Source organism: Mustela lutreola, chromosome 18 (assembly GCF_030435805.1).
Source record: "Mustela lutreola isolate mMusLut2 chromosome 18, mMusLut2.pri, whole genome shotgun sequence".
In the NCBI taxonomy this organism is placed as follows: Eukaryota; Metazoa; Chordata; class Mammalia; order Carnivora; family Mustelidae; genus Mustela; species Mustela lutreola.
Window position 1 is genome coordinate 34,989,626 of NC_081307.1, and position 288,358 is coordinate 35,277,983.

At 39.5% G+C, this 288,358-nt stretch overlaps 4 protein-coding genes and 1 long non-coding RNA gene across 13 annotated transcripts; 3 read left to right on the top strand and 2 right to left on the bottom strand.

Annotated features, from left to right (window-relative positions):
- Positions 1-16,035: 16,035 nt before the first annotated feature.
- On the bottom strand, positions 16,036-25,118 carry SPCS3 (signal peptidase complex subunit 3). Its single transcript, XM_059156009.1, has 5 exons — positions 24,847-25,118; positions 23,179-23,254; positions 20,969-21,043; positions 17,509-17,624; positions 16,036-16,429 (listed from the first exon to the last, which is right to left on the bottom strand). Exons 1-5 carry the CDS (start codon positions 24,987-24,989, stop codon positions 16,297-16,299), a joined length of 543 nt encoding a protein of 180 aa, XP_059011992.1. The 5' UTR covers positions 24,990-25,118; the 3' UTR covers positions 16,036-16,296.
- A 34,417-nt stretch (positions 25,119-59,535) lies between these two features.
- Positions 59,536-109,571, top strand: ASB5 (ankyrin repeat and SOCS box containing 5). Of its 4 annotated transcripts, XM_059156255.1 has the most exons (8): positions 84,478-84,716; positions 93,489-93,535; positions 99,806-99,885; positions 102,479-102,586; positions 103,294-103,444; positions 103,608-103,742; positions 106,129-106,320; positions 107,519-109,571. In XM_059156255.1, the coding sequence occupies exons 2-8, from the start codon at positions 93,529-93,531 to the stop codon at positions 107,644-107,646; spliced, it is 801 nt and encodes a 266-aa protein (XP_059012238.1). In that variant the 5' UTR covers positions 84,478-84,716; positions 93,489-93,528; the 3' UTR covers positions 107,647-109,571. The 4 variants fall into 4 exon arrangements, with proteins under 4 accessions (XP_059012234.1, XP_059012238.1, XP_059012237.1 ...); XM_059156251.1 differs by lacking the exons at positions 84,478-84,716; positions 93,489-93,535 and adding an exon at positions 59,536-59,849; XM_059156254.1 differs by lacking the exon at positions 93,489-93,535.
- Positions 109,572-114,023: 4,452 nt separating this feature from the next.
- On the top strand, positions 114,024-128,410 carry SPATA4 (spermatogenesis associated 4). Its single transcript, XM_059156106.1, is given in 8 exon segments — positions 114,024-114,268; positions 115,101-115,230; positions 115,598-115,716; positions 115,827-116,047; positions 123,239-123,355; positions 127,031-127,063; positions 127,066-128,054; positions 128,276-128,410. Coding segments are annotated over 7 exon segments (909 nt in total). The 5' UTR covers positions 114,024-114,050; the 3' UTR covers positions 127,137-128,054; positions 128,276-128,410.
- Positions 128,411-130,901: 2,491 nt separating this feature from the next.
- Positions 130,902-233,822, bottom strand: WDR17 (WD repeat domain 17). 6 transcript variants are annotated; one of them, XM_059156101.1, is made up of 31 exons: positions 233,706-233,822; positions 207,517-207,639; positions 195,656-195,784; positions 192,015-192,198; positions 187,509-187,739; positions 181,192-181,443; positions 180,153-180,275; positions 177,964-178,148; positions 175,373-175,541; positions 172,097-172,188; positions 169,787-169,869; positions 167,953-168,039; positions 161,884-162,048; positions 159,528-159,730; positions 158,405-158,554; positions 158,189-158,319; positions 157,569-157,694; positions 156,400-156,555; positions 152,474-152,538; positions 149,817-149,949; positions 148,937-149,028; positions 147,801-147,900; positions 146,662-146,801; positions 144,542-144,562; positions 142,558-142,669; positions 139,216-139,357; positions 138,833-138,935; positions 137,572-137,673; positions 134,266-134,364; positions 133,770-133,953; positions 130,902-131,790 (listed from the first exon to the last, which is right to left on the bottom strand). In XM_059156101.1, exons 2-31 carry the CDS (start codon positions 207,580-207,582, stop codon positions 131,671-131,673), a joined length of 3,945 nt encoding a protein of 1,314 aa, XP_059012084.1. In that variant the 5' UTR covers positions 207,583-207,639; positions 233,706-233,822; the 3' UTR covers positions 130,902-131,670. The 6 variants fall into 6 exon arrangements, 5 of the variants coding, with proteins under 5 accessions (XP_059012084.1, XP_059012087.1, XP_059012086.1 ...); XM_059156104.1 differs by lacking the exon at positions 207,517-207,639 and adding an exon at positions 232,744-232,814; XM_059156103.1 differs by lacking the exon at positions 207,517-207,639.
- Positions 233,823-234,354: 532 nt separating this feature from the next.
- On the top strand, positions 234,355-241,212 carry LOC131820625 (uncharacterized). The gene is made up of 3 exons (XR_009349724.1): positions 234,355-234,446; positions 234,863-235,046; positions 241,039-241,212. It is a non-coding gene; the product is annotated as an uncharacterized LOC131820625 (long non-coding RNA).
- The last annotated feature ends 47,146 nt before the right edge of the window (positions 241,213-288,358 follow it).

Here is a 288,358-nt window from a genome sequence, read left to right on the forward strand (position 1 = left end):
TTTCTGCTTATTGGGAAAAAGAAAAAGAGAAATAAACACATTTACCAGATCAATGGCTCCATACAAGTTGCTAAGAACTCTATTTTTGTGCCAGCAAATTTTTTCTCCTACACATCTTTATTTGCCATCGTGTTGAACTAGGCCCTCTACAAGACAAGGCCATACAATGAGATCCTAGGTAAAGTAAAACAAATTCCTAGCCCTTAAGAAAATATAAGCTAGCCTCTGGGACTCCTGGGTGGCTCAGTCAGTTGGGCATCTGCCTTCAGCCCGGGTCATGATCTCAGGGTCTTGGGATGGAGCCCCGCATCCAGCTCCCTGCCCAGTGGGGAGTCTGCCTGAGATTCTCTCTCTCCTTCTGCCTCTCCCTTCACTCACATTCTCTCTCTCTCTCTCTCTCTCTCTCTCTCTCTCTCAAAATAAATAAATAAAATCTTAAAAAAATAAAATGAAAGGGTCATGGAAATTATAAAAGAACAAACTAGAACTTGTTAATAAAGAAAATAATAAGAATTCCATAGGTGGGTTAAATAGCTGATTGGCTACAGATTAAAAGAGAATTGGTGACCTAGATACAGATCAGAAGAAAGTATCCAGAATAAACCATGAGATAACAAAGAGAACAAAACATGAATGAAAAGCTAAAGAGCCCTGGAAGACAGGGTGTAGTATAATGTAACATCCATCACAACCCCACGGGGAGAGGAGAAAGGAGACATTTGAAAAGACAGTTAGTGGGAGTCTTCCAGAATCCATAAAAGAATTGAATCCACAGACACAGAAAATACAACTTCTATCAAAGGAAAGAAAAGAATTTCCAAGAAGCCACAAAGAAAACGGAGAATAAAATGATTAGACCACCAGATATATTCTCAGAAGCTAAAAGACAAGGCAGAAGAGAGAGAAATAATACAGCTTAGCCTGGCAGGGCCAAAACCATTACAGACTGGATATCTGACAAATAACCGAGATGTAATTTCTCAGAGTTCTGCAGGCTGAAGTCCGAGATCAGGGCCCCCCTCCCGGAAGCTGATTTTTCTGGTATCCTCACAAGACCGCAGAGGGCATGGAAGTGGGAATCTCATTCACAGGACTCTGTCCTCGTGACCTAATCACCCAAAGGCCCCACCTAACACCATCACGTAAGCACCCGGACTTCAACAGGAGCCTTCGGCCTAAAGCAAATATCTTCATAATGTTGGGAGAAAATAGCAGCCAATCTAGAATCAATCATCCAGCAACAGCTTTTAACAACATAGACAAAGCAACGTCTTTTTTGATAAATAAACACTAAGAGCAAGCATTACTCACATAAGCCCATCAAAGGAACATGGAACAGACTGACTTCAGAAAGGTTTAAAAAAAAAAAAAAAAAAGCACCAAGTAATAGTCAATCAAGAAACCAGTATCAGTAAATCTATAAACAAAGCTGTTTGTCATGATGATGAGGGTGGTATCACATTTATGTTATTAAATTTTAAAAACATAAATAGATATGATGGACAGCCACAGCATGGAGGCCACGGGCAGGTGAACATGGCTGGTATTCCTCAGCCTGCACAGGCCATGCAGCTGCTGGGAACCCAGCAGTGGGCAGAAGTTCCCCAGCTCTCACGGAGTGCACATTTCTTCAGACTTGACATTCTTAAGTATTCATTTAAGAATCATTAGGCATTTGTTACATATGCATGGTAATAGTTCATGGTTTACCTGGCTTTTAAAAAAATCCATGAGTTAAAAAATGAAAAATAGTCTAATTTATCTGATATGAGAATTGCTACCCCAGCAATTTTGAGGTCCGTTGACATGAAAGATGATTTTACATCCCTCACTTTCAATACAAGGGTGACTTTAGGTTGAAAATGAGCCTCTTATAGACAGCATACGGATGGGTCCTGCTTTTTACCCCAATATGAAACCCTGGGCCATTTCATGGGAACTTTTAGGCCCTTCACATTGAGAGTAACTATCGGAAGATATGAATTTAGTGCCATCATGTTGTCTGTAAACTCCCTGGCCCTATAGATTGTCTCTGTAAATATCTGGTCTATATTACTCTTGGGGTCTTTCTTCTTTTATAGAATCCCCCTGAATATTTCTTGCAGGGCTGGCTTGGTGGTCACATCTTTTTCCAGTCTCTGCCTCTCCTGGAAGCTTTTTGTCTCTCTGTCTGTTCTCAATGATGGCCTTGCCAGATAAAGTACTCTTGGTCGCATGTTCTTCTCATTTAGTGCCCTGATTATGTCTTGCTCTTTCTGGCTTGCAACTTCTTTAAAGAAACATCTCCAGCAGGGCACCTGGGTGGCTAAGTGGGTTAAGCCGCTGCCTTCGGCTCGGGTCATAATCTCAGGGTCCTGAGATCGAGTCCTGCATCAGGCTCTCTGCTCAGCAGGAAGCCTGCTTCCTCTTCTCTCTCTGCCTGCTTCTCTGCCAGCTTGTGACCGCTCTCTCTGTCAAATAAATAAATAAAATCTTAAAAAAAAAAAAAAAGAAAGAAAGAAAAGAAAAAAAGAAACATCTCCAGGGGCACCTGGGTGGCTCAGTGGGTTAAAGCCTCTGCCTTTGGCTCAGGTCATGATCCCAGGGTCCTGGGATGGAGCCCCACATCGGGCTCTCTGCTCAGCAGGGAGCCTGCTTCCTCCTCTCTCTCTGCCTGCCTCTCTGCCTACTTGCACTGTCAAATAAATAAATAAAATCTTAAAAAAAAAGAAAGAAAGAAAGAAAGAAAGAAACGTCTCCAAAGGCAAGGGAAACAAAAGCAAAAACGAACTATTGGGACTTCATCAAGATCAGAAGCTTCTGCTCAGCAAAGGAAACCGTCAGCAAAATTAAGCGGCAACCCACGGAATGGGAGAAGATATTTGCAAATGACATTACAGATAAAGGGCTGATATCCAAGATCTATAAAGAACTTCTCAAACTCAACACCCAGAAAGCAAATAATCCAGTTAATAAATGGGCAGAAGACATGAACAGACACTTCTCCAAAGAAGACATACAAATGGCCAACAGACACATGAAAAAATGTTCAACATCACTGGCCATCAGGGAAATTCAAATCAAAACCACGATGAGAAACCACCGTACACCAGTTAGAATGGCAAATTTAACAAGGCAATAAATCACAAATATTGGTGAGGATATGGAGAAAGGGGAAGCCTCTTACACTGTTGGTGGGAGTGCAAGCTAGTATAGCCACTCTGGAAAACTGTATGATGGTTCCTTCAAGACATTAAAAATAGAGCTACCCTATGACCCAGCAATTACACTTCTGGGTGTTTACCCCAAAGATACAGATGTAGTGAAGAGAAGGGGTACATGCACCCCAATGTTCACAACGGCCAAATTGTGGAAGGAGCGGAGACACCCTTCAATAGACGAATGGATAAAGAAGATGTGGTTCATATACACAATGGAACATCACTCAGCCCTCAGAAAGGAATACCCACTATTTGCATCAACATGGGTGGAACTGGAGGGGATTATGCTAAGTAAGTCAGGCAGAGAAAGACAATTATCGTATGATTTCACTCATATGCAGAACATAAGAAATGGCACACAGGACCTTACGGAAAGGGAGGGAAAATTGAAGGGGAAGAAATAAGAGAGGGAGACAAACCATGAGAGACTCTGGGCTCTGGGAACCAAACTGAGGGTCACAGAAGGGAGGGGTTGGGAGATGTGGTAACTGGGTGATGTTTATTAAGGAGGGCACGTGATGTGATGAGCACTGGGTGTTATACGCGACTAATGAATTGTTGAACACTACATCAAAAACTAATGATGTACTATATGCTGGCTAAATGAACATAAAAAAAATTAAAACAGAAAGATTCAATCAATTCAAAATGAAACAAGAGTAAAAATAAGCATAGAGAACAAGCACAGGTCATATGTAAAGGACAAAGAAGAGAGAGTAAGTCGAATTAGGTTGATACTCATATAACCATCAATGAAAAGATAGGGAACTTCAGACTGCATTTTTAAAACCCATCCTTATGCTGTTTAAAGGAACTCTCTCTAAGCCTAAGAACATAAAAAGGATGGAAGTAAAATGCTTGCACAATGTCTACTCTTGTAGCTTATCGTTCAAATTGTCCAGAAAATACCTCTTTCTACATACTGTGAGTGGGTTTGTTTTGAATCTAATTCTCAGTGACATTTTATTTTTTCTCTTTATTATTTTTTAGAGCAGGGGAAGGGACAGAGAGAGGAAGAGAGAGAATCTGAAGCACTCAGCGCAGACCCTGCTGCGGGACTTGATCTCACCACCCTGAGATCATGACCTGAGCTCACCGACTGAGTCACACGGCGCCCCTTCGTGATGTTTTAAATTTTACTTGCCTTGTTTCAGTGAGAGGGGATTTGTTGGCACGATGCACACACCTGTGATGAAACATTTATTTCTGTTAGCATCTCTCAAAGAGCTGTAATTTTTTTTTCTAGGACACTGGCTTTTGAGCCTACTCTCAGTTTATGAGATTAGATGTTGCTTTCCCTGGCCTCAACACCCTCAAAGATATTAGCAATTTTTATGTGAGGGAAGACTAAAGGAACTGACAAGTGCACATTCTCACGGGTAATTTTTCTTGACGCTCCTCGGTGTTGTCAATTGGGAGCCTTCGCCAGCCATAGGGTACCCAGAAATGCTGAGCTCTAACTTGCTTTCCCCACCACCACCACCAGAGGGCGCCAGAGCTCCAGTAATCTGCAGTAGCCGCGCATTTGCGAAAAAGACCATCCCAACTATTGGAGTTTTCCACGGCTTTTCACAAGAACATAGCTGCGCCTGGTGGGGAATGTCCACTTCTTGAAGGCGAAATGAAATGCCAGGCCATCGAGGTGTACTGTCTGCACAGAGCACCGTGCCCTGAATAATTTGGCCCTAAAACATTTTATTGTAAAGAAATACTTAAAATCAAGAAATGGGAAACTATTGGTGAAAATTACTTTGCTGTCCAGTAACTTTACAGCTTACATTGAATAAAAAAATACGTCACTTATATAGAAAATTATTCTCCCCTGCCGTGTCTCTAAATGGGTATTGAAAGAACAATGCACTGGATCCGTCTCTCTCTCTATTAAACTCTGTAAAGCTCGCTGGGCCTGTAGTTCTTCTACTGACAGCTGTGTACCATGTCACCATGAGGCAAAACTGGACAAAGGCGCCCTACGTGGGACCTTTGTGCTAGCCCTCAGCCCTGTATATACTGTTTTTCCCGATATATGTGAACGATGAAGTGTAATTTGTCACTTGGGCCCAGTGAGAGACTAACAGTATCTAATCATAACAGAACAATTACACTCTACCATAATAAATGTGAATGTGCTCTCTCTCCCTCTCTTACAGGGTCTTATTTTACCGTACTCACCCCTCTTGTGAGATAAAACACCTACCTGAGGCGCTGAGGGGGAGTGATGTCAGCGTTGTGACCTTAGCGTTATGACATCAGCATTATGACATCAGCCCTGTGACAAAGCACCCGCCAGCTGCTGACATTCTGATGCTACTGCGTGAGGAGGAGCCTCTGCTTCAGGAACAAGGTTACCCAGCAGATCACAGTAACCCTGGATAAAGGGAGACTACTGATTTTCTTCTTTTTCTTTAGAGAGCAGGGGAGGGGCAGAGAGGGAGAGAGAAAGAGAGAATCTTAAGCAGGCTCCATGCCCAGCACTCAGCCCATCCCTGGCTCCATCACACGACCCTGAGATCATGACCCGAGCAGAAATCAAGAGTCAGTCGCTTAAGATGGCCAAGTGCTCCACTACCGACTTTTTTTTCATAGGCAGACAACTTTAAAGAAAGAGCTTACAATCTCTTACTACGAGCAGACCAATAGCCCAAGAAAACTTTGTTCTTTTAACAGAAAGAAACCGAATTCTTCTTTTGCCCCAGCTTACTTTTCATATTAAAACTCATTTACTGGGGTGCCTGGGTGGCTCAGTGGGTTAATCCTCTGCCTTCGGCTCAGGTCATGATCTCAGGGTCCTGGGATCGAGCCCTTCAACAGGCTCTCTGCTCAGTGGAGAGCCTACTTCCCCCTGCCTCTCTGCCTACTTGTGATCTCTCTTTCTCTGTCAAATAAGATCTTTAAAAAAACAAAAACAAAAAAACTCATTTACTTAAATTTATTTTAATCTTAGCCAGTCCTGACTACACACAAAATTCCTAAAAGATTTCTTTCCCATAAACCTATGACTTATTGTTGTTAATTTTATTAACATATAATGTATTATATGCCCCAGGGGTACAGGTCTGTGAATCTTCAGTCTCACCCAATCCACAGCACTCGTCATAGCACACACCCTCCCCAGTGTCTGTAAGAGGCAGGGTCGGGGTTCATGGAGGGTAGTAGGGAAGGAAAAAAATGAAACAAGATGGGATCTGGAAGGAGACAAACCATAAGACTCTTAATCTCAGGAAGCAAACTGAGGGCTGCTGGGGCGTCGGAGGGGAGGGATAGGGTGGCTTGGTTACTGACTTTCTAATTAGTAAGGAAGAGCAGTGGAGAAGCTTTTATGACCTGTTACAGTGTTGTAGGAATATTTCATTATCAGAAAGGTTATTGAGGATTTTAAGCAGACAAATGACCAGAAGAGGGAAGTAATAATGTGATACACCGACTTACATAAATATTTAGAACTTGACGGAAAAGGTGTTCAGTAAATACAGGTTTGATTGAATTTATTGATGTGATACAATCAAGTGCAAAGAACTAATGGTTTGTGAACTATCGATTTTAAGTTGAAAGTTATAAACCATGTGATAGAGCTGTGTTTCGTGCTCCTCATCTCTTAGTCCCCTGATTAGGTTTCTACTGTGTCATGTCACTTTCTGGGTAAGGACCCATGGTGCTGTCGGATGATTCTGCAGTCTTCTGCGCGCTCCAAATACCAAGGATAGTGTTGAGCTTTTTCTGAACTGCTCCCAGAAGGAAGCAGTGGTTAAGAAATCTCATGACGTTTTAAGTTCTGGGAAGCAGCTACACTGTGGGATCACCCCCCACACACACACACACACACATTCTAGGAACTAAAGGTTTCCGCCCTTCTTCATGATTTCCATGTTCCCCTCTCTAAAACTGTAAGCCTTCTTCCTTTTGAGACATTCTTCTGCGGAAATGAATGTTCTCCCAATTACAATGGCCAGAAGAAAACCCTCTCTCTCATCGGCTGGTGCATTTTGTCTTGCACACCAACTTTCGGCCAAGCTTTTATTACTTGATTTCTTTTCCTCGTCCTTTTTATTTCACATGGGTAAAATGAGGACAGATTTTCCTATACTTGTCACGGTCATTAATAAGTTAATCTATCTGACTGAGCTAAGAAATTGGCCTTTTTCCATTTTTACTGGACAAAACTGGAGTAGACTTACCACTTTGCATCACGGGAAGTAAGTAACTACCTAACTTGTTCTATAATTATATGTAAGGGGGGGGGGACGTGTCTTTGCTGAGACACTTTAAACTCTGAACTGTTCAGCTCTGTTGCCTCAACTCCCCACCCAGCCCCCACCCCGCACATGCCCAACACTTCATAGAAATAATAAAAACCTGCCATGTTGCAAGAATGCTAGAGGGTCCTTTTCCCACACATGCTTATCTCTCACAGCAGTTCTGAGAGAAAGTGATGATCATCCCCATGTTTCTGAGGAGACCGCACCGCCTGAGGGAGGAGAAGAGACCAGGGCTTGGATATTGGCTTTACCACTAAATACCCTCCTGACCTCGGGCAAGTCGATCTCGGTTTCCTTGTCCTTAAAATGGGAATGATAATAGCATCTCCCTCACGGAGCTGCTAGGAGCGTACTAATGGGGAGTTCAGTCAATGCCAAGCACATACAACGCGGTCCATCTCAGACAGGAGGTGTGGGCAGGTGACTCCGCTAGGAAAGTGAGTCTCACTAACCCAGGTTCACACAGCTGGAAAGTGACCGAACTGGAATCCTAACCCAGATACTTCTGACTTCAAAGTTGGCAACTCTTTCTATTATGTAGCCCTGCAGTAGCCGAGGTTTTCTGTAAGATTTTATATACACATTTTGACGGCAAAGACATATAGTAGCGTTACCAATAAAAGACTTTTGAAAATGAGGTACCTGGGTGGCTCAGTCAGTTGAGCGGCTGCCTCTGGCTCAGGTCATGATCCCAGGGTCCTGGGATCAAGCCCTGCATAGGGCTCCCTGCTCAGCAGGGAGTCTGCTTCTCCTTCTCCCTCTGCCTGCTGATCCACCTAATTGTGCTATGTCTCTATCAAATAAATAAAATCTTAAAAAAAAAAAAGGACTTTTGAAAATAGAACTATCTATACTAGTACCCATTAGGATAAATCCTATTGGGGAAAAAAAATGTAAATATGATTTTAAGAAGAAAAAAGAATAGGGGCACCTGGGTGGCTCAGTGGGTTAAAGCCTTTGCCTTCAGCTCAGGTCATGATCCCAGGGTCCTGGGATCGAGCCCTGCATCAGGCTCTCTGCTAGGTGGGGAGCCTGCTTCCCCCTCTCTCTCTGTCTGCCTCTCTGCCTACTTGTGATCTCTGTCTGTCAAATAAATAAATAAAATCTTAAAAAAAAATAATAAAGTTTTTAACCTTAAGGAAGGATGTGTTCATTAAATAAATGGTTGTGACTATCAGTCATTACGGTATTTCTATTCCATTTGATACATTTAGATACATTTCTTTTTTTTTTCATTTAGATACATTTCTTGAAGTAATACAACAGCTTATACTTTAAGATGTTAATATTTACATTATGCCAAAAATTATTCTTTCTACTCTTTTAACAAAATGAAAACTTTTAGATTCTAATAATATTCACATTTTCCACTTCTTATGCAAGCAAAAATGTTTGAAGATCTCATTTCTAGAGAAACACAGATGTAGCTACCAGGCTCCCTGTGTAACGGTCCATCATTGGAAAACAGGTGAAGAAATTTTGCAGACTATGGATTGTTATGCATTACTATATTACAATTATTACTCCACAATGAAAACACAAAGACTACAGCTTCCCACAAAAACACTAATAAATCTCTCAATTTACTGTTGAACGAAAGCAGCAAGACTCAAAAAACTCCTATGGTCAGATTCACTTATGTTCATAACCAAAGCTAAATTATATTGCTTAGAGATGTTTGAGAAGTTATGTCATTACTCCCAAGAATTCCCTCCCCCTTCCCCACAAGAGGATTGTGAAACGCATGAGACTTGCACTATTTTATTATTGAATTCACATTTCTGCCCTTTTGAGTTTGGGTCAAAGGCTTTGTCATATGACATGCTTCAGCCAATTAAAAGAGCAGACATGAAGCTTGTCACATTCAACCAGAGGCTATAACGGGTGTCAAGAATTTCTTCCTGTTCTCCAGCTCTGTGCTATTTCAAAGGGAACAGTCCTTTCCAATTTGGATTCTGGAATGAAGAGACGTGAGGAGTAGATCCTAAGCCAAACCATAAAACCTTATCAATTCAAGATACACAGGTTTGTTTTGTAGCCGCTGAGATGTTCCTACTGGTCATGACTGCAAAACTAACATGATGCAATGCGGGTGCTCAAGACTTCCAAGTAAAGCGAGAAAAGGAGGCAAAAGTGAAGGCAGTGGAGAGGGAGGAAGTTGTGATCCAGAAGAGAGAGGGGAGGGAGGCTTGGGGTATTGGTTACAGAGGCATGTGCTGTGTGATTTTTCAATGAACTACTACAAATATTTCGTGCACTTTTCTGTGTTCCTTTTCCCCAACTACAAACATCAGAACAGCAAGATATTCTCCCAATCCCTAATTAACATTAAATTAAATCTAATGTTAAATTAATTTAAATTTAAATTAAAAAAAATTCTCCCAATCCCTATTTAACATTACTTAATATTAAGCATTATCATCAAGCGATATTACTGAGATACCAGTCTAAGCAAATGGAACTAAAAGTTACTCATCACACTCATTTTCTTGGTTTTCATTAATTCATTCAATATGTTTTAAATGTTCCCTGTGTAGAGCTAGGGATAAAACAAAATAAACATAGCTCTCTGCATCGTGAAACTGATGTGTATGTACACTTGTATGTATCAGGGAGCCGATGAGATTATGTAGGGGAAAGATAAAGGGACTGGGGAGGATCTGGGGAAATAATCCACGGAGAGGGATAAAGAAGTGCATTGATTGGGCAACAGGAACCTGCGTGGCAAGCAGGAGGGTCAGCAAGGGAGTCAGTGGTGGCTGCGCGGCGCGTGCGTTATCTGCTGGTGTGCTTTCCCGGACACACATTCTGTGTACGCTCCTCATATGGAAGCGATGGCATCCCAGCAGTCTGAGGCTCTCAACTGTTTATAATTACCTGTACTCAACAGTCTGACTCCCAGGTACCTCTTCCAGGTCCAAACGCAGGGACAACACTAGATCAAAGTAGGGCAAGAGCTTTCAGCAGCATTCACTGAGGTCTTTTGCAAGAAGAAAATCAATAGAAACTGAGTACCCCTTTATTGAAACTTAAAAAATAAAAATTACTCTAAGGAGGGAATACTAGGTTTGTCAGGTAACTCTAACACCTGATAAGTTGCTTTAAAAACCTGACTCTCAAATCCTAATATGCTCACCTTCAGAAAATCCTGAATGCCTAGACACTATAGGTAAGACCCCCCCACACAAAAAATAAATATAAAAAATAAGTAAAAATATATATTAAAAATATTAAAAAATAAAAATAAAAATTTATAGATATAGATATATAGATGGTGTTCAAAAGAATCAATGGGAGCATAAGTAAAATGTGACAGACTAGCTCTGCAAGAAAGCCTTATGCTCCTTGTTCATCTCATGGTTGTTTCTGGAAAGTGAGCACCTAAGAGAACACTATCCTTCCCCAACACTCCTTGCATCTCTTCACGGTTCTGCAATTAGTTCTCACCCCTGGAATCTGACTCGGTGACACTTCTGGGCCAAGCTAATTAAGCAGGTAAGATTCCTCCACTTTTCACTTGGTCCTGATCAGCCAGGTTGAAGGGCTGTGAGCCCTGGGATGGTCATCCTCGGATGGGACGTCCCTGGGTCCTTCAGTCACACCATGAGGAAAGCTGCCTGGACACCATCTTGGCTCCTTGCAAAAGCAAGAAAGGGACTTATTTGCTTGAGCTACTCAAATTTTGGAGTTTAGCTATTACAACAGCTTGCATCATTTTAATTAACACAGAGTACTCGAGCTCTCCAGTGCTGTGCTGAGAGTGACAATTAGGTTGCCATCAGCCTCTTCCAACGTAACTGCACGTGTAAACCTTTAAATGCAGGTGAACAGGATTCCCACAGTAGTATAGTCTCTGCTTGTCTCTGCATACATAGTACAATAGTAAGGTTTTTTGTTTTTTTGTTTTTTTTTAAGATAATATTTGGAGCAAGAGCAGGCACAGAGGAGGAAGGGAGCAGAGGGAGAGGGAGAAGCAGGCTCCCCGCTAAGCAAGAAACCCAATGCAGGGCTCCATCCCAAGACCCTGGGATCATGACCTGAGCCAAAGGCAGCTGCTTAACAGACTGAGCCATCCGGGTGCCCCAACAATTAAGGGAGTCTGGAAAGCAGCAGGGAAGACTGCAGCAATAGGACAAGCCCTAAGCTGCTCAAATCCACACAACTTGGGGCCTCTTCTAATGGAATCTAGTTCCCTCGAAGCCCAAATCACCTTGCTCTGGTCCCCTTAGAGCAGCTCAGAATCCTCCTCCTCCAGATCCCATCAGATTCCTTCCAGCCCTTTGTACTCACCTCCTTTCCCAGGTAGGTTACAGCCCTTCTGAGCCTCCGTGGGAGTGGGGCCAAGGGCACAGACATGGTGGCATTTAGGAGCAGAGCCTTTTTGTCGCAGGTATCGGGTGCTGATCGGAACCTTTACTTTTCTACTCCCAGATGCCTGTTTCCAACTATACTCAAGAGATGCACCAGTGGGATGTGTATCGACGACACATATTCCAAAGGGGGAAATGCCTCTTTGCAGACAAGTGGGAAGGAAGCGCCAGCTGAGAAACTACTTGAAGCTTGAGGTCTCTTCAGCCAGCGCAGGGCACACCTATTCCAGTGATACATTCTCCTTCTGCAAAGATAACCTGTTAATCAGGCAACAGTTTAATGAGCCCTGAATTCTTGCTTCAACCTACCACCTGGAGAGTAGATGATGAAAGAGTAGAAGGGAAAATGCCTAAGATTAAAGTTCTGACACAGGGTTGCCCAGGTTTGGAGAAAACGAGCAAAAGCAAAATCTAGCTTAACTTTTATCATCCCAGATGACCTATCCTTATGTTAAAAAACAACATAAAAGTACCCTCTAAACTCAGCTGATTCCCTACTCTTGAAAGAGTATTTCTACTGTTTTGGTTGTCTTGAGTTTTCTGGCAAACGTTCTAGATCTTGTTAAAAACTCTTTTGATATAAAAAGGAAAACTGCAATTTCTACAACCTCCTACGTTCCGTGCAAGCCCCTTGGGCCAGATGTGAGGAGCCAGCCAAGCCAGCCCACGTACCCAAGCTGGTAGCTCAGCAAAGAGGGAACTTCTGACCCATTGCCTCATGAGCTGCACGTGCACCTTGACGTTGTTAAAAGTCAGGTCTATGTGGTGGTTTTCTTGTATAAAAGTAAAGCACTTTCCATGTTAATCTCCTCCTTCAGGCACTATCACTTGGCTCTCTTATAACCAAAAGCTGGGTCAAAGAAACAAAGGCAGCATTTGCCACGACTGAGCAGTCTAAGTGGGCCCCAAAGGAAAGAAGAGTCAGATCTAACATCACCAGGAGCTCGAGAGAAAATGCCGGCACCCACAAAGGAAGAAGAGTGTCAACTGGAAAGCAACCCCCGTGATTTGGCCACATTATAAAGACAAGGACTTCATTCATCATCAATATTTATTGGGCGCCTATGACGTGCAGGGCACTATGCTAGGCGCTGGGAAGATACAAAGATAAACCCAACAAAACTGCCCTCAAAGAGCTTACAGTCTAGCAGAGGAGCATACAGTGTCTGGAGAAGACATTTTAGTTGTAAATTACCTCCCCCCACCCCCAGCCCACCAACGGGAAAAAAAAAAAAAAAGGAAAGAAAAGAAAAAGACAAAAAGTTAAGTTTCTTAGACTTGGTTTCATCCATTTTCTTTTCGTTCAGCAGCTTCACATAAAAAGCAGAAATCTGGAAGTCTTTTAAAATGCGTACTTTCACTACTAAACAAAATTCATTTTCATTAGAAAAAAGTCTGTTTATTGCAATTAAGAAAATCCTCAAACATCTCTTCAGTATTTTCATGAAATTTTTAATGAATCTGTTATTTGTGAAGTAAACAATTTCCCAAATTGCATCAAAACACACCATAACTTTGGGAACCCATCTTGTTAAACCACTGGCAGTCACAGATAATGCACACGGGCTCTCTGCTGAAAGGAAAGCTTCTGAAAGGAACAGGTGCTATTTACTACCAAAGTTCACGGCTTACGGTATTCCCCTTCACCCATTTCGGGTCAAATTCAAGATATTATAAAATAGCACCTCCACTAACATATACCTCAAGGATCCAAAGCTTTAGATAGAATAGTGAAAAAAAATGTTCACTGTAACCTCAAAGCCCATCTCTTAAGTGCTAACACGAGGCCGGCCAGACCTACCAAAGAACTGGAAAACAATTCCAAAAAAGGAAATTCAAATTAACCCACTTTCCTATTATACCCTTAGGAACTTCTGAAGTTTTCTACTATTTTCCTTGAAGCATAAAGAAACCAAACCTCATCAATCAGGAAAATATAAAACACGGTCAGAGCTACATGTCTAGGTTAACCTGCTAGAGAAAAGGAGTCTGTGAGCATAAATAGATGAGCTCACTTCTAACCCCACGTATTTTAGATTAAGTATCTTGCAACTCTTTTCCTTCCCCAGTATCCTGGAAATGTCCGGGCTCAGACATTTCAAATAAGACTTAGGGTTCTGAAAGTTTGAAGCCTTGGGCCTGTGTGGAGACCACAAGACTTCTGGAAACACGGGCACTGAAGGTAGGTGGTGCGCTTCTCAAACCGAGCATGAAGCCATCTGCTTTCACGCAGGATCATAGTCAACAGACAAGGCCGTGCACCCAACAATGAGTTCCTGAGACAGAGGCCTCTTATTCCCATGCTGGAGCATTCCTGTCCTAGCACTTTCTCCAAGTTGAGCAAAAACAAGAAATGGTTTAATCATTGGGCTAGTTGCACCTTTCTACTCGTCTTCCTCACCCAACTCCAAGAAAGCGGGTGGCTTGTCAGGTACACTTTAACTCAAGTAAAGGTCAACATTGACCTCTAGCAAACCCATGATCTGCTCACCACCGAGGGAAGAGGGACTAAGCCAGCGCCTGCTCCCAGCCGGGGCTCCTGCGTTCTTGCGCACGCCTTCCTGAATGCGCGTACCCAATTTTTCAACTTTGACATCTACAGAGACTACAATTCCATGTGTTTTATTTGTACCTAGGAGGTTAAATGTTCTGGGCATAAAAATCTAACAGAAATATAGTCCAATCAGCACAGAACAGTTATGGGTTAGTCTTCCCGGTCATCTTCTTGCCTTCACGTTACTAAGATGCTTTCTGTTCAATCTCTCTGCTGAACGGACAGCACAAATTTTATAGACTTGTGTGGTATATGAAAGAGCCACTATTTAAGTGAGTCCGACTCTGTCATTTTAGATAAAGAAACCGAGACCCTGAACATTTTAATGAAAAAGCTGGGAGCCAAACCCAGTCCGGTATTCATGATACAACAGCTTTGACTTTTGACAGGAACACATGCACTTACATACAACAGCTGTAAAAACCACCGTTAATTAAATGATGTATTTCCGATGAGGTAAATACAACAACTGTTAATTGAAACCCATTCTTAGGAAACATTAGCCCTTTTTGGTTACTGCTGATAGTGTAACTACAGTGTTTGGTCTTGCTTTTAAGGGTAATTGATTTGTAGTTGCTTCCTTGAGCATGTTTATTTGCTCAGGGTAGGAAAAAATCACATTCAATATGATCATATATTCAACCATGTATTATTCTGCATTTAATTTCTAAATCATTTCTACATACATCTGGATTCTTCTACTTTTAACATATGTAATATTAATTTATGCAGAGAATGAAATGAGGTATTATCTCTACATAAGTTGTTGGCAGCTTGAGGGTGTCCAGGGTAACATAAAACATAATGAAAATTGTAAGTGAATTTTGATTGGTCTATACTCTGAGCTACAGGAGAAAGGATACGCTTAGAGAATGACTGAAGTTTTAACTATCTTCCTTGCTAGGTATGAATCCTCAAAGCGATTCAATAAACTTCCGGGTTTCAGTTTCTTCATCTGCAAAGAGCTAACATCTGTACTACTTACCTCGTTAGATCATCGAGGATAACACACAGTAAAAATACAGGAGAGTGCTTCGAAGTGGAAAAGCGCACCAATAAATATTATTACCCCAATAATTATTAAAATGTGGACCTAGAAACTTTTAAATAACTACCACTCATGGCACTAGGCATGCTCACAAGAACAAACATAACTCAGAAGGTAAACCATGCAAACATTTTCAACTTTCAATGGCAATGCTAAAAATTCACACAAAGATATAATACAAAGGAACATTTTTAGAGAAAGCACTGAGACACACATATTTGGTTGACTTAAGAGACTTTAAAATGAGTTAGAATGATTTACAGCATATAAAGAGGTATTTAGTCTTTAAGTGGAGGAAGTTGCTAGTCAGCTGTAAGGAAAACAAGCATATGGGGCATTCCAGAGACAAACGGAATACAATTTCATCACTTCTGGCTATTTTGTAAACCAGGTGTCTTACAAATAACCATTTTAATTTTTCTGGTAATGCAACATAACCTAAAAAGAGAATGTCCACTTCTGCATCACATCCAATGTGAACCTGCATGAATGCGAGGCATAAAATACAGTTCTTCTAACTCCACAGGCACCTGAAAGTCTTAACTACCCTTCATGCTCACTGTATATTCCGTAAGGAACCATGGACATACAGGGAATACCTCAAACATAAATTTTTTACAAATCTTTATTGTGTAGTTGTCTTGTTTTTATATTTTTATAATATTCTGGTGGCCTTTTTTGTGTGTGTTTTGCTTGTAAAATTAAGTAGCACATTAACCTTTCCCCTTCAACTACGCCTTTGATGTTAGTTCTTAAACCACCCCCCGTAAAAAAAGAAAAGGAACAACCAAATGAAGATGCAAGGGAAGAGAAAAAGAAGATATGACTCATTAAGTATAAAAATATGTTGTTTCAAATTCAGAATAATTTAATAACTCTTCGTTATTTCATATGTATCTGGAAATGGGACAGATACGTGACCTGATCCTGTCACAAGAGGTAGAATTCCAGCATTTGGTACAACGTTCCAAGAGAGGGTTAAAGTGACATTCCTGTTTCCCCTATAAAAAGACAGAATAAACATTTTTATTAGATGTCAGCAGAAACATTTTTAGTTCAACAAAAAACATTTTTAGTTCAAGCACTGGGGTTCAAATACTTCATAACCAGCTATTTGTAGCCGGAATCCTAATCTACCAACAGAAGTCCTTTCAAATCTTTGAAATCCAGGAACGACGCTGGAAAACCAGCACTGGTTTTCTGCAGGCATCCCATAATGACCTAACTAAACTCACTCACTTCTTGTGAGTGCCAGTTATTAGAGCTATGGGTCATAAAGCTTAATTGAGTAAAACAGAGCGAGAATATAGAAAGAGATTTGAGCTAGATATCAGAAGGCGAGGATTTGAAATCGAATTCTCTCCTTGTCTAGACTGTGAACAAATCATCACTCATGGCTCCAATTTTTCATCTGCAAAACCTGAGGTCTGGTTACAAGAGCTCTCCCCTAAATTCCTTTCCAGTGTTTACTCACAGAGCTTACGAGCTAAAATGACCCAAAATCTCAGTTATTCTAATTCTTTCCCTGTGCATCAAAGGAAAGGGGGTTCAGAGAAGGTAAGCACAGCTGGAACCCTCAGTGTCAATCCTGGACACACACACTACCTCCTCTTGAAGGGCCCCCTGCAAAGGTCACAGCAGAAACAGCTAAGGGCCTTTCTCAGTACGACTGAGCCATTTCACTTACCGCACAAGAACTCAGTGCTCATCTTAGACCCATGTCTGTGGCAGTGTTTCTACCCAATTTTCCAGATCAGATCTGTATTTATTTTCTCTCAACTTTCCCCTTTTTACCCTCTAATCACTTTCTTAAAAACAAAAGTACATTATATAATTCTCTCCCCCACATATTTAATTACATGTAAAGAATGACAAAGAACCAGGGTGCCTGGGTGGCTCAGTGGGTTAAAGCCTCTGCCTTTGGCTCAGGTCATGATCCCAGGGTCCTGGGATCAAGCCCCGCATAGCCTGCTTCCTTCTCTCTCTCTGCCTGCCTCTCTGTCTACTTGCAATCTCTGTCAAATAAATAAATAAAACCTTTAAAAAAAAAAAAAAAAAAGAATGACAAAGAACTGCTCACTTGAGGCCATTTCCATCGTCAAAGAAAAAATATTTTGTTTTCATATCTTTCAACAGCAGCTTTGGATTATCACCTCGCAGAACAATCTTGTCCCAAAGGACAACTTGGTTCAGAGCCTACATTAAAATGAGAATTAATTAGATAACTCATCAGAACTTACAACTCTGTCACTTCAAATTAAAAGCAGTGCTATGCAAATACTTTAATTTACATTAATGAATACACATTTTCAGGGAATTGCTAAAATCTTAGAACATAACAAAATAACAAGTGGATAGATACAAGAAGTTGAACTTTTCTGGGACAAAAAATTTCCCTAAAGCAAATCACTGCTTTTGCTAAAACAACTGTATTACTTAGGGCCCTCAAAGCTTACTCTAAGGTTTTATTTAGACTCATGTGCACTCCAGAGTGGGGCCCTTGGAGAAACAGAGGGATTAGAATCATCGGAAAGCAAGCAAGCATACTCCTAAATCACTTTTCCCTGTAAAATTTCTGAGACCTTCCAGCCCAGTATGGACTCTGAAAAGTGTCAGGAAACTGAGACAGCTACTCCTGCTCCACCATGCTCCTCACACAGGTCTCTGCTGCCAGATTAGGTCAGGAATATCTATGTATCTCCAAGGTCTTAACATTACCAAGGAATCACTAAAGAAATGAAGTCTTCTTTACATTAATCATAGACACATCATTGTTTTATTATCGAATGTTCTAGAAATCAATTCTTTTAATCCGCTATTCTGACACATCAAAACCAAGTTCTGTTTGGAAAATGAGGGGCATAAAGTGCAGAGAAAACACATCTGTGACCGCTATTAAACCCAAGAAATCTGTTCTTAGTAAGCTATCATCCATTACTATTTAGCCTGGAAGGTCAGTTGCTCAGCGAGTGGTGACTACATTCGCTGAAAAGAAATGTGGACATTATTTCTAAGAAGGTTCAAATCTTCACCACAAAGCCTTTTTCTAGCATAAAACAGAAACATCAAGCCTGAAGAATATATAATCTAAGATATGCCAAAGTGAAATGACTTTAATGCACATTTATTCCTTCACCAAAGGAACGATCTGTTAAGTTCCCAGTTGTATTAACTTACTAGTCACACTGAGGTAAACCAGAATTATGAATATAATTTAGATATACCTGTCACCAAGAAGGTTAACATATTAATTCAAATAATCTGTTGAGAGCTATAGAATGATATGTGTGTATACAGTCATTACTCTTACCTTCAGAATAGCTTTTTCTATATGTTCTAACATTTTGTTGACTCTCAAGGGCAGGGTTCAAAACCTACACAATCCAGTAATCCTAGGGCCTAACAAAATATTTGGCATAAAAGACATGCTCAATCAAAATGAATGTAAAATGAATTGAAGTACTAAAAATTCCAGTTAACTGATCAAGCCAATCAGCAGATAAAGTTAATTTTTCATCCCTTGAAAGTGAACATAGTTCCAATAAAATACAGAAGTAGACTCATCTCTAACTACAAATCACCTCTAGACTACGCTGATAACAAACATGAGAGTGAAAACAACACAGAAGCATATTGTAATTCCATGGATTTCACCATCATATTTTAATTCATTTATCACAATCACTCACTTAACACTTTCAGGGATTTCTGTTTTAGCAACATCCTATATAAAAATCTCAGTCCTTCTGGGGTGCCTGGGTGGCTCAGTTGGTTAAGCAACTGCCTTCAGCTCAGGTCATGATCCCAGAGTCCTGGGATCGAGCCCCGCATCAGGCTCCCTGCTCAGTGGGGAGCCTGCTTCTCCCTCTCCCTCTCTCTCTACTGCTCTCCCTTGCTTGTGTCTCTTGCTCTATCAAATAAATAAATAAAATCTAAAAAAAAAAAAAAAAAATTCAGTCCTTCCTCTCATCTGCAACAAAAGCTCTAAATCAGACTGAACCAATAAATTTCAATCACAAATTAATAATTTTAAGTGTTTTATTCTAATAGTTTAGTAGCTTTTAATGACAAAACTTCTATAAGCTCTAGTTTATGATTAAAAAGACTACTTTTAAATCCTGAAACTGGTGAATCCCATATAATTCCAAAGCAAAGGAAGATATTTCTCAACAGATGGAGATGTTAATTATAGCTATACGGCTTAGTAAGATGATTAGAACAGCTCACATCAAAACAAAAATACAAATATTTAGGCAGATTTTAAAATAACCTGATAGGATTAAAAAAATGTGTTATCTTTATAGTTTTTTATTACATATATGGATAATGAGAGTTGTAAACACAGGTCACAGATTTTGTTGATTCAAGCATCTTGCCATCTTTTCTCCAAAGCTATGAAAAGAATACTTCATCTTAAAAAATTCGATACTCGCACCGCAACTCCACTTCCCCATTTCTTAGTACACTCCTAATTCAACAACAGCCTTTCTGAGCTTATCACTGGAAATGGTACCGAAAGATTTGAGCACAAATTATTTTGAGCACAAATCCAAAATAAGCATTTATTTACAAATTCTGCACATAGTACACATCACTATTGCCATTAGACGATATATCACCACTGATAATGAACATAAATTTGCATTTCTAATAATATTCTTGACCAATGTTTCTCAGACAACTTTGTATTAGATCTCTCTAGGTTCTCTCTTTTTCTAACCCATTAATGTGGCCGAGCACCTCCAAAGAGGAACACACACATCAGCTCTGCTGTGTTCCCGCTGCTTACATGTGGTTGAACCATTTGTGTTATTTTCAGTGTGTAACTTCTCTGCAGGAATGTTTTTAAGCCGTTTTTCCATTTTGTGAGATTTGTTTATTTAAAACTATGTAACATCACCCACTGAACTGGATTATACTGTACAACTTTATAAACCGCTGAACTTGAACAAATAAATTGCATGCAGAACAGTCAACCATTCTGCCCTGCAGAATTCCTCCTCTACCCCTGGAGAACCTGCATGCTGTCGGAGACATGCGACTGTCTGACCACGGAGCTGAGCATATGAACGTCAGTCCATATTGCAAGTACTCATACAGTTTGGCTTCTTTCCCTTTTATTTTTAAACAAAAAACACATAGCTAGAGTACTCGTTTCCAGTACAGATCAGGAGCTTAGCAGTTGCCACTCCATCTTAACATCAAGTGAAAAGTTAATGAACTGAAAAACTAGCAAGTCCTCCTAACTCTATAAGGGAAGAAATAGTAGCTCTTAATGATGTTCCTTATATACCTACAGATTACCCTGCATGCACCGCATTCTGGGGACAAGAATACTAGACAGCTATAGTAACAGAAAAAATAAAAGGCTACCAACCAAAAGAGATGTTTTCTTAGTAGTCACCTCTCCAGAGGCTTAGGATTTTTACTGAACGACTCATGTCAGATATTTTGAATATGTAAGATTTATATCCTTTCATAAAGAATGAGATTTTAAGGATTATTAAAATACATCTCTCTCTCTATATATATATACTTACATTATTTTTAGTTGAATATTCTGCTGATAAATAAAGAAACAATTGCTTAACATTCCAATCAAATATATTCTCTAGATGTAAACATATTAAGGAACATAAAAATCGTAAAGCAGCAAACAACTTCTAAATCAATCTTATTCTTAATTATCCACAGCAATAATAATACTAAAATAGAAAAAAGAGAGGTGGCTCAGAAACATACTGAGACACTAGTTTAATAAAAACACAAAAAAGACAAATAGATTATAAAATCTCATTTCAAAATAAAAAAATATGTGTCAGTGAGATTATTAGCATCATTCCCCTGTGCCTCTAACTATGATTTAATAAGAAAGTAATAGAACAATACAAAATTTAGCTTTCTGTAACATTAGCCAAGTCTAAAAGAAAGAAGATTTAATCTTTGATGCATATTCAATTCCACGGAAGTTCTAAAGCATAACCAATCATCATAGTTTAAATTTACTGACAGACAAACATGAATCAGCTCATGTAATTAAACGAAATATAATAAATGTTCATGTTGCTTTTGAGCCCATGCCAACGGAGATCAAAATGTCTCAGTCCACAAAGTGCTTTGGTAAGAATATGCAGCTGAACGTCAATCCGATTTCCTCAGCTTACCAGAGTGCAAAAAAATATTCACAATGATTAATTACAAGACTGGTGTTACTGCAAAATGAAATAAATTAAGTGTCTGGATTTTATTAAGTATCATATGTAAATGGCTAAGTCATTTTATTACACGCCTTTATACATACTGACAGCAACATGGTCATTATACTCTGCTTTTAGAACTGAAGTCTAAGAATAGCTCTTTACAAAAAAAAGGCCCAATTTCAAGTTTTAGCAGCAGCATTAAGAAAAACTACAAATGATGAGATTGAGAATATATAAGTACAATAATTGAGATGTCAGGAAATTTCACTGTAATTCTCCAGATAAAGTTACTTTATGGAAGAGATCCAAACTCCCTCTTACCAGACTGTTTTAAAATGACACAAAAACTTAAAAGCTGATATACCAAGTTTCCCACAGGCCTCTTCTGACAGTTACACTATCTCCTCACAAAGTGCCTAGAGAACTAATTTCTAGTCTACTTCTAAACCCAACACTTATTTCTAAAAAATCAAGTTAAAGTAATTCCATGGCAGTCAAGAGCCCTATCAGGTAAACTCCCCGGGTTCGTCATCTGCTCCGACTGTTGAGACAGTGGCTTTACAGAAGTCCGGACAGTGCAATCACCATAGCCAATTTTAATCCTGAGGTCTTAAAAAGGTAGGTGTGATCAGACGGCATGGCAGAGAACAATGCTGCCAACATATTAATCTAAGACCATAAAAGATTACATTGGCCAAAATGGACAGTTATCAAATGGTGGAAATTCAAAAGAAAAAGATTAAATCATTCCCATTTTAAAGTAACTCTTATAAACGTTAAGATTTCTCTTGACTCTCATTATAAAAGTACTTATTAAAAAAACCATAACGGCAAAATTCTAATATGGTTTGCAAATAACCATACTGATAATGAACTTCTAAACCTTAACAGATGACAATTAACTTTTTTAACATATGTTTCTCTCTGCTATCATGAAATATGGATATATTACTTGGGATTGTACATAAAATAATCAATCTAGGAAGGCTGAGCACTGCTAACAGTTCTCTTTCTATAATCCAATCGACCTGATTCTATTTTTTTCTTTCTGAAATATTCAGGGGCGCCTGGGTGGCTCAGTGGGTTAAAGCCTCTGCTTTCGGCTCAGGTCATGATCCCAGGGTCCTGGGATCAAGCCCCACATTGGGCTCTCTGCTCAGCAGGGAGCCTGCTTCCTCCTCTCTCTCTGCCTGCCTCTCTGCCTATTTGTGATCTCTGTCTGTCAAATAAATAAATAAAATATTTAAAAAAAAAAAAAAAAGAAGAAATATTCAAACTCTCTTCAAGCTTTCAATCTGTTTAACGTTTCTGTGAAAAGTTTTAAAATCTGTTCACAAAATAATAACTGAAGAATCCATAAATAAATTTTCTCAAGTGTGAATGAGGAGATATTAAAACTATTTTACTAATGGAAATACACCTATAGAAACTTCTAAAGTCTGACTGATTCAGGGGATAGTGAGACTACTGTACCTCCCCCCAAATCACTAAACAACACGTATATCATTATACCAGTACAGAGAAGGCAATAAAATATTTTCTTAAAGGATATCAGCAGTTATATCAAATGTAATGAATCCCAGATCACTTCTTTCTCTAGGTCCAGTGAAGTCTTCTACATTTTTTCTAAAAATAAAGACAAAAGTTTTACCATTCTTCACACATAACAGCACATACAATTCACTCAGTTCCTTAAAGTGAAACACAGGAGCTTGGAGGCACAGGTGGAACAGCAAGAAGTAAAAAATCAGAGAAACTTACAAGTGGGAAAAGAGGATAAAACTTTTAATCCTGTATAAAAATTAGGTCTGTAGCTACAGCATAAACCTTAAAAGAGAATCCCCAGCAAAATGGGGGGCAGAGTGTGAAAACTGCTCCAAGGGAGAGTGAACACCTGCTGTCAGTGAGTCTGGTGGCGGGGCAGAAGGCCACAGGGGACTACAGGGGTGCGGGAAAATTAAGATGAATGGGAAGTGCTGCTGTGTTGACCGAGTGCTTCCTGTGTGTCTGGGAGGCCCAACAGTGAATTTTTCGTAATTATCTCAAATAATCCTCACAACAAGCCTACGACTTGGGTATTATTTCTATTTTTAAAAGGAAATTAAGGCCCAGGACGCTAAGAAACTTGCTCTAGATTAACAACAGCAAAAAGTGCCGGCGTCTGCTGGAATCTAAAACCCGGTACCCCGCGAGCAGCAGGAGGGGGAAAGGTGTGCAGGGCGGGGGCGGCATCTGGAAGCGCGTTGCACAGCAGAGGAGCTCTTCGGTGACTGGCTCGCCGGAGACTCCGACGAAGGCATCTAGAAAACTACGGCTGAAGAACGAGTGACCCTGACGCGAGATGGAACAGAGATGTGAGAACCGGGAGGTGGGGGAGAAGAAAAAGGGGGAAAAAAAACCCACCTACGTATCAAAAACTGTGCCGGCGAACACACATTATCGAGGCAACATTAAACCGGCACATGGACATGACAACGTCATTCTGAAATAAATCCCATTTGGGGCATTTTCGCAGATGTCTTCAGCCCGCGGACTCTTCAACCGGCCGCGGGACCCGAGCGCGGGGCTGTCGCAGGCTCTCGGCGCACCGCACCGGCTCCCGCCAACTTCAAAGCGGCTGCGAGTCCGCGCCGCCCGGAAGGAGGCAGCGCCCCCAGAAGGCAGAGCCCCCGAGGGAGGCAGCCCCCACACCCCCGCGAAGGCGGCCGGGCGAGAACCGCGGAAGGCCCGCACGCGGGGCCGAGTCCGGTCTGAGAGGGCAGCGCCGAGGCGCGGCGGCCGGCGGGGAGCGGGGAGCGGGGAGCCGGGAGCGGGGAGCCGGGAGCGGAGCCGGGGAGCCGGCCCGGGAGCCGGCGGGCGGGCGGCGGCGCGGCTCCGCTGTTGTGTTGCTCCCTCATTGGCCGGCGCGGGCGGGGGAAGTGAGGAACAGGAAGGAAGCCGAGGCACCGGCCTGAGGAACACTCAAAATTAAAATTTAAGAGCAAGCCCGGGAATTCGCGGCGGAGGGGTGGGAGTTCGAGGGGACGCCGAGAAGCCGCGACGTCCACCGGGGCGTCCGTCCTCGGGGGCGCCGGCCGCGGAGGAGCGGCGGGGCGGGGGGAGGGGGTCCCCCGGGGCGGCGCGGACGCCCTGCCCGCGGCGGCCCGGCCTCGGCGCCCACCCCGGCCCGGTCCAGGCGCCCCGCCCCGCCCCGCCGGCCGGGCCTCCGCCGCACTCACAGCATGATCCGCGAGACGTGCAGCCGCACCGGGACGCTCCTGTCTTTGAAGGCAGTGGTGATGAAGCAGCCGAAGGTGAGCGCCGCCATCACGCTCAGCGAGAAGGCGAACAGCGAGTTCGCCCGCGACAGCACCGTGTTCATCGCGACCGTCTCCCCGGAGTCCCGTTCCGCACGCACACCAGGGACCCCGCTCCGGCCCCGGACCGGCTCCCTGCGATCCGCGCCGCCTGCGCCGCGCGCGTCCCGGGAGCGCGCGCCGCCGCGGCCCCGCCTCCTTTCCGGTTCCTCCAACGCCGGCGAGCGCGCGCGCACCCGCCTCCCCGGACACACCCACCCTCCCGGCCTATCGCCGCCACCAATCAGCGACGAGCAAGGAGGAGTGGGGTTTCTCCGCGGAAGGCCCGCCCCCTGCCTTCGCTTCCTCTCCTCCGGGCCCCCTGGTTCGCCTACCCCCGTTTCTTGGTCCTTCAGCATGGTGGTCAGCCCCGAGGCTTCTTCAGCGCTACTGTCTTATTAATTTGCACTTAAATCCGGCAGCAAGGCCAGGTAGTTTGGAATGTATTCTGAGGCGTCGCATATGGAAGCAGCACTTCACAAAACTCTTTCCCTTTGTCAAATCTGGTCAAAGTTGGAACAGTTTTTTGGAGGGTATGTATGGGGCAGGGAGAAAGGCCTTCCAGGTCCCCAAAACCAGTTTGCCTTGCCTTTACTTTCCACGTCCAGCCTTAGTCCAGTTCCTACTAATGCTTCGCCTTCCAACTACAGACTAAACCTATTTTAAAATTGATGCTACCAATTTTGAATATTTGCATTTAATGGGGCATTTCCAATAACTAAAAGAATGGTTGCACTGGGTTTTTAGGATCAAAGGAGATAATTGCTATGGAATTGCTATACAGCACAATGTAGAAAAGTTTTAAATTAGCAAGCCGTCAACACATGATGGCCTCACATCTTGGCTTTGCACTCTGGTTCTTTATTCCCTGGGCCCTCCTGTCTTCAGACTTACTTTTTGAATCTGGCCATTCAGTCCAATGCCTTTGGTCCTCCTGTGTACTTGACTATTTGCCTGCATGAAAAGGTAGCTCATTTGGTGACTGCTGCCTGCTCCTCATGACATGCCAGACTAGTCCACTGACCATCCTTGAGGGTTATCAGAAATTATACCAGGGGCCGTTGGTTCCTGAGGATCTATACCACACTCTCCCAAGGGAAATGAAGATCAAGGGGGCCCTTCCGTGTTCCCTAGACAATCAAAGACATCCAAATTTGCTGAGATTCTTCTAATGGTTTAGGCAGTTAATGTCCAACTTCTCTGCTCACATCACCTAGACCCTATGCTTGTAGGAAAGTGAGAAAATGTTAGTGAAGCTTTTGGCATTTTCTTAGTTGAAGAACCTAATTATCCTTGCTCTTTCTGGCCTCCTCCAATTCACTCAGAGATGCATGGTTGAAACTATATCTTGTACATGGCCATGGTAAACATCTGGTCACTGGAGAACCCACATACATCCTGGGCATGCTAGTCCCACCTGAGTAATCAGCCTCAAGGTTGGCTTTGGGGAATTACCCTATTATAATACATTCAGACCACTGAAGCTCTAGGATAAGTAAGATCTGAAAATTCAGGCCATGCCTGGTGAGGTTTATTTCCTTCCTTAACTCATTTGAATAACCCTTATTCTAGTATATGTGCTGCCAAAGCGAGCACTAAATAACCCTTATTCTAGAAATGTTTCTAGATACCCATTGGCAAACAGAGCCAGCTGTATCTGGAATGGAAATAAAAGGGGAAAATAGTTAAGGGAACTGTGTAGAAGGGTTAACATAACAGGTCTGAGACTTCTATCCTTAGAGGTATCTGCTTGCAAGATTTGCCCTTCGGCATCCTGCCTCTGAAGGCAGGGCTGATGAAGCAGCCGAAGGCGAGTTCCACTTTCACACTCAGCGCTCAGCAAGAAGGCGAAGAGCCAGTTTGCCCACAACAGCACGGTGTTCACTGTCGCCCCCAGGCCCTAGGAAATTGGCAGTAAACAGTTCCCTGCACTGATATAAAACTTTTCCTAAATGATTAAAGTGACTCCCTGCACCGAAACTGTTAATTGAAACAATGTGGTTTATGCCAAACACCTGCTTTCCTTCTGGAAGTTTGGAATGGCAGACGGGGTCTATACAACCCTTCCCAAGTGCAAACCCTTGGCACTGAATCTAACGCTTCCTAGGAATTAAGCACATCCACTGCGATTCCAGCGGGAGAGAAGTCTTTGAAGCTTCCCTGGTTTCCTCCAAACCTTCCTGTGCACATTTTCCCTTTACTGATTTCACTTTGTGATCCTTTTACTGCAATAAACCTTGGCTGTGGGTGTGACTGTATTCTAAGTCCTGTGAGTCTTAACACAGCAAACACCAACCTGAAGGGTTCTTGGGGAACCCTAACACAAGGACTATCTCCCGTTTCATAAATTTTAATATAAAAATGGCCTTAAGGATTTCTACCAAAATCTAAGAAAATTTAGCCCATTCTATTCTCTAAGAGAAATAGTAAGAGCAGTAACTTTTTTTAATGCTAAGTCTAATGATTGTGCTCTGTGTTTTGTTCAAGATGGTGTACTGTTTACACATTTTGACCTATCATGCTTTGCATTTATTGTACCTGGTTTTCAGATTCTCTTCTCCTTTCAGTTTCCCGGTGCCTGTGGCAGGCCCTATATGTGCTCTTAAGTCACACGGACACGTCTTGACCTTGAGTTTCTACTTACGCTTGATCTTACCAGTTTTCTGCTTTTACACACGTCCACTGCACAGGATGAGAAGATGTTTTCACTACTTGTTCTTAATCACTGAGCCATTCAGTGTCTTCATCTGCTCATCTGACCTCCCTCTAGGGGGCAGAAACCAGGCAAAATCCGTTATCTCAGTCAAGTATATTTTTTGTGTTGATTTATTACTACTTTCGTGCTCCTCATTTATATATGTGAGCTGAGAAGAACTTAAAATCAATTTATAACAGAGAAGGTTAGCAAACTCTGAGTAAAACCAAAAATTGCTTTCTTTCTGAGAATTTTAACTACTGAAGATATCTGAAAGGTTAAAAACCCATATGGGACTCTATTATTTCATCTTAGTAACTTACAAAAAAGGAATAAGAAAATACCTGAATTATTTATATTCTTACTTTGAAAGGTCTATTCTGTAGGGGAAAAAATGTTTCAGGAGAATATACTAGGTTTCAACTCCTGAATTCTGGTATATGTTTAAATTTTTTACTCTATTACACTTCTGTGAATCCTTACATCAGAAGGAAGTAAATAGTACCATTCAAGTGATGAGAATATACGACTAAAACTGAAATTCTCGAAGCACAAATTCTGCTTCTGTGCTTTAATCATGTGTCACATTTTAGGAGTTAGTCATAAGTGTAGGGTGTTCTAGAGCAGATGGGGAAGCAAAGGACATGTGACCTGGCCTAAGATCTGTTAACAGATGCTGAGAAAATGGTCTTGCCATGTACCCTGATTTTACCACCCAGTGCTCCAATGGCATTCCCAGGACAGTGGTGACATAAGCAACAATCAGCATACGAGATGTAAGTTGCATGTGCACTCTTTGGGTGTCTTTCTGCTTTTGCATTGCTCATTTGTTTAAGACACATTTCACTCTAAGTTACCACAGTTAACAATAGGTAATTTTTCTGACAACTTCATTGGAAAGATCCCAAGTGATTCCTTGGAACACCAACTGATTCTTGACACAAAGATCCCTAGAAGAAAGCAGTGACTACATCATGTCTTCCTTCTTCTCTTAAACAAGATAAAGAAGAGCAAACCTTGAGCCAACCCACAAATTATGTTTCTTCACTTGGTGCTTTCATTGAGCCTTTGGATACAGATGTGGATACAGAGACGGACATACATGACACTTGTACTTTCCTTTGGTTCAAGAGCTTGAAGTAAACTTTTAATTCTTCTAGAATTATAAAACTACAATGGATGGTTTTAAAGTAAGAGTTATTGTGTGTAACATCTTTTTAAAGCTATTTAAAAGCTTGGGGAGAATTGCTGGAATAAAACATATGCATGATGGATATCTGGGAACATACCTTGACCACTGAGTTTAATTCTTTCAGAGAGAATTCTTGGTAAATCTTTTCACTGAAGTTGGGTTTTCTGGCCACATAATCTTGACATATTACATGCACTCATTTAGGCTTGATTTTTCTGCTTGTAAGAGAAGAACCCCCTGTTGGCAAACTTACAATAGAGGTAGTACTCAGGCATTGGGCAGGTAAGTGGTAATTAAACAAGGTGTCCATGAGAATATAGAATGCTCATGGGTATTCAGGGTAAGACTCCCAGGTACTAAATTGAATAATCAGGTTGAACTTAGAGGTAGAGACTATGGCAGATTCTCAATCCTATCTAAGATAAGGATGAGAATGGGAAGGGAATGTTATAATTTGAGGGTAAACATGGCTCAAAATCACTAAGGAGGCTTATGGAGCAAAGCTGCAACAGCTGGGTCCCAGATCCCAGTTAAGGAACTTTGATAAACGATGCTGCATTCCAGAGCACAGAGGTATTGATACCGTTGATAAGCTTTCTTCCCATGGTCAGGACTGAGTAAACAGCTACAGAATTGAAACTGTAGGTTATAGGGCGGGAGGTTGGGGTGGTGGAAGGATCATCTGTTATTGCCATAAGAAACTTGGAAACAGGACCAGGAGGAGAAGATATGGGGAACAGGAGGGCTGACATTAAATGCCTATTTTTATTTTCTGTTTTAAAATAAAATATCCATGATTATGTGAGTCCCTGAATCAAATCTCAAAACTTTTTTTATGGGAGGATAATTACAAATTTCAAACATAACTCATACAAATAAAAAATGAGCTGTTTTTAACTCAATTATTCTGTGGACTTTATCAAATGTTTGAAGCTTCTTTTCAATTTATTTGTACATATATTATTTAATTTACTCTATAATCATACAGCAGGTACTATCTTAATGCAAAAGATACTTTTGAAAATTTTCAAATTAAAATAATATCCTATTATTGAATTATTCCAAACATGCATTCTGCAGAACATAGACCAGCCTGTAGTACAGGTCTTTTCCCATTGATTAAACACATTTTGCTGCCTGCATTATATAAACTATTGTAACACCTGAATCATGTAGGCACTCAATAAAAGGTAGCTTGTTCATATCGGCACTGCAAAAAGTCAGTTTTATCTAAACATACATTTTGGAAGTCAAGAATACTTGCTTTCAGTGTCATAGTTAATCCTTCCTCCCCAAGCTTTCATGTAACAATCCCATTTCGATAGAACAGAGCATTGAGTTAAAGCCTAATCAACAATGAACGCCACAGGTGTTGGGAAGAAGGGAGTGTACAAGACAGAAAGAAGACGTTAGACCTACGTTCCAGAGTGGGCTGTGAGCTACTTTGGAGATGACCTACAAATAGAAACCTATTAATTGTTTAATTTATTGGCTATTACCTGAGGTAGAAGAATGACAGAAGGTCTGGGAGAAGGTGAAGAGTAGAAAATAGAGCACTCATCCAGATTCACTCCCTCCGGGGGAAAGCCTCGTATCTAAAAGCTCGATATGAATAGCGCTGCCATCTGCAGATACGACATCCATCTCGGGCGCCTGCAGACGCCGCTTCCATTGCAATGTGGCAGCAGAGACCGGTGGAACCCTCTGGCCATTAAGCACTGAGGGCTCCCCGTGACGCTCCAGCGAAAGCCCCTGCACAGCCTGGGAAGTCGCCACTCCCAGCTCTGCCATCACACTCTCCAGACAAGGCTGGAGCTCTAAGTGGCTCGGTATTGGCATCTGAGGTCATGCCAAAGCTGTAAAGCGGCAGTGGGATGTTGCTGAAGTACTAAACAGTTCATGACAAAAACCTGAGAAGAGACAAAAGGCGGATCCCCCACGCTGTCCTTCTGCAGCACTTTACGTGGTCTCGACTCTGCCTTTAGAACTGATCTCTTGGGCGGGGGGGGGGGGGGGAGGGGGGGGATCTCTTGGGCGGGGGGGGGGGATAGTGATCTCTTTGAACGAGCAAGGCTTAGTTTTTAACGATACGTGTATTTATAAGCCTACTGTGTGCCTAGCATTGCGTGAGCCTTTTCATTTCATTTCCTAGGGATGCAATAATGGGCAAAACAGCTCTGGTTCCAAAGCTCAGGGCTTATAGCCCGGCCGGGGCGGACAGACTTTGAACAACAAATACACGATCGAAAATTGTAGTAAGGGCTGTGAAGGCAAAGAAGAGGTTGCTGAGAGAGACCGTAAAGGAGATGGCGTGCTTAGGAGGGCCCGTGGGGAATTCTCTCAAGATGCTTTCAACTGCAAGAAAAGCTGAGAACCAAAATGGTAGACACAGTAAGGACGTCCCTCCTCTCACCTAGAGGACGTGGAGGCTCAGCTTCATGATGGCTGGATTCAGTGGCCCGTCTGGGTCATCAGGAGCTTGGGTTCTCCTTTCTGCTCTGCTGTAGTTCTCTGCTTCCTTTTAAGCTTGGGTCTTTTTATGTCATGTCTCAAACAATAGAAATTTATTTTTCTCACTCTTCACCGGGATTACTCGCCTTTTATTCACATCCGGCATGAGAGAAACAAGCTTATAGACTAAGGACTTCTCTTCAGCTCTCTAGGCTAATTGAGCCATGTTGGTAGAAAGGCTGCTGGTTTTCCACCAACATCCCTTATCCTCAATTTCGAGCAGGGCACACAGCCACCGGAATAAAGATTACATTTCTCACGTTTCCTCACAGCTACATATGGCCTTGTGACTAGGTTTTAGCGATGGAATGTAAATGAAAGTAATTTGTGTAACTTCTGGGATCAGTTCTCACTGGGAGGGAGTGTGCCTTTCCTTGTCCCTTCTTCCTTCCTGCGGCTTGAATGTGAATGCGATGGCTGAGCTGCCCCCACATATTGAAGATGATGAAGCAGTAAGTGTCCTAAGTGCTGGGCACCTATGGCCGTGCTCCGTCCTCTAACTTCTTCCAGACAAGGAGAAACCCATTTGTGTGTTGTTCAAAGCACTAGCTGGGGGCATGTTCTGCTCCCTATACCTCCCAGCAAATGCACTCTCCCTAAGTCACTGGCCAGACCAAAGACCGCCATATGCCAACGGACTGATTCCGGCCACTGCTCTTGCCTGGACTAAGGATGTGGTTAAGACTTCCCAAGTTGCAAAGATCGCATGCAGGAGGGCTGGATGAAATCATGGAGTGGTTAGGAAGGAGGAAGGGAGGGATTTTGCTGAGTGTGACTGACCAACAGTGACCACTACTGAGGATGATTTGTTAACCAGGTAAAAAGGGAAGGGCTCAGTAAGACAGAATGAAAGTGCGTGTTCAGCCTCTGACCAAGAATCTGCTTGGATGTGGATGTGTTCACAGAACTGAAAGGAAGTCGGTTCAATAAATGAAGGGGGAAAATGATGTCAGACCGGGCAGGAGTTAGATTACGTAGACCCTTATGGCAAAGCTATATCCATGTTTGCCCAGGACTGTTCTGGTTTAACCATATTGTACTGGAAAAATTGTAATGGTATTTCCTTTCACTTTCAAAAATGTCCTGATTTGGATAATAAATTCCAAGAGTATGCTAAAAATAGAGCCTATGTTAAGGAATTTGGGCTTTATTCTAAATACAGTGGGATGCAGTCTTCATCCTCATTCTGTTTTAGTAAAAGTATCAGGCTTTTATAGTTGTTTCAAATTTTATCTTCTAGCTACTCCCTTGTTTGTTCCCCTAGGTCAAGCTAGAAAATTCTTCCTGCATTGGCTGCAAGGTCAACTAGCCTCAAAGAACTGATCAAAGCCCAGTCCTGCCTCTTTCTGAGCCACATGACGTTCCCTACAAGATTGCTTCTCTCAAAGCTAGATTTCTAATCCAGCAGTACAATTACTGCATAAGGAATCTCACTATGTTGTTGAAAACTATATTTCTATGGTTTAAATATTCTTTCTTCTCAAAATGGAACTACCATACAATCTAGCAATTCGAGTTATGGGCATTTATCCAAAGGAACAAAAACACCAATTCTGAGTGTGCATTCCATTGTTTGTTTCACCATTATTTGCAGTAGCCAAGAGATGGAAGCAACCTCAGTACATTCAGTGGATGAAATCATAAAGAAGATGTGATACACATACATACGTATGACAACACAATATTACTCAGCCATAAAAAAGAATGAAATTTTGTCCTTTGTGATGAGGATGGACTAGAGGGTATTATGCTGAGTTATAAAAATTAAGACAGAGAAAGACAGATTCTGTAAGATTTCACTTATGTGTGGAATCTAAAAAAATCATAACGATAAGCAAAAAAACAAAACAGAAACATGCCCATAGACACAGGAAAGTGTAAGTAAGTCATGGAGATGTAAAGCACAGTGTAGGGAATATAATCAATAATGTTGTAATCATTTTGTGTGGCAACAGATGGTAACTACATTTATCATGGGGACCATTTGGGAATGTATGAAAATATCTAATCACTATAATGTACACCTGAAACTAACAGGATATTGAATGACAATTATACTTCAATTTAAAAATAATAGTAAATAAATATTCCTGTTTATGGTACTTCTTTTCAAATCCTTTCTAACTTACTTTGACTGGCCTTGTAGCCAGAAAGTCTGTGGAAAATTCTTCTTCTGTCTGCTTTTTGACCTTAGGCAGGTTATTATACATTTCCTAGGCCTCTTTCCTAGATATATATAGTTACTTATAAAATGGAGCTATTACTACTATTAGTAGGGGCTGTATTAGTCCTCTAGAACTGCCATCACAAAGTATAATAAGGGTATAGACTAGGTGACTCAAACAGCAGAAATCTATTTTCTCACAGTGCTGGAGGCTTTAAGTCCAAGATCAATGTGCGGTCAAGGTTGGTTTCTGGGAAGGCCTCTCTTCCCGGCACGTAGATGGCTATCATCTTGCTGTGTGCAAGTCCCATGGCCTTTCCCTGTATGGAGAGAGAGATTGAGAGAGAAAAAATGTCTCTTCCTCTTCTTGTAAGGACACCATTCTTACCAGATTAAGCTCCCCCCACCCTTCTGACCTCCCCTAATCTTTAGTAATCCCTACAGGCCATATCTTCAAATACAGTCCATTGGGGGTTAGGGTCTCAATACATGAATTTGGGGAGAGATATAATTCAGCTCATCATGAGGGGGATTATGAATAACAAATGAGATACTGTTTGAAAAGCACTTGGAATAAAGTTTAATATCCTATATTTCAACATATTTTAGGATATAGAGAAATATAGGAATTTCTTTATATCCTAAATGTATATTCTAGTTCTCAATAAATGTTATCTGCTACTATTGTGGCTATTAGGTGGGATTCTTTTTTCTTAGGACTAAACTCTATCATTTTATCCCTGCCCTCCTCTTCAAATGGACCTTTATATCCAAGCTCTTAGCGACCGGGACAATCATGTACTAAATGGGCTTTAATGAGTCATTATTTATCCAAATCAATGATTCTCATATGTAAAATTTAACATTGCTATTTATACTGTCTATAAGAAAACAGAAACTGAGGATATGAGTTAATTGCTTTATTGCGACCAAAGTAGAGGAGGGCAATATTATATACAAAATTAACTGGGAAGAAAAGGGTATCTTTGACACAAGTCATGGTATTATTTGAAAGAATAATCCAACACAAGCAGTGATAACAGTCATGATTATTGGCCTGATCTGTAGATCCAGAAAAGAAAAAGGGCCTAACTTTGTATCTGTGACTTTGATACATCTGACACAATTATGATATATGCCATCTCGCTATTTTATTATAAACTATATTCATCTTATTCATCACCTCGGGGTTTTAAATAGTAACTACATATAATGTAGTTAAATGCTATTTTAATTCTCCATTAACTATATTACAGATTCACTCCAAATAATCTTGTGCCTTCCAATGTACAATATCAGAGCCAAGATATTCTAGAACAATAGTTCCCAAATGTGGCTTCACCAATTGGTTACAAAAGAATCAACCGAGATATTGGTTTAATATCATTTCTCAGGCCCCGTGGAATCAAATCTCTGCAGACGATACCCTTCAGATTTCTCCCTCAAGTCAGACTTGTTGCAAGGGTTCTTGCTTTATTAACAGTTAAAGCTCAGGAACACCGATGTGAGTAGTTTGGTGATATCCCATCATAGTTAGTCGTAACTCCCGAGTTTCTTGAATTTTCTAAGAATTTTATGGAAAGTAATTTGAACCCAATCCTTAATTAAAGTTTACAGGTAGAGTCTTTCATGAAAACCAATGCACTGCCTTAAACACTAAAATTGGTGGAGTTTACATCTAGAGTTGGACAAATGCATTTAAACCTCTCTACAGATTGGCACACTGAAAAATAGGCATGCTCAAAGCATGTTCATCTTCATTATATTATAGAATATCTGTATGGAATATTTATTTGGGATCCAGAAAAAATAATCTGGAGTGAGTAAGAGGTAGTGGGGATAAATGCTTATTCTCTAATTTGTTGTATGCCATTATCAGTATTTTATAATAGTTTTTGGCTGCTTCAAACGTTTACCATTTTATGAGTCATTTTCCTGCTCACTTTCATAATGCATTTTCAGATGTGGACTAAACACTACTATTTTCAGTAGAACTATTTTTAGTTTAGATCTCAAAATGAGAAATACCTCTTAGTGCCTGTCATAGTTGCCAAAGTAAAATCAAAATATTTAATGACAGCAAATGTTTGAAGGGAACTTTTTAGATTATGTAATATAGGAATAGCTAAATTGTCATTTTTATTTGTAGTCTACATTCAGCCCACATAATGCTTTTGTTCAGTCAATGTATTATGGGAATTAAATATGATAATATGTTTTTTTAATTATTTGGAAGCTATTTTTATATGTATATAACTAGTCATAACATAGTTATAACATGTTATAATACATATATATTAATATATAAAATGCACAATAGATATCCAAATGCAATATGTCTCTCTATATAAATGAAGCTAACAGAATTATTATTGTTAAATATAACTGTATATTATTAGACTGGTCAAAACAAAACATCATAATTTTTTGGTTAAGCCAACCACGTTAAGAGTAGGAGTCTGTTTTATAGGCTATGAAACACTGGTTTGATATTTCCATTGTGTTTTTTTAATATCTGATTGTTGTTTTGCCAGAGGGATTTTGTCTCTGTAGAAGACTTGCTTTAATGAAGACTTGTTCATTATCTGTTTTATTACCATGTAAAACAATAAAGTTTGGTAACAAGGTAGAGAAGCTGTTAGCAAGAAAGCTGAAAATAGCAGGCAAATTCCCCATTACTGTGGAAAGGATTCACATTGAGCCTCCTACCAGAAACTGTATGTAGTAGATCATTTCCTAAAAATTGCTTTGGAAGATACAAGAGAGACTGATGCCCGTCAGGCTACTTCTGCAAATTCATATGCACAGAGAACTCTAAAAGCAAAGAAAGTAGAAGATTCTGATAGCACCAGCATACTGAGCTTGCTACGGAGGCTGGTACCCTGACATGTCCCATGCAAAGATTCCTCACTGTGCCTGACTGGTCTAAAAGAAAATTATTTGAAGACCAGCAGAATTAGAAGAGAAACATTTCATTAGACTATCAGTCATATTTAGATCTGACACACTATAAATACATCTCATGCATAGAGACCCACTCTTGTGAGTTCGAATGATCAATTATACTTTTATTGAGAGAAAATAATTTTCTAATATGTGACTTTGTCAGAAGGCAGGTTAACAGCTGACGCATTACTGAAGATACCGGTGCAGATTGTCAAATAATCATTTTTCACAAGGAACATTCTAAATCAAGTATCTGTAATTCTTTGGTTCCTAAATTTTTTTTTTTTATTACTGTGGTGGTCAGTATTTACTACCCAGTAAAAAACTGAGTACATTGATGATGGAATCAATATAGCTTAATCTTGAGTGAAGCTTTTGTTAGGTTAAGAGGGCGGACATCTGTCATTCGTGTCTACCCAAATTTTTGTCAGGGGATAGTCGTCCACACTGTGCATTTTGCCTCCCCAGTGCAGGACCCAAGAAACTACCTTTCCCAGCACTGCTTGTCGCCAGGGTACCAACAACATGTGACTTAGACTTCACCAATCAGATAGAGCTTGATGAACCTCTGATTTGATTGATGACAGGAAAAAACAGAGAACCGACCTCCATACTTGCAGGCAGGGCTGTCCCTGAGATCCAGGGTGAGTGAAGCCGTGTCACTGATAATGGCTGATAATGGCCTACAACAAATCACACCATAATCAGAGGAGTTTGGGTGGTCTTGATGGCAGTGGTACCTTCTAGATCACCATAGAAGCAGCACAGGTCTGAGGTCAGGTAAGGTAGCTGCTCCCTCAACAGTTCTTTCTGTGCTATTTAATTTTCACTTTCTTTTATTCTAGTCATTCACAAATGCTGGCTTCATGTAATTCCTATTTTAAAATGTCATTTTGCAGCATGAGACTTATCAGTATCTTTTTGTTCCTGGAGTATCAAGCCATTATTGACTTCTGAACCTATCCCAGTACATTATAATGAACATGAACCATGTTTTCTCACATTTTGGTAATTTGCTTTACAGTATTTAAGCTCAGCTTAGTTTCAAAGTGACAGATGGCAACTAATTGCCAATAATTTATTAAGCAAATGCCATGTGATATACAGAACTAGAATAGGGAAATCATAAGCTGTGGACATGTTTTTAAATGTACACTGATTACATATTTCTATGGGGTTAATTTTCTAAAATGAAGCCCAAATATCTCACAAGATTTTTAACACTGAAGTCTTTTCTCAGGACTTTTTCCGTTTTGTTTCTAAACACAGTTGTATCCATGCTTCACAAAGCAGTGTTGAACTCTGGTGCCCCAATTTTGTGGTACTGCACATCCAAACTTTTGTTACGCCATCTCTTTGGTATTACTCTTCGAGGCTTTCCGTTCCCTCATTAGCCAATTAATCACCAAGTTCTCGCAAACGTACCCTTCACTGTATATGGTGTTCGTGCCCTTCTCTCAATTTTTACTTCCATTACCCTCATTCGGAGCATCCCCACCTCACCTAGTCTATATTAGCTTCCGTCCTGCCCTCCGATTCTACGCTTGCCCTCTCTGAGTCTATACACACCAGCCAGCATTATCCTCCCTCGCTTTTATTAAAGGCTTCCAATCGCTTGTGTGAAAATCAGCCTTGGGAAGCCTCCCTAATACGAAGTCGGGAGGTCTCGGCAGGGGCGATCTCACGCCCTGTCACTCCACGTCCATTGCAGACCCAACAGGACGAGATGAACTTCACCTTACACAGACTTGATCTTGCACGTGCGTATTAGTCCACTTTCAGCCGGAGGGAGAGGTGCTGTCCTCAAACCCCTGACCTGGCAACAGCTCCACCAGGGAGAAGCCACCACTCCTCGAGCTCCGCGTTCACTGCCGTGGTCTTTTGGTTCATAACATCCTTCCGGCTTCCCCGTTTTCCTCCTAGAAAGGCCTCCCTTTCCTTGGTTCCTCCCTCTTGCCCATGGTCTGAGCACGGCTTGTTTGCCCCAGGCTGCAGCGCTTTTATTCACGACTAACCCATCTTTTGCTGGTAAAACAACTGGCCTTTTTACTTTGCAGGCGAGCACTTTCGTGGAATTTAGAGTAAAATCCTATGTAGTTGCTGCGATGTCGCAGTTTGGGGGCCTCAAGAAGTCTCTGAGCCAGACCGTCGCCTGCAGGAGGTGGAGTCGGGAGGTTCACGGGCGATTCTCAGGACGACTAACAGCTGAGGGCAGCCCGCAGGCAGCCGTTGCAGCGGGAGATGCTTCTCTTCGGAGGGGGGATCTGGGCAGCACATGTCAGCGTCCACTGGCCATGGCCCTGACTGTCCCCAACCCAGCCCATTCGTGTCATCTCAGCCCCACACAAGTCCTGGGAAGCCAAAATCCTCCCTCCTGGGCCTGGAACGCTCTTCACGTGGCCAGCTCTCTTGTTCTTCAGCTCTCTGATTCCATCACTTTCTCTAAAACGTGGTCCCCTCGCTTCCCTAATCGCGGACCCCACTGTTCTGTTTAGTCCGGTGCTGCCTTTATTTCCCAAATTGCTCACATCACTGTCTCTGTCTTTTAAATTGTTTTTCTTTGGTTTCTCCACAAGACTGTAAGCTCTATGACAAAAGCAAAACCCATTTTGCTCACACTGGTCTTGCTAATATGTAACCTTTCCTGGCACACAGCAGACGCTTAATAAATCTTTATTGAATGAATGAATGAATGAAGTCTTCAGCACGTTTTCGCATTAGGCAAGCTTCATGATCGCCTAGCTCAGAGTGACCTAATTGTGTCAGTCAGACAGGCTAAATGCTGTGGTAACAATTTTAAAACTTAAAGTGACTTAAAAATGCAAAGGATTTTTAATGCTCCCTCTTCTTTTCCCTGCTGGCGAGGTGGGAGGCTCCATTCTGTACTGTCTTCATTCAAGGTCCCAGGCTACGCGAGGCTTATTTTCTTGCTTCTGTTATTTGCTGAGGCAAAAAAGAGGGAACGAAGTGAACTGTGCGCAGACCCCACAGGCTTCTTCTGGAAGTGATATACACGTGCTCACCTATTACTGATCAAAGCAAGTCACACGTTCAGGTTCAGTCATGAACCTGAACCACTCATTCATCCCCTGAATGGCATGCACTCCAACTCAGCTGTGGTCTTACAGGGTAAGGAGACAATGTCCACAAGAAAATGTCTGTAGCATCTAATACATTTGCAGCAGTTTTGCCTTGTGTGATGAAAGTACATTTTTATCTCTGGAAGGTCACGTTATGAAGGACACCTCTGGGCGCATTACATAAAATTATTAAGGAGAAGCCAACGTGTGGCAAAAGTGAGCCTACTTGGCATAACCCGTCACTGAGGTATAAGCCTTTTATTTATGGACATAAATAGGAACTTGAGAAAATCCACTGATAGCTGAGAATCATTCCAAAAGGGAAAATAAAACCTGCTTTTGTAATACATTTGCAAAATTACTCCACAAATGCCTAATTTTGTCTCAGAGCTAGATTGGAACAATGATTTTTAGCATTTGGATTGCTAGAATATACAGTTTGTGGCATTATTTCTTCATTTGCCTCCACTGAATTTAAGGAATTTGTGGCAAGGCTCTTTTCCAAGTGATCATCTACCAACTCCGTGTGTGTGTGTGTGTGTTTACATGTGTACTGAAAACTGTAGGACATGTATTTCTGGGACACTGTAGCAATAATTAACACTAATAATGTATCAAAGCAACTTTAAAGTAATTGTTACACATGTAAGAATTATTACAGTGACTGTCTTACTAGAAATGCACAATATTGTTGTCATTAATCACAACAACAATAACTAAATTAATGATGGAACTATCCCTACTAATGAGTTGTTCAACGACAAGATTGAGAAAGATGAAAGAAATGATTAAAATCAGAGCTTGATACATAGGTGTGTGGTTACTGGATAGCGTATCTGGTTGAAGGAAATTTAAATGATAATTACCTTACAAGGTCACCTCACACAGTTATAAAAGGCCTATAACATAAATCTGATTAGCAAATGTCACCAGACATTTATCTATGAAACAAATCAACACTCCACTAAAACTAAATGCATCTTGGCCCAGCTGGACATTAACTATCAGTTAATCACTGTATTATCAGAGTGGATTATCACGAGATAAAACTGAGGAAGGAAGAAGCCTCAAGACTTTATATACAAAACTGTTTCTAAAATGGAATGTTATGGGGTATTTAATTAATTAATTAGTACTCAGTACAATTAAACTATTAAATAAAGTCGCTCCCTGTTTGGCGGTGACCTGATTATGGTAATTCTCTGCTGTCGATTTATGAGGATGTATTTTTATATCTACACACAGATGTGGAAGAGAAAAATGGGTCAGCAACAGATGATAGTCTTTACGACTTATCGCCAATCAGTATAATTTTTTAAATTAATCATGGTTGTCTCAAGAACTCAAAGGCTACTCTTCTTACCTTTTTTCAAATAACATTTATTTTTTGTTTACTCTTAGGAAATTATGGATCAAAATTTGGGCATAATTTTTTTTAGTGTTTGAACTAGTGAATGCCTTTTGTTCCAAGATACAAGAGCACAGGTTCCATGACTGCATAGAACCGTCGTATTCGTCACTGTTTTCCAGTGATTACTGAAAAACAAAATGCCTCAAGTGTTTTTAACTACTTTTATTTCAGAGGACTTAGGCATAAGCATTTTAAGAACTATTACTGGTTTATTGAGACACATAAAGCTTTTGCTTCTTTGCTTTTTTCTGCATAAGTTTTCTCCAATTCTTTGAGGACTCCTACTAAATATTCTTAACATTTGGCATTGGCTCTTGGGGGGGAATGTGTCCCCTGATGCTTTATCCTAGGTGTAGGGACTTAAGTGATCCCCCCCCACCAATGCTTTATTGACTATCCCCTCTTTTCCATCCCTACACTGAGTGACTAATCTGATTGTCAAGTGTGGGAAGAAGAACCTGGACATGCTCACCTCAGTTCTATGTTCTACCTTTTAGGGCTAATGTCTAACCAGAAGGAGGCATTCTCTGCTGTTCCTCCAGGAGCAAGCTCTTCCCTGCCTCATGGAAGAGTCCGCTTCAGTCCTGAATTGCCAGCAAGTGGGTAGCTAACTGTCCCCAGTTCTTACAGTAAATACAAGAGTCAAATGGATAGTATTCTGAAACCCAGGCTTTACTTATAACCACAGTAATATTTTGACCCTATCTTCATTGCTATTCGTCTTCTTCCCTTGGGAAGGATAAAGGTGTTCATTATGAACCCCCTCAGGATTTCAACATTGGTTACATTGGCCAGAATTACAGAGAAATAAGTTATAAGGAAAAAAAAAATCTAACATGGAGTCATCAAAGACTCAGCTTGGGGTTTCAGCTTTCACGTGTGGAGGGAGCACCTGTAGTCAGGGTCAATTTACCCCACAGACACCATAGACATACGCCTAAAGCCAGGATTCTTTTAGGGGCCCCCCAAAATGTTTTCATTTCTTTTAAAATCTGAACAAAATGAATAGATATATCCACCTTATAGTTGTCTTTATACAAATGCAGTCATAAAATACAAATTTTGATATTTTAAAATATGTTTTTTCTTATTTTCTTAGGAGTCCCTGAAGCAGAGAAGTGCCTCGGGCACACAAAGAGCATACTGCAGCCTGGCTTGATGGACCAGTGCAGCTTTTATTAAACTGGCTGGACATCTATGGTGGGGTGGTCAGCTTTTATTGCTCTGACCTAAGTTAAATTGGCTGTGGGGCTGTTATCCCGGTACCTGCAGATTATGGCCCCTATATTCCATCCATGGACGAGTGCCTGATCCTAATAGAGGGAGAATTGCAAGAGTGCAAGGCTCTAAGTAGGGAGCACTTGGACAGCGCCTTTGTGAAGCAAAGGCCCTGGGGCAGTGACAAAAGTACAAACTCAGGGTAGGGGTTGCTACCGTGCACAGTGGAGGGACACCTGTAGAGTGTGGGGCCTCAGGGGATGCTGGTGTAACAAGAGCTGCAAGGAGGAAAATACATCTTGCTGCATATAGACGTTTTAAATCAAGGAAGGCAAAATGTAGCAAGCATTCTAGAATGCAGGATAACTGACTGCTTTGCTCCCGCAAAGCACTAGTAAGGTTCTAGAATGAAAACTGGGATGTCCTGATTTTTTTCCTTTTCCAAGTTTTTATTTAAATCCCATTAGTTAGCATGCAGTGTAATATTTGGTGCAGGTACAGAACTTCGTGAAGCAACACTTAGATACAAGACCCGGTGCTCATCACGACAGGTGCCGGCCTTCTTCCCCATCATCTACTTCCCCCATCCCACCTCCCTCTGGTGACCCTAAGTTTGTTCTCTACAGTTAAGAGTCTGTTTTTTGGTTTTCTTCTCTTTTCTCTCCTTCTGTTCATTTGTTTCTTGAATTCCCCATATGAGTGAATCATATGGTACTTGTCTTTCCCTGACTGACTGACTTCACTTAGCGGAACACTCACTAACTCCATCCACATCATTGCAAACAGCAGGATTTCATTCTTTTTTATGGCTCAGTAATGTTCCTCTGTGTGTGTGTGTGTGTGTGTGTGTGTGTGTGTGTACCACATCTTCTTTATTCATTCACCAGATAATGGATATTTGGGCTCTTTCCATAAAGTGATTATTGTAGATAACCCTGCTATAAATACTGGGGTGCTTGTATCCCTTCAAATCTGTACTCTCCTATCCTTTGGGTAAATTCCTAGAGGCACAATGGCTGGACCATGGGGTAGTTCCATTTTCAACTTGTTGAGGACCATCCACACTGTTTTCCAGAGTGGCTGCACCAGTTTGCATTCCTTCCCACAGTGTAAGAGGATTCCCTTTTCTCCAGGGATGCCCCAAATTCTACATTTAAGTGCAAGCTGGACTGCAGTACAACAATCTTGAATTCATGTGACTTATTCATGGGGTCAAATGTAAAATACTCAAAGAATCAATAGATAAACTTCAAAGTAAAATGGTAGAAATCAAAATGGAGGAAAGAGTATCTGAAGCAGTTTTTTAAAAAGACTTAGAGAGTGTGTGATGGGGCAGGGGGAGAGGGAGAGAGAGAATCTCAAGAAGACTCCCCGCTGAGCACAGAGCTGACGTGGGGCTCCATTACACGATCCAGGAGATCGCGAGCTAAGTTGAAACTTAGAGTCAGATGCTTAACCACCTGAGCTACCCAGGTGCCCCAAGTTTCTGGAGAAATGTATACAGACCTCTCAAGGCCTCTCAGGGAACAGGCATTAAAAATCCCAAAAGCAGCCTTTATTTTAGGAGTTTATTGAGGGTGATTTTCCAGTTTGGAACAAATGTAGAGAATTTGATTAACACCTTCTCTGAGATACATGTTTCTTAAACGGTAGCAATCCCACAGGAAAAGACAGTGGCAGCGGCCTCCAAGGCACAAGACTGAAAATATCTGCCAACAAGATATCACAGAGCCCCAACTACCACAGAGAGCTCACGCACTGCACCCTAACCTCTGGAAATGTGAGGCTCCCAGGGAAACTGACATTATATGTTTTACTAGATGGGAAGAAAAGTGCCCCCAAATAGGACCTGGTGACCGAAACTGTCCTCACTGCCAATTTCAAATCTTTGCAGAAAGATGGTGGTGTCACAGATATCCCTCCCTGAGAGAGAAGATAGTATGTATAGGTGGGCTTTTCCTTCCAGAAGTTCCTAAGTTCACAGTAGCCTAATTAAACTCTTGCTGAGAAATTCCTTCTCTTGAAGTTCACAGTTGTGGATGCTGTACAATCTCTATCTTTTGATAAGCAATCTGGTGAAGATAAAACCCGATTTTTTTTTTTTTTTTTTTTTTTTGGTCTACTCTCTGATGCTCAAATACAACTGAGCTCCTGCCACGGCTTCTGGAACAGTAACACTGGGTTCTAGAAATGTCATTTTTTCTGGGATAATTGCCAGGAGCAGGGAACTTGTTTGTTTTCTGCATTTGTTGCGTATGGGGCTTGATAATCTTACAGGCCCTGCTATGTCTTTGACCTTTTTTGATATGTTAGAAACGTCAGAGAGCTGGCATTGAGCTGAAAGGACTTTTGATGCCCTGAAAGTATTCCAAGTGAGGATCTGGATGGGGATGTTGCGGGAACTCTAACTGTACCCAATTCCTGACGACTCCTCTGACTAGGCTGAGCAGAATGAGAAATTAGTAAAATCATGTTTGGATCTTAATTTAGCTTGAGTTGGTTTTTCTTTTCTTTTCTTCTTTTTTTTTAACTTCAAACTGGTAAGTCACAAGAGCAAATGAGTGTAATTTTGGACTCCAAGTCCTTTACGTCAACATGCTAACGGCTTATTCCCTTTTTAAAACTTATAAAATTCAACAGTATATTGAGGTTGCACAAAACAAATGTCTATCTTAACCAGATTATGAAGTGGTAACCCAGATTCAAGGAACAGGACATTGCCTCCATGCCATGTGCCTATCCTGCACCCAGAGAGTGCTTCCTGCCTAGCTATTCTTCATTATACTCTCAGGGCCTAAGTCTGTATCCCTAAAAATAATGGTCAGTTTTGCCTTTCTATGAGCTTTCTATAAATCAAATTATAGGTCCTTTCTGGAGGGTGGAGATCATTATATCAGCATTCTGTCTATGAGATCACACGTGTGGACAGCTGCAGTTCGTTTCATAAAGAACTAAAGGACTGAACTGAACTGACAGCTTGGATAAGCGGAAACCAGATGGCATCCACAGGGCCGTGATAGCTGTTTAACCTCAGTGCCCACAGCACAGACCTGAGAACGGATGTGGTCTCTCCACTCCCTGGGGGAATTCAATCCTATTCTCTTAGCTCTGGCCAATACTCCCCTTAATGAGCTTCATTAGATTTTTTACGGACTCTTGGGCCATTGTCAATGGCCTACCTATTTGGTCAGCCACTTGGAAAACTACATACTGGCGAATCTGATGCTCCTCTTCGAGGCCACACACTACGGAATCAAATTGTGCCACTAAATGAACCATCTGGGCCACTCATGTGGACGCGCATGGTAAGAGCTCGTTCTGATGAGACCTGCTGACGCTGCGGACTGAATCCACATGCCCAGCTTCCAAGCATCGTTGCCTCCATCCATCATGGCACGGGTCATGACAACACATGGACATAACAGACTGGGCAAAAATGCAAGATTCTGTTTTTTTTTTTTGCAGGGCTAACCCTGCCTCAAGACTTGTGACTCTGCCTGAGGCTGACTCATCTGTCCCCCAGTCGGGAAGGCTGCATGGCCCTGCCCCCCTCCTCCTGGCACACTGACTACTTAGGGACTTTGACCCTCTTCTAGGGTTATCAGCAGTGCCTCGCTGCAGATAACTGCCTTCTGTTTATGACCTTTCCTGTTTTTCCAGTCCAATCAGCTAACCACTGTGGCTCTCGAAACTACTCCACGCCATGTGTTTGGCTTTCCGGATTGTTTTCAGTCAGCCTCTCGGTGGTGTGCTTTTTCTCACAAAAACGACTTAACAAAGATGGACAAAGTATTTGATGAAGCTTCTGTGCTCCCTACCATCCACCGGTGTCTGACCCTGTTGGAACAGCTTCCTCAAGAATAAACAAAGCAAGAAATTCTGACCTTACCTTTCACGCTTCTTCCTGACCCACACACCCAAATAAAGCAGAGGGATGACCGAACGTGGCTGTCTCCAGAACAAGAGCATCCTCCGCTGTGGCTTCCTGGCTGATAATCAGAATAAAAACAGTGGGCAGTTATATAGACACAGTTTGAAAGTTGGGAATTCTACCCTGATCATTCCTAGACATAATGCATCTTCCTTTCCGCTTCATAGCCACGAGCCTGGCTAGGACTCCCGTCAGAAGGCAGCCCAGCTGAGGCAGCCCAGCTGAAGGTGGGCCGTTGGATATTCAAACAATCCTTCTTGAGCCACCTGGATACATCTCCTTTGTCCTAGTGCATCTGACCCTTCTGGATTAAAAGTCTGAGGGTGAGTAGAGGAACACCAAAGAGAAGGTAAAATTTCAGTTGTTGAAGTGGAGCCAGACCACTTTGTGGTTGTGGAGAGGGGTCCCTAATGAACAGAGAACCCCTAAGACCCTGGGAGGTGTGAGGAGGGAGGATCTCTGCCCTCCAGATCTGCCCGCAGAGCGTTCCTCACAAATAAAAATGGCGTCTCACAGCTTTCCCAAACTGTTGAAGGCACTCTCAGCTTGATGGGTGGCTAGATCTGGCCCAGCCACGTGGTTCTCAGCAAAATTTGATCATCATCCCTGTTGGGGAGTCATCCCTTTTGGAGAGTCTACTGGAAATAGTAAGGGATGGCTTCAGCTCCTTTTTTTTTTTTTTTTTTAAGATTTTATTTATTTAGGGGCGCCTGGATGGCTCAGTGGGTTAAGCCGCTGCCTTCAGCTCGGGTCATGATCTCGGGGTCCTGGGATCGAGCCCCGCATCGGGCTCTCTGCTCAGCAGGGAGCCTGCTTCCCTCTCTCTCTCTCTGCCTGCCTCTCCATCTACTTATGATTTCTCTCTGTAAAATAAATAAATAAAATCTTTAAAAAAAAAAAAGATTTTATTTATTTACTTATTTATTTACTTATTTTTATTTATTTACTTATTTATTTACTTGACAGAGAGAGATCACAAGTAGGCAGAGAGGCAGGCAGAGAGAGAGAGGGAAGCAGCCTCCCCTGCTGAGCAGAGAGCCCAATGCAGAACTCGATCCCAGGACCCTGAGACCATGACCTGAGCCAAAGGCACCCAGGTGCCCCATGGCTTCAGCTCCTATACCCCTGTCAGTACCTCCAATGTCTTCGTATCCTCACTCCTGGAGCCCTCACTCAGTTTTCTCTGGGGTGGATGAATGCTAGCAGTTGTGGTAGGGATCAACTGGACAGGTTTCACTATCCTTAGGCAGTATCCCCCCCCCAAAAAAAAAGAAAATAAAAGAACTAGATTTAATTAGCAAACTACACTGGAGCCCTAAGATTTGCCAGCCATTGGGAGGCCATGTTTTGAGGCACCAGCTCCCTGTGTCCCCCTGACCCCAAGTAATGTAGGGATCACTTGGGGAGTCCCAACAATTGTAGACATGCTTCCTTTCCAAAGCCACCATGAGCATCCTTGGGGTGGTCCCCCTTGTGTAGAAGCCAGATATTAACTTGCCTCCATCCTAAAACCAAAGTGGGTTGCACTTAAGGAGTGATCTAGAAAACACCACCAGTAGATTATGTAGTCCTCGGGTTGAGAGCAGAATGAATTAGGGGTCCCCAGAAAAAGAAAGAGGAGACATAGCTCTCTCCACTGATGAAAGCTCATTTCAGGCCTCAGCTACCTTGAGATGTGTGCCTGACCAGCATTGCTTGCCGAGGGCACATTTCTTACAGAACTTCCTGGATATGCTGAAATTGCAGAGGAATAGACTTCAGCAGTTAATCATTTTAAGGGAACAAAAGAATGTAAGAACAAACAGCCACATAAGGCCGGGAGATACCCTAATTCCACCAGAACAATTAATCAGTGGTAAACTTCCCACTGCTGTTTCAAAAGCAACAACTGACCTGATGCATATTCCATTCTTGAGTTTTCTTTGCAGCATGTAAATGCCTTTGAACACTCAAACAGCAAACCAACTGGAACCAGAGAATTGAAGACACTGACCTTGCTGATCTTCCTGACTTCGATCAACTAAGACCTGGACTCTGGCACCCTAAGAGGATTTTTGCCCCAATTCCTTTCTGAAGTCCCCATTATGCAAGTCCCTTCATGAACACTGCATGCACCCTTAGCTTAAAATTTCTCTAGTTTTTTGCTTAAGAAAACACTGCTTTGGGAAATACTCCCAGTGTTCTCATTTACTTATGGCAACTAAAACCCTTCCTTTTCCTACTCTGGCATGGTTGTATCTTTTGGTCTGACACCAAGAGGCAAACCCAGTTTTAGGTAACAAGATGGCTGCAGAGATCTCTCCAAAATGGGACTGGCCTTGATCACTTGGAGTTGCTCCCCAGAGAAATACATGACTCATTATTTATGCATACTCTGGGGATAATTACCCCTACAGTGAGAGTACTGCATTGAGAAAACATGGTTCAAAATTTGTCTCTCCCTTTAGCTAAAGTGATTGATAAAACTACCTTGGCACAAGAAGGCAGGAACTAATGGTTTATGGGAGTTGTTCAGCTGGTTGGGTCCAGGACTCCGGTGGAATTGTTGACATCAGTGTGGTAAGATTTTCCTCATCCTGCTGCTTGGAGTCTTGTAAGTAGCCTCATGTGCATGTTGTATGAGACAAATTGGATGGATGTGGCCCCATCCCAGCCTCCGTCAAAGCTTCTGTTGTGTCTTCAGATTTATCGCAGGGGCTGACAAGAGTGACGGACTCACGGGAAAATCAACCAGAAGCCAAGATGGTACAGAAATTAAAAGTGAAGATGTTGGCTCACAGTTCTCCAGGTGTCTCTTGAACCTGTGCTCTTCTTCTAAGTAGAGACACCTGCTGCCTTTTTCCCCCTAGACTATCCTTTCAAGAATGTCTACGGAGTCGATAGCCTTGGGCAAGAGATCAATGTCTTTCTCTAGAGCAGAGAGCAAGTTTGTAAAATGATAATGGTCTCCCTCCAGGGCAAAGTTGAGGCTGGCTTACTGATCATTATGGAAGATCTGGACTGCTAAAGCTTCGAGTTCCTCAGCTGTGACACAAATCCTCTGTGTGTGCAGCATACCGTGGGCCCCTCCATGTTGGCCCTGAGGGCCTTGGAGGCAAGAGGAATTGATGCAAACACTCAATTCTTGCTACTCTCTATGCCAGGAATAATAAAGTCCTCTGACCGGAAAGAAAGTCTGTGACCCAGAAGGCTCCCGTCTTCTGTAAGCAGCCAAGAAACTATGGCAAGCTAACTTAATACACTGCAAGTAGAATAGTATCTCAGATCCTTCATAGTTCTTGATGGGGAGGATTTTTTTTTTTTTTTAATTAGCCTCCTTGAGAGTCAATGAGCTTCTTGAATTTGCATATTGATATCTTTTATTAGTTTGTGGATATTCTTAGCCATGATCTTTCAAAATTTTCCTTCTGACCTTTCACCTCCCTCCCTAACACCTTGATTAAATATATGTTAGATTTTCTAAATCTCTTCCTCCTCCTCTTTCTTCTGCCTCTTTCATCCTGGATGATTTGTTCTGACTTATCTTCAGACATACATACTTTCTCTTGGTTACTGCTAATCTGGTATACCCACCCATTGAGTTAGCAATTGTAGTTGTTCTGTTTTTTAGTTCCCAAGACAGATAGATAGATAGACAGATATATTGCTCTTAAATCTGTGATATCCTTTTTAACTATCCCAGTTTCTTGCTGAGAATTTGAAGTTTGGCTTCCATCTCTTATTAGCTTAATATGATACTTGACACATACTACGTTTCTAGAAAACTTCACTCTCCAAATACCTATGGGTCTGTCATTTGTTGTCTGTGCTGGTTTTCGTTCATATTAATCCACCTTTTTGTGCTCCGTATTTTTTAGTGAGTGCTAGATACGTATAAAGAAAAATCTTACCTTGGTTTCATGGACCTCAGTGTTAGGCATATTTATCCTGGTTTATCTTTGTAAAATATTTACAGAACCCACTCCTGCCTTCGGTGACATTACAGTCCATGGCCAGGTGGGGGAGCTTGCCAAAGTACGGTAGGTGGAAAGCTCCACGCGCCAAGCTCTGAAGGCAGTTCCTATGGAAAATGAAGCCTGAATGTACTTATTAGGGGAAAAAATGAGGCGTGAGAAAGACAAGGAAGGAAAAAAAAAATGCTGAGCTAATGCTGATGATGAGGGAACAGAAGGATGGCTGAGGACAAAGCACAAGGAGATGCTCTGCAAACCACAGCCCCCCCTACACTCCTGGGTGGGATGTGTGTGACACTCTTCCAGGAATCTCCCAACTATCTTGATCTTAATGACTTGCTAGAGGGAGAAACCTTGACAAGGGCAAGACCTCTGGTATCCGGTATCTTGTAAGTCCTCTTTAGCATATGAGAGATCTTCTAAAACCTCCCTTTTTCCTTACCTCCCCAACCCCATAGTATATAATCAGCCACTCCTCACAACCCCAGTGCAGCAGCTCTTTCCGCCCACCCGTCCTGTCCCTGTGCTTTAATAAACCACCATTTTGCACCAAAGATGTCTCAAGAATTCCTTCTTGGTCATGGGCTCCGGACCTCACCCCACCGAACCTCACTTACATTCTAAACTTCATCACTGAGGTTGGTGGTTGAATGAAGGGTTCTCTTGACTTTTCGATGATTTTACATTCTGGGCACTGACAAAGAAAAGAGTAAAAGAACTTGCATAATTTCGAGAAAATCTATTGTTAAAAGCTGGGTGTTTCATCTGTTCCAAGCCCAGACTGAGTCAGCTGAGGGTGGCTTTAGCGTGTGAGAACAAGGACCTCATCTCCCTCGTTTAGCATCGTATCCCGGCGCCCGGCAGAGCCTGGTGCACTGTGTGTGCCCATGAGGTGGACGTTGAACGAAGGAGCCCTTTCCTGACTTGCAAAGCAGGGAAGGACATTGCTGACATTTAGCAGTGGTGAACTAACTGTAGCTTAGTTGTTACTGGAGGGCGAGCTCGTTTATTACTTTAGAAAGGGCCATGAAATCAGAGGCTCATAAGTTGAGGTGTCGCCTTTAAAAGGAAATTAAAATTTTCATATACCTTTACAAGTCTGTTATAGATCTATGACCTTGCTTTACAGGTAAGAGACCAGGCTTAGAGGGTTAAGAATCTTGCCCAAATTTGATAGCTCATAACTAGAGCAACTGGGTCTTCTAAAAACATCACCCAGCGCTCCTCACTGCCTTACCCAGTTTATGCTGGGAGATGCCCATCAGACCACACGTCCAGGCTCTCGGATGGCCATACGGCTCCCACTGTCTCTGCTCCCCTTCTTGTACAACTTTAGTTGGTTCACGGGCCAGTTTAGGGTGATAGGAATATATGACAAAATATATTTTGCCATTATTACCCTTCTTATTATCATTGCCATCCATTACCTCTTCAGGAAAGATTTTTACCTTTTCAGTACTTTAGTTTCTTAACCCAGGAACCATGGATTCCAATACTAGATCAGCTTTATTTCTAAGACTCCAATACCTGCTTCCCCCTCCCCACCCCTCCCATGTATCCAAAACTCCGGAGTGTCTTTGTCATGGACCTGGGAAAATACATAAAGAATTACAAGGGGCACCTGGGTGGCTCAGTGGGTTAAGCCTCTGCCATCAGCTCAGGTCATGGTCTCAGGTCATGGTCTCAGGGACCTGGGATCGAGCCCCGCATCAGGCTCTCTGCTCAGCAGGGAGCCTGCTTCCCCCTCTCTTTCTGCCTGCCTCTCTGCCTACTTGTGATCTCTATCTGTCAAATAACTAAATCCTTAAAAAAAAAAAAATTACAAAACATTTGTGATGAATCAATTTCCTAGGAAGTCATAGTTGTCCTTCATATCTTGAAACAAAATGATATCATTTATTTTGTATCTAACATTGGTTATGAATACCGGTAGTTGAAATGGGCACATTTTCTCACACCGATGGGAGTTTGATAGATTTCTTTTGCATTAGGACACAACAATTGTTGGCTGAGAGTATAGAACTACTGGAGTTGGATGTTTAGTTAAACAAGTACACAACATTTTAGTGCCTGTGATGCAATGAATTCTAATTTATATAACTTAAATAACAAAATAATAGAAATTATGATGATACAGATAATATTTGTAGCTCTTTTCATGCAGCACAAAGTGTTATGCATTATCGCATTTAAACCCCACAACATGTGAAGCAGATGCTTTTATAATGGGACTCATAACTGAAGGCAAAAAAAAAACAGATTTGAAAAGAGATCATATAACAGTACCTATGTTCTCAAAGAAACTGTAATCTCAGGACCCTAAACAGAATTTTCACAGACTCCAGCTGTATTAGCCAACTGACCACATCCCAGGGAAACTGATATGTTTTACATCTTTGAAGAAATGATAATTATTAATTTCTACAAGTATGTATATTAAAAAGCTGATGAAATTGACATCCTGGAAGTGACTGAAACAGCACTGGTGCCTCATTTCATTTCTAACATGCCCCTACCCTTTGGACCTTCAGAAGGATGCCACATGGAAAGGCTTCTTTTTAACCAGTCTTGAAAACAGGTATTTTGTTAAAATGAGATGGTTAGAACACTATCTTAATGTCAAAGATGTGGGTAGGGTCCATTAGCTTTAACTCAGTGAAAAATACACAAGTATGTAGCCAAAGATGATTTATAACCCCAACATGGCAGGAACGTGTGCTGTAAACCAGAGGGTGCGACAGAGTGGAAGACAGCGAGCCCAGGAACATTTCAGCTGTAACCAGTGAACAATGACATGACTTCTTGACTGCATCAAGAAGAACTAGTGTGGGGATCCCAGCACTTACACTTCAAGAGTGATCATCTTGTACAAATTACCTAGCTTAAGTTTCTGTGTCTTTATTTGCTGCACAAAAGGGATAATAATACCTACACCTCATTATTGGTTTTTTTTTTTTTTTTCAGATTTATGTATTTGAGAGAGAGAGAGAAAAGCAGACTCCCCACTGAGCAGGGAGCCAGATCCAGGGTTCCATCACATGACCTAGAGATCGTGACCTGAGCCCAAACTCACCAAGAGTCTCACGCTTAGCCGACTGAGCCCCTCAGGCGCCCCTCTCATCAACCTTTATAGTGACTCCAGAAAACAGAAATGTATTAGGACTTTTTCTCTAAAAGTGAGAAAACCCTCAATGTTTATTGGTTTAATTCATGACAACCGATTTATTATTCCGTATTATTGTCAGATTCAGCGAGTTCTGATGTACCTGGACCCAGCTCTATATTCAAATGAAGGTGCCACGATGCTACCTGTCCAAATCTTGACTCTGCTCTCCTTTGCACTGGTTTAATTCCTACACAGGCCATTTCCTTCCTGACAGGACAGCTCTTAGCATCTTAAGGCTTAGATCTTGCTAGCTTGACTTCTCTTGCTGGCTTAGAGCATCTCTCCCCAAATTCCGGAAGTCCCCGAAATACCTTTCACTGGCTTAGTTTGGTCAGTTGTTTTTTCCTAGACCCGGGGTATCAAGTGCAAGGACTGATCCTCTAAAGAAATGCTAGGTTTACAAAAAAAAAAAAAAAAAAAAAAGCTTGGCACATAGTAGGTACCAATAAGTGTATATTAATTTGAAGATAACATCTCCTTTTCAAACTTTCCATATGTAGAGACACCAGCTTTAGGCGAAGTTTCCGTGGGCCACACGTACATGACAATTTGTTTCACCTCAGGCAGCCTCTGGGGAGAGGTGACCGCATATACAACATGTAAATGACTCAGTCTTCAGGATAGAGGCTGTTCTGATCTCCCCTGAAGGTCCCAGTGAAATCTAAGTCAATGATAACCTGATGAATAACATAGGGGTTTTTTGTGGATTACCATAAACTAGCAGAAATTACTCTTTTGTTCTGTTATACTGGAAGTGTGGCTATACTGAAAGCAAGCATTTACTTCCTCGTAGTACAATCAAACAGAATATAATAGATCTCAACCAAACTATTCCCAACTAACAGGATAATCATTATTATGTTGACTATGAGGTCTATGAGAACTTATCCTTCATTGATAATTAAAGATATCAGTAGGAGCCAGAGTCATCAGTACTGATAGTGCTGCTGTGAATACAGTAGCTACCAATGACAGAAACATTACATGGCAATGTCAAGGTCTCTGTAAGAAGTTACACCAGTGTGCTCTGGGTGGCCTTAGTGAAGCATCTATTTTCCCCAGTGTGACTTTCAGTAAGTGAAGGTAAACCAATTAAATAGAATCCACAGAATCTACTGATTGGGGATAAAGCTAAATTCAGTTACCACTTCCCCTTAAGGATTTCATCATAAAGTGTAAACATTTCTGCGTTGATTTCAAGTTCCTATGTATTCTGAACCTGTAAGACTCCAGTGTATTCTAAACATCAAAAGGCGTTTGTCCTTATTTTCACGAGATTTCACAAAATGAGAAAAGGTGCTATTTTTGATGGTGTTTTAAGCACAGCAGTGAGCTATTATGCCACCAATAACGACTTGCATAATTTTCCCCTTACATTTTTTTTTAAAGATTTTATTTATTTATTTGACAGAGAAATCACAAGTAGGCAGAGAGGCAGACAGAGAGAGAAAGGGAAGCAGGCTCGCCGCTGAGCAGAGAGCCCGATGCGGGGCTTGATCCCAGGACCCTGGGATCGTGACCGGGGCCGAAGGCAGAGGCTTTAACCCATTGAGCCACCCAGGCGCCCCTCTCCTTACATTTTTATCAGCCATCAGATTTATGAACAAAGGGCTTTTTTCAGTTTGCATTTATGGTGTACAAATCCTCTTCAAAATCCCTGGTCCAAGGCTAGGAAGATGCCTGCCATTACACTGACCATTAGCAAATGTGCTATTTGAAATTATCCCTGTAGTTGTTTTTTGGAATCTTAGGAATAAAAAAGTCCATTAGAGCCTTCAGCTTTCTACCCAAAAATAAGGGAACAGAATTTTTCTTTTTAAGAAAATGATCTTCAATGAGATGTCTGTACTTTATGTAAAAATATTTATGCTAAAGTTTATCAACTGGAAAGCACTAGAAAGAGGCTTTTTCTTTTTATGTCCCATTGGCATTTTCAGTCTAATAACTTGCATCAGTCCTGGAGCTAATTCAGCAGTGATTAGTCCCATAATCTCTGGAAATGAGATTGTACTATGAGACTTTAAAGGGTGATTCGGGGGCACCTGGGTGGCTCAGTTGGTTGAGCCTCTGCCTTCAGCTCGGGTCATGCTCTCAGGGTCCTGGGATAGAGCCCCGTGTTGGGCTCTCTGCTCGGCATGGAGCCTGCTTTCCCCTCTCTCTCTGCCTGCCTCTCTGTCTACTTGTAATCCCTCTCTCTCTCTGTCAAATAAATAAATAAAATCTTTTAAAAAAAATAAAGGGTAATCTGGCCACATGTGAAAGTCATTATCATGCTCAACTTCTGCATGACATGAAAGTGAGTCTCTGAAACACGCCAAAAAATATGTGTGTGTGTGTGTGTGTGTGTGTGTGTGTGATTCCCTGGATGCTAAATGGGGTGGAGCAAGAGACTGGACGGGAGACAGGCTGGGGGCTCCAGGGACTGGCCATGGAGAGGTCTCTCCTCTCCTCAGACACCTGGGTGGTAGAGAGGAATAGAACCAGAACCGAGAAAGGTGACGACAAGAGGAAGCTAAGGAGCATTTTTCCCTTTGGAAGTTGCTTTAAGGATTATACCTCAACACTGACATCCCCGTTCCTAGCCCATCAACGTATTAAAATCGGAGTTGAAAGTCCCCGTGACCCATTCTGGCTCGACCTAATATCCTTTCTCCAATCCTCATCCTCTTCATTCCGACTCAGTCATTCGACCCTGTTTGGAACACTCAGGATTTCTGACGGACTCACTCTCCACTACGCTCCTCCTCAGCACCGCTCTGTGCTGCTTCCCTGGTGTTTTTATGGGAGCCTGCCGCCGACTCCGTGCTGCGAATAATCCCCAAGTATTGGCTCAGTCATGACCCACTCCTGTTTTCCTTTATTCCCGTGTTGAGCTCACACGTGATCCTGCCTCCTTTAATCATCAGAACACGCGCACCCTGCCCCAGCACCCTGCCCCAGCAGTTCAGGTACTAATTCGGGCTCCTGAGAAAATACAGCTTCACTGTCTGTGTGAAGCTGTGTGGCTTGGTCTCCGTGTCTGTTTGCATAAATCGCATTTGCTCATTCAGACTGGAAAGGCTTCAAAACAGAAAATACGAGTGGTGACTTGTGCATGGATTTATCTGGAGTCGGATCTATGTCCAAGCAGTGCTGTTCCTCATAAGGAATGTGTTCAGGTCACCAAAGCCCTCTAAAGCCAACATTCTTCATCTTTAAAACGTAAATAACAATAATAGTCATGCTGAGAGGGAATAAGAGAGTAAATGAGATGAACATAAAACATGTAGCATAACTGGACTCTCAATAAATCACTTCTTCCTGTGTTTTTAAGGTCTCTTGTATCATCCATTCTAGAAGCACAATCGTTGAGCTCAATTTTGAGCTGATTCGTTGATTGACTGAAACTCACAAGATTAAAACAGTTAGGATGGACTGGCTACCTACCACATCATCTCAATAAATCACTTAAGTTACTCATCGATATTTTATTTTTTAAGAAAATGCTAATGCCGGGGAAAATAGGCTCACAATACTTTTCATGTGTCTTTTAAATATTACTCAAGTTACTTCTGGTATTATTTACAAGGGTCTGTAATGTGAAAAATACATCTAGTTTCTATTCGATAATTTCACTTACTTTGAGTTATTTTATTTAGCCTTAATTTTCACTGTGACTGGAGATGGTGAACATTGCCAAGGGAGGAGATCTACCAACACAGAAAACAGAGGTAGAAATCAAGGAACTCCTACAAATAAAACCTGGCATGTTGACATCAAAGCCAAATATTGGGCAGGGGTGATTTTCTCCTGGTAAAACCACAGGACTTTAAACTGGTGCCCCAGTGATCGCAGCCTTATGGAAATAAATGTATTCCTCAACCTGAAAGTATCCAGGCCCCGATTAGCTGATGTGGAGGGAATTATTTATAAAAGCACTTACTGGTAAAGAGGAAGGAGTGAAACCCTAGCCGCACGCTCGGGCGGGTTTTACTTCTGATTCTAAAGCGCTGACGTGGAAGTCAGGCCAGTGACTCAGAGCATTGTGATGGCGCAGCTGTTGGAGGTCGGGCCGCGCCAGTGGGGGCTCCGGCCTGAGCGCCGGTGCCAGAGGGAAGACTAACTGCAAGGGGACTGTCCTGTCAGTACTTCACGGACACAGTCTCACTACTGGGGAGAGAGAGGAACGGCTCGTTCCTTTCCCTTCTGTACCTCAAGGTTCACTGTCATGGATTCCCGGAGTGCACATGCCCAGTCCGAGTACTGGCCACTCACAAGGTCTAGTTCTGACTGTGAAAACCATCCCACTGGCCATTTTCATAGAGAGCTCGGCAGTTTCTTTCTAATATATTGACCTCATTTATTTTTCCGGGAGCCACTGACTCACCGGGGAAGGAAAAAACCTGCTTCATTGAACACATTTCTTTTACATCAATGTCCCCTCTGTCTTAGGAATGTTTCACGTAAATCGCTCCACTCAGCTAAGACGAACAGCATAAAAAACATATACCAGGGCGGATATACCGGTATGTCCCAACATTGATGTGCTCTTTTATCATATTGAGCCATCTCTACTTTCCGAAGTCTAGGTTAATATTATTTTGGAGCTTGTCAGAAGGATTGGGAAGCCATACACAACAGACCCCAAACCTGGTCATAAAACCGTATGAATAAACTCCCTGTATAATATGCCATTTTTTGTCTTGGCATTTAATTTTGGCTTAAGTGCCAAAATATTGTCTTTATAATTTATTCTTCTTAACAATTTGCTTTATTTCTCTCTTAAAAATATAGCTTGCCTAAGCTGATACAGCCACTCTGGAAAACAGTAGGGAGGTTCCTAAGATGTTAAAAATAGAGCTACCGGGCAAACCAGCGATTACACTACTGGGATACAAAAGATACAAATGTAGTGATCTGAAGGAGTATGTGCACCCCAATGTCCACAACAACCAAACTATGGAAAGAGCTGAGATGTCCACTGACAGATAAATGGATAAAGAAGACGTGGTATATACATACTCAGCCATCGGGAAAGATTAATACTCACTACTTACATCAACATGGATGGAACTAGAGGGTATCATGCTGAGTGAAATAGGTCAATCAGAGAAAGACAATTATCATATGATTTCACCCATATGTGGAATATAAGAAACAGCAGAGGATCATAGGGGAAGGGAGGGAAAACTGAACGGGAAGTCATCAGAGTGGGGAAAAATCAGAATAGACTCTTACTATAGGAAACAGACTGAGGGTTGCTGTGGGGGTGCGTGGGGGGGTGTGGGGGGGGATGGGGTAACTGGGTGATGGGCATTAAGGAGGGCACTTAATGTAATGAGCACTGGGTGTTATATGCAACTGATGAATTATTGAACACTACATCTGAAAATAATGATGTATTCTATGTTGATTAATTGAATTTAAATAAAAAATAAAAAATCTATAACTTGCCTAAAGATGTCCTTATAAACACATTCATTCACAAATTAAACCAAATTAGGGTTAAAGGTTTTGGGCCTAAAAAGTATCTTGTTTTGCTTGGTTTGGGACAGATTATATAAAACATTCCTGCTTATCTGAGAATTCTCTGAATATGCCACCTCTTCCTGGATGTCTTTTCTGACTCCTTCCAGTGAGGATCAAGCCCTTCCTCTCTGTGCTCCCATGGTACCCTGTCCTCACCTGGATGTATCTGGTATCTGTTTCCCGCTCTCAACTCTGGTTCCTTGTGGCAGGGACACCACATTCTTTGTCTCACCATCACCCGGCAAAATATCTGACACCTGGTGAGTGCTTAAAAAGTGTTCACAAGAGGAATGAACAGTCTAAAATTATTATTCTGTGGCTGTCCCAGCTATCCATTTAGAAGAAAAATTTTTTTGCCCTGATAACAGTAAAAGCAACGTAATTCGCTAATTGATGAGTTAGTCATTAAGATTATCCAGTCATGGACTATTTGATGATTTAGCTCATGGTCTACAAATAGGCCACTTTAAAGGCTTGAAGTGATGGACTGAATTTTACCCAACGTTATGAAAATCATTGACATTAACAACTGGAACCCCATAGACAGTCTTCAAAGTATTTGTGATAATTAGAAGCCGAGAGAGGAAATCATTTGTTTATGACTCTCAATATCTGGGTCTTGAAATTCGGAGCAGAGAGGCGGGGCGGGGGGGGGTGTCATTTTCTATTGAGAATGGAAAGTCAGGAGCCTTGGCAGCCGAGCACGTGTTGCAGCTGCTTCCAGGGAACATCGTCAGACCAATGGCAGTCTGCGGAGAACTTTTATGGACGGTATAAATATTCTGAGCTCAGGGCATCATGACCAGCTGACATTTTCCTCCCTCAGGACCAGCTGTTCAGGAGCCTCCCAAAGGAGAGCCAGGCACATTTGAGACTTGGCTCAGAGCGGAGAGACCCGCACGCTCTGGTGCAGCAATGTCGGTGTTAGAAGAAAGCCGGCCGTTTGCTCAACAGTTATCTAATGTCTACTTCACGATCCTTTCACTCTTCTGTTTCAAGCTTTTTGTGAAAATCAGCCTTGCCATCCTCAGTCACTTCTACATCGTGAAAGGCAACCGCAAGGAAGCAGCCAGGATAGCAGCTGAATTTTATGGAGTAACCCAAGGACAAGGTATGTTTATGGTAATGCTCTCTTGCTTCACGTGGCGTCTGACTACTGCTCCAGCCACAGCCCACGAAAACATTGCATGTTTTCTCTACGGGCTGCTTCCAAGTGAATATGCCCCGAACGTTCCCTTAGAAAAACATTTGTAAATTTCACGGCTTCATAAAAAAGAAAGTCATCTTGCTGGGTAAAGGTCTGGGTTAATGAAATCCAAGGTATCATTGCAAAATAGAGTAGTGGAAACCTCCCATGGAGAAAAGTATTTTAAAACTTTAAACATTGTATTGGCCAAGCTATAATTTTAGAGGCTTCCATTACTGACGGCACTTCAGCTGTCCTTTAACATGGACCCAGACTTTTATGATTCTCAAACTGGCTCTTTCGTCATCTGTAAAACAATTATTATTAATGAGAATATCTGAAGGTTGTACTTGTTTTTCACACCTTTTATTTGGCCAGGATTAAAAAATAAAACACGGCGTGTCGAATACTGAGATTTATGTCATGAGTTCTCCTGGATGGAATTGTCATTGCTTTGCTCAACTTGTAAAAAGTCGACTATAATACAATAGGAACATCAATGAACACACTTGATGTGGGCAGCCAGGGACATCAATCCATGTTTCTTAGAAGAAATTGAAGTATGAGACCAAATGAGAAACAGTCATGTTAACCACAGACTTTAAAGGTTATAAAATCATTCATATTCTATTGGACTGGTATTCTGTACAATAAAAACAACTGTTACAGTGACCTTTAAGGTGACGCTTTAATTTCTTACAGCCTTTGGATTCATTGCTGGTTTGAACATCAGCAAACGAGTATGAGCCCAAATGCCTCTAAAGTAACTTCAAATTTCAGAGTCAAAATATACTATCACGGAATTAGAGAACATAATTTTTTTAAAAGAGCATTTAGACTGGAAAGCTTGCCTTGTTAGAATCTATTCTTCTGCCTTTTTGGTTTGTGGAATAATTCATTTTAGAATCTAGGTTAAGGTACATGCAAAGCTGAATGAAGGCAGAAAATCTTTTTGGAAAGCTGAATGAAGGTAGAAAATCTTTTTTGCTATGTGAGGTGGATTGTAAGTCCATTTTTTGCCCCTGGAGGAAGAGAGTTCTTATGCAAAGTGAGGAATTTACGTACTCATTCAAAGCGAGGAAAATCTAAATGCCAGTATGAAACTCTCAAGAAAGGGTCTCCAGGAAACAGGCAATATGTAATCCTTTACTTCACACCCTGCTTTAGAATGGCCGTCACTATTCAAACGTGGCACACACTATAGTTGTAAGTAGAATATTTTGTTTCAGAAACAGCAAACACAAGAAACTAGATTGTAAAACAAACAAAAAACCCCCCAATATTTCTAGATATAATTTGAAATTGATCATAAGGTGATGAGATTTATTCATTATTTCATAGTCAAATTTCTTGTCTACCTATTATGAGAACTGCCATACATAAAAACATGAAATATTTGCTAAAAATCTACATGTTTTGTGGAGTGGCAAGCATTTTATTTATTTACTTTTTAAGATTTTATTTATTTGAGAGAGGGAGATTGAGAGAACCAGTGAAAGGGCCAAAGAAGCAGATTCCCTGCAGAGCAGGAAGCCTGACATGGGACTCAATCCTAGGACCCCATGATCATGACCTGAGCTGAAGGCAGACACTTAACCAACTGAGCCACCCAGGCACCCTATGGCAAGCATATTTGAGAAAGCTGCAGAAGCTCCTTTTTGTACATATTCATAAGTAACAGAAGACAATTGTCCTCTGTTGAATCTGATCTCAGAGCACTTTCACTGGAAGCCATAGGAATATATGAAATGGCTCCCATGTTCCCATTTAGCTTCATGAGTCTATGTTTGTTAAGATATATTAGAACTCTAGGATGTCCCAAAAAGAAAAGAAAAAAATCAACACTTACTAATGGAAAAACACTTTTCCTAGAAATATAAATTGGGAACATAGGTTCTTAAAAATTTTTTTGTGTTGTGTTAGTATTATATCAATTTAATAAAATTTTTTTCTCACATCTTGTATTAATCTATAGATTAAATAGACTATATAATTTTTATTCAATGCAAGCATAATTTGGCTCCAATTTTATTGTAATATTAGGAGAACAATCAGGTACCTAACAAACCGATTTTTGTTTTGTTTTGTTTTGTGTTTTTTTACAAACTCATTCTTGATCTCCTACCTCTAAGAGTTAATTCTTCTTTGCCTAAGAAATTATTAATTTTTTCATTTTGACATAGCTCTTCCTTTTATATACTACAACGAAACTATTTTTATTTTGTTTGTATTTGTATAATTAACCAATCAGGCTTAATTATCTTTGTTTAACCTAGCAATTTCCTCCTTCCTAGGAAAGATTATCACCTTCATTCCACTTTGAATTAGGCTTCTCATTCCTACTTTTAAGACTTAGCCAGATTGTTCCCCAACATTTCTGACGAGGAGTTGCCAAATTCCATGATATAGGAGACGATGTGTGTATTTTCATGTCTCTCAAACCAGAGAGGACGCTGTTGACAACATTCTGGATGTCCTCCCCATGTCATAGTACTTTGGTATGAAGTAAAAGAAACCCTCTCTTACTAGATGCTATTGCAAATGAGCTCATCCTACTGGAGCAACACAGGGAAGGGTTTTTTGTTTTTTTCTCCAAGTACTTTCTAGTCAGACTTGAGACCAAGGTGTGGTTACCCAAGGCTGCTGGAAGTTAAATGGCGACTAAAGTAGTTTAAGATTATTTCCTGCTTGATCTTCTTGAAAGGCCAGTAAAACTTACAAATCTGCCTCTTCGTGTTTGAAACGGAAGACTTTTATCAACTCTGCCATCACACAATTTATCACGACTTTTCTCTGTACCTGCTTCCTGTAGTCCTTGCTGTTAAACATCCTGCTTACAATCTTTAAAATATCAGAGCACTAGTCTATTTTTAAAGCTAGCACTATACTTTGAGACTAACAGGGAGGCTAACAGGAGCTGAAAAGATACCACAGTCTTCAGCTGTGGTATCAAACAGTATAGAGATCTGGGGCGGGGGGTTACATAGATTTTATGAAATCATTCTAAGAGCTGAGACGAAGTCACGAACTACTAATGCCCTTCTGTTAAGAGTAATAATGTTGTCCTGGGCACCTGGGTGGCTCAGTTGGTTAAGCACCTGCCTTTGGGTCATGTTGTGATCCTGGGGTCCTGGGACTGAGGCCCACGTCTGGGTCTCTGCTCAGAGGGGAGCCTGTTTCTCCTCTGCCTCTACACCCCTGCTCGTGCTCTCTCTTTCAAATAAATAAAATCTTAAAAAACAAAATGAAAAGAAGAAAGGATGAATCTGATGATACCTTTAAATGGCATTGGCAGAGAGCAGATGTTACTTTAGGGGAACTTCTTGTCTCCCAGAGTTAGATGTGGACAAACCAAGAAGAAAAATAGGTCTATCAGCAGAGGGACTGATCAGCCATGCAGGCGCAGGTGAGCCCTCAGCGTCCACCCAGGCCACAGAGGGGGCTGGACCCTTCGCTGCTCCGTGAGTCTTCAGACTTGCCTTCCCCCAGTGTGAAACATCGGGGTAACTCGGAAGGTAATAAAACTAGGATCTGCATTCTAGTCTCACATTTGACTTATTTCTGTCTTCCTTTTGTTCCATTTTTTCATCACCAACTAACCTTCTGTTTAGGATTTGGCACTTCCTGTGGCCCTGTCCCCAGAAAGGAAACGAGCTGGCTGGCCCCCAGGAGCGGGGGAGTCCGTGTGACATTTAAGCTTCTTGTAAATTAATGTATTTACATCTTGTTATCACTCTTCGGTAGTGTTCTGTGTTCTCCGAGTTGTAAGTCCACCTCTGACGTGTGAATTTGCTCCAGCTTTGCTGACAGATCGGGTTTCTGAGTCTCCAAGACCACAGACCAGATTTGACACTGTGGAAAATTCATCAAAGTAATGTCTCTCTGTGAGAGACATGTCACAATGTCTCTCATAATGTCACAATCCTTGTGACATCCAGAACTCTTCAGGCACTCCTTTCACAGTTGGGACTTTATATAGAATTACAGAATGCATGTGCAATCATCTGAGAGACTCTGTCTTTGTGATTTCATAAATTTGGTTTGGGGGTTACCATTAAGCATGTTTTTGTTTTGTTTTGTTTTTTGACGTGTCTCTTGTTGACATTTGAAAATAGGCTACAGTGTAAACCTGCTACCACAAGCTCAATGGCCAATGTGCTGGCCATTTTGGAGAATAGGGTAAACTGGATAGGAAAAGCAGTTAGAATTTTATATAATGTCATTCATGGTTTTCTCCATCAAAAAAGCCCATCTCCGGTTTGAAAACAGCTTTAGGAATTTAGCTTTGCATCAGATGTCAACCACAGCGGCAGTGATCATGTTTGCCTGTACCCGAGGAGCCATGTAGTTTTTGATGCCTGGTGTTGACTGTGTTGGGGTTAGCTATGTTAGGAACGTGTCTCAGAATCTCAGCAGTGAAAAACTCCAAGAGGCAAATCTGTAGGATGACTTCTTTCACAGTGTTCATTATATAAAGGTATAAAAATACCTTGACAATGTGAGAGCTTTGGACACATTTTCCATACTTAGGTGGATCTCTCTCTAAGAATAACTTGAGCCAATAGGACTGTTCTTCTATGACAAAAGGCAGGACATTATAATGGAAAATGTTACCAAAAAAAAAAAATTTAAGCTATTTTCATTTTGCCCAAGCTCTATTTTTCTGGAAATGTCAGAGCACTTTTTTTGGAAGAGACCATTATAATCCTGTGAATTAAAGACGGAATGTGGGAACAAAGTTCCAAGTTCACAGAAGACTGTCATATTTCTAACATTAATATCTTTCCTCTTCCTCTATATTTGGAGAAATGAATGACTTTTTAGAATTAAAGAACTTGGCATACTGATAACTTGTGAGGGGTCAGTTTTCCTGGGAATAGTCTTCTCATGCCTTTTGTCTCTCTCTCCTTTCCTTATGTCATTCCATTATTTGCTCCTTTATTACTTAAACTATTGACTTGTGTGTATTATATGTCACAGGCTCTATGCTGGGCCTTAAGGAAAAAATACACAAACGAACCATAATCCTTTTCCTAAAGGTGTATATCATCTAGTGGGAGACAGATAACTGAGTAGTTTAAAAACATGCAAAGTGCCATTTTACAAGGCTAGAGAAGATGCTGTGAGCACAGAGGTGAGAGTATAGGGATAAGAATAGATCTGCCCAGGACATGTCATGAAAAATAAATTTTACTGGCAATATGCATATTCTCTCCTGTAATCGTGCATGTCTCCTTCTTCATAATGCTCAAAACCTTCCCAATTCTCCACTTTCACTGTCCCATTCTCTTTTTCATCTCTATTATTATTATTTCTGACTCACATTTCTTCTGCCTAAGTCTTTATGTAAAAGCTCAGAGTTTTATTTTAAAAGAATGTATTTTTAGGAAAAAAATAAAGCATATTAATTACTTATCCACTATGGTATTTGTAGGATAACAGGTATTTTGGGAAAAAATTTCAAAAACAGATTTTGCATATATTGCTAGGAGGCACTGTTATAATCAATTCTATAGTTTTAAGATAATAAGAATAGATAAAGAGTGGAAACTAAGTCTGGACCTTCTGCTTTTCAATTTCCTGTATCTTTTAGACAATGGTAATTTATTGAAATAAGGGTTTTCGCATTAATTGATGTAACTGATACAATTCTGAATTTAATTCAGCTCAGTACTTGGACACCTATTCCATTCCTGGTTCAATGTTATGTGCTACATGTAGACCGATGAATGCATATGTGTGTGTATGTGTGGGTTTACATATGGAGAGATCTGTATATTATCACAGGTACTACATGACTCCCCTTTTGAGCCAAAGCAAGTGTGCTTAAGTGGGGCCGAACTGTGCCCATGTGAAACAGCCAAACAGCAAGAAAGCAGAAATTCATACGGTGCTAAATGAAAACAGTTAAGTTCTGTAATGACTGTTTTCTAAAGAAGGCCATTGAGAGTATCTGGAGCTTCATCAAGAAGGTGGGGCTTGAGATAAAATTTCTGAGGCAGAAGTTATCTCGTTATGTACAAGCAGGGGTGAAAGCAAACTGAATATAAGGGCAAAGAGGAAGTTTAGAATGTCAAACTGAACAAGCTTGGATCGTCGGGGAGCAGACTGATGTATAAATATTAGATAAGGATAGCTGGATTGTCGGTGCCAACGTGAAAAATAAATACACATCTTCTCAATCACACATCCAAAAGGAAATTATTCTATTAAGAGCTTTCTGCTGCCTTCACTAGATTCAGGCTACACAAAAGGAACCACTACGTAATGCTGGAAATAACTACCATGGGGGTGTTTTGCAGACTCTCTGGTGTGATGAGGTAATAGGTCAGGACACGTGAAGTATGCATATTTCATGAGCTGCATCTCAGAGAAGACAAAACACCCCCTCGACGTGGGCTCAACAGCTCAAGTCCTCAGAGTGCCTCGATGGCATTGTGTGGACTGCTGCAGTGATCTCAGCCCGCTCGGCTCATTTCCCAACCGGAGCAGAAGAGAGTCAAGTGTGTCCCCAGTAACAGACGAACCATGTCACGGAAAGCGGTGGAGTATTTCGAACGCCTCTTGCTTTGAAACCACCCTCAAATCCTTAAAAAAAAAAAAAAAAAAAAAAAAAGAAGAAGAGGAAGAAGAAAGAAAGGAACAAAGAAGGAAAAGAAAAAAAATGAAAGAATAGTTTGCTTAAGGACTCTGCAGATCTTTTGGCATTTCTTCTCTACCAGCTGCAGGAAGAACAAATCATTCCTTCTTTCCAGGCTTCTCTCAGCGGTACTACAAAGGAGACCATTGGCTCTTTAGACTCCAAATGCCCAAAGGATATCAGATCAGGGAAGGAGAGCCACATAAATTGTTAAATTGTTAGCATTTCCAAGTGGCCTGTGATTAAACAAGTCCACTCTGGGAAATTAAATTGGGGGAGACCATATATTAGAATGATTTTTTCCTTATAATTTCATTTCTTAGTCTTATAATTCTACATTGGTTACTGTGGCATGGGTTTTTAAAAATCTGCCTTCTAAGGAGATTTAGGAGTTTTCTAGAAAAGCCCGTGGGATTGAGAGGCTAGGGTGGCATGCAGAGACAAGGTTCCCGTGGGCCCCTTCCTCTTTTCTAAACAGGATAGCTTTACTGTGGTGAAGTTCCAGAAGTTGGACTTTCCGAGAAATTTTTCTTTAAAGAAAAGGATGAAATGGTGTTTAAACACAAATGCTCTCAGTGTGTTGAAAATATGATGCAAGTTACGTGCATCTTTACAGAACCAACCACCTTATAAAATGAGTCACAACAGGAACAGCCTTTCAACATTCTCTACTAGGGATGGGAACAACAGTAACATTTTGGGCCCATCAGGAATGTGCGAGACTATGGCACGAGGCCATTCTGTCTCCATGAGGGCAACTAAAATTTCCATGCCACCATCACCTAAAGAGCAAAATAGAAACATTCAGAAATACATACACTCTTTCCAGAAGGCTTAGTGCCGTAAACTATGGACAGGGGACAAGCAAACTGGAACATAAAACCAAAAGGCCATTCACGTTCTTAAATAGAAACACTGGCTCCTCTCAGTCATCAAGTGTGTGGCTTGATTTAAATGGAAACAGACCGTGATACAATGAACTTTAAGGCCTGTCTGTTGAAATCGGCTCTTCGCCCTCATAATGCTGCAGAGCTCCTCAGGAGCTGATGGAGTTGGGTAGGCTGTGACTCTGGGGGACAGAAGCCCTCTGAAGTACCAAACACATCTTTGATTAACCACTGAGGAGATTTATGAGCTCCTTCTGTTTTCCAAACGACCTCATTCACTAGAGAAATGATGATTCCTATAGTCCATCAAGCACAAGGAGTAGGTAAGGTTTAGTGTGAACTGATGCACCAAATGAATTTCTGAATTTGGAAGCCTTGTGTCTTCTTTCCCTCTCGAGCCACCACCCAGAATGGGTAAATAGGAAAAAGAGAAAGTGTTAGTTTCTTCAGAGCTGAAATGCACAGAATCACAGATCTATTGAGTCTGGGAAGGAATGGCAATTTCTTCACAGTGACTCTCCAAGAAGTAAAAGAAAGGAAGCAAAACAAAAATGTAAACATCGCTCTCTCCATTCCCTGTAGTTATGACGAAGCTGCTCATCTAGTAAAATCTAGTTTAGCTGCCAAGTTTTATGGCTACGCACCGTTAGTCCAAGAAAGCAACAGAACAAGAGTGATTTGGATTGGAGGGACTACCTCCTACACAGTGATATTAAGTCCTGGAACAATACTTGAGCACCTAATTGGCATGACCTTCCAAAAGTGCAAGGGGAATCTGCTTAAATAAACTCAAACTTTAGGGCCCTCTGGAGGTCGTAATAGTTTTAAAAAGAATTTTATTTATGAAAGCTTGATTCAATGATATTTTGATAACTATTTAAAGGCTAATTTTTAAAAAAGATTTTATTTATTTATTTGACAGACAGAGATAACAAGTAGGCAGAGAGGCAGTCAGAGAGAGGAGGAAGCAGGCTCCTTGCCGAGCAGAGAGCCTGATGCGGGGCTCGATCCCAGGACCCTGGGATCATGACCTGAGCCAAAGGCAGAGGCTTTAACCCACTGAGCCACCCAGGTGCCCCTAAAGGTTAATTTTAAGTAGCATACAAATTTGACCACAAACCTGGTTCTATAGCATTATAACAAATATTTTATTTATTAAAAAAAAAATAAGGTGTTTGAAATACAAAGGATTTAACTAGAATAAAGGGAAAAATAAGTTTGTAATTAACATAAGGCTCAAGAGGCAAAAAGGATTCTTGCCAAATACTTGGAGACCGAATTGTAACCAGTTTGCAGGGGAAAACTACTTTTTGCTTAGTAAATTATAATTTCCTTCTCCAGAATCATTCTGGAGAAGGAAATTATAATTTACTAAGCAAAAAGTCACTGGGACCTTGAAATAGCTGCCAATGGCACGAAGAAAAATAATGCCTTGGAAATTGGAGGAACTCAGCAAATACTTACGGAATGAATAAAATACCTTAATCTAGGGGAAAATAGAGTTTCAAGTCACGTTGCAGATGCCAGTGATTTAGGCATGCATAAATTATTCTGTCATGTTTCTAGCACCTTCCAGCTGTGAGATCCTCGGAAAATTGTCTGAAGTCTGCAGCCCTCAGTTTCTTCATTATTAAAATGGAGATAACGATATTTATTTCAGAGGGCTATTACAAAGTTTCTAGGAGATAGATTTTAATTACTTTTGTCAAGTCAATTTGATAGACAAATTACCATTTGTCACAGTGCCTTGGAATACCGTTACTCCATAAAAGTGAGCTCTTTATATTATGCTTTAAATTTCTTCACAAACAGTACTAAACTGCCTACGATTGAGTACTCAGAGAAACATGGATAAAAAAGGACTGTGGAATTATCATACGCTGTGTTTGCTAGAGCTGCTGTCAGCACAGGATGATGCTAGGACATTTTCACTAAGCAACTAAGTTTTCTTCTCCGCATCACGTTAGAGATTTGGGGAGGTTTCAGAACTTAAGTGTTTGGCGCTCTTTATGTGTTTATTTAAGAGTAACCAAGTGAAGTTCTGAAAGGTTGAGTGTTTCCGAGCTACCACAGAGAACTGGAGCAGAGCAAGGCAGAAGACTGGCCTGGTGTGTGGCCAGGACCTAAAGGCAAGTTCAGAGCTGACAGTTTTAAAATTACTTGCAGGTATTTCTTCTACCATCTTATTCTGTCAAAGAACACTTCGGACAGAAATCCTTCGGAAGGGAATGTTTTCCAGGGCCAAATACCTAGTCAGGTTATACTGTAGTATAACCAGTTTTTTCCGGAAAGGCATTACCATGACAGCGTAATGGCACGTTACTAATACAGGAGCAAATTTCTCTTCACTCTTCCGCAGTGAGTACCTTACAAAGAGCTGACATGGCTTCATCTCCAAAATACCAAAGCACCGGATATTAACTTCCTCTGCCAAGCCTTCTTGCCCTTTTATTTTCTCTCCTCTTCATCCCTGGCAGCTGAAAAGGGAAGACAAAACCCAGTCCTAACAACAGGAGCAGTGAAGGGCTGAGTCAGCACGAGGCAGGGAGTTGGCTTTTTTCCTTTATTTTCTCTGTTTCTCTCCACCAGCTGGTCTCTCCAGGAAGCAAGCAAAACATAATGTTTCACTGGACCTATCTTATGAAAAAAAAATTTTTTTCTTATGAGAAAGGAGAAAAATAAGCCTTAAAAAAAAAAAAAAGCAGATTTGATCTGGAAATAAAAATGCAGGATTATTTCATAGGCTCACTGAATAACCTCAGACCATTTTAAATGGTCTGGGGCCCTGTGCACAAGTTGGCAAAATATCCCCCCAAGAGCTTCCATGTTAGGTATGTTACAACTGGGGAACAAGGTGACGATCCAAGCCATGGGAATACTCAGGCTGTTAGCTGCAAGGTCCAAAGTAGGAATATGATAACGGACAAAGCACTTTCTCACAATGGAGAGTCTAACCACGACTTCACTAACTGGGGAGTAACACAGCAACTCCCACATTTTCCTGAGGTAGCTCAAGCTAGCCTGGTCTGCCTTGGGCCACTGAGGAACAATGAAGCTGATGCAATACTGGCCATTTGTTTTAGATGATAGGAATCAGTTCCATGTTGTAATATCAGAATTTTAATATTCCAGCAGAAACGTTATTGTTCCCAATGGCTTCATCCTTGGTGCTTTTAAAGCTATGTTTAAAACTTGGTAAAACCCCCATCAAATGTACTATACCGGAGTACAAGCAGAGCTGTGCTTAAAAGTTGTGTGCAGGACAGTTTTAGGAAATTACTGGATTTTTATTTTTGTCATTCCATGTAAATGTGTCATGTAAAAGAGTCCCTTTGGGGTTGCTGGGGGTGGGGGAAGGGAGAGATAGGGGTGGTTGGGGGATGGACATTGGGGAAGGTATGTATTGTGGTGAGTGCTGTGAATTGTGTAAGACTGATGATTCACAGACTATACCCCTGATGCAAATAATACATTATATGTTAAAAAAAAAAAAAAAAAAAAGAGTCCCTTGGGAAATAAACTATTTTCTAAATATAAAATTTTCATATCTTACATTTTATGAAATTGAGATGATTTCCTAGTAAATATTATGTGGTTAATACTGTAGGAGGAGAAGATGAGAAAAGGAAAAAGTGAATTTGTTTTCCAAATTCCCTATAATTGGACTTAATAGGGGTGCTTAGCATGTCTCTTGACCTCTTCTATCCCTAGCTATGACACTGCAAGACCCACCTCACACTTTCTGAGGGCAGTATGTCATATTTCTCGTGTAATTCACAAAGTCTTTCCATACATCCTATCCCTTTTCATCCTCATAATTGTTCCCTACAAAGTCAAAGGTATTAATGCTTCTTTCACAAAGAAGGAAACAATTTCAAATGTAGCAGAACTTGCTCAAGGTTACCGATCTCCTCAGAGGAAAGTCGAAACAGGAGTCCAGGTATTCTGGCGTTGCTTCTGACATCACTCAACCTGACCATTTGTGGGATGTGTTTTTTTAGTTCACATTATGAAGCTAGCAGTGTCCTTCTTCCAGGGCCAGCTCTTTTTCGGGCTGCAGTCCATCTTTCGCGGACTTTGCAATAATCCCAGTCAGACACAGAATCCCTTTGCATTTTCTGGGCGTGCTCCGCCACGCCCCCTCCCCACCACACCCACAACCCCCACCTCCCGGTGCCCCACGCATGCGTGAACACAGGGCTTTGCCTCATCCTCAGAGCTCACCTAGCACAGAGACCTACCAAATAATCAAGGAGGTTAGAAACAAAGGAAGGAGGAAAAAAGGGAAAAGAAAGGGATTCAAACTTAAGCCCAGGGATTTTATCACCACTTTCAACACATCACTTCTCCTCTCCTTCTCATGCCTCGCCCAGCAGTGTGGACCCACACATAGACAGAGTGAACATTCATGGAGAGGCTCAGGGAGTTAATTCTCAAAGGAAAATGAAGACAGAAAATCAATACTGCCCAGAAGTCAAATCTATATTAATGCCCTCCGCTCCACCTTTTTAATCAGACTTTTTGTCCCTTTTCCCTGATTCCTTTTAACCTCATGGACTGGCATGACCCCGCTTCCTCAAATAAAACAAACCCATCATACCTCTTGTTGACTGGAATCCGTTAATGGCTGTTAATATTTTCCAGTATCTTATTCAGCTCATATAAACTCAAAGGTTTTGCCTTTTGGTGAGGGATGCTACTTGTCTACTTTTTGATTTCTCATTTTAAGTGAATACATTTTTATTCTTAAAATGTCAGACTTTCTGAGCCAAACTTCAAATATCACTAAATGTTCGTTCTTTGTTCACCTTAAGCTGAATGTCATCATGGCCCTTCAAAGTGTATACAGCATACAGAACACACCCCACATGCCATATATGAGAGGAGACTGCTCTTTTTCCTCTAAAGCAAGTCAGAAAATCGTCAAGTGCTAGAAGCTGTTACAAGAAGGGGTTTGGCTGATAGAAAACTCAGAATCACTACCTGCTGTAAACAATACCTCTGGACTTCAGCTCTTCACCCTTAGAGCCTGTGCCCCAAAATCTTTAGTATCTGTTTTAGATAACAAAGTGGTAGGAATGATATATATATATATATATATATATATGTTCACACACACACACACACACACACACACACACACCGGGTGAGCCACCCAGGTGCCCTGGCAAAATCATGATTTAAAAAATAAAAAAATATATATATTTTTTTATATTTAAAATTTACATTATATATAGTATTATATATATATATATATATATCTGCCTTCAGCTCAGGTCACGATCTCAAGGTCTTGGAATCAAGCCCTCCACTGGGCTCTCTGTTCAGAGGGGGGTCTGCTTCTCCCTTTTACTCTCCATCTATACCTATTCTCTCTTCCAAATAAAATGTAAATCTTTAAAAAAAAAAAAATCTTGCTTTTGCCTATGCACACAACTGGCTTCTTCATACACAGGTGGCGAAAGGATCACAGAGGGGAATTTGGTTTGTGTCCATGTCCAGAATCTTCTGTAGTTAAGGTAACACACAGGCAAGAGAGAGTAGTAGCCACCCACAGCAGGGGGTAGGACTCCTGTTTGGGGACAGTTGTGCAAGGATAGCCTGCCCCCAGGACCCCGGAGTGGGCCCACAACGACGTATGTATGTGGCGCCACCGTGGCTTGCCAAGCTGCAGCAGAAGCCAGCGCACCCAGGTCTCCAGACTTCCTCTCTTTTCTGCTCTGAGACCCAATTCTGTGAGTACCTTCAATGTGGCAGAAACAAAGGTCAGTACACCCTTCTGTGCAGGATCAACAGAAAACACCTTAGCTGCCGCCAGGGCCTCAACCTTCCATGAGCATATGGTTCCCAGGGACACAACTATTTGTGGCTAGAACTATGGGGAAGAGAGGAGGTATGTGTAAAATTGTTCTTACACTAAGCCCTTGTTGTAGCATCGTGTATCAGATCTTCTTCCCGGCAGCTGTTGTGCTCAGACCAGAGAACACAGGTTGCTGATTTAATCCCTTGTAGGGATTTGTGGACCTCGTTTAAATTTCAAGCAGGCAGCTGGTAGAGATAGAACACCACAACCAAGTGGGTGAAGAGAAGGCAGGAGGTGGAAAGTGTCGTTTTATGAGAATAAGATACTGAACACCTACCTAGTTCTTAGCTGTGCGCCAGGGACCATTCTAAACATGTATGATCATAAACTCATTTCACCCTAACAAAAAGGCTTATGATGTAGGTACTATAAGTTGTTAAAATCTGTTTTTTGCCTTCCTTATTTTTTTTTTAAGATTTTATTTACTTAGAGAATGGGGCGGGGTGGGGAGTGGGGAGGAGCAGAGGGAGAAAGAATCTCAAGCAGACTCCACAGTGAGCATGGAGCCCCATGCGGGGCTCGATCCCATGACCCCAAGATCACAACCAGAGCCAAAATGAAGAGTTGGAAACCCAGCCAACTGAGCCACCCAGGTGTCCCTTGCCTTCCTTATTTTATGTTCACTGGTTTAGATTTGTCTGCCGGTGGTGTTAAGTAGCAATAGGGTACATTGGAAACCGAACAGGTCAGGAACTGACAATCTTGTTCCAGTCTTGCTTTGCTGGTAACACTCCGGGTGACTCTGGGGATGCCACCCACCCTCTAGCAACTTCAGTTTCTTTATCTGCAAAATGAAGATGTTAGACAAGATCAGTGGGTTCTGAACCTTTTATTTTTTTTTAAGCTGTTGACTTTTTTTTGAATGATCTGGAAGCTCAATTTGTGAGGCTGATAAGAGTGGCAACCACTCTGTTTGAAGGCAGAGCCCCACGCTAGCTGGCATACTCCAAGGCAGCTCGGCTGAACTCCCAGGGCTCTCTGCAACCATACGTAAATCACTGAAGCAGATGGCATCTAAGTCCACTCTTCGCTCTGAAGCACCATGATTCTTCCATGTTATTTTAACTATTGGTGGATCCTTTTTGACCAGAGATGCTTTTAGCACAGAACCTGAGTTCCTTTCGTGAATTTATCCCACCCATGACCTCACCTGCTCTATGGCAGAACGTGGAGACTGTAACTCAACTGTACTGCTCAGAACTGGCTTGAGTCACCAAATAACAGGTAATGACAATGATTTCAGGACAGCCCCTGCAGTCCTGGAGACACATTTCCATATATTCACACCAGGGGTCACCCAAGGTCACTGGAGGCACATGGTTGGTAACTTTCCTCCCCGAGAAGTGCTCTGTGGAGTATTCTCTCTTACTCTCCACTGTGCACTCTTTCCATCCATAACAGCCTCTCCCTGTCTCCAGAGAGAGGGTGATTCCTTTTACAGTTATCTTTTTCTTGCCTGTATAGGTTTCCTCCCCCTGACTATACCTCAGGTAGTTGACCCTTTGGTTTAGCCTGCTTTTAAACTTTATGTCAATTGACCCATTCTCTCAATATTCTTTCCTGATTTCCTTTTCTCAGTGAACAACGTGATAGAAAGATTTATCCACGTGTACCTGGAGTTCATTCATGTTCAGTGCTGTAAATTCCAAATTTGGGGTAATTATGAATCACACTGATAGAAACACCTAGTACAAGTAAATTAGTCCAGCTCCAGAAGTGGAACTGCCAGGTCATACAGCATGTGTATCTTTGGTTTTTTTTAGTTGGTGTTACTCTATTTTCCAATATGATTTTATCTATAGTGAGATCCACAGTGTATGAGAATTCATGGTGCTTCCCATTATCGCTAATATGGGGTGTTGTCAGTATTCTTAATTTTTGCTAATCTGGTGGGCATGTGGAGATACCTTGTGGTTTCATTTTCACTTCCCTAATAATGCTATTTTCATGTTTATTGGCCATCTATACCTTCCAATTTTGTGAGGTGCCTTCCAAATATTTTGCCTTCCCTTCTAATGGGTTTTCTGCCCTATTTTTCATTGATTTTAGAAGTTACCTATATAGTCTACAATTAAATGGAGACTGAAAAAAGAATATTACTTCCAAATATCCTTTGTGGCTTGGCTTTTCACTTTTCATGGGTTTTGTTTTTTTGTTTGTTTTTGTTTGTTTACTTTATTTAAAAGTAGTCAAATTTAGGGGTGCCTGGATAGCACAACTGATTAAGCATTGGACTCTTACTCTCATCTGGGGTCATGGGATTGAACCTTGCATCTGGCTCCGTGCTCAGGGTGGAATCTACTTGAGGCTTCTCTCCTTCTTCCTCTGCCTCTTCCCTACTCCCCCACACACATGCTCACTCGCTCTCTCCCTCAAATAAATAAATCAATCTTTATAAAAAAAGACAGTCAAATGTATAAATCTTTTCTATTTTGGTTAATACTTTTTGTGTCATTTATTTTGAAAATTCCTGCTGTATTTCAACATAATCAAAGTGTTTTTCTGCATTCTCTTCTTAAAGCTTTCCTTTCAAACTATCAACTTGCAATTGAGTTTTTGAATGGTGTAAGCCCATTTTTTCCTAAGTGGGTAGCCAATTATATTCACCCCATTTAATGGAAAGTCGGTAATACATTGTATAAATCATAGTCACTATGGTAAGCTCTCTGCCTAAGAATAGTGTCTGTTCATACCAAGGTCTGTTTATGGGCTTTCTTACTGGGTACATCTCTCCAGACCTAAACCACACTATGTTGGTTTCAGTAGCTTTCAAGTATCTTGATACTCAGTAGAGCAACCCTTCCCACTTCGTTCTATTTTCTCAGTGGCTTTGGCTGTGCTTAGTAATTTGAAATTCCAAATTTTAGAAGCCACTTCTATGGTTCACAAAATACCTGTTGGGTTTTCTGTTGTAGTTCATTTAACCTATCAATCATTTATTAAAGGGAAAATTCACATCTTTGCAGTGCTTGCCTTCCAATGAATAAACATGATATATTTTCCCATTTATAAAGGTTTTGTTTAATATCTCTCAGTAAGATTTTATTATTATCTTTTGAGGAGGTCTTATACATTTTTGTTGAATTCATTCCTAGGTGTTAAATTGTTTTAGGCTACTGTAAAAACTATCTGGTTAAATCATTTCATTTTCTATCTCTATGTTGTAGGCATAGAGAAATATAGTTAATTTTCATATATTAATTTAATACCCAGCAAACCTGCCAAACTCTCATTAATTCTAATAAGAATCTGTAGGTTCTACGGGTTTTTTTTAAGATAGAAAATCATATTATCTATGAATAACGCCAGTTTGTTTCTTCCTTTCCAAGTTTCATACCATTATTTATTTCTTCTTCCTCAGTTATTCAATGGATTAAAACCTTCAGTGTAATATTCCATGGAGTGGTGATAATTAGTGTCCATTTTTTATTTTTCAATGCAGAGGGAAAGCTTTCAACATTCTGCATTAAGTATAATGTTTTTTGAAGGCTTTTGTTTATTTGGTATTGTTAATAACTTTTACCATTTTTAAGGAAGTTCCTTATTATTCCTGTTATGGTAGCTGAGTTTTGTTTTGTTTTTACTAACTCCAGTATCTGGGTGCCTGGGTGGCTCAGTTGGTTAAGCGACTGCCTTTGGCTCAGGTCATGATCCCAGAGTACTAGGATCAACACCTGCATCAGGCTCCCAGCTCCATGGGGAGTCTGCTTCTCCCTCTGACCTCTTCCCTTCTCATGCTCTCTCTCTCACTTTCTCTCTCTCAAATAAACAAAATCTTAAAAAAAAAAAAAAAATAACTCCTGCACCTTCAACTGGGCAGACATCTGGGCATTCTATTTACTGAAGGAACACTTACTTCTGCAAATGCATTTTTTTTCTTTTTAGCACTCCTCATATCATCAGTGCTGTAGTTCATATTTTAGCTTAATTATCTGGAAGACAGTCCACAGTGCCAATACTCGCTTCTTTGGTGATACACGGCGGCATGGGGAGCCCGCTCTGGCATTCTGTGGTTGTGTCTGGTGCCATGATACTAATTTAAACTACCCAGTCTCTCAAACAGTCCATTCCTTACCTCTTCGACACATGGAATGCACATTCCTGAGATGCTCTGGAAAGTTCTTCTTTTTCACCATGAATTTTTTTTTCAGCTTTCAAAAACCTTGTCTCCAAAAAATCTGATCAAACAATATTGTTCTTTCTCCTGTTACATCCTGGTCCACCAATTGTCTTCATCAAAGTGTCTGTAAAAGGTTTAAACAACCATTATTAATTTTGTACCAAGGTCAACTTCGGGATTTTTCTGTGTTTTACTATGTTTACACAGTTTCTGTAATGCACCTCGATGCTTCCTGGTAATGAACTGAGGAATGATTCAGGTAATCTGCAAACTCTTGAAAAGCCAGGTTCAGAGCACAAATTACAAGGAGTGTGGTGGTTGATGTGAGGCATGGGTCGTTTAAACTCAAGTGTCTATTCAGTTTGGCTGTTTTCACATGGTAGCAAGATACAATGGAGATGTAGCTGAGCTGGCCAGTTTTAGAGAACTATTTTTTTTCTCTGCACTGGATGTAACGTCTTATTTATGAACAGAGCTTTCAGATTCAAATCATATATAATAATTCAGAGTCATAATTGGCAGACAATAAATATTTAACTTTGGTATTTTGTGATACAGATGTAAGTAGCTATGGGTGTCAGTGTGGTTTACAAGTGATGCCCCATATAACAATGAATTTGTGCTTCAGTATAGGGGACGTGGGCCACGCCAGACTTATACTTGAAAGATGTCACTTCTGCAGACACGATTATGGGTATAACTTTATTCTAGCTCTCTTTCCTGTTTGAAGATTTTATTCTTTATTTATTTTTGAGAGAGAGAGAGAGAGCATGTGCTCATGCAAGCTCCTGCACAAGTTGGGGGAGGGGCAGAGGGAGAAGCGACCCCCTGCTGAGCAGAGAGCCTGAGATGCTCTATCCCTGGACCCTGGGATCATGACCTGAGCCAGAGGCAGGCAGACCCTTAACCAACTGAGCCCGCCAGGCGCCCTAGCTCTCCTTAGTGTCTGAGTCTGAGCAAAATATTAGGCACAGGGTTAAAAAAAATACAGTATATAACTTTCAGAGGTGAATAGGGGAAAATGGAATTATAAAATTAAGCAAATCAAAATAACTAAAGAAAAAGAACATAGAAAGTGGGGAAAATACAAAGTACGAAACTAATATGGGAAAAATTAATCTAAATATCATACAAATAGCTAAATACATCAGTAATTTAAATAATAAGTTCATTTTTTTAAGATTTTATTTATTTGTCAGAGAGAGACAGAGCACAAGCAAGGGGAGCACAGGCACAGGGAAAAATGGATTCCCACTGAGTAGGGAGTCCAATGTGGGACTCAAACCCAGAACCCTGGGATCATGACCCAATCTGACCTGAATCACCCAGGCAAACCTAAATAATGATTTTAAGTAAGTAGCTTGAGTTCTCTAGGTTAAAGATAACAATTTCCAGATTTTGGGGGGTAGTACCCAGCAATATATATTTTTTAAATGACCCATCTAAAACATAAGGATTCAGAAAAGTTGAAAATCAAAGTATCGAGAAAGACAGGCCCCACTGAAATACTCCCTGAAAATATCTCACCATATTAATATGATGTAGGTCTTGGAGGCAAAAAACATGACTAGATGCTACTATATGATAATAAAAGATGAATTTAGTTAGAAGCTATAACAATTCTATGTATTCACCCGATAAAATTGCTTTAAGATATAAACTTGAAATATTGACTTAAAAGGAGAAAGAAAGGGATGCCTGAGTGGCTCAGTCATTAAGCGTCTGCCTTTGGCTCAGGTCATGATCCCAGGGTCCTGGGATTGAGCCTTGCATTGGGCTTTCTGCTCGGTGGGGAGCCTGCTTTCCCATCTCTCCCTGCCTACTTGTGATCTCTCTCTGTCAAATAAATAAAATCTTTTTTAAAAATTGAAAATGTAGATCTAATCTGGATTTGGAACTCTCCGTCCACATCATTTCATATACATTTTGAAAATGTGAGTTCAATTGAGTTAAAAAATTGAGTATACATGGGGCCATAAAGCATGTCTCTGTAAAAGTTCAAATGATTAGTATTATATAGGTCACAGGTTGGCAGACTTTTCTGTCAAGGATAAGAGAGCAAATATTCTAGTCTTTGTGCATCATACAGTCTCAGAACTGCAAGTTTAACATAGAAGCAGATGATATGTAAATGAATGGGTTTGGCTCCACCCCAATAAAATTGTATTTACCCAAACTGATTGTAGGCCAGATTTGGCCCACAAACCATCATTTGGTGCCTCTGATATGGATCATATCTACGATTATCCATAAAATTAATGTAGAAATCATTTAACAAAATGTAACTGGAAGAAAACTCCTATGTTTGGAAATTAAGAAGATGTCTTTAAGGAACTCAGGGGTTTAGAAATCAAAATTATAAAAAGAACAAAACTGTCAACTTTCACACACTGAATTAAAAAAGTAAGAGAGCCGCAAGCAGAAATTAATAAGGTGACTTATAAACAAATTATAAACAAAGCTGAAAGGTGATCTGTTGAGAGACTAATGAGATTGGTACACCTATGTCAAAATGGGTGCAAATAAACAATGGTTGGAATTCAAAAGAGAGCATATGGGGCACCTGGGTGGCTCAGTGGGTTAAGCCTCTGCCTTCAGCTCCAGTCATGATCTCACGGTCCTGGGATGGAGCCCCCATTGGGCTCTCTGCTCGGCAGGGAGCCTGCTTCCCTTCCTCTTTCTCTCTCTCTCTGCCTGCCTCTCTGCCTACTTCTGATCCCTGTCTGTCAAATAAATAAATAAATAATTAAAAAAAAAAATAAAAACATAAAGCAGGTGTTAGTGATATTTTTAAAAATAAGTGGTTTTATTTAACAACTTAATGCCAATAACTGGGACTATCTGGGTGAAAGACAATTTCCTAAAAAAAAAAAAAAAAACTTGTCAAAGCTGTTTTTGAAGAAATAAAGAACCTAACTAATCCTAAAATCACTAATAGAGATAAAATCACAAGTTTTAAAACTTCCCCCCCCAAAAAAAATCCAAGAGCAGAGGTTTTACCAGAAGCCTCTACCAAGTATTATAAGGTAGATCTATGACAGCAGAAAAAGCAAAGGACTCGTCCCCAACTCATTTCATGGAGTTCGTAGCTGTTCCCTGTAGTGGCTTTGTACCATGTCAACTCAGGTATGCCAGAATTCTGTGGCCCAGAATTCCCTTTCTAGTGCTGTTCCAGGTTGGGACTGGCTGGAGGAGAACGTTGTGTAACATTTGGGTGGCAGAAAAAGGAGCTAGTTTTACAGTTAAGGCCGGTGTAGGCACTGCTGTTGGCTTGCACGTGACCCTGGTCATCTGGCCACGTGGATCCGTGGCTCATTCCACTCCCTCCAGATTGCCCACTTTCATATCTCAGAGTCCCAGGCCAGGTGTGTGTGCCTTCTATGGTCAAGGGTGCCAGCTTCTCCTCGGGCCACCCACATTGCTGAGGCTGGAGGTGGGGACAGACAAACTCTGTTCCCGGTTTTCCTCGGAGCTATGAGAAGTCTCTGCTCTCCCTGACTTCGCCTTCGTCTCTGATGCCCACTGCCAGCCAGCCGGCCTACGCTAATGTGCCTACAAAGACAGCAGCCCCACACAGATTCCTTAACCAGCAATTGGAGAGGGTCTATTTGGTATGAAAAACTCCTCATTCTATAACACTCAGAGCGATCAAAGTTTAACTGGTACATTACTCAAAATCGAACAAGTCAGTACAAGACAGGCAAATTATAGGAAGCCAATCTCACTCATGAACAAAGCTGCAAGAATCTTAAAGGAAGTATCAGCAAAGCAAATCTAGCATGAAGAATCGGGTTTCTGAGAACTCTCTTATGATAAGGTTCCTTTTAAATAACATCCCGGCCCATCAATTGAACGGAAAGATAACACTCTATTATGAGACACAAGCTTGCTTTCGTAGAAGCACACAGTCAAACCTGCCAGTTACCTTGGGATTATTTTGAAGCAAATCTGACACGTGTCACTTAATCAACAGAGAACAAATTGGACAGTGGCCAGAGTGGATGTAGGGCGAACATTTAGTATGCATTACAGTAAGGAATATACAGCAGCTTGGTCTACACCTTTGACTAAGAATTAGAAATGAATGAATGTGGATATAATCAAAGGAAATTTGGGAAGAAAATGGGTGGTGAAGAAATGGATTGGCTTATGCCTACTTCCACATCAACATTTAAAGGATTTTCAGCATAGGCTATTAGAGTGCATTACTGCACATTTAGGAATTGTCATCAGTTTTTTGCCTGTTAAGCCTACATTTATCTTGGAAAACACTTAAGGAAAATTCAACCCAACAAACCTATACTTGGGGATCGTCCAGATCATCTGGCTTCTTCACCATTGGCAAAACCCTCCTAGAACCTAGGGATTGTTGATATGGATAGTCAAGAGATTTCTGTGCTTCTCGAATATTGCTGCTTCCCTATTATTTCAAAATTTGTGCTTCCTCCCTCTTTTAAAAATTTTCTCATATCTAATATTTTAAGTATTTTCTATTTTTTTGTTGTTTTCACATGAAAATGAATGGTCAATTGTATATCAACCAGCATTTCTTTCCTGGCAACCAGGGGACTCACCAATGATGTGGGACAGAGTTTTGGGTCCACAGCTATTTTAGTCTGTGTTTTCTGTTGCTTAATTTTTGTGAGCTATTTTTGTTTGGTTGGTTGTTTTCGTTTTGCTGACAAAGTAGCAAAGTTATATCTAGTACCAAGAATGGTTTTCTATACACCACAGTCACTGAGCAACCAAAGAACCAGGAATATTTGTGGGGCTTACCGGTAACTGAAATGCTTGAGTGTTGTGAGTTTTGAATTTGCTTTTTTAACTTTACTACTACATAGAAAGACAAAATTTGATGAAGCAAGCATGAATGATATATTTACATCCGAGAATAAGGTCATAAAATTAACATTAAAGGCTAACCGTGTACCAGGCACAATTCTGATTTCTCTATTAATTCATACAGAAATCCTGTGAGGTAGGATTGTTATCCCACTTTCCAGATAAGGAAATCGAGGCATAAAGAAATGAAGTAACTTTCTCCAGGTAACAAATTTAGTATTTGCCTGGCGTGGGATATGGACCCAGCTTTGGTCATTTGAGGGCAGTGTTGAGGCTCCTAACTACTATACTAAGTCAGAATGAATAGCTCTATTAGAACATCGATTAACAAGGGCACCAGGAAGCTCAGTTGGTTAAGTATCTGATTCTTGGTTTTGGCTCAGGTCACGATCTCAGCGTTGTGAGATCGAGCCCCATGTCTGGCTCCGTGCTCAGTGAAGACTCTGCTTAAAATTCTCTCTCCCACTGCCCCTCCTCCTCCACCCCATTCGCATGCTGGCTCACTCTCTCTAAAAAAAAAAAAAGAAAAAGTTTTAAAAAAAGAAAGCAGATCTCCTGAGATTTGTTAAATCAAGGGTAGGTGCACTGCTGATGCATATGGAGTTGATAAAAAAAATAGTTTCATCATTGAGAGTTTTAAATCTTTTCGTCCTATATAGTTTTGTGGCTAAAACATAACATTAGGAATTTTTTTTAAGGCCTTATATACTTTGTTCTAAACCTATGTTTAGCAGAAGCCTGGAGAAGTGTTGAGATCTGTTTTCAAAATGAGAATTGATATCTTTGGTTAGATTTTCCTTGTTTTTCCTTTCATAATGGCATTGTGGTATCTCTCCATTCATCTCACAATCTGCACGCTAGCCAAATGCTTTCCAAGATATCAGGTTAAGAATAACAGCAACAGCAAAACAAAACAACAACAACAAAAAACCCCCACATTTTTTGGCCACTTTTTCACAAAATTGTTTTGGGCTTCATAAAAATCTTAACAATGGAAATACACTGTCTACGATAAAATCGTGTCTTCTTTATGGAGAATTGCTACTTGCCACTTATGGTTTATGAAATGTAAATGAGAATTATTTTGTGGACAGTTCTAACAGTTAAGGAGCATCACGGCAACCTAACTCTGGGGATTTCCAAGTCTACCATGAGTCTAAGATTGATTCTCAGATGTACAGATGTTTCTTAGACAGTGATGGAGGTCCATGCCAATTCTGAAATGCCAGTCTAGAGCGTAAGGTTCAAGTCACAGCAACTGTCTTTTCATCTCTGTGTACCCAGGGCATAGTACCCAGTAGACATCTAAAAAATATGGAGTGAATAGGTGAATGAATGCATGAATAAATGAAATTTCATACTTACTTGATCATTACACAACTAGAAATTAACATACTTTAGTCGTTAGCATTTATGTTGGTCTCTCATGGTTTAAGCACTTAGAGATTTTGAATTTAAATTGTATTTTATTATTTTTGTGCAACATATGGGCATTATTTGTGTCTTTCTGAAAAACCATTTATGTCTTTTGGTGTATTTAAAAAAAATCCCAAATTCAGAGATATCTTCTATATTACAATGTTGAAAAAGATATTTTAAGCATTTTGAGAAGACATTAACTCTCAATATTAACAAACAGGTGAGTATGGTAGAAATCACCCTTACGTGACAGCTAACAAGGACTTACTGTGTCTTAGACATTAAGGACAAGTACATTTTCTTCAACAGTGAAGTGCCCTAGACATTGAGGACAAGTACATTTTCTTTAATAGAACCCCTTAGCGTTCTGTTTCAAGATCTACCATAAAAAATATGCTTTATGCAAGCATATAATTTTGTTACTTCAAACTCCATTTAACTGGATTTTACGTTATGCTTCTACTTTTAAAAAATCATCCCCAAACAAGTTGGTGATATTGAAAGAGCCTCCTTACCTAACATTTATTCTTAAAGCCCTGCCCACACCGGCTTCTAAAGTATCCTTCACTGTGGTTAGGCATTATTATGATATGTGTGGTTTTATGAGGATCCCGACCGTATGTTCTCGAATTGTGATTTTTTCAGATCCCTGTGACCTTTCCTAACCAGGGACCACAAGATGTCACTGTAGGTTTCCCAGCAACCTTCAGAGAAGTGAATGACCCTTGGACAAAGGTTCACTGTTAGAGAACAATCACTATGCTTTCCCCCAAGGTCAGGCCTGCCCTCAGACCTCCTCTGCCCTCACTCCCCATCCCTAGGCTAACAGATTTAGGTACCCATGTTTACATAAAATAGAATAAAAAATAAAATGGAACAAGAGGGCGGCTCGGGGATGACGGTTATGAGCTCCATGTGCGTGTGGCCTGGTAGAGACACCCACAGCAAGGCGGCCTCCCGGAACTGAACGATGGCCCGTTCCAGATGCGACTGTGCAAGGGTGGAAATTTGGCACTAGCAGGTACAAGGGAATCTAACATATCCTGTGATGATTTAAGGCGAAGTTTTTATCTTGCATTTAGTGAGTCATCTGTACTTTAGAGAAAAGAAACATTTTTTTTTTAAAGGATGGGAATATAACATTTTTTTTTAAAAAATTTTAGAAAATGGAGAGATCGCAGACTTTTACTCTAAGATAAAGAATTTAAACATGGTCCATATAGTTATTATTCTAGAAGGCAGTTTATGAACTGGGTTGCTCTTCGGAAAATAAAAATTAATCAACGTGTGTTTGATGACATATGGAATTACTGTTTTTTGTGTGATTAGGATACTATAGTTATGACTAGATAGAGTCCTCATCTTTTTAGAGGTAGATAGTGAACTATTTATGGGTCATATCATATAATGAGGTCTGCTTCAAAATAATCCCAGGACTGGGGTTGGGAGGGCTGCGGGTGGCTTGAAAATGAAACAAGACAAGTTGTGAGTTGATAATGTTGAACTGGGTGCTGGAGACTGTATGAGTTTAGAGTATTCCACTGTCATATGTGGGGGAAACTGCCAACCAGGATTCCAGCTGGAGTCCCTTCATCTTGATCTGTTTCTGAAGATTTGGGTGGGGGCTCAACGCTGCCTTTTGGAAGCAATGAGCTCCTGAACTTTGTGACTGCTTGTGTAAACAACAAAACAAAACAAACAAACAGAAGTATTAGTGTCCCACTTGTAATCTTTAAACTGTCAGAAGTTGATCCAACTCTGTAGCTTTTTTAGAATTTCTTGAAAATGTGTACTCACTCCTTACAGTGTGTGGCATCATCACAGATTTCTATCATAATCCCTCTTAGATTTCAACTTTCCATTTTGAAATTTCTGAAGTATTAAGATTCCTCTCCTCTAGAAGTGCCTTTAGCTCATTGACGATTTCCAGCGTCATCCTTTGAAACTATTCCAGTCTTCACAGTGCTCTCTCACGGAGGACTGGCAACCAGCCCAAACTCAGGTCCCCGAGTTTTCAGACACATTAGCGTTGGTTAAAATGGGAATAGAATGGCCCCGTTTCATTTCCCATATCCTGCCTAAAAGGTGTAAAATTTTATTTTAGCCCTTGTGGGCAGTAATAGTATGTCATCTCTAATCTACACCATATTTCAGACGTTTTTTCCTGAGATGTAATATTTCGGAGTCTGTTATCTTCTACGGAATATAATTTTAATTATTTCCTGGAGTATTTTATCTACTGCTGGTTTGCTTTAAAACTTCTGCCTCCTCACAGGGCTCAATGATATCCTGTTGCTTCCCAAATCCACTTCTGCACTGACACGAGGGAAGATGCTAGATTCTTCTATATATCTAGATATTTCGTAGTGGGTCCGTATTTATACAATCCTAGATGATCAGCATTTAAGTGATTCAGTCGCAAACACTCTCACTTCACTGTGCATTTTTTTAAATGAAATCATACAGTTGAGCTACTCCATAGATTTAATATTCTTTTCCTTATTTTTTCCAGTAAATTAACTGTAACATTTTCCTTCAATTTCTTGGAGTCATTTTTTAAAAATTATTTCTGCTTTGGATGTACCTAAAATTTTTGAAAGAAGTAATTATTATTTCCTGAGTGCCCCTGATTATTTATGTGAATTTTTAAATGTATTCTGCAGGCCAGCACACATCTCACTTAACTAAGTATGTAGTTATGATGAAATCCAATGGCTTTTTTCTCCCCACTGCCCTGGAAATTTATTACCCCCAAAGGACTACATTAAAAAAAAAAAAAAAAAACCCTCTTGAAGTATTAAGTATTCTTTGGAATTCCATTTTCGAATGACATCTTTTTTTTTTTTTTTTTTTTTTTTTTTGAGTGGCCACTATTTAAGAGATACAGTGTGGTAGATCTGTGACATCTCAGATGTATATACTCTGAGTACCCAACCCAGTGGGGGGGACTGTCAGAGAAATAATTCCCTTCAGCCTTTCTCAAGGCCTGGGAATGTGCCCCCCATCCAAGCTGCCTCAGCTAGCTGGTCCAGTTTTTCTGGCAAGGTGTGGCCTCCTTTGTGGTCTTGGACTACGCCCCCAGCTCAGTGTTGACCGAGCCAGAGCCAGAAGACAGTAATCTTATCCAAGTTCTTCATTTTACAGAAGAGGACTCCTAGGTATCATTAAGCCGCTTGCCCCCAGTCCTTTAGTTTAAAGGATTAAAGCTTAATTCAAGATAAGGAAAAGATAGTGGTGTCCATTAGTGATAATTTTGAGATAAATGCTGGCGATGGAATCCGGCAGCAACTCTGAATGGGGTAACGCACAGGAAATAACTTTATTCACAAAACGTATTTGTTCTTACCTGGTTTGTTATATGAAGGCAAGAGCCCATTGATTTTTTTTTTTTTCTGTAAATACCAATGGAAGGTAGAGCCTAAACATAGTGATAAAATGGTAAAGAAAGAGAATGGAATCCGTGACTATTTTTCATCAAGACAGACCTGGATATGTTGATACCGCGTAACTGGACTCCTGGCTCAGTTAATCCTTGAAGACCTCCATGGGCCAGTTCCTGCTCTCCACTAGGTCATGGCCAGTGTGCCTTGTTCAACTTTACGTGCCAACTGAAAACACCAGGCACATGTGTGGTTCTTCCTCTCATTGCCCTACCTTTTAGGGTGAATGCTTTCCATCATACTTAAATTGACCACTGATGCCTTCTGGCCTAGAAATGACCTCCAGAAAAAAATCACAATAGTGAGCTGTGCCTATGTAAATAACAGGGCTGTGATTTTTGCATGGAAGCCAATTCTAAACTTAGATTCTTACCAAAGGAACATGAGCCACCTACCAGCTGACCCTAATGCACACACACACTATTTATTCCCGAGGCTGAAGCAGAAAGGCTCACCAGTCACCCATCACCGCTGAGCTCTCTGGGGGCAGCCTTCTGTCTGTACCTATTTTCAAGGGTCAATTTTACAAAGGACAAATTTGTACATAATTCAAATCAGGTTTCCTATTTTAAATAAGGAGTTCATGTTTATTTAGCTTCCGAATAGGAAATGCAATTTTACACATTCTTCCCTTTCTGTGCCGTGCAAATAGTTAAATACTTCCGGCTGCAGTTGAGTCTTCCTTTAAAAATAGAAAATCCTACTGCACTTCTGGCCCATCCCCCACCAGCTCCTTCCCAACCCGATCCAAGTGCTTCTGAATAGAGCTCAGTGTCCCAGCCCCTCTCGGGTTGGCACACAGGAATCTTTGTGAAAGTCCAAAGGGGAGCAAAAAGTAGCTAGAAATCCAGCCTCTGGCATTTCTTCCGGCTAGAGCACTTGACTTTGACACCTGGCTGTAGCAGACAGAAACTATGCCTGCAGATATTGCCGATGACATGAACTGCGTAAAGCAGATGCTCATGAAAACCAGAGTAAGTGTAGAAGAATGTTCTTCTGAACAAAAAGCTAGCTGGGGTATTCTGACCAGTCAAGGTTAGTAGAGCAGCCATTGCAGATCTGTTGGTGTCCTGAAGTAAACTAGAGTGACCTGTGGGTTTTGGGGTTTTTTTTTGTTGTTGTTGTTTTTCTTTTGTTTGTTTGTTTGTTTTGCAAATACTAACTTTCAACTTGGGTGCTTTCCAGAACATGGGTTCTGAAACGTAAATGTATGGCATGGCAAAGGGGTGGACTCTTTTCATGGCTTAGTGTACAGAGAATGCATCTATGGATTCCTTTTTATGACCATGTATGAAACACCACGGTATGATCTCAGTCTTTGCGTTGTTTACCTTTCCACTTCTTGTTTTAAAAATGTGTATTTAGAAAAAAATTGGGAAGGATATACAATCAAATGGAATGGTTGTACTTGGAAAATATCATGGCTTTCTGTGTTTTATGATATATTTGTCGTCCTGTTTAATGTTCCTCTATTGTAACTGGCTAAAAAAATACAGTCATTGTTGCTACAATTTCAAATATACACATTATTATATGAAAATGTAGACAGCAGTTCCACATTTTTTTTTTCATTCTTAGAAGGCAACTCTTAGATCATTTAATCAGTTTATTTTTAAGTATTATGGACCACTATGCGCTCTGGGGTTGAAGAGAGAATGGGACAAGATAAATCTCCCTGAACATTTGCAAGGACTGAGATTGCTTCCGGGCTTGAGTTCAGGCAAAGCACTTAATCTCTGTCTTCATCTTCCCGGGCCACCATAACAAAATACAAGAGGCTGGGCCGCTTAAACAACAGAAATTAACTTTGTCACAGTTTCGGAGGCTTCAAGTCCAAGATCGAAGTTGTCACATGGCTAGGCTTGGGTGAGAGCTCTCTTCCCGGCCTGTAGACTGGCCACTTGCTCGCTCTGAGCTCACGTGGCCTTTTCTTGATGCAGATCTCTCTCTCTCTGTTTATAAGCCCACCAACTCTGTCAGATTAGGGCCCCATCCTCATGGCCTTGCTTAACCTTAATTACCTCCTAAAAGCCATACCTCCAAATAGAGTGAGACGGGGTGTTGGGGTTTACCAGAGGAATTTGGTGGCAGACAAAACCATCGTATCTTAGTCCCTTTGTGCTGCTCTAGCAAAACACCACAGACTGGGCAGCTTATACATGAATTTATTTCTCCCAGCTCCGGAGGCTGGAAGTTCAAGATCACGGTGCCACCAAGGTCATGTTCTCCATGCGGGTCCTCTTCCCGCTCACTGCTGGCGGCTCCTCACAGCATCCTCACGTGGGGGAGGGGCTGGGGGAACCACGAGGACACCGATCCCGCTCGCGGGGGCTCCACTCTCGGCTTAAGAACCTCTCCAAGGCCGCCCCTGCTAATACTGTCACACCGGGCACCAGGATCTCCACACAGGGATTTTACGCGGACGCCATTCCGCCCACAGCACTGAACCTCGGTACAACGGAGTGACAGGGTTCTATTAACGGCACACTTTGGGTCAAACACTTCTCACACAGGCCCATTTAGCCCTTAGGACAACTAGAAAATGTAGATCCCGGTCACCTCCGCTTTACAGATGAGAAAACAGATGCAGCCACGGAAACCTACCGAGTCGCCGCAGCAAACACCGACGGGCAGACGCCGCACCCTGATCTGCCTTCCTCCGCAGCCCGCCGGGGCCCGTCCCCAGCTCCACACGCCCTCTCAGCGCCCTTCCGAACACCGTCCCGACGACAGCTGAGGAAGCAGGAGCAGCTGCGGGGATGGAGACTCTGCAGAGACTAAGTCGGCAGCGTCGCTCCTGACCACCCAGGAAGGCCGCGGAGGCTCCCGCCGAGCTGAGGAGAACACTTCCGGGCTGGGCTCTGCAAGGAGGTCCCGGGAAAACTGCCTCGTTTGTTGAGAGAAGGCATCTCTGAGGTGCCGTGGTCGAAAGAGCACAGCTTTCTTTGACTTCCGAATTAAATCCGGCCTCAAGCTCCCATCCCGCAGGCTGACTGGGAACTTGATCCTTTTAATAAGGTCCCCTCGGCCTCTTCAGCTCTGCGCAGACGTGAGCGCGGAAAGCTGGCGCAGTGGGGAGCCTATCCCGCCTTCAGCCCCTTCCTGCGGCGGACTGGCTGGCCCAGCCCAGTTAGCCTTGAAACAAGTTCAGCCAGTCTGCGGCCCCTACGTCAGACCTACCCCGCGGAGCTCTGTCCTGAGTGGGCGCAGGAGCCTAGAGCCCGCCTCTTCCTCCAGGCTACCACGGGACTTAGGTCCTATCATGTCCCTGGGGCGTGGTCTAAGCAGGGACTTAGGTCCTATCACCTCCCTGGGGCGTGGCCAAAGCTGGGACTCAGGCTCCTGCTGGGCTTCATGGTGGGCTTTCAAAACCTCAAAACCTTTTTTTTTCTTTTTTTCTTTTTTAAAGATTTTATTTATTTATTTGACAGACAGAGATCACAAGTAGCAGAGAGGCAGGCAGAGAGAGAGGAGGAAGCAGGCTCCCCGCTGAGCAGAGAGCCCAGGACCCTGAGATCATGACCTGAGCCAAAGGCAGACGCTTAACCCGCTGAGCCACCCACGCACCCCTTTTTTAAAGATTTTTTAAATTTATTTATTTGACAGACAGATCACAAGTAGGCAGAGAGGCAGGCAGAGAGAGGGGAAGCAGGCTCCCTGCTGAGCAGAGAGCCCGATGTGGGGTTGATCCCAGGACCCTTAGATCACGACCTGAGCTGAAGGCACTCACTGAACCACCCAGGTGCCCCTCAAAACCATTTCTGTCGCTCTCTGCATCCCCCTCCCTCCATTCCTTTGCCCCTCCGCTCTCCCACTTCCCTCCGGCCTCTGTCCTTCTTTCTCTTCTCTGTCTTCTCCTCACCCTACCAACGTACCTTCCTCCCACGGAGTCTAAATCTCCAGGTGAGGGGAGCCATCTTCCAGCAGCTTCTGCTGTCTGGACCTCTCAAGCCCTGTGAGCAGAACAGATAAACCAGCGAAGCGGATCCACCCAATAGAGGACTCTGTAACAAAAGATGGAGAATTGTGGGGCTCCTGGATGATGCAGTCCGTTGAGTGAGGGACTCTTGGTTTCTGCTCAGGTCATGATGTCAGGTTCATGAGCTCAAGCCCGGCTTGGGGCTCATGCTGAGCGGGGAGTCTACTTCTCTCTCCTTCTGCCCAGTCCCCCTGCACCTGCCCACATGCACTCTTCCTAAAATAAATAAATAAATAAATAAATAAATAAATAAATAAAATCTTGAAAGAAAGGAAGAAAGAAAGAAAATTGAGCAGGGGGAAGACAATATGGAAAAAAGAAAAAAATGGGGGAATGGGTACAACAGTCCAGTTTAATTAAAGCATAGGCTGTGTGGAGGCAAGTAATAGAACATCAGAATGGAAGGTCTAATCACATTGTAAATAATCTTTTCTTCTCTGATGGGCATCTTAGGCTGTACTCCTTGGCGAGCCATTAAAGTTTCCAGGCGGGAGAGCAACAAGATTCCAGAAGTCTTTTGGAGGTTGGGGGGGCGGGGGCAGCCTTTGCATTTGTGTAAACTGAGCATGTGTGCCCAGCATGGGTCTTGGCTGCTTGGATGCCTTTTCTCGTTTTCCTAAAGGCACTGTAGGGGCTGGCAGCAGCTCTGGATGCTCTTGAGGTGTAATTCAGTGGCAGCGTTAAAGAAGGGCGGGGTAGAGTTGGGAACCCGGAAGACCTTTCAGGGACGGTGCAGTCCAAACTCAAAAGGAGGCAGACCATACTTCATCCATCTCTGTGTATCTCTGACATCTAGAAGGGTGCAAATTGCCCTCGCAGATCACCATGTGTTTAATAAATGACTGCATAGTGGATGGACGTGAGGGGCAAGATCACCGCCTTAAAAAAATACCCTTTGGACTCACTCATGGGGCAGGCCTGTGGCTTGGCGGAAAGTGAGGACCCACGACTCGAGGAGCAGAGTGCGCAAGCTCGTCTCTGCAGCTCCTGAGAATGTGAACATTGATTCAACAGGTCGTGAATGTAATCCATATACTAGGTCTTAGGGACACAGTAATGAACAAAATATACCACGTTCTAATTTCCAAGATCTTACATTCTAGCAGCCATCAGTGCTCAGAAGAAAAAACACAAAAGCAGGGTAAAGAGAACAAAGAAGATGACAAGAAGGACTTTCTCCTGTGAGGTGGTCAAGGAAGGGCATGTCCAAGAGAGTGACATGCCAGGGCAGAACAGAAGTCAGAAAGAGCCACGTTCATCTCTCAGAAATAAGGCAGGGCGGGCAGAGTGAAGGGAAGTGTATCTGGTGTGTTGAGGAGAAGCAAAGAGGCCACTGTGGCTGATGGAAGGGGTCCAACCTAGAACTGAGATCAGAGAGGGGCCTGGAGACACTTGGAGGTCATAACAAGGACTTTGAATTTTCCTCTGGGTAAGAGGGGAAGCCATTGGATTCTTTCTGACTTAAGAAGGATCATTTTGGCGCCTGTTGTTACAGCAGACTATTGGAAGGGCTCGAGTGGAAACAGACCATCAGCCCAGACTTTTGCAACCAGTTGGGGGGAGGGTAAGGGTGGCCGACGCAAGGGAAGCAACAGTGGCTGGATTATATTTGAGTAGGAGAGGCGAAAGACTCACTGAAGTTTGCCTGTGGGCTGTGAGAAATGAAAAGGAAGGATTACATGGAGGTTTTTGAACTTGGAGCGCCTGGATGGGTGGAGGCGGCAGGTGTGAATAGGGAGGAGAGGTAAGAGGAGCACAGCACATGCTGGTTTTCCGTGTGAACTTGAATTGCCTATTTAAATACCCAACTGGAGAAATTGAAAAGCCAGCTGGAAATTCAAGTCTGGAACTTAGAGGAAAGAGCTGGTCTGGAGATACAAAGTTGGGCTAATCGACCTGTGAATAATATTCCCATCCATGGGATGGGAGATCCCCCTAAGACATCCCCCTAAGAGTGAGTAGAGATAGATGCTAGGACCCTGCTTGTGATGATAAAGATACATAGACTGAGAAGAACCCAGGTGATAATAACTAGCTCCTCGCAAAGAAGCATGTAGACCAGTCAACACATATGAAGTTTCCTGGAAAATTATTGTGGTTAGGTTTAAGACCATACCATAAGTTCTTTAAACAATAGTACTGTTTAAATCAAAAGATAACCAAAAAGAAATAACTGGTTTTGAGAGAAAGATGATGCGTTTGGTTTTAGAAATGTCTAGAGAGGCCAAAAAAATATTTAAATGTAAATTTTTAAATTGGCAGTAAATTTTGTGGGAGAGACCAGGGAAGAGCTATAGATTGGACAGTTATCCATATGGATGAGAACATTGTCCCTAAATTTTGATCATTCCCTATCTCTTTATATCACCTACAGAGATATAGACAAGAGGAAGAAGATGAGCTAAAGCCTCATAATGTTAAGTAAGTTAAGTTGTTCTAACTTCTATTTAGAAGAGGTAATAAAAAGCTAACAGGCAGGTACAGGGAAATAATTGTCTAAAATGGAATTTCATTTGTGGTGTTGTCATGTTTCTGATGTGTTTGGTACTATGCTAAGTACTTCATGTTCACTTACAACCATGTGATGTACATAGACTTATCCTTCCCTTCATGGCTGAGAAAACTGATGTTCAAGAGGTTAAATCACACAACCAGCATCTGTGCTGGGATTTGAACTTGGATCCATCTGAAGACATCCAGCGTGCTCTGTCCACAGTGCCAGGACCAGTGACAGTTAATTGGGATGACTGAGTAGTCTCTTCCAAGAGCAGCACTGTTACCTGGAGAGGGTGTTAAAATATTTCTCTCTTGATTTTGGATATTTGTGGATATGGTAGGGGAATCCATTGTCTTCACTTTGTTGGAATTTTTTTTTTTAAAGATTTTATTTATTTGTTTGACAGAGATCTCAGGTAGGCAGAGAAGCAGGCAGAGAGAGAGGAGGAAGCGGGCTCCCCGCTGAGCAGAGAGCCCAATGTGAGGCACTTTGTTGGAAATTTTGTCTTCTTCTTCTTTTTTTTTTTTAGATCAACCCTGATACTTTTTTCACTCGCCTGTTGTTTTTTTCTGTTTGGGGCCAGACATTATCCTCTTAAGACATAATGAAGGGATCCTAGACCATGAACAAGAGATCAGTTAGAGTAAGTCACATATCCATGCAACTCACCATTTATACCTGAAGTTCCCGGGACACAACTGGTGGTTTCAGATCTGGACTAGATTTTTCTGAGAAAACTTCTAGAAAGTCAACAGGAATGGAAAGAAAGGAGAGTCTCAAGCTTGGAAGGGACTGGTTTTAATAGTATGTTACTTCCCTCCTTGTCAAGCATGTCCCCATGGGTCTGTGTGGTTCTATAAACGTGGTTAAACAGCAAAGTACACAGTCAAGGTCAGTAAATGCCTGGTGATTTTTAATTATTTTGCAAACCTGTGCATAAGGATGGGCCAGATGTTGAGCCTGAAGCTTATCTGCATTTGGGGATCTTCTTTAAGCAAAATAACATAAATCACAGTCTTAGAAAGTGTTCATGCAATGTAGGGGTCCTGAACTTGAGTTTCATTGGCTTCATGGTAAATCCATTGCCATTAGAAAGAAGATTTTTGGTTTAATGCTTTATAGCAAAGGGAGCTGTAAAATGCATTAACATTTGGCACTGATTCAAACGTGAAGATGCCATTGCCTCACACCTCTCCTTACAGTTGCCTGTCTGAGATGAGTGTCCTGACTTTCCTATTTTGGGACCGACTGAGGAAAGTGGGTGCAACCCAAACTCAGAGAGCCCTCTGCACCACTGGAAGGTTCACTCGGGAGTGAGTCTACAGCCTACTTCTGTGCTTGGGACTAAGAAGGAGAGCCAGGAAATGACTTTCTAAAACATAAATCGGTTTCATCATAGCTATGGGTAGAGCTATAATGGTACTACTCTGATTTTATTGCAAGGCACATACTGCAAAAAAAAAAAAAAAAAAAAAAATCTTAGGATAAGCAATTTGTCAAGGAGAAAGAATCCGTAAGAAAAAGCAATTTGGAAAATAAAACAGATCTTCACAAGCCGTGTTTGGTTTTAGAGGTGAAAGGTCATGTTACAAGGAGCTCAGAGCTCCTTAAGATGGCTGAATGGAACAAGCACATGACAAGCGATTTTTTTTTTAATGTTGATAAAAACAAAGAGATATGAGTCGGATTTACCTCAGCAGTGGCTGGCTTGAAGTGCCATGGGGAGACGGCGATTTAGGTATGGTACATACCTTCACCAAAACGGGTATTAGCTAAGAGAGTGGCTGTTTTTACTCTAGCAATGAGTTGTTTACAGAATGGGGCAGGCGCGCTCCCTGTAAATTGTATCCCAGATGTCTGGGGACGGGTGTTGTGTCTAAATATAGTCAAGTCAGCTCATGTGTAGCCTCAGTGAGACCTTCACAGTAAGCATTCGATTAGCGTGGGGAAAGTTACAGGTGTTTTGTAGAAAACAGTTGTCACAGTGAGTAACTTATCCTCAGGAGTTAAACTGGACCTTTAAAAAAAATCTGAGCTAGCCCATTAAAGTCTGACAAGACTGGAAAGTTACGGAACTGCTATCTATGAAGATATGTATAATTTTGCTTGGTTTCAAGAAAGCTTATAAATCTTTGTAATATAAAGCATACCCATATTGAAAGGTAAGAGATTTTATATTGAACACATTTGAATGGAAATTTACAATTGCCGAATGTCAGATTTTGGAGGGAAGAAATAGGGCGGGGTAGAGACTTAGTTCAGAACAGGAGCTAGAATTTGATCTGGTAGCCTTTGATTCTCACCTGTTCCTGGATTAATTTCAGAGACTGTTCTCCGGCATTACAAGAAAGCCAATGAAGTGGGGTTGCTTGGGAGTTAAGTAAGCAGAGTTCAAACAAACAAAAAGCTTTTTGCTTTGAATCCAGGCATATGGTCATCCTTCAGTAGATGGACTTATTTCCTATGGCTTACGTGGGAAAAGAAAACATGGCAGTAGATGTTGATTGTTGGCTTAAATGCATTTATTAGTCACTCAGCTGCTCTATTTAGTTTAATTAAACTGATAGCAGTGAAGATTATTTTAGTCAATAGCGGCTGCTATTCATGGCTTGAGTTTCTCTAGTTTTGGAGAAAAATGATGGTTCCATAAGATTCATATCAAAATCTCTCTCATTTACCAGTTTGTTTAGCAAAGATACTCGGTGATTATCTATTGTGCGTTTATGGATCAGGCACTTCACCCGTTTATTTCCAGTCCCCCCCACCTCAATCCTGTCCAGTTGTTGGTGGTGCTTGCCCATTTTTGGGGGAAAAGTTAGGTGACTTCATGGGGGAAGCCACTGTCCTAAACTGGGATGCAGATCCTGGCCTGCCTGGCCCCTCTGTCTTTCCCCTGGGGAGCTGCTGGGCTCCAGCCCCATTAACTCCTCCCATCAGTCTCCCCCCACCCCACTATCCTAGTTCTTGAAGGAATAATGACAGACAGCAGGGGTCCCATGCACATGTGCAGAGCTGAGTTCATCCCAGGAAAACAACAGGGGGGTGCACTCTCACACCCTCTGCCCCTGACTCATGGACCCACGGATTCCTCGTCCAACGTTCTCGATTTGCAGTGGTTTGTCACTGACACCCCCACGTGAACCTTTCCTGCAGATTACGGTGACATTTAACTCCTTTGTCTTGCCATGGGAGGTCATATTAATAGAAATAGCAAATACACATAGGTGTCAGCCTTTTTTCTCCCCATCTTTCTTAGACCTAAGTTTTAGTGATGAAGACAATGTCAGTGGGTCAGAAAGCTGCGGGGCAGTGGGACAGGAAGCTATGGGAGAGTCTGCGGGGAAATTGGCACTTGGCATATGGGACACGGCATTGAAATACTTTTATTTTATTACTTCTGTGGCCTGTTTTCTAAATGAGCCTTTCCTTTTTTTTTTTTTTTTTTTGTCCTTTCTTTTGTGAAGCAAGCAATGCTGAAATTGTTCAGAAGTTTAATATAATAATTTTGATGGGCAAATGCATTCATATGAAAAGAGGGATATCAAGCTCCCGTCGGCTGCAAATACTGTTAGCTTTATTGTCCCTTAAAGGTTTTCATGAACATGCCAGGTAGAAATAAGCCCAAAACGAATCCAAAAGACCACTTCTCTAAGATTTTCCCAATCCCACCTTCTGGTCAGTTGCCCTTTAGCTAGTGACAATGAAAGAAGCAACAATCCTGAGTGGCATCATGTCATTCCGCATCTATCTTTTAGTGATCAATGAAGGTAATGAAATTTATTAAGCCATTATACAGGAGGGAAGGCATGATCATTTACAAATGCTACAAATGACTATTTACATGCATACATTTAAACATTGGATAGTGTAACTTTATTAATTTACTACTGCTCTGCTGAATAAGCTGGACTGATGCGATCTTGTTGGAAAGCGACTGTTATAATTTTCTTATTTAAATATTCACAATAAAATCAATATGTCCAAAGTTCTCCAGAGTTTCACTCTGCAACCAAGTTATTTACTTTGATAATAAAACAGATGTGTATGATTTTTAAAGCATTAGATTTCATCTTAGAAGCTGAAACTCGAAACGTAGTTGTTCCCTCAAATAATATTACTTATGATGGTGATTTTTGCACTTTCTTCAGTGAGATATCATGTTCTACTTTCTTAAGAATTACTGCTTTGCCACCAAATTTGATCCTATCAACCAACGTTTACTGGTGTGCATTACTTCAATTCTCCTTTTACTATATAATAGGAGCATCACCTACTGGAAAGAAAGGATGCCCCAGAGCTAGTAACAGTAGCTCTTCTTCCAGTTAACAGCTCCAAGAATTGGATGTCTGGCTTTTGAATAAGCTAATCATTTTGAAAAAGCAAGAAATCATGGTGGATAGGAAGGAAAACAGCACAGTGTCATGACTGGAAGGCCCAGCTCTAGTTAGATCATGTGTGACTCTCCTTAACGATTTCGTTCCTTTGGCTCTCATTCCCCAGCTTTAGAATAGAACCAACCATTGTACACACTTGAACGCGTGTGAAAAGGAAATGAGAGAGCGCTCAGCGAGCCTGCCCGGCTGTCGCGCATAGTCATTGCTATTTGGCCCCAGCTACGAGTACAGTAAGGAGAAGGTCTGGTCCTGCCCTTAGGATTTTTATCTTTCAAAACATCCCATATTATCACTGGATATAAAAAAAAATAGGTGGATGATTGGCAGTTGGCTTCTCTCCTCTCCACCAGGTTCACTTGGTCGTTTCATTTATCCTGTGATATGTGTGTGACCCACATTTTACTCAGTGGAATTTCCTTTACGGGGTTTTGGCAAAAGTTCTGTAAGACCACAGTATAGAAGCCTGGGTGTCTGTGTAGGCATTCTCAAAGGTACAAAAGCACAGGAGCAGTGAAGTGGTTTCTAAAGTAGGACTCCTTACCATGTTTCCACTAATTTATCTGACCTATTTAAGGAGCTTTGGACATGCCTTTCAAAAAATTTGTTTCTAACAGCTAAGTGGCTTTATTGGAATCGCACTATCACTGATTAGCATGGTTTTTAAAAATTGTATTTATTGCGGCTCTTGGATCCAAAATAGGAGGAAGAATGAGTAGATAAGAATGAGTAGATAAGAAGACAGATAGTAGCAGACATAATCCCATCCCATCCGGAATGTTTTCTCCCTAGTCAGCCGGCTCTTCAGTTTATCACTCATTGATCCCCTCCAAATTAATGTTTTTCTCATTTGCATAGTCTGCATGTTTAATCACAGTAAAAACCTCCAACATGATCTCCCATGTCTGTTCGATAGAATCAACAGTGCTGATCCTGTTTAAATTACAAGAAAATTACTGTGCACCAACCCGGTATCATCTAAAACCTCCCAGACAGACTACAGTGGGAGAGATGGGTGTGGTTGGATGCCTCTTGGGGAGAGAAGGAAGGGGTGATTTTTTCTACATAGGAGGCACTGATTTTTCTAATGGGAGGGTTGCAAAAGGCATGTAAAGAGGGGGAACTCAGGGGGACATGGCAGGTCAGTGCCTTTTTCATCAGGGTATGGGGCTGAGGGATCAGTACTGCCACTAGTACATGGAGAATCAGTGAGATCTGAGTGAGTCCTTGGCACTTTTCAAGACCATTTCCAAAGCTGACAGCAGTCTGCTCCTTCCAACCTGTGACACCCCTTTCTAGGGCCCTCCTAGCTTTTTCCACAGTTCAGGACTCAGGGAAGGGCTCCTCGATCCCCTTGACAACCTGCTGTAGCCCCCTTTTACCCTGGGGCAAGCTGTAAGGGCAGGGCAGTCTGGGGGTGCAGAGAGAAGAGAGGACAAGCAGGGCAGGCATGGAATGTAGGGAGTGCATGTTCTAGCAGCTATCCCTGCTGGAAATGTCCTGAAAAAGTGAAACATGTATGTTTGTGGCATACATGTGTTCACTTCTTTGGAGAATAGTTCAAAAGGTCCAGGAGTTCTGGGATAGATCAGTTCCAGAACATGCATATATTCCACTGTGTTTGGATACTGCCCATCTGGATCCTGGAGACAAGACTCAGATTTCCTGCTAATGTGGAACAGGTATCCTGATCACCTCGTTGAACACAGACTCTGAAGAGTGTGTATTTCACAGGAACTGATTGTATCTACTAGGGTTTAGAACAGAGGACTCACAGATCTTGTTTTCTTTCTTTTCCGCCAGGTTCCTGGGCAGATCGGTCACCACTACATGAAGCAGCAAGTCAAGGTCGCCTTCTCGCTCTGCGAACATTGTTATCACAGGTAAAATAGTACTTATGGCTTGAAATCTGCCCCTTTCCCGTGAGCCTAGAACATTAATTTTTTTTTTTTTAAGATTTTATTTATTTGTCAGAGAGAGCGAGCGAGAGCGAGCACAGGCAGACAGAGTGGAAGGCAGAGTTAGACGGAGAAGCAGGCTCCCTGCGGAGCAAGGAGCCCGATATGGGACCCGATCCCAGGACGCTGGGATCATGACCTGAGCCGAAGGCAGCTGCTCAACCAACTGAGCCACCCAGGCGTCCCGTAGAACATTAATTTTCAAGAATAATCAACGCGACAATAAGAAAGCTGCCTAGTAAATGTCGCCTCTCTTTTTTGTTTTAACCCCTATTATCAGTCAGGTCATTCATTTTCCATTTATCTTTGAAATTTCTTTATAAATATTTTGGTATAATCTTATGTCTTAATAGTTCCCATTTCTCATAGAATATACCTTTTCACTGACAGACCTAGTTTAGCAAGAAGGAATTGGATATCTGTATTGTTCATTAAGCACTTCAAACACGCTTCACTTTATACAATGTGGACTGCAATTGCAAAGGAAGTTTTACTCATAAAATATCCAAAAAGGGATCATCAGAGCAGAAGCCTCAGCAATCTTTTTTACATTAACAGTAACATGTGGCGGGGAATTGCCCACAGACGGGACAGAACAATCACTTTTCCACCTCCCTCCTCCTCAGATTCATCAGGGAAAAAATGAAAAGCAGAGGTGTTTTACCAGTGTGGAAAGGACTCTGGCTTGGCCTGTGCATTTTTTAAATTTCCGAACGTGATTCCAATGTACACCCAGATCTGGAAGTCATTGTCCTAGTCCTTCCCAGTATCGGGGAGAAAGGGATGTTCTCAGATGGCTGAAAGGGAAGGAAAGGTGATGTTCCCCTGGGACTTTAAGGCACCTGGACTCCAGGCTGTACTTAGAGTGAGTCACCATCTTGATGCCCCTCATTTCCTTACCTAGAGAAGGACCATGTAGGTCCAGAGGCTCCTTTAGGGCCATGATAACTATGCGGCCGTAGTTTGCTCACCACTTGATGAGAATAAAAACAAAACAACAACAACAAAAAGACACCCGCAAAAAAAGTCAGTGATTTCTAAAGATAACCCTTAGCTCCCTACCCCCTACTGAAAGGGTCATGCCATTCTCTGAAAGGAGAGCGGTCTTAGGATATTTTTCAACATGTATCTCATATCCACTGACATGCCAGCCAAAGAGTCAGAAGCTGCCCTGAAAGGCCAATGTGAAAGGGAATCTGGACCTTTGCAGACTCTGCCACCTGGTCAGCCCAGTGTGGGGCAGTTAGGAATTAGCTCCCCGAGTCTGACTGCTGGCTAGACAATTCGAAATTTTTGAAAGGAAACTGAAAAGATCTAAAAAGTTGCCACTTGGTAGTGACCAAGATCTGGCAGAGTTATTTCCTTGCCTTCACTTTAAGATTCCTCCCAACCGGGCGCCTGGGTGGCTCAGTGGGTTAAGCCGCTGCCTTCGGCTCAGGTCATGATCTCAGAGTCCTGGGATCGAGTCCCACATCGGGCTCTCTGCTCAGTGGAGAGCCTGCTTCCCTCTCTCTCTCTCTGCCTGCCTCTCCATCTACTTGTGATTTCTCTCTGTCAAATAAATAAATAAAAATCTTAAAAAAAAAAAAAAAAAAGATTCCTCCCAACCGTGCTGGTATTACAGACAGGGTAATTCTTAATGCTATGGGGATTTGGATGCAAAAATCTTCCTAAGATAGTGCTTGGTATGATTGTCAATAGACAATGAGTTGCCAAAAATAGTAAGAAAGCAAAGAGTCTCATGTTCTAAGAAGATTTCATTATTTTAGTCTGACATCATTAGTTTAACTAGAATAAGGATGTTTAAAGTGTTTACTTGGTTTTGATTGGATAAGCAAATAAAGTGGAACAATTTCCATCTGCTCGACACTGTAACAGTAATTGCTTTCCATGCATCATGTCATTTAACCCTCACAATGACCCTAACATCTAAAGGTTAATGTTTTCATCCAAATTAAAATAATTACTGCATCATGGAACAGGACTTTAAACCTAAGTGTAACTGACTTCATAATCAGAGTTCCCAATCTAGTATAGACCTTTGTTACTCCTATCTAGGGACAAAATTCACAAAGCAGCTTACTACAATTTAGAGTACTCCCCCCCATCCCCTGATCTGGACTGATATAACTAATATTACAGCTCCAATCAAAGCAAGTGATCCAGCCTATAAATAGTCTTTAGTTCTACAAAACAAAACAAAACAAAAACAAAACAACAATAACAATCAAAACAACTCATAAAGACCAAAGAAAGTTAAGGAAGGAGAATTTTTAAAAAAACATGCTCAATCTCTTAAAATACATAAGGCACTCGGGTTTAGAAAGGGATGTGTTAAAATAATGAGGAGTTTTGACAACTGTTTGACTCTATGGAATCAGAATTGGCCTCCCCTGCTGAACTTAAACCCGATTTCCTGAGAGTCTTTGATCTTGTATATCCCTCTCTAATGATATTTGTATAGATGATTTCATATAACTTTTTGCTCACCTTTCAATATGATTCATGTCATATTTAGGGCTATAATGTAAATGCAGTAACCATAGACCACATCACCCCCTTGCACGAAGCCTGCCTCGGAGACCACGTGGCGTGCGCCAGAACTCTACTGGAAGCTGGAGCTAATGTAAGTACCCGTCCAAACCATGAATGATTTCACATCTACTGACTAAGAGAACGGAACAAAGTTCTCACTTTGCTTTTCTTTCCTTCTTAATAGTTTTCAAAAATAGCAGAATAAAAATCATATTGCTTCAGTCCCTTCAGTGCACTCTAAGAAGGATTTCCAATCATTGCAAAAAATGGGCAGCGTGCTGCATAATAATACAGAAACACTCTCTAAGTTATTTCCCGCTTCCGTGATTCTAAATAACAAGTGGACCTCTTGATGCCTGTAATAGTTGCCCATCTATTGGATGATTTTCTTTAGATGGATTCTCAGAGAATTTCCAAGTTCACTAATTCACATTGCCACCAGCAGGATGAACGGCCTCATCACAACTTTTGTCAACATTCGCGGACCTGTTCTCCTAAGTGAGAGGCACCTAACCATTGAATTAGTTTCCGTGTATTTGATTCTGGATATGTACTTCTTTTCATGACATTTACTAGCTGCATGCCCACTCTTGAAAATTACCTGTCACATCATATTTCTGCTTCTCTCTTGGCTTTTAAGAGCTTTGCTTATTGATGGGTAGGAGCTAAATATACTTGGTGGTATTTACTGCACACGTTTTCCCAATGATTTCTGTTGGATCGTGTACCTGTTTTAAATGCCTCGCATTTCATCACGGAGGACTGTGAGTCTCAGTCTCAAACTTTGGCCTGGTTCAGGTAAATGCCATCACAATAGATGGAGTGACCCCGTTATTCAACGCATGCTCACAAGGCAGCGCTAGCTGCGCGGAACTTCTTTTGGAATATGGTGCCAAACCCCAGCTGGAGTCCTGTCTGCCTTCTCCCACCCACGAGGCCGCCAGTAAAGGTAACATAGTTATCGGAGTCAGCGACAAGGGGACAATGTTCCTTTAGCAACATGCCGTGCTCCATTTTTCTTCCAATGGGTCACTGCAGGCAACAGCGTGGGGGGAGGTGCAGGGGGATGGATATCGAAGAAAAGTAAACTCGTCTCTACCTTCTGTTGGCAGGTCATCATGAATGCCTAGAAATCCTGATATCCTGGGGCATAGACGTTGACCAAGACATTCCTCATTTAGGAACTCCTCTCTATGTGGCTTGTATGTCACAGCAGTTCCACTGCATCCGGAAGCTTCTCTATGCTGGTAATTTTCTTTAAAACATCTCCCATTCTATCCATACTCAAGAGCAATGATTCAGGTCCATATATATTTCTCTAAATAATCTGTATAAAGATATCTCATTGCTCAAAGTGTTCCTGGGGTGCCTGGGTGGCTCAGTCAGTTAAGCATCTGTCTCTTGATCTCAGCTCAGGTCTTGATCTCAGAGTCTTGAGTTCAAGCCCTGCATTGGGCTCCATGCTAGGTGTGCAGGCCACTTAAAGAAAAAAAAATGTTAAGCATTGTTGCATGTAAGTATATAACCCACAATAAAAGAATTGCATTCTTGATAACTCTACTTCACCCCACAAGTCCAAAAACCCTACTTATAAAGGTCATAAAATTTAAAACCTCAAGGTTGACTCTAATGTCACCAAATATGTATCTGTGCATGAATAAATCCATCAAAAGAAATTTTAAGGATAGTAACTGCTTAGAAAACCTTCTCTTCTACCAATAAGAACTCATGTGTTTTTTCAGACTTTGTCCTGTCCCATTTACTGAAAAGGACTGAATGGCCTTTTCCTCTTACTTAAAACACACCAGTTTCTCAAGGCTCAACTTTAGCCTCCTGAGAAATTTGCCTTCATCTTTTGAGACCATAGTGGCATCTCCCACACTAGGAATGGGAGCTCTTCTAAGGATGTGGATTACCTCTTTTCCCCCATCACCTCCTTTCCCTACCACAGCGCCTGTCATGTGCGAGGGACCTAAAATACATGTAAAATGAGTAAATGGACTTCTAGACTCTTTACTGTTTATGCAATCATTTGGCCTCTGATACACACTGACAGAGAGTTTTAGTAAACTCTTCCTGTGTTCCTCACATTATCTTAGCTAAATTATAAGCTTCTTGTAGGCAGTTTCTGCAGTTCACTCCCATTACATCTAGTTAAGATTCTTAAATGTGACCTCTGTTAGTCAACAGTGACACATTGCTATTTTCTGGCTGTGGTCTCCCATGGATTTGTAGAACTAGAGGAGTTTTTTATTGCCTTGTTTTGTTTTGTTTTACTTTGCTCAGAATATTAATCTTTCCACCAAATATTTTATATTGGGTAAAAAAGATACTGAGAAGGTATTACAGTAATTGTGGATTGATTGTTATTATCAGGCTCTGTTCTCCCATAAAATTAGCATAAGCAACAGAGTTTATGCTTTCTCTATGGAGATTTTTGTTATGGGCTATCATTCTTTTACTAAACATTTTATATTTTTAAAAATAAGAAAACAATTACATTTATTGAGATTTGAAAGTAGCAGGAAGGCCTAAAGGGACTCTTAAAACGTATTGCTTCTTGTAAACATCATTAGTTTTACCGATAGTTTCAGAAAACCGAGTTGAAAGGACTTATGCATTTTTACTGATAGATTTTTCTCAGTGTCCTAACCGCTTATGTACTGGAAAATGAGGTTATTATTCTTTCCAGCATTATACAGTATTTATTTGTTGCACATGCATTGAATGATTACCACGTGCCAGGGCTCAGACTAAGAAAAAATAACTATGCAATAATAAATAATTTAACAGGTAAGGTTTTTTTTTTTTAATGCATGATTATAAAAACATTATTTATTTATTTGACAGAGAGAGATCACAAGTAGGCAGAGAGGCAGGCAGAGAGAGAGGGGGAAGCAGACTCCCTCCTGAGCAGAGAGCCCAATGTGGTGCTTGATCCCAGGACCCAGAGACCATGACCAGAAGTGAAAGCAGAGGTCTAACCCGCTGAGCCACTCAGGCGCCCTAATGCAAGATTTTTTTAAAAATTTACTTTGCGTGTAGAAATACAATGTGCCTTTCTACTTAAAGATGCCCAATGCTTTTGTATATTTATTGATTTATACTCTATGAGTGAGAAGACATGAAAATATGTATTCATTTTACCTAAATGGCTCACACATCTAAATTCATGAGTTTTCCAGGAAACAGAAAGAGCTCTATTGTTTCAAAATAAATGAAAAGACGAAGAGCATTAAGTTCTTAAACAATCCTAAGAAATATCAATTATGATGAAAGCAGATATGAGTGAATCCAATTGTTTATAATACTGTGTTTATAATACAGTTAATAGGACTACTTTGGAGACTTCAAAAAATTTAGAAATATTGTTGACTATGGCATCTTTCAAGCATAGAGAAAAAAACTTAGGGAACGTAAGTGTGTGTACTCTCTACCCAGATGTACCAAGTTGTAAGATTTAATAGCTGTATATGTATATAGGAAGTATATGTATATATAGAGAGAGAAAAATAACTCATTACATACAGGGGTGAGGTCCTCCTGGTGTTATACCTTCCTACCTGTGCTGAGGTACCTGACTGGTCTAACAGTTTTGATTTGTATTTATCTTCATTCCTTATTTACATGTAGGTGCTGATGTACAAAAAGGCAAATATTGGGACACTCCATTACACGCTGCTGCCCAGCAGTACAGCACAGAAATTGTAAACTTACTACTTGAGTTTGGAGCAGATATCAATGCCAAAAACACAGAGCTTCTGCGACCTGTAGATGTAGCTACTTCTAGCAGTTTGGTGGAAAGGTTATTGCTTCAACACGAAGGTAAGAATACGTGCACATTTAAAAGCACAAAAATACATTTGCCTGAAATAGACAAAACTGAATAACTTTTTTGTTGGCATATGAGCTGATAACAGCATAACATTTAAAATGCTTTGTGTGAAAGCAGATAATTTTTTTAAAATCAGATAATTTTTTTAACTTAGTTTCTCTCTATAAAGATGATATCACCATGATCTTAATTTTCTCTATTTCATCTTGCCTTAGCTTTATATTTGTTTGGTTAAGTTAAAAGGTTCCATTTGTTTTAACAATACATAATACGCAATTCTGTTTAATGTCTGCTAATAAATATTTGGAAATATTTATTAGCCCTTTTCTAAGGGCGTCCAGCTTCTATGATGTGTTGTAGAAACAGATCAGTAAATATTTTCACACCTAAGACTTTAGTTATTCTAAAAGAATCTCTCTCTTTAAAGTTTTATTTATTTAAGTAATCTCTATATCCACTGTGAATCTTGAACTCACAATCCCAAGATCAAAAGTTGCATGCTCTTCCAACGGAGCGAGCCAGGCGTCCCTTAAGCAGATTTTCTTAAGCCTGGTTCAGAAACTATAATAAAATTCATTTTGGCTTAACGAGTAAACCTAATTTGAGAAAAAAATATAATGTAAAATTTCTCCCTTTAGTGCCTAACACTTCTTGAGGCTTTTGATTTATATCTTCCTTGAAAAGCAGAATTTATTTCTGAGGTTTGAAATGCAACAACAGTATCATAAGCCTGAAGATGTTAATGTTTTAAAGAACCCATATGGAGGGGGGCCTGGCTGGCGCAGGTGGTTAAGCGTCTGACATTTGACGCATCTGACGCTCAGGTCAAATCTGAGAGTCATGAGATCCAGTCCTGCATCAGGCTCCTGCACCAGGGGGAGTCTGCTTGAGATTCTCTCTCTCCCCCTCCCTCGGCCCCTCCCTCCCATGCGTACTCTCTTTCTCTCTCGAATAAATACATAAATCTGTTTTTTTTTAAAGAACCCATATGGAATACACCACAATTATAATAAAAACTTATAAATAACAGCAATATAAATGCTTTTGCAAATGTCCCTGGTATAGTGGTCATACTACCCTAGTTTGCATGAAAGCACTGTAGTTTATTTATGGTTTATTTCATGCATCTTTTAGCATATACAAGTCCATTTCGATTTTAATTAACAAATACCTTCCTGTCTTTTGCAGCTACTCCAAGCACTCTTTGCCAACTTTGCCGACTCTGTATCCGAAACTACATAGGGAGATCAAAATTGCACCTTATCCCACAGCTCCAGCTGCCAACATTATTGCAGAATTTCCTACAGTACCGATAAAGCAGTGAAATAATTCTGAATACTTTCAAACTCATTTCTATTTCACCTGCATAGTGTATATTTTATATTGAATTATGTTACCGATAGAGTGTAAGTGACTGGGGGGCCCCAGGACAGAGGTGAATTTAAATTTTAAGTGCACTAGTGAGTATTACTGTTTTATGCATTTTTACTGTATTTTGGACTATAGCATTTTTAACATCCCTAATGTTATTAGTCATTCCCATGTACCCTTTTGGATTTGGAGGGGAAAGGGGGGGGAGGAAATCCCCATTTCTGCCTTTTTTAAGTGAAAAAGAAAAAGTGAACTCTTATTAAAATTACTTATTTTAAAATGCTTCCGTTCTTCAAATAATGCATTAACTTTTAAGTGTTCCACTGTCATTGATTATCTCTCTGTATTTTTCATATGAATGCAAAATATGCAAATGGTTTAGAAAATAGCAACTAATATCCTTTTTGAAATAAAGATGGCTATCATTCAGGAAGCCCACTATGCTGAATATGCACCTGTCGTTACAATGATCAGCTTGTGAAGAAGAGATAAATTGTCCCTCCATGCAAAGGTCGCACTAGTCACTTCACCTTCAATGTCCCCAATTCCAGAAACCGGTGGGACTCTGGTTATGCCTCCTTCGGTCTCGTTCTGAGATGGTTGATACATTATAACCCTGCTAAGGCTGTCTTAAGACCTCCTCCTTCTTCAGGGTAGACTCTGAGGGTCTCTCTTCAGTGCATTGTACATACACTCCAGCCTTCTTGTGCCTCAGAAACCGTCTCTAGCTGGTAGGGTTTGGACTGAAGGAATTGAACTTCATATCCAATTGATAAAGAGGCCTCCGGTCACGCTGCAGGATCAGGGCCGTCCGAGGCTGTGGCAAACAGATCGAAATCTTCTTAAATTGTGGGGTTTTCAAAGAAAAGAAAGAGCGGGTGCCACTTAGCAAACTCAGAGACCTTTTACAATTTACCCCATACATGGACCTTTCTAGTGCTGTTTCCGATCCTTCTTACGCAAAGCAAGGGTTCGGCATAGACTGTATTAGCAAGGGAGTATTGGGGTACGAAGTAGTGTCCTCTGCAAGGATTAATACTGTGTTTACTGTCTTCTGCTTTAACTGTACTTCCATGCAGTAGAAAACATAATTATAAAACAAATTTTGTGCCTCCTTTGTAATTTAGACTAGATTTGAATCTGTTGTGGACTAAGAAATAAAATAATCTGGATACTCACAACTGTGGGAAGTAGAAAATATTGTAATGAGTTTTATCAATTAATCAAATTTTGATAAAATACTTTGATCACTATTTTAATAACCCAGGGGCCTATATTCCTTTCTTCTTAGTTCTTAGCTGACTTTTGGAGACCCATGGGAAGTACACTATTCTTGAATGTAACTGCAAAGTCACTAAGATTGCATTTTTTTAAAATCATGTTTAGATTTTCAAAAATAGAAGGCTGTAGCATGTTTGTTTAAAAATGTCTTTTATGTGGCTAGAGAGTTTTATATGAGTCTATTTTACTGAATATCCCAGCCTAACAAATTTGTAATGTCCCTGTGAATAATGTGCATTCAATTTCTTTATTATCGAGTAACCTCATTACATATAATTAGGTATTCAGACTGCTTTTCTAGTAAAACAGGTTTCTACTACTATTTTCCCTGAGCTAGAGGTAGTCTTAGAGTGTAAGGTAATGTGATTCATCCTTTTTCTTTGGTTTTGTACCAATAAGAGAAGTAAATAACAAATATAAAAATTAAAATGGACATCTTAAAATTTTAGTGTGCTAGTATCTTGTATCTTTGCTTGAGTGTGATTGTCTTATCAAAGAAGTGTTCTCATTTAAATATATCATCTGTTTGTTAATATATTAACGTGTGACTATTATCTCTGGAATAAAACACCTTTTCTTTTCTCTCTAATTAGTATTTGATTTTCTAATTGAAGGTAATGGAGAATAAGATTCAATTGCTCTAATTTTTTTCCTCTCCAGTTTTCAAATCATTGTATAATGGGCATTAGGTGTAAAGTAGTGCACATTGAAATAGACACCTCAAAGGTCTTTTAATCCAAATCTTATTATATGTGCATATGTGCACATACATGCATGAAGATCCAAGGACAAAATTCTACAAAGGCAAAGACCAAGCCAAACCAAACTATTGGACTTGAGATTAAAGAAATGCAGTGAAATGAACATTGTAGCAAGTGTTAGACAGTGATCAGGGGGCAGATCACTGAGGGCCTTCCTAAGGAAATTCACAATAGGAAGATCAAAAAACAAACTTGCTTCTCCTTGAACTCATCTTGCCTCCCTGCCTTTGCAAATGCTGTTCCCTCTGCCTGGAAGGCAACCTAACTCCTTCTGCTACTTTGTATTGCCTCTTCCCACTATTCATTAGCTAAAATACTACTCTTCAGTTGCACTAAGAATGCTGTTTTTCTCGTTCAACAAAATATTTATATCAAATAAAACTCTCTGAAGTTTCTCCTAACGGGTGATAAGTCAAAGACAACCACTGACTTGGATGGCTGTTTGGCTTCTGCGAACCTGGGTGGCTCTTACTGCGGGACTGTGGTTATTGTACACTTCATTCAGGCAGGAACACCAATTAGAGCTGCTTTGCTATTTGAAGGGTCTTTACTGGAATAAATCGCCCCAGTCCCTAGCAACTGTGACGCTGTTCCTGACCTGGAACTTCCCCCCTCTATAATAATCTGTGAGAATGACCAAAATTAGTTTGCTTTAATTTAGCAGGAGCAATAGTGCATGCTCAGGATCTTGCCTCAGTCAAGTCTCTTGTTCTCTGTCACAAGATCATCCGAGTTTCGGGGAGTCTGAACATCCCATGGAACATCCCATCAGCCCATTGTGTTGATGATCTCACTGACGGGATCTGAGGAACAGGGAGTAGCACATTCCTCCGATGACTTGGTCAGAGGCAGCTCAGCGAGCGGTGGAGGGAAACATCACCCCACCTATGAAGCGGGGTATCACTCAGCATCCGCTCAGGAAGGCAGCTGGAACTATGCACATGAAACACGAATTTAATATAAGGGAGGGTTAAACAGATGCTGACCAACTAAACTAAACTAAACTAAAATTAAAATGGGACCATCATGGTGTGGGAAACAAAGGCAAAAGAAAAATAATTAAATTTCCTGACTACTTCCAGCCCACTAACAAGTCACCAAAACAGGCAGAGTGACTTTCCTCTGGGGACTCAACTACCTTGATGTTGACACTTCGCTAGGGGCAAGAGGCAAGCCTAGCTTGACTTCCCCTTCCCCTACCCCAGGACCCTGTAAGCCTACTTTAACATATAAAAATTCCTTTGGAAATGTCCTTTACTTGTAAATCCCCCAAGATATTTGCTGGCAATCATCCCCAAAGCATATAACCCACCAATATACATCAGAAAGGTCTCATGATGAGGGTTTTATGAGACAGTAATAAATGACCTTTCCCCAACAATAGCGAGCCCCCTCAAGGTCCTGGAAACCTTGCTTCTAAAATTCCTTAGAGACTTTCATTATCCATAACCCCCTCCCAACTTGAAAGTATCTAAAGAGCCAGTCCTCATGACCCCATTGCCAGGACCTCTCTGCCCACAGGTCCCGTCCCCGCGCTTTAATAAAATCATCTTTTTGCACCAAAGATTTTAGCCCTCGGCTTCGAAACTAATGCCTTTCCTACGTCAGTCAAACTAACAGAAATAGATGATTCAGGAAGCAATTGCCACTGCTAGAACAGATTTAAGAAATTAGGGTTATAAGAGCCTAGAACTTGGAGGGAAAGTTCCATAGAATGACTCTTGAAAGGGGACAGTAACTACGGGGCTGGTGTCGACTCTTCCAGAGCTCAGAAGGGCCCTCCGGGAGTAAAATCCCTGTCTCTGGAAGGAGGGTCACTTCTCAGTGCTTGCTAAACATCTGAGGGAGTATGATGAAATCTGCTCCAGGAGAGCTAAAAAAAAAAAAAAAAAAAAAAAAAAAAAAAAAAAAAGGTTGGAGAGTGGAACCAGCTGTCACTGCCAGGTTATGCTTTGTTGCTGCGGTGACACCCTGATGAAAGGCCCACAGAGGGGGAAACAGCAAAGCCGGTTCCCTTCTCGCCTTCTCTTCCCGTCCTGGCCTCTCTCTAGCTCCCCCTATTGTCACAATTTAATAAAAGTTTTAGCAAAGGAGAAATCACACTGTGGCATTCCCACAAGCTAAATACAGAACGGTGTGTCTGAAACAGAGATGTGTCTGACTAACAAGTGGCATCTTTATTACAGGAAAGGTCTGACTCTTAGCAACACTGCTCAATTGGGCTCTAATCTCCCTCCTTAGCCGTTACTACCTGAATATTGCCTTAGAATTTATGCCAAAGCCTAGGCACTTTCTCTAACCCGAATGATGAGTTATTTCCCCAAACTCATTGAAAGACTCTCAAATCTCAGATGATATCATCTGTGTTTTTGCGCACAGCAATCATTGTGTGGAACTTCCCCGTCGCCCTCATCCCACAGATTCCCTGTCTTAGAAATAGTAATTTACACTTGTTCTAGGCTCTTTGCATGTTGTTCATTTAATCCTTAACACAACCCTCTGAGGTACACGCTATTTATTTTCTTCTTTTACAAATAAAAATGGTTATATAATTTGCCTGAAGTCACATCACTAATAAAAAGTAGACCTGGACCTCCAAAACCTCTGTCATAAATAATCTAAGATACTGCCTTACAAGATCCAAATCTAAGGTCACTTTCTCCAAAAGGACTCCTAGAGTCCCTCAGGCCAAATTGTTTGCTTCCTCCCTGATACTAACATATTTTTATCGTGGCAGAGCTTTCCAGTGTACATGATCTTTTTACTGATATTTATATCTGTGTACCTTCTATAAATAATCCAGCACACAGCTGTCTAATGGAACCTCCCGCAATGACAGGGTAGCTGCACTCTACAACACAGCCACTGGCCACATGTTGGTATTAAACAGTTGAAATGTAGCCAGTGTTACTCATCTTATTTTATTTAAATTTATATCTAAATCGCCACAGGCGGCTCGTGGCTACAGTATTGGATCATGAAGATCTAATGCATAACATAGCACAGAAGGGATCCTCAAAAAAAAAAAAAAAATTTCACTGAATGAATGAACCTTAAAGGAAAACTTCATTGGGAAAGAAGAAAACACTTTCTTATTTTTTTTTTTTAAGATTTTTATTTATTTGAGAGAGAGAGAGCGAGCATGAAAGGGGCAAGGGGCAGAGGGAGGAGCCGGCTCCCTGATGAGCAGAGGGCCTGATGTGGGACTTGATCCTGGGACTCCAGGATCATGACCTGAGCTGAAGGCAGTTGCTCAACCAACTGAGCCACCCAGGTGCTCCTTTCTTATTTTTTTTTAAACCATATACAGATTCATTAATAAATGTGTTTATGAGTAAACATTCAGCAAAATATCATAGACTTCCACTACCAAGATCTAACCCATATTTTATCTTGTATAATAATACTATATTATAAATAATATAATATCTTATATATTATATTATTATATATAATATAATATATAATAATAATATAATAATACATATCAATATGCCACATTAAGTGACTTTTTATTTTTTGCAAAAACTTTAAAGGATTTTAATCTGTTATATAAATATTTAATTTATAACTGATGATGTTGGCTCTGCAATCATTTTTCTTTTTTTTATGCATTGTTCACTGATAAATCCCAGATGACTAGGTCAGTGCCTGGCACATACTAGGGACTCAAATAATTGCTGAAAGAAAGAATCATATATACGAGGGCATCTTTGTGAAATGTGAAAACTTACAAATTATTTTTTAATAATTTTGATTATGTAATTTTTATGAATGTCATAACTAAGGAAGCATGTTAAATCTGTAAACGTTAGACATCGTTCATTTTAATTCCAAAAACTTTTTCTTTGGCGTTTTGGAGCAAATACCCTATCACTGACAATTTCTGAACAAAAACCGACCGGCTTTTCACATCCTCCTCAAAATGCTTGACTGAAAATAGGTCTTTTTCAGGCCTATCTTGTGGGCTGAAACCACAATGTTTAAAAAAAGTAAATTCATAAGGGCAATCAAGGGGTTTGGGTGGTAGTTCCAAGTTGGTTAGAAGTGAGTCTAACCACAGCCAAAATTGAAAGCGTCCACCCAGTGAGGCCAGGGATCATGTTCCCCATTCCCAAGCGTTAGCTCCCCAAACTGGGGGACCCCCTTGGCCCCCGCCTACCCCACTGAAGCCCCGCCCACCCACAGTCCCCGCCCAACAGCACCGAGGCCCCGCCCCACCCCCAAGTTCCCTCGGCCTCGCTGAGGCTCCGCCCCCGCAGGCCCCGCCCCGCCGCGGGTGCTGCCATAGCAACTCAGAAAGCGACATGGCTGCCGCCGGCCTGGGACGAGGGGTTTTGATACAGCCGGCGGCAGCCCTGCCCAAGTCACAGTCATTTTCGCTACAGCCAGCTGCTCCCACCCGAGGGAAGCCTCAGAAATGTCTGGTCTATCCTCATCCACCGAAGAGCTCCCGCCTGTCTCGGTCGGTTCTGCGCTGGCTGCAGGGCCTGGATCTCACTTTCTTCCCCAGGAACGTCAACAGGTGCAGGAGCGAGCCGCCTACACTGGCCTGAGCATCCCGGGGACCCACGGACGACCCCCTTGCCCCTCCTGCCCCGCCGCCGCTCAGGGGCCGCCCCACTCAGCTTGCCTGCTCCGCCCAGTCTAGGTTTCCGAGCCAGACCCCTGCCTGCTCAGCGCACACCCGCACAAATACACCCGCTGCTCTGGGGAGCGGGTCTACACCACACACGAGGACGCATCCTCCCATTTACCCGTTCAGTCAATCATCACAGTTCAGACTTGGGCTAATGTAGAGCGCCTCGGTGTCCACAAAAACATTTCGACAGTCAAGCCTCTTTCTTTAGAGACGCTGGACATCAACTAACACCCGAGGGGATCAGTTTCCCCTCCGGATGGCGTCTGTCTCCTTCAGTCAGCCACCCCACACCTAACAGGCAGCTCATATCTGCTCTGGGAATGCGAACTAACTAACACAAACGGGAAGACGATCACATTTTTTGCAGTCAAGGACTCTGGTTTACTAATTTCAATATTTCTTAATAAAGACGTGCCTGAGATTTTCAATGTGCCTAGGAATCACCTAGGGATCTTGTTAAAAGGCAGATTCAATACAGACTAACAGTATGGGTTCATAAAAAGGACGCCAAAGCCTCTGGTGTGTATCTAACCTTATCAAAACTCTATTCCATAGCAAATCTTCCCCAGAGCACTGATCCAAAAATGTAATTTTATAAGTTATTTCCCATCAGTATGGAATATTCATTTAATCGGTGTTAATTGATTATAAAATACTACAACTGTTTAAGTAACTACATTTTATTTCATTTCCTTAATGCTATCTTATGGATCAGGGATTTTTCAAATGGTTTCCTGATTGCAGAAATATTCACTATATATTATCCCTGGGACCTTAAATTGTCATCCTTTGAAAATGGAACTTCTTTGAAAGTCAAGTTGAATAACTGGGCACTGTTGGAGCAGGTAAGTTCGCAGTCACTCGCACTTTGTTAAGAATTTTGTGTCTTTAAAGGTGTGCTCCTGACCTCTCAGATTCTACAATGTGTGGCTGTGGTTGTGTGTTGGAGTTGGCTGCTCATCTCTCTGTAATCAAAAATAATGTTATTAAAGTTTGTCAAGTGTCACTTATGAAACTGAGCATACTCATTTCAAATTGGAATGGAACAGAATAATTGGTTTTCTTGCTGAAGAGTAATAATTTTTAATAATTAACATGTTAAACACAAAAAAATTAGTTAAGAGACAAAAGGGGGATTAAAGTGAATTCATTGTAATTGGAGATTTGTATAGAACTTCTGATAATGAAAATACTTTCTTTCTACTATTAAAGTTCCTGGCAAGAAAAAAATTTAAATTATCTAAGGAGCTAATCCATGGAACAATTCATTGCAAAGCTGGAGTACCTGAAATCCTGATCCAAGAGGTTTATACCTTGTTAACACATCAAGAGTAAGTCATTTGGAATTTTTCTAGCAATACAGTTTAAGATGAAAATTTGATAATATCAGTCTCGTTACGAAAATGTGGCTTGTCAACAGTTCTTCATTTTTTGTTTCCAGAATTAAAAGCATCCAGGATGACCTCGTAAATTTCACGGACTATAGTTACCAGATGCATTTGCCCCTGGTTCCTCGGTCTACAGCTTCAAAGTCAATTAAAAATAACATCAGGTTATCCGAAATGATAAGCAATCCCAACATACTCAGCAATGAACTGAAAGTAGAGTTCCTCTTGCTTTTACAAATGTTGCAAAGAAAATTGAGCAGAAAATTGAATCCAAGTAAGTTTTCCTTGGAAATAGTTGAGTTCTTCCCAACTTAATGAAGCTATACTTGAGTACAGATGAAAGAAAAGCTGGTTGTTGTCTGTCTCATTTCCACTTTTGCTGTCGCTGGCTTAAAGGGAAAATAGCTACTTTATGCTAGCAGTGGAATGATTTATTATCATTGGAGTGGTTTATGTAATTTTTCTTTTTTTTAAGATTTTATTTATTTGACAGGGATCACAAGTAGGCAGAGAGGCAGGCAGAGAGAGAAGGGGGAAGCAGGCTCCCTGCTGAGCAGAGAACCCAATGCCGGGCTGATCCCAGGACCCTGAGATCATGACCTGAGCCAAAGGCAGAGGCTTTAACCTACTGAGCCACCCAGGCGCCCCTATGTAATAATTTTTCTAATGCAAGCATAGCTTAACCTAGTATATTAATACTTTGAAGAAAAATGTTAGTGAAAGTGTTCACATAAAATTTTGTGGGAAATAAGTTCATATAGTGTCTTGAAATAATAATTTTATTATTATAAAATTAGTTACTAAAGAAGATGAGAATATTTAAGACTTCATCAGGATATAAGTACTACAGGAAAAGCCTGACTACCATGATTCACTCTAGATGCTCTTTATCATATGGTCAGTGTTATGCTTTCTGTAGTAGCTTCCATGCGTAGATTGGGTAGGGTAAGGCAAGGCAGATTGGGGTAATCCTCGGCAACCTTCCACAGGTATCACTGAAATATTCTCAAAGCATCCAGAGCATTTGCCATCAGAGTCCCAATAGATGGCAAGTAAACTTTATCTTTCTCTCTCTCTCTCTTTCTTTTCTAACACCACTCGTGTCCCGGAAGTCCTGGAATTTTTTAGTCCTTGATTCCAGCATGTAGTGACTTCATTGTGACCGTGGCATCCAAACCATTAAGGAATAAGGTAGCTGTAGTCATTAGGATTCCTCTCTTTTGAACCCCAATTTTCTGAAGAGCCATTTTCTCTCTAGTCCCTGGAAGGAAAGAGGAGCAGTAACTTTCACTTCACCTTAACTGTGAGTTGGGTATATTGCATTTCGTTCTCCGTTACTTTGTTCATCTGCCATTGCCTGTCATTTTTTGTTTCTCTTCCTTGATTTGCTCTCACTTCTGGTTCCACTCATGAATTTGTAAGTAGAGAAAGAATTGAGGTTATTAATCCTGTTGTGGAATTTTATGTTCATATTCTTGTGTATGTCTCTTAAACATTGAAATTTTGCTGTGACTTTCATCCTATATGCATGCATATAATGTGTATGTACAATTTAAAGACGACAATGGTTAAACATTTCTGTATCCCTCCTTTATGCTCTATGACGTGACACGTTATCAATACCTTCACAGTCTGCCGGTGTCCTTCTGACTGGATTCTCCATAGTTCCCTCTGAGAGTGACCACTGTTGTGTCACCTTTGTTTATAATATCCTTGATGTTAAAAAAACAAAAAACAAAAAACAGTTCATGTACACAATTTATGTTCTTCTTAATTTCATTCATGTTTATTTCTTAATTTAGATTGTACCCATCTTTGTAGTAGGCAGAATGGGGTTCCCATTCTTGTTCATGCCCGAGGACCCGGCACCTGTGAATATGTAGCATAACAGGGCAAAAGAGGCTTTGCAGAAGCTGCAGACCTTGAAGTAGGGAGTTAATGCTGGGTTACTCAGTGGGTCCAGTCTAATCCCAGGAGCACTTAAAAGCAGAGATCTTTCTCCAAGTGGAATTGAGCGATGAGGCAGAAGAGGAAATAGGAGTGATCTGAAGTGTGAGAGGGCTTCAACCTTCTCTTGTTGCTGGAGCCATGCAGAGACCACAGGAAGGTAGGGGCGTGGCCTCAACGAGTGAAGAACAACCTCGGGGACAGCCAGCAACCAGATAGCGACTTTGAATCTTGAGATGAGAGGAATCACATTCTGCCAAAAACCCGAATAAGCATGAGAGAGGATTCATCCCCAGGGCTTCCAGAAGGAATGCCGCCCTGCCAACACCTTGACTTCAGCCCGGTGAGACTCTAAAAAGGAGCTCTCAGATTTCTATACTCTGAGATAAAAATGGCTGTTGTTTATAAGTCACCAAATTTATGGAAATTTGTTACGGCAGAAATGAAAAATACAAACTTCATGGTTAATACTGTTGGCATCATGGGGTTATAAAAAAAAAAAAATTCTCCTATAATTTAAATTTCCTGAAGTTTATTTAGCTTTTCCCTTTTCTTTTTTTTAAATTTTCAATTCCAGTAAAGTTAGCATACAGTGTTGTCTTCGTTTCAGGTGTACAATATAGTCATTCAACACCTCCACGTGTCGCCCAGTGCTCATCACAAGTGCACACCTTCATCCCCATCACCTACTGCGCCCATCCCCCCCATCCACCTGCCTCTGGTAACCTTGAGTTTGTTCTCCAGAGTTAACAGTCTGTTTATTGGTTTGCTGCTCCATTTTTTCCTTTGCTCATTTGTTTTGTTTCTCAAAGTCCACATGTGAGGGAAATCATACGGTATTTGTCTTTCCCTGATCTATTTGGCTTGGCATTGTACTCTCTAGCTCCATCTACATTGTTGTAAATGGCAAGATTTCATTCATTTCTACGGTTGAGTAAAATTCCATTATTTACGTACACACACATACTACCTCTTCTTTATTCATTTATCAATGGACACCTGGGCTGCTTCCATAGTTTAGCTAGAGTAAATAATGCTGCAATAAACACAGAAGTATATTAATCTCTTTGAATTAGTGTTTTTGTATTCTTCTGGTAAATACACAATAGCATGATTACTGGATTGTTGGGTGGTTCTGTTTTTAAGGAAGCTCCATATTGTTTTCCGCAGTGGCTGCATGAGTTTGATTTCCCACCGACAGGCATTGAGGGTGTCTTTTTCTCCACATGGTCACCAACACTTCTTTCTTGTGTTGTTGATTTTAGTGATTCTGACAGGTATGAAGTGGTATCTCATTGTAATTTTGATTTGCATTTCCCTGATGATGAGTGATGTTGAGCATCTTTTCGTGTATCTGTTGACCATCTGGATGTCTTCTTTGAAGAAATGTCTGTTTATGTCTTCTGCCTATTTTTAAATTGGATTTTTTTGGGGGGTGTTGGGTTGTATAAGTTCTTTATATTTTTTGGATACTGACCATTTATCACATATGTCATTTGCAAATATCTTCTCCCATTCCACAGATTGCCTTTTAGTTTTATTGATTGTTTCCTTCACTGTGCAGAAACTTTTTATTTTTATGCAGTCCCAATAGTTTATTTTTATTTCCCTTGCCTCAGGAGACATATCTATAAAATTGTTGCTATATTAGCCTTTCACTTTTAAGATTTTTTTCAACTTTATTGAGTTATAATTGACAAATAGAAAGTATATATATTTAAGGTATACAACTTCATGTTTTGATGTACATATACTTGTATAATCACTTCAATCAAACATATCCATCATCTCACATGATTGTCATTTTTTTTGTTTCTTTGTTTTCTTCTTTTTTCTTTTTTTCTTTGTTTCCTTCTTTTTTCTTTTTCTCTTTGTTTGCTTGGTATGGTGAGTATGCTTAGGATCAACACTTTAGGAAATTTCAAGTACACGATACACTATTAACTGTACTCACTATGCTGTATATTTGACCTGCAGAATTTACCCATCTTGCATACCTTTGACCAGCTTCTCCCCAGGTCCCCTTCCCCCCAATTCCTGGATGTTACCATTCTACTCTCTGCTCCTATGACTCTATTTTTGAGTCCACCTAGAAGTGAAATCATGCAGTATTTGCTTTTCCATGTTTGGCTTATTCCGTTTAGCATAAAGGCTGATTAATATTCCATTTTGTGTGTGTGTGTGTGTGTCTGTATACACATTCATACCGCGTTTTCTTTATACATTCATGCATTTTGGACATTTCCATATCTTTGGCTACTATGAATAATGTTGCAATGAACATGGTACAGATACCTCTCTGAAATACTGATTTCATTTCCTTTGGATATATACCCAAAAATGGTATTGTTGGATCATACAGTATTTCTATTTTTAATTTTGGGTCTTCATACTATTTTCCATAATGGCTGTACAAATTTACATTCTGCCAACAGTGTAGAAGGGTTCTCTTTTCTTCTAATTCTCACCAACACTTTTTATATTTTGTATTTTTTGATAATAGTGATTCTAACAGGTGTATGATGATATGTTACTGTGGTTTTGACTGCATCTCCCTGATTACTGATCATGATTAGTGATGTTGAGTACCTCTTTAAATATCTGTTGGCCATTTGTATATCTTGTTTTTTAAAAGACTGTATTTTTAAAAAAGATTTTATTTATTTATTTGACAGAGATCATAAGTAGGCAGAAGCAGGCAGAGCGTGGGTGTGGGGGTGAAGCAGGCTCCCCGGCAAGCAGAGAGCCGGATGCGGGGCTTGATTCCAGGACCCTGGGATCATGACCCGAGCTGAAGGTAGAAGCTTTAACCCACTGAGCCACCCAGGTGCCCCAAAAGAATGTATTTTTTAAGTACGATCTACACTCAACATGGGGCTCAAACTCATAACCCCAAGATCGGGAGTCACACACTCCACTAACCAAGACAGGCAGTGCTCCTGTATTCCTTATTTTGAGAAATGTCTACTCAGGTCCTTTACCCAGTTTTTAGTTGGGTTATTTGTTTTGTCCACTATTGAATTTTATGAGTCCTTATATGTTTTGGATATTACATTTTACATAGTTATACATTACAAATTATAAAACATTGATGAAGAAAATAAAAGAAGAGAGATAAATGGAAAGACATCCCATGTTCATGGATTAGAAGAATTAATCTTGTTAAAATGTCTATACTACCAAATCGATCTATAGATTCAAAGCAAGCTTGCAAAATTTCAATGGTAGTCTTTACAGAAATAGAAAAAACAATCCTGAATTCCTATGGAAACAAAAAAGAACCCAAAAAGCCAAAAGCAATTTGAGAAAGAAGAACAAAGCTGGAGGCATCACGTTTCCTGATTTCACACTGTAATACAAAGCTATAGTAATTAAAATAGTAAGATACTAACATAAAAACATATGGACCAATGAAACAAAATGGCAAGTCCAGAAATACATCCATGCATTTACAGACACTTGATCTTCAATAAGGATGCCAAGAACACACAATGGGGAAAAGATAATCTCAACAAATCATGCTGAGAAAATTGGATATGCACTTGTAGGAAGAATGAGGTTGGACCCTTACCTCACACCCCAGCACAAGACCAGAACAGGTCTTAAACACAAGATCCGAAGCCACAAAACAACTAGAAGAGTACACAGGAAAAAACTTGCTTAACACTGGCATTGGCGATGATTTTTTGGAGATGACATCTGAAGCACAAGAAACAAAAGCAAAACAAACATGGGATTCTATCAAAAAGGCTTCCACATAAAAAAGAAAACAAGAGTGAAAAAGGAACCTATAAAATGAAAAAAAAAAATGTTTGCGAAGCATAGATCTGGTAAGGGGTTAGTCTCTTAAGATCTGAATTTGTCTGCAAATGAAATGGAGAACAAGTTCTGTTGCAGACCATTTCTTGAACAATCTTGTTCTTTTCTCACTGGTTCATAACACCCTCATGTCTCAAATGTTTCCGGTTTCTTTATATATATATGGCCTGTTTCTGGTCACTTGCTGGTCTTGTCTACCCCTGTGCGACTGCAACACCACAGTCTTAGTTACTATTGCTTTACAGTAAGTGCTGACACTTGCTAAAGCAAGTCTTGCAATTCATCTTTGAAGTGTTCTGTTGCATGGATCTTTGTTATTTCATTGACTGTGACTTTAAATGTTATGAATTCAGTAGAACTGCCTACTGTTACATTTGCATTCACATCTATCATATTATTTCATGGTCTTTGCTTTCTTTTTCTGTTACTTGTTTTTGTCTCACCTGTCTTTTCTTTCAGATTAAATTTTTTTTAAAGACTCCCCCCACACCTGATCCCTACTAATTTGTTAAATTTTAAATTTCTACTCTTTTTAGTGCCGCCCTAAACATTTTTACATGTAAATTTATCCTAATCTGAAATTAATATCTTTACTTTCTCTAAGGACCCTAAAACACTATGACACTCATGGCTCCTGGCCAGCCCCCTACCACTCTTCAGCATTTTATTTGTCAAGTTATTTTTTTAATACGACAAATCAGATACAATTATTCTTTATACCTAACATTTGCTTACCTTTAGTCGATCTCACCATTTTTGCTTCTCATTGGCTCTAGTTGGGATTTCTAGAGCAAAGCACAACTATTTACTTTTCTCTTTGAATGTCCCTCTTTGTGCAAAGCTAACCTCTATCTCTCTTGTCTTTCTCTGACCAATTTCTCTTTAGCTATGGACCACTTCAACCCTTCAGATTCTTGAACAATATTCTATTCTCACAAGTCTTGATTTTTGAGACTCCTGATTTTAAGCTCAAAGTAATTAACTATGATAATTATAGGTCTGAGAATTTTACTGACCAGAGCTGTATAGAGCACCAACAGGGTCTGACTGATGAGTAGAAATTACCTTAGACTCTTCTTCAAGCCTCAGTGAAGGCTGAGGGCTACAGAGGAGGGGTAAGTGATCTTTAGAAGCACAGGGAAATTAATGCCCAAGTGTGATAGTTATGGATTTAATGAGAAATGTAGGAAACATAGAAGTAGTTTTAAGTCACTCTTTTTATAGTATAAACAGTTTTGAAAAATGAAATAAATCCTGTATGATTTTGTTATATGAAATATAAAAATATCATCTCACCTGTTATGACAGAAGTCAATACAGTGTTCTCTTTTTAGGGTGCTGTATGGGAGGGATAAGCAGAGGATTTGTACTAATAATACACCCCAGGTGTATTCATTCCAAAAATTTGATAGACTGCAAACACATGATTTGACCACTTTTCTGTATACATATTATTAAAAAAAACTTATTAAGAAGCCAATAGGAAAACAAATATATTGTCTTTAAAGCAACTATTTTGTGGCTCATAGGTGTGGACAATGTGGGGAAAGGTCTAATAACCTCCCTCTCCACACCACTCTTAGGACGATGATTAAAGAGGCGTCTAAAGAATTTGCCCAATTTGTAAACTGTGGTGTCTTATTTTGGCCATGGCTGTAGTGAATTTCTAACCAAGAGTTTCTGTACTCATATTTTCTAGAATGGTTTGAGGTCAAACCAACAGTGGGAGAACTTACTCTCAGTCGTCTTCCTCCCCAAGTCTCTGGGTGCAAGCACAAGGCCATGATTTCGAGGGAAGGCGTTGCTCCTGTTTTACGTGAGTTGTTATTTTTAACTTGTAACCAATTAAATGACGGTTTCTACTTTGTTCCTTTACATTTCAAAAAGTAGTTAAAACGTCGGTCTAGGCCTTCAGTCTACCACTGTGCGTAGGGTTGCTAGGCTGCTATGCTTTTGATGGATGGGAGGGCCCCGGGGTCTCCTAAGCACCATCATTTCTGCTATGATTTCTGAGAGACAGGTGAGTCTGGAACAGGCAGGGCTCATCAGCAGAGCTCAAAGCTCAGTTCTCTAGCAGGGGTGACGGATCGTCTCAAGGCAGCAAAGGACACATGCATGCCTTAATTTCCCCAGCGGTTGTATCATGAGAAGCCACTTGTTTAAACTCTGGTAGTTCAGAAAGCATTGACAGCATGGCAAACCACTGCCCACAGGCCCAAGTCAGTATCCTGCCTGTTTTTACACAGCCTGCAAGTTAAGGATGGCTTTCACATTCTTCTGTGGCTGAAAAAAAAAATACCAAAAGAAAAGTGATATTTCCTGACACAAGAACATTATATAAAATTCAAATTTCCACGTCCATAAATAACGTTGTATTGGAAGCTGGCCACGCCTGTTCTTTATGCCTTGTCTGCGGCACATTTCGCCCAACAGCAGAGCCAAGTCACAGCCCAGTCACGGGCTGGCATTGCCCACAAAGAAGTTTCTAGACTTAGCGAATACAGAAAGACAGAACCAATACAACTAATAATTCTGGGGACATGTTGAGGACATATATTTATTAAAAATTATTCAGTTTAGTTGGTGGGAATGCAAGCTGGTGCAACCTCTCTGGAAAACAGCATGGAGGTTCCTCAAAATGTTGAAAATAGAACTGCCCTATGACCCAGCAATTGCACTATTGGGTATTTACCCTAAAGATACAAACGTAGTGATCCAAAGGGGCACGTGTACTCGAATGTTTATAGCAGCAATGTCCACAATAGCCAAACTATGGAAAGAACCTAGATGTCCATCAACAGATGAATGGATCAAGAAGATGTGGTATATATACACAATGGAATACTATGCAGCCATCCAAAGAAATGAAATCTTGCCATTTGCGACAACATGGATGGAACTAGAGCGTATCATGCTTAGCGAAATAAGTCAGGCGGAGAAAGACAACTATCATATGATCTCCCTGATATGAGGAAGTGGTGTTGCAACATGGGGGCTCAAGTGGGTACGAGAAGAATAAATGAAAGAAGATGGGATTGGGAGGGAGACAAACCATAAGTGACTCTTAATCTCACAAAACAAACTGAGGGTTGCCGGGGGGAGGGGGTTTGGGAGAAGGGGGTGGTATTATGGACATTGGGGAGGGTATGTGCTTTGGTGAGTGCTGTGAAGTGTGTAAACCTGGTGATTCACAGACCTGTACCACTGGGGATAAAAATACATGTTTATAAAAAATAAAAAATTATATTAAAAAAAATTATTCAGTTTATCTGAAATTCAGATTTAACTGAGGGTCCATCTTTTATCTGACAAAACCTACCACGAAGTCTGAAATACTGGCTGTCAGGCCTTTGATGGAAGATATTTGGGGACATCTGCTACAGGGGATGCTTTCTACCATGCTAAGGGATTTCATGGAGAAAAAAAGGTCTTTATTTACATAAGGTCTGGAAAAGCATGTCAACAGATTCCTTCCTTTCAACTTAGGATTTCACAGAGCCTTTTATATGCTAATGTCATTGTAAATATTAAAGAGCAGAGGTGCCAATCGAGTGTTTTCCAAGCTCTATTTGATCACATGTCACTCTCTAGCTAACGGCCCGCTAGAGCTACTGTTTCTCGGGGCGCATTTAACTTCTAGACATTAGGCCAGGCCCTGAAAACCTCCAACTCCATGCCCGAGGCATGGAACTCAGCACGACAGAACCCAACAGAGTGAGTTAATGATGTTTCTATGAAAAAAAAAAAAATGTATCCATAGTTTCACCCTCAGATTCTGGGCCCACAGCCTCTCCTTCACCCTGTCTCAACCTCCTGCCCATAGGGAGGCCTGCAGTGGAAGCCCCGGCAGGCTGAGGCCCAGTCGGTGTGGGGTCGGGGGGGTAGCCTGCACGGGGCGCTTTGGGTTCACTTGCTCGTGAACCCCTCCAGCTGCTTGGACCTGAGTGGGGCTGGGGAAGCACAGGACCACTTGCTTGAGACCTGCAGAGAAATGGCAGGACAGAGTTGCAGCAGGGCTTCCTTCCAGTGTGAGAAACAGATGCAAAGGGTCCGTATTTGAGAAAATGATGCCTCCCGGGACTTGAATTGCTAAAGAGCATTCCTCATTTCTGTTCTCTTTTCAGAAAAACTTCAAGGTCACATAGGACTTTTTGGAACAATAATGCTATCATTATTTCAGATCAGAACCCCCTAGTAGAGTGGACTCTTGCTTTTACAATTTGAATCATGTCTGAGCCGCTATGAATAACTTTTCCCCCATTTTATGCTCTGTGCTCTCTTTTTCTGAGTCCCTCTCACTTCGGTGGTCTTTTTCTATCCTTTTAAACTAGATGATGGGCCTATGGGGGTTTTCAGGGCAGATCAGGATGAGAAGAAACGGGCTTTTGTCTTTTTACGTCTCTCAGTCCTATTCCAGATACCTGGATTCTCTTAATCTAGGCAGAACGGAAAGTAATGAGCAAATCGAACAGACTTTGGTAATTATACGGATGAGAGCTGTTTTGCTCAACTTTATTTTCTTCCCAAATTCGTTCAAGGGATTCCATTTGTTTCTTTTTTACATTTAAATTCAATTAGCCAGCATATAGTACATCGTTCGTTTTTGGAGTGGTGTTCAGTGGTTCACTAGTTGCATAGAACACCCAGTTCCCCCCACATCACGTGCCCCCCTTCATGCCCATCATTCCCCTCTCCTGTGGGCTACCCCGTCTCCCCACTCTCCTCCTTTTCAGTTGTTTCTCAGAAAAGAGTAGGGTGGTAAGCTCAGGTCAGCGCACAGAATTTGAAAGTCGGTGGAAGGAGAAGCAGAACTAGACCACAGGAACTGGGCCCCACTTTACCGTCGCAGATTGTGTGCACACGACACTGAAACCACAGGCCATTCATCTGAGAAGCTTCTAATGATCTGAGAGGTGGTGAAAATTGTTAGATTGGTCATTGCTTTTTTTGTTTTGTTTTGTTTTGTTTAACACTTAAATTCTTCCATGTGTTTTCCTAAACCTCACATCTAGCAAATATGAGACCAGTGGGGGGTTGAGGGGGGCAGATTTCTTAGGTGTCACTGGCTCCTCTCGTTCAAACTGAGTCTGAGCAGCTTGGAGGCTTCAGCGCCAAGTTCCAGAAACTCAACGATGAACTCCGTGCGTCTGCCAAACCTCGGCACTGTGAAAATCATGGCACCATTGCCTCAGCTGCTTTCAGAAGCAATGTCCAAAAATAACAGGCATATTCGGTGTCAGATACACCCAAATCAGCCCTGGCTATTTTAGGCGTGGCTCATGACTTTTGGAAGTGGGTGACATTCAGATTTTTTAATTTATGGCTACTCTCACGCATGCTTTAAATATTCTGTTTACCAGGCATTTGGACGAACCTGCGCTCAGCCTGCTGCCCAGCATTCTGCATGTGTCACGTGTTAGAAACACTGATCGTTGTGCAAATATCTAATAACCACAAACTGATTTTAATGTTGTTTATTTAAATATTCCAGGAAATACAGGTGCTGGTGGCAATCCACTTAAGAAACGTGTGTGAAGCAAGCTGGAAGATGTTCTTTTGAATCTGCCAGGAAATCTATCAGAAACGAGGAAAAGTAAGCTTGAGAAGTACCCATCTAATGACGTTGAAGAAGCGATGCCACCATCTCCTGCCACACTAAGGGGATAGAATTACCTAGTCTTGGATACATTAGTAAATTAAAGTGGTATCTCATCCATAATTGGGCTGAAGAACATGCGTTTTCAATTCAACAACCATTTATTAAACACCCGTGTGGTTACTGTTAAAAATACAAAATCAAATAACACAGAATGAGCAAGAATAATTTTAAAGGTACAGTTTAACATAATTCACCATGACGAGTAAGTCATTTCTCATAAATCCTGTAGGAATGGTGAGTCTACTTTGTAATACATTTTCCTCATTAGAAATGAAAAGAGCTACTACTTTGCCTGATATATATTCACACATCACGTGCATTTATAAGCGGCTTCATCCTGAATGGTGCTTATTACACACCGGCCCGCAGAGAACCTTGTTCACCCTCATAAATAGCCTGGCCTGAAACATTTTTAAAAAATAGGTGTCCCTTTTGATAGTGAGTGGTGGGAAAGGAAAATTGTGCTTCACTTGGAATTTGGTTCTGGTGTTTAGCAAATCATCCAGGTCAATTAAACATTTCCTACTGGTTGCTTCCACTCCCCATAATTTCAGTAGAAGGAAACCAAAGAGAGCTGCTATCTTGAAAGAACAATGATATTGCATACATTCTTATAATTTTATATTCACATGCAGACGTTATTTTTCTTCAATGGGAATTATTCATGCCTTTATGCTATCTCATTAACAGTCTCCTTGGCGACTTCCAACAGGAGTGTTTCGAATGCAGAATCCCATGACGTGCCTGTCAATTTCCAGCTAAACTCTTGTCAGTGGTTCTGCATTTCCGAAGGCTTGGCTTTATTAGAATTTCTATCTCCAGAGACTTCCCAGTTTAATTTCACATTTTGGGGCAGGTGATATTTATTTATTTATTTATTTATTTTTTAAGATTTTATTTATTTATTTGACAGAGAGAGACCACAAGTAGGCAGAGAGGCAGGCAGAGAGAGAGAGGAGGAAGCAGGCTCCCTGCCGAGCAGAGAGCCCGATGTGGGACTCGATCCCAGGACCCTGAGATCATGACCTGAGCCGAAGGCAGCGGCGTAACCCACTGAGCCACCCAGGCGCCCCGCAGGTGATATTTAGTAAAAGGAAGTAAAGAGAGCCCCAATGAAATAGGATTACTTCTTGGGAGCGTGTTTAGAAACCAGTTTTATCTGAGGTAAAGGGTACACTTTAAATGCATATCTTACCAGCTATAGGTTATTTATCTGTGAATCTTGCGTTCTAATGGGACAAATCTAAAGTAGAAGATTAGGAGAATAACTTTCAACCCATAAAATATAAGGGTTATAGGAACAAGTCTTCTGATCCTTGGCAGGGGAAAAGATCCAGAGAGAAGGATTAGATTTGGATAAACAGTCATTTTAAAAGTTTCTTTTTTCTTCTCTTGACCATATGTTCAATCTCCTGAAAAAGCTAATCACTCATGGCCTAACTATGATAAGTTCCCAGGACTCCTGCAGGGCCTTTGGAGAGCTGTGGAAAGATGAGGTTGTCTTACAAGTTTCACTTCAGAGTGCGTGAGAACATGAAGGTAGCAGGCAAAGGCAAAGCGGCAGCTTCAAGAGCTTCCTGAAGAGGAGTTGTATTGAGAGGCCAACACTACAGGCATATCTGAGGAAGGCCATTTGCTTCACCAGGGATCTGTGGCAGAAGGAAGCAAGGAGCTTTTCTAGGAGCTAGAGCGCCTCCTCTAGGAGTTTCCAATCCACAGAACCCTTATCACGAACGGAAGGCTCTGGATACACTGTTAGTATTCATTAGTTTAGGGTTTATTGTAGTCAGTTTTTCTTGGGGAATCCTCCTGACAGTCCAAAGTGATTTTTCTAGGCTTCCAAGTAAGGCAGTCACTTACTTGATAGCTCAAGCCCTTTACATCTCTGATGACTCAGACCCAGCCTTTATGGAGAAACAGTGTTCTCTCGGTGCTGGTTTGGAGGACAATACTGATGCTCATCTTAGCAGCTAACTCTGTCATGTCTGGTTTTAATGCGGTATTTATTGAAATTCATACCTATATACGTAAAAATCTAGATAACTACAGGCCATATTAAGCACAGTCCTAAGGTATTTAAATTTAGCATAAAAGTTCTTTCATCAGTTAACTTAGGAATAAATGTTTCAAAGATATGGCACAATAAAAACTTAGTAAGAGTTGACAATGAAGATATCTTCTGTATGACTGCTACACTAAATAAGAAACGCTAAATTTTATAAACAATTGGTGAGGCTTTGCTCTATTCAGAATGCCTCTTGACTTAACACTGAAAAAGTGTCAATGTTCCTATTAAAAGGACACAAAATAAAAGTCATTGCTTTACTGCGATGATGTTCCTGAACACCTCTGGCTGATTTCATGGAAATATAGACAATAAATATATATAAATTTTGATTGACATGAAAATCATATTTTCACAAGATATAACTCATTTTGATGTTGCAACTGTGTTAACCATCCGGTAATTTTTATAGGCAAAATATTTTTCCAGTGTTATTAAAACCATTGTCTAATGAGACTTCTTTCATAAAAGCATAATTAAACTTGGAAAATAATTTATACACATCAGTAATATAGACATCTTCTAGTAGTAAAATAAGTTCATATTATTTGGGTTTCATGCATACGAAATTTAACAATAGAAAACCTTTTATAAATTTAAAAAATCGCTTTGTTTTTCATATTAAGGCACAAAAGATGCAAACTGACATGGTCAAATGACACAGTTCTATGAGGAATTCATAGTTATAATTGGTAATAAGGTATAGAACACTGTAGAAGTCAAAATAACAGATTTGTACTCGAATCAATCCAATTTAGATTTTAGACACAAATTGGGTTACTCTATTGTCTTCATGTACTAAAGAGTTATATGAATTTTTCAGTTTATACATAAAATATTTTCCTGCATTCATTTAAAATGAAGAAGGAAACAATCATTTATATATGTATAACTTACAGTCAGTGGATCTTTTAAAGCAGTTAAAGCACAAAATATAGGCTTCTTAATCTATTTTAAGACAAAAATAAAGAGAATTATAGTGGGAGTTCAACTGCTATATATGAATGAAAAGATTTTACTACATACATGCTAATGAAAAATCTGCCTCATCTAAAAAATTCTGAGTTATGCCTATCACTAAGGATTTTAAAAATTTCATACTTTTGATGCACTGCATACATTCTCTTCTGTAATGTTCATTAAATTTTTTTATAAAATAGAATTTAGGCCTGTAACATCTTTTTGACAGTTAGAGCTGATCAATGCAATAGATATATACATAATATATATTGTTTTCTGTGTTAAGACTCTTGCTAAAGAAAATTTTAAATGCAACAAGTTTAAAGATAATAAAAACCACAATTATTCTAATTATAGAAACTCACTCTTTAGTAAGACAAAAACATCTATATTATAAATTCTGTAAAACAGTCTGAGTATCAAAGTACTGTTCTTCCCAGTAATGCATTAATTTCATAGACCTCTGAGTGAGAATTCTACTGCAACTGAAATACTTGCAGTCATTTCTCAGGCTTTTTTTTTTTTTTTAATAGTTTTGTTCTTTTAATATTTAAAAAAAAACTTGAGTTTATAATATACCCCAAATTTCAACTAATATGTACTTACAGAAATTTCCTTGAAGCTAATTTTTTCAAATAAATTATGTTATAGAGTTAATATAAATCAATTAGAAATTACTGTAAATATTAAATGGTAATAAAAACTAATATCATACATACCTGTAAATTCTCATACAGATTTAACTGCATTTGTGTTTTTTACTCCTCAATTTTTACTATGCTTATAGAACCTATTCCTTTATAACTGGACATTTACTTTCAGTTCAAAAGACGTGGTAATGCTTTCTTTAAAAAATAATAAAACTCGGAAGTATTTTGACTGTGTATCCATTTATTGATACATATCAAACTCCTTCCTGGAAACTTACTAAATATGAACTGAAACGACTGGTTTACTATATATTTTACGGAGGACAGTATGGGTGTTGGTTAACTTGAAGGTCCGTCATACATACCTTACATTCTGATATCTCAAAACACTCAGTCATTCCAATGTTCAGTAAGTACTTATTCTATGTCAAGCACTATTGTGGGTGTTGCATTATTTAATATGTTTCAATGTTTCAACAATATAATATTTTGGTACTTTTATGAAACTTTGGTAACTTTATGAAACTTACATATGCTCTTTTATATACTTCAGCCTTTTATAATTTAAATATTATCTTTCTCCCTAATATGGCTATTCTATTTTATAAAGGACACATCTATTTTTCCGTGAAATCATATAAATATTTTATTATTTGAAGTTAATTTATAAAGTCAACTCTCATTCCCCACCATCCCCGCTCCCCTCAACCTTTGGCTCTCGGACAACAAAGGCTAAAGTAATACTAACTCACAAAAGGTCTTAAAAAAAAAAATTAAACAAGGAGAAAAACTTTCTGTCAAAATGGGTTGAGTCGTATTCCAGTCCCTAATGGTGAGAATGGGTTCACCTTTGCCCACATCAAAGCATCATTCAGTGAGATAGTGGATTTCCCATCTTCAAGGAAATATACAGGGCCCTGTACACAGAGTTGAGGAAAGAAAAGATGGGATTATAAATTTGCAATGTGCTTATAAAATTCCAGAAACAGAATCCCTTAAAAAGAAAAAACATTGGCAGTATTCAGACAATGCTAATAGAAAATTTTAAAATACAAGAAAAGTTAGACTTTTTGAACTACTCCAAAATATAGAAAAAATTTTAAATATCTTAATATTATGCCCGGATGTCTTTCAAAATAGAATTTGGTTTTATAATCAGAATTCTCTGAAGACATTAGTGCTACCAATGACAAAGGTATTGCTAATCCATTAACTAAAACAAGTTAACATTTTATAAAAGTATATATGCTTAAATAGACTTAAATACACTTCGCTACTTCACTCATATAGCCTACATCAATACAGCTGGGGAAACTATTTAAGCCAGAAGCCCTGAAACTCCTCTCCAGAAGATAAAAAACATGCTGCTGTGTATACACAATTTAAAATCATGTCAATGGTTATGATGTAAAAGTGTATTTATGATTCAGTTACCTCAGGTACTTTGTCAAGGGTAGTTCTAAAGAACCGAATGCAAAAAAACCTTTTAATCTATTTCTCCCAGCTCTCAGAAAGAAAAGCATGATTTCAAAAATACAAAATGGACTAAAAACTAATGTTCTTAATTCTTTTCTAGAGTGAGCAGATTTTTTCTCACGACTTCAAATCACTAAATCATGTGTAGACGTTGGAAAACCCGTCATGTGAAGTAGACTGCTTCCTACTCAAGGACAAGTCACATTTCACAGTTAGAACCAGAACAGTGATTTCTGTCCAAAGACAAAGATCCTGGGAGGGAAGCACCCCATTTATATTAGTGCTAGATGATAACGAGCAGGTTCTCTCCTGCTGCAAGTCTGGGTGCAGAGAGGTAAGGCAGCCTCTCTGCGAGATCATTCGGCTACTGCAGATGGAAGGGGAGAAGCGAACAGGACGGTGCTTCGGGTATACGAAGGAAGGACTGGGAATGGCACGGGGAGGACAGTGAGTAGCAAGAAGATATATTCTACAAATTGCATGATGTTTTTGCTCTTAATTATCAGTTACTGAATTTACTGCTTTGCTTATCTCTGAACATAAGTGGATAAAAAAGCATGCACGCAACTAAATGTCCTGTCTGCTTTTTGGACTGTCCCCACTGGCCTGGCCTATCAGTAATAGAAATGTAATAAGTCACATTCCATTAGAAATAAAGAACCCACTGTGTAAAATGTGAACGTTTTTCTGGGAAGTGGTGTTTTTGTGTCTGTACTGTAGCTGCAATTGCAGTCTGTGTGGACGTGGCTGCTTGTTCCATGTGGACACTCCACCTGGCCTGGCTCTGAGCCCATGAAGGCGTCTCCACTTGCCCTAGAAATGGGGCACTGGGAGGTGTCACTCCCCATCATTATTTCTGATTGTACACTAGGGACCTTCCTTAGGGATTAGCCATCCCTCAGGATTGATCCCAATAATTTGTAATTGCTGAAAAATTCAGTAAGCCAATATAAGAGTATGTATATCAATAATATACATATGCCAGTTCTTAATTTCTTGTGTTTATAAAATACAAATGGAGACTATAAAGTTAATTTTAATCTATTACGATATGATCATTTATAACTGTGTTGACTGGCTTTGTCTCCTTTATTTAATTTCCCTAAGGATAGGATCTACAAAAAAAAAAAAGGATATGATCTACATGTACCTTTTAAACATTTGTCACTCAGTACACCTGTTACATGAATTGCTTTCACGATAATAATACAACAACCATCTCTCTGACTGTATTTGGAGGAGAGTCCATTGAAGCTAACTGTCGAGCATTAAGGGTGTATCTTCTCACTAAGGCATCAGTCCTCTTCATAGGTACCGCCTCTTATTCAGATTATGCTTATTTTAAGACCACATTTTTAAAAATAATGAAACACATGGAAACAATGGAAACGAACAATTTATGCCTTACATTAGGCTGTACCTGGATTTTTAATCCCGTAAGACAAGAGATGTGGATATCAGAATGACTGGGCAGGTTTGATCCAGTCACGTAATCTGGTCCAACAATTCCTCTGAGTGGTTCTTGTTCTAGTCTCTTTAGTAAAGTTGCATAAACCATTTTTTGTGAATCAGAAGGGGGTGTATAGGCAGACTCTTCCGATGATCTATATTTTCAACAGATATTACATTTTCATTTTTGTAGAACCATAGAATTATTAAGGTTTAAATCAGAAACAGTCTGTAAGGACTATTTGGTCCCCCTTTAGAAATGATGGCAACTTAGACTTGATTTGTAGTGAAGTGAAAGACTTTGACAAGACAGAAAGAACGGGATTGTAAACTATCACCGAATATACGCTGAACAAACCAAGATGCATTATTTGGCTAAGATTAATAGTCAATCCACATTTTCACCAAGTTTGTCTATAATATTAAGTAATACCTCCGCCTTCCAATTTTTCATCAGCTGCACTCACCGGCTGACAGACTGTGTGCAAGCTCTCCACGCGTCCAACTCCTCCGAAAGGTGCTCAATTTTTAAAGGCACTGACACCGCCCGACGCTTTAACAGCTGACTGAAACATATGAAACAGAAATTAACATCGGGCACCCAAGACTAAGATATCAAAAAAGCAAATGTGCTTTAAATAACTGCAATTTCAGATTTAACAACGACTGCTCAAAAATACGTGTGTATACACGAAGGTGTGCATGTGTGAGCATTTACTTGTATGTCTGGCCTTTAAGTGCCCTGAAGTCAAAGATGTCCGGTAAGTGCCAGCTGGATGACAGTCAAGTGAGCAGATGAACGAACGAACCACAAGGGAGGATTTGGGGGGGATGGGTGAAATGGGGGTGGGGTGGGGGACACTGGTCGTGAGGAGCACGGGGTGATGTACGGAAGTGCTGAATCATTACACGGTACACCTGAAACTAATATTACACTGAAGGTTAACGAGATTTAAATACAAACTTGAAAAGTAAAATGTAAAACTAGCAACAAGTGGGTAAACAAAGGAAGGAACAAATGAACTGTGGAGAAAGGAGAGACGAGCCAAGCAACGTCGTGTACTGGTCCCTCACGGCTGCTGTGTGGCACCGCGCACGTCCGAATTCAAAGTGAATATTAGAGGAGTAAGAAAGCAAGTGGGGGAACAGCAAGAGAAGAATGTCAACTTGGTGGGAAGGAATGGACATGAGGACTGCGGTTCTTTAAAGACAGACGTGTGTGAGAAAAAGCCGCAGAACAGGGACATCAGGGATCCATCATGTCTCTGTAGAGAAAACTGGAAAAGAGACATGATTAGGATTAATTAGAAAGCCTTAGATAAATAATTACTAGTCCTAGTTTCTTTAACAAGTTTTGAACTCAGTGGGTTTTCCAAGGAACTAGCGGAAATTTAAAAGTAAAAGCTGTTTGGGAGATAGAGACAGAACACAAGACCTTAGAGAGGAAGTAAGGGTTAAGGAAGCCATTCTGTAACGTGCATTTTCGGGTTATTCCGGCTAATTGTAATCCTTCCGCTGGGGCATGATAAGGCCTGGTGAGGAAGAAGGTAAAACTCTCCCCCCATACACACGCATGTCTAACACTGTAGAAATATTATCTCAAATTGACTAGTAGCTTATCATGTTCTTTAATCCCAAATGGTTGAACTTAAAATTTTTACTGACAATGTGGCTAGATCCAAAATGAATTCCTTAAACACTCTGGCTTCCCTGTCTACAAATCTGCACTTGATAGGACTTCATCTGTGCAGTCATTTGGGTGATCTGCTATAAACAAAGCAGTGGCAGAGAATGAGGAGAAAAACCAAGGCAAGCAGTGGAGGGACGCTGAGAGACCACCGGGGAAAGCTTCCACACGTTACGGGGCCACGAGTAATTCAGTTTGGCCAGAGTGGAGGACAGAGAAGGCTGCAGACCTTTAGTGTAAGACTAAGGATCTGGAAGCTCTGTGATGGACAGTGGGGGGTCCGGGGGGTCTGGAGGGAACCAAGGAAGGAAGGGTGGTGCTGCCGGAAGGGGATGGAGCAGAACAGAGGTGCAGAGATCAGGGGACCAGACGCAGGGCTGGGGCAGGAGGGAGTTAGGCCAGACCCTAACTATGGCAGTCGGAAGAACACTTAATCAGAACCCTGATCGTGTGATTCTGGGTGGCAGAAATAGGATGACCCAATCAAAAGAAAGAGAGAACACAGAGAAGCAGCCGATTTGAGGAGGACGAGGTTTTCGTGTCGAGCCCACGGAGCGGAGGTCAGACTCTGGCCAGCCACGCGGGTGAGGCCTGAGTGTGAAAACCACCGTGGAGGCGATGGGTGCGGCCACAGAAATGTTGAGGGCTCCACGGAGAGAAAACTGAGGGGAAAACAGAGTGAGGGAGACCCGGAGACTGAGCGGGGACTGAGCCGGGAAGCGGAGCACGGGAGGGAGCAGAGGGCCAGAAACGCCCTGGGGGCTCAGTACGAGGGGGAGGGCAAGGGCCTGAGACTAGAGGGCAGACACCATAGCCAGGCAGACACCATAGCCAGCGTAGTAAGAAGTTCCGTCCCAGGAGGGCCCTCTTACTTTCTCGTTTTACACTGGCAGGCTCAGATGCATTCTCCCGAGTCTCTCCTGCCTCACGTGTAAAAGCCTCCTTTTATTTCTGATTCTATTTCAAGGGACCATGTCCCCTGTCTCTACTTTCATTACCCAAGTCACATGTAAATGGGACACATTTCACCAAATACTTTCATTCCATGCGGTACATCCTATTGCTCCCATCAGGTATTTAAATATTGTTAAAAACTGCTTTCAGATTTGGGTCTGCCGCCTGCACAGAAATAGGTTTTTCCCCGAGTTTCCCCGCAGTGTCACTCCCCACTGTCCCTCAGTCTGCTCCAGGTGGCAGCCTGAGTCCCATACGTGGCCTTCGAGGAAGAGAGGGAAAGGAGCGAAGAGGAAGCTCTCTGGGAAAGTCGACCCCGTGTGAGGAGCACTCAGAAAAACTGCTCTTACCCACAGATGCTCAGCATTTTTCGGAGTTAGCTACTCTGCCATGGAGCAAACTAGTCAACTGGAAGGGATGTTTTCTGCAAAGGCACTCTGGATTTTCTTTCTGAGGATAACAAGTTTTAGGCACAATGGCTGAAGTTCAGCAAAGCGGGTAGAAGATAGAGGAGTCTGGCAGGACTGCTAGGCCCGACTCTAAAGCAGCGAGTCACCCACTGTTCACAAATCCTCTTTGCTTTTTCTTACTCTAGAGATCGGAAAGCTGAAATACCCAGTTTCTCTGTTTCTTCTAAAAACAGGGTTCTATGGTTCTCACCGAAGGGAGGCATCTAACCCAAGTGAGCCTCTCCTTCCCGAGTCCGATGGTCTCATGCTTTAGGGTCCCTGCCTTGTCACTCTTCTCTGCTTCCTGCTTAGAATGCAGAACTGTTGTGGTGGGTTTCTCTGGCAAATGGAGGGGAGCTGAGGAGGTCAGCATCAAAACAAGGGAAGAATTCCGTCCTGGATGGACTTCGTGCATAGCTCTAACAGCCCTGGAAGCTGATCCCAAGAATCTTGACACAAGACCAATAAACCCCATGTGTTTAAGCTAGAATTAGAATTTCTATCATTTACATCCTAATTCACTTCTAATTCATAGATTTTTATCACTGCTTTATTATAAAGTGCCTGCTAATGAACCAGAGGATGCATACAATATGTACCGGAGGCCTTCTAGGATGTACTTAGAGACTATCTCAGTGAAAGGAATTTCCCTAAGTTCGAAACAGAAGCGAAATTGGTTTTACCTTGTGTATTCATAAAGTGCTGGAACGATGCTTTGGTACTGTCTTCTGATAGCCAATAGTGCCCCAATATAGCCACACAATATAAGCAATTCATTTCGCGCTCTAGAAGAGAATATATATATACATATAGATATATATCTTTAATTCCATAACTTGAGATCTAGAACGTTACTCACATATGTAGTCACTGTACTTGCTTCTCTGTATTTTGATGACTGACATAGCAAAATATGTTTAGAAAATTTTCCAGACTTGAAGATGTTTTATTCTTAAGTTAACTCCTATTCACACACTTATGCTATACCACATGTAAGGTTTAACTCTTGCCTTCTTGCTTTTCTCTATTCCTTGACTGTTTCTTCATGTCCATTGTTCTCTAAATAACTCATTAGGCTCAATTTAGGAATTCCTGGCATACTCTGTAGACTCTGGGAAAGGGCAGAGCATACCCACTCCATTTCTGACTAGGGAAGCTTGTCAAAGTTTCCCAGGCTGTGGCATCATCGTTTCCACATATGCCATTAAAGCAAAAATAGCCCAAAGCCTCCATTATAAACTACACAGTCTCTGGGGACTTTCATTCTATGGACAACAGTGTCCTTAAATGATACATGAATGCAGGGATGGTGTCTGTTTTTCACTTTCTAGTACCTTCACTTTTCCCCCAGCCTAGTATGATTTGCACACAGTTGCCATTTAATAGATATGACCACTAGCTTCTTGAGGACTTGAGGACTAAGACTACCCCACAGCTCTGAATTAGCCCTATCTGAGCCAGTTAGGGGTGTGTGTGTGTATGCGTGTGCACATGTGTACACACACATATATAAACATACACACTCCAGGTATTAGTAAATAGGACCACTAAGATTATTTGTTCCAAACTGATCTCTTTATTTTTTCTTGGGAATAGCAAATAAAGGCACACCTAGGTAGCTCAGTAGGTTAAGAGTCCAACTCTAGGTTTCAGCTCAGGTCATGCTCTCAGGGTCACGAGATTGAGCCCCAGGGTGGGCTCTGAGCTCAGCCCAGAGTCTGCTTGAGATTCTCTCTCTCCCTCTTCCCCCCTCATTCCCCCTCCCTCTAAAATAAATATATAAATCTTAAAAAAAAAAAAGAGCAAATAAAAATGTAATTTTTTCTACAAGGGCATCTACTGGTCCAAGATGATCTTTTTTCATGATCTGAACACTAAAAACAATATAACCATTTTAAAACATTACATAGGTTCAGTTATATATTTTGGAGAAAAAGTACTCACTTAGTACACGTATGCAAGACTAATTTTTCAGTACGAATATAACTCAGCAGGTCAAGAACAGGATAAATGGTATCCAATGTCCAATTTGAACTAGTGATGTATTCTGGCAAAATAAAACCAAATACGAGATTCTCTAAGTAATAGTTTTAAATGTGTTCATCCAATTTTTAACTTATATAATTAATTCTCTTATGGTCAATCCCATCTACCCCCTTATTTTCTGGATCACAAGTATTTCCATATTTACTGTCTTTTAAGTCCCCATACTATATAATCACCAACCTCTTTACTTTTTAAATTGATTTTAAGGTTGCTTATCAATATTAATGAAAAGATCAAGTAACTGAGTAGATTTTAGATTATACTAACAACTAGAAACTTACCTTTAATGAAATCAATACCAATAGGAAGGGCTTTTTCAGGTTCCTGACTTAACAAGTAGTATTTCACAGTTTCAAATATATTACCATCTGCATGGGCTGTCTCCGCTAACTGCATACATTCCTCTACCGTGGGTAGCTTGCACTGAAAGTAATTGGTTTGATGATGTTACTAAAATTTATAGGTATAAAAACAGCAGTATAACTAATAAATATTTCCAATATGCCTAGCATGCTTTTCTTATTAAAGTTGTTCAAAATAGATGTAAATGAAATAATTTGTATTAAGAGCATACATTTAGGAAAACACCTTTAGGATCTAATAACAGTAAATAGGGTATTAGCTAATGAGTTAATAGCTTTTCGTCCCATAAACACCTAATAAAAGAGGTGGAAGGAAACTGTGATAATCGGAATTAGTATCCATGCACGTAATTCGGGGAAAAAACAGCTGAAATTTGCTATTTCAAGATACTCTGAACAATGCCAGAAACCATGTCAAATGTAGAAAATGTCAACAGTACACTCTTCCACGACCTCTACGCTCTGGAGTTTAAGTTCACTCGGCCTTTGAGACAAAGCCACGTCATTTCAAGCAGGAAGGCATAACATATACAAGCTCTCACAGTTTTTAGCTCTGACATTCTGAAATGCCACAAAATGGAGATTTTGAGCCTATGAGATTTCATTACTGTAAAATGCAAAGCAATACTCTCGTTTTTTTTTCCAAATAATTTTTTTTCCTGTTGAAACAGAGAGCCCGCTCCTCCTTAGGTAAGCTCTTCCGCTTCCAGAATGTAGGCAGGAATTGAAAGTTATCTTTTATATTAAAATCTGATGTGTTCATGACATTTGAAGAGGAAGTGTTAAAGGTCTGCTGGTCAGCTTCTAAGCAACACCTATAAATCGTTGAAGGCTTTGTCTCGCTGGTCTTCGGCGACCCCGGAGAAGGTGCTCCTGGGGCAGAGGGCTTTCCTGTGCCTCAGTTCAATCACAGTAGGTCATGGGTCCGCTCACCTTTGAGATTCCTCACACTCGTCCCTTCATACTTCCCCTCTATGTCCCCTCAAGTGACTAAGATGGTTTATTCAACCTATTTATTAACGCTCTTATTCAAGAGCTTCATAACTTCTGTGACTTAAAGTGGGTGGGGAGATGGGTGAAGGAGGTGATGGGGGCTGGGGAGCCCCGGGTGATGTGTGGAAGTGGTGAGTCACTATACTGTACACCTGACACTAACACCCCATTGCATGTTAACCACCCGGAAGTTAAATGAAAACATAAAAAATAAATAAAAATTTGGTAAACTGAACATTTTAGATTCCTTAATCTCTCCCTCTTAAACAATTACAACAAACTCCATTAAAAGGGCTTTCATACATATAACATTTCCACATTGTTTCCCCATCTTCATTTACTAAATGCCAGTCTTTACTGAACAACTACTATGTGCTAGGTACTATGCCTGGCTAAAAAAAATAGAGTTTCTTCACTTTGTTACACGCTCCAAGAGTAAAGGAAATGGAAAAATGATTTCTATTGAAATTTTATTCTCAAATAAAATATAAGGAAGATGATCATTCCTGTAACTTCTGTCCCGTCTTAAAATTCTAAGTTATATAAATCAACAAAATATTTGAAAACACAATTTTTAGCATTACTTGTGAAACTGTCCAGAGGTAGTAACATGTGTACACAAACTGACTAGTCTTTCTAAAGAGTTATTAATGAAGTCTGACCAGAAAGTCTGATATCTTTTTAGAACGTGTGATGAAAAGACTGTGTGAATGTCATCTTGCCCATGCCATTACCAGTGTGTAAACACAGACAAATATTTTTCCACTCTAAGCCTCAATATTAGCACCTGCTGTTCTCACCTCGGAAGATATGTGAGTTACTCTTAAAGCACTAGGCAGGGCGTCTGCGTGGCCCAGTGCGTTACACGGCAGGTCCTGATCCCAGGGTCCTGGGACTGAGCCTGGCATAGGGCACTACAGTCGGCGGGGACTCGGCTTCTCCCTCTCCCTAGACCTTTGCCTCCCCTTCCTCCTGCTCCTGCTTTCTCTTTCTCATATCAATCAATAAAACATTTAAAAAAAAAAGGCACTACGCAACAAATGTGAAGTTCCTACTTCCTTATTTTAATTTCAACATGGAAATAGCTTTTATTTGTCAGGTTTGTAAAAACAAGCGCAGCTCATTTAAAAAAATAATTCACAAAATACAAAGTATATAAAGAAGTTAAATCCCCCCAAATCTCACAACCCACTGATGACTGTGCATACTTATCATTTCACAGGTATCTTTCCTGGTATCACACACTCACTCACACACACTTCCACACATCTGCTCACACTGGAGCTCACACACACACACACACACACACACACCTGGTATATTTGCACTATCACAATACTTAGTAAGTATCCCGTTGTTGAATGAATAAGGCCACTCAGCTACTGGGCACACATCAAGGGTCATATAAGTGTAACAAAACATGGTTATTTTCAGAGTTAAAGATAAGAAAATGTTTTATTCTATCTTACATTTTTCTTAAAAGAACTGTACATATCTCCTTGAATATGCTATAAATAACATAAGTACATACACAGTTGTTTTCAAAATGAAAATCGCACAGCACGTGCGTATTTCATATTCTGCCTTTTCCTGACTGCTTTACAGCCATCTACCAGCGCCAATAAAAACAGAACTTCATGACCTTTTTAATGGATTAAAAGCACTGAACTACAAAAATGTGCTGTACTTTATATAAACCATCTTCAGATTATGGAGTATTTTTGTTGTTTTTATATAAAATCATGGTACATAAGTTCCTACGTTCTATAAAGGAATAATTCTTTAAACCACTTTAGAGTAATGCATGGGAATTTCATTATATTTCATTAACTCTTTTATGGATCCTAAGTTGCCTATTTTTAAAAAGTCAGCTTACATGTCCCTTATGATGCAGAGCGGCATGATTGGGAAGGCCTTGGGACGCGGACGGAGGCAGAGAGGCTGAACCTGACATTCACCCTCCGCCTTCCACTGAGGGCAGTTCCTTCCCTTCTCTGAGCTCCCTTTCTTCGTGGAATAGGAACAATATCCCTGGGTTTTCAGGGCATCATGAGAATTGAGTAAAACACAAAGGCATGTGAAACTGTCCCAAGCATACAGCAGAAGTTCAAGAAATGTCACCTACCGTTACCATTTTTGTTCTATTTATAAAAGGGTTGGAAAGGGATATGTTTGTTTCCCTGCCTGAAATCTGTATGTGCCCGAACCTAGAGTTAGTTAAATCACAGCACTGCGTTCCGACTGGAGAATGGACTGCCCTGACCTTACCTTCTCACGAAGATCGTTCAGCTCTTCAGTGCAGCCTGGGTAGAAGGCGCAGAGTTTGACCAGCTGCAGCTCGTTGTCAGGAGTCATCAGCAGCAGATCGGCCGCCAGATTCCTACGCACGCAACAAAAGGGTAAACTTCAATGGAGGGAAAAAAAAAATCTAAAAATAACATTTAGAACTATTTCCAAGGAAGAAAATTCTACCGCCTCCCTCGATTTTCTACTTATATAAACAGCACCAATTTCCTACCTAATTATGGTAGTCTTCTAAATGTGGATGACAGAAAATGAAGAGCATGAAGGATAAATGGATTATGACATTTCTGTAGTTTTTTTTTTTAATCTAAGTGAATCTTTATATATTCATAATTAACTTTGTTATTACAGGACAATTCTCTAACCAAGCTAAGTAGAATTAGATACGTTAGATATGTTCTTTGGAGTGAATTACACGGCAAATTTTGTCAAAGCTAATTCTCATCAGCTTTGGTGATGCTAGTCAACCACGGCTCCCTAAAACCAATAGAACACCTAGATGTTTTAAGTTTAGAATTTGGGGTATTCCGCAACTCTCCTAAACTTTAGGTGGAAATCAAAGATAGAAATGCAATTTTTGGATTTACTTTTTAAAGATTCAATAAATGGAATAAATCACTTAAAAAATAAGGTACTTTAAACTGTTGTATGGACTTAACAGCTTTACATTAAAAATATTTTGTATAATATCTTCTTAAAAATCACTAGGTAAAGAGTTTTTGGTTGCATACATCATAACTGAGAAAACACTATTTTTTAAGGGTTCGAGATGTTATCATTCCATTTTCAAGAAACTGATATTTGACACATTCAGCAGAACCTGAGAATAGACAATATTTCAAATGTGAATTTCTGAAGGTCAGACTTCTGAGAGTAAACTCCTCCTTAACCTTCCTTGTGATGCCTTCAGTCAAATGTACACTGGTCATTTATATGAATCAATCATTTTTAAAACATTAAGAGATGTTTAATTGAGAACACTGTGAGGTTGGAACAGGAATAGATAACTTGTGTGTGTCAAATATTCTACCATCACGGAGCAGGTAAACCTTTGGGTATTTTTACAAGTCTCAAATTAGGGTAATTCATCTGTTCTTGCTAAAAGGTTTAAATGACTCTGTTTTCTGATACCAACATTTAATAGCAGTATTCAATTATGTCCATGAGGATAGGGAAATTACCATTTGCTTTTATAGGGCATAAAATAGCTGTGCTAGGGGCACCTGGGTGGCTCAGTGGGTTAAAGCCTCCGCCTTCGGCTCAGGTCATGATCCCAGGGTCATTGCGCTTTCTGCTCAGCAGAGAGCCTGCTTCCTCCTCCCCCTCTGCCTGCTTCAATGCCTACTTGTGATCTCTATCTGTAAAAAAATAAAAATCTAAAAAAAAAAATAGCTGTGCTAAACTTCTATTCAAACTTTTATGAACATTTAAGTCTGACTTTCTCACAGTAGAATTATATAGACATACACTGAAATTTACAGCTATGCAAGTTAATTTTATTCACTCTTTAGTGTAATTTACCGTTTATTGAAAATTCAGGACACGAATTGGGGAAAATGTATATATTTGTAATAATACAGAGCTACCTAATAACCTAAAATCTGAAATTTTGCTGCCAGAACAAGCGTTTTTCACTTGCTTAGTTATTAACTATCATTTAGTACTATAGAAAGTCACAGTTTATTTATTACACAAGTTTTGAGTATAAAATCAGGAGTGATTTTTGTATCTGGGCTAAAGGAACTGTTCTTATTACTTTGTAGCTAGGTTTTACATGCTATAAATTCTATGAAAGAACTAGCATTCTGTGAAACAATGAAGCAAGAAGAGGTAATGATCATTTCTTAATAGAGAGTTCATATTCTAAAACTTCAATATTTTAGAATTTAATATTCTAAAATAAGATAGGAGTTCTTTAATTAAATGTTTTTATAAAACAAGATAATACCTGTATCCAACAGATGGAAAGCTAGAAAGAAAATGATTTTAAATATGAATACCATGGATAATATGCGACGAGAACCAGGAAGAAGGAAACTTTTACCAGTAAATGCAAAAGAGGCAAAGCACCCTTGGTTCACAAAATTATGAACATTCTCTTGAAATTACGCAGCTATCCATTTTTACTTAAATTTCTGGAGCTCTATGAATACCATGAGGATTACAGATTCCCCCTAGAAATAAACCTGATTGGTACCACATAGTTCAGAATTTGAACTTTAATCTAGTTTCGTGTGCATGTGTCTATTCTATGGATAAATAAAGGAAACTTCGTGAGGCAGTTATAAGGAAATGGAAGTTTGTTTTGTAGTAAAAGCAACTAAGACATATAGTCAGTTGAAAGATTCTTTAGACCTCACTTAAATTTAATTGCCCTTTTTTTTTTTTGGCTATTTTTTACCCTCATCTAAAAAAAAAAAATAATAACTAATCACATTTTATTGAGATTAGATGATGACTTTTAGCCTGGAGTCAGTCACCTTTGTGACTAAATAGCCTGAGTTAAACCTCATGCTTTGGGATGGGTCCAAGGCAAGTCGCAATAAGTATGTCACTGACTGCTACCCACAGGGAAAACAGGGCACTCGCAAAGGATGGTGGGAAGTTTAAGGCCGATGGTGGGGGAGGGAGCTCTTATACGTGTAAGATTTGGTAAAAATTATAAAATCCCTGAGATTCCTGATTCACTATGAAGCCCCAAGATCCAGAAAGAAGAGGAAAATGGGAAGTGCTGCTCTTCTGCTGACAGCTGCCACAGCCTGGATGCCTGTGTTGCCCCCTGAATTCCTATGCTGAACCTAATACCCAATAGAATGGTATTTAGAAGTGGGGTCTTTGGGAGGTAATTAGGTCCTGGGAGCTGAGCCCTCATGAATGGGATTAGTGCCCTTATAAACAAGCTGGCCCCTTCCACAAGTGAGCACAGCAAGAAGTTGGCCAATGATGACCCAGGAAGTCAGCTCTCATCAGACACCCGATCTGCCAGCATCTTGATTTTAGGCTTTGCAGCCTCCAGAACTATGAGAAATAAGTTTCTGCTGTTATAAGCCACCCAGCCCATGACATTTCGTTGCAGCTGTCTGAACTAAGACAGTAGCTAAGTGCAAACTTTGCAGCCAGTTTATGTAACCTTGAACCTTGGCTTTAGCGGTGATGGAGACCTGGGGCGAATCAGTATCGACTGCAAAGTATCTAGTGGGTCATTCCACGTAAAGTGCTTCAAACAGTGCTTGGCCCACAGTAAGCAGCGCAGAAGGATCAGCCGGCCATCCTTATGATTACTATTTCTGTCCTCTGTAGGTGCCAGCAGTGGGGTCTGTCTAGGTCCGTCGTACAAGCGGCACGTGTGTGCACGGGGCACATGGCAGGAAGAGGTTCAAGACCTGAGAAGCAAGTTTATTTGGAAACTCCTTGGGTTTCCATGTACTTTGGGGAAAGAGAAGATAAAAGTCTACAGTTGCCTTTACTCAACCACCGTTTTCTGACTGTCAGCATCGTGTATTTCCTGGGTGGCTCAGTGAGGAAGGACCGCCTGCCCTGAGATCAGGGCACTGTGGCAGGGAGCGAGGACTGCTGGGGCAGGGCCCTTCCGGGGTCGATGCCTTGGTGCGCTGCCCACGTCTGGGGGCACAGCCTGTTCCAAGTCTCCGGCTAAACACCCTGTTACTCTCCATTAGAAAAGTGACTTTATTTTCCACACCTTAAACTAAGACACAAGATCTGACACGAATGAGTGTAGATATGCAGAATTTAAAATGTGGGAATGTGTGGTCCTGATTATCTTAAGAAGGGCACATTTGTTCTCACAATGTTTTGTGTGCTGGAAAGATCGTGGAGGTGCACCTGCCCCGAGTCCGAATTGGTCACGGAAGATTTCCTTCTATAACGAGGGTAGTTCCCACTGTCACTTCGCTGTCATGGCCCGGTTTCCTCCCATAGTCTCAGCTAGTAATTTAGAAAAAGGAGATGCCGTGCTCTCCCAATACACACCAAATGCAACTAACTTACAGTATTTAAAAAACGTATCCCATTACTGTAGAATCTTTTTTTGAATTTGGAAATTCTTACCATGTGGGAATCATCATGCATTTTCTTGCCAACAACTCCAGGGCGTAGTGGGTGCCAGGGGCCGCGGCCTCCCCCAGCGTGGTGCCCACACACACGGCCAGTTCCAGCTCATTCCCGCGGATCAGGTATGCCATAGCACGCTTGCTCAATGACAAAATAATTGCTTCAGTTTCATAGACGTGGCATTGGCTCATCATTCCCCGCCAAGCTCATAAAGTAGATAAAGCAGTATTAACATATAATCAATCATTCTTACAAAGGATTGAATCTCATATACCTATGAAGTACAAATGCAATTTGCAGGTGGAAAAGCCCATGATAAAGGGTCAGAGAGGAAATTTTTTTAAGGTCAGAATTTAAGTTTAAAACCCTCAGTATTGGTCGCCTGGGTGTCTGGGTTGGTTAAGCAACTGCCTTCGGCTCAGGTCACGATCCTGGAGTCCTAGGATCAAGCCCTGCATCGGGCTCCCAGCTCCACGGGAGTCTGCTTCTCCTTCGGACTTTCCCCCCTCTCATGCTCTCTCTCATTCTCAAATAAATAAATAAAATCTTTAAAAAAAAAAAACCTTAGTATTATTTTTGTAATTAATAACTGTCTCTCTGCCATATCCTCCACGTCTTTCAATCTATCACAAAACACTGTGAATTCTTAAAAGCTTTTTCAGTAGTGTGCAATGATTATCAATTACCCCTTAATACACTATACCTAAGGAAATACGCAAAATAGAACCCATCTTTACTTCACATTCTTCTTATTAGATTAGTGGGTCAAACAGAAAATACCTTAAAAACAGAATATACCAAAGAATACTTAAAAGTAAGTGCTTTCCAAGGTCAGGTATGCTGAGTCCCAGTCCAGATTCTTCCATTTACCACACTATTGTTCCTCACATAAGATGAAACACTTAAAGTAAGGTGGTTATAAACATGTGTCTTGTGATAAAAATAAATAAATTGGGGGAAAAAAAAAAAGATCACATAGTCTCTAGAGTTCATGTGTGCTTATAAGGCCTGGGAGCTCAGGCTTGGAAAGCACGCACAGTCAGATCTCACACAGAAGGTGCTGCATTTTTTCCACTCCAACACCATACCACATCTTAAGAGCTTCTCATCCACAGACAGCACAGTGAAAAATGTACCTCGGTGTTATCTACAGCTAGCTGGCAGCATGCGGCTAGCACGGCCCGCCCGTCCCGAAAATACCACTCCGCTAGTTCTTCACTGACTTTGTGCAGGAGTCTAGAAGAGATAAAAGCATATATTCTCCATAAACTCAAGGATTCCACCACAGAATGGACTAACGCCTTTTAACAACAAGCTGATTAAAGGATCAAATTGGATTTAATTTGATATCTTTGATTAGAGGATAAAGTCTGATTTTTGGTAAAAAAAAAAAAAAAAAAATCAGGAAAGCAGGCGGGGCAGACAAACCACCCTGCCAAATGTCAGAAGAAAAGCTTAACTTTCAGAATTCACCATCCTACACTGAGTCATTTATAACTCAGCTATAGGGACAGTAAGCTTAGAAGTGAACGGAAACTTTCAAAATTTAGTAGTGACACCAAGTACAGGCGGTGTATTTTTGAGCTTAGTAATGGCAGAGAACAGCAGCAGAGCACCAGGAAGGAGTTCGCTGGTCACAACACTATTTGTTTAACATTTTATGACTCTTTTTTTTATTTGATAAATGTCCTTAAAGTTTAAATATCCAATTTTCTAGAGCAATGAAAGGAGCCAATAGATGTGGCATGGGAAAGTAGATGATTAGATTTTACAAAGGTCAAAAGGCTGAGGAATTCTAATCTCCAATTCTTTTAAAAGCATATATGGATGGATTTCTTCTTTAAAAGGAGCATAAGTTTTATTCCCAACACTAACTCTGGGGTCCTGGGATTATGAACAATGAACAGTTATCCACACTGACTTTACAGTGAAACATTAATAAATAGCACACATGTATTTTCACAGCCCCTCCTTCCCTAAACAGGTCTGATCAGTTCTTAAGTATTTAAGTACTTAGGTGCTTTATTTGGGATCTCTCTACTGAATGTGTTTTCCTTCTCTGGAAGGAAATTTCATAGGCTGTGTCCCTCTGCCTGACCTTGCCCTGTTCTCCACGGGAGGAGCTGAGACAGAGTGTGACTGTGGTGAGAAACGAGGTGACCCCGCCAAGCCTTCTGTATGCAGAGAAATATGAACTTCATGGTTCTTAAAACCTCCTACAGGGAAGCCAACCATGAAAATATTGACCCCATACAAGGGATGAAATGCTCACTCATTAAAGTCCTCCTTGTAGATATCATCGGAAGATGAAGATCCTTTTGGTGTAGAAACATGTAAGGTCTGCATGTTTCCCTCACAAGCAGCCTAGAATTTAATGAAATCTTTCATTAATTTTTAGCTAATTCTTTTAGTTGACCAATTTCAAAATTTTTTTTTCAGAATATTATTTTGATCAAAGTACAGTTGACCCTTGAACAACATGTGTTTGAACTGCATGGGTCCACTTCATGCAGATTTTTTTTCAGTAAATATAGTACATCACTGTAAATGTATTTCCTCTTCCTTATGATTTTCTTAATAACATTTCTTTCCTCTAGCTGGAGGAATCATAATACAGCATGCAATACATATACAAAACATATGTTAGTCAACTACATTATCGGTAAGATTCTGGTCAACAGGAGGCTATCAGCAGGTAAGTTTTGGGAGAGTCAAAAGGTGTATGTGGATTTATGACTAGGTGGAGGTTCAGTACGCCTTACCTCTGTGTTGTTCAAGGATCAACTACTTACTCAAATCATGTTTGTAATTTATACAATTTGAAGATACCCTTAGAATTTGGGAAAAAAACAAAACGGGAACTCCCTTTGTATCAACAAGTACACGGTTACTAGAAAAATCTGCTCAAGCACACCTGACATTCATCAGCATACGGAAGTTCAGATGTCAGGGATACTGGTAGGTCTAAACTACACTCGATGTAATCGGATTGTGTGAGAATGATGTGGGCAGAGCCGGCTGGGAGGTGGGCGGAGGCCAAGCCATCCACGAGACCGGATCACATGATGGCAAGTGCAGCCGGTCAACACAGGTCAACACAGCCTTCCTTCCACGCGCCCACCCACCAGGGAATGGAGCCTGTGCGGCTGTACCTGTGCAACAAGCAAAGCTTCTTTAAGCTGACCTCTTGACATAAAAAAGTCGACTAATTTTTTCACATCACCAATGGCGATGCAGTATGGAATGACCTCATTCTTGTCTTCCTGGATTAACTGATCCGCTCTCCTAATAAAATAAGAACGATTTCTTTTATAATATGCTAATTTCAAGTTTCTAGTTTGGACAGAGATTTTCTGAAATATCTAAAACATCCAAATATTCAAAATATGTGGTAGATTTCATAAAGCCCTTTTGTATATCACTTTTCTAAAAGCCTCAAATTTTATAATCAAATCAGATATGGAAGACAAAAGTTTTCTGGAATAATAAATACTACAGATACTTGCTTTCTCTTAGAACACTACATATTTTCATATTTTTAAGTGTACTGAACATTTTGGTCTTTAAATGAATGTAGCTTATCTATTACAATGAGCAGTATGTTTCTGAAAGTTAGTTGCCAACTAGGTATGTGAGCTGGGATATCTGCTTTCACCTGCATTACTTCAGGTGAAGTAACGGTTACTTCTACTTCATCACAGATAGTAGAATGTTAAACATTTTACTGAGCACAACCGTGAATGGAGAGCTTCTAAATATAAGTAGTTTAAAATTATTTAAAAAGATAATATAAAAGTATAAATATTGGTAATACAGAAAATATTATGAGTACCCCAAGCAAGGTAGTTAAGAAAAAATAATGCTCCTGACATATGAGGGGAAGATCAGGATCCTGATCTTGGACATGATAAAGGGTTTCCTTATTATGCCTGACTCTGTCTCTCTGTATCCTGTATGTGTTTCTCTTTTCCTAAGTCCCAGGTAGTTTTCCAATGACCAAACAAATTAATTCAACTCTTACAGTTTCATTAAAAACTAATCTGGTCTATTTAACTTATGATGGCATTTGCATTAAACTACATTTCAACTGCTAATTTTTGGATAGGTGTAGCAGACTTTTTGTTGTTGTTGTTAACAGTCTTCCATTCATAGGGTCTCTGGCATTCTCCCCAACAACTACGTTTTTAACCACCTGACCCTGATTTCCTTGTTAGAGGAATAATATCCCCTTCCTAGGGACCGGGGCTGAGATATTGCCACTCAGTCTCTCTGAACGGCTGGATTTATACAACACAAACTTGGGCGTTGTGGGGAGACCACTTTCTGGTCAACATGTGAATTAAGGAGCAGAGAATATCAGGTGTTGGTTTCCCAAAATAAATGAAATAGTTTTTGCTGAGGTTGAAACAAAATGGTTTTGTGAAATAATCATTGCTAACTTGGCTTTATTAAGGTTTCTGTGGGAGGAAACAACATTCATAATTATGCAGTGAGGATGCAGGAACTGAGAATTATTGGGGATTCTTAGGACATAAGAGGAGGGGGAGCCTCTCTTAAGGAGAGCCTACAATATGAGGGCTGGAGCCAGCATGCTGATGAACTCACCATCGGGAAAGCGGGTGCTAGCGCACAGTCTATGTTCCTATGACAAGTAAGTTTGTTAATCCTTTTGCATTTCATGCTTAGCCTCTGACAGATTTTTATTTGTACATGTGAACTGCAGTTGAATTTACTTCTAAATCATGTGCCATGAAAGAAAAATCAAAACTTTTTAATGCCAGGAGGAAGAAAATCACTCATTAAATAGTACTCTACGGGCTTAGAGCAGTGACTGGCACCAAGTGAGGACTAACTAAATAAACATTCACTGAATTAATAGAATAGAATAGAACAGAAAGCAGTCTTATGTTGTGAATTGAAACGTGTCTGCCCAAAAGATATGCTGAAGTACGAAACCATGATATCTACAAATGGAAATTTATTTGGAATTACGGTCTTAGCCAATGTAGTCAGTTAAGATGGAGCTGTACCGGTTTAAGGGAGACCAAAAATCTAAAATGACTAGTATCCTCAAAGAAAGGGAGACAGAGACACAGGGAATAATGCCCTGAGAACACAAAGCTAGTGTTGGAGTGATGCACCCATGAGTCAGCAGCTGCCAAGGATCGCCAGTAACCCCCGCAGGCTGGGGAGAAGCATGGAACTGAGTCTTTGTCAGAACCTTCAGTAGGAACCAATCCTTCCGGCAACCTGACGATGGACCTCTAGCCTCCAGGGCTGTGAGAGCCTAAACACCTGTTGTTCTATGCCAACCAGTTCATGGTGCTTGGTTGTAGCAGCCACGAGAGATGAATACATCTCTGCAACAGTCTTGTCATCAGTACCTCCTTTATATTCATGGAGGGGACATGGCAGGGATTAGTGTCCAGAGAGAAGTTCTGAGTTATAACTCTATAAAAGTTATTTATAGAGTAAGTATTCTGTGAACTTCTGGTAACTGTCAGAAAATCTTACCACTTATTTTTCAATAGCAATATATTCGCCAGTAAGTATGTTTACTGATCTGTCAATTCTGCCACTGACGGGAAAATCTGCCTTCCACTGTTTTTTCAGAGGTCAGGTCAAATACAAGAACACCAAAATGACTTGTAACTGATTCATTTAATTCACTGTATAGTAGACATAAAATTCAGCTATTTTTAAAGACAACATAATAGTAAAAATTCTCAAATGTTACTATCATATTTATATACTGCTTCCACTTTAACATATTTCAAAACATGTATCTGGACACAGACTCTTGGCTTACCTCTGCATTAACTTCTTCCAGTATTTCACAGATACCCCTGGAGCGACGGACAAGGCTTTGTCCCACTAGAACAGAAAAAAAGAACAAAAACATGTTGTCTATTTTAAATTTTATGTATTTATTTATTTGAGAGCGAGAGCTGGGGGAGGGGCAGAGGAAGAAGCGGACCCCCCACTGCGCAGGGAGCCCAGGACTCTGGGATCCTGACCTCAGTGGAAGGCAGAGGCTTAACTGACTGAGCCCTCCAGGTACCCTGATTGTGCTTTTAATGGACTTTTTTTTTTTTTTTTTAAAAATGAACTCACATTTATAATATGAGTTTTTAGTGTTTTTAGAGTGTTTGGATTTCCAAGAATATTTTTGTATTCTACCTGATGCATTTCACAGAGTATAAATATTACCACATTTTAAAATAAAGTAAGATATATAAATTGTATTATTTAGCAGGGGGAATCCCAAACCTAGAGAGCAGGGGGCAAAGTGTGGGAAGGAGAAGAGCAGTAACTAAAGTATACAGTTTGAAAAATATACTAATTCATCTTCTGACACAACCCCAGAGTAATTTGTTTTATGGTAGTCTATAGCCTATGTTCAAAATAATACATGCTGAAATTTTTACTAGTGTCACTTCTCCTTAACAAGTAAGACATTTATTTCTATTTTTATTCTTTCCTTGTTTATTTATAAACTTTATTTCTTGTCACTTCTTCCTTTATAGTTGATAATACTGATCTTCATATTTTAAAAATCAGAGGTTATTAAATATGATCATTGTTCAGTTAAGACAAGTGGACAATTATATGGAAATATAGATTTCACTGAACTCAAGTCTAGAAGGGAAATAAAGGGAAAGTATTCTGAAATATCAAAACATGAATCCAAGTTTCATTTTAATTAAGATTCTCCTAAACAGTAGAATTCTACTAAATTAAGGCTAGAAAATTGGTAATTAGCCTCAAAATAATAGGTTAAATTTTAAATAGGAAATTTTTTTAAAGTTTTTATTTAAATTTCAGTTAACATAGAGTATAATATAAGTTCTGGGTGTACAAAATAGGTAATTTTTAATACTACATTATTTAAGTCATATTACCTTTTTTTTAAAAAAAAGTAATCTAAAATATGCTTTGAGGGAAAATTTGCCTTTGTTGGAATAGAGGCAAATGGAAGACAGAAGTTAAAATATAGGTTAAATTAACTTTGAAATCATCAAGATTTTTCTATAAAAACATGTCTTATAGGTGAAAAGATTGAATATTTTCCTAACCTCACAGTATTAACCTCAGAGAAACAGAAACTATGGAAGCAGGTGACCATGAACAATTATAAGGACACTCCCATTTTTTAAGGATTGTAAGCGCAGTGTTTTGGATCATTAAGAACATTAATTCTTAAGCTCCAGAAGTAGGTATTTTATTAAAGTATCTAATTAAATTTGAATTAAATATAGTTTAAATATATATATATATATATATATTTATCTCCATATATAAAACTAAGAAAGATGAAGAATTAGTATCTGTCAAAATTTATGTTTTTTTGTCTTTGACTTTTGATAGATATTCTAATACAGCTTTGTTAAAAGGGTAACTTTTAAGACAAATCTTAATTTCTTCAGAAGTAAATTTTTTTAAAAAGATTTTATTCATTTATTTGACAGAAAGAGACAGTGAGAGACAGAACACAAGCAGGGCGGGTGGGAGAGGGAGAAGCAAGCTTCCCGAAGAGCAGGGAGCCCGACACGGGGCTCAATCCTAGGACCTGAGATCATGGCTCGATCCTAGGATCTGAGATAATGACACTAAGCCAAAGACAGAGCTCTACCAACTGAGCCACCCCAGTGCCCCAGAAGTAAAATTTTTATATTGCTCCTAAACACTTCATAGTTTACAATACCTTAAAAAAATTTTTTTTTCATTTCTTTAAAGTAAGAGAGAGAGAACACATACCCAAGTACAATGGGGATGGGTGAGGCAGAGGAAGAGGGAGAGAGAGAATCTTAAGCAGGCTTCACACCCAGCACAGAGCCAGACTCCGGGGATTGATCTCATGACCCTGAGATCATGACCTGAGCCAAAAATCAAGAGTCACTGCTTAACTGACTGAGCCACCCAGGTGCCCCCTCCTTTTCAATAGCATTTTTAAATGACAATTTTTGTCTTAGGTCAAGCAGTAATTCATTATTTGTCTCTAGTGTGTGGATGGGGTCATAAAAAGGTGAGTTAAATTTAATTTTGATATATTTTAATGTATTGCTTAGTTTTATTTTACATTATTTATTAGTACACTTAATAGCATGCTTTGTAATTATAAAATTAACTAACTTAGAGCTTTTCAAAATGATCAACTATGAAATAAGTCCGTGCCATTCTCATTTTCTTTTTTTGGGAGGGTGGGAGAATTGTTCTTGAACTACAGTGGCCATGCAGAAAAATGAAAACCTTCATAAATTTCACAAAATTTCATAAAATTCACAAACTGCATACACTCAGGTAACCAGCACCCGGATCAAGATATTTGCAAATGACACTTACAAACAAAGGGCTGATATCCAAGATCTATAAAGAACTCCTCAAACTCAACACACACAAAACAGATAATCATGTCAAAAAATGGGTGGAAGACATGAACAGACACTTCTTCAAAGACGACATACAAATGGCTAACAGACACATGAAAAGATGTTCATCATCACCAGCCATTAGGGAGATTCAAATCAAAACCACACTGAGACACCACCTTACACCAGTTAGAATGGCCAAAATTAACAAGACAGTGTAGTGAAAAGAAGGGCCATATGTACCCCAACATTCATAGCAGCAATGGCCACAATCGCAAAACTGTGGAAAGAACCAAGATGCCTTTCAATGGACAAATGGATAAGGAAGATGTGGTTCATACATACCATGCAGTATTATGCCTCTATCAGAAAGGATAAATGCCCAACTTTTGTATCAACATGGGCAGGACTGGAAGAGATTATGCAGAGTGAAAGAAGTCAAGCAGAGAGAGTCAATTATCTTATGGTTTCACTTACTTGTGAAGCATAAGGAATAATACGGAGGACATGGGAGATGGAAAGAAGGGAGTTGGGGGAAATCGGAGGGGGAGACAAAACATGAGAGACTGTGGACCCTGAGAAACACACTGAAGGTTTTGGATGGGAGGGTGGGTGGGAGGTTGGGTAAGCCTGATGGTGGGTATTAAGGAAGGCACATGTTGCATGGATCACTGGATGTGGTGCATAAACAATGAATTCTGGAACACTGAAAAGAAATTTTAAAAAAATAAAAGAAAATAAAAAAAAGAAACAGAAGCTCCTTCTCCCTTTTGTTCTATTTTATTTGCCATCTACTTTTCAAAAGAACCACTATCTTGAATTTTAATAGGATAGATACATCTTAATCTTTTTGAAAATTGTGTTTTGTTGAATCAGTCCTCAATACAATCAAGATGTGCCCTAGAAACATCTTTCACTAGGCAATCCTCAATGAAAACCCTCTTCTGGCCAAAGCAGGGTCTCGTTATGACAAACAGTGTTAGCAAGGGGCAAGGGAAGTCCACTGTGTGTAACTCAGCCAATGGGGATATTTACGGGGTATCAAAGATCCTACCCAACGGCAGTGGTTCTCAACCTTCAGCATGCATGTGAATAATGTGGAGGGCTCATAAAAGCACAAATCACTGGGCCACATCCCCAGAGTTTCTGATTCTGGAGGTTTGGGGTGGGACCTGCTTGTCTAACATGTTCCCATGTAATGCTTATGTTAATCTGGGGGATCTCACTCTGAGAAGTATCTCTCGGATATACATCTGACATCAAACTGGCAGAGAAGCAGACAGATCTGGAAAAAGAGAAGCTTAATATTTAGCATTTCACCAATACTTAGAATACTCTGTTAAACTCACTGATTTTAGCACTTTACCTCTCCAAGTTCAACCATCAGTTCACAGTATCTCTGAATTTGTCCTAATCTCAAATGTATGTCAGCAGCTTCCTTCAGCCTTTCCTCTTTAGTGGGGACCCCAATGCCACCACCAAATTTAGACATCTTGACTGTTGTCAATTCTTGGGCTTCAGACTGGTTAAAAAGAAAATAAAATTTTCTAAATTTAATTATCAAGAGCTGGTGATAACAGATGATCATAAAAGCATTGCAGGAGCATGTACTTTAAAAACATGTAGCACTGGAAACTAAATATTTTTAAAAATCAGTGCTTTTTCTCTATAAAATATGATACCTCTCCTACTGTAATATTTTGGTGTGGGTATGGGATAAAAAAGTGGATGTGTCTGGTGTGGGCAGGGAGAGGCTAAATCCTACGGTCCCTTAAAACTCACCACGTGTTTTGGTTATACAGAAATGCAGGGCCCAAAAGGTCGTGAGTGATAATGTAATCACTGGAAAAAATACACAAATATCTGGAATAAAAATTAAAAATGACAGGCTCACTGTAACTGGCTCCTATACTGGCAAGAGGTAAGAGCTGCCGTCTTTTAGTGGAGCTGTGACTACAGAAAGTCCTCCTTTAGGAAAATAACTGTTTCGTCTGACCTTCAAATCCCCATCTCTGGCCCAGTTCTCATACTCTAATGGTTAAGTTAACCATGCTATTTCCTTACAAATATAAGACCCATTTCCACTTTCTGGTCCCTGCACTGGTTTGTTGGTACTGGTTATCACTCCACGCATAAGGTAACTGATAATTTTGTAATGAAATTCATTAGGAGCTCTAATATGGCCAGTTTTAATAAAACTTATCCCAGAATACAGTCTATTGGGCCTCTGAGACTAAGGTTAGAGTGGTCCGTATGTCAGGGTCATCTGGTAGTAGGTAAAGCATTTCAAGGAGTACCAAGTGACCTTTGAAGAAATTCATAAGATTCAACCTATAAACCATGGCTGCCTCAATCTGGTCTCAAATAATTCAGACTCTCATGACTGATTTTTACATTTATCTCTCCTCAGTGTTCACTTACTGTAGTCTACTAACTCTAATTTTATACATTTTTCAAAATAATTTTTGTATTTCAACAATGAAAAGGCAAAACTAATTTCTGCTTGAGGACATGATCCTTGCATACTTTACTTACCATTCGGAACTTAATCAGATGTTTCAAATGCATTATTCCTTTACAGTAGTTCTGAGGAAGCAGGCTATCGTCCTGTCCTCTGATCACAGCCACTAAATTCCACAAATTGTCACTGCCACCTGGAGGCTGAAAGGTTGATACAGAATAACCAAAGAGAAAATAATGCACTCGAAACCCCAAAGAATTTAGCATCTTTAAAAATAAGAGGCAGGGGGCTCCTGGGTGGCTCAGTGGTTAAAGCCTCTGCCTTCAGCTCAGGTCATGATCCCAGGGTCCTGGGATCAAGCCCCACATTGGGCTCTCTGCTCAGCAGGGAGCCTGCTTCCTCCTCTCTCTCTGCCTGCCTCTCTGCCTACTTGTGATCTGTCAAATAAATAAAAATCTTAAAAAAAAAAAAAAAAAAAGAGGCAGGCATATATCCAAGTTAGAAAACTGACAAAATAGTAATATATCTCATTTATCGTTCCTGGTTTCCATTTGCTTTTTTATTCTGAACCAACTACGTTCAGAGGAACCGCTGAGTTGGGACGGTAAGTGTAAATATGTGATAACGACAATAGTTGTAATGACTCATTCTGATTACAGGAAAAATGTTCACGCTTAGCTCCTATGATACTCACTGATAAACATTCTGAAAACCATCTTAGTTTTTTTGCTCGAGGATTACCAGTTAGTTTCTCTATTTCGTGTTTAATATCTCTTGACACTTTACCACACAGTAGAGGAGGACTGCCTTGTTCTATAGCATGATCTAAAGAACAGATAATTCAGTGAGAAAGGACTGCTTTTAAGATAGTATTTAAAAATAAAATCTAATACATGCATATTTTCAATACCGGTGTTCCCGATAATTTCTTCCCAAGATCTGTCTGCCAGAATATTTATTAGTAAAGGAGTGATTAAAGGTGTTAATGACCAAAGTCTCACTGTAGAATCACGGGAGCAAGAGGCCATAGTGAAGGGGCGGCTGGGATGACATGTTAAACCTGATGGGAAAAAGAAACCCATTTTAACAAAAAGTAAACACTGAAAAATATTATTTATTTATGTGTACCTCATAAAACTTCTACAGAATTGAAGTTATATAGAAGTGTTTTGAAACAGCATTTCTATTTTGGCTGAAATGATACAAGAATATATTATTTAGCATATTCTCTAAGTATGAATACAAAATTGAGTAATGATTAGCTAACGGTCCTGGTGAAAATGCTGAAATTCCATTTCAGCTGGTTCAGCAGCTAGCACACTGTCAGCAATGGCGTCACGGTGATCTGTGAGGAAATGGAGGATGGATGGAAGTTCTAATATAAGAAGAAAGAGAACTGGGACCTTCCAGTTTAGAACAACCAGAAACACAATTCTTTTCCACACTCAGCCCCTCTGCCTCAACTGAAAGGCCACTGAGGTAAAGTTTACGGACACAAGTGGCTAGAGTGGGGTGACTTTCTCTAAGGAACCATATTTGCCTTCCTAATTCACCACTTATGCCCATCAAGGTTTGGGCCTATAAATGAAAATGACATGCAAAAGACAAGAACTCCGGTTTCTATACCCAGATTAATTGTTTTTACAGACTTACTATTACATTAAAAAGCAAAACATTGTCCTAAATATCCAAGAGTAGAGATACAGGAACGGCTAGATAAGTTACACCTACTTTCTCACTGATTTCCTGTGTTACAACTTCCTTCTGCAGTGATGGTAAAGGAAGGAAAAAAATCCAAGCCATTATGTGTGTGCATGTGTGTGCGTGCACATGGAAACATAAATAACTCCTCATGACATTTTGGATTATCTTCTGTGTATTCTGATATTCCAATAATGAACAAGTACAGTTTTAATAAGAAAAAGGTTATTATAAAAGGAAACAGTGAAGGTTTCTTTAAAAACATTGTATTTCTCAGAAATCATAAACTTCATTAATAAAGCAAAATTTAAAAGTGCATGAAAACACTTTACCATATACATCTGCACCATGATCATAAACAGTATCCAAACAGGTTCCTTCTCGGGTGTCCCATACTTTTATAGTGTAGTCCCAGCTGCCAGAGATGAGGAGATACGGAATCTCGGTGTTCCACATTAATCCCCTCACAGGCGCAGTGTGGCCACTAAGAATGTTTATGCAAGCATCTTGAGTATAATCCCAGATTCGAACAGAACTGAAAACAGAATATCATGTATTATAATACATGTTCTAATTTGTCTAAAGTATTGGCACATGCTTAGAGGAGCACAATTATTTCTCAGTAAATTTAAAAAGCATTTTAAGTTTCAAAGTATGTTATAATTCTTTTATTTATAGCAGAAGAAAATAAACAAATAAGTAGGCTATATTTTTCCCCCTACTTTAACTGGTCCTTTACTAATGATCCTACATCTACCATTTCACAGTTTATAGACCTAAAAAATTTCTTTCTTAAAGTAAAATATTCAGATAAAGCCAAAAAATATTACTAATAATATGGGTACAATAATTTAACAACACTCACATTATTTGTAAATCATAAAAATATAACATGTACATTGGGTATTATTTGAAAAATCAATTCATCTCTATGCCCTTATCAAAGAGTAAATCATTCCTTCATGTTTTGGTCAATAAAGTAAGTTGGTTAGTTGGTGTGGAATCACTAAAATCAAGTACAAAATTTAACTGTATTCATAATATTACTTGAATCTACCAACTGTACAAAATACAGTGGTACTGAAAAAAATCTGAACTCAAAAATCAATTTAAGACCTCCAAATTCCAATAACAATTGGATAATTGGATAATTCATAATAATTTTTAGTTACAGATTTATATCAACCTGACCGTGCCAAAATATTAATTCTCCAAAGATTATATGACACTATAAAGGAGACACATCACATATGTATTTTTCATTTCTTTAAGGCATATTTATTTCTGCTTTCTATAAAGACTTCCTTCTTTTTCCCTTTATCCTGGTACCTGTGTCTAGGCATAGCACAACCTAATTTTGTGCTAAATCCTTATGCTAGCACTGAATTGGTTTGGGTTGATACCATGTTTTCATAAGTAAGCTAATGTTAAAGTGAGGTGAATCAAAATACTTTAATTTATCATAAGGGACACTCATTAGAACAGGTGCTCTTGCTTTGTGACGTAATTTAGATTAGGCAAACATCAGACTAATATCATAATTATATTTTGTACCCCTGGGGCAAATAATACATTATATGTTAAAAAACAATTAATAATAAAAAAAATTTTAAAACATAGAAAAAGCTTTATACATCCCACTGTACGTAAGCATTATTTAAAGGTGCTAGATAGCTTATTACCTGTATAGCCATATAAAGGGACCCATAACTACAATTACAGAAGACTTCCAAGTTTCACTAGCATAATTAAGTAAAATAATCTTATTGCTATCTTTCTCACAAATACTTCTTAGACAATGGTTGAAAATTACACTTTTTAAAAATGTAGCAGTAGCATTCAGACACTGAGGTCTGTGTTAAGAGACGAACAATCTCTAAGTCAACTCATTCGCTGGGACATGATAACCTTACTGTAAGCAACATCTCCAGTGATAACCCACAGAACTCTCACAATTGATTTGCTTAGGAAATCTGGATGGATGCCAAAGTTTTAAGATGAAAAGAGTCAATTATTCAATATTAAACTTGTGTTTACTGTACACTATGATTTCTATCTGCATAAAGTAAGATTTTTCTTACCTAAATTTATCTCATATTCAAATAGGGACCAAACTGTACTATGAAAATCTATCCTGTTTGAATATAAAATAGAGACAAAATTTCAGTAACTTTTTCACAAAGCCAGGAAAAAATGTTAAATCACTCTCATTTCTAAATAAATTCTCTTCATGCTAAAAATACATGATCATCTTCTTGTTTTCCATTCTTAATGAAAACAGAGTACAGCTGTTTTCCATATTAACTATCAGGACACTACTAAAAATAAACTCTTCTCTATATTTTACAGAGATTTGTTCGTTTCAGATTTTTCGCTTTCCGAAATGATTCTTCCAAAATTTTTGTTTCTGTTAACTATGTTGCTAATAAGATAGAAATAAGCATCCATAATAAGCAAAACAAGTAAGGAAATAGAAATCACGAGCATGATAGCATAAGCATGGCAAAATTTAATTTACTATGGTTAAATGCAATTAGGTAATTGTTAACGGCTTATACATCCTGGTTATATGCACATGTTTAAAACATTTCCACCCATAAGCTGGATCATGTATAAGTATATACATTTCTAGAAGATTATAAGCTTATGAGTTTAAGGACTAAAAAATTAGAATCCAAAAATACATACCCATCATCAGAACCACTACAAAGAATTCCCTCACTCAGAGGAGACCATTTAACATGGAACACTTTTGCAGTATGTCCACTAAATACTTTTAGTGGTTGATCAGAGCTGGTGGCCACATAATAAACACGAACATTTTTATCTTCACAGCCAGTGGCTATCATGTCTCTGAAACACCATCAATGGCACATTAAAACATGAAAAAATATTGATATTATTTGTTACCAATAACAGAAAATCACAGTCCTAGTTTCCCAATTGTCTCTGGTGGCTGCACCAGCTTGAGATGCTTTGACTCTTCTCTTCCAACTAGGGATTCTCTGTAAGTAAAATACGTGGATATGATCTTTCAGTGACCTTTGTTTGTTATTCTCAAGAGAATGAGAGTAACTAAGCAACCATTTATATCTATTGACATCCTAGCTGAAATACTTGGAACACTATTCCAAATGGAGTCAGGAGGTCTAAGGCAGACCCATAGAAATTATGCCCGAACAGTCTCCCTGAGGAACATTAACAATCATACAAACAGCCCCCATACTCTATACAGAAGTTACACATTTTGGACCCAACTGTTACCATGATCTTCCGCAAACTTCAAACTGTTGATTTTTGTCACGTGGGTTATTATACTTGCATTTATTTAAGCCCATATGTATAAATACACCAGTTTGCAAACTGGCATGCCAATCTATAAATGTGCTAAAACCTATAAATTTTACATCTGCCTAAGTCCCACTGATAAATGGGCCAGTCTCTACATGTGGGAAAATACACTTTACATAATAAAAATATTTACATGTATACATGAGAATGTTTTGTTTATGTGTATATGGACACATGAATATAATATTTTAAAAATTAAATAATAAACATTCAAGGAATATACATATAGAAAGATATCCAAATTATAAATTCAGAAATATCTTATGAATAAACTTTTATACGTTCAAGGTATTTTTCACTTATCACTGAAGGGACAATGTAAAATATGGATACTGCTATTAGAACATTTTAAAAAGGTTTTTAAGAATAAAACTGAAATTTATTAGGTATACTTGGTAGTAAGCATAAACGTTAATCAACAAAACATTGCATTAATGTCTAATTTTTATTTCAACTGGTCAAATACTTATTAACCAATAAACAGAAATAAAAATGTGGAACTGTTCTATTGATCAGACACAAGATAATTCTATCCATTTGTTTATTGACGAAATATTTTTTAAACATCTACTTTGCTCTAGGCACAGTGAGGGTTAGCAGCACAGTGTTTTCTAAGAATATACTGCTAACAATAGATAACACAGTTGCTGATCTCACAGAGCTCATATTGTAGAGGACAAGACAGCCAATTTCCAACTAAAATTTAATTATGTTTTTAATTTATTTTTTATTAACATATAATGTATTATTTGCCCCAGGGGTACAGGTCTGTGCAACCACTTTGACCTCAGCCCCAGCAACTTCTTCCTAGACACACCACCAAAGGCAAGGGAAGCAAGGGCAAAAATGAACTATTGGGACTTCATCAAGATCAAAAGCTTTTGCACAGCAAAGGAAACAGTTAACAAAACCAAAAGACAACTGAAAGAATGAGAGAAGATAATTGCAAATGACATATCAGATAAAGGGCTAGTATCCAAAATCTATAAAGAACTTGTCAAACTCAACACCCAAAGAACAAATAATCCAATCAAGAAATGGGCAGAAGACATGACAGACATTTCTGCAAAGCAGACATCCAAATGGCCAACAGACACATGAAAAAGTACTTAACATCACTAGGTATCAGGGAAATACAAATCAAAACCACAGTGAGATACCACCAGACACCAGTTAGAATGGCTAAAATTAATAAGTCAAGAAACAACAGGTGTCGGTGAGGATGTGGAGAAAGGGGAACCCTCCTACACTGTTGGTGGGAATGCAAGTTGGTGCAGCTACTCTGGAAAACAGCATGGATGTTCCTCAAAAGGTTGAAAATAGAGCTACCTTACAACCCAGGAATTGCACTACTGGGTATCTACCCTAAAGATACTAATGTAGTGATCCGAAGGGACATGTGCACCTTAAAGTTTATAGCAGCAATGTCCACAATAACCAAACAGTGGAAGGAGCCTTGATGTCCATCAACAGATGAATGGATAAAGAAGATGTGGTATATATATATACAATGGAATACTATGCAGCAATAAAAAGAAATGAAATTTTGCCATTAGCAATGACGTAGATGGAACTAGAGGGTATTATCCTAAGTGAAATAAGTCAATCAGAGGGAGACATTTGTCATATGATCTCTCTGATGTAAGGAATTTGAAAGGCAGGGTGGGGGATCCTGGGGGCTAGGGAGGGAAAAAAATCAAACAAGATGGGATCGGGAGGGAGACAATAAGAGACCCTTAATCTCATGAAACAGACAGAAGGTTGCTGGGGGGTGGGAGGGTAGGGTTAGGGTGGCTGGGTGGTGGACATTGGGGAGGGCATGTACTATGGTGAGTGCTGTGAAATGTGTAACAAATCAACGAAAGTAGGAGCTGGTTCTTTGAAAGAAGTAATTATGGTTTTTAAAATTATATGTGTATATATATGTATATGTATATGTATATATATTACTCATATGGCTAATAGTTCTGTGTCAAGTAATTCCTAGTTGATTTTGTTCATCATGGTAAGTGTGCTCTTCACTATGCATCCCCTTATTTCCCCCATCTCTTCACCCGCTTCCTTTCTGGAAACCATCAGACTGTTTTCTACAGTTAGGAGTCTGCTTCTTGGTTTGCCTCTTTCTCTTTTTGTTTTCCTTTGCTCATTTGTTTTCTTTCTCATATTCCACAGATCAGTGAAATCATATGGTTTTTGTCTTTCTCTGACTTAGTTTGCTTAGCGTTATACTGTTTAGCTCCATCCATGTTGTTGCAAAGGGCAAGATTCCATTCTTTCTCACAGCTGAATAGTATTCCATCATGTATTTCTACATATATTCACCACATCTTCATTATCTATTCATTTTAACATTTGCTCTTCCAACCCACTGAGCACGGAATGCCTTTCCATTTCTTTGTGTTCAGTTTCTTTCATCAGTTGTTTTATCGTTTTCGGAGTACAGGCCTTTCACTCTTTAGTTAAGTTTATTCCTAGATGTTTTAATTGGTTTTGGTGCAATTATAACCAGGATTGTTTTCTTAATTTCACTTTCTGAGGCTTCATTATTAGTGTATAGAAATGCAACAGATTTCTGTACATTGATTTTATATTCTATAAATGAATTCATTTATCAGTTCTAGTGGTTTTCTGCTGGAGTCTTTAAGGTTTCCTAAACCATCTGCATATAGTGAAAGTTTTACTTCTTCCTTGCCCATATGGATGCCTTTTATTTCATTATGTTGTCTGACTGCTGTAGCTAGGACTTCCAGTAATATGGTAACTAAGAGTGGTGAGAGTGGACATTCTTGTCTTATTCCTGACCTTGGGAGGAAAGCTCTATGCTTTCTGAGTAGGATAGTGATAGGATAGTGACTGTGGGGTTTTCAGATGAGGACTTTATTATGTTGAGATATGTTCCCTGTAGGCCCACTTTGCAGAGGGTTATCACGAATGGATATTGTACTTTGTCAAAGGTTTTTCTGCATTGTTTGAAATGATCATAGGGTTTTTATCCTTCTTATTGATGTGATGTATCACGCTGATTGTCTTGCAAATATTGGACCACGTTTGCATCCTAGAAATAAATCCCAATTGATGGCGGTATATGATTTTTTAAAATATACTGTTGGATTCAGATTGCTAATATTTTGTTAGACTTTTGCATCTATATTCATGAGAGATACTGGTGTGTAGTTCTCTCTCTTTTTTTTTTTTCTCCCCTGGTTGCTTTATCTGGTTTGGGTATCAGGGTGATACTGGCTTCACAGAATGAGTTTGGAAGTTTTCCTTCCTCTTGTATTTTTTGGAATAGTTTCGGAACAAAAGATATTAGCTCTTTTTTAAATGGTAGAATTTGCCTGTGAAGCTGTCTGGTCCCGAACTTTTGTTTCTTGGGTGCTTTTTGATTACTGATTCAATTTCATTGATGGTGATTGGTCTGTTCAAATTTTCTATTTTTTCCTGCTTTAGTTTTGGTAGATCATATGTTTCTTGGAATTTATTCATTTCTTCTAAGTTGCCCAATTTGTTGGCCTATAGATTTTCATGATATTCTGTTATAATTGTATTTCTGTGGTATTGGCTCTTATTTCTCCTCTTCCACTAGTTATTTTGTTTATTTGGTTTTGTTGTTTGTTTGTTTTTTACAATGAGTCTTGCTAGAGGTTTAGCAATTTTGTTGGTCTTTTCAAAGAACCCAGCTCCTGGTTTCGTTGATCTGTTCTATTGTTTGTTTTTTTTTTAATGTGGTTTTTTGGTTTGTTTGTTTTAGTTTGTATTTTCTTCCTTCCTTCCTATCTAGATTTTATTTTTAATTAATCTCTATACCCAACATGGGTCTAGAACTCACAACCCTGAGATCAAGAGTTGCATGCTCCACTAACTAGCCAAGTAGGCACCTCTCTATGATTTATTTCTGCTCTAATCTTTATTAATTATTTGTTATAATTACTTTTATTAAGTGCTCCCAGGATATCATAGAAGAAATTTACCTAACATGGGGATCCAGAAACACTTTTCTGTAGAAGTAGTTTGATGCTGAGAACTGGAATATAGGTGGATGTTCCCTAAATACAATATAGAAGGGTTGTGTGCATGGGGTGGGGAACAGATTCCTAGATATAGGAAGACAGCATGAGAGAAAGCTTCAGTATGAAAATAAGCTGACTAGTTCAAGAAACGGAAAGCCAGTGCGGCTGAATGCAAAGAACAAGAGGGAGCCAGGCTTGCAATGGCATGATTAAAACACACAGGAACCAGATTATACGGGGGCTCCCCTGTCGCGCCCCTAAGATTTTGCATTTTACCCTACAATCAGTGTAAGCAATGAAATGGTGTACTGAGACCCCCTTGTTAAATACTTTGACTTCGACATCAAGAAGGTGGGGCAGGGAGACAAGAAAGCGATGACACAGGTTGTGATTTAGAAGGCTTTTGAGGAAGTCCAAAAGCAAACAAGTAGTATTGGGTTGGGGAGTTCGGAAAGGAGTGGCTGGAAAAGGAGCATTTACATGGATCGCATCACAGGACTTGCTGGCCGACTGGAAATGGAAACAGACCAGATGACAAGGCATAAGAGAAGAGGCCAAGGATTTTGGCTTCGGCAGCTTTGTTATGAACATTATCAGGCCACGTAGATGGGGAGTCCTGGGGGAGGGGCTGGGCACAAGCTCACTTTGCATAAAACCTCTGACAGGTTTTATAGGTTTATAAGGTTTATAAACTCTTCTATATTTACTGAAAGAAATACACAGATCCATCATTTTTTATGTGATTTAACCCAGAACACAAGTATAACAAGGTTTTAATATTATAATATGTATATTTTCCACTTGCAATATGGAAAAACGTAATTTCACATTATTTTCACAATATCTAAAGGAGGTTTGAATCTTTAAGTACACTTTATACAGAATAAGAGGTTTGAAATGCAAGATTCTTGGAAGTGCAGTGACTTGAAGGATCAGTTTTAGAGGGGATTTGACTTGGATTAATTTTTAAATCTGACTTGATGTTTACATGGTAAATACTAGGCTTGTAAGGAAGAATGACCCTTCAAAACTATGCACAAGTTCTAAATTTCGGGAAATCATGCAGTTTCAGGGCATTGCAGGGGGGAGGACAGTGGAAAGTTCTGGTGGAATAACACCACTGGCGAGACTCCTGGAAGGGTTTAGGGAAAGGGTCACATACACTTCCACGGTAGAAGCCACATACAGATTCAGACTAAATTTCCATTTTTTATTAGTTAGTCTTATGCTTCTTCCTAAACACCAGCTAATGTAAACAATCAATTACAAGGCCAGACAACGAGATCATTACTCTAAAGAGAGTGATGAGTATTACCTGTGGGAATAACATTAAATTTCAGGTTTATTTAAAATCTCAGAAGTTATTATTTATCTTGGGAAAAAAAGAAATTCTTACTTGTTGTTCTGGCTCCAATCACAACCAAATACCGCAGCTGGATGTTTGTATTTGTGTAGCACTTTACCATCAATTGTTCGAATAATACTGAAATTAAGTATAATAGATTAATAGAAAAAAAAATTACGAATACATTATTTACAAAAACAAAGCCAGTATTTTATAATTCAAAAGTAAGTTTTTTAGGATAGAGACCTTGTCTTCAAAGCACAGGGAACATTTAAAAATATTAAGTAAATGATATCACCAATTATGAGTATATTTATATCAGACAGTATTAATTATGGCAATCCACTTAAATCAATTTGAAGGTGATAAATTTTGATTTAGAATATTGCTTATAGAATATTTTTATATTCTATTTCTTACAGAAATATTTTTATAGAATTTCTTATAGAATATTTTTAGTTGAGAAAAAACATAGTTTAACACATATATTTTGAAACAATGATATAACTAACATATGCTTCAAAATTTAGCAGTTCAAAATTTATATTTCAAAGAGCTCATTTATAATGCAAGTTGCATGTACTATTTTACCAAGTCCAAGACACGCAAGCTGTAACATTGTTGTGGCACATTCTGAGTGACATAACTAGAAATTTGGAGGATCTCTTCTCCCCAAAAGAATACATTTTAGCTGCAAAAGTTAAAGAGGCTCTAAAACCCAACTATATCATTGCCATAACAAAGGGCAGTTAATTAAAAAAAAAAAGAAAAGAAAAAGAAGCAGCAGCAGCAGCAGCAGGAACTGTATAAATTAATGTATCACAGAGTTTTAAAAGTCTTTAGAAAAGATAGGCCAATGAAAACTTCTGAGGCTACTGGGAAGTGGTTGCAAATGTTTAGTCACTGCCTATGGTTATTTATCAAATAACCATAATCAGTGATGTCCTGAAAGTCCGTGGTAAAGCTAACTGTGGATCACGTTATCCAAAAATTCTGAAGCACATCTATTGTATTTTGGTATTTATCCATTAGCAAATAGTTCTTTTCAAGGCAAAAAAATCACTAATATGCCTATTTTTGGAAAATTTCCCCTTCCTGGTAAAGATCTTTGGTTTCCATAACAACTGTCTTTTTCACTGAAATTAAAGAGAGGACGAGAAAATTGGGCTGGGCCCTGCCAAACCCAACAGGAGACCATCTCTCCTACATTGCCTGCTGCCACGCGCGATTCTACCACCTGCCGACAATGACAAAACCTACAGCCGCACAATAGCAACATCTGGATAAACACATTTGTTCAGCTCAAAGGTGATTCTTCCCTTACATATATATTCCTTGGAAACCTACTTTCTCCTGGGATCTAGCAGAATTAAGAAAGCACTGGCTTCTGAAACAGAGAGTCAGAGACGTTAGGCGTTTTCCACATGTGTTACCTTATTCCTTCTTGCAAAGGCTATTCACCCTTTTATAAATAATAGCATCTACAAAAGGCGAACAAGTGTCTAGACCACTTGATATCTCTTGAATCACCCGTGAAACTGAAATACCACTCCCTCAAAAACGTGATGAGGATTAATAAGACTCTTAGTGAAAAGTTCTTAAAGTCTCTTTAAGGTATTCACAGTATTTTAGTTACCACTCAGGAAGTATTTTCATTTAGAAAGAAATGACTGGTTTATTTACTTGAAACCTCTCCACACTCTTATTTGGTACCGCTATGGAACACGGTCTGTGCCCGTGTGGGCTTGTACCCATGTACTGACGACAGCTGGCGGAGCCTACAATGGGATCTCGCGGACGACCCGGATGTACGTGCCAATGGGACACAACTGGTACTATCACATGCATCTGTAATAAGCAGTGTAACTTCATATCAAGGACTTACCAGAAGCCATCCCCACTGCAGGTGGCTATTCTTTTGGAATCTTTATGACTCCAGGCAACGCAGAATATTCCATTTTTTCCATGCTTCAAAAAATGCAAAATACCTATCAATAAAAAATAATTCACCCCTTTTTTTCTCTTATTTATTTACTTCTTCTAGTATTGCTCTTCTGTTAGGAACTTACTCTAGATGATGCTAACAGAGGTATTACTGTCAACAGCAGAAACGGAACATAAACTTTAAAAATGTAGGAAGCTATCACACTTACAAAACCAACCCCCTCTGCTAAGATATCGATTAAGAGGCTCTGTTTCGGTTTTGCAGACGCTGGCAGAGAGCCGAGATCTGCAGAATAAAGCTATGCTTGATGCCTTTTCCAGAAGTGCCTGCATGGAGACGAAGGCAGGGATCTCTCCACTTCCTAACCCGGTGCTACCACAACCACAGCGGAAGAAATACTGCAACTGTTATTACTGGTTGTTGTTCTAAATCCCAAAGGTTTCTGTTTTATAAAAACAAAGAAGGATTTAAGGTTCTTCCTGTCACAAACCACTCTATATTGACCTGTTCCTCTGCTTTCTTGGATTGGGTGGTGGGGAGGGATAGAGTCACAACCAGTATGATGAGGATTTGTAAAACCACAAGGAATATACTACACATGGGAATGTCATTCATCAGCAGGGCATGGGAGAATAAATGTTGCCATCGATCTATTTCCAACTTTTCTTTAACTTTATGTAGCAGTTCAGTTGTGGCTGCTGCTAAGGAGAGACTAAAGTCTTGAGTTTTAAGGCAACATTACTGAAGTGGTCTCCAGCTTGCTGTTTACTCCCTCTGTGTGGATCAAGGGGGTAGCTATACAAAGATGCGCATAAAAGGGAGGCAGTCTCTATATTCAGGGAACTGAAGGAGTGGAGGCCTCACGTCAGCTTCGTTTATCCCAGGAAAAGTGCAACTTAGGGCTTCTAAGACCCGGAATTTCCTTCTGTGAGACATGTGTAACTCAGTTAATTACAGCCAGCACCACCCCGTATTAATTATCCTAGATTTAGGATCCTAGATTTAATCCCGGATTTAAGCACTTTTTCTATCAGTCACGACTATGCTCCAGAATTCTGGGGAGACATGAAAGGAAGTGAGGGTCACCCCCACCCCCCATGCTAGGATGCTGGTCGGGGGGTCAGGGTGGGGCCGTCACAGTGCTGATGGGCAGACCTCTGAGGTCACAGGAGGCCAAGATGCCGTAAGAAGAGTTCAACAGAATGACCCCCAAGGATAACTTCTTTGAATGTAGGTCAAAAGTTTCTTTCTCAGATTTATTTCTTTTCTTTGTATATGACTATCATGGGATCAGTGCTGTTCTTGAGCGGAGGGCGGAGGGCAGGTCGGGGCACTGCTGACCTGAAAGCATTGCGCTGGAGAGAAAGGGAGGATGGGAACTCTCCGGGCCTTTGTCAAAGCCTCCTCTTTAGGGGGCAAAATTGCTTACTGGGAGTTGGTAAAGTTTCCCTAATACTCTGCATTTTCCACGTTACTTTAGTGTCCCCTAGAAAATCAAAGCTGCTTGATCCTCAGAGGAAGATCAGTTTTTTGTATAAATAGCTTTAAAGTCATTTTCAAATAGATTATATCTTCAATAAACTCCAACAGTAATCACTTGAAATGAATGAAATTTCAAAAGAGAGATCCTTTCTTATTTCCCTTGATACATATCTAACATACTACAGTGAGATCACAGGCAGTTTCCAAGTATTAGTGGGACTCAGTAAAACACAGGATGACAATTAAATTCCAGGCAGAAGTCAAGTACAATGTTTGCCACTACCAGCAGGAAGGTAGGGGGGCGGTCTTAGCACTTGTCCTGGAGGAACAGAATTTGGGAAGTGGAAGGAAGTCCACGAAACTGTATAAATCCAACTTTCCCATCTTACAGGTGAAGAATCAGGTTCAAGACATTAAATGGTTCTCCCTACGTGAAAAGTGAATTGTAACAGAATTTAGACTGTAATTTGGAACTTGTTTCGAGTTTACTTTTCTTACAACTATTGAATATTTGCCCAGATAATTTTGTGGAGAATAAATCAGAATTCCTTTGAATGTCTAATACAACTATAGGTGAATTCTTTTATCTTAGACCCATCTATATGTTTCAGAATTCATTTCAACATGTGTATGTTCTCTTATTTTTTTTTCCCAAGTGACAGAACATAATGTAACCTGGCAATTATTAAATTAAGAGAGAAAAGCATTTACAAAACATGAGGCAGTATAAGACATTATACTATTCGGCTACCAATAAATACACCTTACCTCATTAAATCGTTGCACCATTTTGCCCTTTCTAACATCCCAAATAAAGGCACCATTTCGGGAAGTTGCTCCAGCAATACAATTTAAGTCACCTTAGGAAACAATTTGTTAGACATTATATGAAATGTCTGCCACACATGTAATTCTTTCCAAAATGTTAATTTTTGAAAAGGACTTGCAATTTACAATGTAATTTTTCTAAGTTATTTATTTATTTATTAAAGATTTTATTTATTTATTTGTCAGAGAGAAAGCGAGCGAAAGCGAGCACAGGCAGACAGAGTGGAAGGCAGAGTCAGAGGGAGAAGCAGGCTCCCTGCGGAGCAAGGAGCCCGATGTGGCACTCGATCCCAGGATGCTGGGATCATGACCTGAGCCGAAGGCAGCTGCTTAACCAACTGAGCCACCCAGGCGTCCCAAATTTTTCTAAGTTTTTAATGATGAAAATTATCAAATGTATGGAAAGAGAAAATAGTATAATGAATGTATTATCAACACAGCTTCAATTATCAAAATAAGGTCAACTCTCATTTTGTTTATAGTCTCTCTTGGGTTTCTTTGGAGCAAATCTCTGACAGTCTATCATTTCACCAATAAATACTTCAGTACAAATGTCTAAAAGACTCTTTCAATAACATGACCAAATTATCATAATCACGAACACAAAAATTATCAATAATTCTTCAATACTATCACTCATCCAGTCAGTATTTACATTTTTCTTTACACTCATCTAACGAGTTGTTTTTTTTGGTTAGGAAAGCATTTCTTTTCTTTTTTTTTTTTTTTTAGGAAAGCATTTCTGTAAGCAGAACACATGAAAAAATCCAGGTTCTTTAAATCAAAAACCTAAACAATGTTCTTTGTTTGTAAGAAACAGAAAGATTCATGAACATCAAACTGCTGCTAAGTTAGCAGATGTTCTGATACATAAGTGTTTTTTGCAAGGCAGTCAAAGAGGCTTTCTGCATTAAAAGAAGGGAACAATTGTCCTGTGCTACCTACAAGTAAGACATGGAGGAAATACTTTGGAATAGATGATTAAAAACCTTAAAAAGATAAGTCCATACCATTTTTCTAGTATTTTTATTCTGCTCTCCTTTTTTGGGTTCTCAAATTATTGAGAAGTTTCCATATTAATTTGTACTTCTTTTTCTTCTCCTGTGGTTGCTACTCAAAAAAGGACAGCAAGCTACGCAATCCTCTAAACCCTACTCACTTCCAAGCCTACCGACCTTCGTAAATCTTTTAAATTTTAACCATACTTAACTAAAAGTAGTGATTCATCAGTAATCAAATTTCAAAAAAGTAAAGAATTTTCATTTTCCAACAGTCCTGCATTCCAGAGAGTGAACTAATGCTTTAGGTAAGATCAGGTTCTGTGTTATGAATCAGAACAACGGTTTTGACAGTTGCACTTTCTATTTAAGTTTTAGGTGTGAGGCTGAGCTAACACTGTGGAGGAAGAACTGTTCCGCGAGGAGCTGCCATAGCATCATGTCTCTGTGCCACCAGCCGGGGGCCCCGCATGCAGAAGCATACATATGGCACTGAGCGGGAGCCCAGGCCCAAGTGGGCCTGTGTAGACCTCGCTTCTGCCATCATTCACGAGGCACGTAAACTGGGGAAGTTACTGAGCCTCTCAGACCCTCTTAAATAAATGTTGGTAAGCACAAAACGTCAAATGGGGATGACTATGAAGAAGGCAGCAGGTAAGAAACCTAATTAGCTCTTTTTGTGCCTCACTTCTTAGTGAAGTAACTTTTTTTTTCAATTGGCCTTGTATCCAAGATAGCACTAAGTATATTCTGCTTACAGAAACAACTACTGTCAGAGTAAGAGTTGGAAGTAAAACCTTCTTCTGAGATCTTCTGCTCATTGGGGGGAATAAGGGATAAATAAAACAGCACTAGCCTCCTAACCTTTTTTGTATCATGGACCTTTCTGAAAATCTGACTCCTATGATAATCTTTGACAGACACAGGCACGTACACATATAGGCTAAAACTTTCATGCATAAAATCCAAGAGATTCCTAGCATCCCTAAAAACATCTAAAACCCTTGACAGCCCATAAATTCAAGACTAAAAATCGCTGTGCACAAGGAGATAATCTAAAAAATAAGCTATATCCTGGTTATAGGTGGGTTTAAATATGTTACCACTACGACAAGTAAGAAAAGCATTCTATATATTTTATAAAGTGAAAAATTCATTTGGGTGTGCAAAATGAGATAGGGAAATAATGTTTTGGAGAAAAAACTGTCAGGTTTCAAGGACATCTTTTCTCTCCTTTATGTACAGGAAGGTATAAAGGAAGCATTTTTCTGAGATCAAACAAAAGGCCCTATTCAGGCACAGAAGTTCTTCAATGTTGCAGTGGTGGGATTTTTATCAAATTACATGGTCAACATTGAATGTGATTTTATAGAATCATTTATATTTAAAAACAGATATTAGGGGTGCCTGGGTGACTCAGTGAGTTAAAGCCTCTGCCTTTCGGCTCAGGTCATGATCTCAGGGTCCTGGGATCAGCCCCGCAATAGGCTCCCTTCTCAGCAGGGAGTCTGCTTCCCCCTCTCTCTCTGCCTGCCTCTCTGCCTACTTGTGATTTCTGTCAAATAAATAAATAAAATCTTAAAAATAAGTAAATAAAAACAGATGTTATCAGGGAAAGATATACATTATTTTTTTTTTAAATTTCATGTATTTGATTCATATGAAAATTTTAAGGAAAACTTTTATCACATAAAATCTGTTACACCTTGAAAGGCATAGCTATACAAATGCAGCTAAAATTAGATGGTCAGGGCGCCTGGGTGGTTCAGTGGGTTAAGCCGCTGCCTTCGGCTCAGGTCATGATCTCAGAGTCCTGGGATCGAGTCCCGCATCGGGCTCTCTGCTCAGCGGGGAGCCTGCTTCCTCCTCTCTCTGCCTGCCTCTCCATCTACTTGTGATTTCTCTCTGTCAAATAAATAAATAAAATCTTTAAAAAAAAAATAAAATAAAATAAAATTAGATGGTCAAGATCATCCTTACTGACTGTGGCTTTTGTATATGATTATGTCATAAAGAAAGGTCCAGAAATCAAAGTGCCTGCACGGGGCAGTTTATTCAAAACCCTCACAAAAACTGAACCAACATATATATTGGTACTAATTTGTCCCTACAATTATTTGAAGCAAGGTGGCACTGAGAGAAGGATATAATTCAAATGAAAACAAAAGTTAGGAGAGTCATTTAACTGCATTCTTGATTTTAATAAAACACTTCTTACCTGGGGCCCATGACAGGGAGTAAATAACCCCTTCATTACCCGGGGAGGTGTACACAGCTGTTAGTGTGTTTATGTCCCAGACTTTTATAGTGCCATCAAAAGAAGCTGTTGCTAGAAGATTGGGATCATCAGGTTTGAATTTGCAGTCAAAGATCGTTTCCACATGTCCCTAGGAACGTGGCATAGAGAAGTCACAACTACTGAGGAAGATTCGTGTTATTAAAAACAACAGTGTATAATCAAGTTGACATATGTACTACAGTTTTCAAATATTTACACAAAATATATTATACATACATATATATATGTAAGTACAAAATGAGAATCACTGTTGTGGTTGAATGTTCTCTATGCTGTTATTTTACTCTTTCATACAGACCTAGATTTTATTCAACCATAATGCCTCCAATCTGCAACTAAATACAAAGGTGTTAAAAAACAAAAGAATGCAAAACCTATCTTTTCTGATTATCATATACATGATACTGTCCTAGAAATGTATAAAACAATGAACTAGTGATAGTTATTATGTCCTTCTGGAAGTGTGATAGAAGACTAAGATGAAATTAAAACTACAGATCCTTAAATGAAAACCTTCTCTTTTTTATACCAATGACATACTCCAAAAGAACTTCATGATTTTGGCAGAAATAAAAAGGATCCAGCATAATCTTGATTTTTAATTAGTCTTGTTCAAAATTTTCTAACAACCCTTATTCTTCGAAAATTGTTAGGGAAAAAAATCACTATGTCCTCTGGCTGGCAGGCATTATTAAAGTGAAAACAAGCCACTGAAATAATTTATAATCAAGGAATATTTTAGTTTTTAATGAGAACTATCAAAAAAACCAGTTTTCTAAATAAAATATTTTAACATGAAGATACACAGTCAACAGAAATGCTACTGAACTTAGATTGCATGATTTCTCCTTTGCTAATACAAGTTTTTATAGATTTAAATGTATTCTTATATTTTTCTCTCTTCCTTTTCATACATTTTTGGGAAAGTAAATGGCAATTTGAAGAACAGGAAGAGTTGACCATACTGGAAACAAGTTTACATAAAAAAATGACATGGAAAGGGAATAATCTAGAGGATATCTGCAAAAGGAATATTTAAAAATAACTAAGCTACATAATGTTATAAGACTTTTTTGGCCATATTTCAATTTTTTCACTCGAGGACAAAATTAAATTTGTCCTAAAGTGATAGATAGAATATTACTTTCTTTCCCTCAATTTCTTTACACGGGTGATTATAGCTCTAGATTCCTTTTCTAAGTTTTTCCCCAGAAAAACAACCAACATAAAAAAGTTTTTTAAATGTCTAAATGAGGGGGCGCCTGGGTGGCTTAGTGGGTAAAACCGCTGCCTTCGGCTCAGGTCATGATCTCAAGGTCCTGGGATCGAGTCCCGCATCGGGCTCTCTGCTCAGCAGGGAGCCTGCTTCCTCCTCTCTCTCTGCCTGCCTCTCTGCCTACTTGTGATCTCTCTCTGTCAAATAAATAAATAAATAAATAAATAATCTTAAAAAAAAAAAAAAAAGTCTTGGGACGCCTGGGTGGCTCAGTTGGTTAAGCAGCTGCCTTCGGCTCAGGTCATGATCCCAGCGTCCTGGGATCAAGTCCCACATCGGGCTCCTTGCTGAGCAGGGAGCCTGCTTCTCCCTCTGCCTCTGCCTGCCATTCTGTCTGCCTGTGCTCACTCTCTCCCCCCCACCTCTCTGATAAATAAATAAAATCTTAAAAAAAAAAAAAAATGTCTAGATGAGACTAGTGCAGACCTGTAGAAAGTAAGAAGGCATTTTTATGCACTATGAAATGGGATTTAAAGAAGCGGATTCTTGACAAATCGCAATTACAACACAATATACATTATTACATGCCTTCATTCGTTCACAAATTCATTCATTCAACAAAACTGAATAAAGTCTTGCTATGTGCTGGGCATTACTGAGGGAGTTTAAGTATACATAGAACAAAACCAGTCAAAAATGCGAGTCCTCAGTGAGGATGTACTCTTATTTTTATATGGAGGCTTAAAGAGCACAAGAACAAATGTTCACAGAATCCTAGAATGATTGTATTGATTTGATAACAGCAAAATTCTTAGAAGTCTTAGAAATCTCAGGAAACACTGAACCCAACCTTGTTCATTTCACAGATAGGAACAATAAAGTTTGGAGTGACTGGTACAGATGGACTTGTCCTTCCTCCTGAAAGAATACTTATTTTTTGTTTTGCTTCCAAAATATAGTACTGCAGTGTAATTTTCCAATACTATATGAAGGACCAACGGGGCATACACAAGAATGGGAACACTACCAACCATGCAGAATAATCACAATAAGCTAAATAAACATCAATATTGAAAGAAGTTTAATGCTTAAAATTTTAAGAATTGTCCTAGTTTTGTCATCTCTCATTCTACATGTAATTTTAAAATGTTTCAGCCAACCAAGATAAAGTCCTAACATACAACTCTGTATGAAAATAACGTAAACAGTCATAGCATGTAAGTAAAAGAAAACATCAAGAGCTAACACAAAATAAGTGTGGTGTATAAAAGTAGGAATGGGTTGACAAACATACCAAGTCCCTAAGGAAATCCCATTTCTTGGCTCCCAAGTCATAAAGTCCAACTCCACCATCCAAGAAACAGCACACTGCATGCCCGGGGGGAAGAGAAAATGCCTGATTCTGTGTCAAAGTCGGCTGTGGAACTGCTTCGCTTGTTGAGGACATATAATGATTTTTAGTTGGAGACTGGGCTAAAACTAAAAAAGAAAATATAGACAAGTAAATATTTACACCAACAGCTTCCCACAAACTGGAATGAAACCACGGGGTCTAATTTGTAAAAAGGCCCCTGCTTTCTTTTATCCAGAATTTATGTCAGCAAACCATGAGGCAAGAACCATTTTCCGCCACAGAAGTGCTTCTGCAGCACTGCCAAAAATTATACATATGGGTACATAAAAGTGGATGTTATTTTGAAGAGATGTATAAAAATGCAGGTGCAGCAAAATGGGTGGAAATTACTGAGTGAGGAACCACAACATGTTGTGACTATTTGATTTCTTATCGCCCCATAAATGAAACGGCAGCATCATTATTTTTTAATTTGAATTTTTTCAAAATGCTGACTAATGACTTACTTCCCCTCTACACATACAAACATGCATGAGAATGTTTTTATTTCAAAGCTAATAACTCTCTTCCACTAATTTCCAATCCAATGAAAATAATTCTTTTCGAAGTTCTTTATAATTCACTGTAGTTTAGCACCCAAATTAAGAATCACGACTGTCTGACATACATTTGCATCTCAATTTTCCCCTCTTCTACCTCAGGTTTATTTTCGCTGTTCATTCACTTCCATGTCTCAATTTTAAATTATATAAATGTCTCTCTGTATGTTCCTTATCTCATTTTTTGTCTTCTTTCAAGAAGTTTTTCCTTAGAACATGAATATTCTCTTGCAAACATAATTCAAAATAATGAGACTGCTGGAAATGATCAGGCTAATCTATATTAATTATATAGTGGAATATAGATAAATATTTCCCAGTAAATTCTCTTTTTGGTCCAAATATTATAAAGTCTTCTTTGCTGCACTCATTTGGATAATACTCATTTCTCAGAATCTGAGAATGACAGTAGGTCCAAACTAGCATAAACTACTAATAACAAAAGAGGCATTTGGTTCAATAAAATATTGCTGACAGCTTCATTAAAATTAATATGTTCGGTGGCCAGTTCTTCTAATATTTTAGAATGGGTTGTGTTGATACCTTTTATGTACCTATGTATCTGTAATTTATTTATTTACTTATTATTATTATTTTTTAAGATTTTATTTATTTATTTGGCAGAGAGGCAGGCAGAGAGAAAGGGGGAAGCAGGCTTCCTGCTGAGCAGAGAGCCCAATGCGGGGCTCGATCCCAGGACCCTGAGACCATGACCCGAGCCGAAGGCAGAGGCTTAACCCACTGAGCCACCCAGGTGCCCCTGTACTTTTTTAAAGGATTTGGTGAGTATGTCTACATCTAAAATTTTTCATTTTCACATCATTTTTCTTATTCCACACTTTCTGTTACTTTAAAAAATTGGGAGGAAAAAACCAAGATGTCTAATAATAGGTAGCCTGAAAGGATTTGCTTAATAATGACAAGATTGGTATGTGCTTCTTTATATTTTTGGTTTTTCCTCTAATGAATCGGGGCTACTCTTATAATAAGAAAGAAAATATGAAAGAAGACAATATGTCATATTTCAGTCATCCCATGATAACAACTAAACAAAGAAACTAGTAACTTAAAAAAATACAGGATATATTAACAGTATGCTAGCGTCCAGCATATTACTTCTCTGGCCCTACCCCAGCGTAGGGTAGAAAAGGAGAGGCTTATCTTATCTTACAGGATAAGATATTATCTTAATATCTCCATTTATTAGCATTTTAAAAATGTAACCTGGCTCTAAATATTTTTAAATCAGTAATATTAGGTATCGTGTGGCCTTGATCATTCCTTTAGTACACATACTGTCAAAGGCTAATTTTAAAAATCTGGTTCTCAGTAACATATAGTATTTGGTACTGTTTATTTTCTTTTTTCTTTCCACATTTTTATCTAATTTCCAGTAGGTTAACTTACAATGTAAATTTATTTTTTAATTATATTCATGTGATATGTTTATATCATTATATCGATCATTTTATTCAATAGCAATAAATCCAACATCTTAAAATACTGAATTTTGATGATATTTTTACTTACATTTTTTTCTTGGAGGGGAATTAAGCACATGTAAGCAGTGAAACCCTGTTTTCTTTAATTTAAAATTATCAATAGGTGTTGTTCTTGAAACATTCCAAATGCGCAAAACACCCACTTGAGAATCTAGCCAGATCAAGAAAAAAGCATTATGTTAACTAGTTTTATTTGAAACATAAAATGCCCAGAATAAAAGTAGTAACAAAAACTTAAACTTGCAACATTTGTAGTTTACAGACATTCTTGAAACAATAATGTACAATAACCCAAAGAAACAGGTGAAATGCTATTCGTCCTTTTAATGTGTGGCTTATTTTGCTTTTTTCTGTTCCAGATCCTTCCCTAGGGTGAAAGACTGCCTGTTTTGGCAGCTTCCCCTATAAAGGTCATCAGAGTCTGATCGCAAAAAAAGCACCCCATTGACACATCTGCTCTAGGAAAGCCAGCTACAAAGAACTCTCCACCTCTAACAGTAAATAATATTTTGTCTTTTGAAATGTATGTAAACTGCTCCCTTGCTCACCTGCAACCAAGACTGCCTGATATACCAAAGACCAATTAGAAAGCTCCCTCCCTTCCCCAAAATCCCACCTATTACGTAGAAGTTACTTTGGGAGACTTTCTGGCAGTTCCTCCAGTGATTAAACAGAGTCACCATAAGACTCAGTGACTATACTCCTACAACACAACGATAAATGTAAACACAAACACATGGCACATGTCGCACATACAGAATACATTCCAATTTATAACCAGAAACCTGGAAAACTGAGCCTTCATTTCATATTTATTTGTCTTTATGTTAACGACATACAGTATAAATAAAAGTAAAGTAAGCATTTACTATAATAAATGATAACATTAGGATATTAATATTCTATATAAATAAAAGTAAAGTAAGCATTTACTATAATAAATGATAACATTAGGATATTAACACATTTTATATAAAATTAACCAAAAAAAAAAAAGAATATAATTTCCCTGATTCAGTTAGAGAATATACATATATTTAAAACTTTGGGGAACAGGGTAAACTTACCCCCAGTTACAAACATCCCAGGAGCACTGGGAACCCAGGCCAAGCACTGCACAGAAGCTGCTGCACTGGGAAAATTAAATGTTGTTATGCAATAAAGTGATTCTGAATCTAGCAGGCGAATTCCAAAATGCAAATTGGCCACAAGGAGATAATCAGTAGACAGTGGGTCCCATTCCACAGCTGTCACTGGGTCCTCTTCGTCTGTCCCTTCAAGAGATTCAGGTCTCAGAACATGTTTCTGACTTTTATTACCTATTAAAATATAAAGAAAAAGATTTTAAACAAAATGCTCAAAAGAAAATCAACAACTGAGATCATATTAATTTCCTCTTTAACAGCTCTGGTCTCCGAGAGTACTGGGAACAGAGATCTGGCCTTGGTGTGCAGAGGCCCTAAGAGACACGGGAGTGCAGGGAGCTAGAGGAAAGTGAGACCAAACTGCCCTGCTCTGGCCACCTCTGGTGCCCTGAAAGTTTCTTCTATTTGGTACTGAAATGCCAAAAGAAAAAGAAAAGATAGACAATGCCCATGATCCTGTCATCTACTATAGTTCCTGTGGGGACAGGAAGGACTCACTTACCAAAAGGGACCCTGTGCTGTGTTTAGAACCACAGACTTGGCCGCCGGCTGCCCGGGTGCACAGTCTTGTGCCACCACCGACGAGCTCTGTGCTCTTGGACAAGACATGGACTCTGAGGGCTCAGTGTTTTATTTGTTTACTGGAGAACATAACAATACTTAGCTCGTGGAGTTTTGTAAGAGAGGGAGTTAGTCACTTCGGGGGCTAAGTGCAGTTAGTGGGACCCGTGAGAAGCAGCGTGTCAGTATTTCCAGTCCCCCCCCCGCCATGCATCGCCGCGTCTGTCATAACCACCGCTCGCTCCTGGCAACCAGCACGAACGAGGCAGCCAGAAGAACAGGGACGTAAAACATGCGGAATTAAATGAAGCAAAGGATTATCCAACAATCCTCTTGCTCCTTCCAAATGTAGACACCACTGGCAACGGGGAGAGAAAGGCCTCTGCTGGTGCAGCACGCGGGCTCCCGAGAGCCGCCTCCTGCTCCCAGAGGAAAGGCGGCGAACCAACGGCGTTCAGAGACCACGGTCTTCGCAGAACCAGCTCCCCGAGTATTATAGATGTGGCCAGACGTGTTTACTAAACAAAAACCCAACTGACGGATACCACAGCTCGTTCTGCAGTATCACCATTACATAGTGTTTTTCAACATGTCAGAGAATAAAAGCAGAAAAAAAAAATCAATTTCCTTGGCCATATAAGCTATTTGTAAAATGAACTGAAAACTTTACAGTTTCTGTGTTGGGATTAAATTTCTCAGAATACATTATTCTTTATGATGTTAAGCTCACATTTTATTTACAATTTTTGCATATAAGGGCGCCTGGGTGGCTCAGTGGGTTAAAGCCTCTGCCTTTGGCTCAGGTCATGATCTCTCTGCTCAGCAGGGAACCTGCTTCCCCCCCCCCCCTCTGCCTACTTGTGATCCCTGTCTGTCAAAAAAATAAATAAAATCTTTAAAAAAAAAAAAAGAATTTTTGCATATAAGACCATAGAAGCTATGTGTGATATTTCCTTTATTTGGTTTTAACAAATTTTTGCAATCATCATCAAGAAAAGTTTGTTACTTATTTCCCAAAATCAGCATCTGCTAAATTGCTATTTGGTCTGACAAATAATGAATATTAATATAATCATTACAAGTCAGAGTGAGATAGAAAAATGATTAACTTAAGCTATACTAAAGCTGTCTCTAAAGTAATTTTCAGTTAATATGAATGGTTTATGAAAAATATTCCAGAATGTGAAAAAAATCAAAATAACAGTAACACAAACATGGGAAAATCTGCAATGCAAATGCTATGGTATCTAAATCATGTTGCTTGAAAGCCCGTGCTTGGTAAAAATGATTATAAATTACTGTCCTGTTTTCTCTTCTGTCTAGTACCAACATTTTTATTATAAAAAATAGAAAACTAAGTCTATAAAATTTTACAGCCAGCCATTAAAACAGCTGATAATACTTTCATTATTTAATATACTTTGTTTATTTTTATTTATGTTCTATTTTATTATACAAATATCAGGCAACTTGTGTTGTCAGATAAGGACGAAGCATTTGAGAAGAGTAAGTCAATAACAAGGTAAGTACATAATTTCGGTATAAAAAACAAAAACCATGTGTGTCTTCAGTCAGTTAAGGTCTGCCTTCGGCTCAGGTCATGATCCCACAGTCCTGGGATCGAACCCCATGTTGGGCTCCTGCTCAGTGGGAAGCCTGCTTCTACCTCTCCCTCTGCCTGCCTCTCCCCCTGCTTGTGCTCTCTGTCAAATAAATAAAATCTTATAAAAACAAAAACCAGGACAAGGGAAAATTGGAGTTTAAAAATGAGATAATAAAGTAGTGTATAATCCACATAGCTGTTCAAATTTTTATTTTGAAATTGGTGGCCAAAGCAAAGAGGAAAAAGTCTTAAAAGGTTACATAACTCATGGCGTCCATAGGATAATAATACAATAAAAAGACCAAAAAAAAAAAAAATGTGTTCAGGAGAAGCACAACTTTTCCCAGAACTGAGACCAGAAAACTTGTGTGTTTTCAGAAAGGGAACACAGTATTACACAGGGAATATATCATCAACATTTCTAAAATAAAACCATGCAAATTAGATTAATGCACATCCTTGGAATAACACCAAAGTCAATTCAATGAAAACATTTCTATTATGAAGATAAAAAAAATTCTGATGACCTAGCCTTGTCCAAAAATATAATTTAAAATAGAGCAGTTTTCTTTTCTTTTTTTTTTAATTTTATTTATTTATTTTACAAAGAGAGAAAGGTCACAGGTAGGCAGAGAGGCAGGCAGAGAGAGAGGGGGAAGCAGGCTCCCCGCCGAGCAGAGAGCCTGATGTGGGGCTCGATCCCAGGACCCTGAGATCACGACCTGAGCCGAAGGCAGAGGCTTAACCCACTGAGCCACCAGGTGCCCCTAGAGCAGTTTTCTAATGATTTTGGCTCTAGAGTGCTCTGTTTACTCTGAAGTTTTACATGAAAATCCAATACATAAATACAGAATAAAGTGGTTTTCAGACTGAAAGGGAGGAGGCATAAAAGCTAGCTCCATGAATATTTCCTTTTCCTTCCAAAAGAGATAAAGACCCGACAGTAGAGAGCTTGAGGTCTTAGTCTCCTGCAAGAAGCTGGAGGACATAAATTCTTCCTTGTTATTAGAGATAGAACAATCTGTTGTGCCAGTAAGTCCTTAAGAATGTAAAGGTGACCACTATTTAGGAAAAATAAAAAGCGTAACAATTATCGGTATAATGCTAATAGTCTCAAAGCTTCAAGCCACAATACAGAATTGAGCATCAGAATAAAAAGTAGTATTTCCTTCATGACCCATTAGCTCATGTACACACAAAAGGAAAATACACAGAAGATTATACCTTCCCTAATGTTTTGTACATATCCACTGCTAAACATCCTATGGAATAAATGAGGTCAACAACTCTGTATGGAATTGTTATGCGTTGAATTTGTGTCCCCCCAAAAGATGTAGAGGTCGCAACCTCCAAGGATCTGTGAATGTGACTTTATTTGGAAACAGGGTATTTGCAGATGATAAATTGAGATGAGTCATTGGGGTGAACCATTATCCAACGTGACTGTGTCCTTTTAAAGAGGAGAAATTTGGACACAGCACTGCATGCACACAGGGAGAACGCCATGTGAAGCCTGATGCCGGGCTGCTACGAGCTACAGAACGACCAGAAGCTAAGACAGAGCCCTGGAACGAAGGCTTCCCTGGTGTCTCTACAGGCCCTTGCCTTGCTGACACCTTGACCTCCTATCTCGGGGCTCTACAACTGCAAGACAATGCATTGGTTGATCTAAGCCACCCAGAGTGTGGGACTCTGTTAGGGTAAGCCCTAGCACATGAATCCATGGGTAGATCCACAAAAATAATACTTGATGATATGGGAGATATGGGTACAGATGCACAAATTACTTCATTTAATAACTGAAGGTGAGTTGTGGCAGAATGATGGCCTCTTCTGGAAGTCATAGGTCAGATGTTGAAATATTATACATTCCACCCTGACTTAAACCCACAAAAGGGAGACACAAAGTGCAAAGGATGTCTTTATGCCTCCCTATCCTTTCAATTGCAGAATAAGCATACAGTGTCTCAATGTTTTATATCTTAGAGATATAATACAATGTCTCAGAATGTCTTAGGACTTAATACGTTCAAAAATACCTAATTAGAAAAAGTACCTAATAATGATATATTAATAATAATAAAGCAAGAAAAGAAAGCCTTAAGTCAGTGAAAAAGAGATGGTCAAAATGACAAGTTACGGGGCGCCTGGGTGGCTCAGTGGGTTAAGCCGCTGCCTTCGGCTCAGGTCATGATCTCAGAGTCCTGGGATCGAGTCCCGCATCGGGCTCTCTGCTCAGCAGGGAGCCTGCTTCCCTCTCTCTCTCTCTGCCAGCCTCTCTACCTACCTGTGATCTCTCTCTGTCAAATAAAATAAAATAAAATAAATCTTAAAAAAAAAAAATGACAAGTTACAAAATGTGAATAATATCTAGAATGAAATTTGGGCCAAAGTGCGTGCACACTCCTCCTTATCCTCTCTAGAGCTCAACAGCACCAGGTTCCTCAAAAACAAAGTACTGCCATCCTCATTAAGTCTCTGGGTACGGGCTCGCTGGGGGAGTGGTGGGGAGGCCCTACTGAGATCTGGTTACACCCCCAGAACGCAATCACGAGGAGGAACCACACAGCACACGGCCATCCTGACTTTCCCTAAATTACCTCCCTGGGACCAAAGAAGACCGCAGGAAATCAAGAGCCCAGGAGGGAAAAGAAGTGGCGTGCACCAGATCCAAACAGAGAAAGTCTGTGAATGAGGTCACTGAACCCTGAGCCTAATGATCAACTCTCAAACAGAATTTTCTCCCAACGCAGAGGACAGAACAGATAGCGTGGAGGTGTCTGAGACAACAAATCCAAATGTAGCAAAAAACAAGCACAGACCTGTCCCCCCTCCAACTGAAAACAGATAAAAGCCTCCCCAAGTTACATTAGTATGACCAGAAGGAACACGAGGATATGCACAAAGAGCAGAGGGGAGGTGGTGAAGACAGACATGCATATTTATTGTCATCTTGCTTTAAGAGGTAAAACAGCAGATCCCGTTTGAATTGTGTTTGAGATAATGGCCCCCAAATAGCAATGTTTTATATACCATTTTTTAACAGTAGGAAGATTTCTTTAGGAAATATTTATTCAAATTTTCAGGATTTCTTCTTTTCAATTTTAATTTCTTTTTTCTTCTCTTAGTTTCAGATAAATTAGATGTAACACATTTTTTAAAAGTAGCGATCTTATTCCTAAAAAGCACTTTTATCCATCTATCTGGCGAGTCCAGAGTCCCATATACCAACAGCAATGCCAGATGGCAAAAAGCATGTTTCTCAAAGGGTAACCATACTACTTTTGAGTGGAGAGCTATCCAGGTAATTTTCAGATTTTCCCACTACACATTTTATCATTGTTTAAATTGGAAAAAATAAACATAAATTAGCTTCTCAGACCCCTTCATTCAGCTAGATTAATTAATTAGCTAATGGGGGGATCGAAAGATTTATTGTTCCTTTCTACCTCAAGTTCAAAGTCTTTGCTAAGGACCTATGGGCATCACATTGGTATTTTAGAAGCAGATGGGAAAATATTTTTGAGTTGTATTAGTAAGCCATCATATTCTGTTGAATGTCCTTACTCATTCAGGCCATTTTCTTAGTAAATGTATAGAAATAAACAATTGACTTTAAAAAGTAAAATAATGGGGCAAATGACTGTATTTGGGTTAACTCGAAGCACAATCTACACGGTTGACTTAAATATATTACAATAAAAGTGACTTCTTGTGGGGCACCTAGGTGGCTCAGTGGGTTAAAGCCTCTGCCTTCGGCTCAGGTCATGACCCCGGGATCCTGGGATGGAGCCCTGCATCAGGCTCTCTGCTTGGCACGGAGCCTGTTTCCCCCTTCTCTCTGCCTGCCTCTCTACCTACTTGTGATCTCTGTCTGTCAAATAAATAAAATCTTTAAAAAAAAAAAAGTGAATTCTTAGTGCTGGATATTATTTGTAGAACTATTATTTTAAAATTAAAATACTGTGAACCTTAAAAATAATAAAATAAAATACTCTGAACCTTGGCTGTATGCTACGTAAACAAGAAATTACATAAGGTAAGAAAAAGAAACTTGACTAAATTAAATTCTTACCTGGTTGAAAAATTGATAGGCTTCCATCAATATGACCAAATACAATCTTTCCCTTTTTTTGGGTATGCCATCTGAATACACAGACATCAGACAAGAAGCTGTGAGCTTCCTTGTGCACAGTCACTCCACTCTCTGGGCCTGAGATGGTCCAGATGAACAGAGGGCCTCTGTGGGAAACAAAGGCCACGGCATCACCTGCGTTCCAGCACCAGCTGAGAGAGGCAGGCGTCCCTAGGAGAAATGAAATACAGACATGCATAGAGACATGAGGAAGAAGAGTGTACCATTAAATAGTATTCCTACTGTATACTTCTAGAACAACTTAAAATACAAGACTAGGCTTGTTATTAAGAAAAAATATTACCACCTTCTTAGTTGGGAGTCAGACTTATAAAGTGATCCTAACAAGTACAAGCAACATAGGCAGGGTGTTTCCATAATGAAAGGAAAACCCCTGTTGGGTTTGAAACTACCCAAACTCCCGTTGGGTTTGAAACTACTCATATTATAATATGCTTCATATATATAGACATTTATGGAGTTTTTTTCTTTCAGAAACTACATATTAAAGCAATGAATTCTTACTGAGTTTTTGTGTGGACTTGCTGTAGGCACTCTAGGTATATAAGTTAATAAGGGATAAAATTCCTGTTTTAAAGGATCTTAAATATAAGATACAAATATAATATCTTGGGAAGATAAGGATTACATAAATGAAAAGTTAAATGCAACTATAGGGATTTAGTAATAAAATTAATGCTGCAATCTATGTCTTATCAGGGTTTAGATTCAAATCTTAGTACTGCTTAGATGAACTCAAGTAACTTTACCTCTTAAATCTGTCTTCTCATCTATAAAATGCAGATAAATAAAAATAGCTGTATACCTATTCCACATGAATAAGAGAAATATAATAATGCATGTAAAAGACCCTTTTAAGCTATAAAAGAAATACAAAAGTTAATTGTATTCCCCTCTCTATTACTGTGATCAAATAAATCATATATAAAATAAGTATTATGGTAAATTTCTAACTCAAGACAGAGATTATGAACCTCCCAACACAGATACTTTACAAATGCATCCGAATCAGCAAACTGAATAAGCACATCAGATCATATGGAATTAGGACCCAGGAATCTATTTGTAACAAGGTTTTCCAGGGGTGCCTGGGTGGCTCAGGCGGTTAAGCCTCTGCCTTTGGCTCAGGTCATAATCCCGGGCTCCTGGGATCGAGTCCTGCATCGGGCTCCCTATTCAGCGGGGAGCCTGCTTCTCCCTCTTCTCCTCTCTCTGCTTGTGCACATGCTCTCTGTCAAATAAATAAATAAAATATTTTAAAAAACAACAACAAGGTTTTCCAAATGATTGTGACATATAGAAAAGTCTGTGAACTGTTGGGCAACTGTCCTGGAAAGAAGCTGGATTTGGATTATACTTTGAGGAAGCAGTAGAGTTTAATGTATGGGATAAGTAGTATTTCCCAGGAAGAGGAAATGATATCAAAAAAAAGACACAGTTTTAATTTGTTCATTGACAGTAAATTCAATTTATGTTCTTAATGTTCCAAGAGGCAGAAACCAGAAGCCTAACTCCTAGTTCAGGGCCTGACATAAAATGATAACTCCATAAATATTTATAGAAGAAATGGATAAGTCTATGAATAAGGCCAATAAAAAGCTGATGTGGTTTTAGACTACATTAACAGAAGTCGAATTTCCCAATAAGGGATGAGATACTCTGAATGGGTCAAACCACCATCAAACACTTGAAGAACGCCTCTGGAACATGGGCTCTCTGAATGCGTGTTTCCAGAGAGACAGCAAGGAAGAGAAGGAACTAGAAACAATGTCATATAGGTAAAACAGAAAAGACTTCTATAATGGCTCATTATTTGTAAGTACTTCTAAGAACTCTGTAAAACATTAACTAATTTAATTCTTCCCAAAATAGTCTAAGACGGTTAGGTAGTACTATTATCCATTGGTTTCGGTTTTGTTTTTTTTTTCTGAAAGGATATTATCAAGTGCGATATTTTTCAACCTCATGATAATTTTAACATTTTACATTTAAACAAACTAATACTTGTTTTAAGTAAAATTTTTATTACTGTGGAAAACAGAATGATGAAGTAAAAAATACAGAGGCAGTTTCAAATTATAATATTGATTTTTTAAAGTTTGACTAAATGCAAATGTCTACTTTGCTTAAGCCAGATTCTGAAAAAAAGATAGAGTCTAAGACATTTCAAAGGGAATTACTTACAATGAAAATAACCCAAATATTCATAATTTTTTTGCAAATAAAGCTTTCAATTTTCAAATTAAGATATTTAGAAATAGCATGAGGAACTTATTGTGAAGAAAATTTTCAAAACAAAAGAGAATATGCATAAGGAAAGGAAAAATATATAAAAGTGATCAAAACTGATACCACAATGATATAATTCTAAAAAATGCAATTGAAAAGCTTTTTATTTTAGGACTTAGCTATCTTTTTAAATATAAATTCAATTAGCCAAGGTACAGTACATCATTAGTTTTTTATATAATGTTCAATGATTCAGCTAATGAAAAGTCTTATTTAATTGTATGCTCAGTGGCAAAAAAGCTATGGTGCACAAAGCTAATGAATAAAAAAACTCTTCCATCATGAAAAGAGGTGATGCACATAGCGTTTTATGACAAATCAGTGGGTACACGAGGTGATAATACAATACTATACTGTCTAAGCTGTACCTATGCATAACATTTAGGAAATGTTATTCTGCAGTTATAACCAAGTATAGATTTTGTGTGACAACCTTGTAAGAACGATGACATCAGGTAGCATTCAAGGAGTATTTTTCACATAAAGATTAAAATTATTTTCACATAAAGTTGAATATAAAGTATTGAGAAAATGCACTCTTGCCCAATAAAAACAATACTGGAAAAACCTGTAGGATTTGTGATTGGTAGAGAAACAGGACTGACCAAAAAAACATGAAAAATCTACTGAGACTTCTGACTGAGGCTATAAATTGCTGTTTTTATCTACCACAAAGCCTTATACTAAAAGTATTATGGCTTTTTCTTATTGATGCATTGAAAATCTTCAGGAAAACTGTTCCTTTAATGGAGGCTCACTGAATAGAGTTGATTTTAAAAAAATTTTGCTCTGGGATGCCTGGGTGGCTCAGTTGGTTAGACGACTGCCTTCGGCTCAGGTCAAGATCCCGGGGTTCCGGGATCAAGTCCCGCATAGGGCTCCCAGCTCCACAGGGAGTCTGCTTCTCTCTCTGACCTTCTCCTCACTCATGCTCTCTCTCACTGTCTCTCTCTCAAATAAATAAGTAAAATCTTTAAAAAAAAAATTTTGCTCGAGATTGGAGCAAACTGCACATTATCTAATACTGAAGCTCAGGGGTTGTTGCAAATGAAAATAAGCAGCAGGTTATATGAGCTTGGGAATGAGAGTCACATTTTTCTAGCTGAAAAATTAACCTTGTTTGGCAAATATTTTTTTAATGGAAGTTATATAACAAAACTGGTTTATTTTACTGGTATTTTCAATATTCCTAATGACCTAAATTTGAAAAGACAAGGAAAAAGAAATATACTAAGTATGCTGAACATATCCAAAGGTTCCAAAAGGCATTATTATTATCTTGGAAGCAAGAGTTCCTCCCATACAATTGCCTATGAATTCTCAATATTGTTGCTACACACTGAAAAGAAGATTATAAAGAAACTGAACAAAATAAAATTAGTGAGATGGTCAAGTCTCAGTTTTCTGTCTCAAAGCTATAACCAGTAATTGTTAGAGAAACAACTGGACATGGAAAACACGTCCAGCAGTAGCTCTCAAAATCATAATTAATAACTGAGACACCCTTGGTGTTTAAAAAGTGATTGAATTATTGTGACATCTAACAGAGAAAAATGATAACTTCATCATTATCATGGGATAAGATGTTAGCTAGAAAGAATATCATAATATTCAATTCACTAAGACCTACTTGTGTGAATTAGGACTTTCTATCTTGACCCAATTAAAAATAAAGGAAAGAAACCAGCTCAGCAGGGCACTGATTACATGTGTAACACTGTCCTTGTATGTTTCAGATTGGAATACAGTAATGAAGAGGCTAGACTTATTGTCCCATTAAGAAAATCTCACCAGTTATTATTTTTATATTTATTTTGGGAATTTTTGTTATATTTACATATTAATGAAATCATTTGGTATTGATCATTTTTCAAGGATCGTTGTGTTAAGTATAAAATATTTCATGAAATTTTGTTTCAGTTTTTATACATATGTACAATGAGTCATGATATGAAATTTCTTCCACAGATTTCTTACATAAATTAGCACTAGAAAGTTTGAAAAGCAGTTTAAACAGTTTCAAACTAGAAAGTTTGAAAAGCTCAGTTTAAAACCTGAGCTAATTTAAATAAAGTATTTTGCTTATTAAAATAAAAATATTTCATTTAGTAAAATAAAACCCAGTTATAAATATACCTTTTGTATTGTCGAGCTTAGCCAAGACTTTTTGTTCTGCAACATTCCAAATGATCACTAAATTATCGGTACTGCCACTTGCAAACACATCAGGGTTATGTGGACACCAAGAGATAGCTGTGATTGTTTTTTTATGTTCAGACATAATTGCGTGAAGTTTGAATTCATTATAACGGTGATCCAACTAAAAAAAATATATAAATAAGACATTTCAGTGCTTCTTTTTAGATAACACACTTCTCATTAATAATCACATTAATTTTAAAAAGCTACATACATGAAAATTAGTATACCTAATAACATGCATGGTATGAACACATTCCAAGCCTTGGTTTGCTTTCAAGTGTTAAGTGTATTTAATCAAAAGAAAGAAATCATTTCTTAAAATTTTTATTTTAGTTCCAGTCAGCTGATACAGTGTACAACAGAGTGACCGACACTTCCACACATTAGCAGGGCTCATCACCAGCGTCCTCTGTAACCTCCAGCACCTAGTTCCCCCTTCCCTCCATCCTTCCCCATCAGTTTATTCTCTATAATTAAAAGTCTGTTTCTTGATTTGTCTCTCCCTCTCTTATTTTTTCCCTTTGCTTGTTTTGTTTTCTAACTTCCACATAGGAGTGAGATCATTATGGTGCTTGTCTTTCTCTGATTGACTGATTACACTTAGCGTCATACTCTCCAGCTCCATCCATGTTGCTGCAAATGGCAAGTTTCATTCTTTGTTATGGCTGAGCAATATTCCATTTATATGCCGTCCACTTCTTCGTCCATTCGTCAGTCTTTGGATGCTTGGGCTGCTTCCACAGTTTGGGTGTTATAAATAATGCTGCTACAATCATGGGGGTGCATATGGCCCTCTGAATTCTTGTATTCTTTGGGTAAATACCTACTGGCGTGATTTCTGGATCATAGGGTGGTTCTATCTTTAACTTTTTAAGGAACCTCCATACTGTTTTCCACAGTGGCTATACCAGTTTGCATTCCCACCAACTGTGCATGAGGGTTCCTTTCTCTCCACATTCTTGCCAACATCTTTTGTTTCTTGTGCTTTTATTTTTGTGTTTGTATTTTTTTTTCTTGTGCTTAGCCATTCTGGCAGGTGTGAGGTGAGATGTCCTTGTAGTTTTGTAGTTTGATTTGCATTTCCTTAATAAGTGATGATGAGCAGAAAAAAATCTGCTATTGTTTACCACTTAAGCCACTTTGAAATTTTGCTATAAAAAATAATGCTGTAGTGAACATCTCTGCATATAAAATTTTGACTAACAACCTAATTATTTCCTAAGGTTTCCCTTCTATAATTTCTATATTTCTTACTACTTGAACTTCAACTATTCCTGAACAATGTCAGATGAAAATATTGTTAAGAAGAACCAAGTACAAGTGGAGTTTTGCAGTTACAATCATCTTAAGTTGGCTTGTTTAAATATATTTAAGTACATTTTCTGTACATTTAGGAATAGGTTTGTAAGGAATAGGTTTGTAAGTTTTAAGTCATTCAGTGACTTATCTGTGGTAAATACTGTGAATGTGTCTAATGTATCTAACAGAAAAACTGCTACATAAGTTAGAAATTCAGTGGAAGAGTCTATAAATACAGTAAGTACATGAAGAAGCTTTACTATATAAATTATCCAAGTAGTATCTTATATTATATTATATAAATACATATGGGGATTAATTTATTAATACATTCCTATTATATTTACAGTTCAGTATGACGAGTCTATACCATTACATTCAGCTGCACCATAAATTATTTTTAGAGTAGTTAATATATTATCGCATCACAATTCAATGGTCAAAGGGAAAATTCTTATGGCATTTACAAGTATCATTTAATAGTTCAGACAGATGTGATAAAACGTCAGTATTATTATACAGAGTGTGACAAACTATCAGACTCTGACTGTACATTGACCCTAGGTATGATTTAATAAATATTCCCTTTGAAAATAACCTTAATATTTTATATTTATGTAGCATAATTTTCAAAGCATTTCAATTTAGACAATAACATTTAAAACAATACTGATTAACATAAGTTGAATATTAATTTCACCATTTAATATAAATGTAATTGTCTATTTGCATACTTTGAAACAAGTTTTTACAGGGAACTCTGTAATGAACTGTCACCTGAGTTTGTTTTAATTTTTAAATCAGGATGATTCTTAGTTTGTTTCAGTCTTTAATAACACATAAATTTTCTTCATAGGTTTTGTATATTAATAATTTTAGCTCAATCTTCCTAAATATTCAAGTCATAAAATGTCATCATAAAACTGGACAAATGTGAACACGAAAAAAAAATAAGTTCTGCCTTTATCCATTTTCTGTCCTTACTCGCTGAAGGAATACTTTACCTAGACTGATATGTTATACTAAAACTCACGTTGATTACTTGGTGTTCCTATAGTCTTGAATAATAGACTACATAAAATCTCAGTATTTTATTATTTAACTAGTTTATAGAGTAATGCTATTTTTTCTTCAATTTTCAATAAACTACACTATTGGTAATTGAAAGATTTTTATTCCAGAATAACAAATCATTTTTTTCTCTTCACTGAAATGCACTGTTGTTTCAAAACAACAACAAAAAATGTATGATTCAAAAAATATTTAATGAGTATCTTAAATTCCAGAGAGCACAGAGTAACTTGAGAAATTCAAAGGTGAGGAAGGCTGATTCTGGTAAAGGGAAGCAGGTAGAGAGACAGTCTATTTTATAAGGTCCTTTGCTATCACAAAAGTGGAAAAGGCAGAATATGGAAAATAGTTTATACACTTGAGCTGAGTTTGAAAGATGAGACTTTTATTATAGTATTTATAGTATTTATTATTTTATAGTCAGAGACTATGATAATAGTCAGGTGAGAAGGCTACAAACCCTAGGATTGCTCCTGGTTAACCTAAAATACAGGAGTGAGAAGCAGGAGCCAAACAGAGCTAACCCTCACGTCCGTGGTTCAGACGAGTGGTTGGCAGCTCACATAGAAATGCTGACTCCAGGTTTAAGAAAGTTTGTCCTGAATTTAAAATGTTTATAGCACCTCGATCTGGGGCAATTCGGAAGGCCATTGGCTCTTCAGACTGGAAACTGAATAGCGATGTCTGGATAGAGTTCAGACATGAAAAAAAGGAATTATAAAGGTTTGTATCTCAAGAATATCTCAAAATATTTTATATCTGCACGGTTTTTAATATAATGATCTCTAATGGGTAACCCATATTCTCTGATTTTTTTTTCTCATATGAAATGCTACTGAGCAAAGTCTGAAACAAGTGAATAAATGAATTCCAATTATTTATATGGAGATATATTTTAAAAGCATTAAGTTCTACTGCTCATCACTCATAAAGTGGAAGCTTTTAATTCTTGAGGAAATTTCTGACAAACAGCACATAAAGGTTGATGAAATCAATTAAGATTTTTAGTAACTTGAAACTATGATATAGGCATTTTCTAAAAGCTTGAATTACAAAGCCAATAGAGTATAAACAGCAGCAAAATATAATTATCAATTACATTATAGTACTTTTAAAACTTTTATGTAACAGGGATTTTAAAGTATGTACTAAATGTTAATTTTACCTAATAAAATGAGAAACCAAAAGCAACCAAAGTATTTTACCTGGTAAATATAGATGGCCAGAGTGGCGCAGTAGGCAAACCTGTCTCCATTGGCAGCACACACGTCCCTGTTCCACGGCTGACATCCCGCGGCCAGCAGTCCCACCTGCCTGACCTGGGACATGTTTGCCTTGAAAACCAAATTTGGAGAAATATCAGTCATTTTCATTATTCAAAAAACTTATTTATAGCTATCTTTATCAATCCTTATCTTTATGCCCTGAAAACAATATTTCTACTAGGACTATTGATCTCAGGGTATACTTTCAGAGAACGAGAGTTGAAATCCCCAAATGTCTAGAGACATCAAGGCATGTAATTCAAATGTGAAAAGCAAGAGATTAGAAAATGATCAATGACAAAGGACACAGGGCCGAGGACTGGGGATCCTAGAGGAGTGATGGGGAGCACAGTGAAACAGAAGGGGCAGATTCTACGTAAAGGGCTCCAGTGCCACTGGAGAAGCTCCTCCACTGTTGCCAGATTTATGAAACTTCCAGAGAAATGGAAGCATCCAGAGTTCTGCGTAAAAGCTACCAATTTTTAAATACTGGTAATTCATTCAAAGCAGCAAATTCAAGGGTAAAACAATATTGGGAGGACTGTGGCCTCTGCCAGGGAACATCACTGTGTTTATAGTGACTCAGTATCTTTGCACAAAGTATTTGCTGTACACAGGGCAGGTAGCCAAGCTGCGTTAACAATACTGCTCATTGTGAAGATGCGACAGAAGGAAGATGGAAACTACTGGTTACAAGATGTTGATGCGGCCAGTAGAAGACGGTGGAGTAAACAGGCAGCATCAGTCCGGCTGGGACTCAGCACGCAGGGATGGAGACCCAGCTCCGAGCCGGCCTAGAGCATGAGCTGGAGTCAGGCATCTAACCTCGTGTCTCTGTTCCTTCCATCTAAAAGAACCTTCTGAAAGAGGTTTTCCCTACCATTCCTCTCAGCTCCAGGGTTTCTGTGACTCTATGTGTAAACTTAGTTCTTCTAGGATGCTGGAGAATAGGAAGCCAAGAGTGAGGATGTTTATAAGTCTATGATCCTATTGAAAACCCAGATACAGGGGAAACACCAAAGCAAAAGCAAAAACAAAAAACATATTCTGAATATTACCCTATGTAGTTACTTCAAGAATGGCATTCAAGGGGCGCCTGGGTGGCTCAGTGGGTTAAAGCCTCTGCCTTCAGCTCAGGTCATAATCCCGGGGTCCTGGGATCAAGCCCTGCGTCGGGCTCTCTGCTCAGTGGGGAGCCTGCTTCCCTCTCTCTCTCTCTCTCTGCCTGCCTCTCTGCCTACTTGCAATCTCTGTCTGTCAAATAAATAAATAAAATCTTTAAAAAAAAAAAAAAAAAGAAGGGCATTCAAGAATACATTAATTGATCCAAAAAAGCTTTTTCAAGGCAGAATCTAGATCATTATTTGGTGTCTTTTCTAATACGGTCAAAATATTGGTCTAAAAATGAGGACTCTCAACATGAGACAATCTTCACTTATACCATAAAGATAAACCTTGCAATTATCAATTTTTCACTGTTAATTTATATCTGATTAAAATACAGAAAAATAATAAATAGCAATTGTAACCTTAAAATATTTTTGAAAAATTAAGTAAATACCTAGCAGATATAATAAATTTGGGTCACACTGACTAACATACCAAGTCAATTTTTAGTCAATACTTTGTTTATACTGTTTAAAAGTTTTATATTATTTTAGTAGCAAAATGTTAATGCTTTAACACAACATGCAAAATATCACACATGAAACATTAATACATAAATATATATATAATCTGAACTATGACACAAGTCTAATAGGTAACTAATTATTCAATGTATCCCCAGGAACCATCCACCTCAACCTGCCTCTTCTCTCTCTACCCTGCCACCTGGTTTATTTTTATTTATTTATTTATTTTTATTAACATACAATGTATTATTTGTTTCAGGGGTACAGGTTGGTGATTCATCAGTCTTACACAACTCACAGTGCTCACCATAGCACATACCCTCCCTAGGGTCCATCACCCAGACACCCCAGCCCTCCCAAACCCCTCCATTCCAGCAACCCTTAGTTTGTTTCCTGAGATTAAGAGCCCTTTATAGTTTGTCTCCCTCTCTGGTTTTGTCTTATTTTTCCCTCCCTTCCCCTATGATCCTTTGCCTTGTTTCTCAGATTCCTCAAATGATCTATGAAATCATATGATAATTATCTTTCTTTGATTGACTTATTTTGCTTAGCACAATACGCTTTATTCCATCCACATTGTTGCTAATGGCAAGATTTCATTTTTGATGGCTGCATAGTATTCCATTGAATATATATGCCACATCTTCTTTATCCATTCATCTGTTGATGGCCACCTGGGCTCTTTCCATAGCTTGGCTATTGTGGACATTGCTGCTCTAAACATTTGGATGCACGTGTCCCTTTGGATCATTACATTTGTATCTTTGGGGTAAATACCAGTAGTGCAATAGCTGGGTCATAGGGTGGCTCTATTTTCAACTTTTTGAGGAAACTTCATACTGTTTTCCAGAGTGGCTGTACCAGCTTGCATTCCCACCAACAGTGTAGGAGGGGTCCCCTTTCTCCACATCCTCGCCAATACCTGTGGTTTCCTGACTGGTTGATGTTAGTCATTCTGATTGGTATGAGGTGGTATCTCATTGTTTTGATTTACAGCCATACCACCCTGAACGCACCCAATCTTGTCTGCTCTCAGAAGCTAAGTAGGGTCGGGCCTGGTTAGTACTTGGATGGGACACCTAGTGGTTTAAAACAAGCTACTCTGAACCAGAGATACTTGGTACCATCATTAAAAAATACAGCAGTGTCTCTTTATTATCTGCTTCTTCTTCAGTATCAGTGGAGTCATGTACTGACCATAACACTGCGTTTCTCCTTTATTTTAATGCTCAGCAATTAGTCTAGCCAGTTACATCATCTCTTAATTTATTAATTAAATTTATCTTAATTTATTAAAAAGTTACTTTCTTGTGTCTTTTCTATTTCATTTTCCACCTTCTAGAAAAGATCCCTTCTTTCCTCTTTCTTCCCCAAATCTACTGTCATCTTTTTTTTTTTAATAAACTAAAAAGTTATTTGAAGTGAAAAATTCCATGTAACCGAACCGTGCTTCAGTCTTTGAGTGCTTAACTATAAAAGTCTTCTTGCCCCCTTCCCCCACCCCTGCCTCAGCACCTGCATTTCCTCAAGCACTAGCATTCCTGACAAATTTTTTAAATATAAGTATTTGTTTAAACTAGTAATGTTACATTACTTTTCACTGAAAATTATATTAATTCAACCACAGGATGAGTTGAATAGGCTTTTATAGTTTATCTCTGGAGTGTATGATTACTATTAATAAAGTCTGTGTGTAAGTGAAAATGGTTTCTGATTTATGTTTAAGTGAATTTTGAGCTCATAGCTGCGAAAGAAACATTTACGCAAACAAGTAAAATGGAATCATTTTTAAAATTTTTACTTTCTGTTGTTTTTAAAATCTTTTTAAAACTTAATAAATTGTTTTTAAGAGCAGTGTTAGTTTCACAGCAAAACTGAGTGGAAATTAAGAGTTCCTACTCACTCCCTAACCCCCAGTTACACACAACCTCCCCCACTATCAATACCTCCCATCAGACTAGTACATTTGTTACAATGATGAACCTACATTGACCCAACATCATCACCCAGAGTCCACAGTCTGCATTATGGTTCACTCTTGGTGTTATTCATTCCATGGGTTTTGACAAATGTAGAAGGTCATATATCCACCATTTTGAAATAGACACGAGGCCCTAAAAATCCTCTATGTTCTGCCTATTGATCTCTTCCTCTCTCAATAACCCCTGGAAACCACTGATACTGTTATACTCTCCATAGTTTTGCCTTTTCCAGAATATTGTATCATTGTAATTATACAGTATGTAACCTTTTCAAATTGGCTTCTTTAACTTAGTAATATGCATTTAAGTTTCCTCTATGTATTTTCATGGCCTGATAGCTCTTTTTAGCAATAAAAAATATTCCCTTTTCTAGATGTACCACTGCTTATGTATCCATTCATCTATTGAAGGACATCTTGGTTGTTTTCAAGTTTTAACAGTTATGAAAAAGCTGCTATAAACATCCATGCACAGGTTTTTGTTTAAACATAAGTTTTCAATTCATTTAGGTAAATCACAAGGAGTGGCAAAGGAGGTGATTACTGGATCCCAGTAGGAATATATTTTATAAGAAATGATCAAACTGTCTTCTAAAGTGGCTGCACCATTTGCATTCCCACCAGAAATAAATCAGAGTTCCTGCTATTTCCCATCCTCACCAGCCTTTGGTGTTGTCAGTGTTTTGGAGAAGCCATTCTAATAGGGATGCAGTAGTAACTTACTATGGTTTCAATCTGTAATTCCCTATGTCGGACATCTTTCCATATATTTACAGGCCATCTACCTTCAGTGAAGGGTCTGTTCAAGTCTTTTAATTTGCTAGAGGGGCTCAAGAACTCAGATAAATATTTTACTGGATTACTTGTTTATTAAAAGAGGATATAACTCAGGAACAGCCAGATTGAAGAGACACATTAAGGCAAGGGCTGTGGAAAGGGGCAAGGAGACTATCTCAGACCACATCAACTGGAGAGCCCTCTGAACCCTTTCCTTTTGTGTTTTCCTGCAGGCTTCATTATAAAGGCATGATCGATTAAATCACTCTCCGCTGTCTATCTTTCAATATCTAACTCTTCTCCTCTCCCACCTTATAGTCAAGGGGTAGGACTAAAAGTTATAACCCTCTAATCATAGGTTGACTCCACCAGCAATCAGCCCCCTCCTCAGGTGCTTTCTAAAAGTCACCTTATTAGCATAACAAAAGACACTTAGGGCCCTCAACACTTGGGAACTGGGGTCATCTGAATGACTAAATATGTATTTCTTACAAATCACAATATCATTAAATGTTATTATTGATTCAATTTCTTTAAAATGTAGGCCTATTCAGATTCCATATTTCTTCCGTGAGTTTGGCAAATTGTATCTTTAAGACTTGGTCCATTTCATCTAGGTTACCAGATTTTGGGGTAGGAAATTGATGTAGCATTCCCATATCATCCTTTTAATGTCCACAGGTTATATAGCGATATCCCTTCTTTCATTATTGGTATTAGTATTATGTTCCTTCTCTCTTTTCTTCTTATTTAGTCTAGCTAAAGTCTAATAGATTTTATTGATCTTTTCAAAGAAGAAGGTTTTAGCTTTGTTGATTTTCTCTACTGATTTTCTATTTTTGATTTCACTGATTTCTGATCTAAATTTTTATTATTTCTTTTCTTCTCCTTACTTTGGATTTAATTTGCTCTTCCTTTTCTAGTTTTCCAAAGTAGAAGCTTAGAAGATTAAATTTAGATTTTCCCTCTTTCCTGGTATAAATTTCCTCTAAGCACTGCTTTTGCTGCATCCCATAAGTTATGTTGTCATGTTTTCAATCTCATTTAGTTCAAAATGCTATTTTTCTTTGATCCATGTGTTATTTAGAAGACTGTTGCTTAGTCTCTAAGTATTTGGGGACCTTCAAGTTACATTTCTGTTATCAGTTTCTAGTTTAATTCTGCTGATGTCTAAGAGAAGACCCTATATTATTTCTATACTTTTAAGACATTGAGATGGATTTTATGGCTCAAAATATGGTCTGTGAATGTTCCATGTGAGCTTGAGAAGAATGTGCAAGCAGCTGTTGCTGGAGGAAGGGTTCTATAGGTGCATCAGGTATAGTTGACTGGAGATGCTATATAGTTCAACTTCGCTCTTCCTGATTCTGTCTGGCAGATCTGTTCAGTCTGACAGAGCAGTAAAGTCTCCAACTATAATAGTGTGCTCATCTATTTCTCCTTGCACTTTTATCAATTCTTGCCTCGTGTATTACAATGTCTGCTATGAAGACACATACACATTAAGGGCTATTGTGTCTTTTTGGAGTACTGACCCTTTCATCACTATGTAATATCCCTCTTTACCCTTGGTCTGAATTCTGCTCTGTCTGAATTTAACATAGTTACACCCACTTCTTTTAATCAGTGTTAGCATGGTGTGTCTTTCTTCACCACTTTACTCTGAATCCATATATGTCTTAACATTTAATTTGAGTTATTTGTAGACAACATATAGTTGGGCCTCTGTCTTTTTATTAGTGCATTAGACCACTGATGTTCAAGGTAATTATTGATACACTTGGATTAGTATCTACCCCATTTTTACTGTTTCAGTTTGTTCCTGTTTTTGTCTTTCACACTTTTCCTTTCTTTTGTGGTTTCAACTGAGCACTTTATATGATCCATACTTTTTTCTTCTTCCTTAGCATATCAATTATGTCTCATTTAAACTTTTTGTGGGTGGGGGCGCCTGGGTGGCTCAGTGGGTTAAGCCCCTGCCTTCGGCTCAGGTCATGATCTCAGGGTCCTGGGATCGAGTCCCGCATCGGGCTCTCTGCTCAGCAGGGAGCCTGCTTCCCTCTCTCTCTCTCTCTCTGCCTGCCTCTCCATCTACTTGTGATTCCTCTCTGTCAAATAAATAAATACAACCTTTAAAAAAATTTTTTGTGGGTGATTATCCTAGACATTAAAATATAGATTTACAAGTAATCCAAGTCTACTTTCGAATTAACACCATATCGCTTCTCAGGTAGCGCAGACACCTTATAATAACCGAATATCCCTGAGTCCTCTTCCGTCCTTTGTACCACTGCTGTCACTCCGCTCACTTCCACATCGGCAACACAGCACATGTGTATGTATATGTGCGAATGTATATATATGTGATTAAAGCATACGTAATTGGGGCACCGGGTGGCTCAGTCAGTTAAGCATCTGCCTTTAGCTCAGGTCATGATCCCAGAGTCGTGGGATCAAGCCCCACACTGGGCTCCCTGCTCGGCGGGAGACCTGCTTCTCTCTCCGCCTGATACTCCCCCTGCTTGTGTTCTCTCTCTCTCTTTCTAATAAATAAATGATATATTTTAAAAAAAAAGCATACATAATCAAATCCATTGTTGTGTTTTTGTTTTAAACAAACTGTTCAAACTGTTAACAAGGTCACAATTAAGAAAAATGAAAAGTTTTATTTTACCTTTACTCATACATTCTCCAATACTCTTCCTTTGTTTATGCAGATCTGAGCTTTGGATCTATTATCACTTACCTTCTCTGAAAAACTTCTTTTAACATTTGTTGTAAAGCAGGTCTACTGGCAACAAATTTCCAAATTTTTGTTTGTCTGAGAAAGTCTTCATTTCTCTTTCACTCATGAAAGATAATTTCACAGAGTATGGATTTCTTGGCTGGTATTTTATTTCTCTGAACACTCTAAATATTTCATTCATTCTCTTCTTGGTTTCATGGTTTCTGAGAAGTTGAATCCCGATTTTTATACTTGTTCCTCTGGGTTTTTTTTTTTTTTTTTTTTCAAGATTTTCTTTCTTTCTTTTTTTTTTTTTTTTTTTTTAGTTTGAATATGATTTGCCTAGGTATAGCTTTGTTGTTTTGTTTCTTGTTTTTTGCATTTAACATGTTCCATATTTCCTGGGTTTCCTGGGTCTGTGATTTGCTGTCTGACATTAATTTGGGGAAATCCTAAGTCACTGCTTCAACTGTCGCTTCTGTTGCTTTCTCTTTCTTCTTGTTTTGGTATTTCCAGTAGGTGTATGACACACCTTTTCAGTTGTCCCACAGCTCTTGGATATTCTATTCTGCTTTTTATTTCCCCATTCTTCTTTCTCTTTTCTTTTCCGATCTGGAAATCCCTACTGTCATATCTTCAAACTAAGAAATTCCTTCCTCAGCCCTAACGAGTCTACTAATGAGCTCACTAGAGGCATTCGTCATTTGCTGGTGTTTCTGGTCTCTAGCATTTCTTTTTGATTCTTCTTAGAATTTCAATCTCTCTGCTTAAACTATCCATCTGTACTTGTATGTTGCCTATTTTTTAAATTAAAATCCTTAGCATATTAATTATAGTTTCTTCAAATTCTTGGTCTGATAATTCCAATGTTCTCTGCTCTAAAAGGTTGTAATAATTTGCCTTGTAACCTCACTTCTCTTAGAGATCTAAGAAGAGTGGTTGATTTTTCAGTTTGTTCAGTTTTTTATCATTTTAGGCCAGAGTGAGACTTCTTAGCTCCTTACCTGCCAGACTAGAAACTCCAAGTCCCTCTGCTATGTATTAAAAATAAATAAGTTACTTCAAAATCCATTTTGTCAATTTATTTTTACTTTAATTATCAGTATACTTTGATTAACTACTTTTTAAAATTTACTACTTTTTAATTTCTAAGTGTAGAGAATATAAAAATTTCAATACTGTCATATAATTTGGTATGACCTTGCTTCTAAGCAGCTTTCACAAGTCTTACAAGCTAACAACTTAATTCCTTTTTAAATTCAGAGTTGAATAATTTGTCCAAACCAGCCATCAAAGTAATAAGCAGGATAAAACAAAATGGCAATTTACTGTAAAGATCTATGATTTTGAATAAAATTTGAAAAAAATGTACATCATTAAATATATCAATACTATTGCATTTCTAAATCTTAATTAGGTATTTAAACAGGCAGTACTGGGCCACCTGGGCTCAGTCATTAAGCATCTGCCTTCAGCTCATCATGATCCCAGGGTTTTGTGATGGAGTCCTGCAAGGAGCCCCCTGCACAGAGGGGAGTCTGCTTCTCCCCCTGCCCCTCTCCCCTGTTCATGCTCTCACTCTCTCTCTCGAGGAAAAATTAATAAAATCTTTAAAAAATACAAATAAAAAAGTAAATGGGCAGTATTTGAAATTTCCACATTATTTTTCAAAAGTATTATTAAAAACATATGTAACATGATGTAGCTTTTATTAAGTGATGTTTGTAATTGCTAAGGAGAAAAAAGAAACATCTGGAACATTTTGTTATTTTTGTAGTCAGCATGAATGGTTATATAACTAATGATCCTGCATTACTAAAAATGGAAGATGTTCAACCGCAGGTATATTCCAAAATATATGCCTTTTTAAAAACATAAATCCTAAAAAAACATGTCACATATTTGGTAAATAAGCATATATTAACTGAATGTAACAGTTAATTATAGATTTCAGATAAATATTATGTACTTTTTTGTATCCTTACTTTAGAATAGGTTGCATTTTTAGGTGAATGATTTAAGAATTTCCACATCCATTCTAAGGATTTGTTGCTTCAGAAAAATATAATCTTACTGGCCCAGAAACAACATGCACACTTTAAAGACGAAGTACTAAGCCCCTGTGGTACACTGAATAATGTAGAGTTACAAAAGCTTTGGGAAGAAAAGTCTGAGCATTGTGTCACCCCACATATAAGTGACAGTGTTAGGAGCCTGGCAACAGCCTACTTGCAAAGACAATTTTTTGCAAACTCAATTTTTTGTTTCAATCTCATACAAAGCACCACACATACATTATAATTACAGTAAAGATGCTGTTCACATTAAGTATACGAAATTCTTTAAAAAACAAATGGTAAGAGTATATTTACATTAGATTTGTATAATATTAAAGTTCACTTCTGAATATGCAAGAAAATGTTGATATGAAATAATCACAATGAATTTTAAAATACAGCTAGAGTTACAACACTGCCAAATGCAAAATTGTAAAACTAAGCTAAAATCAAGTTCATATGTATCTATAGAAATATATACCTATGCTATAAATATTAATTATATCAAAATAATGCTATCCTAATTTTGTACTAAAGATCAAACTCACACTTGTATGTGGTTTTTCAAATACTGCATTTCTAAATTACAACTTTAACTAAAAAATCCAACTTATCTTTTCCTGTGAACTTTAAAAGAATACTCTATTCCCACCAACAGTGTAAGAGGGTTCCCCTTTTCCTGCATCCTCGCCAACATCTGTTGCACACTGAGTTACTGCTCTACTTCATGTAAAATGTACTAACGCCACAACCATACTTTCATTCACCCCATACAGTCCTTTGTACTATTATCAAATATGTTCTATCTATGGACATTATAAATCCCATGCTTCAATGTTATAACTTTGCTTTTAAATAAATTAGGAGAAAAAATTTCTATTGAAAAATTTGCTATGCTGAATGCTGATAATTACATGGGACATATATGCACATACACATCATCTGAAAAATACAGGCTATACTTTTAGAAGAAATTGAAGTCCATATTCATGTGCCAGTTTTCATTATTTAGAATAGTATCTTTCCTTCTCACCTGAATCTATGTAAGAACTGACTAAAACTTGAGAAGCTCAACCTCACAAAGACAACAATATTGTAATTTCAGGGTTGAACTGTATCTATATACAGTAACAGCTGCTTCTGTAATCGGTCTCAGCCAGGAGTTCATTTATAAAGGCCAATGGTAGTATTAAAGGGCAGACTGGAGTCATGATGGAAAACAAGATTTTGAATCCCCATCATCTCTACGAACTACCCTTAGTCACTAAAGGAGCACCCAATTTTAGTGAAAAGCATTTCAGCAAGTTAGTATGCCCTCCCATTGAGAAATACATGGGCTATAATTGAAAAAAACACCCTTTGGTTCAACATCAAAAATGCATTTACCATTACATTTAAAGTGCACACACACAACACAAACACAGGGTCCTGGCACTGCAATGTGTATGTGGTCTGGTGGGACTTATTAAACTCATAAGCTGGAATATTTCCATCATTGAGGGATAAGATTGAAATTCAGAATGACAAGCTACCCACTGGTTCTCAGTCTGTTCTCTGAGAACACTTCAGGGTCCCTAACACGACGATTATTCTCCGGAGTTTGCTATTAACCGGCTCCAGAGATGTTTACCAGTTTGTTTTAGAATTGGGGAGAAAAATTTTTTTTTAGGAAAAGCCCAAAGGCAGGAAGCTTTAAACTGCTGAGGAATTACAATTAAAAAGATAGGGGAAAGGAAGTAAAATACTGAGAAAATGTCTTTCATGGACGTGTGGAGGAGGGACCCCGTGGAAGCAAGGTAGGAGAGAAACGCACGCTTCCTATCTTTGGTATTGTTTGCCCTCTGACTCGACGGGGAGGAAAGCTGGAGACACTGCAGGAAGATACTCTGGCTCTTGCTTCCACTCATTAATAAAAAGAAAAGTCCAGCTGTGTAAGAAAAGAAAAATCCACAAAGTGCTTTCATTTAAATAATAAAGAAATCTTCCATTCAAAACGTGAAAATAATAAAAACGACATTGTATTGTTTTATGCTAAATCCATTTTGATTAGATGCACTTTTAAATAGCAGTTTTCTACTCTTTCTATAATAGATCAGAACAGCTATTTTCAAAATACTATATAAAAGTTGCCATGGTAACAATGCAAATCTTTTGAAACATAATTAATTGCCCAAAAATTCATCAGATAGAACATGGCACCTTTCTTCAGAAAATTTTTGCACTTTCTTTTACAATATTAATGTAATATATAGTATTATCATACACATCTTCTATTTCATTAAATGTTTTTCTTTATGTAAAATGACTATTAAAAGTATTGCTGTTTTTATACGTTAATCTCATTAACAAGAATCTATATTATATTTCAAGCCTGAAGACAATCTGAAAATATTAAGAATTCATGAAACAAGGACAGAAAAAAAAATCTTTTCATCAATGTACGATTATGACTATATTTATATATTGTCTTCTTACCTCTGCTTTGGAATCTACCAAGTATTTTATTTACCCTCAAAATATTTCAATGCAAAAGTGTCTGCAACATAAATTACAAAGAAATACAGCTGCATGCGCAGGAAGCAGAAAAACCCACAGAAAATCATAATCACAACATAAATATATCTTACTCTTTGTAGTCCTTCATACCAATCATCTTGCTCAAACCAATTTGAAATGTAAGTCATCCAAGCCATAGAACGTTTCTACTTTAATCAAGGCAATTGGAAAGTCGGCATCAGAATAGTCAGCACCTAAAGTAACAATAATGGGTTTCAACCAAACAGCTTTACCAAAATCTGCCTTGTGAAATGTTGTTCAGTACATGAAGCTAGAAGCCCACAAACATTTCAGCTGAAACAGTTTTAATAATTTACAAATAGTAGTATCTGTAAAAATAATGCTATACCAGAAAATGTAAGCCTATACTCCAATAGGAAAGAAAAATCAAATAATCATTACATTGTATAGTACCAGCAAATGCTTTAGCAAACATTAGGCTTTCGGTTTTCATTCTAAAAATCCTCTAAGGTTCAGAAGGTTCACCCAACGTAGAGCAGCGAGCTCTGACCTTCCCCTCCTTAAACACATCAAACCATGACACCTCCGTGGAGAAAAAAGGAAAGAAGAGATAGAGTGGGGGAGAGGGGCTACGAAAAAGAAAAAGGAAATGTTTGGGTAATTTGAGTGTCCCATTCTTCGTATCCTAAACTAAGATAGCATTTGTTCCGGTGTAACAAAGGTACACTTCTAGGAAAGAATGTGGAAAGCACCACCATGGCTGACTGAAAACAGCCTTATTTCTAAAAATTTATCAGATGGAACATGGCACTCTTCTTCAAACTAATTCTTCTCTCTTTTTTTCCAGAAATAGTTTCCAGTATCTACTTGAAGCCTCAGGTCAAAATGTTTGGGAACAGGCTCTCACTTCCACAGGAAGTTGTAGGGCTGACATAATCTCTAGTTATATTTGTTTATATCTGATTACTCCTAATTCTGGACCCTTTCAACCACCTCGGAACACTCTTCACTTCCTCCTGCATTCCCCATTTCGGTGACTATCGTTATGCTCAGAGGGTGACCTGAGGTAACAGCAGGCCATCTCCACCTCTTCCGTCACATTCCCCTCCCTGTTCCACTACAGTCATCACCAAGTCTTCTCAAACGATCTTTAAAATACCTCTTCAAAAGGACCTTCTCTCCATCTCTCATGTCAATGTTTTAGTGAAACCCCTCATCATGTCTGGGATGAAGAAATAAAATAGTTCCCTCACTCATACCCCTGCTTGCACTGCTATTCCTGAACATGTTCTGTACCATCGCCACTTTGCACCTGTTAGTTTCTAAATGCTTTTGCCTGAGCTCTCCTTCCCCTTTTGCTGTGAATAATGAGATCTGCCACTTTTATGGTCCTCTAAGATACAATTTAAAAATGCTCCTTCTTTGAAGACTCTCAAATGCACCAAATTCCTCATCTGCTTGCATTTACATATCTGCAAGGATTAGATACTGATTACTTGCGTAGATACCAACTATGAGTTCCCCAAGGCAGAGGAACTTGCCTTATTTGTCTTTGTATAGAAAATACAAAATGTTTGTTCAGTGAATTGACACTCACAGCCCTAGAAGTCTGCCAGCTAATGGCAGTTCACATGAAGTAAACTTACATATTTCTGAAATCTGGAAAGGGTCTAAAGAAAGGTATCCAAGTGACAGCAACATACTCACCAGCAAATGAAATGGACTACTATTCAATTCCTTATAGGGAAATGGCTAATCAAATCATTTAAGACATTTAAGCATAAAATTAAATGCCAACTTAAATTGGTAAAATTATTTTATAATCATATCAGGCACAAGAATATTTATTATATCATTTTAAATACAATGTATTTAAGGTGAATACCTTGTTCCAAGGGCACACAATAGTTCGATGCTTTATTTTGTGATATTTTTCCATGAGCACTATTTACCATATTTATAAGAATTAAGAAAAGTAAAATATCTCATGTAATCCCCGATGAAATACTACCTTGCATAAGGATACATACTTCCAGATGGTAGTCAGATGTTTTGAGGATCCGAGAATGAATGGAATCTGGTTCATTTAGTGTAAGAACAACAGTTTTCAACTCACACATCTGCCTGATGGGTTAGGACTGTCTGGAGGGCAGAGCTAAGGCCTGTAGCTGACCTCAGAGGGGAAGTATGTCATGATCACTGTGCAGTAACTGAGGCAGGAAGAAGACAGTCACAGTGGCACTTAGTCCATAGATTTTTTTTATCTGGGCATTAGTTCATGGGGTCTAATTGACTAATTTTTGCTAAAATCACAAATTTAACTTAATTCAGAGTCAGAAAGTTCTTACTACCTCTATGACTAGTGATGGAAGGAAACAATAATCAAAGGGACACGTCAGGTTAAAGAAAATAAAGAGAATGAAGTAAATATTGTATATAGTTAGAAAACTTCCTGCAGGCATTCATATCCAAACACACAAGGAATCTGAAGTTTGATTATCAGTTCTGACTTTTTTATATCTCTCTCTGTATCCATCTGTTTGCCATGACCCTGTCATGGGCAGACTATAAACCACCGCCTATTGCCTTTGGACTTGCCCTGTGACTTGTTTTTCTCAGTGATACGTGGGCAGAAATCAGATTATTCCAGTTCTAAGCTTGGTTAAAGGGCTTATTTCCATTCATACCCTTGTGCCTCAGCCATCAATGCAAGAACATTCCAGGGCTACCCTGCTGGTCCAAGAAGGACAAGAGACACCAGGAGAAGAGCTGCCACAGATCTAAGTGAGAAGCAGAACCACTCGGCTCAGCCAAACCTGTTATATATTTTTTATACTTTATATAAAAAATACTTTATAAAAATACTTTATAAAAAATACTTATTTTTTATACTAGGTATATATATTTTATATACCTAGTATTATACTTGTGAGCATGATAAATGGTTAATGCTGTATTTTGCTGGGTTTTGGAGTGGTTGATAACAAAATGTATTTGTGGCAATAGCTAACTGACACATTACCTCTTGAGTACAAGACAAGAGGCACTCTCCAGGGAGATCAGTTGATAAAATCAATATTCTCTCCTTACCTACATGAGGAAATTGGGGTCTACTGACTGTAGGAAATAAGCAAGATTTATTGAGTTATGCTTATGTCCTTAGCAAAACAGTTTTAAAAGATAGGATTTTTTAAATGAATCAAATATAGCAAGACATATTTATATAAGGAATCTGAGTTATCTCACATTCTTTTTCAAATTCTAAAAAATCATTGAGAAACAGTTGAGTTTTTCTTTTCATAAGAGAAAAGTAATCAGCACATTTTGTATGATCCATTCATGTGCATGTGATGTTCCCATTTTGCGAGAACTCTCTCTTTTCAGAAGTTGCTTTATGATTCTTTAGACAGAATGGTGAGGACCAAGTAGGAGATATAGCAATTTTAAGTAAAGTAGGGCCTGCTCTCTTTCTGAGAAGCTGGTCATATCGGGCAGTCATCAACATCCTACTATAAATATGGGGATTAAAATCAAGATGCAGGGGCGCCTGGGTGGCTCAGCGGGCTAAGCCTCTGCCTTCGGCTCAGGTCATGATCCCAAGGTCCTGGGATCAAGCCCTGCATCAGGCTCTCTGCTCGACAGGGAGCCTGCTTCCTCCTCTCTCTCTGCCTGCCTCTCTGCCTGCTTGTGATCTCTGTCTGTCAAATTTTTAAAAAATAATAATAAAAAATAAATAAATAAATAAATAAAATAAAATCAAGACCCATGTCAGAAGTCCCTGGTCTAAAAATGAAAGTACTGTAAGTTCTCTGGTTGTGATTTTATGTGAACCTAATTGTGCCACATCCTGAAATGTTTATTTCTGCTTTCTTCTGCCTATGTTGATAATGTTTTCTTTTACTCATGCCTATTTAAAATCCTAAACAGAGTAAAATGACACGTTCTGCCTATCCTAATGTTTGAGCTCTGTGAGGTCTATTTTGATTCTACATTTAGATTTTTCCATCCAGTTTTACCAGATATCTTAGACCAAGATACTGGCTTCATCCTCTGAAATTGTGTTTGCAAGCCATCTTTTCTGTACAGAATTCATCCCTTACCTACTGTACTCTTACCTACTGTACTATCCGCAGTTCCTACACTCACTCTCTTAGTCAGTCCCCATCTCTGCTGTCTTATGAGACAGAAATTATAGTTTAAGCTTCCTAACAAACTAAGTAAACATGTGAGATAAGCACAGACCATTGCTTATTCCAACAGGGGAGAATGAAGTATAAAATAAATGGCATGCTCACAATTACTCTCTTTCATTTGCCTATATCTGCCCTGCCTAAAGTCATGGTAGGATAGGTTAGAGGAGAGGATGGGGGTTGGAAAGACTCAGGATATGCACACAGGCCTCGTGTAAGGGCCTCAAGATGACCGTGATCGGGGACCATCTGTCTGCTCTCCTTACTATGAGCAGATACTCTTGAGGCATCTGTCAGTGAAGGGCAGATGACAGAAGCATTACCTCAGACAATCTGGGGGAGCCGGCCATCCCAACCAGATTACAATTCTACATAAAAATGTCAAGAGGAAGTCTGAGTTAGAGAGCAGACACAAAGTTTACCCGGTGTGCTTACCCGGTGTGCTCCGAAACCTCAGAATGATTCTATAAACTGAAAAGACTGCTACTTACAAGACCCTGGCTTCCAGCAACAGCAGAAAAGTATGTACACACACACACACAGACACACACACACACACACACACACACACACACACACATACTTGCATGCATATCTCTAATTCTATTACGCACAACTAGAAAATCTGGATAAAAATATGTAAAATCTCAAACCAAAAAAGAACCCCAAGAGAAGTTCAAAGGGTCTACCCAGGCACTTTTTCTTTGGCAGTAGTGGCAGGGTGGGGGGCGGGGGCAGGGAATTCTACTTATTCCCCAATAAGATCTGCCTATGAAAGTAGTAGCTAAAATACTGAAAAGTTATGGAGAGCTTCAGTATTTCCATGGGGCCTGAGGGGGAAAAAAGCCTAGAATTCAGATGCTGACAAAGAAAGAAGTGATGTAACATTGGTGTCCTTTCAGTGAGAGCTACCTGGGTCTACATTTTAAGATAAAGACTGAAATAGAATGAGACTGTCCCTTACAAGGACTGAGGCTCAGCTTCAGATAAATTCAATGACAGGATTTGGTTGGTCTTCCCTATCCTACTGCTTTCTAAAATCAAAAGTTTATGTTCTCTCTGGAGTAAGATCACATTAAATTTTCAGGCTGGAAAGTAGTCAAAGAAATTCCAGAGAGCAACAGGCCCCTCTCTGAAGAGAGAGAACATACTAATAGTTTCACCATTGACAAGGCAAGGGAGAAAGATGTGATTGTCACAAAAGCAGGTAAGAAAACCAAATCAGATAAAATGTAAGTAATTCCCCAAAGGCCAAAGGGAACTAGAGCATCAGTTTAAGAATGACTAGATGCAAGTTGGGTTTGCACTCAGTTGTGAGATCTTCTCCGCGGGCCTCAACTGGGTACTTAGGAGAAAGACTGGGGGCAAATCAGACATGGTCCCCCTCAGTGGCTCAGACACGCAGGAAGCAACTGGCTGTAGAGAGCTGACAGGCATGAAACACTACATATGTGCATGATTCCTCTCATACAAAACAAATCCTTCAACTACTAGGAGAGAGAAAACAAACACCCTCACTGCCAGGGACAATGGGGGAAGAGAAAAAGCAAATCTTATCTGTCTCCAGGAAGAGACAAAGTCCTCCTTCCTGACCCCAGGTACTTCTGTGAGAAGGGAAGAAGCAAAAGCTGTCTGTCCCTGGGCGGTGGGCAGGAAGGCATCTCAGACTCCCAGCCAGTACCAAAACAAAGCACAGATCTGCCACTGATTGAGGAGATTCAAAAAAATGGTCTCCTACTCAACACCCACCATAAATACAAAGCATAGTTTGGCTGCCCCAGAAAAGGCTTCGGGAGGAAAAGACACAAATCTCCTCTAAGAACCAGATTCCCCCAATCTGGGAGATAAAAATCATAATACAGTCATACACTGGCATACAGTAATTAAAATGAACTATGTACAACAAAATGGATAAACCCTAAATGTAGTAAGAATTCAAAGTCAAACATGAAAGTCAAATATACATATTGCATGATTCTATCTATAAAAAGCTTAAACACAAGCAAAACTAATCTACACTATTAGAAGTTATGAGAGAATTTTCTTCAGGCAGAAGGAAGTAGTGACAGGAAGCAGCCATGAGAGGGATTTCTAGAAAGCTTACAATCTTTCTTTTATGCTAATTATGCTAATGAGCACATTTTGCTGGTACAAAACACTAAACTGCACATTTTTGCTGTCAGGTATATAATCTAAATTTTAAAAATTACACACTAAAAATCCACAGCAGTGTTTTCTAATACTAACACAATTAAAAGGGGGAAAAACCCAAAATGAACTTGTCTATATACAGATACCGTATAATTGGATTCTGTTGGTAATTTCACTTGGACAGTTTATTTCTTAGAGTTTTCAGCTTCACTTGCCACTCCCAGCCATCATATTTTGGGACACATTAGCTTAAGTCTCTCTCTTGAGATATGGCACTAATACCTCTTAATCCACAAAGTATTTTCAAAAGCAGTGACAGGGACAAGCAGATGAGGAAGATGGACACAAAGAATGAACTCACAGCAAGAAATGAGGCAAAACTGATCTACCTTGAAAAGCTGAAAAGGACCAAGGTGGACTACATTAGGATGCATGTTTGGCGATCCAAAAGGAATACTAAGAGGGAATGTGATGATTGCCATGACAGTCCAAGTGGTACCATGAATGTCACGCCCACGACACACCCTCTCTCCCCTTAATTTCTGTTATCCCACCAGGAATGTGCACCTGAGCAGATCTCCACAAGCACATTCCAACGTGCCTAAAGAGATCCATAGAGTCAGAGAGTTCCAACCCAAGCATTTCATGCTTCACCAGACCTTCAAAGCATTAAACAACCACATCCAAAGAAACACTGAAAACTCAAATTCCAAAATAATCTCAAAGCTCACCCTTGAACACATCAGTACTGCTCACAGTACTCCCAACTTTTAATGATTCTAATCATTCATAATGAAGTGATAAATCATATAGTATACTTCTCTTTAGCTTAGGTCACTTAGTGTTTTTAATGTGTAGTTATAAACAAAATAGATGAAAGTGTAGAATTTTTAATCAGAGAAGAGAATATATACAAAATTAAAATAAAATGGACACTCTAAGACTAAACGACACCATATCTGAAATTCAGATCTCAGTGGATGATTTTATTGATAGACTGAATACGGCAGAAGTCAGTATCAGTGCAGTGGTATCAGTAACTAGCATATGGCAAAACTAATAGAGAAAAGAAAGAGTGAATAAAACAGAGAACAAGAAAGAGACAGGAGATGCTGAAAAGTTACACAGAGATGGAATGGGAGTCTCCAAGGGGGAAGAAACATAACAGAACCTATACTCAAAGAGAAAAAGAATGAGAAATTTCCAAAATTGATTTTAAAAAATCAAGTTCCTAGAGCTCACCAAATCCTGAGCAAGGTAAGTTAAAGCAGAACTACATCTAGGAATACCACAGTTAAGATGCTGAAAATGATGGCCAAAGGAAAAAAATCTTTGACGTGGTCACAATATTGTCAAAGATCAATCAAAATAACAAAAGTCAAAAGATAATGGAATGACATTTTTAAAGTCAGGAGGGAAAAAAAATAACCACACACCTAGAATGCTACTATACCCAGTGAAAATACAGCTGGAGGCAAAAATTATGATATTTTCATACACACAAAAACTAGGGAATTTATTACCAGCAGGCTGGAACTAAAAAAACATTAAAGGGAGTTCTTCAAGCAGGAGGAACATGGTCCCAGGCAGAAAGATGAAAATGCTGGCAGTAAGTAAGATCATCAGAAAAAGGACATATGTGGTTAAATAGAAGTAGATACTAACTATACAATAATTGCAATGTCTTCTGAAGTTTAAAATATTTGTAACATTAACATATGCAAACAGTAACACAAAACGTTAGAGCAGATTAAATGGAGTTAGGATCCATGAAGAGGTAAAAGTAATCACTTCTATTAAATGGTTAAAAGTTAAAGTTACATATTAGAATTTCCAGTATAACTACAAAAAAAAAAAAAAGTATTAAGTGAATCAAAGGAAAATGTAATTAGTAAAAAATTTGTGAAGAAGAAAACAGAAGTTTGTACATGTAAATCAAATTATAACACCTATACACCAAATGAGAAATGGATTAAAGTTACAAGTAAAAGTAAAATTGGCAATCTCCACTAGAAAGCTCAACCATATACGCTTTATAGGAGTCACACTTTACTGGCAAGTTATAGGATGGTTCAAAGTCAAAAGCAGTAAATTATTTACTAGAAAACTATTAACCAAATGAAAGCTCTTATAGTTGTATCAATAAAAAATAAATTTTAAGGCAAGAAATATTACTAGAGAGACAGAGGGATGTTACTGAAGAATAAAGGGGGATCTGACTAAATGATACGGTGGTTCTGAAACTGCTCCCGCATGACAGGACGTGCAAACGTATAAAGTGAGAATGACAGAATTGAAGGAGAAATATACAGATCTATAATCATAATGGGAAACTTGAAGTAATAAATCTCAATATCTGCTAGAAGAGGAAATCCTGTAGAAGTGGGAAGGACCCGAATATAGTCAATAAAATCGGCCCAACGGACGTATACAGACTACTGTACGTAACAATGACAGAGTTCCCATTCTTTCCAAAGATAAGCCACGTGCTGAACCATAAGGAAAACCTCGCCAAACTCCTAAATATTGGGATTCTTTGAGTATATTTTCTGGTCACAATGGAATGAAGTCTGAGATTAATAAAAGAAAGATGAGTAGACAATCCATGGCTGTCTGGCAATTAAATAATGCACTTCTAAATAATCCTTGGTTCAGAGAGGTAAAAATGGAAGTTAGAAAATATTTAACATTAGATAGCAAAGCCACACAAATACAAATTTGTGTGTTATAGCTAAAGCAATGCTTGGAAGTGAAGGGCTAAACCCTTCATTATATTTTTCTAACAGAAAATGGGAAAGGAGTAACTCAAAGTTTTACCGAGAAATTCAAAGATTTAACTTTCTATCTCAAAAAGCTATGAAAAAATTAAAAAATGCAGGAAAAGGAAATAACTCTGAAAAGAGGAGAAAGCATATTTATATTTATAAACATATAGTAGAGAAAATCTTCTAAAACAAATGCTGGTTCCCTTAGGTCAACTTTTAAAAGACTTATCAAGAAAAAAAAAACAGAAAAAGTAAAAATATCAGTAAGTAAAAATATCAATATCAGGAATAAAAAAAGATATCACTGTAGGAAATACTGACAACCAAAAAAGAGTAAGAGACTATTATGAACACATGTGCAGCAATATAAAAGATAAACTTGAATGAATGGATAAATTCTCCAAAAAACACAAATTACCGAAGTTGATGAAAGAATGAGAAAATCTAAGAAGCAGGAATATGAGTCTACAATTAAAATTTTCCCACAGACTATTTCTCAGGCCCAGATGGTTTCACTGGCAAATTTTTGCAAATATTTACAGAAGATCTTTTACACAAACTCTTCGAGAATATAGTAAAAGGAATCACTTATTAATTTTTTACACACTGCCAAAACCTAAAAAAGATTTTAAAAGAGAGGGAACTACAGAGCAATCACTCTCAGAAATTAAATATAAAAATCCCAAACAAAAGAGTAAAAACATAACATGTTAATGGATAATAAGATTTACTACTATAAAGATGTAAATTGCCTCAAAATTAATCTACAGATTCAATACAGTCACAATCAAAATTCCAGCATGTGGGGTGCCTGAGTGGCTCAGTGGGGTAAGCCTCTGCCTTCAGCTCAGGTCAGGACCTCAGGGTCCTGGGACAGAGCCCTGCATCAGGCTCTCTGCTCAGTGGGAAGCCTGCTTCCATGCCCCATCCCTCACCCCAGCCTCTCTGCCTACTTGTGATCTCTGTCAAATAAATAAATAAAATCTTAAAAAAAAAAATCCCAGCATGTTTTGTTTTCCATGAGTGTTGTTTAAATTAACAAGATAATTCTAAAATTTACATGGATATGTAAATGGCCAAGAAAAGTCAAGGCAGTGTTGAATAAGGCTGAAGGTTTACACTATTAGCTAACAACACTTCTTATAAAGCTATCATAATTAAGCCCCGCATGGGGTTCTCTGCTCGGTAGGGAGCCTGCTTCCCCCTCTCTCTCTGCCTGCCTCTCTGCCTACTTGTGATCTCTCTATGAAATAAATAAATAAAATCTTTAAAAAAAAAAAAAAGTAAAAGTTAGCCAGAGAGTGGGAGAAAATATTAACAATACAAATATTTTTTAAAAACTCATCTACCACTAAAAAACAAAAACAAAAAAAGACTGGCAAGCCAATAGAAAAATGAACATAAGACTTTGGACAAGAGACAAAAGAACTTCAAAATCACAAAAAGAGGGCAATGAACATATGAAAATTGTCCATTATTACTGCAGGTTAAAACCACAAAGAGATACTGCTACATTTCCAACAGAAGGGCTAAAATGAACAATAGCACAGGTTGGCAAGGCTGCGGAATAATTGAAACTCATATGCTGCTCCTGGGAATGTAAATTGAAACAAACAGTCTGAACAACTCATTGGCAGGATCCTCTAAGGCTGTGAACAAATATACACCATATGACCCAGCCTTTCACTCCTAAGTGTTAGCCAACAGCAATGGGTATTATGGGTATCTATGGCCACCAAAGACCTGTATTATAATGTTCAGAGCACCTCTATCACAGGACCAAAGCGGAAACGGCTCAGGTCTATGGTAACAGCAGAATGGATAAATAACTGGTGTGTTCGTATAACGGAAGGGGTTGCAATAATGAGAATGAATGGCAACAGCTCCAGGCAACCTGTAGAGACGAGTCTCACAAACACAATGCTGGTCGAAATGAGCTAGACGCAAAGATAATATTATGATCATATTACTCCGTTTACATAAAGCACAAAAACAGACAATATTCACCTATTCTGCAAGAGGTCAGGACAGAGGTTAACCTTGGTGGAGGTTGTGAATGATGGTAACATTCTGTTTATCCTTACGAAAATCTATAATCTAAAAAAAATTCAGAGAAGAATTGTCTCTGGATGATAGGCTTCTTTGAATCCTAGTTATCACAGCCAGAAAGTTCTTTTTAATGAATCCTCATATCCTGAAAGTTTGACCAAGGTTCCTAACTGGAATCTCTAAATTGATCTAGTCTAAAAATAAAAAATGACTTGCACTACAGCAATTTAAGAGGTCTAAGACGTCCAGTACATGTTACGGTGTATCATAAATAAAATATTTTAGTTTTTTTAGACTACCTAATGGAATTCCAGGTTAACTGCTATATACTAATTTGATTTTCTAAGAAAACCTATTTTGAGCAGTTTCTTAAATATACTATATTTCTAAGATACATAAATGTGGTCTCTGTCAAAATTCAAAGAAAAACATTTCCCGTTTTTACGAAAGTGATTCTTTTTATGAAAGTGGACACAGCAGGAAGATTATTATCAACTGTTCAAAATATTTATATTTTTAGATAAGACTGTATTTCTCTGTATATACGTCATCTTTGCCTTTGCTATTTCATAACACCTAGAACAAAAGATAAATGAATTCAAAATGTCCTTGGAAAAACATCTCATAAAATGCAGATGAACCGCTATTAGAGAAAATTTTTTGAGAAAGAGAAGAAAGTGTATTACTAAACTCTATTTGCCCAGATTCTGGACGGTGAAATGCACCTGGTATGCACTGTCTACCTGAAGAGCAGGGGTGTGCCGTCTGCAGCAGGGGTGAATGATGTCCCCACCTGTATCTGAATGATGAAGGCAGAAGCTCCAAGAGATACCCTCCATCATCAGATGGGGGTTCCCCTCAAGGAACAGCACAACAGTAGACCCCTGAAAACGAGAGCTAGCCCTCTGAAAGCCTCTTGGACTTCATACCTCCAGCCTTTTTTCTTTTTCCTGTGTGAGAGAAACAGACTTCTATCTTGCTTAAGCCCCCATGATTTTGCATTTCTTTATTACATTTGAACAAACCTTGGGTAGGCTCTTAGCCTGCATCATTCCAAAGTTATATTTTAGAAAGCAGAATTCATCAATAATGCCCATTGGTTATAACCTTCTTAATCGTCTTTAAGTAGAAGTAACTCCCAGGCTTTCATCAGCACAGGCAGGTACTATGATTAAAATTCAGTCACTACTGTCCACCCTGCTACAACAGGCAGAGCTGGGGTTTCCCTATTTTCCTGTCCCGAATGTATCTCTGGGCAACCACCTCATACTCAACGAAAAGCAACTCTATCCATGTGTATCTGCTGTATCACGTTACTCCATTCCTTTCATCAAATATTGAGTGGGTGTTTATCATAACTAGGCACTAATGCTGGTTACGAAAGATGCAAAGATGACAAGAAACAAACAGGGACAAGAAAGCCCTGCTCCAAGAAGCTACAGCATCAGGAGAGCCAGATGCAGCCCATGACTGCTTGTTGTCTAACCAACAACATTTCCGCCTCTCTCCTCCCTACCCACAGAAACCCAGAATACTCACGTGCAGGTGAGGACCAGGCTTCTCCTATTGCTAGGAGGTGAATGATGCTGGTCTAAACCAGCCGTACTAATATCATCCCCCGGGATAATCACTGCACTAAGTGTGGGCATGTGACTCAATTTCAGCGGATGAAATGTAAGCAGCGTTCTCGATGTCCTTCCCCCTCTGCCACTTTGGACCGGGACACTGGCGTGCTGCTGTTGCTGCAGGAGCTATCTTGAATCCATGACATAAAGGCCAAGAAAACTCCAGAAATCTTGCAATGCTAACACTGTGACGCACCATCTTCAGTCACTTGTTCTACATTTTTTTAAATCTCTCTTGAAGTCACTGGTTTTCTGTTATTTACATTTCACTTCTTTTCTGAGAGACACAAATCAATGTATGAGACAATTTTCAGTAGCTGCTCTTTTTAAAAATAAATTTTATTTATTTATCTGACAGAGAGAGACACAGCAAAAGAGGGAAAACAGGCTGAGGGAATGGAAGAGGTAGAAACAGGGCTCCTGCAGAGCAGGGAGCCCCACGCGGGGCTCGATCCCAAAACCCTGGGGATCATGACCTGAGCAAAGGCAGACATTTAATGACTGCGCCACACATGTGCCCCAGTAGCTGCTTTAATAGAGAATGAGCAAGGGTTTATAGGAGTGAAAAGACAAATCTGCTTTAAGTGCTTAATAAGGCTGTCCAAAAAGAGAGAGAGAAGGGGAGAGAGAGATGTGAACTTTCATTGAAAAATTATTTTTCTATGCCTAAAGAATCATGGTACCTGAGGAAAACAGTGACTTGTCTGCCAGACAAGAAGGCAAAGATATAATGATGGAAAATCATGTAGATCAGGGTGAGGACTGTGGATTTTATTTCCCATGGGACAGGGAGTCCTTGAAGCAGTTTAAGCGGGGTGATAATGACATCAGATTTCCCGATTTACAAATATTACCCTGGCACTCAGAGTAGAAGACTCGTGGGCAACAGGGCAGCAAAACATACAGAAGTAGGTGACAAACGATAAGGCTGAACTGTTAGCCTGTGGGAAGTGAGCGCCAGGGAGGACCCCGGGAAGACTGTTTCTCAGCTGGCTGGCCAAAGGACAGAGGCTGTTAGGAGGGGGACAGGCCCCGGGTAAAGCTCTACTGAGATATACTGACTCTGAGTGTGTGCAGGACATGTGGGTAGCTAGGCCTCCAATAAAAGAATAAAGATCAGGAACCAAAAAATGAAAACCAGCTACAGGCAGGCATAGAGAATACTTACATTACTGATAATCATTCCTAGGTTCTATTCTTCTGATATTAATGCATTACTTAATTAATCTGCATTTCATTACCTACATATTATAAAGTCCACAACGATTAAAATGTAAGCATAGCTAGAGAGACAAATAGCTAAATATAAGTTTAATTAAAACTTGTTATACTTTCAAATTCCAACTGAGGAGTGTTGTCCTCCCAGGCTTCAAGGTTCAAAGCCCTATTTTGTTCACAGCTCAGTCTGCCCGAAGTCTCCGTGTTTTAGAGGCATAAGAGGTGTTCCAGCATTTCTCGTGGCTTCCATCAGTGTCTCGTGACTTCCCTTTAAACACGGCAGTGAACATCTGTTGTCTGCCTCCCCATCGTCTTCCTTCCTTTCTTTCAGAAATAGCTCTGCAGTTTTGTCTGGTGATCCCCAAACATCTGCTTTGGTCCAGGTTTAAGTGGAAGCCCCGTCTGAACTCGAGCAGGTGGTTCCAATTTACACTAACCACTTCCTGGGCCGTGGTGATGGTTCAGTGACAGGAACACAGCTTAACTGTGTCTAAGCATGAAACAGGGCTTTTGTAAGCACTACTCCATCCTCTGTCCACATGAGAGCCACAGTGAGCCTGAAATGAGAGCCAAGGCAATCATCGGGCTCTCAAGAGAAGCAATCTAGAACCGCTGGAGACTACTACCTAGAGTGTGAGAAAAGCCAGCACAGGAGACAGGGACTGAGTCACAAGGACAGTAAATGACACGCGCACGCTACCTAACTTTAGACTTTTAGTTACATGAATAGCAATACCTGTGGCATTTTCTGTTGCTGAAATGGAAAGAATTCTAACTGGCTCTTATAAGATCATAGAAAACACACACACCAAAAAGCCTTCACAGGAGTGCTCAAAACAACGTCTCGCAACATTCCAAGGGGAAATCCCAGTATATACCAAAGTTCTCTAATTCTGTCTTAGGTACTAGTGTCCTAGTAGGTCATCCACAGTACTGTTAGAAAGTTAAAACGTCTTTCTCCCCAAAGTATGTCTAAATGAACACTACTGCTGCCTCACTAGCTGTCCCCCATTCAGATCTGCATCACTCAGACGATCCCGTGTCATGGGAGCCGGAGCACTGCCTGTCACTCCCTTCACGCACTTCTTCGTGTCCACTCCACTCCATCTACGACCTCTACTATTCCTACTCAGCAACTACAAAAACAACAAACAAAAAACCCCCCACAAAACCCAGCTACTAGAAAAGAAATATTGGACATAAGAGAGTACCACTATACTCCGGGAAGTGTAACTCTTTAATTATATATTACAAATGGAAGGAAAAAGCACAAAAATATTTGTATTTTTTAATGTATTTCCTCCATCCATTTAGTCAGGGTGGAGAGGAAAAAAGTCCATCTCAGGACAAAAGAACCACACTAGGAAATGAAAAGCATGCTAGATGATGGCAATTAGGTCAGGATATTGACCTAAGTTTTGGTTTTGTTGAGATTTTTATATTGATCAAATAGTGATGTAATTGATCCACTGTTCAAGAAGACAGAGACTGGGCTCGCAGCAATCTGCATATTGTCTTTTAAGTCTCCTTTACAGGCATCCTCTCATTCAAGAATAAGAATGAGGATACTATCAGCTAAGATAAAAAGGCTCTGGGATGAGATAGTCAAAACAACGATCGTAAAGAAACTGAAAGGCAAGAGCAGAAGAGAGATCCACATCAAAGAGCCCTAAAAGGCAGAATTCGAAACAAAACAAAACAAAACTTGTATTAGTGATTTCAGAAAACAAGTAAAAAACCTCGAAAGCATTATGGGAAGTGATGCCTGGGTGGCTCAGTCGGCTAAGCATCTGCCTTCAGCTCAGGTCATGACCCCAGGGTCCTGGCATCGAGTCCCACACCAGGCTCCCTGCTCAGCGGGGAGTCTGCTTCTCCCTCTGCCTGCTGCTCCCCCTGCTTGTGCTTTCCTCTCTCTCTGTCTGACATATTAATAAATTCTTAAAAAAAAAAATTATGGGAAACAGAAAGATTTTTTTTTAATTAGAGAGAAAAGGAAACATACCAGTATACAGGAGATGAAAACCCAAACTACATATTATAAACACGTTTAGAGATGACTCAAGCACAAGTGAAATAACAGAAATAAAAGCAACAACCCAATAAGTAGCCAAAGCAACACTACTTGAACTGAAAAAGACCCTGATTAGAGAGGAATCCTGATTAGGACCCTGAAAGTAGTCTTATTTCAAGCAAAATACATTTTTCAAAAAGATCCATACATAGGTATAAGGCAAATTCAGGGATTAATTTAGTTTTTTACAACCCTATGAGTATCTAAGTAGAATTCTTAAAAATGTTTTGTACAAACGCAGAGAATTCAGACTGATGTCATCTCTCACCACTGCTGAACACATATCAGAGGTACAATAACTATGTTAAATTCAACTATGATGACTTCACTATTCTATAAATGACCAAAATATAATTTATGTGTAAAGGGATAACAAAGAGAAAAACACTGTCATAGACACAAGAATTTAGAAGGCATTTACTCATGTAATATTCCTTTTAAAATCATTTGAATAAAAAAATACAGGCTTTTGAAAAAATGAACCAGAACAATTCAAATATAGAAGTTCATGTAATTTAAAAATATATTAAGCAAAGAAACGTGAATATCGAAGTTATATGGTTAAAAAGTTATTAAAAATAATTCAAAAGGGAAAAAAAATTCCAAAGGAATTATTGAAAGAGAAGACCAATGATATAAAAGTTATAAAAAAATTTTTTAAATCTTGGTTTTCCCAAGTACTGAAATTAAGGGAAAGAAGAAAACAAAGGTACGCTAAATTTCTCATTTTACAAAAGTAATCAATAGACACAATTTATTTCTTGATATTTAGAGAGAAATTGACTCGAAATATTTTTATAATTAAAAAATAATCGGGGCACCTGGGTGGCTCAGTGGGTTAAGCCTCTGCTCAGGTTATAATCTCAGGGTCCTGGGTTCGAGCCCCGCATCGGGCTAACTGCTCAGCGGGGAACCTGCTTCTCCTCCTCTCTCTCTGCCTGCCTCTCTGCCTACCTGTGATCTCTGCCTGTCAAATAAATAAATAAAATCTTTAAAAAAAAAATGCAAAAAGTGATAATGAATCAATGATTTGAAAAAGTTTTCTGAAGTTAACTTAATAGGCATGTTATGGTTATGTCCCAATATTCAAGAATCTACATACAATTTATATATATGTATAAACATATACACACAGACACATACACACATTTTTTTTAAAGATTTTATTTATTTACTTGACAGACAGAGATCACAAGTAGGCAGAGAGGCAGGCAGAGAGAGGGAGGAAGCAGGCTCCCTGCTGAGCAGAGAACCTAATGCGGGGCTCCATCCCAGGACCCTGAGATCATGACCTGAGCCGAAGCAGAGGCCTAACCCACTGAGCCACCCAGGCGCCCCACATACACACACTTTAAAAACTAAAGGAATACACACCACAGAGTAAAGTGTTAGCTATTTCATAGCTGGAAATTTATTATTCCTTTGACTTGTTTATGTTTTCTAAAATTTTAATAATCCTTTCTCAATTTCATTCATTCATTCAACAAGTAATTATTAAGCCCCAACTATGTGCCAGTCAGGCACTCATGAAAAAACACTCTGCAAAACACAAAAATCCTGCCCTTCCACAGTTCTTCTTCTTGAGGAAAGGAATGAGAGAATGAACTAAGCAAACAAGGCAATGGCGTCTCTGAGAAGAGAATTTGTGGCACAGAGAAGAGAATGGAGGAAAAGAGGACAAGGAGTTCTGGAGACTGAGCTGGCATGGCAAATTTTTAAAAAGACTCTGTGTGTGTGTGTGTGTGTGTGTGTCTATGTATTTGTTAGAGAGAGAGAGCACAAGCAGGGGGAGCAGCAGGCAGAGGGACAAGCAGACTCCCCCATTAAGTAAGGAGCCCAATGTCCAACGCGGGGCTGGATCCCAGGACCCTGGGAACATGACCCAAGCTAATGGCAGACACTTAACCGACTGAGCCACTCAGACACCCCTCACATGTCAATCTTAAAAGATGGGGGTATGGGTAATATTGAGGGGACACTAAGCAAAGACTGGAAGGAGATGAGAAAGGCAAAATATACAGGCATCTGGTGTCCAGTGCCAAAAGCATGCTGAGCCAAAGCAAAGGTGGAAACCGAAGCTTGTGGCCGGTTTGAGAAACACTGAGGAAAATCAATAAAAGGATATAAAAATGTATTCAAACATCAGAGACATATCAAGATGCGGAGACTCAAGGTAGTTTTGTTTAACTCACCTTTATAATCTCTGGAATTTTGCAAATTTTCTTAATAGAACTATACTGATTATATTAACAAAAAAATAACAAAACCCTAAAAACTTCTTGCTAAAAAATCAGTGTTTAAAATTCGATTAAATCTATGCTCAGAGCTATGCAAAAAAAAAAAAAAAAATTGTAATTATATAATCAACATGTGCTCATTAGAAAATATCTGGAAACTGCCCCCCAAAATGTGTTTTTTAATAAGCCATGGGCTCACTAACTTGAGGTCTTCTTCCTCTGTCTAGCATCCGTTAATTCTACAGGACCACTATTCTCACTGATACATGGAGCCATGGATTATCAAGATGAACAAAACTTTTAAAAATCTCTATATCAATGCATTTCAAAGTGTGGGTCTTACTTCTCTTGCATCAGAATTAACCGAGAAACTTGCTAAGTTGCAGGTTCCTGGATCACACCCCAAAGCTAGTGGATCTGAATCTTATAGTAGAGCCTGGAAACCTGCTTTTTTTTTTTTCCTTAAGTTTTTATTAAAATTCTAATTAGTTAACATATCATACAATATTGGTTTCAGGAGAATTTAGTGATTCATCACTTACATCCAACACAGTGTGCTAACCACAACTGCCCTCCTTAACAGCCATCACTCATTGAGCTCATTCCCCACTCAGCAATCTCCACGAACCCTCAGTTTGTTCTCTAGAGCTAAGCATCTCTTATGGTTTGCCTCCCTCTTTTTTTTCCTTCCCTTATGTTCAGCTGTTTCATGGAAATCTGCTTTTTAACATTACCCCTAGATGATTTATATGCACAGTAAAGGTGGAGAACTACTTACATAGTTTAAGGACAGTAAAGATAATTTAGCTGAAAAACTGCCTCTAGAATCTTGTACTGACCAAGATTCAACTCTTAAATTTCTACCATTCCTAAATTTACTTTTCCTGAGCTTGGCCGGGCAGTTTCGGTCAGCATGCCCAGCATATGTCAAATCATGATGTTCTTAAAAGCTTACATGGCAAAATAGGTCACAACAAGCACATGGTATTAACCTATGTTAAAATCCTGGATTAGTTAGCAAACAGAAAAGATTAAGGTCATTATGGTAGTGCTAGTTTGGACTCACAGAACGATCACTCACACCAGCACAAATTCAATTTGATCAAGAAAACACACTCGTTATAAGCCCAAGACACTGATTTAAAGATTTCATCATCCACCTACACAGACTCTATCATCCATCTGCACATTTATTTTTATACTTTTCTACACTTTAACCCCCCAAATGAAAATTATGTGGATTTAAATTATGGAATTAGTTTTCTTAGGTGGTTGGAGGATTTTAGAATCTAGAGCTGCAGTGTGGGGAATAACTCTTAATTTGCCTGAAGAAGTAATCCATTTTTCTTGAACAAAAGGATCATGTATATACCTCAGTGTGACCATTCTGAGTCAGCTAAAGAAAAGCAGAGGAGGGGTGAATTCATATAAATTTTCACCCATAAACTAGTAAGTTAGAGGAAAATATTCCATTGACAGAAACATTTTAATATAAGTATGTACTTGTCATAAAAAGATATAGGATTATTTCTATATTAGGGTATGGAAAAATATGTAGCCTTATTTTTTTATTTTATTATTTTTTAAAGATTTTATTTATTTATTTCACAGACAGAGATCACAAGTAGGCAGAGAGGCAAGCAGAGACAGAGGTGGAAGCAGGCTCCCGGCTGAGCAGAGAGCCCAATGTGGGGCTCAATTCCAGGACCCTGGGACCATGACCTGACCCCGAAGGCAGAAGCTTTAGTCCACTGAACCACCCAGGTGCCCCTGTAGCCTTATTTTTATAAAGAGGATCATTACTCCTGAATGAAAACTTGAGAAGCTATGCCATGAATCATTTTGTAAACCAGGACTCCCACCCCCCCGTGCTCGCTTCGGCAGCACATATACTAAAACAGGACTCCCACCCCCTTCTATTAGTCTCTTTTGTGGGTTATACCTTTTTTATATGCGTTTTTAAGCAAGGGTGGGCCTTTATGCTTATCTGTTTGAAAATAAGGATTCCAATTTGGCAGAAACTATTACTTGGACTGGCATTTTCTCATTCTTGGCAAGTGGTATTAAAAATTATTTTGATAAGTCAATTTAGAAAAACCAGCAAAGGAAATCCAATGGTGTTAAAGCTGGAAAGCTTTAAAATGAACAGAAATAGCCCACATAAGTCACTAAATCCAAAAATGTCTTCAGTGTATGCATCCATACATTGACAGAAGGCCTGAGATAAATCCTAAAGTTTGATAAGTGAAGGGTTGCGTGGGCTAAGTCAGGACAAATGCAGATCACATAGGTTGCTTATTTACTTGATAGCCATCTGTCAAAAATTATGCTCTTAGGAAACATAAAATTCCCCTCAAAGATGAATTAATGTAGTTAATAATGAAGATGAAACATTATGTCCAAAAAGCTACTATCAGATGTTTATGAAATGTACCCACTATTATGTTTTCAGGAATTAATTCATTTATTTGGCAGTTCATGGTGCTCCCACGTTTCAAAAGCAGAATTATCCAATGGCCATTACCAGCTCATGAGGTGTTGGGGTCCAACGGCATAATGTACCTTATATCAGTACTTTCCAAACCCTACCTTGTTTAAGAATTACTCGAGGCTTATTAAAACAGATTCTGATCTCTCCCTTAGAGATTCTGATCGGCTCAGGGCCTGATATAAGAATCTGCATTTCTAACAAGCTCATAGGAAAGCTGCTGGTCTAAGGTACTTCGAGTAATACTGCTCTAGATGGCATCTGGTACCAGAGTGGCACAAAGTCTAGAAAATAAACATCTAACTTCAAAGTGATACCTAATAGTAACCATCATCTAGATGGTTACAACTTCCAAAAGATTCTTATTTTTAGTATTCAACTGCATTTAGTATTTAACTGGAGATATGATGGCTAAGGGCACTTAGGTACCACTGAGATGTACTGGGATAAAGAATTTTTAAAATAACTGAATCCCCAAGAAAATCACATAAGACTTTGCAGCAAAACTTAACTTGTATTAATGAACAAATCAATGAATGATACAAATTGTGGGAAAACACTTTCTAAGCAATATTTTAAGTAACCCTTCCATATGATGAAACCAAACACATGTACAGTGTTCACTTTGTACAGTAATTATTTTAACAATATAGAATAAACATAAAAGTGATGTAATTCCTAACTACTCCAAGTTTTGAATTAGGTATTCAAAAAAATGTAATGAAAGAGAAAATGATGGGGCACCTGGGTGGCACAGTGGGTTGAGTGACTGACTCTTGATTTCATCTGGGGCCTTGGTCTCAGGGTTGTGGGATCGGACCCCACAGCAGGCTCCCCCCATCAGCACAGAGTCTGCTTGAGATTCTCTCTCCCTCTCCCCTGCCCCCTCCACCTCCCCTATCCACTCATGGGCTCTCTCTGTCTCCCTCTAAAATAAATAGATAAATATCCTCCCCCCCCCCAAAAAAAAGAAAATGATGGTGGTGACATATTCTACGCTTCTTTAGGGAGCAGCATAATGCAGAATATCAGAGCCCCAAGTTCTATATCAGCTTTCCCACTGACTCATTTTGACCAACATATCATTGCGTGTTTAGTGACCTCATCTACAAAATAAGGGTGTTAGATTAACTGGTCTCTAAGGAGCCTTCCAGCAAACATTCTGAAATGACTCTAATAAGCCTATTTACCACACTTACCTTCAAAATAAAATGTTAACTCTTGATGAAAATTCATCCGTACTGTTTTATCTTAAAGGACCAAATTTAATTAAATATTACCTGCTTCCTATTAACCCACTGTTTAATTTTCAAGACTCCATGTGGAGGTGTTTTACATAGTAAAGGGCAGGTTTTCCTACAGCACATCAAACACGAGTGCTCTCTGTAATGAGAATTCTTTTCTCCTTTCCAATTTGAAAGTTTTTGTGTGTCAGATAAGAAATTGAATTTATTATAGATAATTGCAAATGAGGCTGCCTGGGATATTGGTCCTTGCTCACAACCTAGTGTGTCAGCAACCGGGAGAAAATGAACCTAAGAATAAGGAGGACAACTGAACTCCTCTACTGCGAGTCCTCAATGCTGAGCATTCGAATCTCTAAATTAAGGACAGAAGGTAGTAACATCCTTACCAAAGCATGAAAAATTATTTCTTCCATCTCTTCATAGAGTTTTCCCTGAATATGACCATTATCAATAATCCCTATTAATAGCAAATAACTGATAAATTATCTGCTGTATGGTCTTACTGTAGAAGATTTTTATTACTATTTATTGTTAATATAAATGTAATTAAAATGCAGAATTGCAGAGTTTTAGGAGTAATTAGGCTAGAAAATCACAGTGGGTCCCACCTGTAGAGTAATAAAAAGCAAGACTTCCGTCATTATTGTTTTTTAAATTCTCTCACTCCAGTAGACACCTGCATGACAAGTGTCTCCTATGGCTTCAAGGCAGGCTGCCTTTTCTACAATGTCTAGCCTATTTCAAATGTTTGAATTTCTCTTCAGTTACAGATCTAGTTTTTCCTAGTCATTGAAGTCAGGTAAAAACAACCTGAATCTTCTCTCCAAATGTGACAGCTCACGTTTTACTATTACAACTTTTGAAATCTTTCTAATCAATCATGATGAGATATTTTCTTGATACACAAAGGCATTGGTCAAAGCTGGTCATTTTATAATATGTCCATATCAATATTTGTAACCAAAGTTACATGTTCTTCTTGAACATTTTAAGCAACCCCAGATAAGAAAAAAGATTTTCCTTTAGGTTTTGTTTCTCTATAAATTCTTTGGGGAATTTCTCAAATTCTCTTCAGGCATCCACATCTCATTTCTTTCTTTCTTTCTTTTTTTTCTTTTTAAAGATTTTATTTATTTGACAGACAGAGATCACAAGTAGGCCCATAGGCTGGCAGAGGTTGGGGGGCGGGGAAGCAGGCTCCTTGCTGAGCAGAGAAGCCCAATGTGGGGCTCGATCCCAGAACCCTGGGATCATGACCTGAGCGGAAGGCAGAGGCTTTAACCCACTGGGCCACCCAGGGGCCCCCACATCTCATTTCTTTCTCATAATCTCCAGGAAAGTTCTCATCAACAGTGAGAGAATCTCCATGCGATCATCACAGAACACAGCAAGTCTTGAATGTTGAAAAGTGCCAACCAATTCTTAGTTTAATATGTTTCTGATACAAAAGAAAAGAAGGCATCAGAATGAATAAAGAAACCCCTCCCAAATTCCTAACATGATTCTTATGGATTAAAATACTCAATTCCTAGACAAACCATAAGAGACTCTTAATCTCACAAAACAAACTTCGGGTTGCCTGGGGAAGGGGGGGAGGGAGAGGGTGGCTGGGATTATGGACATTGGGGAAGGCATGTGCTAGGGTGAGTGCTGTGACGTGTGTAAACCTGACGATTCACAGACCTGTACCCCTGGGGCTAATAATACATTGTATTTTAATTTAAAAATTTAAAAAATTTTTTCAGTTCCTGAAAAAAGTTCAGTTCCTGAAAACACACTAAAAGCTGTATGACTTCACTCAAATATTTCAGAGTAGATATACAAAATATAAAAGAAAATTTGTCGATTCTATACAGTAGTAGTAAAGTTTGTATATACGGCATTGCCATGAATGGGTGAGTAAACTGGTGATTTAGTAATCTGATAAATTGCCACCTTTCTGGAATATACCAGATTTCAATAAATTCTGGAATATAGGAAGGAAATGTGAATCCTTCAAAACTGTTTGAATTTCATTTTGGTCTTCATTTCAGAGGTTAGGCAAAAAAAATTAGGTAGTCTGGAGAATTTGAACAAATTTTATTGATCGTGATAACCTAATCACTTATGTTGGACTTCTATTAACTACCAGGGTAAAACAAAGAAAAATACAACTATTCCTAATTGTCTCTGAGTGATTTAAAAACCACCACTGGCTCCTCTGTGCCCAAGCTGAGGGCTAGAGGTAGAGACTAGAGAAAATAACAAAAACATTCCAGCCTTCATAGTCCCTCTACTGGGAGCAGGGGATTTAACAACATTCTTTTCCTAAACTAAATTAATTTGTGGCTTTCTAATATATGGAATTATTATGAATGAACGAGTAACAAAAAATTTTAGCACACCAATATTTAGTAATAACAAATGAAGAACTTTTAAACTTTCGAGTAAATATACTTGATTTTTTTTCTCCACAGATACCCACAGTTCTTTACATATTTTTATAAATACTAGCACAGGAGAAAAAATCAAATCAATATAATAACATTCAAAGAGCCATTTTAGTATAAAGTTAACAGAGCTCACTTAAAATACATGTTTTTTATGTTGCATATAAGAAATAAATACAGTGCCCATTATATTTTGGGCTGTTCAGAAGGAACGAATGAATGAATGAATGAATGAATGAATGAAAGAGGATTTTTCTTTCCTTGTGTGCCCTTTGAAACAGACCATTGGTTTATTCCAATTGAGAAGACATCTCAAGAGCTCTTAATGCAATGACTTAAAACTAGCATTTGTGCCATCAAACTCTAAACAATACAGTAAAGTATTTACTATTTCCCAAAATTTTGAGTTAATTGACAATTTTTCACAGTCACTTAATTTCTACTTTAATTTTAGATCACAGAACAGTAAAGACTGTCAGACCACTTGGCTCAGATCCCTGCCTTCATACAGATAAGACATAACTATGCCCATTTTCTTGCATACTTAAGCCAGTGAGACAGAACCTCAAAAGGACATTAAAAAGTGCTTTTTCGGGTGCCTGAGTGGCTCAGTGGGTTAAGCCGCTGCGTTGGGCTCAGGTCAAGATCTCGGGGTCCTGGGATCCAGTCTGGCATCAGGTTCTCTGCTCAGCAGGGAGCCTGCTTCCTCCTCTCTCTGCCTGCCTCTCTGCCTACTTGAGATCTCCGTCTGTCAAATAAATAAGTAAAATCTTAAAAAAAAAAAAAAGTGCTTTTTCCATAGTGGTTGTAATCACCATAAGCCCAGCATCAGCTCCCCCCAAACAGGGTAGTGAGAATATCCCAAACCTGCTGTGTTGTATGATAATCACGGGGAGATTATCCTCTCACTATTGATGAGACCATTCCTGGAGACACATCTGTGAGAGAGAGATAGGGATATCTAAAGAGAATTTTATAAATTCCCCGAATTTTAAACTTTAAATTTAAATTTTCTACCGAATTTACTCTGTAGAGAAAACATAAAGGTTTTTTTAAGTAACCTGAGGTTACTTAAACTATTCAAGAAGGACTTCTAACTTTGGTTATAAAACCTGGGAGGGAAAACGCGTTCCTCTCCGGGGTGTTCCCGAAATGCTCAGTGCAAGATTCAGAAACGGTCACTCTCTCTTCAAGGCCTCGTTCAAGTCTGCAATCAGTCAATCGGCCAGGAGAAGTTACAATACAAGTGGTACACAAAGTGGTCACTACATTTCATTCACATCCATTGCTTTTAAAAGAGTAAAAGTCATCTTAAATTTGGCTCCTTTTAATATTTGCAGGCAAAAATCTGGGAGGGTGTGGGAAAACAGGAAAGACTGTATTTTTTATGATTTACCAAACACTATGCCTCTCACCTTCAATACTGTCCTTTTCTGGTACCCACTTCCGTCTCACTCAACGCCTACTCGGTACAACCTAGTAAGACCATCTCCCAGGGGGTGGGAAATCTACACACAGGTGCCCGGCGGGCATACAGTCCGGACTCCGGACATGCATATACTTAATAACCTTAAAAATCAGAATAATGGTCCGTTCACACTGCAGGGGCAGCTCAGGTGTCCAGACACACGCTGGCTGCCGCTTGTGCCTCGTGATCATCAGGTGCGTGACCCTAAAACTCCGGGGAGTCACGCATCGGGCTGTCGTGCGCCAAGCCCGGGAGGGCGTGCAGCACGCGCTCTGCTCCCGCGACGCCACGCCGCCTCCAAGACCCCCTCTTCACGCCTGCGCCAGCCCCCCTTTCCCCCCGCGCCCCGCGGGCCCCTTACCTGGAGAAGGCGGCGACCGCAGCTGCGAACAGCGGGAGGTGCTGATGCGGTGGCGGCGGCGGCGCGAGCACGGCCCGAGCGCTCCCCAGCCTCCCCCGCGCCGTGCCTCGGGCTCCGGGGGCGGGGCGGCGGGACCGCGGGTTCCGTGGGGCGGGGCGGCCGCTCCTCGCGCCGGACCAAGCGCCCGACTCTCCTGGGCCCGCCCCCGCGGGCCACGTGACAGACATGCCGGTCCCTGATTGGAGCGCCCGGCTGGGAGGCGGTGGCGACTCCCGCCCCGCGGAGACCGAGTGTGCGGGAGCTTGGTTACCTAGCAACGGGGAGTCTGCGCGGAGGACGCGGTTCCCGGGCATTGGGCGGGGCTGCTGCGGAGTTTACCGGGAGGCCCAAAGTGAAGGAAAGCGGCGAACCCGCAGCGTTCCCGGAACCGGACAGTTGCCACATCCTGCGTCTGCACTTCCGAGGAGAGGGAGTCAAGCCCGCAGTAACTCGGGGCGTCTCCTGGAGCGGCGCGCAGAGGGCGGCGAGCCTCGAGGAGGCCAGGCTGCCCCGCTCTGGGGCTGTCACCCCCTGAACCGCTATGAGTGCCCGGGGCTGTTTCTCTCGCGCTTCATAGTTGTCTGAGTCGGCTTGGAGGCAACCATTTGTCTTTATTAGTGGAGTTATATGCAGTTAATATACCTGCCTTCAGTGTGTGCAGAACATTTTCCTTGTGGAAGTCTGGTGCGGTGGAAATGCTGGGTACTGTGTTCATAATTTCTTCATATCTCTGGTACCTTCACTGCTCACAGCCCTTATCAAACACACTGGCGACAGCAAGCCTTCGTGCATTCCGGGACAAAGTGTATTTAAGAACATTCACTGAGCTTTAATGCTAGGTTAGACTCTGGATTGTTAATAAATTAATTCCTCCGGCCAGGGAAATTCTCTGGGCATAATCCCTACCCACCTGTGCCATAAGATTTTTCTCCTCTTTTCTTCCAGAGTATCCTCTGCAGACCATACCCTACCACAGCACTTAATATTCTATTTTGCATATTAAAATTTATTTAAAGTTGCCTCTCCACATAGACAGTACACTTACTTGAAAACTGGAATCCATTTTCACAGCTCATGCCTACATTCTTTTTTTTTTTTTAATCCTATTTATTTGACAGAGAGATCAGAAGTAGGCAGAGCACCCGGCAGACAGAAAGGAGGAAGCAGGCTCCCCACCAAGCAGAGAGCCCAATGCTGGGTTCCATTCCAGGACCCTGAGATCATGACCAGAGCTGAAGGCAGAGGCTTAACCCACTGAGCCACCCAGGCGCCCCTCGCTCCTGCATTCTAACAACGTGCTTGGTGAGTAGCAGATCTTTAATAACTGATGAATGGATGGATGGATAAATAAATTAGCACATGACATAACAGTGAAAGTAGAGAGGGCAGCAACTAAGTATGAGTCAAGGTAGGTTCTGAAATACAGTTGTGTAAAAGTCCTATGAGAGGATTCCAGGTGAGGGAGGGAGAAATTTTCTCCCAGTGTATTCAGAGAAACTTTCAATAAGAGTGATGTTTGAGGACGACTGCTTCTCCTTCTCCCTCTCTTCCTTGTTCATGCTTGCTCTCTCTCTCTCTCAAATAAGTAAATAAAATCTTTTAAAAAGTGATATTTGAACAGGAATGAAAAAATAAATAGGTTTCACTGGAAGGAGAAGGGGAGCAGACATGTGGAGCAGAGACAGTGTGGCCCAAAGCACAAAATGGGGGAAACACATGACCGATTTAACAAAGCAACTTCTTTGCCTTGTCTGGAGGAGGAGAGACTGGGTGTCTAAAGATAGGAGGGAAGAAAGAAGTTGGTAAAAAGATTAAACTGGAAAAATAAGAAAAACAGATTGAGGAAGATATTGGACTTCCTGTTTAGGTTAGACTTTAACCCCTAAAATCAGGGCTTGAGGAAGGATACCGGGGAAATGTTGGAGGTAAAAGGGGTACAGAGAAATGAAAAGCATGGTGGATTAGGAGAAAATGCAGTAGTTCATGAAAAAGATGCTAATGGCCTGAATTAAGACAACAAAAATAAGAATGAGGAAGAGGGAAATTGTAAGGAACATTTTGGGGAGAATAGACTAACATTTTCATTTACCACTGATATTTCCCGGGCGCAGTGCTAAATAGTAATACACATGAAGAGAAAGACTTGTCAAGACAAAATGTCTAGCTTGGCCCTTTAGTTGGATAGAAAAGTCTTTTACGTCTCATTTATTCAAAATTGCTCCAGCCCTCCAGTTAGGAATCATGAAAGTAAACGAAACATTAAAAAGTATCTGGTTATGAATTCAGTTTAAAGATGAAGGTGCTGAGGCCTGGAAAGCCATAGAAGTCAAGCCCAGACAGCTATGTTAGTAGCAGAACTGATGTCATGAGCCCCGATTCCCAGCTGAGTTCGCTTCTCCCTTTTATGTGACTTGGTTCATTGGTTTTAAAAGGGAAATTCAGGAGCTCCTGGGTGGCTCAGTCAGTTAAGCATCTGCCTTTTGCTCAGGTCAGGATCCCAGAGTCCTGGGATGGAGCCCCTCTGTAGGCTCCCTGCTCAGCGGGGAGTCTGCTTCTCCCTCTGTCCCTCTACCTGTTCCTGCTCTGTGTCTCGCTTTCTCTGTCACAAATAAATAAAAATCTTCTAAAAAATAGATAAAATAAAAGGGTACTTTAAACAATCACAAATATAGTTAGATCAAGAACCCAGAGAAACAATATAACCTAGTTCCTAAGGGAAAGATCTCTTTACTCTGATTTTCATTCTTTATTCAACAAATATTTAATGTTATGTTCTCATCACACAGTGAAAAAAGTTGTCAGTCACTCTGGCTGACTGGTAGTTTCAGGGCAATCCTTAGTTCATTTAACACTTAGAGTACACAGAGTTCTTCAGGATGAAATTTAAAGCACAATAATTAGGGGACTCTAATAAGTCTGGTCAATTCATTTTCAATGTGAGGTGTGGTCTTTGAGGGCAGTGGCTTCGAAAAGGTAGTCAGTGCTATTTAATGTGGCAAGTGTCTTCTGAGTGGGTGTGTGTGTGTGTTTTTTTTTTTTTTTTTTAAGATTTTATTTATTTATGACAGAGACAGCGAGAGAGGGAGCACGAGCAGAGGGAGCTGGAGAGGGAGAAGCAGCCTCCTAACCAGAGAGCCTGATGTGGGGCCTGATCCCAGGACACTGGGATCATGACCTGAGCCAAAGGCAGATGCTCAACAACTGAGCCACCCTGGTGCTCCTTTAATGGATATTCTAAATAAAAAACCAACCAGGAAAGACTTTTTACACTTAAATTTTTAGAAAAGTAAGCCAAAATGCTTTAGATTCACTTTTTAATAAAAAGCCCTTTCACGCTATTTTTTTTTTTTTTAATTTTTAAAAAGATGATTAGAGAGAGAGAGCACAGGGAGAGGGGCAGAAGGAAAGGGAGAGAGAATCTCAAACCCAATCCATTCTGAACGTAGAGCCCGATGTGGGGCTCAGTCTACAATCTTCAGATCATGACCTGAACCAAAATCAAGAGTCAGACACTTAACTGACTGAGCCACCCAGGAGCCCCTCACACCAGTTTTAATGTAAAAATGGTAAGAGAACAGAAACAAGCATGACAAAAAAAGCTGATCCAACTGTATATTAACGATGTAGAGAACTGAATACTTAAAACCTTACTATATGCAAACACACTTTTAAAACTTGAAATGGCTTTTAAAAAATATATACTTCTATAATTTTGCTATTAATGTGTGTATATATACATATATATAACATATATAAAACATATATATATATAACATATATGAAATGAACATTTCTGTTACTATGAAATGTATTACCTATCTTACATCACTCTGGACTTTATGAGATACCAAAATGTCTTAAAATTAATTAACCAATAATTTCATAAAATTTGAGATTTTATCTCTAGAGTAACATTGATTGAATCTTTTAAAATTTTTAAATTATAAAGTTTTTAAAGAAGGAAATACAGAGAACACTACAATAAACATTTGTACTTAGTAAATTGTAGGCTTCTGTCATATTTGTACCAAGTCTTTTCTTAAAAAAAGAACATGAACTGGATACAGTAAAATCATACCTTTTTTCTCTTATCAATGGATTATGTTGCATCTAGTTAGATGTAACTAATCTAACAGATTAACATACATCCTAATTTTTTTCCTGTCATTATTTTTTTTAATTTTATATGTATTGGTATGTGTGATTATAATTTGTTCATTTTGATTGACCTGGATCTCAGTGTACAAATATATGGTCACAATGTATTTATCTATTGAGTGTTTAAGTTGCGTGAACTTTTCTGTATTGCAAAATGCAGTGAAACTCCTTGTATGTGTGCTTGTCTATGAGTTTCTCAGACCACGACGTGGGTTTGCTGGATCATGATATGTGTGTACCTCCCCCATTTTTGCTATAACCAGCAGTATATAAATGTTTTTCCTGCCCCATATCCTCACCAAGTTTACATTTCCAGTATTTTTAATCTAGTAAATACAAAATGGCATCTTCTTATCATTTAAGTATATATTTCCTAAATTTGTTGAAATGGAACATCTTTTCTTGTTTACAAATTATCCATTTCCTTTGATTATTTTTTCTTTATTTATTTAACTTTTCCTTATTGATTTGTCATTGTTTAAATAGTTGGGGTATTAATTTTTGTTTGATATACCCATTGCAAATATGTCTCCAAATCTTCAATTGTGAAGAATTCTCAGTTATAATTCATTTCAATATTTATCTCCCTCCTCTAAAATTTCAAGTGGACCTACATTAGAGTTGTCAAATCTACCTGGCATATATCTTTATCACTTTTTCTTTTCCTATTTTTTCCTATTGTCCCTCTGTACTGAATTTTATACAAATCCTTCAGTACACGTTTGGATTGATAAATTCTTTATTTCAAGTAGTTTCAAAGTGGTGAGTCTGGCTTCTGCCCCAGGCTCATAGGAGCACCCTAGACTCAGTTTCTCAGGTAGACCCAACTCTCATTGGCTTTTACTTGCTTCAGTCTGGAAATCCACAAGGCTTATGTTTTCAGCCCCAACTCATTATATTTAATTTAATTCTCCAGTGTGCTGATCAAATTTTTCAGTGAGGCTAACCCCTTCAGTTTTAAAATTCTCAAAATCATGATTCCCCAGCACCCAGAAATGTTGACTTATTTCTAACAAAATGTTTTCTGTATATTCACGTAAGATTTGCCTGCAATTTCAGAGGGTTCATCTGAAGTCCTTTCAAGGATCTGAAATCCCAGGTTATAAAGCCATATTCTATCGCTTCCATTCTCCCGTAACACTGTTCTTTGCACAACTGAAAATGCCTTGCCATTGGCTGTATATCCACTATCACAGATGAGTGTCAGATGAGCACACTTTTTCAGCATTCTCCTTCACTCACCTTAAGTCCTTAATATCTTAATATCTTTCAGTTCAATTTAATTTGCGTATAGAGGTAAAGCATGGGGTACATTCCCTCAGGAGGCCGCTGAAGCTGGATTGTTCTGGCTCCAGAGAGACAACTGCTAATATTTTTCAGGATTTTTGCCATCCGTTGTAAAACACAACTACTATTAAAATTAAATGATACAAACTTATAATTTAAAAATTTTAACAAAAACAAAGTAATACTCAAAACTTAGCAGTTCCTAATTTTTTCTTAATATTTTACTTTTGTCTGTGCTCTTGACGTTATTTATGTCTATTTATGTCGGGTCTGTGTGGTAGAAATACAATACGATATTGTGTATTTCTTTTCAACCTGTGATTCAAGGATATCACACTGGTGGCTTGAAATTGGCCCCAGGGGATGTATTTATACTCCAGAAATGAGCAAATGCTACAAATCAGGGTGTAGTCACCTATGCCATGTAACATAGTGTGTACCAGCAAAATACAGCTATATAAATTTAAATTAATTTCAATAGAAATTTACCTTAGCTCCTCAGTCACCATGGCCCCATTTCAAGTGCTCAGTAGTCACTTGTGCTTGGGTGGTTGCCGTATTAGGCAGCACAGATAAAGAGAGTTTGATTATCACAGAAAGTTCTCTCGCTAACTAGTGGTTTATTTTGGGAGTCAGAAAACTGATCCTGTAAAGGGCCAGAGAGTAGATGTTTAAGGCTTTGCAAGTCGTACAACCTCTATCTCAACTACTCAGTTCTGCTGCTGTAGCTCAGAAGCAGTCAGATAATGCATAAAGGAATGGATGTGGCCGTGTCTCCAGGAAACGTTATTTTTTAAAAATATATATTTTTATTTATTTAACAGAGAGATCACAAGTAGGCAGATAGGCTGGCAGAGAGAGAAGGGGAAGCAGGCTCCCTGCTGAGCAGAGAACCTGATGCAGGGCTTGATCCTAGGACCTTGAGATCATGACCTGAACTGAAGGCAGGGCTTAACCCACTGAGCCACCCAGGCGCCCCTCCAGAAAACGTTATTTACAAGAACAGGAGGCAGCTGGATTTGACATACAGGCTCTCTGCCCATCTCTGGCATAAACTTAAGAAAGCAATGCAATCCAACTGTAAAGTGGGATGCATTGGGGCACCTGGGTAGCTCAGTAGGTTAAGCATCTGCCTTCGGCTCAGGTCATGATCACAGGGTCCTAGGATCAGCCCCACATGGGGCTCCCTGCTCAGCGGGAAACCTGCTTCTCCCTCACCATCTGCCTGCCACTCCCCCTGCTTGTGCTTTCTCTCTCTCTCTCTGTCAAATAAATAAATAAATAAAATCTTAAAACAATAAAGTAGGATATAGTTGTTACACAGTACATAGCACAAAAATTGAGGAACTCGGCTTCCAGTATTCAAAAACTATTATCCAGTGCTGCCAAGAAGCTGCTTAGGGCAATGATGAACAAGCCTCCATTGTTTTGCTTTTGACTTACTCATTAACATAAAAAATATTAATCAGCATTAAAGTCAACTGTAAGTCACTGTGTTCATTTTTCAATTGCAACCATAACCTGACTATGACGAGAAGAATTTGGTGAGAATTAATGAAAGAATTCTGTGAAAATCAATTAGCTACATGAACTATAAAATTCAGACTATTGCATATTGTACTGTGTGTAAGTTACATGCATCACATCCAAAGTAAAATTATGTACATGTGTCTATGTACACTTTGTTTTTCTTTTTCCCAGAAAGCTAGTTGTTAAATGTTTATTAGTACCCCACTGACAAGTCCTTATATGTCTAAAACTGTGACTCAGCAATGCATGATGATTCTTGGTGTATCTAAAGTCATCTGTCTATGTATCCATCTGTCTTCCTATCTATCATTTTTTCTAGCATGACCTTGAAAATGTGCAGCTCAGCTCGAGGTCTGGGGAATGTCAAGGGGAGAGGGCCCCACGGCAAAATGCCCCACTATGCTCTGAATCCACTACCACTATGCCAAAGACACACTTCACCGTAAGTAAATTTTATCTCAATTATGATTACTTGACCTTGGTAGATAGCTAACTGTCCACAGTTAATATTGAAATGTCCCAGTAGTATACAGTTGACCCATCAGACTGACGAAAAATTATGTGAATAAATTTCTTTAGAAAAATGGGAGATACTGTTTGAACATATATTTGCATTGAATATTGGGAGTGGGGAGTGGCTGAGTGGCTCAGTAGGTTAAGCCTCTGCCTTCAGCTCTGGTCATGATCTCAGGGTCCTGGGATCCAGCCCCACATCCGGCTCTCTGCTTGGCAGGGAGACTGCTTCCCCCTCTCTCTCTGCCTGCCTCTCTGCCTACTTGTGATCTCTCTCTCTCTGTCAAATGAATGAATAAAATCTTTAAAAGAAATAAAAAGAATATTGGGAGTTGATAGAAACATGAATAAAAATCATTCTTTTCTTAGATAGTCACCTGAGTTTATGCCCTTCATTTTGCCATGTTCCTTTTAAATAATAATATATTTTCAGCTTATATGGAAATATTCTTTGGTAGAAGATAAAGGAAACATTTTAAAAGGTTTTATTTATTTATTTGAGAGAGATAGAGCATGAAGGAAGGGAGGGGCAGTGGGAGAAGCAGGCTCCCCGCTGAGCAGGGAGCCTGAGACCAGGCTGGATCCCAGGACCCTGGGATCATGACTTGAGCAAAGGGCAGAAGCTCAACCCACTGAGCCACCCAGGTGCCCCCGTACAGGAAATTTTTATCTGAGATAAATACTCTGACTCCCTAAATCTAAAATCTCCCAAAATGATCACTCAATTCATGTGTGTGTGTAATATGTATTTTACTCTCTATGTATTTAATAAAATTTATCAAAGCTTTATAAATATCATTAAAGAAGTGTATATAATGCACTGATGGAGTGTGACAGACTAAGCCCAGGCAAAATCCAGCAAAGTTCTGATTTCTGGTTCTGGAAAATATGTTAGACCATTTCCCTATGAAAACAAGACAAGACGTTGCTATGAACGGGAGTCCCGGATGAAGCAATTCTCTGAAAATCTCTCAGAAGACTTTGGCCCCTAAGACAAAGCTTTCTGACTCTAGAGATGACTGTCAACATTTGTAAGCCACAATTTTAATCTTTAGTGACACTGGGTTGAAGGGCTCTTGATAACTTTTTACCTGTTTTAAAAATGCTTAAGATCATAAACAATAATAAAAAATCTAGCATCCAGAAAGCTTGTTCAGCTCATGGCCGAATTTCCTTTAGCTATGCTTTTGGAGAGTGATTTTAAAATTATACCTCAGAGGATTTCTTCTGTGTTACTGTATTCCCAATCATAGCCATCCTGCCAAAAAACAAAACAAAACAAAAAACCTAAAAACCAAACCAAACCAAAACCACACACACACACACACACACACACACACACAGAGAATGCTCTGAATACATACTCCATTAAGTATGAAAACAATGCACAACAGGTTAAATTAATTAAAAGTATGTCCATTTTTTTTTGCATATTGTTTTTCCACACTCCCTTTTCACTATGTCATCCTGATTTCACAGCTATTCACAGTCTTGGCTTTTTTAAAGATCAAAAAGAAATAAGAAAGCAGGGATTCAAATCCTCTTCTAGAAAAGTTAATATTGAATTTTTTTTTCCTTCAAAGTAAAGTGTGGGCAAAGTAAATAGTAAATAAGCAAATTTTTCCTGAATGCTTAACAAACAAGTCAGCGAATGTGTAATATTTGCCACTTACATAAGTTGCTTTGTTGAATTAATGTTTAAAAATTTTTAATTTATATTTGTTAAATTAAAACTTGACAGGATGGTTGTTTTTAGCTTTTCAAACCTTTGCACTGAAAAATGCCTCATTTTTAAGTTGAAACTTAGTGGTCATGAGGCAAGATCCTTAGGGATTAATTATAAGTTGTCTGTAACCGTTTAATTGCCAGAGCACTTTAGAATAGTTGTTCTTAGTATAAAAAAGGACTTTCCCCTTCACTTCTTGAAAACATGGTTAATGTTGGGAAATTTGTTATTGATTATGTACCACTTCCCCAGTTTTAAGAATTTTACTCATAAAGGGAGGAGGTAGGTAAATGTTATAAACAGTTTAAAGGAAAATTCAGAACATTAAAAATGTATATAGTGCAAAAAAATATTGAAATGAATTTCCAACGGAGGCCAACAATGTGTTTTGGGGAGGAAAAGGAAGTCAGTTCCATCCTTACCAGAGAGGACATACCTGAGATACCTATCAGTTACCTACAATTTAGAAAGAAGTGCAAAACAGCTCAAAAACAATGAATTGGGTTAGAATTAGCCATCCAGGAGGATGGGCTATAGTCAATGTATAGATTTTTATTGTCTTTTCAACAGCTTGTGTTGGTGACATTTGGGCACACATTTATACTCATAGAGGTGACAAATACGTAGACTTTAATTGACTTGATTGATTCCTAACAAACATCCCATGCGGTTTCTCTAGGGTAACAAAGAAAATCTCAGGGCATCAGAGGGCTGAAATAATTTTTAAGACTGAGCTTATGAGCTTATGCTCATTGGTATGACTGTAAACTAGAATCATCTAGTAGCTATCAAAGCATTAAAAGAAAATTTAGTCACCACCACTATTCCAAAATCTTTATTTTCAGACTGACAGTGATTCATACTTGAGATTTTTTGGTGAGGGAACAGTGGAGTATGTTATAGTTATATATAGTGGGAAATATATTAATCTTTTAATAATAATTTAAAAAATCCTGGTTGATTCCTAGTTTGATTAAGGTATGGAATTTAAAAATAAGGTTTCTAACATTATCTGAAACAGTGATACGTTGTCAGGACAATCATCATTTTTCTAGTGATTTTTTAAATTTTAAATTTTTATGTTTTTAATTTCTAATTTTAATTTTTAATTTTTTTATTATGTTCAATTAGCCAGCATATAGTACCTCATCAGTTTTTGATGTAGTGTTCAATGATTCATTAGTTGCATATAACACCCAGTGCTCACCTCATGTGTGCTCCTAAATGCCCATCACCTGGTTACCGCCCCCCCCAGCCCCTCACTCCCTCCCTTCTATAACCTCAATTTGGTTCCCAGAGTCCAGAGCCTATCATGATTTGTCTCCCTCTCCGATTTCTTCACTTTCAGTTTTCCCTCCCTTCCCCTGTGGTCCTTTTTGCTATTCCTTATGATCCACATATGAGTGAAACCATATGATGACTGTTTTTCTCTGCTTGACTTATTTCACTTAACATAATCCCCTCCAGTTCCACCCATGTTGGTGAAATTGGTGGGTATTCATCCTTTCTGATGGCTGAGTGATGTTCCATTGTATACATGGACCACATCTTCTTTATCCATTCACCTGTCGATGGACACCTCAGCTCTTTCCACAGTTTGGCTATTGTGGACATAAGCTGCTCTGAACATTGGGGTATATGTATCCCTTCTTTTCACTATATCCGTAGCTTGGGGGTAAATATCAAGTAATGCAATTGTAAGGTCATAGGACAGTTCTATTTTTAATGTCTTGAGGAACCTCCATACTGTTTTCCAGAGTGGCTGTAACAGTTTGTGTTGTCACCAACAGTGTAAGAGGGTTTCCCTTTCTCCACCTCCTCACCAGCATTTGTTGTTTCCTGTCTTGTTAATTTTGGCCATTCTAACTGGTGTAAGGTGGTATCTCATTGTGGTTTGATTTGCATTTCCCTGATGGCTAATGCTGTTGAACATTTTTTTCATGTGTCTGTTAGCCATTCATATGTCTTCTTAGGAGAAGTGTCTGTCCATGTCTTTTCTAGGGATTTTTTTTTTTTAAGATTTTTTTTATTTATTTGATAGAGATCACAAGTAGGCAGAGAGGCAGGCAGAGAAAGGGAGAAGCAGGCTTCCCACTGAGCAGAGAGCCTGATGCGGGGCTGGATCCCAGGACCATGGGATCATGACCTGAGCTGAAGGCAGAGGCTTAACCCACTGAGCCACCCAGGCACCGCTTTTCTAGGGATTTTTAAGTGATGATTCTAAGTTGCCATTAGATGGCACTATTGCATCCTTAGTAAATGTGAGTTCTGTTGGCTGCCCTGAAGGAAACGGAAGTCGCATCGGACTTGGTGGCCAGACTTGATCCCTAGCCGCCTCATTTGACTGCTCACTCCTAAAAATCTACTCAAGCCAGTAATGTTACAGTCCAACCCTGAAAGCTGTGATTCTTCTTAGATATTTGGAGCTGAGCCAATGAAACCCAAGCATCACTTCCCCTCTTCCGGCATTCCGGCACTTCCTCTGCATCATCTTTGCAGAGCATTCCGTCCTACCTCGGACCCTGCCACGCTGCTTGTCTTCCAGTTCTCCCACCACTTGCCACTGCATTGTGGGTCCTCTGGGCAGGGCCCGCCTCGCTCGATGCACTCCTATTTGGAAGCCAGAAGCAGGAGATTTTACCGTAAAACTCCATCGTTCCAGCTTTTCTACACAAATCAGAGCCTTGGCAGCATGGGGCCCTTCTCCCGGAGGACCAGAGGAGGTAGACTTTCCTCTCCACCAGCGGCTGCTCCTGACTTTCCTCTCACGCCTCCCCCTCACCCCCCCCATTACACTAGTTACAGTACTGGCTTGGCCATGGAAGGGATGCGGTTTTGCCAAATCTGATCTAAGCTGATAAGGAGTAAAGAAGGTTTTTCCAACTGTCCCCTTAGTTAGAAGGTTCTCTCACATCAATAGAATCGGTGCCGACATTGTACATTTGTACCTTGGTTCTTCTTCTTCATCTTCCTTCCCCCATTCCTTCAAAATGGAGCTCTCTCGGTTTTCAAGACATGCTTTGACATAATTGGCTGATGCCTCAGCATCGTTGCCGTGCAAACATTTCAGCCATTGTTAGGGCTGACCATCCCTTAGACCCCGGCTTTGACCCTCTTCTCCTTCTAGATTTCATCTGACTGGTACCAATGTCTTTTGCATTGAAACACACACACACACACACACACATATATTTTGTTTGTATATATACATATAAAATATAGTTTACAAACCTAAAACAGCTTTGAAATAAGAGTATCAATTATATCAGTGTTTTCCAAGTTTTTCCCTAAAAATGGAGGGGGCGTGAATGAGAGCATTCTGTGACTGTAACATTTTTTGGAAGTTTCTAACAATATTAGGAATTTATGAGAATTTCACATTTGATGCCATAAAATATATCCATATTTTTAATACAAAATACATTTTTAAATTAAACATTTACTATCAACTCTAACTGACATTTCAGAAAGATGACTCCTGCTTTTTTCTGGGGTCTTGAATGGATACCTAAGACATGCATTAATTATTTCTGAGGGAAAAGTACTTCAGAGATTCACTTTATGAGTAATAACTATAGCCTTTTTGGTTTTTTCAATTTTTATTTTTTAAAGAATTTATTTATTTTAGAGAGGAGTGGTGAGGAGGGGCAGAAGGAGAAAATCTCACACAAACCCTCCTATGAGTACCAGGCTTGATCCCACGACCCTGAGATCATGGCCGTGAGCTGAAATCAAGAGTCAAACACAGAACTGACTGAGTCACCCAGACTCCCCTAAATATGGTCTCTTTCATTTTTCCACCAATGCCTGGAGAAGTCGCACTGAAAAATGCTAAAAGTTAAAATTTGGAGACTGCATGGTTATTTTAACAAAAAGAAAATGAGTTTTTTAGTCCTAGACTTATGGTTAAATACCAGGTTGCCATTTTCTAGTTGTTTTGTGCAGGAAACTTATTCAACATCTTTGAGCTATAGTATCCTAATCTCTAAGTACAAAACACAGGGGTGCCTGGGTGGCTCAGTCAGTTAAGCATCTGCCTTTGGCTCCGGTCATTACCCTGCAGTCCTGGAATCAAGCCCCACATCAGGATTATATTTCAAGCATATAGCAGCCAATCAATACATCATCACTATTATGATTATAATTTAGACAGTAGTGTGAGTTCTAAATTACTGGTTTTTAATCTCTAATGGGTGGAAAAATACTTATTTTTACATATAAATCAATGTAAATAAAGATAAATTACTTATTGCCTAGTAAAAACTATTTTGGGGGGTAGATAAAATCATTATACTATATGGTTCTCAATCACAGTGAGTTTATATTCTTAAACTAATATCGCATACCCCCCTGTCCAAAGAATATAAATAAAAATCTTAAAACTGGTGTTTCTGAAACCTAGGTCTTCTTATAGCCAAACTGTCAAGGAGCTTGTTAAAAATTCAGCTTTCTAGGCCTTCTGAATCAGAATGCTCTGTTGCCTGGACTTCTAAATTTAAAAAAGAAAAAAACAAAAGGGCTTGCTAAACAAACATTAGGAGTCACTGCAGTAGGTGATCGCTCACTCCCACTTTGCTTAGGACTTTTCTGATTCTGGCACGGGAAGTCCCATGTCCTGTGTTCTGACACCTGCCCTAGGCCCACGCCAACCTGGGTGGTGAGTCCCCCTAAAAAGTCCGATGGTGGGTATTAAGGAGGGCACGTATTGCATGGAGCACTGGGTGTGGTGCATAAACAATGAATCTTGGAACACTGAAAAATAAAATAAAAAACAGAATTTATTACCAAGATCTAGCTATATAACAAAAACAACACAATGTTTGCAAAGCCTTGGCATTTAAATTAAGCTTTTGAAAAACAGGAAAGAAAGGAAGAGAAGTAACAATTCCACTGAGATGAAGCTTAGTCCAGAATTGAGACTGGGTAACTTTGAAAATCACCGATTCATTCTTGGTGTTCGGCTGACCTCTGGTGGAGAGTGCTTTTAACTACAACAAATTGAAAGTCGATTTGGGAATGAAATCTACTCTGCATTAAATTTCTCCTTTGATATTAGACACATGGAGGAAGCGCTCTGTGATTATGCCATAGATGTCCTTTCTCAGGCTGTGTCCGTGCCACAGAATCACACAGAGGGGATGACTGTGCTCACTGCTGCCATTGGTACGCACCTTCTCCCAGGTACTCACGGGAAGAATCTGCTTTGCATGAAATCTTTAAGTAGAGGGGGCGCCTGGGTGGCTCATTTGGTTAAGTGTCTGCCTTCAGTTCAGGTCCTGATCCCGGGTCCTGGGATGGAGTCCCCATCGGGCTTCCTACTCAGCAGGGAGCCTGCTTCTCCCTCCACCTACTGCTCCTCCTGCTTGTGCTTTCTCTCTCTCTCTCTCTCTGATAAATAAATAAAATCTTTAAAAAAAATCTATAACTAGAGAGTCAATGTAAAACGGAGTCTAAGTCCTGGTCTCTGCATCTGATGTGTCCTCAGCTCTAACATACCCTTGTCCCAGATTTCCATGTGTCTCTCCTTTGCTTCCTTCAGAGCTCTGATTAAATACTGTCAGAGCCCTTCCTGGTCACACTGCACAAATACCAACTCTTTTCTGGCTACTTTCTCTTATCCTTAGCCTGCTTCAGTCCTCTTGACACCAGTCAGCCACACCCGACATCTCTTCATTTTTCTCTCTCTCTCTCTCCGTCATTGTTTCCACTAGAAAAACGCAGGGAGTTTGCCTAAATTGTTTGCTGTTACATTGACAGCATTTAGGTCAGGAGGCCTAGCAGGTTATCAGCAGGTGCACAATATGTATTTACTGAATGAATGAATGAATGAATGGTCGATTCTTAATTAGCATAATGCCAACTCTCTGAAAGCCAGCCAGCAGCCAAACACAATGCATGAATCCTTGCAAATCAAAGTTTTAGTTAAAGGAAATCACCCTCCTCCTGTCCTTTCATAAGGAAACGCCCCAGTTACCTAATTTCACAAACTGGAAATAGAGTGGTGATGACAGCCAGAGTGCCTCGCAGGCCAGGGCAGGCCCGGCACAGGCTGGCTGTGAGGCGGTGTGGGACCCCAGGCACCGGGCGGGCGGGTCTGAAGTCTTCCAGAGTCACCTCAGGCTGGGTACAAAAGCCCTTGGGCAAAACCCCAGGAGGTGTGTGGGGGGTATCTTTATGAAGCTTCCGCATTACTGGATGAATCAAAGAATTAGTAGGCAAACAGGATGGAAAGTGAGAGGCAGGAAGATTAGGAAGTGCTCCCTCAGGCCAAACGCTAAGCTCTGTGTTGGTTTGCACAGTAGGAGAAGCATGTCTGGGTGGGAACAGTTGCCTAGGGACTTCCTAGCTTTGAAATGTGGGCAAGTCCAATCTTGCTGCGTTGTTCTCATCTCAAAAGCAGGATAAAGAAAGGAGATCATCTGTGTAACGTCCCATGGTAAGTACTTGGCCAGTGTGAGCTGTCTGGGGCAGGCACACCAGATGGATCCGACGTTATTGGACAAGTCATGCCATCCAAACACGGTGCACCTGTGTGTCCCTCACCGCACTCTCTCCATGACCATCCGCTCTAAACAACCCAGGGGTTAACTTGGTCATTCCCATTCTTCTCTGGTGTTTGTATTCCCACTAACTTTTATTCAGTCGTTCACAATGGGCCAGAAAACCGAAAACCAACATGGCAAAGAAGGATTGCTCAACTTTGGACAATTCTTCTTTCATTTATTAATTGAGTAAACTACAGTTGTGATCTGAAATATAGGGATTTCATAGTTTTACTCTTAGAGAACCTGTTCAAAGGTAGTAGGAAATCCATGTGTTTTTTCTCTTTTTATTCTTTTTAAAAATTATCATTTATTTGTTTATTTTAAAGATTTTGTTTTTATTTTTTTTGACAGACAGAGATCACAAGTAGGCAGAGAGGCAGGCAGAGAAAGAGAGAGAGGGAGAAGCAGGCTCCCCGCTGAGCAGAGAGCCCAGAAGAGGGCTCGATCCCAGGGCCCTGGGATCATGACCTGAGCCGAAGGCAGAGGCTTTAACCCACTGAGCCACCCAGGTGTCCCTCTCTTTTTATTCTTAATCTCTTTATTCAAAATCAGAAGACCACAATAAAATTAACGAGATGTTTTTCCTTACCTCATAATTCAAAGCTATTTTTATTGCGATTTAGAAAGGCAAACTGCCAAGGGACAGTTCCCTTCATTGAAATATCCTACAGTCCTCAACACTTAGAACCAGACTCGTGAAGAAAACTGCTTTTCGTTTCACCAACATTTTATGATTTCTTTATGCTGTGCTAATCACTGTAACATATTTATCTATAGGTAAGACTTTAGCCAAGAATCGGAAAATAAATCTATAAATGCTTCTGTGTTATCTAAAATTACAAGCACTAAAGCTAGCCCAATTATATTTTGAATCAGAAGACTATGGACCAAGAGCCAGAGCATACTGATCCTATTAGCTATTCTAACAATGGTTTGAATTACCAAACCCTATTTCCTTTGAAGCACTCAGAAATGGGGAAGACTCCAAGGCCTAGAAAACAACATCGTAAGGTAAGAAAAAATGTGCAGGAACAAAACCTTCTCTATTACTGCAGAGAATAGGAAATAATCACAGTTGGCCCTAAATCTATTATTAAATCAAACAATGCCTTTTAGAGATACCTTGTAAGTCAAAACTCACTTTGATGGGTCAGGTGTCAATTACCTTGACTATTCACTTAAATACAAAATCTTTTTCCAAATAAAGACATGTAAATGAAACAGTATTTGTTTGTTTCATGCTATTATTTAATTATTTATATACAGAATTACACTTGTGATTATGTTCCATGTGTACGTTTTAACTCAATCAAAGGAAAGATCCTTGAGAGTGATAATAAAAGTCTTTTTTTTTTGCAATGTTTTCAGGTTTCTGAACACAACTTTACTCGTAAAACAAGGATTTTGTTGTTGGTGCTGGTGTTTTTCTTTATAAAACAAATTGTATCATAACTTCGGTGTAGTTAAAGATAATGTCATTTATCCACAGACATTAAGTCAATATTAAAACTTTCTAATATTGCTTAATATATCTATTGCCTTACAAAATCTCTTTACCCCATATAGACCGCTAATGTTGTCCTTAATGTATTCTAGCTAAACTGCCTCTATGCACATAAATAACTACCTTGTCCTTGTTCATGAGGATGCGCAAACAGAACCTAGAGGAATTCATGCTACCAGTTTTTAATATTTCACAGGAAATAATTTTGTTAACAGTCTTTGATTAAATAGGACTTTGCTATAAAATTTTGGACCTTTGACTGAAAATATGTCTGAGAAGATCATAACAACTGATAGTGCTTGAAAACAATGATAAAAAGTGCTCAGAAGTTTTTTTCAACTTTTTACTTTGGTGTGATCTCAGACTTACAAGAAAGTTGCAAGAATATTAAAAAGAATTTCCATATACTTTTTATCTAGATTCCCTAAGTGTCAACATTTGTCACCTTTGCTTTGCTTTATTGCTCATTCTTTTGCTTTCTAATATGTTGTACCCCACAAAGTATAATTTTCTGTCTCTGCATATACTTGTTCTTCAGTTTTTGAAACTAAGTGGCAAAATGATGCCCTGTTATTCTCAAATGTTTCAGTAAATATTTCCTAAGTACAAAGACATCCTCCTACTAATTAAGATAACTATTATCAAAATGAGAACATTAACATTGATATTATGATCTAATCTATGGACATTATTCACATTTTGGCCCATTATCCCAATAAAATCTTTTATAGCAAATGAAAATTCTGGATCACACACCGTCCTCGGTTATTATGTCCTTCTGGTCTGCTTTCATCTGGAACATTCCTCAGTTTTTCTTTGTTTTCATAACCTTGATAACTTTGAAGAATATAGGCCAGTTATTTTGCAGAATGTCCTTAAACTTGCTTTTATGGGACACTGCCACATAATTAGATTCGGTTTATACATTTTTGGCAGGACTATCGCAGGACTATGTTGTGGTCCCTGAGCATCAGGAGGTACATGATGTCACTTTGTCTGACTCCTGTTGATATTTACTTTGATTACGTCTTTAAAGTGGAGTCTAGGGGCACCTGGGTGGCTCAGTGGGTTAAAGCCTCTGCCTTCCTCTCAGGTCATGATCCTGGGATCGAGCCCAGCATTGGACTTTCTGCTCGTCAGGGAGCCTGCTTCCTCCTCTCTCTGCTTGCCTCTCTGCCTACTTGTGATCTCTGTCTGTCAAATAAATAAATAAAATCTTTAAAAAAAAATAAAGGGGGGGTCTACCCATTTCCCCCATGTAATGCTATATTTTTCGAATGCAATAATATTTATTGCATTATATAATATTTACTTATTTATATTAATCAATATATAAATATATAATATATTTAAATAAATGTATTAATTAATGTTAATTCAATAATGTTTATTTATTATATAATAAAATGATCTCTAATAATAATGCAATAAATATTATTGCAATAAATAAATAGATATTAATATTTATTGCATTATTATTAGAGATCATTTGATAGTAAGGATTATAAATTCCTGTTGCTCATCAGACTTGCATCTACTAGTTTTAGCATCTGCTGATGATTCTTTTGGAATCAATTATTGATATGATGGTTGCCAAAGCATGTTTATCTAATCTCACAATAGTACTGTTTAATCAGATGTAAGATATATTCTACAATTGTGTTTTGTCTTTTCATAGTTTAAGTCTTAGTGGATTTTTATGTTCTCATTTTTTTGAGACACTCTTTGTTCCATCCAAGAGAGCTATAAACATTGTCTACATCATTTGGTAAAAAGCTACACATGGTATAGTTCATTTCCTTTTTATAATAAGTAATTTTTTGTATTAGCCACATTGTTTTAATAATTTTTAGAATAAAAAATTATGCTGACAGTTTGAGGAGTGCAACATGTTATATATAAAGGGACATCCTTAAGAAAGATGTTCTCCTTTCTTTGACTTGGGTTTTAGGTACCCTCACTAAGGCCTAAATTTATCAAGCGCAGGTCCATTTTTTTACACTATTCTGATTATTTGCTGTTGAAAACAGGAGCTGTAGAAATATTTTTAACAAAAGTACCACTCATTTTATTTTTTTTTTCTTAACTCTATGACACAGTGTGGTTCAGATTTATATGACACAGCAAAGATTTTTCCATAATTTTTATATTCTGACTCTTAAAAAAAATGCCACTTTAGTTACAATGCTAGTGGGCAAAAAGGTTTTAAAAATTCTATATTATTGGGTAGTCTTTGCAAAGACATTTTTTCAATTTTACCAACCCAAATAGACTAGACTTTAATGATATTCTACCATTCTCCATCTGTATAATTACAATATGGAGATCTGAAGAGTGGATCTAATGCTTATCAATCCATAAACATTACCTCTAAATTTAGGTACACTTCATCTCTGAGTATTGGAATGTCATATTTGAAAAATTAGTGACCCAGTTAAGAGGAATGGGGAAGGTCTTTATCTTTTAAAAATGATTTGAATTGGTAATATTACAGAGAAAAATTGAGAATTATTTTGTGATAAAATGGGAAATAAAATTGGGGGAAATCCTAGCATAGAACCATGGAATGACATTTATTGGTGGTAGCTGACACTCAGGTAATCACTTTCATTTTATTATGCACCCTATCATCAAATAATGCCACGGAAGTGGTTGATTAGTACTTTTGGACCTATGCTTCTGGATGTATAACTTGTTACCATAAATATCTGCTGGTTGGGATCATGGATTAAATGAATAATACCTTAGTACAGCTGTTCCATGGTTTCTGATATTCACATTTAACTTAACTATTTTTTTTTGTTATTGTTTCTTCTTACTTTGCTTTAGCAAAAAAATTGAGGAAATAAGTTCACTGAACGGATGTTAACATTCATTTTTATTCAGATGAGACAGGGTGACACCATAATTTAATGATACAATTTGTAACAAGGACAAAGGACTGTGAGGGTAGAAATCACATTACTGTATCTCCCTCTCCCTGTATAACTTTATAATAATAAAGTTATATATATATATATATATATATATAACTTTATATATATATATATAAAATAATCTACATCATTACCCTGTCTCCTCCCAAACCTCACCTCCACATCCAATTCGCTCCCAGGCCTTTTCTCAATCCCTAACCATCCTCAAACTGCTCTGCTTATAACTTAACTAGAATTCATTTTATGTTCAGAGATAAATATTCATAATATGTAGTTTTCACAGATTAATTTTACTATGGAGCAGAAGATGAATGCTTTCTTCTAACCATCAAGAACTTTCAAAATTGACCCCCAAAGCCCCTTAAATACATATCAGTACAAGGATTTTACAATAATGTTTCTAGTTTTAAAATAATGTTTTACAAACCTCAAATCATCTTAATCTTTAAGTATTGTATTGGCAGTGAAAGAAGCATGGCTTTGTATGTGTATATACATATGCATCATACATATATTTGTACTGTACGTCATATATGTATATGACATAAATTATTTAATAAATCAACTGCTCTCCTTCAGTCAATGCAGTTTTCTTTTGTTTAAAGATTTTATTTATTCATCAGAGAGAGAGAGACACAGTGAGAGAGGGAACACAAGCAGGGGGAGTGGGAGAAGGAGAAGCAGGCTTCCTGCTGAGCAGGGAGCCCGATGCAGGGCTTGATTCCAGGACTCTGGTAGCATGATCTGAGCCAAAGCCAGACGCTTAATGACTGAGCCACCCAGGCACCCTCAGTCAATGCAGTTTTTAACACATCTACAGCCAACAGATAAGTAAAATGTCTAATTCTGATTAAATGATTCATTCCTACAGCTTGAAGCCATTTTCATATCATTTAAGGATCAATGAAACAGCAGAAAATCAATGGTGGTGAGATGGCTCTAGAGCTTCATGACTGCCTTTGTCTTATTATTATTATTTTTTTCCCCCGAAAGCAAATTTAACCAGCTTATGCTTTTCACACTTTTCTGTGGTCAGAACAATCAAATCAGCATTACAGTGTCTGCTGCACTAGGATCAAGTTTTTTTTTGAATGACTTCTCTTTCCTGTTAGCTCTCCAGTTTATTCTTTTCTCAGAATCTAAATGACTCATGCACCTTTTTGTCCAATCCAATTCGCACTTACCAACAGTGTGAACTTGCCTGTTTGAACAGCGTGGAGGGGGGGGTCCTACTAGGGGAGGCAGGAACCATACAGAAAAGAGCCAGAGGTCAGAGTGCTTCCCTTAGGGAGATGGGTGAACGCCCCAGTCCCTGGGGCTTTCTCCTTCTCCCTCACACAGATGCCACACTCTGTGCTTCTTTATCTCAGTGGAATTTCCCTGCAGTGGGCGAGAGGATGTATCAGTCCATCAGTTCCCTTTTGATGTGTAAGCAATCAAAGTGTCAGTGGCCTAAAACCACCATGGTTGACTATTTCCCATGCTGGTTGGCTGGGAGGTTCTTCTCTCTAGGTGGTGTTGGCTGAAGTCATCAGTATGCCTGCATTCACTTGATAACTATATTGAGTTGGGAAGTCCAAGAACGTTCCCTTCACAGGTCTGGGGCCTTAATGTTGGCCCTAGGCTGAGACACCTCATTGTCTCACTGCATGTGGCCTCTCTCTCCATCAGTGTATCCTGGACTTTAAGCATGGAGGTTCAAGGATCTAAGAGAGCAAAGCTTCCAGACCTAAAAAGGGCTAGTCCCTGAAATGGTAGAGTGTTATTTCTGCTGGTAGGCAAGACAAGTCCCACTCTACTGAGCTAGGCCAGCCTGACTCAAGATGTGTGCATATGTGTGTGTGTTTGGGGTGTTGGGGGATGACTGGATGCTACCTCTTAATAGAATGAGAGTCATGGACACACAGGCTGGGAAGTTCTGAAACTATTTATAGGAAAGGTTCCGTTTTTGCTTGTTTGTTTCCCAGATTAATTTCCCCCACTTTTCAGTAATCATAGTCATATTGCCACAAGAAATCATTCTTCCTACCCTCAGTCCATATAATCTCAGAGAAGTTCCATTCCTAGCTCAGGACAAAGTTTGGGAGCTTGGTTTGAATTGTTCAGAGCATTATGAATTTAGGAGAGAAAAATGTGACCCAATCAAGCTATGTGGAGGTAACAAAGTTTTTTTCTGTTCCTTCTGGGAAAGAGACCCTCATTCTCTTCCCTAGCGGACTTAAGGCTAAAATCATGTGGTTAACCAGAGATAATGAATGGACAATCAGTCAGGGAGGAGGTTCAAGCTGAGAAAGTAGAGCCAAAACCTGGAGAGAGGAAATCCAGACCCTGCTGGCATCATTTGAATTCTGGAATAGAGCTTGCTGGAAGCCCACACTCCACCTTAGTTTTCTTGGTGTTCTAACGCAATTCTTTATGCATAATGAATGCTGTATGAGTTGGGTGTCCGTTCACTTGACCAGAAGAGTTCTAACCAATAAAAGGAGAAAGCTAAAGTTGTCTACAATCGCATTTCCTTCTTGGCTTTTGTGGCTCAACATTTCAATGTCTTGAGGGAAGGGAGTGAGGAGAAATAATTCATCTGTGAGAAACAGAAAGAGAGAATGAAGGGTTTTCCCAACATTAACAAAGAGGGGTTTTTTTTTTGTTTTTGTTTTGTTTTGTTTTGTTTTTTGTCAGCTTGAAATCGAAAGTGGGCAGAGGAAAGGTTGTTATCTGATGCTGTGGGCCAGTTCTCTGAGGAGGAGGCCAGGCCCCGAAGGGAAAGAGACATAGCCAAGTGTGACATGGAGGCTGCTGAGCTGGCTGGCTTGAAGGACCCACGGAGAAGGTGATGATGAGAGCCTGCAGGCACGATTGGAAAATAACACAGTGAGACTCCCAGGACTTTGTAATATCCCTGTGGGGAGCGCCCTGGGGACCCCTGCATCTGAGAGCCTGGGATCTCCAGGGAATTTAGACTGAAGTAGATAATACATTAACTTAGCAAATGAGATAATGAATTTCTACAACTGAATCTGTGGACTGAGACTTACACATATGCAGGGCTCGTAAAGTACGTGAACTAAGGCAAATGACTGAGGGTTTCCAGGTGGCGGTGTTCCACCATACAAAAAGCTGAAGGGTGAAGGACATGGCATTGAAAAATATCTCAGGCGCTATGGTAACTGGAGTGTGTGTGAGTGTGCACACACGTGTAAAATTTCAAGTCACACTGAGCACCTACTATGTGTCAGGCTCGATGTTGGGAACACAGTGATGGGAGGAATAAGCCTGATTCCTTGGTGGTCAGAGTCTTAGTTGCGTGAGCACGTGATTACCAATGAAAGGTGAGCTCTCTGCTGGGAGGAGTACTGGGGCCGCGGGGAGCCTCTAGAAGGGGTGCCTGTCCACATCTGGAGTCATGCAGAGCCGTCGGATCCAAGTTGGAAAATAAAGCCAGTGGATATTTGCAGAGCAAAGTAGGGGGCAAGAACTGTGGTAGGCTGAAGGAACAGCATATTTAGCAGAAGGAACAGCATATTCAGCTCAAGGAACAGCATATTCCTGAGTGGAGAGAAAGCATGGAACCAAGGGGATAATGCGCAGGTGAGACTTACACACTGACGTGGCAAGTGGCAACCATGGGAGATGAGGCTGGAGAACTGAGCAGCATAAAGCCACTTAGATGCCACTTAAAATTGTTCGAGTCTTATTTTAATGTTTAAGTAGACGATGCTAAGCCAGGAAATGAAATAGCCAGATTTGCATTTTTTGGATGACAAATTTGGCTGCAGAATAGAGGATAAAATGGTGTAGGTAAGGAGGCCACTGAGGAATTATATGTTGTAGATGGGATGGTTTCTGACAGCTCACTCCTGCTCCGAAACGCCCTTGTCACTTCCAGGCTGTGCCGTCCCCTCTGGCGCAGATGTCCCCCTTCCAGGCTATAGAATCAAACCCCTTAGAGCTTTATGGTGGTCTCAGAGTGGCTTGTCGCTTCTCCTAAGAAGCTTTCACCATTTCGGGCGCCTGGGTGGCTCAGTGGGTTAAGCCGCTGCCTTCGGCTCAGGTCATGATCTCAGAGTCCTGGGATCGAGTCCCGCATCGGGCTCTCTGCTCAGCGGAGAGCCTGCTTCCCTCTCTCTCTGCCTGCCTCTCCATCTACTTGTGATTTCTCTCTGTCAAATAAATAAATAAAATCTTTAAAAAAAAAAAAAAGAAGCTTTCACCATTTCATTTGGATCACATCCCCAGAGCTCCGCTAAGAATGCCACGAAATGCTTCCACACACCCCTCCCTAATCTGCATCCCCATACAGAAATTAATAGTATAATTATCAGTTCGTAGTAATAATACACTGAATTCAGGGTTTGAGGGAAGGACTGCCTACGTTATGTTTGTGCAACAGAATAAGCACATAGGGGAGCTTTACACCAAAACACATGGTCATCATGGAGATTGATTGGAATTCCCAGGCAGTTCTTTCCTCACAAGACTTGAGTGTTGTCCTGCAAACGTAACTGAGTGCCTAGAGTAAATACATTAATGGAATCAAAGGAACTCTAAACCCGAGTTAGGTCTATCAGCACCAAAGACAGTACCATAACTCAAATGTTGCAGTAAAAACAATACCGGGCATCGCCAAAGAAGCCAACGAATAAAGAAACTTGAAAGTGCTTCTCTTTATTAAAGAAATATATGAGGTGTGATGTGATGGGCTTTAAACAGGACTCACTTCAGAACCACCACTCGATGAAGCCCCTTATTGTAGCTCACAGCAGGGCTGTTAGATTCAGAATAGATAAGGGATGTCCGGTTCTTCTACGTGAAACGTAGATCACACTTGAACTGTGTTTTAACTCATGTGCTCCTGGTGTTCTGAAATAACTTATTATACTATAAATATGTGGGATTCATCACAGTCTTCAAAGGTTTTTTTGGGGGGATTATCAAATCGTGTTGATCTTGGTAATATCTAAAGTGAAGTGAACAACATTTAAAACTGCTTTATTGGTGGAAAAAAGGACATCTCAGTTGTTCCTGGTAACTGGAAGGCATTTACATCTTCCCCATATCCTTCGGGCCATGCAGAATGCCATATTGTTCACTATGCTTATTTTAGCTGTAGGATCCACAGGTCTTCTCATGCCAATCATTACAATGTTTTGCCTTTCACACTTGTGCTTTTATTATCTAAAGGGCCTCTGTGATTCCTTAAACATTCTTATGTGACTTTGAACAATAATGTTGGATGTGTCTGTTTACATCAGGGGTACATGTAGTAATTTACAGTGCACGGTGTAACCTAACGCTTTTTGAAAAAAGTACCGATTGGGGACATACTCTCTAAATTTTCTTTGAGGTCACTGTCAAATGCTTAAAAATTATCTTTTGGAGGGGATTCCTCCCTCCCCCCCAAATGTGGAAAGAAAGACACTAAATTTGAATAAGTTTTTTATTCAATAGGTTTTTTTTTTAATTTCAAAAAATAAGGTTCTTTTTAATTTCAAAAAATAAGGTTTTTAAAAATTTTTTTTTGAGGACAATCAAAATGTACTAATATCATCCATAAACATTCATTGGCCTTTGCCAGCTTTTTCTAAATAATTATCAATGACCCACACTGAACAACTTCCCAATGTTGCTATTTTTTTTAGGGGGGTTGTATTTTTCAGTCCTTTTTGTCCTGATACTGCTCTCACGTATAAAACTTCACATGCTACCGTCCTGTCTGTCCTTCATGGGGTAGATCTGGGCTGGTCTGTAAGCCACATAGACCAACCGTACTGTGCTGTGCTCTTGACTAAGCCAGCCTCCTGCAGGTGGTCACCTGACCTCCCGCAGGGCCAATCAGATTCTTCCACAGCTGGACTACGGACAGGTGGGGTGAAGCTCCTTCTCTGTAGGGCTTCTGTGCTAGGAAAAGTACTTTAGGGATATTAATGCCATCTTTCCTATCACGTGCAGAAAACAGAGAGTCTTTCCGAAGATTTTACCAGTAAGAGGGACAGAGTGAGCGCCTAGGGAGGAGGTGAAACCTAATTGCTGTGTGAAATGTGGTAAGACAAGGTTGTAAGAATGAACTGTTCTGTAGAAGAAAAGGTGGGGATATTCTGAAAGCAATACCCATACGAAACTTTTGATAAAGCTTATAGGCACCCCTTACACAAGACGTCTCATGTTTTGTTGTCCACAGAGGAAAGGCAGCCTATATTTTGGTCCTCTTAACTCAGGAAGCTGGTTTTTGATGACCTGAGGGACTTTGACCAGAGTTAGCTTTTTTTCTCTCCAACTTTTTGTCTGTTTTGCTTGTTATTTTTCCTTCTTTCTCCCCTACTCTTTGTGTGTGTGTGTTTCTCATTTTCTAATACTTTTCTTTTTTCTCACTTTTTAATTTTTCTTTTTGTATTTTTACTTTTTCTATTTGCCTTTTTCTCAGCTTTTCCTTTTTCACTTTTTCTTACTTTTACTTATTCTTTTTTAAACAAAAAATTTTTTCTTTATTCTTTTAATTTTAATTTTTAATTCTCTTTTTCTTATTTTTCTTAGTTTTTTCATTTTTCTTTTCTTTTTCTATTTATCATTTTTTTCCTTGATTCATATTTTGTCATTTTTTTTAAAATTTAGCTTGTTGGTATTTATTTTTATTTGCTCTTTTTTTGTTGTTGTTATTGTGTTTTGATCCCTTTGGAATGACTAGTTCATTAAGTGAACTGTATTAGTCAGGACTCTTCAGGGAACCTATGTAAAATAAGGAACTGGTTCACATGATTATGGAAACTGAGAAGTTTCGTGATCTGCCATCTGCAAGCTGGAGATCCAGGAGTGTGATTGGTGTAATTCAGTCCCATCTGAGTCTTGAGAACCAGGGAAACTGATGGCTTAAATCTCAGCTTGAGAGCAGAAGATGAGATGAGATGGTTTGGCTCAAGAAGGGAGTCAGACAGAACAAGAGGACAGAAACAGCTATGGGTAGGAGCCCAGCAAAAGTAAAAGCTGCTGTGTGTGCATTGTATACACCTGCCCAGAGGGCTTCATGTAGTGGAGGACGGAGGTGCGCCAACCACCTCGCTGTTCCCTCAGTGGGGCTCAAATTGGGAGGCTCTCCAATACCACCATGGTCTTCAAAACCACTGTCTCCAGAATAACTTATAAGACTGCCAGGAGAAGACTGGGGACGAGAGGGGAAGTTGTCCCAAGACATTAATCTACAACATTGCAAGGGAAGGCCCTGAATCCCTCAAAATTCTCTTGTGACCCAACTAAAATAAATACAAAGCAAAATCACAATAATCAGATCTTCCCTCAAGGGAAACCAAATCTGGATATGACCATCCAAAGAGTGGGACAAATGTCAGTGAAGTGGACTGGGGACTACATCTGGGAGCTGTGGTGTTGGTTTTGCTTGTTGGGAAAATCAGGCATGAAGGTCGCGAAGGTCCCTTCTGTATGACAAATACGGCCATAGAAGAACCACCCTTTATAAGCCTGAAGAAATAAACAAAAAACCAAACCAAACCACAACAACAATATAAGTCTTATGGTTGGAAACTGCAGTCTCCAAAACACCAGCTTGATCTCCCTAAAACACTCCTTTTATCATTTGTTGTCCTGCTCAAGGATCCATGGCTTTTCTTGACTCTTTTCACATAAAAATTATATTGATTGGTTTTATGGTCATCAATAAATACTTTCCATTGCTTTTGTCCTTTAAGATTTATATTTGCAACTATCACTTGCACCCTCTTTAAAATGCGATCTTTTTAAACACATTACCTTATTTAAATCTGACTCAAACTTTGTTTTATTTTTCCCCAACTTTTTTTTTTTTAAAGATTTTATTTATTTGACAGAGAGAGATCACAAGTAGGCAGAGAGGCAGGCAGAGAGAGAGGGGGAAACAGGCTCCAGAGAGCCTGATGCGGGACTCAATCCCAGGACGCTGGAATCATGACCTAAGCCAAAGGCAGAGGCTTAACCCACTGAGCCACCCAGGCGCCCCTATTTTTCTCCAACTCTTAGTATCATTGTAGTGGATTTTAGAATCGCCTACAGATGACATTCCCAACACTTGCCCTCAACACCAGGAACCACCATCTCTGCTGGACATTGCAAACCTCTTCTTTGGTCTTACCCTAGGTCTTTTTGTCATCCCAGATTTCTCAACCTCTGAAATCTTAAGGTCGTCTTTGGCAATATTTGAATATAATCGGTCTATATCCACTTTTAAAGCTTTATTTCCATGAACTCTTCTTTTAAACTTCATTTATACTTTCCGTAATTCGACCCCTCTTTTGCCTCAGCTGATGTTCCTGGAGTTCTCTTCCTTCCTGTTCTAATTCAGATCCAAGATGCATTATTTAGACGTTTGTTTCTCCCAACAGCCATAACATTTTTCTCCCTATCTTTCTATTATGACCTCCATGAGAGCTCTCAGCCATCTATGCATCCAGTTCCCTGTTTCATCCAGTCTCCTGGGCACTGCTAAAGTAATCGCAAAGAGGTAAGCTGGCTTTTCTTGAAGTCTGCGTTCAGTCTTGGCTACAACTTCAATGCTGCTGGATGTTTCTTTTACTTACCATGGTCAGCTCCCTTCCTGTACCTTCCCACAGCTTTACCAAGCTTCACGACTTCTCTGAAGTGGAAACAGCGCTAATATGATCTTTTCCAGCACCTCTCTTTCCTAGTGCCAAAAGAATACTGAGGCTATCACGACTGTCTTTGGTCCACCTCTGTCCCAAAGCTCCGTACTTAAATGAAATCTTTCTTCTTTCCTTCTTTCATTCTCTCTCCCAACCTTTATTCCTATCTCAGAGGATTGTAATTTTTTTCTTCTTCTTTGTAGCTTATTCGTCCCCTTTGCTCCAGATCCCTTCTCTTCCTTCTACTCTAAGAAGTAGATCTAAGATCATTATCTCATATCCAGTAGTATACTAAACATGCTCATATTCTTTTATAGTTAAACAAACAAATTTCCTTGATCCTAATACGTACTAGTTACTGCCTTATCTTCTTTCTTTCCCTGATGAGCCATGAATAGTGTGTCTACAGTATTTTCCTAATCCCTACTTCTCATTATTCCTCTTCAAATTTCTCTGCTCCTCACCCTTGACAATACTCTTGCTAATTGTTGGAGGAGGTCATCAGTTGACCAGGGAGCTGGATCTAGACTATCGAGGGCTCCTCACCCCCTCCGTGTCCTTGGAATGTGCGTTCTGTCCAGTGTACTAGGATCTGCTTCAAGAACATTGCTTTGAGGCATGCCTGGGTAGCTCAGCCAGTTTAAGCACCTGCCTTCGGCTTGGGTCATGATCTCTGGGTCCTGGGATCGAGCCCCGCTTGGGCTCTTTGCTCAGTGGGGAGTTTGCTTCTCTCTCTCACTCTCCTTCTGTGCTTTCTCTCTCTCTCTCAAATAAATAAATAAAAATCTTAAAAAAAAAAAAAAAGAACACTGCTTTGAGAGAGTAACATGTTATTGACACTGTCTGAATGGTAAAGGTGTAAAGGTGACTGAACCCCATTAAGCTGTCTGTATCAACTCTTAAGCTTCTGGTGGGTGAGTCCGGAGATCTACTTGTCTTGTGGCCACCAATGACAAGCCTTCTACATGTGTCCCCTTGCTTATTAAACCTGCCACCTACTCGTCTGGAGTGGTCTGCCTCTTTCTTCATTTCTCCCTGCCTCTGTGTACAGGGGCCAGGTTCAAATTTCACTTTGGGAGTACCTGAGGTTGAGTTAACCAACATGGAAGTCTCACCAGTCTCATAACTGGTGTCATAACTGCCAAATCCAAAGAGAGCATTTCAGTCCTTATCTTATTGGCCCTGTCTGTGGTATCTAATCCAGTTGGCCATTCCTGTGGGGAAAATTACCCCACCTGGGTTCTTTCCCTAGCCCAGGAGGATTCTTTGCCCTCCTGTGTATGGACCCCTTGCCTACAGCTATTAAATGTTTGTGTGCTCTAATTTCTCACTGTTGATGATCTTTTTCTCTCAATTCTGCATTCTCCCTGAATGAATCAAATCACGGTGATGCTGGAAAAGTATCTGAGACAGAAAACGCTCAACGCATGACCAGCAGTTACTCTCTGCCCACATCAAACCTTCGTATTTGCAGTAATATAATGTAATGAAGTGTCTCCATTCACCTCAGAATTTAGCTAGAGCCCCAGTTGTGAGTTCAATGACTGGTGAGAAGCTTCATGTTCTAAAAAAGAAGTGGGAGTCCCATGCCCACGGGACTTGTGGAGAAGTGAACAAGACTGTGGGGCTAGAAATGAAGGAGGAGTGGAGAGATAATTTGGAGACTTGATAGACAATCAGCTGCGAGACATGAGAAAGCAGAAATGCTGGAGAATAGGCATTATGATTAGAACATAGAAACTGAGACAATGAATTACTTGACATGCTTAGTGAATGCCTGTATGAAATTATGTAATTTGTTACAACTCGGATGAGATAATGGCTTTTTTATACCTGAGATCCAGGATATTGATGCCCATTTATATGGTCACTGTAAGATTATGTAAACATCAAAATTCACTTACAATCAGCCAAAAGAGTAACAGCATCATGGTTTAGATGGCAGTATATAACAAGTTATATTTTTAGTGTATTTCAAAATTCTTATAAGTCACTGAGAGTGTCTAAAATATTTATAGATTACACTCAGTGTTAGAAGATACCACCGTCTTGCTCAAGCATGCAGCCATCCACACTGATACTGAGACACAGTGTTGTTAACTGGTTGAGATCCTGGGCTCTGGAGTGTTTCCACTCAGGTTTGAATCTCACCTTCTTGTTTATTACCTACGTGAATTTGGGCAAGTGATTTATTTATTTGTGGCTCAGCCTCATCTGGAAAGTGGGAATAATCGTATCTCCCTTCTAAGTTTGCTGTGAGAATTACATTAATTAATATAAAGCCCTTAGAACAGTGTCCTGCATTTCATAAACTGTACTTAATGTTATTATTGTCATTGTATATTTTGGAATCATAATACAATTCCATTAAGAAAAATAAAACTAGTTCTAATTTTTTAGACTTTTTTAGACTTGTAATGCTTTGAAATAGGTCCTGAGAAGTAAGTGGCTGGTTATTGGTGGTGATCCAAAAGCTGTGTTTAGGAATTAATTCCATACATTCATCATTTACCTTGATGGAACCCATGGATAAGTGTTACACTTTGCTGCAATCACAGTTCCTGTTAGTCAATTTCCAGAAACATGATGCAGTTCTAAATGGTGTGTTGAACAGTTACAACTTCCATGGACTACTTCCTTTCCCCTCCCACAAGAATAACTTTCTATTCCCATTTGACTGAAATGCATTTCCAACACCCCTTCCAGGAGTGTACCTCTTCCATTATGTGAGAAAGAGCTGTGCACATGTTTCTGTGCCATTTTAATGATATGCTCTGCATTTCTTCATGTCTTTCTGCTGAACATTCTGTTCTTTATTTTTTGTATCACCTCTTCTGCATTAGGTAGCAACGTTCCTCAAGGTTAGTAACCTTGCTCACTTTATTTTTCCACATGTTTGTGGCATAGATTTGTATACTTTAGGCTGAGAAAGAAGCTTAAGACACTTTGGGGACAGATTTGCTGAAATTAACTTCTCCAGTCTGAAACCTGAAAGAACTAGGCCATTATAATTACATAATTTCTTTCTTTTCTTTTTTTTTCTTTCTTTCTTTCTTTTTTTTTTTTTTTTTTTTTTTTTTTTTTTTTTTTAGCATGAAGGGACCTTAGAGATCCTGTTTTCCAGATCCTTCGTTTTACAAATTAGGAAACTGAGTCCCTGTATATCAGCAGTAGAGCCAGATCACAATTCATCCCCCCAGGCGGATAAGTCCAGTGTTCTTTCTGCAGCGTCAGCTCCCTCCTGGATTGAGTCATTTATTTTCCAGGTGACTTCTGCATATTATGGGTGGGTGTGTTGGGGGGGAAGGGCGCTTTTAGTACTTCACAGCCTTGCCAGGTCACAGAAGCCAACATATATAACATAGAAAAAAGAAGAGAGATTTAATATAAAATAAAAGGAGAATTTTCTTTTCCTCTTGTCTTCAGTAATATCGTTATTAAGGGAAGAAAAAAAAAAAAAAGAAAGAAACACCACACGGTATACTTAAGACAAGAGATGGTCTTAGGGAATGTAAAATCACCCTATCACATCTGTCTCTTCTGGAATGATCTGTTCCTAGTCCCTCCGTTCGGGGTTATTATTTTGGCCACAGTGTCCCCGGTGGGGGGCCGAGGCCAGGCGTGCGTCCGCGGTGTGTATTCCGCGTTGCGGGGCGGGGTGGGGGGAGGCGTCTGCACGTGGCCCGCGGCTCAGCGAAAGGGGGCGGGGTGGGGGGCGCGGGGAGGAGAGCGCGCGCGAGGGGCCGGGCAGTAGCCATTAGCCTGACGAGGCAGGTGGGAAGAGGGAGGGGTCTGCGCGTCCTCAGAGGCTCTGGGAACCCCGAGACCCGCTCCGCCGGGAGGGGTGAGGCTGCCACTCGCCGCGGCGCCGGGAGCTGAGGAGCGGCGGGGAGAACTTGGTCACTCGCGCCCGTCTGAGGCCGCTCGTCCAGGGACGTGGGCCCCGAGCCGCCGCGCTGCAGGACGTCGGGCCATGGGTGAGTGCGTGGGCGGGCCGCGGGACTGGCTGGCGCGGACGGCGAGCGGACGTGGCTCGGCCTCCCCGTCGGGCGCGGGACCTCTGCCGGGCGCGGGGCGGCGGGGACCCGGCGGAGGGAGGCCCGCGGGAGGCTGCGCCGACGCCCCCGGCCGCGAGCGCGCGGGGACGGCGGCCCGGGGGCTCCGCGCTCGGCGCCGGGGGAGCGGCGTGGGGAGCCTGAGGGGGCGGGCGTGCCCGGGGACCGCCGTCCGCCCGCGTCCCCGCGCCGCAGCGTGCCGCTCGGGGAGCAAGTTGAGGTGGGGCGCGAGGAGCGGAAACTTCGCACAACTTCCATTCGCACAGGTTTCCGCGCGGGAGGGGCCGGCGCGGGGCGACCGCGGGGACGCTGGCGACGCGTCCCCGTCTCGGCTGAGTGCCGCATTGGCACAAAAGGTTGGAAGTTGAGGCCGAGGGCCGGTGGGTTCTGCCTGCGCCCCCGCGGGGCTGGGGGCGGCGGAGCTGGCGCAGTCCAGCCCTGCGCGAGCTTCTGGACGGGGTCCAAGCGGCGGAGTTGGGCGGCCGCCGCGAGGCACGGCCCCAGGAATGTGGCTGGGTGGGGTGCGGGGGGTGCGGGGGTGGAGGGGTGGAGGGGTGGAGGGGGTGGGCGAACCTGGTGCGAAACCATCGATCCAGACCCGGCGCGAGGAGCTGGTCCCTCGGGGAGAGTTCGCGGAGCCGCAGCGAGGGGCGGGAGAGGAGGCACCCGCGCCCTCCCAGACGCGCTTCGCTCGGCCGGGGGGACCCGCGGGGTCGCGCGGCGCTGCATTTGCCGGTGACCGATGAGCGAGCCGCCCGCAGTCGGGTTTACTATTCCGCGCCCGCACACGCGTCTCTCCGCGTCCGAGTCCGTCGCGCGCCCCTCCCCCGGCCTCTCCCTTGTCCTTTGTTGGAAAGGATTTCTTCAGGGGAGAGGAGGCTTCGCGATCGACGTGCTCGGGTTGAAATTCCTAAGTTCCCACAGACTCAAGGGTTAGGGGATGCTTGGACTGCTAATCGGCGGAGTTTATACACACTGGCCAATTTGGGAGAAAGGAAAAAAGAGAAGGCTGAGGACATTTTTGCCTATGAATGTGAGTTGTGGTCAAGACATTCATAGTCCCTTTTTGCTTGACCCGGAAGTCTTAGAAAGACCCATTTTGAGGGCCTTTGAATAAAGCAGTGTGGCAAAGGATCTCCAGAATGGAGATCTGTCTTTAGAAGTTTTCTGAAATATTGGAATATTTCCAAGTGAAAAAGGAAAGATAAAACATTTTCCCAAGTGTGCAGAAAGTATTTCAGGTTTGGTCTTCCATGCTTTCCTTTCATTGTACATGAGAATGTAAACTCTTGTGAGTATAACACACGGAGGGAGAAAACTCTTAGGAATGGAAAGCCGAAATAATTGACTTAATGGAATTTACTCAGTTACCCCACTAAAAGCACTAAGATACAATTTGTATCCAACATACAAGTCTCTAGAAAGAATGAAATCATTTACCTTGTAACCTTAAGCTTGAGGGGACTATCTCTGAAACAAACGGTAAGTTACTTTTAATTTTGAAGTTAATTGTTTCTCTAGCTTGCATTTCCATACTGTAATGAAAACGGTTGGTCCTGAATTTTACTTCAGTAGCCCTTGGATAAATTAGCCATGATCCCTGTTACAGGAAGCTGTTTTTATGGAAACAAGGTGGAGCTAACACCTGAGCCCTTAGGGTAATCCTGAGCTTGGTCTCTAACTCTTACAGATTCTCCTCCCTATTTGTAATCTGACAGATACCTAAAATTTGTCTCCACCTTCTTCACTTAACACATTACATTTTTCTTATTGAGATTGAAATCACTAAGAACTCAAGTTGGCTAGTAAGAGAGAGTAGGTAGAGCAAGCGAGTGAGAACCCAGGGGTCAGGGAGTAGAGAAAACTAGTATGTAGCAACAAAGAGTGAGATCAAGATGCCAAGACTCAGGACAGTGGCCCACACCCTCAGTGCAGAAATAGGAAGAGCCACCGACCAGATAAGGGCTGATGAGAGATGGAAGGAAGGAATTATGTACAGAAACTAGAGAGAAGACTCTTCGTCAAGTAAGGTCATCTTTCTCCTCTTTTAATTTACTTGTGAAAAACAGAGAATGTTAGGCAGAATTTCTTTCATTTAGTGGTAGCAGGGGGTGAGGACGTCGGAGTCCATACTGCTAGGATGAAGGGGAAAACAGTGTAGGAGAATGCCTGGGTATGCCAGGAAGCTGAATCCATCTTTTTCTGGTGTCATGACAACCGAAATTTATCATTTATAGAAAGGAAGATGGTGCTATGGGAGTGAATATAGCAATCAATTCTTGTTTGACTCAGAAGAAATCCATACTCTAGCATTGTAGAAGAATGAGGGTAATTGGTTAATCAAATATTCTGAATAATTTATAGTTATATCTATAATGCACAAGGCTAATTCTCAAAAAAAAAAAAAAAAAAGGAAAGGTTATTTGCGAAGTGGGCAGATTGAGATTCTGGCATCTCTTGCTTCCTTCTTATATTTTCTTTCCTCAGTGATGCCTTCAGCTTATCTAGCTATGCAACAGGGTTTTTCCTCTGCCCTCAAATATTGCTCTACGGAAGGGATATGATGAAGTGTTTCAAACTAAAAAAATGCAGGACTAACTGTTTGCCAAGAGTATTTGCATTTTAGCTTCAAGGCCAACTTTGACCTGCAAGCTTCTAATAGTGAGATAGGTCCGGAGTATTTTTAATTTCTCCTGTAACTACATCACCTACTGCTCTTTGATTTATTTACAACATGATATTGGACATTGTTCAGTTCCAGAAGTTATTGTGGAAAGTTTCATGGAGGGAGTGGTATTGAACCTGATTTGGGGGGGATGTGAAACGGTTTAGTGAGAGAAGAGGTGTTCTAGATAGGACAATGGGTCTTTTCTCAAGCAGGAAGGAAATCAGTTTTAGGGAGTCATAAGACATAGAGCTGAGTTGACAGAATGGACTTGATTTTGGAGAGCGTTCAAAAGTAACCAGAGGAATTTAGAATTTACACGATAGGAAACAGGGAGTCATGGAGGGTTTTTGAGCATAGAAGAATTACAATGAAATTAGTGCTTAAAGGAGATGAATTGATCAGTGTTGTTTAATTCAAAGGATACATTGTAGAAGATAGACCCAGAAGATAGACCCAGTTGTCAAAGTAGTCCTGAAATGATACGACATACATTTAGACCAGCCATAGTGGAATATGGTGACAGGGGAAATGAAGAAAAAAGATAGATGAAAGATACTTCTAATGAGAAATCTATAATATCAAATGATTGAGCAACATTGAGGAATAGAATGTATCAAATATATATCAAATAAGGATATCAAAAAAGGATATGTCAAATAATATCAAATCTCTGGAGATGTGAAACATTAAAAACTGGGGAAATAATGGGTCCCTTGATAGAATATTTATTTATTTATTTATTTATTTTAAAGATTTTATTTATTTATTTGATAGAGAGAAATCACAAGTAGATGGAGAGGCAGACAGAGAGAGAGAGGGGAAGCAGGCTCGCTGCTGAGCAGAGAGCCCGATGCGGGACTCGACCCCAGGACCCTGAGATCATGACCTGAGCCGAAGGCAGCGGCTTAACCCACTGAGCCACCCAGGTGCCCCCCTTGATAGAATATTTAAAGGCTTAACCCAATGCTTTATTTTCCCGATGCTCTGGATGGAAGATTAATTTCATTTTTGGGATGTTAATTAAGAGGTGATAGCTAGACATGTAAACCCAAATATTTAGTTGGAAATACACAATGAGAATTTAGTAGAGCATAGGAACAAGAAGGAAAATAAAGATTTCAGGGTTATCAACCTCTAGTGAGAGGTAAACCCGCACAATGAATTAACTGTTTGAAAGTTAATATATAAGGAGTGCTAGTTGAGGGATCGCAAAAGAAAGGATAAACACCTGCAGGAAGAGGAACGTAAACTACATAATGCCCTAAAATTAGAGCAGTGAAATGTGACATCTTTCACATTCAGCTTTAGATCAAGGAGTCTAAATTTCGATGGGAAGAAAATCAGGTGGAAATATTTTGTTCTTACTCAGTTTCAATAAATTTGGACATGGTTAAGGATCTGTAAAATTATTTGCAAATTTAGGCAAAGAATAATGAAACATGGTATTGTCTTGAACTCATACTAGCTTTAGGAAAAATATGGCCCCGTAGAGGTAAGTTATGAACAGGGTATAAAGAGCCAGGATTTGAAGCAGGAGAAACAGAACAGATGATAATGCTTTATATCTTTGAGTGGGTCATGTGAGTCTTGGGGATTCTGTTTTCCCTTTTGTTTGATGAGGGAGTTGGTAAGATTTGATACGTTAATGTAGCTCGGATCTTGATTCTGTAACAATTAGAGGGAAAAACATGCAAAGAAGATAAAGTTGAGCTATTCCCATTAAGCAAAATAAGAACAATTTAATGGCATTAGACTACTCGGTAAAACTTTTTTCTTTTTTTTTTAAGAGAGGAAGAGAGAGTGGGGGAGGGGCACAGGATGAGGGAGAGAGAGAGAGAGAGAGAATCTAAAGCAGGCTCCACATGCCGAATCTCTCAACTTGAGATCACAATCTGATCCAAAATCAAGTGCTCGGAAGTTTAACCGACTGAGCCACCCAGGTCCCCTGTTAGGTAAAACTTTTAAACTTCATTTGGCCTCTGGTATGTTACTCTCCTTGGAAAATTTAAAAAGTCTTATAGTCTGAACCTGAATAGAGAAAGATAAACTGATGTTCTGGTTATCCTTGCTACATAACAACTGTCCCCCAAACCAACGAATTAAAACAACAACTTATTATTAACTCTCATGGCTCTGCAGACTGACTGCTGAGCAGTTCCTGTTGAGGTCTGATGCCTTTGCAGTCTCGTATCTGCTGGGAATGCAGGCATCTGAAGGCCTGACCGGGTTGGTTGTCTAAGGTAGCTCCCACATATTGGCAATTGATGCTAGCTCTTGGCTAGGAGTTCATTGGGGCTGCCTTCAGGTGACTTGGGCTCTTCACAGAATGGCAGCTGGATTCTGAAAGGCAGCATTCCTAGGACAAGTGTTCCAGGAAACCGGGTGGAAGCTGTAGGGGAGGGGCATTGGGTCCCTCCTCTTGCTTTGAGGAGCATTTCTACAAGGAGAGAAAAAAATGGTAGTAGCCAGTTAACTGATCTCATTTCTAAAAAAGATGTCTTAGAAGTGTGCTTTGCCATACAGACCTCATCAGGTTTACAAGGGAAAATTTGAAGTAAGGTTTTTGAAACACATATGATAAAGGACTGAATCTTTAATTAGAAATATGAAGAAATCTAGGCAGTCACACTAAAATTTCACAGCAGAACATTTGAGTGTGGAAATTCATGTCTGGGTGCAAATGTGTTAGGAGGGTGCTAGGAGAAGCTCTACTCAAAATAATTTCAAATAATCTCAGTCTTTCTTATTTTAATTTAAATCTGAAGTTTCTAAAGCTATTGTGAATTACTATTTATTTCACTTGGAGTTTAGTTTGTGTCATCAATTGGAATATAGGTCAGTAAATCTTTTATTTAATATCCTTTAATTATAATAAACTAAACGCTTTGTGATGAACTGCTCAGAAGCTTGCTTTAATTTTTAAAAACATATTAATTATACAAAACATAATTTGAACTGGTGGAATGTTGACTAAAAATAAGTATAGGCTTAAGTATTCTCATTTTTGGAACATATGTTTCCAAATCAAAGATGTAAGATTTAACAAAACTTTAAATGTAAATTCTCATTTTATCATTTTCAATTGGAGAGGGGCAGAGTTGTCATTTCTAATACAAAAATACAGGGCTTTCTCCTTGACAACTGAGAAGCAAAAATTAGGGTGAATGAGATGGGTTTAAACTCAAGGACAGAATTAGTTTCAACCTAGAAACTTAGTGGCCTTAAAAAAGAATTAGATTCTGACTTTCAACTTGGTTGATTTGAGGTCGTTCTATTTTCAACTACTTGACAAGAGATGAGGAAATAGGATAGGTGATGTGAAGTCATATACTTGACGCATACTACGCTATACAACAAACACAACCAGATCTTACCAAGAAATAAAGGCTTGACCTACATAACCAGTATAATCAGAATAATGCATGAAGAGTCCAAAGGTAATATGACATGTAGTTAAAATAAATTCTTTAGTTTGTTAAGATCACCTGTCAAAAAGTCACTCACTACTTGCTGCATAATGTATAAGATATGCCAAAACTATATAATAGCAAAATAAGTTATCTCTTGCTATTTCCACACAATTTCTTGCTCTGAGGCCTCTAATTATATTGTCTCATTAGAATAACTTAGGGAATATATTATGTTCCAATTCCTGGGTCCCACTGCCAAGTCAGGTTGAGAAGGTTTGGGCTTGAGAAATGGACCTGCAGTATAACATGTAATCTAGCGTTTTGAGGTGGGAAGTTTGGGATATGATTTTAGAAATAACCAATACAGAATGCCTGCCTCTCCTTCATCAAGCCAGCCGAGCTACAATTGTAAGTGTTACTCTTTTATTTGTATGTGTAATATATTACATTTAATCCAGTTTCTAACTCTAAAAAATGTTACCAAGAGCTATGCCTTGGGATTGCTGTTACATTTCTGTTTCTTTTCTCCCTTAAACTTGCTAGGTCTCTAAAGGTGTTGCCTGTCTCTTTCTGTACCAGTCACTCCATAGCCTTAAGATGGGGTCATGCTCTCCGGAGATGACTGAAACTCTTCCCCTGAAGGTTGCTTATGATTTCTAGTCTCATGGCTTCAAATGTTTCTGTGTTCATAACTCCCAAACTGGTATTGCTATACACAGCTGTCCCCTACCTCCACCCACAGTCCCTCTACTCCCTCAAACTCAGTATGTTCAAAACTGAATTAGTTACATCCTTCCTGTATCTAAATGGTTCTCATCTCTTTCCTTTTCTTGATGACTCTTGGATACACCTGGCCTTGAGGATGTAAGGTCCTAACATCTCTTACCATCCACACTGTTTTATCATATATCATGAACTTTGCTTTCATTCAGCTCCTCCCCCTCCTGCCTGGGTTCTGGTGGTCTTTCCTGTGCAAGTTACTTCCCCTCTTCCATTCCCCGAAAATCATCCCCCTTTGTGGATCAGCGCACTCCATTCAAACACAGCGCTTACATGCCGTTTACCTCACCGCTGCGATTCCTGCTGTTCCCTTTCATGCACTTTTTCCCTAAACAAAAGAAACTACAAACCAATTTTAGTATATGTGCTGCTGAAGCGACACAAGAAACTACAAACCAATTTCTTCTCTTCACCCTTAGCTTTTTCTTACCCCCCAATTATCTAATCATGCTCATTTTGCTCCTTGCCAGGCCCTTTCTGTTTCTTTGTTTTTTGTTTTTAAATTTTTTAAAAATTTCTTTTCAGTGTCCCAGAATTCATTGTTTATGCACCACACCCAGTGCTCCATGCAAAACGTGCCCTCCATAATACCCACCACCAGGCTCACCCAACCCCCCACCCCCCTCCCCTTCAAAACCCTCAGATTGTTTCTCAGAATCCACAGTCTGTCATGGTTCATCTCCCCCTCCCGTTTTCCCCAACACCCATTCTGTTTCTTCATGGAATTGCAAAACTCTGTTGCTTGACTTAACTTCATTAGCATGACTTAAATATATTTCCTGTGTGAAAACTCCCCACCCTGTGCCCAGCTTAGTGTTTCCCGAAGTATGAGGTACATACTAGTGAGATGCAAAATGTATTTAACAAATACAGTATTGAATACTGTATTTGTAGGTGCTTTGTGAGTTCTTAATGATTCAATCTTTGTTAACAGTTCTATTATATAGATATTATTATCTTCATTTTTACACAGAAATTTTAAATAATTTGTGCAAGGTAATGAAAGTAGTAAGCAGTAGAGAGGGTATCTGAACTCAGTCTATGCTCCCAAACACTATGTTATACTCTTTCCTTTTTAGGTGGGCATGATTTTTTAGGTGGTTCAAAGACATGGCATCAAATAAAACTGAAGGTTACAATGATAAAATTATTCTCATCTCAATTTTCTTTCAATTCTTTTGATTAAATCAAGAAGAAATCCTAATTTAGTGCTATTAATTTTATGCAAATCACAGCAATTACCTTAACAGATCTCCATTTACATAACATGATAATGCATCGTGGTTTAAATATAAAGTGACACACAAGTCAAAAAATGGCCAGGGACTCCCAGGTGGTTCAGTGGGTTAAGTGTCTGTCTTTAGCTTAGGTTATGATCCCAGAGTCCTGGGGTCAAGTCCCGCATTGGGCTACTTGCTATGTAGGCAAGAAGCCTGCTTCTCCCTCTGCCTTCCTCTCTTCTTGCTTGGTTGGGCACGTTCTCCCTCTCTCTCCCTAATAAATATATAAAATCTTAAAAAAAAAAAAAAAAAAGTTAGGTATTAGATTTTGGGATGCCTGGCTGGCTTAGTCGTTAAGTGTCTGCCTTCTGCCCTGGTGGTGATCACAGGGTCGTGGGATTGAGGCCTGCTTCAAGCTCCCTGCTCAGCGGGGCGTCTGCTTTTCCCTCTTCCACTCTCCCTGCTTGTGTTCCCTCTCTCACTCACACCCTCTCTCTCTCTCTCTCTGTCAAATAAATAAATAAATAAATAAATAAAATCTTAAAAAAAAAGTCAAATAGTTAAAAAGTACCAATGATATTTCAGGCAATTCCTTTTATAATAAAGGGAGGGCAGGCCCTAGACTTTGCGCACTTGGTAGTCCCTGTTTTTAAGATAGGAAATACTGATTATTTATTTATGGTAGAGATTTAAAGTTTTATTGGCAATATGTTTTACTAAAAATGAAAACTGTTTTAAAACATGAAGTAGGGAGGAGGAGTCAAGATGGCGGAGAAGTAGCAAGCTGAGACTGCTTCAGCTAGCCGGAGATCAGCTAGATAGCTTATCTAAAGATTGCAAACACCTGAAAATCCATCGGCAGATCGAAGAGAAGAAGAACAGCAATTCTGGAAACAGAAAAACAACCACTTTCTGAAAGGTAGGACCGGCGGAGAAGTGAATCCAAAGCGACGGGAAAATAGACCCCGGGGGGAGGGGCTGGCTCCCGGCAAGCAGCGGAGCAACCGTGCACAAAATCAGGACTTTTAAAAGTCTGTTCCGCTGAGGGACATCGCTCCAGAGGCTAAACCGGGGCGAAGCCCACGCGGGGTCAGCGTGGCCTCAGGTCCCGCAGGGTCACAGAAGGATCGGGGGTGTCTGAGTGTCGCAGAGCTTGCGGGTATTGGAACGGGAAAGCCGGCTACAGAGACAGAGCCGACAGTAAGCTCGCAGCTCCGTGTTACCTTGAACCGGTCGCAGGCTCGGTGAGCTCGGAGCGCGGCCGGAGGTCAGGCAGACGGGAGTGACTGGGCGCTGTTCTCTGAGGGCGCACTGAGGAGTGGGGCCCTGGGCTCTCGGCTCCTCCGGGCCGGAGACCAGGAGGCCGCCATTTGTATTCCCGTCCTCCGGAACTCTACGGAAAGCGCTCAGGTAACAAAAGCTCCTGAAAGCAAACCCGAGCGGATTACTCACCCCGGCCCCGGGTAAGGGCGGTGTAATTCCGCCTGGGGCAAAGACACTTGAGAATCACTACACCAGGCCCCTCCCCCAGAAGATCAACAAGAAATCCAGCCGAGACCAAGTTCACCTACCAAGGAGTGCGGTCTCAATACCAAGGAGAGCAGCAGAATTCCAGAGGAGGAGAAAGCCAAACACGGAACTCATGGCTTTTTTCCTGTGATTTTTTTTAGTCTTGCAGTTAATTTAATTTTTTCTTTTTCATTTTTTTTTTTTTCTCGTCTTCGGGTAAAAATTTTTTTTTAACTGTTACCTTTTTCTTTTTTAACGATTTTTTACTAGTTTATCTAATATATATATTTTTTCTTTTTTACATTTTTTTAGGTGTTTTCTTTTTTTAAAAATTCTTTTCTTTTCTTTTTTTTTCTTTTCTTTTTGTTTTTTTTTTTTTTTCTTTTTTCTTTCTTCCTTTTTGAACCTCTTTTTATCCCCTTTCTCCCCACTCACGATTTTGGATCTCTTCTAATTTGGTTAAAGCATATTTTCCTGGGGTTGTTGCCACCCTTTTAGTATTTTACTTGCCCCTTCATTTACACTTATCTGGACAAAATGACAAGACATAAAAATTCAACACAAAAAAAAAGAACAAGAGGCAGTACCGAAGGCTAGGGACCTAATCAATACAGACATCGGTAATATGTCAGATCTAGAGTTCAGAATGACAATTCTCAAGGTTCTAGCCGGGCTCGAAAAAGGCATGGAAGATATTAGAGAAACCCTCTCGAGAGATATAAAAGCCCTTTCTGGAGAAATAAAAGAACTAAAATCTAACCAAGGTGAAATCAAAAAAGCTATTAATGAGGTGCAATCAAAAATGGAGGCTCTCACTGCTAGGATAAATGAGGCAGAAGAAAGAATTAGTGATATAGAAGACCAAATGACAGAGAATAAAGAAGCTGAGCAAAAGAGGGACAAACAGCTACTGGACCACGAGGGGAGAATTCGAGAGATAAATGACACCATAAGACGAAACAACATTAGAATAATTGGGATTCCAGAAGAAGAAGAAAATGAGAGGGGAGCAGAAGGTATACTGGAGAGAATTATTGGGGAGAATTTCCCCAATATGGCAAAGGGAACGAGCATCAAAATTCAGGAGGTTCAGAGAACGCCCCTCAAAATCAATAAGAATAGGTCCACACCCCGTCACCTAATAGTAAAATTTACAAGTCTCAATGACAAAGAGAAAATCCTGAAAGCAGCCCGGGAAAAGAAGTCTGTAACATACAATGGTAAAAATATTAGATTGGCAGCTGACTTATCCACAGAGACCTGGCAGGCCAGAAAGAGCTGGCATGATATTTTCAGAGCACTAAACGAGAAAAACATGCAGCCAAGAATACTATATCCAGCTAGGCTATCATTGAAAATAGAAGGAGAGATTAAAAGCTTCCAGGACAAACAACAACTGAAAGAATTTGCAAATACCAAACCAGCTCTACAAGAAATATTGAAAGGGGTCCTCTAAGCAAAGAGAGAGCCTACAAGTGGTAGATCAGAAAGGAACAGAGACCATATACAGTAACAGTCACCTTACAGGCAATACAATGGCACTAAATTCATATCTCTCAATACTTACCCTGAATGTGAATGGGCTAAATGCCCCTGTCAAAAGACACAGGGTATCAGAATGGATAAAAAAACAAAACCCATCTATATGTTGCCTCCAAGAAACACATTTTAAGCCCGAAGACACCTCCAGATTTAAAGTGAGGGGGTGGAAAAGAATTTACCATGCTAATGGACATCAGAAGAAAGCAGGAGTGGCAATCCTTATATCAGATCAATTAGATTTTAAGCCAAAGACTATAATAAGAGATGAGGAAGGACACTATATCATACTCAAAGGGTCTGTCCAACAAGAAGATTTAACAATTTTAAATATCTACGCCCCCAATGTGGGAGCAGCCAACTATATAAACCAATTAATAACAAAATCAAAGAAACACATCAACAATAATACAATAATAGTAGGGGACTTTAACACTCCCCTCACTGAAATAGACAGGTCATCCAAGCAAAAGATCAGCAAGGAAATAAAGGCCTTAAACGACACACTGGACCAGATGGACATCACAGATATATTCAGAGCATTTCATCCCAAAGCAACAGAATACACATTCTTCTCTAGTGCACATGGAACATTCTCCAGAATAGATCACATCCTCGGTCCTAAATCAGGACTCAACCGGTATCAAAAGATTGGGATCATTCCCTGCATATTTTCAGACCACAATGCTCTAAAGCTAGAACTCAACCACAAAAAGAAGTTTGGAAAGAACCCAAAAACATGGAGACTAAACAGTATCCTTCTAAAGAATGAATGGGTCAACCGGGAAATTAAAGAAGAATTGAAAAAAATCATGGAAACAAATGATAATGAAAATACAACGGTTCAAAATCTGTGGGACACAACAAAGGCAGTCCTGAGAGGAAAATATATAGCGGTACAAGCCTTTCTCAAGAAACAAGAAAGGTCTCAGGTACACAACCTAACCCTACACCTAAAGGAGCTGGAGAAAGAACAAGAAAGAAACCCTAAGCCCAGCAGGAGAAGAGAAATCATAAAGATCAGAGCAGAAATCAATGAAATAGAAACCAAAAAAACAATAGAACAAATCAACGAAACTAGGAGCTGGTTCTTTGAAAGAATTAATAAAATTGATAAACCCCTGGCCCGACTTATCAAAAAGAAAAGAGAAAGCACCCAAATAAATAAAATCATGAATGAAAGAGGAGAGATCACAACTAACACCAAAGAAATACAAACTATTATAAGAACATACTATGAGCAACTCTACGGCAATAAATTTGACAATCTGGAAGAAATGGATGCATTCCTAGAAACATATAAACTACCACAACTGAACCAGGAAGAAATAGAAAGCCTGAACAGACCCATAACCAGTAAGGAGATTGAAACAGTCATTAAAAATCTCCAAACAAACAAAAGCCCAGGGCCAGACGGCTTCCCGGGGGAATTCTACCAAACATTTAAAGAAGAACTAATTCCTATTCTCCTGAAACTGTTCCAAAAAATAGAAATGGAAGGAAAACTTCCAAACTCATTTTATGAAGCCAGCATCACCTTGATCCCCAAACCAGACAAGGATCCCACCAAAAAAGGGAGCTATAGACCGATATCCTTGATGAACACAGATGCGAAAATACTCAACAAAATACTAGCCAATAGGATTCAACAGTACATTAAAAAGATTATTCACCACGACCAAGTGGGATTTATTCCAGGGCTGCAAGGTTGGTTCAACATCCGCAAATCAGTCAATGTGATACAACACATCAATAAAAGAAAGAACAAGAACCATATGATACTCTCAATAGATGCTGAAAAAGCATTTGACAAAGTACAACATCCCTTCCTGATCAAAACTCTTCAAAGTGTAGGGATAGAGGGCACATACCTCAATATCATCAAAGCCATCTATGAAAAACCCACCGCAAATATCATTCTCAATGGAGAAAAACTGAAAGCTTTTCCGCTAAGGTCAGGAACACGGCAGGGATGTCCATTATCACCACTGCTATTCAACATCGTACTAGAGGTCCTAGCCTCAGCAATCAGACAACAAAAGGAAATTAAAGGCATCCAAATCGGCAAAGAAGAAGTCAAATTATCACTCTTCGCAGATGATATGATACTATATGTGGAAAACCCAAAAGACTCCACTCCAAAACTGCTAGAACTTATACAGGAATTCAGTAAAGTGTCAGGATATAAAATCAATGCACAGAAATCAGTTGCATTTCTCTACACCAACAGCAAGACAGAAGAAAGAGATATTAAGGAGTCAATCCCATTTACAATTGCATCCAAAACCATAAGATACCTAGGAATAAACCTAACCAAAGAGACACAGAATCTATACTCAGAAAACTATAAAGTACTCATGAAAGAAATTGAGGAAGACACAAAGAAATGGAAAAATGTTCCATGCTCCTGGATTGGAAGAATAAATATTGTGAAAATGTCTATGCTACCTAAAGCAATCTACACATTTAATGCAATTCCTATCAAAGTACCATCCATCTTTTTCAAAGAAATGGAACAAATAATGCTAAAATTTATATGGAACCAGAAAAGACCTCGAATAGCCAAAGGGATATTGAAAAAGAAAGCCAACTTTGGTGGCATCACAATTCCGGACTTCAAGCTCTATTACAAAGCTGTCATCATCAAGACAGCATGGTACTGGCACAAAAACAGACACATAGATCAATGGAACAGAATAGAAAGCCCAGAAATAGACCCTCAAATCTATGGTCAACTAATCTTCGACAAAGCAGGAAAGAATGTCCAATGGAAAAAAGACAGCCTTTTCAATAAATGGTGCTGGGAAAATTGGACAGCCACATGCAGAAAAATGAAATTGGACCATTTCCTTACACCACACACAAAAATAGACTCAAAATGGATGAAGGACCTCAATGTACGAAAGGAATCCATCAAAATCCTTGAGGAGAACACGGGCAGCAACCTCTTCGACCTCTGCCGCAGCAACATCTTCCTAGGAACAACGCAAAAGGCAAGGGAAGCAAGGGAAAAAATGAACTACTGGGATTTCATCAAGATCAAAAGCTTTTGCACAGCAAAGGAAACAGTTAACAAAATCAAAAGACAACTGACAGAATGGGAGAAGATATTTGCAAACGACATATCAGATAAAGGACTAGTGTCCAGAATCTATAAAGAACTTAGCAAACTCAACACCCAAAGAACAAATAATCCAATCAAGAAATGGGCAGAGGACATGAACAGACATTTCTGCAAAGAAGACATCCAGATGGCGAACAGACACATGAAAAAGTGCTCCATATCACTCGGCATCAGGGAAATACAAATCAAAACCACAATGAGATATCACCTCACACCAGTCAGAATGGCTAAAATCAACAAGTCAGGAAATGACAGATGCTGGCGAGGATGCGGAGAAAGGGGAACCCTCCTACACTGTTGGTGGGAATGCAAGCTGGTGCAGCCACTCTGGAAAACAGCATGGAGGTTCCTCAAAATGTTGAAAATAGAACTGCCCTATGACCCAGCAATTGCACTATTGGGTATTTACCCTAAAGATACAAATGTAGTGATCCAAAGGGGCACATGCACCCGAATGTTTATAGCAGCAATGTCCACAATAGCCAAACTATGGAAAGAACCTAGATGTCCATCAACAGATGAATGGATCAAGAAGATGTGGTATATATACACAATGGAATACTATGCAGCCATCAAAAGAAATGAAATCTTGCCATTTGCAACAACATGGATGGAACTAGAGCGTATCATGCTTAGCGAAATAAGTCAAGCAGAGAAAGACAACTATCATATGATCTCCCTGATATGAGGAAGTGGTGATGCAACATGGAGGCTTAATGGGTAGAAGAAGAATAAATGAAACAAGATGGGATTGGGAGGGAGACAAACCATAAGTGACTCTTAATCTCACAAAACAAACGGAGGGTTGCCGGGGGGAGGGGGTTTGGGAGAAGGGGGTGGGATTATGGACATTGGGGAGGGCATGTGATTTGGTGAGTGCTGTGAAGTGTGTAAACCTGGTGATTCACAGACCTGTACCCCTGGGGATAAAAATATATGTTTATAAAAAATAAAAAAATTAAAAAAAAAAAAAAGAACATATGGTTGCCATAAAAATAAAATTTCAAAACTTAAAAAAAAAAAAATAAAACATGAAGTAAATGAGAGTAATGATGGTATTGATATGGGACAAACTATATAACCTGGAGGCAGTTTGATGCTGAAGAAGTAGTTAAAACAAGTATTTCAATAAATTCTTCTTCTAATTCATCCACATGGAGCTTGGGTATGTTTGTCACTGAACCTTCTGGGCCCTTGGGAATAATACCATCAATATCTCTCTTACAGGGATGTTTATAGGGGGAAAAAAGGATATTTGAAAAGAGTCTTAAATATAATAAATGCTCAGTCAATTGTTGCACTTTTACACATCGTTAGGTAATGAGGTAAAAACTGTATGTAGGGCACACAAATGCCTGCACAAAAACCCTGCATCCGATGGAAGTCTGTCTTTTCTGTATGCTCTCAGTGTCTTATCTCTACAGCTGTTATGGCACTTACTGAACACAGGAATGTGTTTTTTCCTTCCCCATTATTTGAGGTCATGTCCAGACTCTGAAGGCAACAACTTTTAGATAATTGGCAAAGAAACCAACAAACATTCTTACCGTTAAAGTGTTTGTCTAGTATTGCCTACCCTGCTCCCTTAGTAGAAAGTTACAGAAACACAAAATTTCACTCCTATTTATGTAAAATTTATTTAGGATTCATCAGGGTAGGAGACAGGGAAGAAAGCAAAGGTGTGGAATAGGGTTCTCTGTCCAGAACAGAGTTAAGGATGCTGTCGTGGGAGGGATTCAACGCTGAATCAAAGCCCCTGATGAGATGAAAAACATTAAGGCAATAAGGATCTAGAAGAATCTGCTGAAAAGCAGATGAGATAATTGGCACAATGTCAGGAGAGTCAAAGGAGAATAGCATTTTTTTGTGTGTGTGTGTGTGTGTGTGTGTGTGTGCGTGTTTTAACATTTTATATATTTATTTGAAGGCGAGAGAGACCGAGAGAGCAGGAGCTAGGAGGAGAGGGAGGAGCAGGCTCCTTTACATGGGACTTGATCCCAGAACCTGGGATCAGAACCTGAGCCAAAGGCAAATACTTAAGAGACTGAGCCATCCAGGTGCCCCAGGAGAACAGCGTTTTGAGAAATGAATGATGTACAGTATTCAGTACAACAGAAAGAAGAGAAGAATGTCCTTTCCTTTGTTTAATGGCTTTTTTGTTGCTATAAGCCTGTCAAAATGAAAGTGTTTTTTATTAAGAGGTGAAGATACAAGCCTCCTCTCATGGAGCATATTTCGAGAACCACAAACAAAACAGGAAGGACGGAAGGGAGGGAGAGAGAGGAAGGAGGAAGGAGTTGAGAAGAGGCGTAAGGGACCAGGAGAGGGAAGCGAGAAGGAAGGATAAAACAGGTTTAAATCGATCCGAGGTCAAGTGAAAAGTTTTTTATCAGGTAGGAAAGAATGAGAAGAATTGCTTCATGTTTTGAGAAAGAGGGGAATGATCTAGGGGAGAGGCGTAGACTGAAAAGCTACAGAAATGACAGAATCCCCGAGCATTATATTATATAAATGATTAATAATATGAACTTACTTTGTATTACTTAAACAGTTTTTAAAGTAAACAAAATACTATTTTGTCTATAAAAATGTTTGATGGCATTTGCAGATTTTTTTTAAATGAATACACTTCTTGATTGTTTTAAGTTGTGTGTTTGTTCAGTCAAGATGTAACTTGTCTGTTTTGACAAGCGTATTGTGTTTATTTTTCTTAACATTTCATTTATAGAGACTATTTATACCTTTCATACTAAGAATATGTAGATAATATATGGTCTATATTCGAAAAGTTATGTGAATCAGCAGAGATAAAGCATATCGTGGTTAAATATTTACTAAGCCAGCAATCAGGAGGTAATGGCTCTTGTCCCAGCTCAGTTGTTCTTGATCTGTGCTGCTTTTTCCCTCTGTTGTAGATGAGAGACGTGTGTTCAGTAGCCTTTAAGATTCTCTGCAGCTCTCAATGCCTGTAAGCTGGGGGTACCTGGTTGGTTCAGTCTGTAGAGCTTTAGAATCCTGTTCTCTGGTTCATGAATTTGAGCCCCAGTTTGGATGTAGAGATGGATAGATAGATAGATAGATAGATAGATAAATGCTTGTGAGCTAATAAACAAGAAAATAAATAAATACAAGACACTGGTGCCCACAACCTCATCAGATTATTAAAGAGGATAATTGTATAGCAGTGTTTCTCAGAACTGCCAACAGACCTGTCCTTAGTAATTTCTTTTTGGTTTCAACCTAGACTTTCTAACAGAGAAGACTCTTAAGAGTTCAACCAGAAGATTTTGGTATTTTTCTTTTTTCAAGCCTTAGATATGCTTTTGTATATTTACCAAGTGAAGATAAAGAAATAGTTGAAACAAAACAAGCATATAATATTGCCAGGAATTAATTAGGGTTTCATTAGGGTAGGTTGCTCACTCATAATTCATTAAATACTATTATTTATGTACATTATTAATATATATATTATAGTATCGAGACATTATTAATCTATTACATAGTAATTACAGGTGTGCATTATAATACACATTATTTATATATAATAACAACTGTATATTGTATTACTAATAAGTGAGGGAACTAGTTGATATATTTCAACATGTAAATTTATATTGCTTATGCTGGTAACATCCTAAACTTTTGAAATATATTGCTGCACGTATGTCTGTGTGTGTATGTGGGCAGGGTCCTTGTTTCTGCATTTTGTTTGATTTGTTCAATTTTTATGTGTGTGAGTGCAGTGTTCTGTGAAGTTGTCACAATGAAAATGGAGTCATTTTGAAGTTCCTAAGAATGCTATTTTATCCATTGGCAGTGTTCTCTGGAGGTAAAAATTATAGCCATGCTTAAATCCTAGTCTATAAGTTCCCAAACATCCAAACATTTTTGAAAAGAAATATCAAGGCATAGAGAAGAAGATACCTGAAAATGTAAAATAAAATACAAAAATAGAATATAACTCATTGCTGGTTTATTCTTTTTGGATGTAATATTTTATGTTTGCTGTTTCTTTTATTAAAGAAAAAAACATAAGGATGCAAAAGAGAAGTGCTGAGATGGAGCTGTTTTCAAAACATTCTGAAGACCAAATACACAATACTGTATTTTTTCTATTATTGAGATAACTCAAATGGGATTTCAGATAAGTCAACCATGAGCTTGAGACTTGAAGCTCAGATAATGAACATTGGGTGCTAAGGGAGTTTTCTTCATTCCCATTTCGGGTTTTCTACTCAATAGTTCAAAAAGGACAAAAATTCACAACAAGGAGGTACTGGATACAAGACACATATGTAACAAGATTATCTGTTATTGTCCCTGTTTTACATGGTATATTCCTGTCAAAAAAAGGATTTACAAAGAAGAATACAATTCTGTTTGTTAATTGTACATGAGAAAGTAAATTCACAGTGACAAGTCTCTAGACAGGAAAAGGCCAGAGCAGCTATTAATATAAGTGCACAAGTTGTTAAGTAATTTGTTCCTTAGGTATAAATGAAGTAGAGATCACTAGAAAAAATATAGTGTTATTAATTAGTTCCATTCATTTCACCGCAATTAACTCAATGGACTTCTCTTTACATAACATGATAAATATGTGGTTTAAATAAACAGACATAAAGTAACATTCAATTCAAAAGAGTTTAAAAATATTTTTAAAATATCAATGATAACACACATCTCATCACATTCTATTAAAATCATTGTTGTGGCAGAATCTTTGTACCCAGGGCTACCAATACCTCTGTGGTAAAAGAGTATCATGTACTGGAAATCTGCTAAGAAAGTAGTTGTAAGTAAGCATTCTCTCCATTTAAAAAAAAGGTAACTATGTGGGATGAATGTGTTAATTAATTGAATTGTGGTTCGTTATTTCACAATGTATATATATGTCATGTAGTAAACTTGAAATATATATAATCTTATTTATCAACTATACTTCAGTAATGATGAAAATTTATGAAAATAAAAAAAACTAAATAAAAAAAAAGAATACTTCTCCCCCCAAAAGCAGCCTCTTAAAATTACTTCAGTATTCATACGACTGAACAAATAGATCTTAGGGGTCTACCCCATGCTCACCTTGTTTTGTGCACAGTGACATAGTGAGGGATGCGAAGTAAGGGTAATTCCTGTTCCAGAAGAATTAACACATTAATTACAGATATATAACTTGCACCCAGAAAACTATTTCAGAATTTTATAAGATTGGATAATGGATGTCTAGATTAAATATAAGGACTGCTAAAACCATTGGTCAGTAAAGGAACAGACCAGGGGAGGCTGCAGCCATCCCTGTAAGCTTCCCAGATGAGGTCCTTGAAGAGGAGCTGGGTGTACTGTGACGTTGTCATGAAGTAGGGCAGTGGTGGTGTGGGCACAGCCCAGGAGGAGCAGGAGTGAAGGATGAGGGAGGTGGAGGTGGGAGGGGGATGGGGGATGCCTTGGGAACCCCCACCCCCACCCCGCCACCAAAATCTGCTTCCCTCAGCTTCCTGGTATAAAGGCTGCTAATTTTTTCCACGCACCATGACCTCTGGAATGGGAGATGAAGTCACAACCCAATAGAAGGGTTTCTAGGCAGGATAAGCATGATGTGAATGGCTCCCTGGGGTGAGCAAAGTCAGGTTCCACGTGTCACAGCACCCCATCCTTCTGTTGCCTCCCTCTGGTGCTCCAGCTGCAAACCTTCTCATTGTCCTTGCCCAGCCCTTACAGCCGTGTCCTGTTTGCTCTTCTAGTCCAGCCTGTCATTACCTCCTTTCTGTTCAGTCATGGCCCATGCTCTAGCCACTCTCCACAGCTCTTCTTGGTTTCCTTAGCTCTTTGTCTCAGTGCATCTAGACTCTTGGAACCTAGGTGGGAAGAAGGCTTGATACGAGAACGGAGAAAGTGGTTATGTTACACGATCTGCAGTGGTGGCATTTCAGAAGGGGAGTTATAAGGAACTCAGCTGACTTGTTCCGGATGTAGGAGAAGGGAAGAACAGATGAGAAAAAAGGAGAAGAAAAGCTATCTTTCTATCTGTTATAGATGTAAAGATTGTGTTAGAATACCAACCACAAGAAGCTGGTATTCTGAGGAGAGAAAGTCGTTTCGACAAGCACAAACTGGAAATATTTACAATCCAGGCAGTTGCTAATTAATTAAATTTAATGTATCAAATCCTTGTTATAAAATAAGAGGATGATGTGGAATGATTTTATCAACCCAGTGATTCAGGAGTGATTTGTTGATCTGCTTATCTGAAGTGATGTTTTGTTACTTCCTGCTATCCCCCTCCTTAAAAACTGCAAAACAATGAACTTTCCAGATGAAGGACTCTTTTACTAAGATTATGCAATAGGCTTCTCTGTAAATTAATCCTGCAAACAAGTTTTTAAGATCTAATTTCTACCTCACTCCCATGATGTATCAGAAATTTATAAAATTTGACCCAAAAATGTAAGGATGTCCACTTAATTATAAATGAAATAATTTAATATAACATAATTATAGATTATAACCCAGTGGGCTATTTTGATGACCTAAGTTAAGTTAAAAAATAAAAAATCTGAAAAATTATTTATTTACTTTTAAAAAGATTTTATATATATATATATTTTTTAAAGATGTTTTATTTATTTGACAGAGAGAAATCACAAGTAGACAGAGAGGCAGGCAGAGAGAGAGAGAGAGGAGGAAGCAGGCTCCCTGCTGAGCAGAGAGCCCGATTCGGGACTCGATCCCAGGACCCTGAGCCAAAGGCAGCGGCTTAACCACTGAGCCACCCAGGCGCCCTAAAAGATTTTATATTTAAGTAATCTCTATACCCAACATGGGTCTCGAACTTACTCCTGTGAGATCAAGAGTTACATGCTCCATCGACTGAACCAGACAGGCAACCCTGAAGAAATCGGAGACTTTAGGTACCAGAGAATGTGATATAGTTGTGTGGTGGTAATGAGAGGATACCAACAGTTTTTAAACTATCACAAATAATATTTATTAAATATTTATTATATTATTAATTATATTAATATCTATTAAATATTAAGTAAATATTTATTCAGCATTATGAACTTTTACCTATTTCCTCCCTGTTTTTGATACTTAATATGTATGATTTAATTGAAGTGAAAGGCAAAGGAGAAAGACCCCTTTCTCTTCACACCTTAAATTCACATTCTTACTTTCACTGTCTCTAATTCTGGGGCTGTCTTCCATTTCCTTTTTTTTTTTTTTCCCCAGCACCCTATTTCCCCCTCTTTCTTGCTTTTTCTTGGTTTTTAAGATTGATTAATTAATTAATTAATTTGACAGTAAGAGAGAGAGAGAGAGAGAGAGAGATCACAAGTAGGCAGAGAGGCAGGCAGAGAGGGGGGAAGCAGGTTCCCTGGTGAGCAGAGAGCCTGCTACAGGGCTCGATCCTAGGACCCCAGGATCATGACCTGAGCTGAAGGCAGAGGCTTTAACCCACTGAGCCCCCCAGGTGCCCTTT

Coding starts and splice junctions, on each gene's coding strand:
- SPCS3 (XM_059156009.1), bottom strand. CDS start 24,989: ATGAACACGGTGCTGTCGCGGGCGAACTCGCTGTTCGCCTTCTCGCTG. Junction 21,044..23,178: donor CATTTGATATAACTGCTGAT/ATCCTTTAAGAA, acceptor ATATGTTTACAT/CTAGAGAATATATTTGATTG. Junction 16,430..17,508: donor GACGATGGAAATGGCCTCAA/GTGAGCAGTTCT, acceptor GTCTTTTTATAG/GGGAAACAGGAATGTCACTT.
- ASB5 (XM_059156251.1), top strand. CDS start 59,654: ATGTCGGTGTTAGAAGAAAGCCGGCCGTTTGCTCAACAGTTATCTAAT. Junction 59,850..99,805: donor TGGAGTAACCCAAGGACAAG/GTATGTTTATGG, acceptor CTTTTCCGCCAG/GTTCCTGGGCAGATCGGTCA. Junction 99,886..102,478: donor TGCGAACATTGTTATCACAG/GTAAAATAGTAC, acceptor TGTCATATTTAG/GGCTATAATGTAAATGCAGT.
- WDR17 (XM_059156101.1), bottom strand. CDS start 207,582: ATGGCTTGGATGACTTACATTTCAAATTGGTTTGAGCAAGATGATTGG. Junction 192,199..195,655: donor TGGCCATCTATATTTACCAG/GTAAAATACTTT, acceptor TATTTTTTTTAG/TTGGATCACCGTTATAATGA. Junction 180,276..181,191: donor TGGGATGTTTGTAACTGGGG/GTAAGTTTACCC, acceptor TGATCTGGCTAG/ATTCTCAAGTGGGTGTTTTG.